The sequence below is a fragment of the Scatophagus argus genome, chromosome 2 (assembly GCF_020382885.2).
Source record: "Scatophagus argus isolate fScaArg1 chromosome 2, fScaArg1.pri, whole genome shotgun sequence".
Classification (NCBI taxonomy): domain Eukaryota; kingdom Metazoa; phylum Chordata; class Actinopteri; family Scatophagidae; genus Scatophagus; species Scatophagus argus.
The window spans coordinates 22,042,450-22,327,781 of record NC_058494.1 but is presented as its reverse complement, the minus strand read 5'-3'; the positions used below and the strand labels follow the sequence as shown (position 1 = coordinate 22,327,781).

The 285,332-nt window shown below is 42.1% G+C and overlaps 17 protein-coding genes across 30 annotated transcripts; 13 read left to right on the top strand and 4 right to left on the bottom strand.

Moving 5' to 3' along the window:
* The first annotated feature begins 60,899 nt into the window (after positions 1–60,899).
* Positions 60,900–69,307, top strand: parn (poly(A)-specific ribonuclease (deadenylation nuclease)). Of its 2 annotated transcripts, none has more exons than XM_046370758.1 (26): positions 60,900–61,056; positions 61,294–61,371; positions 61,450–61,529; positions 61,610–61,677; positions 62,256–62,337; positions 62,537–62,597; positions 63,161–63,329; positions 63,686–63,748; positions 63,847–63,885; positions 63,968–64,010; positions 64,105–64,182; positions 64,327–64,383; positions 64,661–64,738; positions 64,833–64,876; positions 64,981–65,023; positions 65,198–65,273; positions 65,360–65,470; positions 65,561–65,630; positions 65,717–65,772; positions 66,259–66,345; positions 66,447–66,521; positions 66,637–66,811; positions 66,946–67,073; positions 67,526–67,592; positions 67,678–67,838; positions 68,321–69,307. In XM_046370758.1, exons 1-26 carry the CDS (start codon positions 61,038–61,040, stop codon positions 68,365–68,367), a joined length of 2,055 nt encoding a protein of 684 aa, XP_046226714.1. In that variant the 5' UTR covers positions 60,900–61,037; the 3' UTR covers positions 68,368–69,307. The 2 variants fall into 2 exon arrangements, with proteins under 2 accessions (XP_046226714.1, XP_046226707.1); XM_046370751.1 differs by having other exon boundaries at positions 60,901–61,056; positions 64,102–64,182.
* A 120-nt stretch (positions 69,308–69,427) lies between these two features.
* Positions 69,428–77,851, bottom strand: LOC124049279 (RNA exonuclease 5-like). 2 transcript variants are annotated; one of them, XM_046370718.1, is made up of 19 exons: positions 77,708–77,851; positions 76,681–76,953; positions 76,403–76,529; positions 76,172–76,292; positions 75,541–75,648; positions 75,163–75,251; positions 74,429–74,544; positions 74,189–74,327; positions 73,325–73,419; positions 73,136–73,238; positions 72,967–73,055; positions 72,375–72,483; positions 71,808–71,924; positions 71,585–71,722; positions 71,313–71,405; positions 70,849–71,185; positions 70,561–70,760; positions 69,810–69,919; positions 69,428–69,730 (listed from the first exon to the last, which is right to left on the bottom strand). In XM_046370718.1, the coding sequence occupies exons 2-19, from the start codon at positions 76,932–76,934 to the stop codon at positions 69,664–69,666; spliced, it is 2,412 nt and encodes an 803-aa protein (XP_046226674.1). In that variant the 5' UTR covers positions 76,935–76,953; positions 77,708–77,851; the 3' UTR covers positions 69,428–69,663. The 2 variants fall into 2 exon arrangements, with proteins under 2 accessions (XP_046226674.1, XP_046226683.1); XM_046370727.1 differs by having other exon boundaries at positions 76,681–76,950; positions 77,708–77,846.
* Positions 77,852–78,128: 277 nt separating this feature from the next.
* Positions 78,129–82,386, top strand: eri2 (ERI1 exoribonuclease family member 2). The gene is made up of 9 exons (XM_046370740.1): positions 78,129–78,333; positions 78,591–78,655; positions 78,767–78,847; positions 78,948–79,075; positions 79,185–79,347; positions 79,554–79,654; positions 79,975–80,056; positions 80,150–80,232; positions 80,558–82,386. The coding sequence occupies exons 1-9, from the start codon at positions 78,311–78,313 to the stop codon at positions 82,061–82,063; spliced, it is 2,232 nt and encodes a 743-aa protein (XP_046226696.1). The 5' UTR covers positions 78,129–78,310; the 3' UTR covers positions 82,064–82,386.
* Positions 82,387–82,980: 594 nt separating this feature from the next.
* Positions 82,981–85,704, top strand: thumpd1 (THUMP domain containing 1). The gene is made up of 5 exons (XM_046370702.1): positions 82,981–83,495; positions 83,898–84,075; positions 84,168–84,253; positions 84,586–84,748; positions 84,877–85,704. The coding sequence occupies exons 1-5, from the start codon at positions 83,289–83,291 to the stop codon at positions 85,206–85,208; spliced, it is 966 nt and encodes a 321-aa protein (XP_046226658.1). The 5' UTR covers positions 82,981–83,288; the 3' UTR covers positions 85,209–85,704.
* A 10,004-nt stretch (positions 85,705–95,708) lies between these two features.
* On the top strand, positions 95,709–107,243 carry LOC124049275 (axin-1-like). The gene is made up of 13 exons (XM_046370687.1): positions 95,709–95,896; positions 96,840–97,530; positions 98,777–98,970; positions 99,107–99,280; positions 99,833–99,967; positions 100,107–100,203; positions 100,642–100,779; positions 101,572–101,962; positions 102,770–102,947; positions 103,064–103,240; positions 103,647–103,946; positions 104,027–104,176; positions 104,326–107,243. Exons 2-13 carry the CDS (start codon positions 96,910–96,912, stop codon positions 104,450–104,452), a joined length of 2,682 nt encoding a protein of 893 aa, XP_046226643.1. The 5' UTR covers positions 95,709–95,896; positions 96,840–96,909; the 3' UTR covers positions 104,453–107,243.
* A 428-nt stretch (positions 107,244–107,671) lies between these two features.
* Positions 107,672–129,451, top strand: LOC124049270 (general transcription factor 3C polypeptide 1-like). Its single transcript, XM_046370676.1, has 40 exons — positions 107,672–108,150; positions 108,577–108,783; positions 109,135–109,311; positions 109,424–109,567; positions 109,665–109,761; positions 109,863–109,986; positions 110,136–110,312; positions 111,174–111,289; positions 112,117–112,169; positions 112,274–112,667; positions 112,801–112,864; positions 113,649–113,788; positions 113,872–113,996; positions 114,080–114,233; positions 114,961–115,064; positions 115,260–115,393; positions 116,312–116,605; positions 116,774–116,919; positions 117,117–117,214; positions 117,303–117,399; positions 117,854–118,037; positions 118,163–118,259; positions 118,939–119,071; positions 119,174–119,261; positions 119,743–119,804; positions 120,193–120,301; positions 120,390–120,532; positions 121,479–121,621; positions 121,699–121,783; positions 121,874–121,986; positions 122,098–122,157; positions 122,246–122,339; positions 123,137–123,309; positions 123,879–124,478; positions 125,816–125,955; positions 126,379–126,483; positions 126,572–126,861; positions 127,175–127,722; positions 127,831–128,017; positions 128,943–129,451. The coding sequence occupies exons 1-40, from the start codon at positions 107,930–107,932 to the stop codon at positions 129,153–129,155; spliced, it is 6,633 nt and encodes a 2,210-aa protein (XP_046226632.1). The 5' UTR covers positions 107,672–107,929; the 3' UTR covers positions 129,156–129,451.
* A 1,992-nt stretch (positions 129,452–131,443) lies between these two features.
* Positions 131,444–135,447, top strand: LOC124049264 (cell adhesion molecule 1-like). Its single transcript, XM_046370662.1, has 5 exons — positions 131,444–131,708; positions 132,335–132,604; positions 132,796–133,122; positions 133,637–133,888; positions 134,050–135,447. Exons 1-5 carry the CDS (start codon positions 131,636–131,638, stop codon positions 134,310–134,312), a joined length of 1,185 nt encoding a protein of 394 aa, XP_046226618.1. The 5' UTR covers positions 131,444–131,635; the 3' UTR covers positions 134,313–135,447.
* Positions 135,448–138,228: 2,781 nt separating this feature from the next.
* LOC124064655 (fibroblast growth factor-binding protein 2-like) lies at positions 138,229–140,437 on the bottom strand. The gene is made up of 2 exons (XM_046399301.1): positions 138,853–140,437; positions 138,229–138,566 (listed from the first exon to the last, which is right to left on the bottom strand). Exon 1 carries the CDS (start codon positions 139,739–139,741, stop codon positions 138,872–138,874), a length of 870 nt encoding a protein of 289 aa, XP_046255257.1. The 5' UTR covers positions 139,742–140,437; the 3' UTR covers positions 138,229–138,566; positions 138,853–138,871.
* A 970-nt stretch (positions 140,438–141,407) lies between these two features.
* Positions 141,408–163,414, bottom strand: prom1b (prominin 1 b). Of its 4 annotated transcripts, XM_046370640.1 has the most exons (27): positions 162,746–163,414; positions 154,932–154,993; positions 154,390–154,416; positions 154,074–154,279; positions 152,970–153,090; positions 152,817–152,880; positions 152,585–152,674; positions 151,746–151,963; positions 151,559–151,633; positions 151,346–151,409; positions 150,913–151,072; positions 150,545–150,697; positions 150,244–150,367; positions 149,974–150,077; positions 149,656–149,740; positions 149,399–149,545; positions 148,649–148,720; positions 147,665–147,757; positions 146,945–146,998; positions 146,633–146,713; positions 146,202–146,270; positions 145,997–146,086; positions 144,889–145,004; positions 144,601–144,689; positions 144,306–144,371; positions 144,043–144,133; positions 143,109–143,145 (listed from the first exon to the last, which is right to left on the bottom strand). In XM_046370640.1, the coding sequence occupies exons 1-24, from the start codon at positions 163,014–163,016 to the stop codon at positions 144,659–144,661; spliced, it is 2,577 nt and encodes an 858-aa protein (XP_046226596.1). In that variant the 5' UTR covers positions 163,017–163,414; the 3' UTR covers positions 143,109–143,145; positions 144,043–144,133; positions 144,306–144,371; positions 144,601–144,658. The 4 variants fall into 4 exon arrangements, with proteins under 4 accessions (XP_046226576.1, XP_046226604.1, XP_046226596.1 ...); XM_046370620.1 differs by lacking the exons at positions 144,306–144,371; positions 144,601–144,689 and adding an exon at positions 141,408–142,999 and having other exon boundaries at positions 143,111–143,145; positions 162,746–163,412; XM_046370631.1 differs by having other exon boundaries at positions 144,306–144,689.
* Positions 163,415–164,758: 1,344 nt separating this feature from the next.
* On the bottom strand, positions 164,759–174,565 carry tapt1b (transmembrane anterior posterior transformation 1b). The gene is made up of 14 exons (XM_046370606.1): positions 174,337–174,565; positions 172,793–172,923; positions 172,563–172,681; positions 171,869–172,031; positions 171,621–171,756; positions 171,124–171,221; positions 170,960–171,029; positions 170,698–170,778; positions 170,498–170,607; positions 169,142–169,201; positions 168,504–168,572; positions 168,322–168,398; positions 168,026–168,198; positions 164,759–167,404 (listed from the first exon to the last, which is right to left on the bottom strand). Exons 1-14 carry the CDS (start codon positions 174,512–174,514, stop codon positions 167,154–167,156), a joined length of 1,716 nt encoding a protein of 571 aa, XP_046226562.1. The 5' UTR covers positions 174,515–174,565; the 3' UTR covers positions 164,759–167,153.
* A 2,280-nt stretch (positions 174,566–176,845) lies between these two features.
* On the top strand, positions 176,846–179,810 carry clrn2 (clarin 2). 2 transcript variants are annotated; one of them, XM_046399283.1, is made up of 4 exons: positions 176,846–176,983; positions 177,127–177,465; positions 178,561–178,740; positions 179,049–179,810. In XM_046399283.1, exons 2-4 carry the CDS (start codon positions 177,213–177,215, stop codon positions 179,315–179,317), a joined length of 702 nt encoding a protein of 233 aa, XP_046255239.1. In that variant the 5' UTR covers positions 176,846–176,983; positions 177,127–177,212; the 3' UTR covers positions 179,318–179,810. The 2 variants fall into 2 exon arrangements, with proteins under 2 accessions (XP_046255239.1, XP_046255248.1); XM_046399292.1 differs by having other exon boundaries at positions 176,846–177,465.
* Positions 179,811–180,421: 611 nt separating this feature from the next.
* Positions 180,422–185,767, top strand: lap3 (leucine aminopeptidase 3). The gene is made up of 13 exons (XM_046370593.1): positions 180,422–180,640; positions 180,810–180,925; positions 181,737–181,791; positions 181,875–181,980; positions 182,065–182,224; positions 182,342–182,506; positions 182,728–182,886; positions 183,014–183,138; positions 183,329–183,417; positions 183,515–183,617; positions 184,404–184,483; positions 184,566–184,678; positions 185,214–185,767. The coding sequence occupies exons 1-13, from the start codon at positions 180,548–180,550 to the stop codon at positions 185,398–185,400; spliced, it is 1,551 nt and encodes a 516-aa protein (XP_046226549.1). The 5' UTR covers positions 180,422–180,547; the 3' UTR covers positions 185,401–185,767.
* Positions 185,768–186,282: 515 nt separating this feature from the next.
* Positions 186,283–188,219, top strand: med28 (mediator complex subunit 28). Its single transcript, XM_046370585.1, has 4 exons — positions 186,283–186,478; positions 187,202–187,268; positions 187,364–187,476; positions 187,720–188,219. Exons 1-4 carry the CDS (start codon positions 186,320–186,322, stop codon positions 187,921–187,923), a joined length of 543 nt encoding a protein of 180 aa, XP_046226541.1. The 5' UTR covers positions 186,283–186,319; the 3' UTR covers positions 187,924–188,219.
* Positions 188,220–190,624: 2,405 nt separating this feature from the next.
* klhl2 (kelch-like family member 2) lies at positions 190,625–202,775 on the top strand. The gene is made up of 15 exons (XM_046418738.1): positions 190,625–191,096; positions 193,338–193,457; positions 193,561–193,667; positions 194,107–194,228; positions 195,337–195,499; positions 195,647–195,756; positions 195,861–195,977; positions 197,467–197,616; positions 197,720–197,837; positions 199,105–199,302; positions 199,389–199,490; positions 200,077–200,205; positions 200,348–200,488; positions 200,588–200,731; positions 201,308–202,775. The coding sequence occupies exons 1-15, from the start codon at positions 191,029–191,031 to the stop codon at positions 201,334–201,336; spliced, it is 1,818 nt and encodes a 605-aa protein (XP_046274694.1). The 5' UTR covers positions 190,625–191,028; the 3' UTR covers positions 201,337–202,775.
* Positions 202,776–203,882: 1,107 nt separating this feature from the next.
* On the top strand, positions 203,883–208,809 carry msmo1 (methylsterol monooxygenase 1). Its single transcript, XM_046370538.1, has 6 exons — positions 203,883–203,999; positions 204,805–205,099; positions 205,224–205,372; positions 206,038–206,164; positions 206,331–206,485; positions 208,001–208,809. Exons 2-6 carry the CDS (start codon positions 204,845–204,847, stop codon positions 208,188–208,190), a joined length of 876 nt encoding a protein of 291 aa, XP_046226494.1. The 5' UTR covers positions 203,883–203,999; positions 204,805–204,844; the 3' UTR covers positions 208,191–208,809.
* A 921-nt stretch (positions 208,810–209,730) lies between these two features.
* On the top strand, positions 209,731–224,271 carry cpe (carboxypeptidase E). The gene is made up of 9 exons (XM_046370535.1): positions 209,731–210,150; positions 218,752–218,948; positions 219,157–219,324; positions 220,080–220,197; positions 220,565–220,747; positions 221,339–221,478; positions 221,620–221,719; positions 222,017–222,135; positions 223,029–224,271. The coding sequence occupies exons 1-9, from the start codon at positions 209,907–209,909 to the stop codon at positions 223,125–223,127; spliced, it is 1,368 nt and encodes a 455-aa protein (XP_046226491.1). The 5' UTR covers positions 209,731–209,906; the 3' UTR covers positions 223,128–224,271.
* A 4,761-nt stretch (positions 224,272–229,032) lies between these two features.
* On the top strand, positions 229,033–282,079 carry tll1 (tolloid-like 1). 8 transcript variants are annotated; one of them, XM_046418589.1, is made up of 24 exons: positions 229,033–230,074; positions 231,336–231,408; positions 233,484–233,771; positions 235,374–235,840; positions 251,564–251,686; positions 251,884–251,964; positions 252,333–252,506; positions 252,623–252,740; positions 254,763–254,941; positions 255,927–256,032; positions 257,238–257,362; positions 258,861–258,976; positions 259,202–259,304; positions 260,374–260,490; positions 260,621–260,766; positions 261,527–261,722; positions 261,831–261,956; positions 263,097–263,257; positions 263,357–263,537; positions 270,337–270,462; positions 274,158–274,285; positions 278,229–278,442; positions 278,728–278,978; positions 280,083–282,079. In XM_046418589.1, exons 4-24 carry the CDS (start codon positions 235,660–235,662, stop codon positions 280,215–280,217), a joined length of 3,087 nt encoding a protein of 1,028 aa, XP_046274545.1. In that variant the 5' UTR covers positions 229,033–230,074; positions 231,336–231,408; positions 233,484–233,771; positions 235,374–235,659; the 3' UTR covers positions 280,218–282,079. The 8 variants fall into 8 exon arrangements, with proteins under 8 accessions (XP_046274545.1, XP_046274536.1, XP_046274562.1 ...); XM_046418580.1 differs by having other exon boundaries at positions 233,484–233,784; XM_046418597.1 differs by lacking the exon at positions 229,033–230,074 and adding an exon at positions 230,147–230,354 and having other exon boundaries at positions 233,484–233,784.
* The last annotated feature ends 3,253 nt before the right edge of the window (positions 282,080–285,332 follow it).

The window sequence follows — 285,332 nt, the reverse complement described above, 5'->3', positions numbered from 1 at the left end:
GCTTATTTGTGTCACGATCCGGTTGAGTCGTGAAGGCTTTTAGTCAAATTCCAGCCCTGTGGCATCCTGTGGTCTCCGTGTTGCCATGGCATTCTGTTGTTTGTACACATCCTATGGCTCACTGAACAATTCCCGCTTTGTTATGTAAGGCCATGAATTTTTCTACCACCCTCTGTATTGTGTGTGTGTGTGTGTGTGTGTGTGTGTGTGTGTGTGTGTGACAGAGACAGTGCAGGAGGATGTGTGTGCTCTGCATTGCGTTTAACTGAGTAACACATGCTGAGACTGGGGAACAGTTCTTTACATCTACCTTAATTGAACTGCACTCAAGCATAAATTAGCCTGCCCTGCCAACTCTGCACTTTCTACTCTGTGTGTGTGTGTGTGTGTGTGTGTGTGTGTGTGTGTGTGTGTGTGTGTGTGTGTGTGTGTGTGTGTATGTAAGTGTGTACCTGCCCACACATGTTTGCACATTTGGTAAACAGATTGTTTTATCTCTCTTGTGTTTTTGCACACACTTTCAGGCTGTTTGAAATGAGGATATACAGCATAATGAGTCAGTATAACGATTGGAATGGATTAATCCAGTCATCTGTTTGTTGGTTTTTGATTTCAGAAGTTGAAAAAGGAAGAACTCTTCTATCTCATGCTCAGTTATAAGCGTCATCACTTTTCACTGATGCATTTCCCGCCTCTCCATTATTTCCACTTTCCTACACTGTCCAACTTCTCTCATTTACAACTTTCACTTTTCTGACAAATTAACTTTTGTCTCTCCATGTTCTCTTCTCAAATGAGTTTTGCCCAAACCTCCTCCTGCCTCCTCCATCACCACCCATGATCTGTAGGAGGTCCTATCTTTCACTTAAAAAACAAACAAGCAAAAAAACCCCAACATTTTGGGTTTTTTTTTTTGTTTTTTGTGGAACCTAACTGTCCGTCATCCATTTCTGAGGAGGCACAACTGCATACCAAGTAAAAGGAAAGATATGTATTCTCATTGGGGCGTGAAGTTAATAAATCAGCTTCATACATGTGCAGAGATGGGAGAAAAAAGGAGACTGAGTGGATCCTGTCAGTTTTCAGGTGATGAATGTATTTTAATTTTGTAGTTGGTGATGGTTTTAAAATGTTGTCTTCTGTGCATTTGTTTTTTAAAGGCAAGCAGGTATTTTGTAGCAAAAAACAGGCTTGACTGAAATCCAAAACACCTGCTCTGCATCCAAGAATACTTACGCCGTCGCACAATGTAACCGATACGATGTTTGCTCAATCCAGTCACTTCCTTCCCTCGTCAGTAAGCGGCACTGAGAATGGCCCACTTTCCCTCCACTCTGCATCACAATCAGTGCTCCTTTGGTCACCTCCCCACTCTCCTCCTCTTTCGCCTTCCCTCATCCATCCCTCTTCTTCCCGTCATCGTTATAGAGGCGATAAGGTAAGAGGAATGAGAACACACTTCAATCAAATCACCTGCACTTTAAAACGGTTTCTCTGTTGCTTTCTCAGTCTTTTTCACCTTCTCTTTGTTTAGCTCTTTGCAGGAGGAAAGACTTAAAAATACCTAATATTAATACTAGAAGAAGAGGAAAAAGAAAGGGGAAGGGGAAGAGAGGCCAGTACACCACAGGAAAGGACAGGTGAGAGGAGAAGGGGAGAGGAAAGGTGAGAAGAAGAAGAAGAAGAAGGGAGGGTCATGCTGGAAGAGACGAGCTCAGTTCAAAAAAGATAAAAGCATCTGAGTGCAGTCAGTTGAAGTGTATCGCGCCGTCGCTCTCAGTCACACTCCAGTTCGGTGTTAGTGGTGTCAGGGGGCACACAGGAGTGTGTCAGCACTCAGATGATGGCGACAACTGGTGATCAGAGGCTATCAGGGCATCAGATTCTCATTCTGCGCTTTGAAACTGGTCCACTAAACTGACTTCTCTTACGAAAGTGCATAGATGTGTGTTTGATAAAGAGACTTTCCCGCCTCAGGTCACAAAGCTACAAGGACAAAATCCCTGACAACAGAGAGAGCATAAATTGTGTGTGGGTGTTAGATTTCATAAAATATGAATATTTAACCTCCATTTCCAAGCCAAAACAGTGAGAGAGACGAGAGGCTGCAGAGGAGAAAAGATGGAAAAAAGGATTGTTCTGATTGCTGGTGATGAAGGACATCTGCTCAAGTAAAAGTTTAAGGTGCTTGTTCTTACATGTCACTTTATACTTCTCCTCCACCACATTTCAGAGGCAAATATTGTCCCTTTCAACTCCACACCATTTATTTGATTAACTTAGTAGCAGATACAAAATAATATCAACAAATAAATTAGAATATATTAATAAAGATATACCCAGCAGGATATAAAATAAGTAGAATTAGCCCCATGTTTACTAGCTGCAACATTAAAATGATGTGCATTGTAATCAATGGTCAGGCAGGTTGTGATGAGTTAAATGTTAATGAGTAATTTGTTACATTTTACACAAGAAACCAGTCTAACTCAAGCACATCGCAGCGCACATAATTTGAGCTCAGAATGCTCGAAGTTATTGTGCAGACTGTGTTAGAGTTAATTAACTTGTTGGATCATTTTTTTTAAGCCTTTAGTAATTTTGTCACATTAGCTTGCATCATGTTGGGAGGTATTTCTGTTATTTGTTCTTTATGCACAAGATACTAACGCAATACCGGGGCTACACATATATACAATAAGCTGCATGTACGAAAACACACAGATACGCACAAACGCACACACAGTGTTGCACCTCCCGTGGCGTGTCTGGTTTCCATGGGAACTCGAGAGCTGAATATTCTGGGATAGAGAAGAGCACAGGCAGTAGTCAGGCCATATGGGGTGTAGCTGTGTTAGAAAGGTGCCTACTACTCAAATTTAGCATTTACATAACGCTGTTCCTCGGGCCAGCAAGAGAAGCTCATGAAATTAAAAGACAAGATGACTGATACTGGTAAACAGGCCCATATGACTGTATTTTGTATTTTTTCATTGTGGATTTATCTGTTGATTTTTCATAAACTTAAAAAAATTCACATTTGTTTTTCCTGAGCCAATCCTTAAATTTCTTTTTTTCCCTGAACATCACCAGTCAAAAATCCAAAGATACTGGATTTAACAAATATAAAACAGAGAAAATCAAATCCCTGAATTTCACATTTTTTGCACATTAAACGAGTTAAACGGTTAATCGGCTATCAAAACAGTTAATGGCTGCTTTCTGCACTTTTTTAAATAGTGCTTTTCAGTATAACCCACTGATGTTGCAGATGTAAAACCACACAAACATTTCTGGCCATTTTTATGAGCTGAAAGTACATCTCATTCAAATATCACTCCGAGTACAGACTGACTTGTGGTAATAATTTCCACATTCAAATGGCTTTCGTGCCATTTAAAATGTATTCAATGTGAAAATCAGTATGTAACCCTCATACTGTGAAAGCCATTTTCCAGCCCTTTAAAAGCCTAAACATCAGAGAGACAATACTGTCTGGAGGGGGGCAGCACAACCTCTTCGCTCTCATTTATTTGGCTTTAGGGGACACAAGTCAGCTGGTGAAACTTTTACAATGCGACTCCAAGGCAATCGAGTGATATCTAAACACTGTCCTGTATAATCATTACACCATCCAATGGCAATACTGTTATTATAATTCACCTAATTGTGCATTCAGTGATGATCCTTTTCCCATTAGCAATCATTTATTTTTCAACAACCTGAATGAGCTGCAGAAAGGCTCTTGTCACAACACGTAATTCAGAGAAACTAATTACTGGCACACAGCAATGTGCACAGGGAGAAACATGCTAACAGGGACACTTAGAAGAATGATGACACTACTGTCCAAACACAGTCAGCCTGAGGTGAGCGCTGTGTCTGTGTGGAGGTTAAATCAGTTTTAGCAGTCACAGAAGACTCTGAGATTGTGTGAAGACGCTGGGGGCCGAGTGCACTGATCATAGCCGTAACTTCACGACACAATTAAAACAGAAACATTTATGGAAAGGCTATGCTGAAACTATGCTTTTAAGATTAAAAGCAACTTTGTGCCACTTTCTTTTTTCTTTTTGTATATTATTTATTAGTCTGTCTGCGAGTTGCTCTGTTTTGTGTTGAGAAGTATAAACAAAGTCTACAGCCATGCCAACGTTTCTGTGAGATCGCAGGCACAGTGGTGCTTTAAATATAAATTGCTAACTTTAGCATGCTAACATGCTCACAGAGACAATGTGGACATTTATCAGGAAAAATGTTTACCATGTTCACCACATTAGTTTAACATGCTAGCATTTGCTAATTAGCACTGAGCATAAAGCACAACTGAGGCTGAATGCATTCTTTTTAACAAACAACATGCCCCCCTGTTGTTTGTTACTGCACTGGTTTCAATAGTAAGTCTGACTGTATGCCTATGAGAAAATTACTTCATTTCTCACTCGATTTATTACTTCAGTAAACAGTTTCCCAATGAGTCACTAGTTTCAAGCCTTCTTCCATACAGCATGAAGATCATTTAGTAAATTATGGTCCCATTTAGCGTAAAATAGTTGACAAAGCGGGATTATGGGATGACTAACATGAGTGACAAGTTGTCTCCACCTTCCTGCCCAAATATGCATGTCACCGCCTGCTTCAGTAGAACAAAATGGCAACAACCATAATGCCAGTGGATGAAATGATTCTGGGTTTGCAGTTGGGCTCCATGTTATTAGTGGTGTGAACCTCATGGAAAGAGGAAAAGTGAGGGGATCACCAGAGTCAGTAAGACTCATCCTTAGGGCGCAATGAATGTCTATGCCAATTTTCTGTCAGAGAAATTTAAGTCACCACCCCAATGTTGGACCAGCCAATAGGCAGACATTTCCATCACCAAAGACACACTGCTAGCAAGGCTAAAAAGTTACAAATTAAATACATCAGTAAGCTCTTCTGCATATCACCTGGACTGAGTTCAAATGCATTTATTATTGTTGGAAAAGAACTTTTTTTTTTTCCAAAGTTAGATTAGAAGGAAGAAACCACTCGTATGTGGCCTAGAGGTTGGAGAAGTGGCTTGTGATCGGAAGGTCGCTGGTTCGATTCCCCCACCGGAAAAATTTGAGTGTGGTGGAGTAATAATGTCCCCACCCCCCATTAGCCGGCTGATGTGCCCTTGAGCAAGGCACTTAACCAATGTATGCTCCCCGGGCGCTTGATGCAGCCCACTGCTCCTGTGTGTTTCACTGCATGTTGCATGTGTGTGTGTTTCAATCAGTGATGGGTTAAATGCAGATAAGTAATTTCCCAGTTTGGGATTAATAAAGTATCTTAAATTAAATGAAAATTAAAATTAAAAAATATGATGAGATTATATATGAACAAAAAAACGTTTTGTACTTATGTTATATTAGTGTATGTACGTCTCTAATAAGTTGGTGTAAAACATGCTTTTTTTCTTTGTTCAGAAATATGCAGAAGTAAAATTCTATTAATCCAGTAATTTACTCACTCACTCACTCACGCATTGGCACACAGTTACCTCCTCTCGGTCTTTGCCTCGTCTGTTCTCATTTTTAAAAGGGTTCGGTTCACTCTGTGGGTGCAAAATGAGGATTTTATGGTTTAATGTTCTGTTCATGTTTTGTGTTCACACAACATTCACCATGCAATCACCTGTCCACATGATATTTTGATTCTATAATGCACCTCGGAATCAGTTTTAGCATTTCTAACTTCCATCTTTTTACCTGTTAACATCATAGGGTATCCATTAAATAGACTTGACCGAGGCCAGGACTTTTAAATTAGATTTTCCACAAAAAAGGTGAACAATTTTATGTGCATTACTGCACACAGAAAATTGCATTTTCAGGGTGGGATGCCTGCTGCCATGTGTATGTAGCAGTATGTTACATTGAAGCTAACATTTGTTAAATTCAGATTCAAATTCAAAATTCAAAAAGAAATTATAGTAATGATATGAATTAATTGATATGATAATAAACTATGTTAAAGTTCATAATTAGTCGCCTAAAATTTCAAACTCTACACACTGTGGCTTGAACATTTGAACCAACATCATGGAACAGACGTCAAATCCCTCATTCTGAATTAACTGTGAGTCACCAATGCATTACATATACCAGTGGATGTGTTTTACTTCTGTTTTCAGCTTAAGTGCCACCATAATTCTTCGCTTAGGGCTGTCGAGTGATGCTGAGGAGAAGTTCAGTAACTCGTCAAATTCCAGATAAAGGATGAAAATTCAATCAGACTGCAGGCACAATAAAACCGAAAACGATAGCAGATTAGTGCAGAAGTGATATACTGAGATAAATTAAAGTGGGCTCAAGCAATCATCCAGATGTAGAGGAATTTTACTGATCGTGGATTTAACTCCAAGGCATGAGGAAAGTTCTCCTACCCTTTAAAAAAAAAAAAAAAAAAAAAAATTACACAAGCACAAAACAGACGGAGGCGAAAGTTCAAGATTTCAGGAGCACACACCGTGCTGTGTGTAGAGCAGGCACTGCATATTTGAAAGATATTACTATGACTTAAATAAAGACAGCAGTAAAAATGTGCCGGCTATCCAACACATTTGTTTTTTAGTTGAAGTAGCTCTTTCTAGACCCACTCAGCAGTCTTAAGAACCCCATCATAAAAGAGAAAATCAAACCAGAGAAGCGTCGACAGACCAGAAAGTAATGTAGCCAAAGGACACGTTTCTTCATCTGTGAACGGTGCAGTTTTCAGGTTTTCTTGACCAGGAAATCTCACTCATGGGATAAATCCTGCTGTACGATCCACATATTCATACTGGTGTCTCAGGAGGAAATTGCCAACTGAACTAAAAGTACATGAGGATATGCAGAAGGGAGAAAATTACAGTGCTTTATGTGGCATAATAATTCTTGGATTGTAATGAACATCACAGCTTAATGGCTGAATCTAACACCACAGTTTCTGAGGGTGAATTCTTCTTGAATGTAACCTGTCTTTGCTATTGTGCAAAGAACCACAGGAGCTGCTGCCTGATTGTTCAAGCTGTTTGTAATTCAGATGGAAGTCGCTCTCTTTTAGAGCCCCACATGCATATTGCTGTAACACATTTTGTGTGTGTGTGGATGTGAGTGTGTCTTGGGGTGAAAATAATTTTGTAAACCACACTGGACGCTGGAGCAGGGTCAGACCTGTTTTGAGTGTTACTATAAGCGTAAAATCAGGTTAAAGTTATAATACTTGGGATTTTCTTGAGAGACAGAAAAGTGCTGGCAGTAAACTCGGGAGCAATGGGATGACGTTTTGACTGACATTAGCAAAGAAGCTAACTCAACGTTATGTTAACTGAGGGTTGACTCGGCAGAACAATGAGCTTACAACTAGTACAGAGATAAAAGCATGACATCCACCAGTGACGTGATGGTTTTCCTGCTTTCCGTCTGATGAAACTCCATATGGACAGACAGAACAAGCCTCTTTCCCATTTTCTTGGTTACCATGGTGACGGGCGGCCAATTCCACTCCATCTAATGCATGATTGGAGGCAACACCTATCTGAAAAGTTCAAATATTTTTCAACTTGTATTGCTCAAAGCGGCTGCATGAAACAGGCAGAGCGCTCGGACAGAAGACAGTGGGTGTGGTGCCACATACACTCCGCACTGAGAACAACTGACAAAGAAAAAGATGCTATGCTATGGACAGGACACTGACCCTGAGGAAATTTTCTACGTGTACGAGGGTCCTCAAAAGCATAGAGACACAGACACGGGTGTGTTGGAGCATGTGTGGGTGTGTGTCTGTGTGTCAGATGTGAGACACACACACGCACACACACAGTCTTCAGGGAGATGGCAATGTAATATTCACTTTCTGTGCAGAGATAAGAGAGGCAGAAACTAATAACATTCCTACCCCATCCTTCCTCTGTGTTTATGATACTCTTCATATGCTAACAGTGCACGTCACTGAGCAGAACAAAATCTGACTCGAGCTCGGATGACAAAATGAGCCAAACAACATATGATTTAATCAAGTTCCTGTGTGGAAAATCTCACAGGCAGTTTAAAGGTATTTTACAGTGAGCACAGAGTCAAACGAGCAGCGCATGTGTTGCAGCTCCGTTGTGATGCTCCATGAGGAGCAGAACACTTTGATTTCACTCAGCCAGAGAACATGCACATCTGCTAATGTTCTTTTCAAATTCAAACCTGAAACCACAACGCAGTCTTTAAAATGGCGTGTGAACAAGCCCAGGGCAGAGCAGAAGATCCCTCCAGCAGCATCACTTAGGTCCGCTGTTAGGAGGCATAAGGGACAAGCAGTGTGCAGTGTGAGGAGTGGATGCCTGTTGCCTTTCAGCCTGTGGCAATACATTAAATATGTAAAGTAATTTGGCCTGACATCACTCTAGAGTGCCAATACTGGAGCAGGCAGAGAGGAGGCTATAATAACTCTTTTTTTGCCACAGCAGTAAAGCAGCTGCTCCTCAGGGTGCAGGATGATTTGGACCTTACTGTGACCGTCCATACATTACTAGTGTGAAATGAAAGCCAGTATACAGACAGAAGACCTGCAGTATCTTCCCATCTTCTTCATCAGAATCAGAAAGTCAATCTGTGATGGGCTTAGGGAGCAAAAACACCAGACCAATGCTTTACTTTCTTGACTTTAAAAATAAAATGGTTCCCCAAATGAATAATGCATGAGTGCATCTCTTCCTCATTATTCTCCCTGCATGAATGATTGCAAAGGCAATCCTTGGTTAATTAACGCATTCTCATCACCAAAAAAAAAAAAGAAAACACAAAAACACTGTCGTCTATTTTGTTTGATGTAAGGAGAGAAAAGAAAGAATGTCCCCGTTACTATTGAGTACATTCTGAGCTGTGGGTTTTTCTCAACTCTTTCCCCATTGGTCTTTACTATTCCTCTCATTCCCACCTCCATTCTGTGAAATATATTGCTCTTAGCACTTGAATATGTAGCCGTTCTGACTCTGTTGGGTGAAAAATGGCTTTCATCTAGGATTTGAGCTAAAGCAAATTACCCCTCTGGTGGTATAGATCACTTTTAAGGAGGCAGAGTTAGACTCCCAAAGTGAGGTAGTGAGAGAGAAGTGGGGTGGGTAGGGGGAATGCAGAAATACTGTACTTGATAAAAGTAAAAGGGATGGGAGGGATGAGTCAAAAAGAATAAGAAAGAGCGTTACTGAGAACAATTCAATTGTGCGATTTTCATCTGGATTCAAACAAACACAGGCGGCAGTCAGGTTTTGTAACCCTGCAAAAATCCACTGCAGGACTCAGAGCATATGACAGGACCGCTGGCTCAGGTGGTCAAATTACATATTTTAAACTAATATTTCATTTCAGCAGACAAACACATAAAGGAACTTCTTTTGTGACAACCAAATGACCCAAATCTCTTTCCTAATATTTGTTTTTGTCATTTTTCTCAGCCACAGGGGAGAAAGATTTAAAAAAAAAAGCTCCTGCCAGACAGGAGTTTAATCATCAAGCAATGAAGCTTGTGCGTAGAACTTCATCACTGAAAAAGTTCAACATTCATTTTTAATTAAATTCACCAAACATGACAAGAGCAAGAGACAGTGAGAGGTTCAAGGCAGGAAAGGAACAGAAAGGCAATGCCAGAAAGAAAAGGAAAGAGAATAGAAAGCTAAGGACAAGAAAGGACTTTAAACGAGAGGAAAAGAAAAAGCAAAGTCTTTCCAACATGGAAGACAGGAAGAACAAAGGAGTGTGTGGAGGGGTGATGGCCTACGCTGCCCTGCAGCATATGTGTGTTACGCTGTGGCAACGACATATGCGCAATTATCTAATGACAAAACGCGCTACAAGCACTCTGTCCCTTGTCTCAACCAGCACATCACACAGTCACTGTGGTGTTGACTCAGTCTTGACACATACCACCGTACGCCACGAAAGTCCATCCATCAGGCTGTAGTGATGACAATGAGTGAGGTGGCTGCAGGCGAGTTGGGTGATAGGTGCGCTTGACAGATGGTCCCATCAGCACGGGCGTCAGGACGACATCGAACTTCCTCTTTATCATTGCCACTGACCTCGCTTATCCTCCTTATCAGTCTCCACTTTCTTCTTCCTACTTTTTTTTCACTGATTATCGCTAGGCCACATGAAAAGGTTGCATCTTAAGTGACTGTTTTCATGAAAAAGAGTAACAGCTGTCCTTTTGGCTTAACAATTGTGTATTTCTGCTTTGGTTAGATGGAAAGTGACAGAAGAGATATATGAGATAATGAGATGAAAAAGAGAAATAAAGAGAAATGGGTTAATAAGACTGGAGAAGGTAATGAGATAGAGATGAGATGAGAGAAAAGAGATTACACAGAAAGTTGTAAGATTTTTAAAAAATGAGATAACCAAATGATAAGAGGTCAAAGAAAAGGGATGAAAGACATGGGAAAAAGAAAAAAGATGCAAGGAATGTGATGACAAGGAAAGACTGAAAAGGTGAGATTGAAAGAAGGATGAGATTAGATTGAAAATAAGTCATAAAAAGACAGGAATTATGTTAATAAAAGATGGGAGACATGATTAAAGAGATAAAACACAGAAAACTGAAGAAATAAGATTAAAGAGCTAAGACAGTGAAATGAGAAAAACAAGATGACACGGGATCAGAGAAATGTGATGAAAGAGATGAGACAAATTAGGCGAAAAAGAAGAAGAGAGAAAAGAGACACATGAATTTTATTTCATATAAGGAAGAATGATTACGGTCTAAAAAGTGACACGAGGTGGAAAAGTCATATTAAACTAGTAGAAATGAGAAGAGAAAGCAACGACATTAGACAGAGCGATATCAACGAGATATGATAGAAGTAAGGTTAAAGAAATGGTGAGACAGAGAAATGAGATTCAAGAAATATGATGGGATGGAGGAATTCGATTTAAAAATGATCAGATTGAATAAATGACATAAATGAGATTTTCTTTAGAAATGAAAGAAAGGACATGTCACAGATCAGATAGAAGTATGACACTAGAGAGGATACAAGATATGATATGAAAGAAATGAGAATGAGATACACAAAATTGGATGAGTAAATGCAAAGACCTCTCGGTACTTGACTTTTTTTTATACATGATGCTACGGACATATTTTGTTCGCTGCCACATGAGTACCGCGGTTCCTGTGGCTACACACTGCACAGAAATGTTCACCAGTCCTCCGAACAGACTAAAGTACTGCTTACTGAGGTCTTCTGAAACCACTGCTGTCTGCACTGTATGGAAACAAGTTGATAAAGTCAACAGTAAAAAAAAAAAAAACACAAAGTTCTGCAGCCAGGCCTAGTTAGCAATTGATGGAAGCTTGAATTTGATAAAAGGAATTTTAGATGGGCTTGCTGTGAGCGAGATGAGAGAGATCAATGCTCAGCCAAACAAAATGACACCGCAGTATTTCAGCGCAGCTACAGTATGTGACAGGCAGAGCTATCACGCAGCAGACTCGGGGCGGCTGCTAAGACACTCTGGGCAGCCTGATAAGATGTGACACATGGGCCCCCACATGCCCAATGCATATACAATCCTGCAGAGCATTTCTGCTTCCCTGAAGGCTTCTTCCAGTTTGAGGCACCCTGCAGCTATCACTTCCCTGAAGGCTTCTTCCAGTTTGAGGCACCCTGCAGCTATCACCCCCCCCCACCCCCCCAATTTCATCACGCAGAAGTGGACTGACTGACATAATTTCTTGTTTTAAACCACACTCACTTGTTTCATATCTCTGACTAAACCCCCATCTCCGTGTTCACACTGTGCCCAAGGACATCTGTCACGGATGCAAAGAACATGTAAATGGGGGGGGGTGTTTCAGAAAGAGGGTAAATCTCATCGCATAAGCAGAAAAATATTTAGAAGGAAGAGATTAGAGACCTGAGGCTGCTAGTCACATCAAAGACATCACTCTCACATCTCTCCCTCGCTCTTTCTCTTGTTCTCCCTGTCTCTCCGTGACTCTCCCTGCCTTCCCTCCATGGATGCGTGGGTGCAGCTGGTTCCTATGGCAATACCAGTCTCTCTAAGCTCGACCTATGTCCCCTCTTTCAGAGTATCGCTGCTTCATTAATTATGTACACATAGGGGCCCAGACTGGCAGAATTTCCTTGACATTCATCTGATCTGCGCATTCTGTGATTTGTATTTATTGGGCCGTCACGCAATATGTAACAAGATCCTTTTAAAGATCATCCTTTCAGATTAAGAGACCCGTCTGTTCAGTGGGGAAATGGCACTTCCAAAATCCACTTCCTAATTTCCCTGCACTTTTAACACCTCGGTGCTGCGATAAGGCTGATAAGAAAAAGACTCTTCAATGATAATTAAATCAGGTGTTCATCATCGGCACATCAGGGCCACTGATAATAATTAGCAATAATGTGATGCTCTGTTTATCCCTCTGGGGAGTTTCCCTTTTCGTTCGCCCTCCAGCTACAGAGCAGCAGCCTCATTTTGGTGTCTTGCTCAAGGACGCTTAAGCAGACCGGATGCTCATGGTCAAGTCACGCCGTTTCTCTAGCAACCAGGTGACAGAGGAAGCAGGAAGACAAGCACAGTAATCAGCCAGTGACAAGCAGCAGATGGCCCTGGGTGACCCGCTCAGGAGATTTCTGCTCCTGAAAACTAGTCGCTGAGGGAGACATTAGAGGACTGATCGAGTGTGATCTTAACAGGTTGACAAAATGGTTTACAGGAAATGTCTGACCTTTTCATTATGACGCACATACAAACTGACATGGAATAGTTGAGCGTTAACACGTGATTTGTTTCTGCAGCATTTCCTCAGACAGTGTTGGAACTGAGCACCTGAGCACCAGCTTAGCCTGTCGGTTACTTCTGTGAGGCAACATATTCTACTTTTTACTACACTAAGTTCCTTAGACTGCCTCGGAAATTAAGGTTCTACAAACAAAACAGATCAGAGTAACAGAATAAATAACGTTTCGTTACCTATGAAACCACTCAGCAGTAGGTGTGGATGATATGAATGCAGTCTTCAGTAAAGGTGTTACATGTTTCCTGGATTATCGTCCTCCTCCTCCTCCTCCTGCATCCTCATCACACTGATCCAAAAATTATGTAAAAGTCCAATATCACCATAAAGAGGTCCTGCTTGTGATTTTGCAACATCGCCACATAATACACTGAGAAATATAACATGGACATCATCTGACAGTATTACAGTACAGTATATAGTATATCACCCACTGTTGGCACATTTTTGTATTTTTTTATCTTGTACTTCAGTCAACCTTCTTCCACCACTGGCTCCAGAATATTTAAATATTCATACAATTATGACCCTGATTGACAGTGAGGAGTTATATGATTAAACATCAATAGTTTCACTAAGATTTTATTTACTCTTTCATTGGTTAAAATGTTGGTTAAATGTTATTTAAAATGCTTAAGAATTTAAATATTACTCTTACTGCCCTGAGAAGTCAGCAAGACTTTTGTAAGAATTCTACATTTGTATTTCCGCATTGTCTACATAAGCAACAAGTTAAGCATCTTGGAGAGAATCTTGAATGCCTCGGTTGCTTATTGGACCCTGTTAACATCATTACCCACCACGGAGCCTCATGTTCAACAGTATACTCAGAAATTACTGCATGTTGTTTTGGGAGCATCAAGTCTTTGAGCCAAGCAGAAAGCGTGTCCAAACCAAAGAGCAACTGTTTGAGTGAGACTCTAACTTGGCATGAGAAATGAGATTGTCGTATGAATACAAAGCATGTCATTTTAATCAGATTTTTTTAAAAAAGGAAAGAAAATTCATTTTACTCATGTTTACTACGAGCTACTTGGTGGGGTTAAACAGGCACACGGAGGCAGACATAAATTCAAACAAGCCTGTAGGCAAATGATCGACAGCTCCCTCCTTCACTCTGGGACTCCAACCAAAATGTGTAACATTGTATTTAACTCAAAACAGACAATATAAAAATGTCACTGTCACTTAAATTCAGCTAATTTCCTGCTTTAAGAATTTTTTTTAAAAAAAGAAGAAGTCCCAAAAGTCAAACTCAAACCCTTTAGTGTGGTGCTACCAAAGCAGGAATAAACTGCAGGATGCTATTGCGATTATGAATGAAAATATGTTTTATCATGCATTTAGACATCAGCATGAACCCTACTGATTCTGAACAGAAGAAAATAAAATAAATTACCTTCTGGTCTGTGCCAACAATTGAATCTGTTTTTGAAACTACCGTCACGTTTTTCTTCCAAAACATCCACCAAAATCAGTTAATATTAAAGCAAAAAATAAAACACAGACCCAGAGTTGAGTTTATTTTATTCTCTAACGCCCCATAGTTCATTAATTTGTCCAGCATGTAGAATATCTGGCTGGCCTCAGTCGATTCTTGTGGAGATTTCCCAGACTTTGATCATGTACGCTTGCCAGGTTGTTGAAACACCCCTGTGGTTCGTTCGGATTTCCTATTTTATCCATTTGGATGGTATAAAGAAAGTCCCGGGCACTAATTAAAATACTCCGAGTTAGTGTTATAATATGGCTCTACTTTCTTATGCAGTTAGGCTCATGTTGAATCATTAGTAAAACAGGTTAGATGTAGGTGACAGACATGTTGGAGGCACTGCGTACACAGATTCATCAAAAACTCGTGAATCCACAGTAGACTTCACTCTCTGTTCCATCTTATCACGCGCCGATCACAAAATGATCATGTTACTCAAATGAAAGGGTCCAGTGTTTTGCAGCATTGGGCCAAAGTATAAGCAGGCCTCGTTGGCTTCTCATTGGCTCCGTGGCCTATTGATACACAGCTGCTGGTTGCGCACATCAAAGGGCTTTGAGGATGGAAGAAGAAGAAGAGCCAAATATTCCGACAGTCACTCTGTTCTAAATTGTTGAAAACATGGACACCCGGACAGTAGTCAACTGTTCGGCCATCATAAAGAGCTCCATTCACACAGGCAGGACACATGGCGACACGCAAACAACGCAATCGTATGCAAGCAAACACGTCTGCACATGCACATTTCCCAAAGGATCTCATTACTGTGATTGGCAGCAGGACCTTTTGCTGATCAGGACACTCTTACATAATGTATTTGCATCCTAAGTATATAAAGCAACCTAAATTGGTGCTTTTTGTAAAGAGTCGTTGAGCAGCAGAAGCCAGTAGAGAGGGAGAGAAAGAGAGAGGAGGAGGAGGAGGAGGAGGAAGAGAAGAACAGAGGTGAGCAGGAGGGAAGAAAGGAGGGGCGAGGCCATGCATGGTCAGAGAGGGCAGACGTGAGCTAAATAGCTGAGTTGGCAACTGTAGGGAGGGAGGAGAAGGGTGGGTGAGTCACACTGCTGCGTGATGAGGTACAGTGTAAGGACAGTAGGCTTTTTTCCTGCTTCTTCCTGTGGGAATATGTTCTCCGTGGCTGGAAGCAGTGAGCCGTGAGTCTGCATACTGTGGTGTTTCGTCTTTTGTCGGTTTTCGACTGTATTTCGCTTTGTGATGTTTTTATTTTCTGTGAGCTGTGGTGCTCTCATCTCAAGAGATTGCACCGGCAAAATAAAATAAAATAAAATGTACCAAAATGGTCAAAATTATGAGGAAACATAGCATCCACTGGTCCCATTTATCCACAAGAGCATTAGTGAGTTTGGAAACTGATTTTGGGTTAGACAGAAAACAGCACTGCAATAAAACAGCGCCAGACGCTGCATTGTTTTATTGAACAAGTCATCTACCACATATTGTAGTATACCACATATAACCCCATGTTTATTTGCTGGAGCCCCTGCATTGCTTTAGCAGGGTTAAATGAGGGGACTGCGCACATTGTTGCTGTTTGGTGAACATGGCTGAAGGCTTGACTTCCACTCAGTGTTTAAGTTCATCTAAAAGTTGTTGGATGGGCTTTGGGAACTGGGCTCTGTGCAGAACAGTGTAGTTCTTCCACATCAGACTGGGGAAAACCATTTCTTTATGGACCTGGTTTTCTGCATAAGGACACTGTCATGTTGAAAAAGGAAAGGCCCCCAACCAAACTGCCATTAGTATGGAAGCACACTAAAATATCATTGTATTCTGTTAGATTTTGCTTGATTAGAATTAAGTGGCCTAATCCAAACTAGAGCTGCAATGATTAGTCAGTGAACTGATTAGTCAATCAATTGATTAATCAACCAACAGGGAATTAACGTGCAATTATCTTGATGAGAGTTTCAGGGGCTTAGGCTATGTACTATATAGTTCACACAACAGAGTTATTCAGGAACTACTTATTAAATATGCATTAACTCTAAGGTTGTTCCTGATTTCTTCCCCAACTCACATTTTTGTGTACATTGCTATAAAGTGTTCTGATATTATACAAGTACAAGTACTCATTTTCTCTCAAATGCAGTACAGGGATCAGTTAGCTGAAAGAGCCCTAATATTTTCTCTCAAAAAAACAGTAGTTACTTACGTGGTAAATATAAGGCAAATATTGAAAAGTATATGTCTACCAAAATCAATCAGGCAGATGAAGTATAGCATTAAATGTATTTTATATGTTTGCACTGTTTTCAATTTTCAGTTGAGTATATGTGGAAAAGGATCAGCATCACATTCTGTTCTGTATGATTTACGCAGTGTTATATGTTATATGTCTACCTACTGCAGCACTGATCTACAAAAATGAATAGAGAGGATCTTGTCTTCTTAAATGGGTTTTATATTATATTTGAAGAGCATCCAAGAGACTGTCCAGATACTTTTGGCCATATAGTGTAGTAGCAGCTGATGTGAGTGCAGTGATTTGAGAGCATCAGCTTTTTTCACACACTGTGTGTGTGTGTGTGTGCGTGCATGTGTGTGTGTGTGCGTGCTACGGAGAGATAATGGTGCACCCAATTTTGTGTGACGTGCATACAGACCCAGACACACAACAGATACAAACTCCCGTGTGTGATATTTTGAGTTTACACGTCTCAGTGTGTCCTTGACTGAGCTTGCTCCGAGTGACGCAGAACGAAGCTCTGCACTCTGTAAACACTCGCATCACTCTCTTCTCTCTCCCCTTTCTGTCTCCCTCGTTCTCCCGTCCCACCAACCCACCCAGCAATCCGGTCTTGATTCTAAGGGACATATCTGGGGTTTAATACAATTTGTAGGGGAAGGAGGCAGAGAGGGATGAATGATATATTGACTTCTATATAAAAGCAAGGCTGGGGTGGTAATCTCATTTCAGGATGCTGTGATGAGATTCTGGCCTGTTTTCTCTCCAAGATGATGTGACTTTGGTCCTGACATCATCATTGCTGCTGCCGTCTGTGTGTCTCTGAGCGCGTGTGTGTGTATGCGTGTTTCATACTCCATGATATGCTAGTCTGATGTTATCTGGAAGCTCAGCTGAAATTGCACCTCTCTATTTTTGTGCACATGATGGAGATAAAAACTAGGTATTATTTTGGTCTCTAAACGCTCTCTTTGCTCACCTAAATTCATACTTTTGAGGGATTTTAGAAATAAAACCATTTACATTTCTCAGTATTGCTTAATATTTTTGTAACCTGAAATGTTCAGCACAGCACAGAAAGCTATATGTTTGAAAATAGCATGATTTCAGATCAAGTCCCTGATAGATTTATTGTATTTGTGGTATTTAATGTACTGCATTTATTGTGAGCTTGATTTTGCAGAAGAGAAGAAATGATGTGGTCCACCTACCATACCCTAGCCACACCACGAGTAATACTCTGGCACCTGATTCACATACATTGGAACTTACTGGAATTTTTATATGAAATCTCTTTTCATAGTTCCACTGCATTCCTCTGTCTGCCCTCTCAAAAAATGTGTCAGAGGAACATCATGTCCAGGGACTGGACAATAAGACTCATTAGAGCACAGTGCAACCCAGTACAAGTGACGTAAACACGTTTCTGATATTTCATGCTTATGGAAGCTTTTCGCTGCTTGCTGTGTAATGTAAACTGACTGGTTCATTTTCAAAATGACTCCCTTGGTAAAACCTCTGGGTTTTGTGTCTCTGTATCAGAGCAGTGTGATGCATGCTGCAGCTCTGGAAGACTGAAGCAGTCCTGAGCAGTTGACATCGCTGCTTGTTTGTCGTTACCCAGGATTCTCAGGGTTGTCATGGTAATGGATGTCTGTGGGAGATCTAAGGGGGATAGAGAAATAAGGATGGGAGTACATCTAACATTCAGCCATTGTGATACATTTGGAAACTAGTTTCCTTTGCCTCCCCGAAGTTCTTCTTATTTTGCTCTCACCGTGTGAAGGACGGTTGTGTAACCTGTGGAGAGCTTTGGTCTCTGTAGTCTTAACAAAGGTGTTGTGCTCCACTTCATACCTACCTTAGCTGCAGCTATAATTATCAGTAGATATACTTTTTATTTAAAATTCATGTATATAACATATTTCAATTTAATTTACAATTTGTATAGACAAAATGCATTGCAAAAGCATAATGAATTAATTGAAACCATTAAAGGTACGACACACCCCAAACTCAAACATACATATTTCTTCCTCTTACTTGTGGTGCTGGTTATCCATCTAGATTGTTTTGGTGTGAGTTGCTAAGTTCTGCAGATCTTGAGTGTAGATATTATGTTGAGTAACCGGGTCATGATTTCTGTACAAAGACATCACTTTGAGTACCACAAGCAAAGTGCCCTTTAGTTTCATTATATTCAAGAGAAGGCAGACATCTCTACAGCTCACCAAAACAAAGTAGATGGATAAACAACACTACAAGAGGAAAAGTATGCATTTTTGATTTTGGGATCGACTGTTCCTTTAAGCGTGCTAAACTATATGTATTATCTGAATTCAAACTAATGTTAGAGACTAAAATTGCATTAATGTTTTAGAGAAGTTTGACATTTTAGGAGATGCTCTTATTTGCTTTCTTTCTTAATCATTTAAGTTAATTTTCAAGCAACAACGCCAGCCAACTTCTGGTTCCAGCTTCTGCGATGTGAAGATTTATTGCTTGGATCTTGGACCAAACAACTAATGGATTATTTGAGAAAATCAATGGAAGATTAATTTATAAGTTAAATGATTGTTACTTGCAGCTCCACAGACTGAATAGCAGCTAAGTTCTCAGGGTTTTAAGAAAACCTCTCCGAGTAAAACCAATCTGAAAACACTTGAACACAACATGTCACATCACAACACAATGCATGAGAGACAGAAAAGTGACAGAGACAAAGGGAGAAAATGATAGGCTGACTACAGGCGGCCATTATAAAATCATAAACACCTAATATTGCTTTCACTCACACGTTCAACCCCCAGCATATGCCTCTACACACAAATACAAAACGTGTCACACTTCCAACACCTACTGCAAACAGCTGTCAGATGTGAATGCAGTTTCTCTCTAATTTCCCTTTCCCTTTTTTCCTGGTTCTTCTCTCATGTACATACTGCACACACACAAACACACACACACACACACACACACACACACACACACCCTCTCTCTTTCCCTTCCTCTCTCACACACACACACTCCAGTATGTTTGCAACTTGGCTACGACAACTGGATAAAACGCACAGCGCTCTGGGAAATTAAAGGATTATACAAGACAGAGATATTTAGTTTGTCTAGACACACACACACACACACACACACACAAACACACACTCATGCAGATTATATCCCCAAATTGACATAAACATACACACATGACCTCTGACCTCAGTCAAAAGCATAAAAACAAGAATCCTTACTTTTGCACTCTGTCACTTAATAGTTCACACACACACACACACACACACACACACACACACACACACACACACACACACGCACACACTGCACACACAACACACCACCCCAAAACACACACGGTGCACACTTGGCTGCAAAGCACAAGTATTTTCCCCTGGTGTTACTGAGTGCTAATTGACAATAGGTTTGTATGGTTTAGCCCCTGTTGTGATTGCCAATTGGCTGATTTCGCAAAGCTTGTGAATAGCTGGGGTGCTAAATTGAACAAAACACACTGCAGAAACTACACAGAACAGAAACAGAAAATAAAGTGGAAACACCTTCCATTTTTAAAAACCCGACAGCAGTAGGACAACCGCTACCATTACATGTAAGTACCACCACACATCGTCTTGTATTGTCTTATATTATTAAGTTTGTAAGCTGCAGGCAAAGATTTTATATTAATATACACCCAATCTGTATCTTATCAGTCATTGGTCGTCTACTTTCTTGAAACAAGTGAAAATATTCAAGTAAGATACACTGGATAAAAATCTAAACACTCGCTGAAGTGAAATGAACATTCAGTTCACGAGTGACAGCCCTCATGGACCAGTCAGTCAATGCAAACATCTGTGGTGACGCCGTATCGGCGCTCCAGATGAATGAACTCTCATTATAATATTCTTGACCCCTGTGTTACATTGTGTGTTAGTCATTAGCAGTGTTGCATGGTGCATTTCACCATGCATGCATGCTTGAATTAGTGTGTCTTTTTTGATGGTTTGATCCCTTAAACTATAAGTAACCTCAGTTTTAAGTCATCATTGTTGCTGCAATCTGTCAGATTCTGTTTTCTTTCAAGATATTCAGTCATTTCTAGAAATTTCTTCAACTAACAAGAACATAAACATAAAGGGGCCTTTTCAGTAATAAAAATAGCTGTTTTTTTGTGCAATATGTGTGCTTTTTGTTCCACTCAATTTTTTTTTTAATGTCTTGATATTGTGGTATGCTAGCATCTCAACCAGTCTGTTGAAGTCTGACTGATTGTAGTTCTGTGTCACAACACAAAGCTGCCTCACTGATGCAGTTGGAAATACAGCACAGATGACCTTACGTCAACTTTTTTTTACTTGGATAACTTGAAATGCTGTGCCATTTTTGCCTGATCCCAAACTTGCACAAACTTAGTTATAGACAACTCCATCATGCACACATCTGACAAATCCGAAGTTTTCTGCTGCTGACATAGGCTACACACTGTAGCAGAAGGAATGAGAATCTCCTTTTGAATTTCCTCTCAAAGTTTGTTCCATTTTTTATGTGCTTAACGTGTTGCGGGGAGTTTCTTCTTGTCTTCTCAGAAAGCTTGGGCTCTGAGCAGTTCCTGTTGTGGGCCTCGAAAGCCCATTGAGACACTGAATAGGATATTGGGCTATACAAACAAACTTGACTTGACATGACTTGACAGACTGAAACCTTAACAAATATGATTTTTCTCTTTGTAGATGCCGGTTCACACATCTATCACAAATGCATATTGCATCTTTGGTCGCACCGTGATTCCTTTTGATCCACTACAATAACACAAAAAGACACTTACTTGACATTAACATTAACATTAAGGCTTTTAATGCAGGTGTATTGTAATATTTTCTATAAATGAGCAACTAACTGTTTACTTCCCTTATTATAGTTTGCTAGTTATGTCAAACTTTCCGTTCTCACACACTTATATGAAGTTTATTGATTATGATGACTGATTTACAGATGGACATTTTTGAAGTCCTTGAGAGGCAGACAAAACCAAAGTTCATATTTCAAGTCAGTGGCTGTGGATTTGAGCTGAAAACTGTCACTGATTTTAATCGGCTGTAGCTATAGCTACATAATTATTCTAACATAAGCTACATGAGTCAGTTGAAAAGCAGTCTCTTAATGTTTCCAGTTAACCTGTTTTAGTACACTTGGATGCTACACATGTGATAATATGCTAAAAGGTGAAGTTGAAGCTGCATGTTTCACACAAAAAGTCAACACTGGAAAAAAACATATACAGAAAAAAATGTACTGCAGTAATACTTGTCCTAATACTAGTCCTAACAATATGATAAGATCAGACTTTTAAATAATCCTATTTAGCTAACTTTGATTTCGTGCTCTTGTGTTTATTGTTATGGAAAGACCAAAAACAACCAAAGCTCAAACTCTTTTGTATCTCACACAGCTTCAACATGAGAAATCCAATGCCTGACTGTCCTTCTCTGTCTAGTCAGGGTTGTTAAGCTATGACTGGAAAATCACTGTTCAGGGGAGTTGTTGACAATTCAGAAACTGTTAAAACACGTACCAACTGATTGTCAAGAGCATGTGCTGTGCACAGAAAGATAAATGTGTGCGTATTACATCTTGGTTTTTGTTGTTGTTGTTGTTGTAGTTTGTTGAAAAAGCCACAGACTGTCAACTGATTGTGAAAGGTGCTTTGCGGTTTTGAACGGGCCTAAATGGGCCTACTAATGGTTTTTCAAACAGCACCTCAAATGTGAAAGTTATCTGTTAGCTAACAGAGAGAATTATCTTTACCCTTTTTCTCTGTCATTTTCACTGTCAGAGCTGCTTTCAGGGTATTTCAAGCAACAGGAAGGGGATAAAAGTGATGCCCAAACCCTAGAGAAGTTTGTCACCAGAGAAGAGAGAAAGAAAGAAATGTTTGAACGAAAAGAAAGGAAAGAGAAATCATTAAAACAATCTCCCTGTTGCTCTGCTGCTTACTGCTTGCAGTTATCTTGGAGTTTGAATGGCAGATCTTTGTCGGGAAATGAAGGGAGAGTCGATGCGCTCTTTGGTCAGGGGAGGTAATACCATTTCAATAGTCCAGTCTCTAGCAGTTAATGGGACAGACAGAGAGATTTCTCCTCTTAGCCACAAAGAGCACCTCAGAACAGAACATCAGAGGGATTTTCAAGTTTCTGCCAAGCCACAGTATCTCCAGACTACCTCTGCCACAGAGGCACTGCAGTCTGTAGAACAGAGGGCAGAGGTAATGAAAAAGAATATGAGCAGGCTAGGAGGAAAACACATCTGTCGCACTCTTTCTCTGTCTATCCCACCCTTTTGTTATTTTTTTCCCCTTCCGTTTTATTTCACCCTGTGGCATCCCTATCACTCTCTGCCTCCATCACCTCTCACCCTCTTAGGCCTCTCACTTCCCCCTCTTCCCTCTTCCTCTACCTTTCTCAGCATACTCAACACGATCTCTCCTTGATTTCCAGAGAGAGGTTGGTATAGCAGCAGCCGGCATACAAACTAGCTGACTCAATACACACACACACACAGGCTGCATGAATAGGGTGTGTGCATTGAGGCAGTATGGAGACAGAGATGGTGAGAGATGAGAGGAAAGGATGGTAAAAGTGTTTGGGGAAGAGGGGACTGGAAAAAAAGAAGGTGTGAGACCTTTGCTGGAGAGTTTAGTTTGGGATTAGCTCTAGTTCTGGCATGCTGGCATCAGCAAGACATGCGTCAGCATACATTAAGCAGCTCATTCATCATTCACGCTATGAGCTTGAGGCATGAGGTCACCGTTGGGTTGTCTCATTGTTTCAAAATGTAAAGCTCAGGTTAATGAAACCAGCTCAGAGGAATCTTTAAACTACAGCCTGAGACCTGAAATGACTGAAGTTTTTAAGACTCCTGCACAAAACAAAAGACCCATCAAAATTTGATGAGCCTTGGGCCAAAAATGTTTAGGCGCCATTTCAGCACAGAGGTATAATTCAGGATTATCCGAGCATGGCCCTATGCCCACAAGTTGCCTAGGCTATATATGGACTATATTAAAGGGATAGTTCACACAAATTAAAAAGAAAACTTGAAGCCATGCAGATAGATTTTTGTTGCTTTGTTTGCTTTATACATTTTGACATGAAAGCCTACATCTCTTAAGATTACTGATTACTGATTCTAAATAAAATAGAAGTAAATGGAACTTTGGTCAGTTTTTGATGGAGCTGTTATGGAGTGGAAATGCGGGATGTTACTCCTTAATGTGCTGCTAAGAGCTGTACAAACAGATAATCCAGAGCCTGCAGAGTCCCAAGAGAGTATATATTTTTTAAAATATTTTTTTTCTTATCTTATCTTCAATCTGTCTTTCTTATCTATCTCTGCAAATACTCGATCATCGTTGCGTTCGCAAGATGTAGGTCTTGTGCAAACATTTATAATGACTTTATATTATTTTTAACATAAATTTAAAAATTGCTTCAGAGGTCTAAAAGGCAAACATCCGTTTCTACATTATTCCATTTCTGTCTTATATATTCTATATTCACATGTAGAGATTCAAATATAGTTTTCTATAATCAAAAATGCACCTTTACAAGTAAAAATCCTGCATTCAAAATATAAATCAAAATATAAATAAATAACATTAACAATGAATGTAAAAGAAATTAAAATTGGCTATCCAATATATCCATCCATCCATCCATTTTCTATACTGCTTATGCGTCAGGGTCGCGAGCTATCCAATATACTTCAAGTAAAAAGGAAATAAAAGGAAATTATCAAGTACAGTACCTCAGTACAGTACTTAAGTTAAGTTAAGTTAAGTTTAGATACATTCTACTGCTTTCTGTAAGGTATGAGAACAACAAAGAAAAAGACAAAGCACACAGCATACAGGCAGATAAATCACAGATTAGGAGGAATGGATAGTAAACTGCCCACCCCCCCTTTGCTTCACTATTTCCATATTGTGTGTGTGTGTGTGTGTGTGTGTGTGTGAGCTGCAACTTGCAACAATAACTTCCTAATTACAGTTCCCCAGTGTTAGTGCAATCTTCCTGAAATGCTAACTAGCCTCCTACTGGGAATATGGTACATTATTAATCCATGTGCACGCGTGAGTGAGTGTGTGCATCCTGTGCTCGGAAGTGTGTGTGTGTGTGTGTGTGTGTGTGTGTGTGTGTGTGTGTGCACGCAAGCTTTCACATATGCACACATCTGTTTGCATGTCTCTACACGCCTCCTTTACCTTTCAATACGCTTTCTATACGCTATTTCTATAAGCTTTGTTCGCAGATGTGCATTTATGTGTGCTACTGTGTCTGTTAATGCGATGACATGTCACAAGCCAAGGTGTGTGTTTGTGTGTTATCACCAATGTTAACACCAAATTTAAATTCTAAGATGTGTTATTTGTATTCTTACCGTATTTGAATAACAAAACATAAAATGAATAAATGTAACAGAAGACAGTCTCTCAACAACAGCACAGCAAGGAAAACGTCTTCACATTCAGGCCCAGTGAGCAGGGAGGTGCCATGTTAACTGTGCATGCAGATTTGCTCCCACACCATGGGGGTATTCCTTCTTGACAAAGATCAACATTATGACAAGAGACACTGCCGGCTCTCTGTGCACCAACATGCTTAATATGATGAGCTGGTTTCTGTTGAAATATGGATGACTCTGACAAATAATAACTGATGAGAGCTGATTGTAAAATTTAGCCTGGGATTTCATCAGATGCGTGCTCCATGTCGCTCTCCTGCAGTGGCAGCTAAAGGGGCGAAAAATTGCAGTAAATGGATGGGAGAGTGAGGAGGGATCTCCCATTACGCAACAGTGTTTCTTCAGTATTCCTGGAGAACTTGCCCCAAAGTGATGCCTCAAGGTACTGAGTTTGTACCATGGATGGGTAGCTCCCTCCTGGGTCCACAGTAAACGATAGATAGAAAGAAGGAGGGGGGGGGGGGGGCTTTTACAACTTCAGGTGAAGGTAGAGAGCAACAACTGGGTACTATGACAAGACAGAACAGACATTAAACCCATCACTTTTCATTCATTTTGTACTTGCAGACATTCTGGCAGTTCCTCTCTACTAAAGTTGTCACTTTTCATTACTGCCGACTTTTAATGTTACCAGCTGCCTCATTACAGTCCCACCATTTTTGACATTTCTGCTGCCGCAGCACAAAAAAAGCTCTCGCTGTGTACCTGCTTGTAGAGGGATTTTGTTTGGTTTGATTTAGAGACGTTTTTAGCTGTTGGGAATCAAACATAGCAGTATGGTAGCCACTGGTTTAGAGTCCCTTTTGTTCCCAGCCAGACCAAAAGTGCTCTGCTCTCACAACTCTTGAGACTGGAGGAGTGTGCTGCAGCAAGCACTGCAGTACTAATGCAGGTTGAAAGCAACATGAGCGACCTTTAAGATAGTTATCAATGAATTCCCAGGACAACTAAAGACTTCACTGTGACTGAGGACCTCTGGCCTTGAAAAGAGCCAGCCAACCGTTTCTCACACCCAAATGCATAATGTCCCAATATGAGTCACTGGAACTGTTCTGTCTTGCAGGAACTATCACAGGACTGGGACCCCTGTTCCTCTCTTTCTATCAATCTGTCTGTCTTCCTTTTCTTTCCCTCTGTCCCTCTGTGGCACTCAGCCAACGACTGGAGTCAGTCAGTGGAAAAAACTCTGTTAGTAGTTCATGCCCTATGGGACAAAGTGGCAACAACATCCGTTACAACAGATAGTGGGGCAGTAGGCAGGAGGCACAAGGCACAGCAGCCAAAATTTAACTGGCTGAGCGACTTTCTGTCACACACATACACTCAGTGGACTACTGTGTTTTAACTGCACATCAAAACTGCTTTAACAGGCCTGGACTTTTGCTGCACAGCCATATTTTAACTGGCCAAGGCCTATGCATTTATGCCAAAGTGGTGATAAACCTCCACAAGCTACTTGGCACACGTACATCAAGTCTCCGCTCTACTGGAGGGGATGAACGCCATTCTTCCTGAAGATATTTCCTCATTTGATGTTTGGGTGGTGGAGGTGCAGAGTGCATCACTCAGAAATCTTCCATATGTGTTCAGCTGAGTGGAGATCTCATGAGCGTGAAGTGCGATTAGATAATTTTCCAATAAACCATTCACTGCCCCCCCCAAACCCCCTGCCCCCAGGAAGCATCTGCATTCATTATGTTTCTCCAGATCTTTTTTAAAGGAACACCAATGTTACACATGAAGCTCAATTTCGCTCATCATGAGGAGAACGGCACAGGTTGTGACAAGGAGAAAAATGTTTCATGGCATTTTCTGCGGCTCTGGGGAAGCTTTTCGAAGGTTTCACAAATAAGCAGTCCTCGTGATGTCTCATAAAAGATGTAGAACATCAGAGTGATTGACTCCAGGTTGGAGTATCTCTTCATCGGCTGCTTAAAATTTAACCATCATTTCTTTTTCTCTGTCTCTTGTGACTCCCCACAACTTTAAGGAAATGCAATAGTGAATTCCCGGAGCACCCTCCCCATTGTCACCTGTCTACGTGGTCGGCCTCTTGCATACACAAGCACATGTGGTGGGATGTTCTGCAGTGAATGGATCTGCATGTTGAGACAGGCAGCTCCACGTCCTGACAGATTAGAATATGAAGTAGCTTTTCCAGCAGGCCACTCAAGCGTTTCCTGTCACAGACTTCTCAAGCTCGAAAATAACGTGCTGACAAGAACATACAGACTAAAGTACCAGTTTAGCGGGCTGACTTGGCACTGCCTGCAGCCCAGAGTGCGCAGAGCAGCCAGAGCCGCTGTCCAGGGTCCTGAACGCTCAGCCCGCTGGATTGCGGTGCGGGCATCAGGGCTCAGCCGTGCCGGTCCGGCACTGCAGCGCGTCCCGGGACAAAAACTAAATTAACATCGAGTGACCATCCTAACTGAGCGCAAAATATGGCACGTTTTGGACATACAGTCAAAGTGTGAACAGGCTGGGATCGAAGTTGCACAGTTATAGGTGGAACAGAGCAGAGCACTGGACGATCAGGCGGCGCACAGACTCACCAGGAGCCGATAATGTAAATGTGGATCTGTGTATCTGCGCCCGCATTAGCAATGGACACACGGGGAATGGAGATAAGACACGCACGGTTGCCTGGGAATAGCCCACCAGCAAATTCCCCTCATTCATCACGAACACACACACATAAACACACACAAACACAGATGGGGTCAGTGTCGGTGATTTCAGAACCGCAGGAATGCCGGAGCTGTTGGCGTATTTCAAAGTTGCCTACGCAATGCGAGTACAGCCATCACAAGACAGGCGCATGAAATGAAGCCAAACGCTTCGTGTCAGTGTACAGATGTTTTCACTTTACCTGCTCCAGATGCGAGCGTGGAGGAAGAAGAAGAAGAAGAAGAAGAAGAAGAAGAAGAAGAAGAAGACGCCGTTCCGCCTCGCAGGTGTCCTCAGCAAAAAACGCTCCTCTCGTTGCCTCTGGCAGTATGCGTGGCTGTGTTGTTGCGAGGGTTTAATTGTTATTATTATTGTGATTTAAAGTCTTTGATTTGATCCCGGCTTGCACGTGTCTCCTCTGCGGTCCCTGTGAGGAGCAGCGGACGGGAAAGAGCTCGGCGGTCACGGCAGCAGCAGCAGCAGCAGCAGCAGCCGGGGTGGCGATTCACCCGCGTCAGGATTTTTGGGATGCAAGACAGCGCGTGATGTGATGTGCTGCCTCCTCGCCGCTGTCTCCCTCGTTCTCCGTCTCTCTCCTCTCAGTTTCTGCCTCTCACACTGCGTCAGGCTCCACTCCCCCCTCCTCTCTCTCTCTCTCTCTCTCTCTCCCTCTCTCTCACTCACAGTAGAACAGACGGTGATTAATTCGCTGGAATTCAGTTTCTCTCTTTCTGCCTCTCTCCCTCTCCCCCCTCTCTCTCTCCCTCTCTTCCTATATGTGCTTCAATCACCCTCAATCCGTCGCCTCTCCTCCTCTGAAAAGGAGCGAGCGCCGGCCAGCTGTTCTGCTGGAGGAGAGAGGGTTTCATGGCACTTGACGCGCAGCAGACAGCCATTTAGATTAGACGCGTTCCCATTTGGAGAGCGAGATGGCCCGATAAGTGCTGTACTATCAAACCCAGGCTGGCAAAGTTCTTGACGAAATTGTATGAAATTCAGGTTATTGGAGTTATTTGGGAGAATGAAACACTACACAGCAACAGCAGGAGAGAAGTACTGTGTTATCTGGAGTGACGGGAACCCACATTTCCGGGTGTTTCTCTGCGCTCCAGCTGCTGGTGGATGCATCACGTCCCCACTCCTGGAGGCAAAAGCTACAGCAGCTCCACACCACAGTGAACAGTCCAGTGTTATTTGAGGTTGGCCGCTTGCCTAAATGCACTATGGGGGCAAACTGATGTCCTGCCAGCGGACATGGTCAGATTAAATGCCTCTTTAGTGCAGGCACTCATGTGCTCACACATGAATGGAGGCATATAAATAAACAGCTTGAAAGAGAAATGGACGGATGAATGTCACGTATTAACAGTGTAATATGCACGTGTACTGCAATGCATGAAACATGGCTCGTGCTCAAAGCCTGGCACATGAACTTCTCGTTGTTGTTTTTTTACAGATAGCATAAATCCACAGTTGTATGGCTTACATCACATGACGCATTAGTGGATATACAGACTATATATAAACCCTGCAGTCTGCCGGTATATGGCTGTAGGTGATGGCTGACATTGGAGTGAACCGGACCCTTCTGACCCGCATAATGCATGATTGGGTAATTAGGAATTAGGGGGATGAGAAGCAGAAGAGGTCAGCGCGGGGGGAGAAAAGGAAGAAACATGAGAGAGACGTCATTCATTGACAGAAATCCCTCCCTCGTGTTTGTCTCTATGTGGGCTGAGTAGACCGTCCTGAGGTGTCCATGAATGACATGCTGAATAATTTACATCTGCTCCTGGGGCACTGTTAGTACCTGACCTTTGACCTGCCCTCTGCCTTTTTCAATTTCTCCACAGGGGATGAATATATAATGAAGCATCATATTGATAGAATAAGGAGATGACAGTCCATTTTTTTTCCCCATTTTTACAATTAACACTGGGTCACAACAACCAGGCACTTTGTTACCGAATGACATCATGTCCTCTGATTTTATGAAAAAATCTGAAGAATTAGAGCTACCATGCATCTCCCTGTATGGTGGCGGAGTGCAGCTTTCTCGCACAGGATTCCTTAAAGGGTTTCACAGAAATGAAACGCGCATCTAATCCATATTACTGTTTGTATGTGACATGCTGTTCTTTCTCTGTATCAGAGCTGCATTACGGTCCTTCAACTTTTTCTGCTGCTGCTGTTGCAGAACACTCAACTGGTGAGACACAGGGGTGCCCTATTGCCAAGTAGTCAAATGAAAGACAGTAAATTTGTCACCAAGGTTAACACCAACCATGGTTGTTGATTAAAAAATTAGACAATTTAACTAGACAAAAAGACAATTTTGGGCATTTTTTTGACAGCGGATGACTTTTAAATATCGCAGGGAGTGATGAAACGAGAAGGAGCAGCAGCCACAGCGAACAGTTAGAAGAGCTGCAGGCAACAAGCTGCACACCTCCAACTCCTCTTTCTGTCTCTTGCTGTTATGTGGGAAACTTCTTGCGCCGTGCACAGCTTGAAATCAGATTACAGTTGCTCAAGACATGATGGAAAAAGGCCAATTAGTGTCTGATTTCTTTACCAGTTGCTCTTGTAGTAGGCTAATAAACTATGGAATCAGATGTGTCTCAATGTTAGTGCATGCACATAGAAACACTCATATAAATTTTTGGGGGCAGCCGTGGCCTAGACGTTGGAGAAGCGGCTTGTGATTGGAAGGTCGCTGGTCCGAGTCCCCCACCGGACAGGCAGGAAAAATTTGAGTGTGGATAGTGTCCCCTCCCCATTAGCCAGCTGATGTGCCCTTGTGCAAGGCACTTAACCCCCAATGTATGCTCCCCGGGCGCTTGATGCAGCCTAACATCTGGATTGCACTGGATTGTTTACATAATATTGTCATATGTGTATTATTAATGTTGTATGTTTTTTAAATATCACACTTATCATCAGTAGTTTTATATTGTGACATCCCTGGTCAAAACCTCAAAATCATTAAAAATAAGTTCAAATCATTGGAGGGAAAAGAAGCAAATCCTCACATTTCAGAAGCTGGAACCATGAAATGTTTTTGTGTGAAAGATGGCTTGAACAATTGTCAGCATTTGTCAGTTTTCTAACAATCGTCTTTCTGACAAAGCGTCGCATTTATCTGACAAGCATCATATTTGTGTGCTGAAAATCATTAATTATTTCAATTTGCAAAGTAACTAAAGCTGTCAGACAAATTTAGAGAAGTTTAAAGTAAAATATTTCCCACCAAAATGTAGAGTAGAAGCAGAAACTGGTATCAGACAGAAAAGACTCAAGTGAAACTGAGGTTCGTACTAAACCAACAACCATCGCTTCCAAAAGAAAGAAAAACAGTAAACGCTCTTAAATTGTATAGTCGAGATGCATGTTGAGACGTATTCACAGTCATGTAACGCGGCGTTTCGCACCCCTGGTGTTAATGTAACAGTTTGGTGTAGCACTTCTGTCACCCTGCGTCCTCTGCTTCCATCATTCAGCTTTTCTTTTCTCTTTTTTTTATTAACTAAAATGATGCTGATGCCTTCAGCGGTGGGTCACGCATGCAGTCGTGCACACACACACACACACAGGACTAAACAGCACCAATCAGCCACGACATTAACTCCACCCACAGATGAAGTGAATAACATTAATCATATGTTTACAATGCAACATTCTGCAGAGGAAATTTGGGTTCTGGCAATCATGTGGATGCTCTTTGACACGCACCACCCACCCTAACATTGCAGACCACAACCTAATGGCTGCCTCTCATACCTCAGATTGCTGAAAAATGTTCCGCTTTTAGACTCTTTTGTAGCTACACGGGAAACATGTTGATGTAATGTCACATCACATCAAGATATTATTCTACCTTTGGCCAGTTTTCTGTGGAAACCAGAAACACAATAAACAGCAAAACGGGACCCAGCAGATTTAGAGACTTCGACAGATGCTTTTAAAAATGGTTCGGGGTGGATGTCTCCTGTGAGCATCTTCTGTCCGATTGTCAGAGGAAATTTAAAATTCACAAGGTTGCTGTAACAGCTCTGTGACTTTGATTTAACCATTGTATGTGTGTGTGTGTGTTCTCAATTAAACGTGATCTTAATGACCTTAATGTGTAGGAATACTGGGGGGCCTTTACTGTTGTTTTACCAGACTGATTTGATTCATCATGAGTGGGTGTCATCTCATAGGAAAATAAACCAGATTACAACAGTCAAGTGTGAGCAGCCAGCAAAGACATCCACATGCCCATACGGAAGTCAGATAACAGCACAAATGTACAGTACATGTTCATGTCACTTTTACATACATACATGAAGGCTGACAGCATATGATGTTCCATAGTGAGTGAATTATACATATGCAGCATGCAATGCAAGAAATCTGTGTGGACACACAAATAATAACTACATGAGCACATGTATTATTTACACGCATAGAGGCAAACATGAGAACTTTTTATTTGTATTACTACAATTGTACATGTAACTTTGCACCACATTTGTACTTCATTGTGTAGCATTTATTATGCTGACGCACATACGTTGTTTGTACGGGTCATTTTTTTAATGAAAATAGATCAGAATAAATGTTTTCTCTTGTTATATCAATGTATGTCTGTGACATGTTGTACATGAACAGCTATTTAATAAAATATAAAATCATAAATGTATTTATCTTTCATCTGGCAAACATGTCAAGCTGCAGGTCAAAGCTCTGGTTTGTGTCTCTCGTTACATTCAAGCCACAGATTTGATTTTCTGAAATATAAATACCAGCGATTTGTGAAAAGTACAGCTCATTCAATAAGACATACCACTGTCCTAAAATGGTATTTACACACAAGCCAGAAAGCCTCATGAACATCACACCAAAAATTAAAAAGAGAAAATATTATCAGTCATATTGATAGACACACACATGCACACAATCACAACACTGCAGTCAGTTCTGTCATGCCAACAGCGACAGACAGACAGACAGACAGACAGACTGACAGGCAGGCAGAAATGCTGGCAAGTGGAGGGTTTAAGATGACTGACAGCACGAGGGGAGATGGAGGTCGATCAGGCATTGTTGGGTTACTTTTGAGCTCCATCACTGTGCAGCTGTTAAGAATGTCACCCTCCTCTGTGCACGCTGAGTGCCGTACGTGCGTTTTGTGATCATTATCATTACTATTATTTTAATGAAGGCTGTAACAGTTAAACAGGGCTGCGCTAAAATGAAATTACAGCCTCAACACTACACTTATGAGCACTTTTGTTGTTTGGTTGGATGCAAAATAAATTGTGAAAAAAACATAAATTAATAAATGACAATTTGTTAAAACCTCCAGCTGTCCAATAACAGCTTAGCTGTAATTAGACAAAGCAGAGCTGCCAAACTTTGAATTTCTCAACGCTAACACATCCTAAACAAATAAATTCCTCTCTGGTAAAGTTAAGAGAAAACGTGACTTGAAAATGTTAACTAGAATGCAAGCTAAGAAGCCAAACAGGATTACATTAGAATGAAATTACGTTCAATAAAATATGAGGGCTCTACATTGCAATATAACACCAATGTTTCTTTGTTTTCATGGAAGTGAAGAGAAGATGCTGACGCAGATGAAGCTTTAGCCTTCATGCACAATGTGAATGTGGCCATCAAATGTAGACCCACTTTAAAAAGATTCATATTAATATGAATAAGCTGCACGCTGAAAGCACGGAAGCCGAGAAAGGCTTTGATTGCAATTAATATTTCTAATGCTGTTATCTCATGATCACAAGTTAATTATTTTGTTATCTTAACATAAAGAGACAATCAAACCTTTACCACGAGAAGACAAAAGGTCATTTCCACTTATTACTCACAATGTTAGCAGGAGAGCAGGAGCGCCATGGCAGCATGCATGGCGTCTTGACAACTTACTTAAGATGAAAATGTCAGAGGAAGGCCGTCATTGATCAACACCTGAGGCTTTTTATCATCTCATGAAGTTTCCTTGTAGCGTCATTACAACTAAAGTCACTGAGGGACTAACAGTCATGAGCCGATGTCTCACGAGGCTGCTGTAATGCACTCACAGGCGTAGCTATTGACATCTGATGCCGAAGCAAATGGATAATGAGACTTTCCAAAGACTTTCAAGGACTTAAGGGCCTCTTTTCATGACAAATGGCTGGCAAGGTATTTTGTCCTGCCTGTTAAATGTCCTTCATTTCATGTTTGCACCCGGCGGCATTTTGTATTTGTTTGTATGTACTTGTTATCATCAAGAGAGTTTAAAATAGTAATACTGTCCCATCCCCTTCCCATTTGGTTCCAAATGTATAAGAGATAAAAGATATTTTCCAGGGTTTTCTAGCTCGTTTCTGCTCAGGAAAAAGGGCTCAGGGCAGCAAACAAAGTGACACAGCTCACTTCTGGGGGCCCCAAAGGAAGCAAGGGGTCCCCACACACTCTTCCCACTGACTCACAGACCTGGGGTCAGCAGATGGCAGGTCGGCAGCCCTCTTGAACTTACGCAATTAGAATTAGCTTAATTAACTAGCTAGGGACAAAGCTAAAGCAGACAAAGTCATTTCAGTTAGAGAAATCGACAGCTATAGGCTAGAAATAAGAAGCCTGCTTTTTGTCTTCCACCGTCTGACAAAGACACTGTTTCGAAAGGTACAATGAATTTCTAAATCTGCCACAATATCAGTGGGACCTATATGTCGGGATGTGCTGAATGAGAGAGGGAGGCTCAGCAAGCATAGCTTAGCAGACCTCTGCGAACAGTCGCTTCCTGGTTATTGCAGGCCTGATGAAATCTTCAGTCCAGTTACCAGTAGAAATGTTGGCACTGTGGGTTTCTGCAAACCAGGGATTATATTTAAACTGGTTTAAACTATATTTAAACTTAAAATGTTGAAACTTTACAGTTCTTTATGTTCCAGTTTTTCTTTGGTTACGTTTACACGCAAAAAAAACTGCAGAAAAGTGTCCTGATATCTAGTTGAACATATCTGCTTTCCACACCAAACTCATCCAACCATGTCTTTATGGACTCTGCTTTGTGCACTGGGGCACAGTCATGCTGGAATAGAAAAGGGCCTTCAACAAACTGTTGGAAGCATAAGAATTATCCAAAATGTCTTTTTCTTCACTGGAAGTAAGAGGTCTTAATGTAACTCGAAATCAATAATACAATTTTAAAATGTAAATGGAATCCTGATTCGTGTGTGCAAGACTGAAATTACAACTTACAACAAAATCAACTGATTCAAATTAACCAAATAAAATCCCAGTGAATGCGTACGTGTGTGCATGCGTGAGCAGCGTGTGTGTGTCCGTGTGTTAATCTGTGTCGTGTGTGTCTGGGTCTGCAGCCCGAGAGGACCAAAGTCTCCTTTGATATGGAACGAAAGGCCAGCGGTGGCAGCGAAGACTAGCCGAGGCGAGAGAAAACATGAAAGCAGCAGCTGCAATTATGCTTAACCCTCACCCCTTCAGGAGAGATTTGGTGATGTAACATCACTCGGCCTCCATGAGGCTGATAAAACACCAGCACCTCGTTCTGCCGTTCATAAGGCTAAAAGAATAACAGAAATACACAGATATGTAAATGTACACTTAATGGAGGAGAGAATGGGAGAGTCGCCGGATGCAGGAAAAAAATAAATAACTTCCGAAATCTTGAAAGTATCTCCAGTAATCACATGTACTCAGTAATTATACCCAACCCTTCACGGGATGGGTTTGGATATGCACCACCTCCATCATGCTGCTCACACACACACATGCACGCACACATGCACTCATTTATCGCAATACGGTAATAACACTAATGATATCCCATGGGTAGCTCAAAGCATAAAGGAGGGACTGAAGGAGAGTGGGAGAGAGAAAGAGTGGGAGAGTAAGAGTCTTTGTGAACAGTATGCTCTCATCTCTGTTGGCAGGAACGCCATTTGTGAGTCTGTAAGATGTTTAAATAGAGACAGCAACTGACGCGTGCGCGCACACACGCTCTCGGAAACACTCGCACACGTGCACGCAGACACGGAGCTGTGTGTGCGCTGACTAGAAGACAGAGACTGGGGGAATGGAGAAGAAAAGAGGATTTAAGCGACACTGGCAGGCTCTCGCACTGTTTTTAGGTCAATGACAAGAAGCCTATTCAACAGACAGATACATACAGTCACACACAAGCGAGGAGTACGCAAACACTTGCAGTGCACATCCACACACAAGCTGCGCACACGCACAAAATATACTTAACTGTATTTACTGTCAGCCCTCAACAAAGAATTTCTGTAACAGTACTAGAAAGGCTTGACAGATATCGCACTCTTTTCAGCTGCTACCCCCCCCACCGCCATTGTCCTCTGCTGGACTCCTCTCACCTCCGTGTGTCTGCCTCTCTGTGTCCATCTCTTCCCTCTCTGCAACATGTAAACAGGAGTTTGCTAATGCTGTTTCCTACATGGACCAGCTCCATTTCCTGTCCTGTTTGGACTCTGTGTGCTCCTGACCCACCATCTTGGCCAGGGTTCAAAGGGACAGTGTGTTTGTTTCAGTATGTGTGTGTGTGTGTGTGTGTGTGCGTGCGTGTCTGTGTGTCTGAGTGAAGTGGGGGGATACAGGAGCGGGCATACAGATCAAAGGGGGTTGAAAACAGCCTGTCATCCCACTAGGAAGCATCAACTCTCATACATATTCACCAGAGGCTGTGTGTGTGTGTGTGTGTGTGTGTGTGTTTGAATGAAGCACACTCATTTGCTACTTCACTAATCACTTATCTAAAAGAACTTCCTCTTCTTTAAAATGAATCCATCTACATTAACCACTCAAGTCTGGTTAATATTATTCATGCATGCACTTTAAATCTTGCATGTACGCAAGTCCAAGACTGGCGAGATGTGGATTCGTGTAGCTTGAAGATATTCGTATGTTTCATTGTACCCACATAAAACCTTTGTAAATATTAAAAGTAACGGTTGGGCACTAGATGGAAGAGCAATTATAATTCTGTCCCAAATTAAAAGAATAAAAGATGAAAAAGATTGTGAAAAGACAAGCTGAACCTTTTTTTAAAAAAAATAATCCCCAACAACACTCATGTTTTCTGTAGACCCTCCCCCTCGACTTGAAAAAACTGCAGTATCCTCCCACTCCAGCATTTCAAAATACTCTGAGAGTATTGAGTTACAACCCATCTCAGCATCATTAACTCAAAAAGGAAAAACATGAAGAATTTACATTTGAGATGCTGTACTCCAATTTAGCTCTAAAGATAATAACAGAATATGATGCTGAATGGAAATTATATTACTGGCTAACTTCATTTTATCAATTGTCAATATCCACTAACATCCGATGTGCAGTCTGTTGTTTTGTTTATTGACATTTTATTCCTGTAAATACACTTCCTTCTATACTTCCAAGTAAAAGCTGACACCCCTTTCTCCTCTCCAGCTCATAATTTTTTGCACAGACAGCTAAATATATAAATGTTGGACAGACAGATGGAAAATTAATCAGAAATAAAAGTTTTGCTGGACTAATTTATAAACAATCCAAGCTGCCAGAAACAGTGCAAACAGGTTAGTGAACTGAAGGCCAAACTGTGTCAGCAGTCTGTGGGAAGCTGGGAGCTTTACTGTGTGAGGTTCCTTCAGGCAAACGGGAATATCCAGCAAAGCAAAGAAAGAAGCTGAGGGTCAAATCCAAGCAGAAAAAGGTGAAGATAAAAATAAAAAAATAAGAATCAGCCTGGCAGCTCATTGTTGCCCAAACAGGAAATCCAGCTGGTTCTGCATACAAACTCACACTGACATTCTTCCAGATGTACTGTGTACTTTGTAATACTAGTGTGTGTTTTTTTCTCTGCTGTACTCTGACAGAGTGTAGTTACAGTGTTCCCAAACTGGATTAGATCTTAAATTGTCTCCTCTCTCTGGTTTGTTTGGTATGTTTTTGCTCCTCCCACGTTCACAGGTGTCACTCATTCATCTCATCTCCCTCCAGGCTATAAAGTCCAGACTAATCTGCATTTTACTCCTGTTTCTTCCTTTCTGCTACACGCTTAATCTGACAAACCCGAGAAACGCTTGATCTTCAGGACATGAAGGATTTTCTGTCTTTCTGAGCTTTCTAGGTCTTCAGCATGATGAGGTAAAATACTTGGAGGTTTCAGACACCAAGTTTCAAACCCTGTCCAGCACCCTCAAGGACAACTTGGTTGTTCAGTGAAACCAAGATGAACTGCAATGTACTGTTTGGCAAGAGCAGATGATTACATTTAGCACCAGACTTAGCCTGTTTTAATTCATCCATATCAACTTGGAGCTGTTTTAATAACAACATATGCCGTTGTATCTGGAATTGAATTTTTCCAACAAGTCCTCAGGTGTTACACCAGCGGTTTCTCAAACTGCGAGGTGAAGGTACAACTGTACAACTAGAACAGTGACAGTGGAAATTAAACTCTGGCACTGAAACATTTGTATTTGGACATGTTGTACTGGCATTGAAAGAAGGACTGAAACTGGACTGAAATGGTTCCAAAAACAGAACACAGACATTAAAAATTAGTTCATTTTGTTTTGATATTTGTTCGTATTCTGATGTGTTTTTCAGTGACAATTCATCTGTCTCTTTGTCACCATTTTGGCGTGAAGACGAGCAGTTTGAAAGGAAGGGCGAAACTGAGTGGAACTTTATTCAGTACCAGATATCTGTTTCAGTGCCAGTACAACTTTTTCAAACACAGTTGTCAGATACAAAGGTTTTGTTTTCAATATCAGATTACCAATACTAATACCATCACTGTTGTAGCCCCATGCACATGAGTTCTGGATGATATTTAACCCGTTCAGCACAGTTAGGATTGGCAGCTTATCTAAAGAGTGACTTTTACTATTAAAGACTGCTTTAATTGGTCAGGTCACAGAGGTCCGAAGAGATAAAACTATATCATATCTTGCAAGAGAGAAACTAAGATTAAAGAGTAACTAGACACGTAAACCACTTTTTTCAAACCAGGCTAGTGCAATTGAGCTTTGTGAGTACGGATGCACCGTACTCACCATACTTGGTAACAGCTCTTCAGAATCCACCAGAATCCAGGTGAGGCCTCCCACCTGGAAGCTCTACCATCAACATTCCAATGCTTGTGACCACAGAATACCCTCAGAGGTCCTTGGTCCCCTCCTCTGACAGGACAGGTTGGGCATCGAGGTGGGAGGACAAACTCACACACAACTTCATAAAGCTTTTTAAAAATTTTGAACATTTCATCTCGTCCATTTAAATGGTTGGGATGATAGCTGGTTGAAAGAGACTGTATGGGATGTAACAACTATAATGGAGATGATTGCCGTTTTTTGGGATGCCAAAATCCTGAATGCTTGCTCTAGATTGCTGTCTTTATATGACATGTAGACAGCGAGGCAACCAGCCGCCAAAAGTATTTCTACTAATCAAACAAATATGCTCTGGCACTTTTAGAATATCTAGGTTACTGTAAGTGTAAACACCAATAGAGGAGAAGAATGAACACTTTTGGTGAAAACAACAGAAATCAATATGCAAGGAACGCTCTGTTTGAAAACGTAATGGCTGCCATAACTCACCGGCACCTTAGAACATCCCTTAAGACCCACGTATCTGTTTATGTAAGTGCATGCATCAGTGTATGTGCGTGTGACACATTGATTTATTCGTTCTCTGACAATTTAAGCAGTGACTCTTTAAAATGAGTCCATTTAACGTCCTACTGTGTTAAGGAGTCCTGCAGGACTCTTCATCAGCAAGAGGTCGAGAGACATACCAAAAGAGTGGTATGAATACGCAGAGAGAGAGAGAGAGAGAGAGAGAGAGTGGGAAAGTTCATCTAAAAGAACACAACAAAAAGCGAGTGAAGAGGTTTTCTTTTCAAAAGGTTACGGGACTGAAGTTCAAACAGTGGTATCCATGAAAAGCATACATAATTTGAAACTCACATGTGAGATTTTTTTCAGCCTGTCATGCAGCGCAGGAGATATGAGGCTGCGATGCGAGTGCGATGGCCTCGTGTGCTTTTCCTGTGCCCTTCTGTGGAACAGCTTCTCTCCCCTGTAAAAATGTACCCTCAGGCAACAATACCCAGGCTTCAGCGTGTGTGCGTGTGTACTCGTGTGCGTGCATGTGTGTGCATGTGTGTGCGCGTGCCATCTGCATGTACGTGTTTTTGTATATGTCTTTGTGTGTATGCCTGGATATTTGTGTGCAGTGTATGTGTCAAGGACAGCTGTTCCTTCTGTTTCTTAGCAGGGCCTCAGGCAAATCCCCATCCTGCCTGTCCAAACGTTCCTTTCTTCAGGGGACGGCAATAGATTGTCACCGTTCTCTGCCCTTAATAAATCCTTCCCAACGGCAATCAACACAATCTGAAACCTCCTCTGTTGAAAATTTCAGTTTGTTTAGTTTCAGTGCTGGCAGCATGGGGCTTGTGTGCTGGCAGAGTCGAATATTATCTCCCTGCATCTCTCCCTGCATCACTATCTGCATTTACCGTATAGTACATGCGAGTCTGTGTAGATCATATGAAGCTTTAGCCTCAGTGTTTTACCATAATATCATGTAAGCATATGTCATCATATGCAGAGCCAAGACTTCTTTTACAGGATTCATGTTAACATGAGTCATCTGAAAAGCTTAGAAAGTCGACGTCTGAACCTCACCTTACAGGAAAACACTGGATGTTGCTAAGATACTGAATGTATAAGGCATTATCAGCTTTTCTGTGTTTCATAAAAGGTTTGAAGATACTTAGCCTCACATACATGTTGATTCATGTTTTAATTGTTGTGTCTCAGTGTGGTTTTTCCTCACTGGCCTGAATACCTTTGTTTATTATTTTCTCCAGTCAAACTCCCGGCTAAGCATTTTAGCAGCATTTAGGGAAATTTCTTAAGAGGGGCTTTGCAGCCCCCCAGTGAGGTTTACCTGAATGCAGCTACCCTCAAACACCCACACACAGAAATACACAAACGCTCAGAAAAGAATATTAGGAAAGACTTCACTCTCTCTGTAGATTTAAACACTGGAAATTAACAAACACATCAATGCACACATCTCTTTAACAAGAAGAGATACACTACATCAGACACACCTCTTTATTGGGCTGGTTTTCAGGGGTTGGGCTCGGCCCCTGACTTCCAGTGAAGGGAAATCTTAATGCTTCAGCATACCAAGACATTTTGGACAATGCTATGCTTCCAACTTTGTGACAACAGTTTGTTGAAGGCCCTTTTCTATTCCAGCATGACTGTGCCCCAGTGCACAAAGCAAAGCTCCATAAAGACATGGTTGGATGAGTTTGGTGTGGAAGAACTTGACTGGCCCAAACAGAGTCCTGACCTCAACCCCATCAGACACTGAACTGGAACAGAGATTGCAAATCAGGCCTTTTGGTCCATCAGTGTCTGTGATGTGAATATGATTGCATTAAAGTTCCTGTTGGTGTAAGATTAAAATCTCTAGTAAAAGCAGGATGCACCAGAAGTGAATGAATGAATGTTCCCAGTATCTTCCAGTGATTGCTAATGTGTGCAGATCCACAATCCTTCAGCATTTCCCCAGAAAGACAGTCAACATTTAATTTGTCCAACATGTTTGGTCTTTATGAGATTCCTGTGAATCTAGTAGTTTGGTTGGTTAGTCCCTCGTATCCTGCACAGATGTCTCTTCAGTTCACTTAAGCTTAGGAGCTCGAATATCACTAAGGTTCACTTTTGCCAAAGCTGTCTCCCAAATCTGGTTATCTTGGTGATCTTAGGATTCAAGAGTACCTCCTCTGCATCTCTGTTATTGCATGTCTGCAGCTTAAGAAAACACACACAACAACAAATTCCCAACACATGCATTTAGAAAACATCCTCCAAAATGAAGAAACAAAACACTGGGCAAACACAACAAACATGTTGTGTTTGAACGTCCCATCCGTGAACATGAACATCCGTGTGCGCACACGTTCAGCACTTTTACCGTCCCCTGGAAACCACTTCCGTTGTGCTACTTACAGCAGGTTTCTGTATTTCATTGTGTTTTGTCTTCCTTCATGCTGCCACTAATGGATGTCTAAGGTGAAATTGCTGCTAAAAAGACTGAATCTCTTAATGTAATACTTAAAAACCTGCACTTCATCTGGCTCACTATATGCAGTTGGACTTCCTGTTGTCGTCCTCTTGTCTCTGTCCCTATTTTTGGCTTTATCTGCAGCAGTTATTTGTATAAGCATAATTATTTTATTTCATTTATTTAACTTTTTGGTATTGTTTTGATTTACATTATCAGGGTACCAGACTATTTTTAAAGTAATTATATTCTACAATATAAATGACTTTGTTACTCTAACTTTGCATTATGATATGAATCCATAAATATTTTTCGATATAAAGGTACATTATTTGCATTTAAAATCCTTTGAAAACTGCCTTGGTGTATATGTTGTGCCTTTTAAATGAATTTGACCAGGCTGCAGTTCATTAATGGAAAAAAATCCCTTGATTTCCCTCAAATTCACCATGGAGGGTTACACTGCAGGAATGCCCATATTGAGGATATAGCAGCAATGACACATGACCCGCACCGATTGGAGCCACACTTAATAAATGATTTCTTTTCCACGGTCCCAAGAAGGGACCTCGGCAGGAACCTCTTGCTCAATTGGAACAGAGTTCGCTCTTTGAAATGTCCCTTAAGAAACAGGAGGCTGTGTGGTAATATACAGGAAAGAAAAAAAGCAAAAGAAAGGAAGAAAACACATTTCGGTGCAGCAGAGTGATCACAGCACAATAGGCCTCCACTGCAGAAAATAAAAAGAGGAAGAACATAACAAGAAAGAAAAAGTCCTTATGACTTTGGGTTGATTAGGCAGAAAGCCGTACAAACCACCTTCTACCTACGTCTGGGAGTCATGTTGTATTGGCCCTATAAACACAGAGTGCCCACTTTATAGCCTGCAGCTGCACAGGAAGCCCTTCTTTTCAGATTACACTATTTTCTTTACAGCAGAGTTCAGCGACAGAAATTGTCTCACATTCTGCAAAGAAAATCAGATTTTCTGTTTATCGGCACCTTGTTTTTATTTGTTTCATTAAGCTTCATTACCACACGGAACATTTTGAGAAATGTGCAGTATCATCATATTCTATTCTGGTGTACTGTTTGTTGGTTAATTATTTTGTAAGAGGCTTATAACATACGGTGCTGAGTGTATTTTTTCACTGATATTACATGCAGTCACATGGATGCAGAGCACCAGCCTTCACCTTGTGTGTCTTTATATGTGTGTGTGCCTGCAAATGTTGTTTGTATCTGTGCATTTTGAAGTACAAATCTATAGACGATAATCAATGATTACGTTCTGTTATTGTCTGCGTGTCTTGGATGATGCATTTTCAGCAAATTAGTCTTCAATGGACTCATCGATTAACGTCTGCCTATTGATTTGCACTTTACATGCCTACTCCACTGCATGTGCAAACACACACATACAAACTGGTGCATTTGTGTAACAGAAAAAAAATATGTTAGCAGCCTGAAATTTAGCTTGGAGGCCACAGAATAATAATGTTGTCTTGTGTAACTGCAACGCAAAACACATGACGCTTGCAGTGAATATGAAGATGGATTGAATTGTGGGTGCAATGAACTGGCAGCAAGTATGAAAGACTCATCTGGAGGCTGCTGTAGTAACCTTTTTTACAGTGAAGAGACATGAACATGTACAGGAGTTTATGTGGGTGTTGACGCAGCGACGCTCTTTCCGAGATTGCGGGGTTTCAGATGGAGGGTCAACGGAATAAAGGTCACATGTCAAACGTACCATTAACTGTGTGATCCCAACCAAGTGTTTGGATGAAGGTCTTTGTGCTATGACTTATGACACTGTGTTATGTTTATGAATGCTCTCCTATCAGCACACATTTCAGCAGCTCGACAGTTATAGGCTTGAGAATGTGAGTGCAGATATGATTAAATATAAACTCCACTGGTTTCAAAATCAACACCATCACCGCTCGTCCCTTAATATTCAGTCCTCGTAAGTCCTCAGGGAGAGCATTAGTAGCAGCAGATGTCCTGTGATTGTGATATCCAAGAATCTTTCAGAGATATCAGTGATCTTTGCCTCGCTGCCATGGTGAAGGAATCCCAATCGCCCACAGTCAACAAAATGACTCCTCCGACAGTTTCAGCTCTTTACAGAGCAGCGGCGAGCAGTTAACTTTCAATTCACAAAACATATTACTATTATTATATTTTCTTGCTTAACACTACTTAACACATGTTGAGTCATATAAATAACCTGACAGGCCCACACAGAGTCCTGATCTCAACCCCATCCAACACCTTTGGATGAACTGGAACAGAGATTGTGAGCCAGGCCTTTTGGTCCATCATCTGATTTCGCCTGACTTCACAAATGCTCTACTGCATGAATGGGCAAAGATTCCCACAGAAACTTTCCAAAATATTGTGGAAAGTCTTCCCAGAAGAGAGGAAGCTGTTATAGCTGCAAAGCTGTCTGTGTATTTAGAATGTGATGGCATTCACCAGAAGTGACGATGAATGTTCCCAGTATCTTCCAGTGTTTGCTAATGTATGCACACTTCAGCATTTCCCCAGAAATACAGTCAACATTTAATTTGTCCAACAAGTTAGGTCTTTGTTAGTTAGTTCAGTTCTTCAGTTCATTTAAGCTTAGGAGCTCGAATATCACTGATAGTTTTGTTTTGATTTGCTCAGCCTTTAAAATATCAATTTCTGAGTTGTTTCCCTGCACCCCAACACATCAGAGATAAATGAAATTTCACTAGTGGCTCTCAAAGTGTTGAAGTAATTCAACTACAGCATGTCTTTCCGGAAACAATATTCTGGTCATGCCACAGACCAGCTTTCATTGGAATGTCTTCCTTATTCAGTGTTTTGAAAAGCACAAACAAAAATCCATTAACTTCCATTGGGTTGGTGCCAGAGGAAGATAGAAACCTGAGCAAATAAAACTGAAACTCAACACTGCTGTCATACAGAACACTGATATTCTGTTATTCTCCGCAATATCTGCAAAACTCGCCGTGCAGTTATGATTAAAGTTGTTGTCAACGTCTTGATGTCACGACGAACCCACAAAGCGTTATCATCCAACTGTGAAGCTCCCCTCGAATCTGTGACGTGTTTTTGCGGCAACTAAATAGAACCAGAGTGGTTTATTAACAGGTAGCTTTTCACGCACAAGGAATTCGCTTCAGCCGTAATCCAGAAATGTGATGTAACACACTGAGTCAGATGTGGGGATTTATTGTAATATTTAGCGTCCATGAGCTTGTTTTGGTTTTACTGCTGCAGCTTTACTACTCTGTTTTGTTGCTACACACCCATTTACCACCTCAGCCGCCACACCTCAACAACACTGTGCTGCACTGTTTAATATTAATGGCGCTGCTAGGGATACTCACCGGGCTAATGAGAAAAAGTTTTTTTGTGGTTTGAGTAAACTGTCGCTTTAAATCTGTTTTGCATGTGCATCATGTGATAATGCACATCCCATTTGCATTGTGCCGCAGTGGTTTTCACATTAGCAGGGGTGCAAATGAGCTTCATAAAATGCAGGAACACGTGTTATTACCTGTAGTCATCATCAGTCATATGATAATTTAATATTCCAGTGCAGCACGCCAACTTTTTCTATTCGGCTCCACTGCACACTGACGGGTGTGTTGAGTCGCAGCACAGTTCGTTACCGCAACCCTGACCTGAAAGACCTCCGACCATTACATTCCCATTTCGCTTTCCTCCACTGTCTGGGACTTCCTTTGACACGTTTGACACACGAAAGCACCACATTTGCATATCTGCACATGAGGTAGCACTTACATCTCTCTTTGTGCACTGCAATTTACACAAACTCAAGGTTTTATTAGATTCATACCCCGTCGTTCAGTCTCACATGTGGTGCTGCACACGCTCCAGTTCACAAACTGCTACGACGGCTGCTCTGAGGGTGGGCAGCAGCTAGTGTGGCTAGTCTGTGGGCAAAAGAAAACCAAAATAGCATGTAAGGGGGAAGAGCACTGTATGTGACTAAAACCCACAGAACATCTAATAGATATTATTTCCTTTGTTTTCCAGGCAATTACAGATTACTGACATCAAAAACCATTTTCAATTTAAACAAAATATGACTGCTGTACCTTGAAGATTTTTCTCTTAGACCAATGTGTCTGATCTGATTCATAAGATGGATAAGTTCCAAGGCTACAATAGCAGATATTTAGGAGGTCATAAGAGATAATACGATAATACCATGTGGAAGTCATGAATATATTAACTTAAGAATAATCTGTTTCATGTGAAACGCAGACCATGGATGGAATTTAATCTTCATTCTGCTGCTGCTGAGATCATTTGCACCTCTCTGATTCTGTGCATGCACGTTGTGTGAATATATGAGGACAGGAAGAGCATGTGTGTGCAGACAGTAAACAACAGCGCAATAGCTCATGCCATATATGTCGAGGAGAGGATATATGGACCAGTTTGCCGAGCGTAATGGGAGGAGGGGCCGCTGGAAGAGGAGAGGCCCAGCGTGAAGCATTTCATCCGGGATGAGAAACGGCTCGCTCTGGGACTTGTGAACCCACAGCGTAGCTCACCTTCCACTCTTATGAACAAGGATTGCACTGCGTGTGGGGAATTAAAAAAAAAAAAAACTGCTCTCTGAGTGTGTGTGTTTTCTCACAGGCTACAGCTCAGCCTGTTCTACACAGGCGTGAGGGGTGTAATAATTAAGAGAGGCCTGGGCCTCCAGCCCCGGTCAGCTTGTCTGTGATTCAAGCTGTGAGTTACATCGGTGCCCAGTGGACTTGGAAGAGCACAGATTTAATCGACTTGTCGACAGTCATTTCACTTTTTTCTTTAATTTACTAATTCATGCTGATTTTTGCAAAAGTAAAATTTAAGTCTTCAGGATTATTATTTTTAGTCACACACACCATCAGCTTCATCATTTGGGCTCGACTTTGGCTTCAACTTGCTTTCAGCGAACAGTTTTGAATTAAATCGTAGATATGACTTTCTGTGTAAGGCTGTAAAGGTAATGATCAGTTGTGATCCCTAACCATTCAGAAACGTTTCTGCAGATGTGATGAAACTGCTGCAAACTGCTCGGCTTAAACATCTCTGTGTTGTGCCTCCGTTTCAGCGACACTGAGATCTTTTCTGTGTGACACCTCTGAAGTGACGCTAAAATGTCCATATTATGCATTACAGAAATCGTAATTTTGATTTGTATCATTCCACTGCTGTCGGGTAGACAACAAATGTGCCAAAATTACTCCAATTAGGTTTATTAAACGGCTTTAAACTGCATGTCATGTTTTCAGCAGATGGTGTTCACTCAGTTGTCAGCTGAGCAAAGTCCGAGCTCTGATGAGGACAAAAACTATATAGACAAAAGTATTTGGACAGTTGCTTCTCGGGGTTGGGCTCTGCCCCTGACTTCCAGTGAAAGGAAATGTTAATGCTTCAGCATACCAAGACATTTTAGAGACAAATGCTTAACTCATAAATTCTTGAAAACAGGAAACTTAGAAATGTATATCATTTAGACACCATCATCATCATCATACAAAAGTAAGTTACAGCTATAGTGTGAGCCACATTATGCAGTTCCTGGTGGACATTTATGTATATTTAAACTACACTTACCGGATCTCACTTCTAAATATTGAAGATATTCCTCAAACTGAACATAGAAGCCACATTCTTTAATTAAGTACAGAATACTGAAAAGGTGAATCATTGCTGGTTGGGAAAAGTCTGTCTATAGTTAGTTTTGGAAATACAAATGGTATCCTGGGCGGCATCTGGTTCCAGGTTTGAATCCCGGTCTGGGCTGAGTTTGGATGTTCTCCCCGTGCCCGCGTGGGTTTTCTCCAGGTACTCCGGCTTCCTCCCGCAACCCCAAAAACATGCACGCTAGGTTAACTGGGTACTCTGCATTGACTCTAGGTGTGAGTGTGTGACAACCACATGTCTGTCTTTGTGTGTCGGCCCTGCGATTGGCTGGCGACCAGTCCAGGGTGAACCAGCTGGGATAGGCTCCAGCTCCATACGACCCTGACAGATAAGCGGTATAGAAAATGAATGAATGAATAAATGAAATGGTATCCCTTTGTCTCATCTGACTTATCCACTGAGCATCATCTGGAATGGTGGGAAAATCTCTAGTGACAAGAGAAAATTGATATGTCATTTAAATTTCATTTTAGTTCCTTCTAATCATTTGTCATAAAAAGATGAATTTTATAGATTGTACTTCATTTGAGCAAAATGGGTTAAAATATTGTTTTAAACAGCAGCGGTGGCCAAAATGTATTAAATGCACTGGCAGGGAAGTTAAAAAACATACCCTTGAAGCAAATAGCGAGCTCAGATTAAACTCAAAAAAAGAAAGATGTTGAATCGCTGAGACTGAAAGAAATGTGAAATTGAGCAGACAAATAAGACGAGCGGAACTACAGAAGTTACAATACAAGGTCACACACAGAAACACACACACATCTTGTCAGCCAAAGATAATTTTCTCCCCTTTACACGGTGTATGAGATGACAAATTTTGCACTATATCTCGCAATACAATTCTGACAGTAGTTTTAATGAGCATAAGGTTAGAGTTTCAGCTCTCAGACTCTGACTTGTTCTCTCCGATGTTGGTGAGTGCATACAGTACATGTTGTGTGTCATGCTAGTAAAACACAATCTCATTTCCTGCTCGTCTCAGGGCTGCGTGTCAAGGCCACGATGTGTTGGTTGACAGTTTACGGCGCACAATCAATCCATCTTCCGAAGACGAGCAATAAGCTCTTTCCATGCACGATCACACACCAGCTATTTAAATACACACACGTGCACGAGCGCACTCACAGAGTAAAGCTACGACAAAATCAAACCAACTACCGGCCGATAAACAGTTCAAGTTGTACGTCTGTTTTGTGTATATCAGATGAAAAAGACTTATGTGGGTTCTGTGCGTGTGTGTGTGTGTGTGTGTGTGTGCTATTGTCAAATTAGAAAATGTGAGCTACCCATATACTCTCTCATTACTTCTCATTTCTTTTCTCTCCATTTTTTTCCTCTAAACATTCCTCCTTCATTCTTTTTCTTTCCCTTCAAGGCTAAACCCGAGCCACCTCAGAATCCTCCCTCAACACAAGGCCATATAAGATTAACTCTCTGTGTGTGTGTGTGTGTGTGTGTGTGTGTGTGTGTGTGTGTGTGATTTACTATAAATTCTCTCCTCTCTCTGTTTTCATCACTCACACACACACAGATAGATAGATGGATGATCTTATTTTTATGTACTCCATCCTGATAAAAATGGCTTTTATCTGAACTGTGGTGAAAATGCATGGAGGGGCAGGCGGCATTACCTGAATGATTCATTTTTGTCTCCCGTATGAGTTTTTAGTTTTCTTTTGTTTTGTTGTTTCTTGGCAGGATTTCCTGTTCCTGTGTTTGTGTGTCGACTGTGTGTCCATTGCCTCCATTAAACAGTTCTGCAGTATAACTCAGTGCCAACACAGGAAGATGAATTATGGGCATGCAGAGCAGCAGAGGCATGACGTTAACATTAAAACATACTTTTTTTATTATTTGTGTATTCATTTATTGCTTAAAGCTCTTTGTTACTTTTTTTTATCAACTGTTGTACAGGATTTGATGGAGCATTTAACTTAAAGCCTTTATCAGACTTCAGTACAAACAGTACATCTGATCTGCCCCCTCTGACGTGCACAGATCAGCAGCAACATTAAATCCATCTACTTGATATTTTGTTGGCCCCCCTTGTGCTGCCAGAGCAGCTCTGAGCTGTCAGGGGGAGGGGACACAGGACCTCTGGGGGTATTTTGTGGTCACCGTCATCAGAATGCTGGATCCTCTGGGTCCTGTGCATTGAGGGCGGAGCCTCCGGGTGCGGCAGATTCGTCTTATCTGAGGAGTGTGCAGGCCGTGGTCCTTGAGACGTTCCTGCGCTGTTTTTAAAATGTGAAGAGGTACATCGTCCAGCTGGAGGGGAGGCTGCTGCTGACAGGAACATTAACTTCACCTGTCAGTGAAGTTAATGTGGCAATATGGCAGCGAGCAGCATACATGTCCTGGTTGTTGTTACGTGGAGTGGACTGCTTACATGGTTTCTCTAAGGAGACTCTTTGGAGAAACAATTCCCCTATCAGTGTAGCTCGCCACCCAGCTACATCTGTGACAGAACGGTGGACACGACCCATACAGTTTGCTGACTAACAGAAAGATCAACTCTAAACCAGCATTTCTTTAGTCAAAATTTAAAACTTTGAGATTCAGTCATCTTTTCCTTTTCAAGAAGACCATTTCTACAGCTCCCTCCTGCTCACACTTTGTATCACACTCTCTATTGTTCCTGAAGTGAAAGAAGGAATGTACACACACATACTTCAGCTATTAAAAAGTGCATGTCAATAGTTTTGATTTGAGCAGTTAGATTCCTATGGCAGGGGCATCCACTATTATGCTGCAGAAATGTGATTCAGACTTCAGTGGAGAAGCTCGTCGAGCAGTGACACTGACTTACACAGACAGAGAAAAGTGACAAGAAGGATAATAATTCACAAATGCTAAAAGAAAAGTTGATAACATGCAGAGATGACAAGGTAAGAGAGAAGGTTGCGTGGGAGAGGCAGAGGAGTTGAAGAAAGGATGCCAAACGCAGACTACAAGGGATGGAATAAGACCTCAGAATTTTTCTTCATTCAATACATTTCACACTGCGCTCGACAAATTCATGGGGACAATGTGATCAAGTCATCCTGCACATAATTATTTAATTCCTACCTCAGTGCCTTTTATCACTTCAGTGATGACAAGCAGTCACTGCATTGGGGTTTCTTTACTGCACTTACTTACTTCCAGATTTCTCCAGAGAGTTAACTGCTGCAAGCTTTTTGATGATAAAGATGAAGTTTTTCTTTCATTCCTTCCAAACTTTTCAGCAAAAAGCAGCTGTTTTCACCATAAGGCCGTGTTGTTGGTTTTTAGTTTTAGTATGCTGACATTTGCCAATTAGCACCACGCTAAAAGTGATGACAGCTCATCCTAAGAGACACATAAAAGCAAACTGTGTTCTCTGTATTATACAATATAAGTGCAACCTTTGACCTGCTGTTTGCATGAGAGAAAAAGTCAGATTCATCCTCTTGGAATCATGGATGTTCGTACCAGATTTTGATAGATGCACTATATAGACAAAAGTATCCAGACATACCTCTTTATGGGCCTGTTTTTGGCCCCTTATTTCCATTGAAAGAAAATCTTATTGCTTCAGCATACCAAGACATTTTGGACAATGCTATGCTTCCAACTTTGTGGCAACACTTTGTCGAAGGCCCCTTTCTATTCCAGCATGACTGTGCCCCAGTGCACAAAGCAAAGCTCCATAAAGACATGGTTGGATGAGTTTGGTGTGGAAGAACTTGATTGGCAACACACAGAGTCCTGACCTCAACCCCATCCAACACCTTTGGGATGAACTGGAATGGAGATTGCGAGTCAGGAAACACTCCAAAATCTTGTGAAAATCCTTCCCAGAAGAGAGGAAGCTGTTATAGCTGCAAAGCTGTCTGTATATTTGGAATGCAAAGCCATTAAAGTTTCTGTTGGTGAAAAGTGTCCCAGAGCATTTGTCTATATAATGTATTTCAGCCTGTACCAGCCAACTGAAGCCACCATCCCCAGAACCACTAGTATCTCTAAAAAGTGAGCAAGTAGCTGCCTGACCGTGTGATTGGCTAACTGATGAAGTGACTGACATCAAAGTGACTGACTCATGGACTGACAGGCATCAGACTGAATGACCAACTAATGCACTCTGTGGGAAGGTACTTGTCCACTTGTGTGTGCATTCATATACGCCGCCAACACCCTCTGCAACATCTGGTTCTTTATAAATAATGCACGGTGTTTTCATGTTAGTGTCACTCTCATGTTGTGCCCACGCACCAGCTGAAGATAACTGAGCTGCACTGCATACACAATCCAATACGCAAAGTACACTAAGTCACTGTGCTGTAGTCACTGTATAATACACAGACTTCATTAAACCGCCGCATGAATTCTCAACGTCTGTCTTCATTAAGGTATATTGTCTTTGTCTCTCTCTCTCACACACACACACAAACACACGCAATTTGAATTTATTTAAGCGACAATGTTTAAATGGAAAGCAATACAATACACACAGTAAAGAATTCCTGCATTAACAGGAGTTTGTAATTAGCCAAATACGGTCCCGGTTTTGAATCAAAGACGTCAATCTCATTACTGAAGGGCACTTCAGATATGCATATGCCTCGATCAAACTATGACTCACAGTGTTTTATTGGCATTTTGCGTCACGTACAGCAATCCAGCTGCTCGATGATGCATGAGCTATTACTGTGCATGAATCAAATCTTATATATAGCCATGGAAAGGACAGAGCAAAGTTAAATTTGCACAAAGCAGCAACAGAAAAAGAATAAGACAGTCACAGTCCATGTAAATAAAGTCAGTGATTGAGTTTCCGCTGGCCTGTCTGAGATCCCAGATGGTGGGATTTGTCCGTGCTTACATGATGTTTATTTGGAGCCAGACCTCAGATTGTAAATCAATGAAGGAATTTACTGGGCCAGAATGAAGGACACAACTGCAAGAAAAGCAAGTTACTTGTTTAAATACACCTAATGCAGCTCATACCGCATTCCCAACCAACTTTTGTGAAGTCTCTTATCAGCTTCTAAGTGGGCTTCAAGTGCTATTTTTGTGTCATATGGGTTGGATGGTAGACATAGGAAAGGTTTCAGCGTTTTAAATTTCCAAGCATTCACACTTAAGATGGCTGTGAAATAGTTGTTTAAGAATAAAACTGTATTGAGAATATCGCACAAAGTAAGACATCCACCTGTGTTTGACTTTTAGGCACCTCTGGACCAAACTGAAGGTCGTAGCTTTCAGAAAACTCTGTTGGGCTCAGTTACACCAGCGGTTAAAACCAGTGGGCAAAACCAGTTTATTCCATTACACTCATTTTAGGGGCCTCATCTTTCGAAGGCTGTATTTGAAGATCAAATGTGTCACGGCGGCACAACTAGGCTGTCCCATTTCAAAAGCTCTTTCAAATGCAAGTAGAATTGCCCCCCCCCCAATAAAACAGCAGCCAAGAAGCCCACTTTCAAATGTAAGTGCTGGGTTGGGTCAACTGTGAAGATTGCCAGGCTTTAATGATACAAGAGTAAGGGTGGACAGAGCTGAGGACAGCTTGTGGTTTTGGTGTACTGGAATACATTATAGCAAAAAAGGTATTGCTTACTTCTACCGTAGGATGGAGAGTATGTTTACTATTCTACCTCGATGAAGGTTTTACTGGTGATAGTGATGGATAAGTGTGTCGGTTTTAAAGATAATAATTCAAACAAAATACATGTATTAAGTGGGTAATTTAGGTTTAACAAATGTTACCGAACCCGTTCAGTCAGCCGAACTTTGTGATAAAAGTTTTTTTAATTTAATTTATTTTTCTTAATAAAAATAGCAGTCAGAAGGCATTCTTTTAAATTTAACAGTTGGTCTCAAATGTGTGCTGGATGAAAAATTGATTAATTCATCAGGTCTTTCCAGTCATAACAAGTAAGAAATCTAGACCCAGCAGTGCCTGAGAGCCATTTTTCAGTTTAATGAAGTGGCAACTGCAACACTTTTTTTTCTCATCTCTGTAGAAATATTTCTTGAACAGCTCTCTTGGCTTCAGAGCAGATCCAGGGTGTAGAAAACTATGAGTATACATAAAGAAGCACATAATTTTAAGCCACACACTCTTCAAAACCACTGAAAGGATTTATTAGAAAATGTCACCGTGCCTTCTGAGTATTTTAAGGCGTCAGAGTATGTACACGTGAACAGTGATGAATGCTGATCAGGCTGTCAGGTCCAAAATGTCATGTTTGACAACTGACACGTTTGGACTGTCACATTTAAAGCTGGACTAGTCAATATTTTTATATTAGCAATGGGTATGACAGTTTTAAAGAATTTGTCTCTGCTCCTTTTTTTTTGATTTTCTGGTCCATAACTTCACTTTCACTGCTCTCACCAGCCTTGTTTCCAGCCACAGCTGCCTGAAAACTCATTGTACAATACCTGCTCAGCCCAAAATAGCAGACAGACAAAGATAGCAACCAGCTGGAGAATATAATGGAGCATTTAGCAGTTGAAGAGCCAAATATTTCTCACAATAGCTGGTAGAGACCAAAGCAGGGCAAAAACAAACGAATATTGGACTTAACTCACCAGGTGGCCAGAACCACGAATGAATGCTAAAGTGTCTGCTCGATGTGTAAACAGGCAACTGGCTGCTAACGTATTCACCAAACAACTTATCATTACACATAGGCCTAAGCCCACATTCTGCTTACAGCTTGATCTGCTGCTCCCAGATGGCAAATGAAAAAAAAAATCAATTACTGCAATTAAAAAAAAGTTTTGGCTTCAGTCTTTCAAAACTCTGAAGTGTTCAAAGCATGTATGATACGATAAGGCACGCATACAAGGGACACGTTATGCAAACCAAACGCTGCTAATTTTCACATGACTGGCAAACGTGTTTTGAATCTTGACAAGGATGGTGTTTCAGTGTGTGTACCCGAATGTGTGTTTTCTGTGTGTGTGAAAGATAAAGAGATATTGAAAGAGGTAAGGGAAGCAGGAGTGAGTGCTTTTTCACTGAGCTGAATGATGAAAGAGAGGGTAACAACAATACAGAGCTGTCTGAAAAGCTGCATAGGCTCACTTCCATCTACATATCTATCTATCTATCTATCTATCTATCTATCTATCTATCTATCTATCTATCTATCTATCTAGACAGCCGGAGACAGTATTGGACATTAAAATGCAGATAACACATGCTGTTTTTTAGAAAACTGTATGGTAACTGCCTCCTATTTTGCAGAGTCAGAGGCCTGGGAAATTGGAAGTGATTCATAAAATTACTGTGGCAGTGAGTGCCATCACAGGCTGAGACTATCGACATCTTGTCTTCAGCTTTATGTAAGTGTGTGTGTGTGTGTGTGTGTGTGTGAATAAAGTCCCCATGCTAACGACTTCATTACTGTTTACACCTACATGGGCAACATATTTGCCAGATTATTCACTTCATCAAACAATCCTATTACTCATATGGCTTCATAACACAGCTTGTGTATAAAGTATTATCCAGCCACAACTTTAGCTTCTAAAGATGGTTTCTAGTTTTTGAGGCTCCTAATTTGGCTTAGACATTGCAGCCACAGTTTCCTGTGGTCCTATTTTGTCACTTCGAGTTTTACTAGCAATGAAGCCGGACTTTAGACAGTCAGGTTAAAACAGTGAATTCAGGGGTGCAAGCTGGGTAGTTTCTGTCAGCCAAAGCAATCTCTGACAGTGAGAGTGAGCCAAAGACTCGAGGGGGGGGCTTCAAACCAAAATGATGAGCTTAAAGATGCCAAAATGCTGCATAGAGCCGAGGTGAACTGCACAGGCAGGTCTGTCATCTGTCATACACTGCACATGTAATCATTTGACCATTTATTAATATAACGATATTGTATAGTGCGGCTTTTAAATTTCTATGTTTATAAATTTTCAATCAATGCATTATTTATAGTCCAGTTAATGTTGATTTTTTTATTATTATTCAGTTGCACATACTGGAAGATTTTGCAGTCTTGTGTGTATGAAGTGATTTTCATTGTCTGTTACCTCTTGAGTTCTCTCTTTGTACTAAATGATGAGTCTTTGTTATCCTTGTGTGCATGTGAGCTGTTGAATGCACCTGCGCTAAAGTCTGCAAAGCAAATTTGGATTCTGACACTGTTTGGTTTAAGATCTCAATCGCACCAGCAGCAAACATTTTCATTTTTCAGGATTTGCAGCACTTCCCTGATCATGTGTGATAAATTTAGAATCCCAAATGCAATAAATTAAGCCCTTTCTGTACACAAGTGATAGAAAATGGTTGGTACAAATTTGTCTAACCTCTGAGAGTGAGACTTCCTCCTCCTTGTCTCCACAGCTGAGATTCACAGCAGCTCTTCCTTTCATCTGAGTCAAACCCCTCATCCTCCCACAAGTTCTTTTTAAACAAAGAACCAGACCAGAGAGAGGCAGCCAGCAAAGCTCCTCTCTCTAAATTGCCATCAATTTATTCTTTGTTCTCACTTATCTGTTACACTTCCACAACTCTGACAAACTTTTATCCCCTTCACAGCAATGTCTCTGTTCCTTTCCCTTCCCCACCCTACAATTACAGGGTGATAAACCACACTTACTCATTTCTCTGTGTCCTGAAAGCAAATCAGCTTTTAATTCACTCAAGAACCAGTTGAAACACAGTGTGTGTGCCTGCATGTGTTTGTCTGTGTGTGTGTGTGTGTGTGTGTGTGTGTGCGTGTGTGTGCAACCAAATGGAATAGGATGTGTCAACAGCAGGTTTTTGCTTGTGTGGTGCCACCTAATCTCACGCATGATTAGGAGAGCAATAACACGACTGTCTGAGCAGGTTACAAAAATGTGAGCTGCCCTCTGTGTGTGTGTGTGTGTGTGTGTGTGTGTGTGCACTCGCTTTTATGTGTGGGACAGCCTTGAAAATGTTTATTGAACCACTAACTGTCACATTACAACCAGACTCTTTCTTTCCTTTTTCCACCTGTGCTCCTTCAGTCTTGAGTGCCCCTTCTCTTCATATATATCTGCTGCATTACAAATCTCAGGCCTCTCGCCCCCTCTTCACCTTCATACTACCTTTCTGAATACTTCTTTCACTAACTCTTAGCCATCTCCATCCCCTGTGACCCCTCTTCAGACTTTTTGTGTGTTCTGAAAAAGCTTGGTTGCAGAGATGTCCGCTGGTTGGATCAGTAAACAAACAGCACAGACACAGATACGCTCATCTGACAGATGCTAATGGTCTCCAATCAGCCTGCTCTTTCCTTGAATTTCAGCACCACCTCTCCCCTCCACCTGTGCTTCCATTCTCTCACTATGACTCTTACTCCATTCTTTGATTCACTTCCTGACTCTTCCCAGTGTGTGACTCCCCCCGTTGTGCTCCTTTTAACTGTGAAAGCTAAGATCTATTGTGATGAAAAAGAGAAAGGGAGCAGAAAGCTTTTATAGTGAGCTCAAGCATCCACATGCAGGTATGTGTGTGTGTGTGTGTGTGTGTGCCTGGGTGTGTGTGTGTGTATAAAAGGGAAGAGGGCAAGGACTGATGACAGCTCATCTCAAATTGTGGAGTATAGCGCCATCCTGTGGTGGCTGTGGGGTTTAAATTGCAGTCAAAGCAAGGATTGTTTTCAAAGTTAAAGGACCCTTTAAGAAGTGCAACAGCAGTGCATCACTTTCTATAAATAAAATACCAGTTTGAAGCATTTCTGTCCTGAAATACTTCTCTCTAAAAACTCAACTTTTCTTTGAGCATTTTCAGAAAATTCCAATTTTTGATGTATGGTTTTCACTGAACAGGAAGATTTGGAAAAGTCAGAAAAGTAGCTATTAAGTAAAGCTGCCAGACAAATATAGTGGAGTAAAAAGCAAAATATGTGCCCCTGAGATGTGGTGGAGTAGAAGTACAAAACTGCATAAAATGAAAATATTTAAGACAAGCACAAATACTTCAAATTTGTGCTTGAGTTGTGCTTGAACATGAGAATGTACTTTGTTAAATTCCACCACAGCTCACAAGAGAGGATGCAAAACTGGATATCAACTCAAAGAAAGGAGGAAAAATCTCAAACTAGCTGTAGAAGGTGTGACATTACTGCAGCCAAACAATCTTTAAAAACTGGTTTATGTTCAGCGTACCCTTTAATTTTGCAGTGCGGTAAATGTGATATCCAAATCAAACAGCATCTCTTTCACCACCTGATTAAATCACAGGAAATCGAACCAGGCAGCAGGCTTGAAAACTGTGGGCTACAGGATGCCGAAATCTGCCTGAAGTGTTTTGCATCTGCATTCAGGTGAACGACACACTTGCTAGTTGATGCTTCCCATGTTAGACTTCTCTACCACGCACATCATGTTCCTGGAGAGAGACTGTCTTATTTTAATTAAAAAAGATGTGAGGATTAGTGTTAATCCCAAAATAACGTTCTAGGAACATGACATACCTTGAATAGTTCATACAAGCCAAGAGCTTGAATAAAAATCCAAACCAGCAACGACATGAACATTCACCCGTCTGTTCATTTGAAAAAACGTGTCCTGTTCGGGGATGAAAAGCACAGGCAAGATAACTAAGGATTTTATATCGTATTGCTTCACGTGAGCCGTGTGTACAAGGCTTTGCTGATGTTCTCTCGTTGATATTGCTCTTTCATTACCAGTTTGTCTAAATCCGGCTTGGTTTTGAGGAGGTTCAGAGCGTATCAGATGGGTTGTGGTAGTGTGTAAATTGATTTGAGAACATGTACCAATAAATCACTGAATCAGTTTCATAAGGAGCTTTTGTTGTCGAAACAAGACCTTTAAATCTCATTCCATATTGTGGCACGTGGGGCATGGGTTGGCCCTGCACACATCCATCCTGTCTGTTATAGGAGCTTAGTGACTCTATTACAAGCTATTGAGGGGTTTGACCCCAGAGCAACCTATCTGATGCGCTAAGTTGTCCAAATTCCAAATTCCTTACTAGATCAGGAAAGAGTCCACACGTCTCCATTGATTGTTCCTTCATACGAGGTTTATTCTCGGTGCAACAAAAAATGTGTGTACATTCATTCTCCAAACATTCAACACCTGTGTCTGAGCGGTCAAAAACCTTTCCCAGGTCACACAACACCTGACGGCCACAGATTTCCAATTACATTTATACCCTTTTATGGCCTGAATGACCACGCGCCCCCTATGGTACCCACAACAAATACAGATTCACCCTGCTTCCCCATAACATTGCATTTGGCTCCTACACTGTCCTTCATAAAACCCCTTGCTTCTCTCTCTTTGGACACCAGACACAGACCCCCTCCCTCATCCCCACAGTGGGACTAGTTCTGATGATCCAGCTACTGACAACAGGCAGGATTCGATACAGATTTTATGGTCACAAACAAATCCACCACACCACCAAGTCCACTTTACACTGGGAGCTTCAGACCATTTTTTACCTCTTCAGTTTGGGTGAATTCCAAAATTTGCTGGGCCTCATGAAGACTGAAAGTTGACCACATCATTTAAGGACCAACCCCAAATCCACTCTTTATTCCTTCAGAACTCACAGGTTTAAGAACCAAATCCCATAACAATAACGTAGGTCTGGAGGATACCGTCAATATCCAGTGAATCGTGATATTAGCTTCGGCTGAACCTTAGAAGTCATTTTTACACAATCGAGACAGCTCAGTTTTAGTCAACAAAAGCTGAACATTATAAACTTTCTAAACCCAGACATGATGGCAGAGCCGTTGTATTGAACACTGCACCGAAAGAAAGCTTTCTCAATACAACACATTTTTCGGCACAAAAAAGAGCAAAAGTCATTTGACAGAACTGATTGACTTCCTGAGACAAATAATGGATGTGTGGAGTCGATCGAGAGTGAACGTCTCATCTCTAACTCACTCAGCAGAACAGCACGTGCATGTCTGATGGTGAAAGGAGTGGAGAAAACTTTTATGCGATCATTTCTCACTAGAATGATTCAGGTTTAGCCCAGCTGTTCGACATTTTTTGTTCACAGGTGTAACAGACCTTAAAACCACATAATGACCAATCATTTGGTCACGCTGGTGAAAGCTGCCTGAATGTGTTTGCAGTTTTTCAGGGACACATCTAAGATTTTCTCGCGGAGTGTGTGCGTAGACGGGCCAGTGACAGCAGCAAACCCAAAACGACGCCTTGAAGGTCATTCAAAAAATAAAGGAAGCCCATAGATCGGCTGTGATTCAAGTGCCCCCTGTTAAAGTTCAACACACACACACATAAACACACACACAGACTTGCTCCCTTCCATTCTCACTTTCACTCACCATTTAATATAACCTGTTTAATTGGCCTTGTCATTTATCACTTATGTAGGCAACTATAAGTGACTTACAGCAACATTAATACAGTACATTAATATTTCTGTCGTGCGGTTAAAAGCATCAAATCTGAAGGCTAGAAAAGACTTTGTATTACTTATTTGTAAAGCGCTGCCAAAAACACAGTTTTACAGCCATGGAGGGAGCATCAGACATAAAAGCCGAAGCCTTTTGCAGCATCCCTTCATTAAAGAAAAAAAATATATATATAAACCTGTCTGTACTTTCTGAAATGTCATCTTAGCATTTCAATGCCTAATGTCTGCTTTCACTGCGAAGACATTTTCTCGTGAAAAAGACTTTTATATTCACACTGGAATGCAAGCTATAGGTAGTAATTGCAGGAAATACTCATAAGTGTGTATGTGTGTGTTATTGTGTGTGTGTGTTATTTTGTGGGCAAAGCATAAGGATGAACGTGTTCGTGCTTTTTTTCTGTAGATTATCCCTGTAATCGCTCTGCCACAACAAGTGAATTTCCCCACTGCGGGATCAATAAAGTTCATCTTATCTTAAAACACTAGTATAAGGTCACATTGCAACTGCATTTTGATTCCTTAATTTCAGGTCGTCTTGACTTGACAGGAATATATAACAGTGAGGTAGAAAGAAACAGTTTGGATAGACAGACAGACAGACAGACAGACAGATAGATAGATAGATATATAGATAGATAGATATTTTAGAGGGCCAACACTTCCTGGTACACTGACACAACCACAACTTAACATAACTGGCATGAACAGGTCCTGAAATAAGATTTGTTTTTTTTCTGTCAGCTTAGTTAAAAAGATAGAGAGGTAGGTTAAGAAATGGGAAGCGACCTAAATTTAAACCATAATATCAAGAAAAGGGGGGCAATTAAACCTGCTGCAGTAAAGAATCAAATTTGCATCAAAGTCAGTGACATATCGATAACGCTGCAACCGACATATACGATAATATGCAACATGATATATCTAAATATCTAATATTAGGAATGTTATTTCAAATTTTAAATCGAATGTCCCCCAATTACAACCGCAAACATACAGCCTGTACATAAAACCCGAAGCTTTGCAGCAGCAGTTTGTGCTGCGGCAGCGGCCCCGGAAGTGTTTGTAAAACGGTTAAAAGCCAGTTGACGTAGGCTAGCTAACGTTAGCTGTCAGCCGGGTTCAGTCATTGTGCAAGGATGGAGGTGACACGCCGAAGTAAGTAGCCAGCCAGATTTTGCTCGCTGGGTTTTTAGCTCGCTATATACACCATGGCAATACAAAACGGAGCGGTGACCTGAGATAAATATATTAAAAATGCACATGACTCTTCCATTCCCTATTGTTTGCGCTGCTAGCTTGCTAGCTAGCTAGGTTTGCAGGTTTAGCTAATCTCTGAGGTACTCCTCTGGTAAGCACGCTTTCCTCATGCTAATGCACTTTTGTTTTATCCAGATTTTAAAGATTGTTTAAACGCGGTGTACAGCGCGATAGAGGAAGCTGACTTCCTTGCCATCGATGGGGAATTTTCAGGTAACGGTGTTGGAGTTTTAGCAGAGATTGAGATTGAAATAGCGAACGGTGTGTGTATCAGCAGTGTTTGTGTTTTAGGGATAAGCGACGGTCCTAATGTCAGTGCACTAACCAACGGGTTGGACACACCGGAGGAACGATACACGAAGCTTAAAAAGGTGATTTGCGTCTTACGTGCAGTTTAAACACGTCCAATTTGCTGTATGTGTCAACTAAACTCGTCTTTTCTGTCCACCAGCACTCAATGGACTTTCTGCTCTTTCAATTTGGATTATGCACATTCAAGTACGACTCGACAAAGTCAAAGTGAGTGAAATTTTGGTTAACAAATAAAAGAGCTGACATTGATATTTGGGGAGGAATTAGTATCATCTCGGTGCCTTTTTTGGCATCAGTGAAAATTCTGATATTTTGAGACCAAATTTGTTAATTCTCAGCTATAGAGGAAAAAAACGACTTGTTGCAAGCTTTCTTTGGAAGACATTTTTGTACTGTGCACCTTGACAAAATAAAACTCGCACAGTGTTTTCACATTGACAAATCGCAGGTGCTCCCTACATCATCTCCTCCTTAAGCAAGTCCTGATTGTCAAGTAGGCAACTCCCCTGGAGCCACAAAAGCCTCCAGGCTTCCTGTGTGCCAACTTGATTGTGCTAATTTTGCAACTATTTTGGGAACATTCAACACTCGATGTCAAGAGTGCTTATTATTTTAATAACATTAATGTGGTAGAATTAAATACCAAAGCCCATTTTCGTCCTGAAACCTTGAATGGAAGAAATCCAGCACATGTCTTATAAACTTGGTTATTGTTATGACTCCCAGCAACTGGAATGATTTCACTAATTGTCACTGTTTTGTTTCCTACATCCCCCTCTCTGCAGATATATTATAAAGCCTTTTAATTTTTATATATTCCCGAAACCATTCAACAGGACGTCGCCTGACATTAAGTTCATCTGTCAAGTAAGTCAGTGTGGCTCATCAGGGTCAATGGATTGCTTCTGTGTGAATGGAGACAAATGACTTAACAGCGACAATGATTTTTAGAAGGTTTAAGAGTGATTGTTCCTGGAAATGCTCAGTCAGCTGTAAAAAGGTGATGCGTCTGTTGACTTTTTGTTTGAAACTTTAAAAAAATGCAAGATTGTTTTTGTCATTTCAGAGTTCCAGTATTGACTTCCTGGCCAGTCAGGGGTTTGACTTCAACAAGGTGTTCTGTGATGGTGAGCACTGATGGTGATGGTGAAATGCATTTTTGTCTCATGATGTGTGTCAAGATTTGATTTGACTTTGGATTTTGAGGCCACAGTTTGATTAAATTTTTTTGATTTAAATGATCCAGGTTTTTTTGTTTTGTTTTGTTTTGTTTTTTTTCAGGCACTATGCTGTTGTCATTGTCATGCCATTGACTATTGGGTCTTGTCTTTGTAAAGATCTAATTAAACAGCTAATTGATTTTATGAACTGCCGACTTAATGCGCTGACAACAAGAGTACATGCATTTAAAGCCAAAAAGGATTTCTGCAGGAGGGTTTTTGCAGCGCAAGTGTTGTTTTTATTTATCGTCGGACATTTGCCAGATATTGCAAGAAAGTGAGGTTGCATGGTCACTGTAGGCACGGGATTATGATGTCGCTTACATTCACCCCTCTAAATATGTACATACATAATAGCTATTGAGACTTAATAGAACCTACAGCAAGAGCTCATAACGTTCAGGTTCTCATGTATTTCCCTCCTGTTGACTACACAGAAGTAAAATTGAGACCTCTCTGGTTTTTCAAAGGAATCCCATACCTGAATCAAGAAGAGGAAGCCCAGCTGAGGGAGCAGACCGAGGAGAGGAGAAATCAACATGCAAACGGTGTCGGGACCCCATCCTACATCTCCCCATCCTCTTCCAAGGGCCCTGCACACGTACCTGACGAACATAAAGATTTCATCAACAGGGTCATGTAAGTGTTACACTGACCGATTCCAAGTAAAACATACACTGTAGGCAGATCACGGTGCCACAAAAAACTGTTGGTGCTGACAGGGGTTGTGTCTTAGGACTGAGACAGAAGTTTTGCACCTTAGTTCTAATATGATCCTGATGCAGCAGTTATCTTTACTTGTGGGCATATCGGGCATGGCCAACTGGAAAGAGACCCCATCCTTGCTCCAGGACTCACCGGGAGTCCAGAGGTTCCCCTTAGAGAACATCCTGTAACTCTAAAGCCACTTAAGACTATGAACGCAACTCTTTCAGGATTACATTGCACCCCTGCTCCCTTTTGTGTTTTGATCTTTTCAACTGTTTTCTTCACAGAGAAAAAGTTGAGGGCCTCTTCACTAACTCAGAGAAGACTTTGGACTTGGAGCCATGTACTGGGTAATCTGGCCCTCTTCTCAAAATACCACACTTACAATGAATTTGTACTTATCATGTGCCTTGTGTATTTTCTTCTAATATTTATATCTCCTTACCAGGTTTCAGAGAAAGCTGATATACCAGACACTGAACTGGAAGTGAGTGTCACTCAACACTTGTGCCGTTTTTGTTGATTTTGTGTTGGTTTGTAGAAGTTTAAGCTCCGTCTTACTTTAACAGGTTTCCCAAGGGGCTTCATGTGGAAACCATTGAAACAGAAAAGGTAGGAGCACGTTCTATTTTAACCAGTCTAGCCTTTTGGTTTAGTGTCAGTGTAGAATAGAATATTAATGCAAGGTTTTGCATGTGTGCAGAAGGAGCGATACATCCAGGTCAGCAAAGTCGATGAAGAGGAGAGGAAGAGGAGGGAACAGCAGAAACTGGAGAGGGAGCAGGTGAGTCTGACATTAAATTCAAATGCTTGTCACTTTTTTTTTTTGTCCTAAATATGAAGAGGCTGAATGTAGAACAGCACAAGTTTGTCTTTCATTTCAAAGAGCTTAAGGATGCACTTGTTTATGACGATTTCTGCCCAACAGGAGGAGCTAAATGATGCAGTCGGCTTCTCCAGGGTCATCCATGCAATCTCTAAATCTGTGAGTCGACCTCTGCGTTTTTCAGTTGAAATGTGTAAATCTGGAGTTACACCATAATTTTATGCCTTGTATTTTATACTCTTTAATTAGCAGGAGGAACCAATTACTTGCATTTCATTCCAGCATTGCTGCACCGATGTGGTGTTTTGTGTTGGGTTTTTTTTGTTTGTTTGTTTGTTTTGTTGCTAATTCAGCTTCTTTCTGGTTGTTCCTTATTAATATTCTGTGCTTTGGAAAGTCTGACTTGTACTCCTGACCTGTTTCATCATCCACCCAGGGAAAACTTGTGGTTGGCCACAACATGCTGCTGGACGTGATGCACACCATCCATCAGTTCTACTGCCCTCTGCCAGAGGTACAAACTTAAGATGGTCATTTTAAATACATAGCCAGTTCTTAGCTTAATAATATGATTTATGAATTATTTATCATTGTGCCCTTTTCTCCAGGATCTTCAAGACTTTAAAGAGGTTACAATGTGTGTTTTTCCAAGGTAATATTCATCTCCTTTGCTAAATTTGTTGACTTCACAACATTTGCTTTTGTTTGCTTGCTTTTTATTGTTCAACACATTATTGGCTGTCTATCAACTTGCAGACTTCTGGACACAAAGTTGATGGCTTCCACTCAGCCTTTCAAGGTACCAAGGACATATTTTTGAAAGGTTTTTAAAAAAAAACAACAAAAAAAAAAAGAAAAGAAGCTTTCCAACTGAACTGATTGTACATTATATGGTTATTAGTCTGCCTGTTCAAGTTTGAGATGTTGGATGACCACAAAAGCATGGGTGATTTATGTTATGTTTGTGTTTTAGGAGCTGATCACTAACACTTCTCTGGCAGAGTTGGAGAAACAGCTGAAGGAGAACCCTTTCAAGTCACCACAAGTTGGTGAGTTAATACACTAACGTTCGCCTGAACTGCTCTCAACCTGCAAAACTCTGCTGACACTTTTCCTGTTTGTGCTGTTCTGTCAGAAACGGCAGCCGGGTTCCCCAGTTATGACACGGCTCAGGAACAGCTCCACGAGGCTGGTTATGACGCCTACATCACTGGCCTCTGTTTCATCTCAATGGCCAACTACCTGGGTAATGCACACAGCCACATTGATCCTGTTTGCAGTGGAAAACAAATGTGTGTATATACATGTTGTTTAACTTGATTCTGCTGCTTTACAGGCTCTTTCTTGACTCCTCCCAAAGCGTACATCTCAGCTCGCTCCAAACTAATCGAGCCTTTCTTCAACAAGTAAGAGATTCACTTAGTATCTGCTGTGTTTTCTTTCTTTAACAGCTAGTGTCTTCAAACATGCATTTAATTCTTCTCTTCTCAAGGCTCTTCCTGATGAGGATAATCGATATTCCCTACCTCAACATCACAGGACCAGATTGTAAGTGAGATGTCAGGATTGGTTCATTGCTTATTGTGCTTGTCGTAAAGGTAGACTGTGGAGCTTTTGAATGCTAGCAGCACCACAGAGCATACACAATGTGCCTTTGTCTTGTCAGATTCACATTGTTCCTCTGAATAATGGTCGTGGTAATATGCAAAGAAATATTGCAATGAAATCATGCAAACTAGAAAATGTGGATTTAGAATAATTAAGTTCTGCAGTGTACATCCAGGTTTGTTTACAGGGAAACTCCACAGGGCACATTTTTAAAGCTGCACTCAGAAGGGCCACAGTTAATATTCTATCAACTTAACTGTGCATCTAAGTCAGCAAGATGCTTAAATTTCTTCAACAGTCAATTGTTAAATTCAGCTTCAATATATCACTTAATGAAGATTTAAATTGAAACTACTGTTGCCACTTCAGGTGTCCTCTTCACCTGTTGCTCTTCTTCACGCTAACCTCTTCTGTTTCCACCTACAGTGCAGCCTAAAAGAGACCATGTCCTGTATGTCACCTTCCCCAAAGAATGGAAGACTAGTGACCTCTACCAGCTGTTCAGTGCCTTTGGTAAGGCAAGGCGTGATTTTTTTGCCCAATGATTCTGCTTACACATCAGCATCACCTTGCCCCTGTTTATCACTCACTCTCTACTTCTGTTATCTACTTAGGAAACATCCAGGTTTCATGGATTGATGACACATCAGCATTTGTGTCCTTAAGTCAGACAGACCAGGTACAGATAGGTGAGTTTGACAGAGCTAACTGCTCCGTGCACACACCAGACTGGACTCTTGTCATGTGCACAAAAATAATAAAAAAAAAAGATATATGATGATGCGGTCTGTTTAACATCTTCAGCTATGAACACCAGCCGCTATGCAGAGAGTTACAGGATCCAGACGTATGCCGAGTACATCCAGAGTAAGCAGGACAAGGAGAAGTCTGGCCAGACGGCCAAAAGTTGGGGGGAGGATGGCTGGGTGAAATCTCACTACACCTCCTCCACTACTTCTACTGGTTTTGGATATCCCAGGTACACCTTTGTTAATATACACTGCATTTTTCAACATAACACTCTGCAGGTATGCACAGTTTTTGGTTATACTGACATGGTTTTTTGTGTTCTTGTTTTTTGTTTGTTTGTTTGTTTTTGTTTTTTCATTGTAGGGGTTTGAGGAAACGTAGCATCAGTCCTGTTCAGGGAGAGCAGGGGACCGGAGACGCTCCAATTACAGATGGCTGGAGTCACTACTCGTACCCGGATAGCGCAGGCAGCAAGAAGATGAAAACCGATGGTGTGTGAATGCAAGCGTGCATAAGTACTTTCCTGCTGCGGGTGGGAACACGAAGCAGTTTTTCTTTAGAGAAGTACTCAACAGAGACTCGGGGTGCCCTGAGGGAGAGAGCAGGTGGTATTGTGAATAATTATCACAACCAATGAGACAAATTACTCAGCCTACCTGGATTTATTTAAATGTTAGATTTCATGTGTTATTAATGGCCGCCTGCTGCCGAAATGGACTGGTCAGATGCATTCTTGATTGTCTTTGTAAACAGTTTTCTGGATGGTTTTGCATTTTTTTCATTTCAGTTGAGGTTTTGAGGCTTAAATTATTTTTTTCCCCATTTAGCTCCTCCTGTGCACACTTTAAGTGTATCCCTCTAAACTAATTAATATGCCTTGCATATATATGCTGTATGAGGAGGTCCAGTTTAGGTTCCCATTAGTTGTCCTTGTGTTTCCTAGACATAAGTGGAAAGGCAAATTCAGACGCTGTGGAGAGCAAGACCTCCGAAGGATGGTTAAAGACGGCGTAAGTAAAACGGTGATCATTTATTCTACCGCTGTTATCCTGTTTGCTGCGATTTAAGTCAGTTAACGGTTGCTGTGCCCTGCAGAGATTCATCAGATTCAGCAGAGCTGAGTCCGATCCCTGATGATGAGGATCAAAGCCCCGAGGGCACCACTGATCCAGCCAGTAATGCTGAGGGGACTGTCACCTGGGAACAAGCCGCAATGAAGAGGAAAGGTCAAAAGAGCAAGAAAAAGAAATCTGAAGGTGCGTTTTTCAGCATGACGACTTATTCAGCATTTGATTTTTTTATTTATTTTTTTTTTCTTAGCCATGCTGACAGATACAATCAGCAGCTAGCTAGTAAACATTGCACAACATTTCCTTTAGGAGTTAGTACAAACCAAAACAAACAAAATAGTGTAAATAATAGACTTGGATTCATCAGGTGGCCAGAAACATGACTGCAAGTGAATGATAATGTTGCTTGTATTACATGTATAGCAGCATTGAAAAGATGGCATTTGCTATCATGTTTTAAAAGGGGGAAAAAAATCGATCTGACATGTCCAACTAAGGCGCATAGTGACTGTGTAGAAACCTGTAAACAGAGGAATAAAAACTGAGCGCAAAGCCAAGTTTTCAAAAGGTTAAATGTAGCAAAATTTCAGCATGATAATTTAGAAATGAAGTACTTTGAAGCATGGCTCCTGTTCTTATCTTTGCACGTCTGTCCCTCTCTCGTACAGGTGCTGAATCGACAGCGTCGCTGTTTGAGGTCCCAGAAGTCTGGTAGCGATGGGTGAGGCGTGGAGAGGCCACTGTCCCACACTGAAGCTCCTGCTCTGAGTCTCAACATCAGCACTTGGGGTACTCTCCTGTAAGGTTGTACATCGCGGGGAGTGGTGCACACCCTCAGTCCATTCGTTCACACTCAACAGCTGTGGATACCGAGTCCAGAGCTACCAGCCAAGCTACATGACTGGACTATTGAAAGAGAGAACACAAGCCATAACGACAGCTGCCATATTTTGATCTTGTGCCAGAGGAGCAGGCAACTCTTCTAGGCAAACACACACACACACACACACACAGATACACACGACTACACTCTTAAGAAATAAACTCCAGAAATGTTGATCTATTCTGTGTTCAGACTGGAATCTGCCACCACAGCCATGCTATCATTTTGAAATAATTCATTAATTTTAATGACGGGTCACCTTCAATCGGTCTCATTTTGTGAGCGTGGGTCGTGTGTGAGTGTGTGCATGTGAAGGAGACACATTTTCTCCAGTCTTTGTATCCCTGTGAACCCATTTCCTAAGTCGTGAGACAAAATACCACTCGACAGGTCCTGTAGTTTACAATGTCTGGGTTATTTAGTATTTTAATGCAGTCAAATATTTTTTCCATTTTTTTTTTTTAAAAAAAGAAAGGTTAACTTCCCCAGTTTTATCAAACACATATGAGCTTCTCAATGATGATGTGATGTTTATAATTGGTGTCATTTTGATCCTTTCATGAGAGATTGTGCTTTTTTTTGTACAAAACTGTTTTTCTTTACTTCTTCTGTGTTCGTTTTGTAACTGTGTCAACCCGCAACAATGTCGAGGTATGTTCACTTGCAAAAGGTGTAAACGTTAAGATGACGTGTACATTTTTGTATAAGATAAAAGTTTAAAAATCTCATATTTCCTTGAAAAGGGGAAAAAATTAAAGAATGTTTCTTAGTACTTCTGTTTTATGTATTTTCTTAAAACCCCAGATGAACTGAGGGTCACTCTTCTGGTGTTCACTCGCCTCATGACACTGCCATCTTATGTTCTTTGAGTAGTACAGAACAATTTTCCGTGCTGTATTTACTTGCCTTTATTTGCAAAATAGACTTACAGCTCTTAGCTCTTTAAAACATAAGTCTGTGCACTGATTTATTTCTACATTTCGGTGATTGCATTCGGTTACAGTTAAAGTTACAGACAAGATCAAGCATCAATGTGCTGAAAGATAATTTGACAGTGCAGTTTAACAGGTTAAAAAATTTCCCTTCGGGGATAAATAAAGTTCTGAATTCTGAACAGCCACTCACAGGTCACCGCTTTTCTCCAGAACCTTGCTTGACCTCCATTAAGCACAAACCAGGAATGTAACCATTAGCACTACAGGGCAGAGAAGAGGAGGTTTAGAAATATTTAAATTATTTAAGTAAATTTTCTTGGACACGGTCAGAGTCCTCACCTGGTGTGTCCAAGCAGAAGGACCACTGACAGGGTGCCGTCTTGGAGGGACCTGAAGAGCTTCCGCAGGCGGTGGTCCAACCTCCTCATCATGAGATCCATTTCTTGGTCCTGCACAGAATACATACTGGAGTCTTAACTACATGTGCTCGATAAATAATAAACTTAAAGCATAAGTACACAAACGTACTAATATCTGTGTGTACGTGCTTAGCAGATTAAAGTTTATATCTGATGAGCGAGCCCCCACAAAATCACCCTGAATCTTTAAAGTTTTCACTATGAGATTTTAGTTTGGAAAAAAAACCTTGACAGTTGACTGAGCTTGCAAGCTGAAAGGCAGAACAATCACCCCCCCATCGGAGGGTCGCCAGTTCGATTCTCAAACCAGACTGGCAGGGCAAATTTGGGTGTGGTGGAGTTTGAAGTTATGCAATTTTAAAAGTTATTTATCAGTGAATTTATGATGTTCAGTCACACAGCTGCCGTCTTGGGTTTTCACATGCAACAGTATAAATAACAGGCCAAAAATGTCAAGTCAACAGACTACGGCTACACTAGTAGCCCCACTTGGCTGTTATGCTCACACCAAAACCTTTCTTTATGGATGAAAACTGAAGAGAAAATCACTGCTTTGGCACCAGAGGAAGAAACAACCATCACATGAAGCAGAGTCAGTTTGTGAGACTCACTTCCATCAGGCAGTATCCTTCTCAAAAAGTCTACAAAAACAGTTAGTGACTTCATCTGACCTGAGAACTGGTGCGCATGTGGCTCCTCTCCTCGTCTGCTGCTGCTTCCTTTTCGGGATCCGCAGTGGAGGCTGGCGTTGTCACGGGAACCCATGAGGGTAAGTGGGGTGGAGTTACGGCTGGACAGATGAGGTAGTTTTCCTTCCAGAGGTCCTCGGAGGAGCTGAGGGCTACATGTTTGTCCTCTGGACGCTCAAAGTCTTTCCACCAGAGACAAAACAGAAACTTTGCATGAACTCCCACACACATACAGCGCAACAAGGGACAATGAATCAGCTTCTAACTCACAGATGTGTGCATGTCTTGCATGTCTTCCAGGTTTGGCAGGCAGGACGACTCTCTCCACCGTACCAAAGCGAGCAAATATCTCTCTGATTGTCTCCTCAGACAGTTTGGACTTTACGGCGGTGAGCTGCAACTGTGAACCATTTACTTTAGCAGCGGGGAGGTCGTTGGCTGTTGCGACAGGAGCATGTCCATTGACTTTGGCAGAAAAGTGTGTGCACTCGGCTGCACTGGGGTTTAATTTAACAGCGTAGAGGCGACTGCTGTTGAGACGTTCACCCATCAAAGCATCAATAGTCAGATCCAGGTCCAGCATGGACTCATAGACAGGCCTCTGGACCTTGAAAAGGCACACACAGGCAAAAATGTTGGAGATACAGCAAGCTACAAACATCCTGATGTAAATTTGGCTGCAATTTGAAGGGAATAAGTAACATAAAGGAAAAGAAAAAGGGGAAGAATGTTACCTTAATGGACTGACCCTGCATATTAAGTCCATTCAGAGTTTTTAAAGCCAGCACAGCTCCCTCCAACAGCTCAAACTCTACCTCTGCATGAACCTGGGGACCAAACATTGTCAGAAAATAAGATCAATGAAGCCCACTCTTTTACAAATCTAGTTTAGCAATAATTATCACCATGTCTTAAGAGGTATTCAGTTGTTGGTGTGTTAATCAGAGATGCAAATACAACAATCAGCTTCTTAAATGTAAAACAACAGAACACAGGTTAAATGTACCCTGACAGTTTTGGTGAGCATCTTGATTTTCCGGACTGGTCCACAGCAACAGAACAGCCGCTTCACTTCCCTCTCAGTGAAACCTGAAGGAAACGGCCCGGCAAACACGACACACATATCTCGAACGTTTGCACACACCTGTGGGATGAACACACACATCAAGCAGTTCATTAAAATGACACTCAGACTCTTCAAAGCGTTCATGTCCCGAAGGAGGCCTCACCCTCTGCAACTGCTGCTCACGGTGAGGGAGGCTTCCCTTCAGATGGTCTGAGAGGGACGAAAACTGGAGCACCGACAGGAACGGACACTTGGTCTGTTTCCTGAAAGAGGCCAGCACCTGAAGGGGACGAGAAAAAGAAGAGGAGGAGTCATTAGCAAGGAGAAAAAGAAGAAAGCCACTTCAAGTGAGTGGAAAAAAAGGGTGAAAATACAGAAGCCTGTCACCTCTGATTCAAATGAAAAATAACGCAATCCCATACATATACATTCACCTGTAATAATCCAAGTCACCTCTTGAATAAATTCATTCACCTCTCCTCTCTTTGCCACTTTATTGTTCATTGTTAAATTAAGCAGAAATGTTCATCAACAGCACATAGCTGAAGATATTCACAGTTGAATGGTGACAGGGATATCTGGTATCTAACAACACGTGAGGACTTGTTGAATATGCACTAGAAATAAAAAAAAAAAGATCAATTCACATTTTGGGCAGAAAACCAAACTAATCTTGCTCAGTTTAAGGTCAGGAGGCACCTGAGTCAAAACTAGAACTCCTCTTCCTCACCTCTTTGTCAGAGCTGTGCCACATCTGATTGGAGAGATCCAGTGTGATGTCAGAACGCTTTCCTAAAAAGGCTACTGACCGGCCAAGTGTTTGTAGCAGGTCAGCAAACCTGCAGAAGAAATGAAGTCAGAAAACTGGTCGATATGTAGCTGCTTCAGAAATAAATACTCAGTACTAAAGAGGAAACACAACTGTGAAAATACTCCAATACAAGTAAAATCCCTACATTCAAAACCTTACTTCAGTAAGAACACACTCAAAACATCTAAAGTAAAAGTACTGTTGTGCTGTAAAATGTTCCATGACGGTGTTTTACTGTTATATCTGATGTTTCTGGATTAATATTACTGCTGTATTAATGTGTTTACTGCGGTAGACATTGACTGATGCACCTTAAGTCTGGATTTTCACAATGCTGCCAAACCTCAGACAGTCTGAAGTCAGAGAGGAAGTTAAATCTGAACAACGTGTGTAGCGCAGCGTGGAAGAAAAGATGTGGTTTACACAGCTTAGTGTGGACATGGTCTGAGTAACTGTACTCAGATGTATACATAGAGTTGTACAGATTTTTATCATAGTTACAGTGTTGTACCTGTGACTGGGTGTTGGTGCAGGAGCACAGTCAGTGGACTCCTCTTCTGTTGTATATCCCCACAGCTCCTCCAGGTGAAGCTCTACAACCTGACGGAGAGCATACACGTTATGTCAACTCTGTGTGTGTGTGTGTGTGTGCATGTGTGTGTTAGAAAGCGATGTGTTACCTGGCGAGGTCCTGTTTTAATGAAGTACTGGGCCAGCTCCAGGGCTGCCACAGCGTCCTCAGTGGGATTATGACCCTTCTTCTCTTCAGTTTGTATTTGCCTCCTGGGATATAAGCGGAAAATTTAATTATTAGCCGTGGTGAGTGTATGAGAGAGACAGAGACAGACAGTCAGACAGAGAGGACTTACTTCAGCACTGTCTCGGCCAGGACCTTAAGTTTAAACCTCTGTCCAAACTCTCTCCTGTACAGCAGTGAGGTGTCGATTACATGCTGGTGAATCAGCTGCCGGGAGGACACGAACACAACACAGTCAAAACTTTAACTTTTCATAGTTTAAGTATCTGTGTTTGAAGAGAGCTTCTCCAAAATCAAATATCTATCTGAAACATATCTGGAAAATCTATCTCCTTCAAAATAAATGACATTTTTGAGTATATTTCTGCCACTTTTGAAATGCTGATGCGAATTACAGGCGTTACTAATATCTTGTTCCTGATTTGATTCCTGCTCTCCACTATCCAACTTTGAGAGGTGAAGGCAAAAAAATGTCTCCATTGCAGAGAATAAAGTTCCTAACTTTGTCTGTCCACTCATCTGTTATCTATAAAAGCTTTTTGAAGTTGAGAGGCTGTCAATGACGTCCAAGAACTGTAAAAATAATTATGAAATATTCTTCCCATGTGATCGGTTCAAGCCACGTTGTCGGAAAGATTGCGTGTGGGAAGTTTGTTTTTGTTGGAGATTGTTGTCACGAAAGCAGGGGGAGCAGTCCAACAGGACGACATGAATTATGTTTCAGAATAGCAGCCCTGTTGTTTATTAGATTAGTTTGGATACAAACTTGTGTACAGGGCAGTAAGCGTTCAGAAAATCAGAGTCTTTATGTGCAGAGTTAGTGGTGAGAGTTGGTCGGTGATGCAGGCTGTTGTGCACGCTGTGGTTTTAATGACAATCCCATAAAACAAGAAGAGAAGAGAAAGAGAGTACTGAAAGAACTCCTAATACAGAACTCAGCCAGGTCCTGATGATCAAAATGTCAGCAGTAACTCACTTTGAGAGCCATGAGGTCGTTGTTCAGTGAATGGCCCACCAGGACTGCGTCGCTAGGCAACAACTTCCCGAGCTTCACTTGAACGTCCCGCAAGGTGGCTGTGACTGGTCGCAACATCGCCGCGGTTATACCAGAGAACCTATCAGAGGGCAGCAAAAATATATTTTATGATTTTAACAAAGATGCTGGTTATTAAAAATACACCAGTTTATGCCCGTGTGTGTGTGTGTGTGTGTGTACTTGGTGAGGTAGTTGAGGATCCGGTTCTGTGGTTTCACCAGCTCGTCCAGCACGCAGCTGCCATCGCCATCCACCAGAGAAACACGAGCCAGCTCATATCCCTTTTCTGTCAGACACTGAAGCACAACATTAGCACACTGAATGAGCTGCGATGCAAACGTTGGACATAAAAATTCGACAACATCTTCGCAGGATGCCATGAAATGCTGACTGGGTGGCGACTGCTTTGGTGAGGAATGATGAAATGATGAATAAAATATCAGAAAATAACAAAAAGGCAGCTTGAGACACAGTTTAAATGTGTTGTGCTTGAGCTCCAAGCGGAATGAAAGAGCTTCAAAGTGATGGAGCTCATCCTGTCAGGTAGTCAATACTTCATCATCAGTAACATAACTGTCTCAAATTAAAGTAGATTTCTGCCCGCTGGAAAAAAGACTTGATCAAACTGGCTGCCTTGTTTTCAACACATTTACAACTGGTTGTCTGGTTGGATAATTCCTACACGAACTCAAAGAAACATGCACACCTGAAGGGTATTTATCGTGAAAAAATGTTCTCGAAATGTCCGAGAAGTCAAAACTGCTCTTTTTAGAAAGTAATAATTAAAATATTGTATCTATAATAATCTCATGGGTGGACACAATATGTATATACTGCAGTAGTGATTGTTAGGATTCTACAAAGGAAAATGGGAATTAATTAGATAAATGAATTAAAAATTGAGTGCACCTCACCATTTCACAGTCAAGTCCGTACAGAGGGCTGCTGTCAGTCACACAGTCAACACTGTCTGTGCACACGAATTCCTCAAAGCCTGGCATTCCTGTGTCAAAAGGAACAAAAAAGGAAGTGAGAATGTAGAGACAGAGACAGGTCCACAATGACGTAAAGCACATCTTTCTCTCCATTTAAGCTTTTTTTCTGTTTTTCCCCACCCAAAAACTGAGATTTTAAGTCTAGAAATGCAGGCCTTGTGTTTTAGTGAGGACAGAAAATGGAGTCTTTGGATAACAATAACAAACAGTGTGACTGCTGAGATGCAGTCAAAAGCCCTGAAAGACGGCACTGATCTGGGGCACCGCGGATGTCATCAGAGAGAGAAAGAGACTCACCTTTGACAGGGAAGTGCCTCTTGATCAGCTCCTCCTGGGGGAGAACGTACGCCGTAAGCCCTCTCCTCTGTGTACCAAACTTGGTGATGACTGGGTGGCTCCTCAGTGCTGTGCAGCAGTGCAAATAAAACACACGCACACACAAATATGAACAATAAGAGCAAACACACAACATTAAAGCTGAGAGGCATAATATCAATGCCATAGTATCAGAGCGTGTAATGTAATGATATTCTAGGGATTAATATTGGAACATTCAGAAGATAATTACACACCTGCAACATTTTAGCATTTTAATTTCATTTTAATCACCTGCAACAACTGAACAAGTTCAGAGAATATTTTAAGAGTAACTAAAGCCCGAAGCCACTTTTTTCTGCTGAAAATCAATTTAAATAGGTATTTAGTAGTGTTACTGATTGATTCAGGTCCAAATCTTGACATTTTAGCAGGAAGTAGTTTAATTTTCCATTCTATGTTATAAATATGCATAACGACTGCCCTCCGCAGGTTGAAACCAGGCTATTACAACTGATTTCTGTGAGCGGCCGAGCTGGAGGCAGATGACGTTTTGGAGGCGGCCCACGTCACCACCCAAGCCAACGCCCCCACAACAAATCCATATTCTCACCTTTGTGCAGCTGACTGCCTTCACTGTGGGTTTGGAAAAGGGACAAAGCATCCGATTTAGGAACTTCACTGCCGAAGATAGCGGATGCCACGTCTGCAGATGATGGAGTGAAGGTGACCCTCTAATCCAGCCAGATTGAAAAACGAAAAACAAACACAAACGCAGACATTGTGAATAGATTTTTTCTCTGTTAACAATTCATATAATATCACATCACATCTGGTTACTCACAGTGTTGTAGGTGGTCCTGAGGTGTCTCAAGGTGAGGTAGTGTTCATAAAAGTGACTTTGAGTCAGGCCCTCCACGATCACTACATTCATGGCTTTAATCCTCTTTTGATGGAGGAGTCGACACCAGCTACGATAGACACAGAGGGGGAAGGAGTATGAGGAGCTGCGCCATAAAAGACTCAGACTAGATCATTTAGATTATTGTTAGAGCACGGGGACACAGTATAACTGGAGTTAGTTGATGAGAGTTGATGAGATCTTAAGCCCATAGTCATTACCTGGGCTGTTTAATGCCCCCTGTTTTCCCCAGAGCAGCATAATGCAGCAGCTCCGTCAGCTCATTCAGTGTAATTGGTTGTTGAAGGCGGTCAAGCAGCACAGAGATCCTCGGTGGACAGGAGGAGCGTCTGCAATCCAGGGACTCCTCGCCTTCCTGCTCAGTTTTTAATCTCTTTGCCTTTTTGTGTGTTGTGGGGGCGTCACTCTTTCTCTTCTGTCCATTGCGTGTTGCTGGTGATGGTGAAGGATCCATCTTCAAGCTGAAGTTTCTTCTAGGAGATAAAAATAATTTGAGATGACACTGTTTCCTGGCTGTCAATTGTCAAGCTGTCTTTTGCACATTTATTTACATAGGATTTACACATGTTTCTCTTTAAATCCGTATTGTATCATGTATGAAGTAAGACCATGAGAGCTGTGTGTGTGAAAACCCAGTAATTATACTGTATTCTGATGAAAATGTTTTAAGCTCAAAAAACTGACACACTCAGATATTAAATCACCATTTTCTACTGTATTTCAGGCCGTGATTGCTGTGTTCTCTGTCATATAAAAAGAGAAAAAGAAAAAAGGTTTTGTAAGAGGGGGTTTCTTCCTTTGACTAATGATAAAAATATACATCTGCCTCATCTTATCACCTCACTAATCCAAGTATTAACAGGTAAACTACAGGTTCAGATAAACAACTCTACACACGCATAAGAGAAAAAAGAGAGGAGTTTGTAGCAAAACAGGGCATATTCAACATTTTCAGATGAATTGGCAACTATTAAGATGACTGATTTGAAGGAACTTTCGTCCCATTATGAAAGGATAGCTGCATTAAAAGCTTACCAAGTAACAATGACCCTGTGAGGAAGTTTCAGGGGTCAGGTGGGTGCTTCATACAGTAGAAATACAGTTACCCAACCAATATGCACCCAGCTAGCTAACACTTTATAAAAGAATGTGCGTTTACGATTTAAAAGTAATTGTAAGTCTGCTATAACCGTGAGCATAGTGACAAGAATAAAAATGTATAAATACCAGATGCTTTTGGTCCCGTGAATTTATAATTAATGTACTTCTTTCATGGGTAGAAACTACAAACACATGGCTAAAGCGGAGGCTCCGGTGCATGCCGACGCATTTGGTATAAAGTTTAAAACATGAGAACTACTTCCGGTTTGTAACTGTGAAAATAAACTAACGTATTGACTTTTCTAATGTCTTTCAGTCACAGCATGTAGCTACAGTTTCGTAGATTTTGCAGTGTTTACGCTGATAAAATCAAACAGTACCAGTCGGACTCACACTGCGTCGGCATGTAAGTGTTTTCGATTCCAGTTGCCAGTTGTATGAACTGTGTATTAAATTCCGTATTATATGCTTTTATTTTGATGAGAAAATGACAAAACCGGAAGTGCGGTTAATCCGGTTTCGATAAACTCCGTGAATTTGTTGTGATCGACTATTTCTTTCTGCAGTTGATTTTATTGACTTGCAGCCGCAATTAATCAATTGCAGACTGATGGATAAACATTTAAAAAAACAGCGCGAGTTTTCTTACGCTTTTTAGTGGCAAGACTACTTTATAGTTTCTTATTTTTTTCCAAAGTTAGTACGCCAAATCAAGTTAGAGCTAACGTTATGTCTACAAAGAAACTAGCCAAGTAAGCAACCGATTTACCAAACACTTTAGCGTTAGCAAACATTGCTAGCCTGAATAACAAACTTGGAAGACAAAGAGGCTAATACTGACTAACGCTGGCTACTGTATGCATTGCTGTCGAATACTTGAATGCTGTTAAAACTGTAAAAAATAATGTTTAAAACGGTCAGCAGTACTTTGACCTCATCAGTACTATGTCTGAGTTTAACGTTACTGGTCTTGTAACAGAGGCTCTTCAATCCCTTCTTGTCTCCACAGAGAACTAGGATTATTGAGGCAGCGCAGTCAGTCCTCAAATGGGTCAAAGAAATCGCTGGTTTCAAGTAAGTGTGATTGTTTGAACTGATAACATGTATACAGAGAGTTCATGTTTAAACTTTATACTGGTTTTACATTCAACTTACAGAGATATAATGGCATCTGTTTTCTCCCAGATCAAATATTCTCATACCTGATTGTAATTGATTTTGAGTCCACTTGCTGGAGAGAGAAAAACAACTACAGCCAGGAAATTAGTAAGTAGTGCTTTGTGTTACGAGTGAACTTTTCCTCATTTTGAAACTGATTGCAAGTCAAACTTGATCTGTCCCTCTTTCTTTTCTTCCCCCTGTGCAGTTGAGTTTCCTGCTGTTCTGCTGAACACATCCACGGGGGAGGTCGAGTCGGAGTTTCACACCTACGTCCAACCCCAAGAGCACCCCGTTCTGTCCGACTTCTGCACCGAGCTGACCGGCATTACACAGGTAACAGGCAAAAATGCACTCTGACAAACACAACAATGCACTTCCTGGTGCCACATACTGTATGTAGTTTTACATCACATCTTTACTGCTTCATTTCTCTGTCTCACAGATGCAAGTTGAGGCAGGGATCCCCCTTCAGATCTGTCTTTCTCGGTTTAGTCGCTGGCTGCAAAATCTGCAACTCAGTATTGGTGTGGTCTTTCCTAATAGACAGCAGATACCTTCTGCACCTTCAGCTTCTCAAAAACTGTGTACTTTCCTCACATGGTCAGGTAAAAGTCAGTTGCGTTGGTCTACAGGTCTTGTGTTAACGTTCAGTTATCATGAACCCAACCACAATAGCTTGGTTTATTTTCACCTTGTTGGAATGTTGATTTTTTTTATTTATTTATTTGTTTATTTTTGGAATATCAAGTGGAGAAATTTAACTAAAGCCCATTCTTAATTTTAATGTGCCTCCTCCTGTATTCCTTAACAGACTGGGATCTTGGAGTTTGTTTGCAATACGAGTGTAAACGCAAGCAGCTCCACAAACCTGGTGCGCTCAACAGCTGGATAGACCTGAGAAGTACCTACAGGGTAGGTGGAAGCTCACATTGACATCACATTTACATCTGTTCGTATTCATACTTTCTAACATAGGCTTATGGCTATACCTAGCAAGGGTTTGATGCACAAGTATTTTCTAGATAATTTGGTCAATAAAATAAATTACATTTTACAGTTAGTGCAGTGTTAAGTAGTTAATTAGCTTTTTTTGTCTGAAAACTAGCATGTAAAACAGATTATTTGATTATGAAATTTTTAATATAATCTTTGTCAGTTAACTGATCACTTGCACTAGACCTAACCATTTCTACTTATGTTGTGATTAACTCCCTTTTTTGTGTGTTTCTTAGTTGTTTTATGACAGAAAACCCAAAGGCCTGAACGGGGCACTCCAAGATCTAGGAATACAGTTTGCAGGGAGAGAACATTCTGGTATTGAAAATAAAGTAATTTTGTAATAAATGATCATCTGAAAAGAAAGATTTAATCTAATCCTGCATATCTTGTCCCTCCCCCACCCCCCAGGCTTGGATGACTCCCGAAATACAGCTCAGTTGGCTGCGAGGATGATGAGGGATGGGTGTGTGATGAAGATCACTAGGAACCTGGTGAGTGGCCGTCGTCCAACCATGCAGCCCAACTCCTAAACTCCCTGGCCCCCTTTTGTGTCCCGAAGCAAAGCTATGGATAATGACTATGTTGAAGTCTTAAAAGATGAACCTTATTTGGTTCATAAAGATCCTACATGTGGAATTTGCTGTGAAACTTTCTTTTATAAATAAACAAATATATAGCTGGACTATCTTTCTGGACAAAGACAGACCTAGCACCTAACTGCTGAGAGAATTTATTTCACAACAGTTGCAAGATAAATCAAGAATTAGTGATATTTTATGTGTTACTGATTATATCTCTCATTTTGTCTTCTTATAGACCCCATTAATGGTCAAACCCATGTTTGGAAGCACAGCCACACACAACAAGGAAGAAAAATCCAACAGCGATACAGAGGAAAACGCACTTACCACAAACAAACCCTCATCATCCAAGATTCCTCCCAAATCACGTCCGATAAAATTGTGTTCAGAGTTTCTTACAAGGAATTTAAACATAAAGGAGAAGTCGGGTTTAGTTCAGGAATCTGTTCCAATCTGTCAAAGTGTGATCTCACCAAAGACGCTGCTGAATGGTACAACTACGCCACCATGGGGGAGGTCAGTTACAGCAGTCTCTAATTTTTCCTCTTTGGTTATGGGAAATTGTCCTTCACCACACAATAACAACAACATCAACAACCTTGTTCTGTGTTCTACTACTGTGGACTGCCTTTCAAATCAACCTCAGCTAAACCAGACCTCAATAACAGAAGAGACAACAGGTGTTGTGGAGCAAGAAGATGAAGATGTTTTTTTAGTGGAAACAGAGGACAGATGTGGTTCATATGATGGTGTGGTGTTGGACGATGATGATCATGCCATCAGTGAAACAGAGAGGGAATTTTTCGTTGACTTTGACAGTGGATGTTATGTGTGGGAGGAGACTGCTGATGCACATTCACCAGGTGGTCGGGTCACACTAAGGGACAATATGAGGGAAACCGCATGTACTGAAAACAACTTTGAAACTCAACAGGTGACCAGTAAGTCTTCAATGACGTCTCTGTCTACAAAGAACATGAGATCCGATGCAAATGTGTCTAATCACTTAAAAGAAATCAGGCAGTATTCAATGATCCCAAAGTCCAGTAATTATTTTGCTGCGCCTAAAATTGGTACTTGGAATTCCAAATCAAACCAGAACAAAACAGGACTTAAAACCTGTTTACAAGTCCAACAAAAGTCCAGTGAGCCCCATAAAAACATCACGACAAACACACCCTTTCCCTTCAAACACAAACCCTTCATGCCAGAAAAAACCTCCACCCCTAATTCATCATTTGCCAAACCCAAAGGAGTCACTGCACAACACAAAAATCACAGAGAGACTCTGAAGTCTTCCTTTGCCATCTACACTGACCCAGAAAAACCCTCCCGTCCCTCCTTGTGTCGCTCTGTTCCCACCTCCAACAGTGTCCTTTCCTCTTTGTCGACCAACAGACTCTCCTCACATAACAATCTTTCTTCCATTTCCGCATCAGTGAAAGGAGGACCGAGGATCACATCTCCACTGTGTGCATGTGGGCGTCGTGCCAAGCGTCAGGTTGTATCCAATGGTGGCCCGAACCACGGGCGAGGGTTTTATTGTTGTCCGGTCCGCCGGTCAGGCAGCGGAGGAGGAAGGGTCCAGAAGGGATGTGAATTCTTTAAGTGGGAGTCAGCTCTGATAAAGAGCAGTTCAATGGCCTCTCCTGCTGTCAGGTCCTCCGTCTCACTCTGTCACATCAACTCGACTCTGAGCTGTCGGCCACCCCAGAGATCAACGATAAGAAAGAGCTGTTAACTTGTTGTAGGAAAAAAAAGACACGATGGTGTGTGTTCTACCTCAGTCACAAAGACAGTTGGCAAAAATAATATTTTGTTTGATATTTGTACAAAGATAAAACAACCATGTGGGAGATCTCCTTTTACAAAACTATATTCAATAGTGCAAATCCAAGCTGTTGTTTTACTGATATATTGAAAGCTCAGTTTAATTTACTGATTCTATTTTGTGTCTGACTAGTTGTTATTTAAATTTTTTAGGACATAATGAGCATGAAAGAATAATGACAATTAAGTGATGATGAAATGATTTAATATGTTAATATGGTTTTTTTAGAGAAATATCAAAATCATCCAATAATGAAAACTAATAATGAACTTCATTGCACAGTGAATGTGTTTTTGGAAATGTGTTCAAATGAAATGTCAAATTAAAAAAAATGACAGTTTTACTAATGACTGTTTAATATTAAAATCTTTTTATTTTGCTCATGACTTTGCCTAGATGCTTTTTTTTTATCAGTAAAGGAAAAAATTAGATCACTGCAATACTGCAGTGTGGAAGTGCTGTATTAAATTATAAGTAAATTATAAAGTACTTGCATCAAAATATATTTCACTTACCCAAATTGAAAGTACTAATTGTGCAGAATGGCCATTTTCAGAATCATATATATTATTGGATTATGATGCATTAATGTACTGTTTGTTATCTTAGCCCATAGTAATGATAATCTATTATCTGATTTTGATTTTGTTTTAGGTGTGCAAAATCAAAGTTGTCAAATAAATGTATTGGAAATTAAAAAAATAACAATATAAATAATTTAGCCTTTGAGTAGGTGTAAATATTTACATCGTGCCAGTGTTAGGAACAGTACAGCATATCGTGCCATGCAGCCCAAAGGCTCACTGCGATTCGCGAGAACGTGGAACACATTTGTCCCTCGTTACACGCCGTACAGGACAGCTAAAAAACGTGCTATGTTGTGACTGAAAGAGACACCGTCTGTTGAAACAGCTCAAGATTCGGTGTGAACACATGTTTAGCCGTGCTGGCTGTATCATTTCTAAACTTCTCAGTACTTTTACAGCGTAGTCGCTGCAGCTTTAAAAGCTCGAGACCGCCTGCTTTCGCCTCACCTGCGAAGCTAAACGGCTAATAAAGCCGAAGGGGAGGAACCAAAACAACAAGGTGGCTTTAGATACGACGTTCGGACTTGTACGAAAACCAACCTGCTAACATGTCTTCCGCGGCAAACGACTCGAGAAAACGGAGCAAGAAGCGGTACGTGGCCGGCCACCACAGCAAGCGGTTGAAGGGCTCCCGGGAGCTGGAGGTGGGCATGCAGGGCATTCTCATCACATGCAACATGAACGAGAGGAAGTGCACAGCGGAGGCCTTCAATCTGCTCAATGAGTACGCCGACAAGCTCTACGGGCCTGAGAAGGTGAGTCCAGAAACGCTTTACCGTACCTGTTGGCCATCAGAAGCCTTCCAGACGAGGCTCTTTTCACGTTAGTCCTGCTCCTGATTTTACTGTACAAGCTGAGTAAGTGAACGGCACCCTTTTAACAACTGAAGACTTCAGTGCATATTTTTGCCATATTTAATTGTATTTATTGTGCAAATGTCGATGACATTAGACTTGAATATAAACTCGACCTGTACTCATCGTGGAGAGTTAAGGAAGGCTACTGATCAATTTTCAACAACAGTCTGGCTCATTGATTAATTGTATAAGTATTCTTTCAACCAAAAATGTTCTCATCAGGTTGGAGGAATTTCTTGTTTTATTTGTATGTCTTGTCTGTTGATTTGACCCAAAAACAATCGAATCTTATGATCACAGTTGCAAGATGATAATGGGAGCAGCAGTGAAGAACAGGATGCTGAGGAGGAAGATGTAGATGTAGCACTTAAGAAGGAAGTGGCACAGCTGCAAGCATCTGGAGCCAAACGGGAGAGACGCTTTCAAGCTTTGGACAGCGGAGCAAACAACGTCATATTCATCAAAACTCAAAATCTGGGTAAGTCTTTTTATGGAATGAATCACCGGTGTGATTTATTTCTGACTTTCAGTATCATTGTGGACACATTCTTTTTTCTTTCCTTCTTGTAGAATCTGACAAGCTGGTTCATCACATCCTGTGTGACCTCCACACCACGAAGAAGAAGAAGTCACGCGTGATCCTTCGGATGCTCCCAGTGAGAAGCTAAAATCACATCAGTCAACCTAACTCTGTTTAACATGAGACGTGATGTATAGAAAATGACTAAAGTTTAATAAGCTTGTGTCCCTGTTACGGATGTAGAGATATAGGCTCACATTTGCAGATGAAATTTTAAATGGTGTTTGTATCCAAACTAGATTTCGCGGTGATCCATTGATTATTTTGCCACTTGTGTTCATTGAAATGACGTGCAATTTTTTAATCCCCTTCTTAACAATCAAGATTATCGTTAACATATGTATCGAGACTCGGATAAGTTTTATGATCTCATCTGCAGTGTTTTATCTTTGTTTACATCTCACCCAGGTTACTGGCACATGCAAGGCCTTCCAGGATGACATGCTGAAGTATCTGACCACTTTCCTGGAGCCTTGGTTCAAAACCCCAAACTGTGCTACCTACCAGATCGCCTTCAAGGCCCGCAACAGCAGTCACAACAAGAGAGATGAAATCATCAAATCAATTGCAGGTAGTTTGGGACTAGGTGAATGTGTTGCTAATGTAATCATTTTGCTAGAGTAATGAAGTATTTGAAAAGTGAATTTCATGCCTTTTTATTTTCAGTGAACTGTCCTTTTGGTTTTTTGTCCATTATAGGACTAGTGGGGAAGCTGAACCCTAAGAACAAGGTTGATTTGACCAACCCAGAACTGACAATCATAGTGGAGGTCATCAAGGCTGTATGTTGCATCAGCGTGGTAAAAGACTATACACTGTATAGAAAGTATAATGTTCAGGAAGTAGTGAAAGAGGACACACCAAAGCCTGATGTGACCACAACAAAAACAGATTTCAGCACTGCTGAGCAGAAGGAAACGCACGACACGGACGAGACAAACAAAGAAGAGAAGGAAGGCGAAGAAGATGGTGACAAACATGTGCCACATGACAACACGGAAGATGAAAAGAGTGAAGGTCATGGGGAGTAAGATCTCACATGTAGAAAAACTGCTTGCCAGTTGGTGAGTTAGATTGAAAAAATAACATCATCTCAAGTTGCTTAATTTTGTCGCTCCTTGGTTTTAAATAGAAGGTTCAAGGTTCCTCTCTTTTGCGACTGGGAACGTGAACCAACAAAATAACTAGGTCAAGTCAAAGTCAAACAGAATCCAGATACAATTTTAATTTTTTTTTTATATTACATTCATGTCTGTAATACGGTTTCGGCACATTGTTGAGATGTCCGTTTTAAATACCAGTGGTTTTGAATCAACTGTACATGTAACCATTCTGCAGCAAAACGTTGCCATCAGCTGACAGGTTTAATGCTCAGTTTGATTTTTAATTTCATCTTTAATTTATTTTTACTCCAAGGGAAATAGAGTTGTGTTCAGGTTAACTGGTGTATCACACTTTTTGTAACTGTTATCTCCTTAAGGAGTCTGTGAATTAAAGCCACATGTGTGTTTGACTGTTCTTGCCAAATATCTTTGCTCGTTTTATGGTACATTATGCGTCACTGATTGATACAGCGAGGGAAAGTAAAAGAAAACTGTAGAAGCGTCAAAATTTGCATGTTGGTGGTTTTGCCTTTGCCACTCTGGAATGAAATGTCCTGTTTGACATTATGTCATGCGTATCTGCTATCATTGAATTGGTAGTTCTTCTCTGTGCCACAAGATGGAGGCAATCCCTTGTTTTGTTGAGACGTGGACATCAGTGTGGCAGGTGTACTGTTGCTATTGGGTAATGGATGAATCATTTATCAAAATCTTTGATACGATCTGCTAATGTTCGTTTCTCTGCAGCACATTCTGTTATATATTGCTGCTCTAAATCGTATTGAATCATGAATCATTGATTCAAATGTATTACAGCCGTTTGTGACTTTGAAGACACTTTCATATCAGTTTATATCAGTTTGGAAAGACTGCACACCTCATGATGGTCCTTGGTGAGTCGGAAAAGTGTTAACCGACACTTTGCCTCAATAAAAATTTGAATTATTATGGTATTATTATTAACCATGTTATTTGGAAGATGAGATGAATGTCTGCTTCCTAGCAAACCATCTATTAGGTGTTGAGCTATTTAACCCAAAAGTAAAACTCTGACCTAATGCTGCTGCTTGAGGAAAGGTCAGTCACCAAAATCAATAGGATTCATCTGCTGAGGAACCCCCAGTGTATGCATTTCATATCTATTCAGTTTTGCAGGTTTAAGCCTTAATATGTGCTCATATTTCTGTACAATTATCTCGGGTCTCTCCTCTGCGTCCGCCGAGGCTCTCTGCAAAGGTCAAAAACGGTTTCATGGTTTGTCTTTTGAAGATATTACCAGGAGAACGTGGCTTTGTTTAGAGATTTTTGGATGAACACATCAAAACTGTGAGTGTCTAAAATCAAAAATGCCGCAGTATAACCACAGCGGTGTTAATCAGTGAAGGCGTTAGTCATAGTAAGAACTTCTCAGTCATATACACATTACACAAACAACATTAACACAATTGTGAATTTCTCTCTGCTCATTATACTTGGGCTGAACTCTTATTGTGACCCCGCCAGTCGTTATCTCCACTATGTTCAGCTAAAACTCACAAATTGTGTTTCTGCCGAGTCTCGGGTGCCCCAATCAGTGTGACCTGCTGACAAGCTTATAGCTGCAACACAAGGGAAAAGGAATGGATGTTTTCAGCCTGTCAGTGTGTTATTACCACAACACCAATTAGACTGTGTGACTAGACTATAGGATGACTAATGTACAGTGATGCCTCATTATGATATCACAGTGGTGGAATCTTAACGATATCCCTGCTGGTAGGTGGAATCCTTAAAAAACAGAGTTTCCTATGGATGGAAAGGCAGTTTTTTTTAATGATTGTTGAATAGTTTTAGAAAAATGTATAGCAAATGAAAGTCTTTGAGATGTTTTATTCAATTCAGGAAAAGAATTCTTTAGAAGCTCATGGTTTTAAATGAAAACAAGCAAGAACAGCTTAATCAAAATGAAGAGAATATTTACAATACTAACCACTTGGTGTTGTCTACATGAGAAAATAGCCTCTGATGTTTTAATTGCCCCTGAAGCCACGTCTAATTAAACCTCAGTGGAAACTAAAGCCCACTGCTTTCCAGCCAAATAGGCATACAAACACGTACGCCCTGTTCTGCCACCCAGGATTGTACGCTTATTCAGGTTTAAATGTCACAGGCCTGTGAAATATGAAGTTCTGTTTTCAAAACCGTTTAAGCGAGGTTTAACTGCTTAGCTGGCTTATATTAGCTCACGATTTATGAGCAACAAGTTATTAGCTGTTTTAGTTTTTATTTATTGTTGTACACCAGAATCAACTTTATATGGTCTGTAAAACATATACAACAATAATACAGTGAGACAGTGTTAAAAGTGGCGACTATATACACACACACACATACATATAGTTAGTGTATTATAAAACATACTGTATGTTAAGTTTGGACTATAGCTTACTGCACACCACAAAGCCAAAGCTCTGTAACTACATCTACATCTTTGATTAAAACTTGAGTTAAGACCACACTTTTTGGTGTCAGTTTTATAATATATATTTTTATATAATGCTCTAGGAATTAATTCCTGCAAAAACAGGATATAAAATTTACAGTAATTACAGAGGGAGTTCATTAACAAGACAGCTAAAACAAGATTCAAGTGAAAGTTAGCTGAGAAGAGAATTGTAGATCAACTGAACATCAACTGTAGAGAACTGTGGTTGCTGTTGACTTTAACTGAATCTAAATTCACCTTTTTGTAATTGAAAAATATCAAATTTGATGAACAATCATTTTGGTAATTCTGTTCTGGTGAGGCTAAAAGATAATTAGTCACGTTTAGCTTAGTTTAGCTGCAATCCTTTTACTGTCATTTATGTGATGTGTTTTGGTTAACTTGAATAAGGAGTTGCAAGCTGTTGCACACTTTGTCAGCCAGCCAGAAAACTTTTTTTTTCTCAGTTTTCCTATTTGTTGCTGCTCTCTGCCTTTATAGCTCAAAAACAGGAACATTGTTTGTTCCCTTTTATCTCAATTAATGTTTATCAAAGATATGGTGATAGCGGTAAAAGGTTCATTGCCTTTATTCTGTTTGCTTGTGCATGAATGTTGGTCAAATGCTACTCATTATATTGCTAACTGTGTGTGTTTTTTGGGGGGGGGAAGATCTCATTGGATTGGATAACAGCTGCCGCGGAGGACTGAGAGTGTGGCAGTGAAACATGTATATGTGATGTTCAGGCAGATGACAGACAGACAGAAGGGGTCCTCAACAGGACATACAACTTTAACAGGATTGGAAATGGTACCCACCAGCTGTTAGAGGTAAGAGAGAAAGAGCAGGGGATGAGAGTCAAAGTGGGTGGAAGGAGGGGCGGCAACGCAAGGAGGAGTGTTGCTACAACAATTTGACTTGACTTTGAATTTAGCTGTCATTTAGCTACATAGTTGACTAAAGGACACATTTGTGTTTGCTGAGACAGCTTGGAGAGATGGATAAGGAGGACGAAAAAATGGTGGAGAAAAGGAACAAGCTTTGGGATGAATGAATCCGTTAAACACATCATCAAACGCTGCAGGCACAGCAGGGGGCCTCGACATACACCCGTTTGAGAGTTGGGTGGTGTGGGTGTGTGCATGTGTGTGTATAGTTTTGTATTGGCCTAATAAACCATCCATCTGCAGGGAGAGCAGAACAGTGGATGTGGGGAGCAGGGGGGTTACAGCACTCTTTATGCTCCATATTTACACTCCTTTCAAATGCACAGACCGACAGATACACAGTCCTGCCCAGTGGCTCTTTGATGCTTGTCGATACCGCTGCGTGATGATGTCATACGGCAGAGAGCAAGGGAGGGAGGCATGATCAAAGGAAAGAGGGAGGGATGAAGACGCAGGAGAGAATATCCAAGACAACAACGGGACAAAGATGGCGACTGCTTCTGCTATGGGACGTCCACTGGCGTCCAGACCACCGAATCACCCGGAGGAACCCTGGACGTGCAGCAAGTGTATTCCCTTCCCTTATTCTAACAGGATGACCACCAGCATGACATACTGGGACCACCAAGCCAACCTCAGCCACCACTACCGCTGGGCTAGCACGGTAAGCTCCCCGTCTACCTTAGCCTTTCCTCCGCTGCCGTTAAACCATCAAACCCTCAACGCCCCGATGTCTGGTTACCATCACTCCATCCCAAGTATTTATCATGAGTTGCCATTCTTTTTAATAACACATTTTCTACCCATTTTCTTTCTTTTTCTCGGCCCTTTCATCATGGTCTTTTTTGGCTGTTAATATAGGCCTCTCCTGGCCATCAAAGGCAGCACATCAATTGCCTTGACTCCCAAGTGTATGTGCGAGGGTGAAAGAGAGAAAGGGAGAGAGGAGAAAAAAGAAGAACACCATGTATCAAAGATCAAGGCACGCTTTCATGCCTGATTTTGGCCCTGCTTGGGTTTTGCTTTCCATCATCTTTCCATCCTCCTTTTTCTCCCTGTTCTAAGGCTGCATACGCTCTCCGAATCCATCGATGTTTTACCGCAACCCTCAGTGGTCCAAAATCCACATTCGCAGAAAAATGAAGTCAGGCGCTATTGTGGGGAAATGGAAGCAAGGACATTTTTTCTGGTTTTCTTTGAGAATATTCTGTAGCTTGCAGGTTACTGGGCCAGAGCTCTGCCCCAATGATGACAATACGTGAAACAATATTTGAATAAGCAGCAGGAGGGCAGCCAGCTAATCCACTGTGGCTAATCCAGTATTGGTGCAGGCCATATTGGTAGCTGGAGTATTCAACCCCATCACAATACACATCAGCAGGACGCCATGGCAGATATACTGACACTCTTACTACAGGCATGGCTGGGAAAGGCCAGCAGATGGATGGATAGGTGGGCGGACGGACGGATGGATGGATAGATGATATAGAGATACACGAATGGGCAATTGCATGGATGGTTGGAATCCCTTGATACTGATACTCTGGTTTCTTTATTTCACATATTGTGTTGTCCTCTTGTGTAACTTAATTGGAGCATTTTAAGAAAAAGAAAAAATTGTGAGAGTTGTAGAATGAAGACAGAAATGGTGGTGATGGACATATGCTTCACCTCTAAATACCCTCCACTGCTCTGTGACAATATCTAAATATACACAAACAAACAGCTGAAAGATCAGTATCTCCCTTCTCACTCTCTGTTCAAACTTAATAAAAGGTTCACTGTACAAGATTCTGTTTATCCTTTGTTTTGGAGCTTCCATTGTAGCCAAACAAAATACTTGTCTCCAATTAATTTTCTTAAGGAGCAGAGGTCTGTTTCTCTTTCAAGAGGTATATAATGAAGATTTCACTCTCTGTGAGCATCTAAATGGGTCTTTGTGCTGGGAGGCCCCCAAGAGATAAGCCTGTTTCTGACAGGCCCCCGTACGGACGCCCAAATCTGCTGTGGCAGCTGGAACAAAGGGACCCTGAGCTGGACCAGCACACCGACAAAAAATCTCCATCTCAGTAGTCTAAGGGGGTTGCCTTAATTTAAGAATTAATATCCATTATTACCTTCACTGGAAATGGTTATGTTCACCGTATAAATGACAGTGCTTAGAGAGTAATACATGGTGCTCTTTGTCTTTTTATTAAGACTGTGCAAATAGTTCAGGCTAGCTAGCAAGGATCAAAAGTTGATTGAACTGGATCATTCACGTATCTTTGACATTATAATTAATCTGCTGCATTGTACTGACAAGTGCTACATTACATTTTTGTATTTTTCCACAGGACTTACTCATAAGCCAAAGGAGTCAGTCTCCTTGAATGTCTCACGAAGAAGAGGTTATATATCATACAAAGCTAAACTTCATTTTTACAATGCAATTTTCTAAGCAGTTTTATATGCCAATATTAATATATTTGTTGTGATATCATGCGTTATCTGGAAATTCAAGTAGGAAACTATTTAAGCTGTTTTTATAGATAAAGTGACCAGCTGGGATGGTCGTTTTCTGGTTAATGCAGTTAATTCAATAATAATAATAGCACTAAAGCAGGAACAAATAATAAAATTAATGTTGGTTGAATTTCTCTTAGCTGCTTCAGTTTCAGGGTCCCAGAGTCGTTCGTGCTGCATCACTGTCACACTGTCATGGCTTACATTTGAATGGAACGGGGCCATTGTTACTGTGACTGGTCACAGCTCTGCTTTTTCCTACTGTAATGAGTCAAAATGACTGCTGTAAGAATGAAAAATAAAACACACTGGCACAAACCCTGAAGGCTAACAAAGACAATGTCTCATGGTGAGTGCTGTCATGTGTTTCAGCCCTGTAATAAAACAACACACAAACATAATATCATGTTAATATTCTGAAAGTGACTGCTGTTCGTTCCAGATTTTCAAATTCAGCTTTAAAAAAATGACTACGCCCGATCATGAAATAGTCTGGCACACAAAACCCCTGTAAAACCACAAAAATGTCATTTATCATTAATTATCCTCCAGCTTTTGTACAGATTAGGTCAGATAACAATTTATTTAGTGAATCTTAGAGGTGCTGGTAGGCGGAGCCAGTCCGCCTTTTTACCCCTTTTCCAGTCTGTATGCAAAGCTAAGCTAATGGTGGTGTGAGCAGCATTGACAAGAGAGCAAATAAGCATACTTATTTCAATATACGGCTGAACTCTAACAGATAAATAAAAAACATGTAGAAGGAGAAACAGTGGGAGCAAGCAGCCAGGTGTATTAGTGCCCCCCCTTGTGTGGTGACCTTTCTTCAGCTAAGAGCTCAGACCTCTACAGTACTCTCACACACTCAGACGCACACACACATATACAGTCGAGATTCATTATAGATTCATAAGTACCAACATGCCCCCAACCCCTCCTCACCAAGACATCATAAAGGTCAAGTTCATCTTCCTCAGTATTCTCTCTTTGTCTCCCTTCCCTCTCCTCATTGTCTCTGGGGGCATTGCAGCAACCATAACAACACCAGCCTGTTGCAGCAACCTGTGTGTGTGTATGTGTGTGTGTGTGTGTGTGTTGACTGTTGAGGACATAAGCCAACGTGAAATGAATACATTTACATAATGAAGCATGTTTAGCTTGGCTTTAAGGACTGCCAATCAGACACACTGCGAAACAATTTATCAACATTTTCTCAGGCCACCAGAGCAAACAACTCCGCCTGTCTTCATTACTGGCCACTGAAAGGTTTCTCCAGGTCGCGTACTGAACTATTTCACGCTGGTTGTCTGTACAGAGACATTTAGGCTGTGGATAACACTGATAATCAAGAAAATCTAAATAAAACATTTTCAACAATAAAAAAAAAACAACTCAGTTTCGCTCTGCAAAACATCAGCATGTGACAGTACTTTAGGATGACTTCTGGTGCCTTCAGAAGACATTCACACAAAAGTTTTAATACAAATTTTAATTTGCAACATAGGTATGACCAAACAAATGGAACCATTTGTTGTTCTTTTCAGTCAAGTTGTCAAATAACTCCTCTTAATGTTGTATTATGTCGTCAAAAATGACGGATTTTTATTATTCTGCTCTAACTGATCATATGGCCTTTCATGAGGCTGATTTGGAATGAAATGTTAACAGTTTATTACACATGAGAGCTACAGCATGAATGTGCTCAGTTTGAATTTTTTTAAATGCTGGTTTCTCTGTTTCCTATGTTCAGATGACCATGGAGGAACTGTCCACCCAAGAGCGGACAGAGACGAGGACAGGTGTCTGGACCTCACCTGAGCCACCTGAGCCACCTGAGCCCGTCTCCTCCACATGGGACGGCTGGTCTGAACCGCTCACAGGAGCCGTGGTAAACTACTTTGTTTACCGCCTCACATCATGGTTTGATTTAGAGGTCTTCCTAATCCAGGTTGAAATATTAACTTTAAAATTGTATTTTTTTTTTAATTAATATTCCACACCTCAGGGTGGATTTGTGAAATTTAAATTGAACAGCAGAGAGACTCACTGTGGTGATAATGTCATCAAGACAAATCCTTACAATGCCTTGAGGACATTAGACGCTCAGGCTGGTTTTAATTACTTTTTTCTTTTTCTTTTTTTTTTTTTGGCCTTTTTAAAGGAACAATCCGTATTTTTGTGCTTGCTCGTGGGGGAATGTTGGGTTTGTGTTTGGTCGAGAGCTGCTCTAACTGGAAAGTGTCAAGCTTTGTAGTGAATTGGCGTTATATAAATAAACTGAATTGAATTGAATTAAATTTTTCCTCCTACCTGTGTTCATCCAGAACTGGATGGCACTTTGCTTGTGGTTCTCAAAGCACCAAAAATACATTTGAAAAACTCAACATCTCATTCCACAAATCATGATACTCCCAGATACTCAAATTACTTCAAGGATCTTGTTGTGAGCAGTTTCATGAAGGAAATATTTTCTTCGATGCATGTGACAAAATAGTTCCTATATGAATCCAGCTCACACCAAAGCAACCTAGATGAATAAATAGCACTACAAATATGTAAAATATAAAATATAAAATATGTATTTCTGATTTGGGGGTGAAGTGTTGCTTTAAGAATTGTATTCAGATCCAGAATCATGGGAATATTATTTGTGTTATTTTGGATTATGTTGGATAATTTGTACTGCTATTACTGATTTTTGCAAAGAAAACCACTGTTGCATTTCAATGTTATTAACTGAGCTTCAGAGTGTGTTCTTGATCTATAGTTAATGTTGTAATGTCTAACCCCCCCTCTCTCTTTTTCACACTCTCTCTCTTTCTCTCTCTATCTGTCTCTCTTTCATACTCACACACACACACACACACACACACACACACAGCAGTGGCAGCTCGGTGCTCCTGGCTGACTGACAGCCTGGAGCATTGGCTGACAAGCAGGATGCTCAGGTGGCTTCGGCGGAGTCCTCTCTCTGTCCTGACAGTCACCCTACCGGTGGAGGTGTGCTCCGTTAACTGAACACCTGTTCAGAGGTAAGAGGAAAATTCGCCCTGCATTTTGTCGCTTTCTTTCCCTGACATGTGGGTTTGTGTCAGATTTGTCTCGCAGTGAGACTGCCTGGAGCAAAGTCAGCTGTACCTGCTCATGTTGTCTTTGGTGCTCTGACTGTCTCCGGCACTTTGATTTTTTTTTTTGTATCAGTGCATGCTGCATTTTAATTCATCTCTATGGCAATGTGTGGTCCAAAAAAGTTAGCATGAAACATGCAATTATGAGTAATTAGAGTCTATTTAGTGGCTAGCGGCTGTATTGCAATCTAAGTATGGTGTCAAATTGTGTAATAACTAGTTGTTGCCGGTAGAGGCGCTGCTGGACGTTTCGCTGCACTGACATAGAACTGCGAAAGATAGAACTATTAACCATCAAACAGTGATAGCGACCGGTGGTGGATTGTAACTAAGTACATTTACTCAACTACTATTCTTAAGTACTGGTGCTTTATACTATATATGTTTCATTTTTTTAAATTTAATATTATTTTATATATTCTCTAAATTTCTCCACTGTGGGACTAATAAAGGATTATCTTACTTCTAACTGTACTACACACTCCATTATACTCCAATACACACACACACACAAAACATTTGAACAACATTTTGCTGATAATAATTTTGTAGTAAAGTTTCAAATGCAGAAGCTTTTGATTTGTAATGGAGTATTTTTAAATGATGGTAACATGTACAACATAGACAAGTTTTTTTTTTCTATAGCATATCATTATGAAGTTAATGGTGATTGTGCAGGGTAATGGCTATAGAATAATGACACTATCAGCATTTAGATTGGTTTTCAGTATGCAAATATGTTTGGTGCCGGGCACAATATGGCCTCAAAAAATGAAAGCAGGCAATGCAGTAAGGCTGGGAGCATTTTCTTTCAGATTTCATGTCTCCATTATTGACTAAATGGATGAATAAACTCACACTCACTCTGAAGAAATTTCACTTTGATACACTACAGTGAAATAATCTGTTTAGAAATTGGCATTAGAGGATTGGTTAATGTGTTCAGAACATACAATCACCAGATGTAATCTACTTGCATCTTTAGAGACAATTCTTTAGATTTATTATTATCACTATGTTGAAACATTGCTTAAGTTCAGGAAGCGGCAGTGGTTTAAAAAAGAATACATTTATTCAGCTTCTGAACTCAAATTCCGAAATACTGCTTCAGAATTTTAATTTTACACAATTACAAAATGTAGACCTACTATATAATTCGTAGTTACCTGACTATTATTAAAAATATGTAATGAGCATTTAAATATATAATGATTTATCATACTGTAAATTAAGCCACACGATATAACTAAATAGGCAAAGGTAGCTCAGTTTAATCAGCTGTAACATTAAAATGCGGCTTTTACGCTAATGGAGTCTGATGACGCGCAACGTTTGCCGCTTCTATCCGTTGTCATTCTATAAACGTACTACACAGCGTCGGCGTGCACGCACGTATTCTCTCGCTCTGTGTTATTGCTGAGAAACCAGCCACCATGGGGAGTTAGGGGGCAGGCGACGGGTTATTTTCCTTAATATTTAATATCAGACAGATATCCATATGCTGCGTTTTGGAGCACACAGTTCGCGCCACTATCCCCAATGCAGTGGATTACGGGGATCGGGCTTTCAGAGACGGTAGGACAGACACTGTGTTGGAAAACACGGGACGTTAACGTACCTAGCTAAGCTAACGAGCTAACATGCTAACCAAAACTAGCTAACACACCGAGCTAGCTGGCGCTGCAGCCAGTAGAGTTGAAAACGTGCACTCGCTTTCTTGTTTTGTTTGATCTTAGATACACTGATTTGCTAGTTTTAATCATCAGGAAAGTTGGATTCACTTAAGTACGAGTTTGCTTGGCACGAATAAATGTACAAAGTACGATTGTATTGAAGTGTTTTTTGCATGCAGGCCCGTCTTGTGTGGTTGTAGAGTTTGTTTCTGTACCCATCCCCCACCGTCTTTGCAGGCCAAGATGAATGAGATTCTCACTTCAAAGCACTGGCATTGGTGGTGGCATTGCTGCAAGGCTAGCTAGCTGTCTTAGCTTGTTAACATTAGTTCGTTATTTAGAAAATGATGTCCGCCTACAAGAAGTCTGAGCTTCGTTTTGACTACTGTTTGCGCTAGCTTATTAGTTAGCTGTTAAACAGTCGACAGAAACTTAATATTGAACTTTAGCTTTGAACTTAGAACTTGAGCTTGGAATTTTAAACACACACCTCGATTTTGTTTTTGGTTAGGATGGAATCATAGTTGTTAGTTGCATGTAACAGACGGTATTAGTAACACCTAATGCTGTTAACAAGCTTACATGCTAAGTTATTATTCCACTAGAATTTGTAGTTTGTGTGATCTCAGCCACTCTTGTTTATATCCTGCACTGTTTTGTTTTGTGTATCTGTTCTGCTCATCATCCCTTTTCGTTGTGTCATAGAAGAGCTATATACTAGTTTAAAAATAGTAGTGGTTTGACAAAGTGAAGGTGGTGGAAGCTGAATCAATCTTCTCTGTAGTAATAATGTCTGTTTGGCTTGCTGCTGCTACAATTAACTGCTCATCTTGTTTCCATCGCAGGGTGAATTGTTTCCCAGCAAAGTCATTGCTAGAGGGCAAGATCTGACCTCTGCCTTGTGCAACCAGAGACATGAGTGTTGTCAGAGAATTACATGGGATTGGGTACCGGGGAGGTGGTGGGGTTGTGACCTCTCTGAGTGGCCCTACCCACTTTACTGAAGATGCTCCACGCCCCCCGGTTCCTGGTGAGGAGGGATCTGATGTGGACCCCCCAGTCCAGTCAGCTAACACCCGTCCAAACCCCCTTTCCCAGACCCTCTGCTATCTCCCGTCATCCTCGTCATCAAAAATGGGGGATCCATCAAGCTACACACCTTCCTCATCGTCTGCGACCCCGCGTCGCCCTGATCTGGACTTGGGGTATGAACCTGAGGGCTCTGCTTCACCAACTCCACCTTACCTGAAGTGGGCAGAGTCACTTCACTCTCTCTTAGATGACCAGGAAGGCATCCAGCTGTTCCGAAACTTCCTGTGCCAGGAAGGGTGTGCAGACCTTCTCGACTTCTGGTTTGCTTGCTCGGGTTTCAGGAAGACCAACCAAGAGAAGAGGGCAAAGCTGGCCAAGGCCATCTACAGGAAGTACATTGTAGATGGAAGTGGGATTGTCTCCAGGCAGATCAAAGCAGCCACCAAGAGCTTCATCAGAGACTGTGTAGGAAGGCCACATCCAGACCCTGCCATGTTTGAACAGGTAAGTACTACACAGACTTCATGTTTGTAAAGGGTCCTAACTGGAGCAATGGATGTTGGATCACTCAGACTTCTCACAGACTGCATTTTATCTTTGACATGTGCATTTGCTGGTACTGAACCTCAGTCAGGTTGAACTATACTCATGAAGCCATCAAGTTCAGTTATTTGTCTTCCAGAATTGAGTTATTTGATAGCCGTGTCTGCTTCCATCACGACTGGTATAACCGGCCTCAGAAGAGACCAGAAGTTATGGGGGTGCCGTATATATGTGTATGAACATGACAGATTGCATTTCATTCATAGTATGGAGAGTATGTTAGTGTCAGTGATGTAATGTAAACGATAATGTAATCGGCATCCAAATCAGTATTTTAAGGAAGGAGACTTCTGCATTGGCTGCCACAAAAAAAGGGGCAAAAGACTGATGAAGAGCAAGAAATGGAGCACCTCTATGACATTTTAAGTAGTCTGCACATTAAAACTTGAAGCGTGCACCACTGCAGTTCCTTTAGCACGATCCTCCATGCTCACAGCTGCTCAGTGCTCTCTCGCTCATCAAGCTTGTCCAGTTGACTTTTGAGACTTCGGTGGCAGAGTCAATGTCTGATTTCTCCTCTTCTGTCCACCTCTCTCATTAGACTTTTAATCAGAATAATAATCATCCCGCTCCCTTATCTCCCCAGTGGTTTTTGGAAAAACCCCGATTTTTAAATATGTGACAAAGCAAGTGTCAAAGTCAGATTTATTCGTTTTTTTGTGCTCTAGTAATTAAACCACAACAAAGGACCAACTCAAGTTAAGTTTCAGTTTAGCTTTCTGTGCCCTCGTTTGCCCTTGATCTCATTCATTCTTTCTGTCATCGTTGCTCTTTTTGTGGGTCTACTGAATGTGTGTTCAGACCACACGTGAGACTAAATGTGTCAGTCTGGATCAAGAATTAGACTGTCTAAATAGTCAGTGACATAAATGATAATGCTGGTTTGCTATAGAACTCTATAGTCATTGTAGAAATCTTTGTTTGCATTTATGTTTAATAATATAAAATTTAAGAAGTGTTGTAGATGTGTGTAGTTGATGTTGAGAGGCAAGTTGTGAGCCAAGACAAAACCTGTAGTTTTCTTCAGTTTGAAAGGAGTTGTCGACAAGTAGGTGAACTTAATTAGGCAAGAAGTTGTGTGATTGGAGAGTAGCAACTTCAAGCATCCTTTGGTTTCCTTCCAACTGACTGTGTTTGTTTGTTGCAGGCTCAGATAGAGATCCAGGGCATGATAGAGGAGAACACCTACCCTTTGTTTCTTAAGTCGGATCTGTACCTGGAGTACACGCGTACAGGAGGAGAGAGCCCCAAGCCTAACCCCAGTGATCAGAGCCCTTCATCAGGTCCATCCAAGCCTGTGCCCGGATACTTACCCACGCTCACTGAGGATGAGGAGTGGAGGTGAGCTGATGGATATCTAATATCGCACAGGATCCATGCCTGCCATCTGGGATAGTTTAACTCCACTGACGTTTTGCAGTTAAAAAACATTTTCACATATTGTGAAACAACTAATTTAATTTAACCTAATTTTTAGGTGTGGAGGAGGAGGAGGAGGAGGAGGAGGAGTGAGGGAGATGGAGGAAGAGAAAGATGAGGAGGAGGAGTGTGGAGACACACCAGCTGGTAGGCTGACTCATAGCCTGCTGATGCAGACGGCACCGCAGAGAGCCTCAGCCAACAGGCGGAGGCAGGACAGCAGGGAGTACAGGTGTGTGTGTGTGTGTGTGTGTGTGTGTCAGGTTTCTTGGATTCATAAAACATGACAGTGATGTCTTCAAGTCCATATTCTTTTCTATCATGGTGTGTGAAAATATTATTTCATGTCAGAATTAGATGATTTCCATGGTCATTTATCCCACTTTGGGATGACGTCAATATTTTAACTTTCATTGTTATTACTGCCATGTGTAGTTTAAATCAGTGGGGTTTATCCATTTTACTTTATTTTATTTTACTAAATTTTGCTGGAAATGCTGCAGTCATAAAAGTACACATTTGCAAATCTGAATCTGCATATATCTATTGCTTTTCAGTTTATTTGGCTATCTGAATATTAAATGATACAATTGTATGGTCTTAAATAGGCAATAACTAACAAGAAACCCAACCCGCTGATTTAAAAGCAGCTAAGCATGGAGTGGCCCTAAGACAGAAGTTTTGGTTGTAGAAATGTTTGTTTAATATAATGTAAAACCACCCCAAAATTCATAAATTTTTGCTGTGTGCTGACCATATTATAATCTCTCTGCCCTTTTTTCAGGCCTTGGCGCGAGCCAGTAAACCCATACTACGCTAATATGGGCTACGCTCGCGCTCCAGCAACCAGTGCCAATGACAGTGAGCAACAGAGCATGTCGAGTGATGCAGACACACTGTCTTTGACCGACAGCAGTGTGTAAGTATGCGCCCAGAAATCCTGCATGTATTTATTAATTGATTCATTCGCTGGATTTAAACACGTTCACCAGTTTTCAGAATGAACAAGCTGTCAAACTGCGTGTTTCATTGTTGTGCGTCTGTGTCTTTGTGCACAGAGATGGTATTCCTCCATACAGATATCGGAAGCAGCATCGCAAGGAGATGCATGAAAGTGCCAAAGCTAATGGACGTGTACCCCTACCTCATATACCTGTGAGTTACAGGATCACAACTCATTTAGCCTCATATCGGCAGCTGTTTTCATGTAGCATTAATAAAACTGGTGACCTAATTCAGATATCAGCGGGAACACGTTTATCTGCCTCCTGTTGCTACTTTAATTACTAATGTAGTGGATAACAATAAATAACTCGGGGTGCGTCACCTTGTCACACCGTTTTCTTTTTAATTAGTGTCAACATACTGAAACAAACAATTATGAGCTTTTACAGTTATTTTCTTAATTGGAATTTGTACGTCGCCTTATCATTTTCTCTTCACAATGTCTTACTGCTCTTTGTGCAATTTAAGGGTTATTAACTGCTGCCTACATTTATTATTTTAATGAATACGTTCATGAACGGAATGAATTTTAGCAGTAGATGTGTATAGGAATTTGTGGCATGTAATTGTGCCTGTGCCTGCATACAGCGCACGTACCGCATGCCAAAGGACATCCACGTAGAGCCTGAGAGGTTTGCTGCAGAGCTCATCAGCAGGCTGGAGACGGTTCTCAGAGAGAGAGAGGCTCAGGAAAGACTCGAAGAGAGGCTGAAGAGAGTACGACTGGTGAGTGTATCGCCATGTGTGCAATCCGATTCTCACACCGCGAGTTAAGCTGTAATGTTTTCTGGTTGTTCACATACAGCTGAGGACACAGCATCAGTGTTGATGCTGTGTCCTCAGAAGTAACTTGTATTATGAGTGAAATTCCCAGTGAATTGAGAACTTCTGCAGTTAATCTTTTTAGTGATGAAAAGTGTCTCTGTGTGTGTGTGTTTTTAAATCAGATCACTGAGTTCAGCAGGCACACAGGAGTTTAGCAATGTGAACATCTGAAGTTTTCATGTCTCAAATGATGATCAGAAACAGCTGGACTGAAAAAGCAGGACTCACCAGCACATGACAAAAATAGTGATATTCAAAACATCTCTCCCTCCGCAACCAGAACGAGGGACTCACAGTTGAATTTTATTGCAAAACATGTTTAAATTATGTTTTACTTTATTCATGTTTGGCTGCCAAACTGACTTTTACTAAAGTAAACAAAACCTTCATGTACATAAATTAGAAAAAATGGGTCAAGGACTCAAGCTGTTGTGCTACTTTATGTGGTGATATATTCTGTATAAACACACTCGGACAGCAGTTTCATCATCATTAGCTCACATTTGCATACAGTGTCGACTTACGACGAGCTGCATACGCTGGGAACAAAAGCTTAATGGGCTAAACGATCCACCAGCAGGGCTACATGGTGGAAATCAGTGCGTTTTGAAATTTGTGTTTGTGTGTGCATACTGATTTACAAACTGGGTTATATGCTGTGCATTTAATATTTTTTAATATTTCTCCCGACAGGAAGAAGAGGGGGACGATGCTGATATCTCCATGACAACCTCCATGTCTTCTCATAGCATACCACTCCCCCTCCCCTCATCATTTCCTCCTCTCTATGGTGCCCGTTACTCAGAGACCACTGCTAACACGGCAACGGTCGCCACATATGGCGGCCTGGTCGCCATGGAGGATTCCCATGACGACGACCCGGAATCTATTCTGGATGAGCATGTGCAACGCGTGATGAAGACGCCGGGCTGCCAGTCGCCAGGGGCAACCAACAGCACCTTAGGAGGAGGGGGTCGACACACTCCTCCCAAGTCATCGCGTTCACCTGACGGAGGGACTGGGCCGCCTCACTACCCACCACACCGAGGGGGAGGTCACAGTCTACCCGCTGCTGGGGTCAAAGGTAAGAGGCTGTGGAGGGGAAGGAGAGAGGGGGTGAAAGGGTGAGGTACTGGGAAGACTGCATCCGGATGTGGTTTTGTAGCTTTCACAGTCAACAAGGAATCAGAATTTTTCTTACCCAAGTTAACACTTCATTAGGACTGCTTGATTATCACCAAAATCATAGTCACTAATTGTGATACCAGTATTTCAGTCAATATTGAGATCACAATTAGCTAACATGGTTGCTCATTGACTACTGGTCCATGTCCAAAACCTTTAGAAATAAGAATCATCTACATACCGACGAAGGACCAACATGAAAAAAAACACCAAAATTCCCCTTTAAGAAGCTTACTGGAGACTATTTTCAGTGGCAGATGGATGCACATTTGGTAGATATTTGTAACAGCAGGACTGTGTGTGTGCGTGTTTGTTTGTGTACGCGTGCTGTATCAGACTCGTGTTATTAAGGCCAATTTGTTGCTGGCTTTGGTCTTTTCACATGTTTTGTTGACTGTGAGATTATGTTCTAAAAGATCGCCTGCCTTGCACTCTGTAGTAGTGTGAAAGACCTTGGCACAGTCCTGGCTTTATAAAGACAGCTGGAGAAATTGATGCTTCGGGTTTAGAATCATGCTTGATAACCCAAAAAAAAAAAAACGATTCCCGAATCCATTTACATTTTTAATAATATGCATCAAATGCTATATGAGCAAACACGGGCGTCAAATTGCCGCAGCAGCAGTGTGTTTTGGATCTGAGCATAGAAAGTATTGACGAGAGGCTCGTATGCCGCTAACAAGTCTCACTGTGATGTCTGTCTCAGGTGTGCATCACCACAAGCAGCTGTATCACCACAGAGGAAGAGAAGGACAGGATGAGGCGGGCTCCAGGTCTCAGGCCAACTTCATGTGGAACGGAGACCCAGCCAGCCAGTACGCAGGGAGAAGTCGGAACTACGCCGATGGGGCTGGAGCCAGCACGCTCGAGGGCATGGGTTACAGGTAGGCTTGTGTATCTCATATGTGCTGACATTTGCTACATCTACAGCAACAATTATGTGCTGTCTTTCATTCAGGTGACCTCAACTGGTTTGTTTGTGTGTGTGTTGGTTCTGCAGTAGTAAAGGTAGCACGCTGTCACGGCGAAGTTGTAAGAAGGCATCAGAGACATCAGGCAAAGGTGACGAGAATGGGCGTGGCCTGGAGGCCCAGGTGCCACTGGAGGATCTCGAGAGAAACCAGAAGATCCTGCAGTGGATGATGGAAGGAGACAGACAGAGGAAGAGCTCACATGGGTGAGTCACCTAACAGCAACGAACCAGCGTTAGTTAAACCTATAATAACCTGCATTTAATTTTTTTATTTATTTTGGCATTGTGGGGCAGCAGAAACATGCTGAAAACACAACACTGACATATTATCACCCAGTGAGACAGCAAACAGTTGCCTATTACCATATCCAGCATCACTCATATTCGATTGGAGTCATGCGGCCACATTTGTACCGCAGCTCCGTGTACCCATTGAATAAACTTTTCTTCTTGTTAAGACATTGTTTTTCTTTTTAGATAGCAGGATTGAGTGGAGCATAGCGAATTGTAGATGTAAAACTATCTGCTTTGGTTCCTTGACTTCAGAGCTTTAAATTGGCATCACTTTGTCCTGAAATTCATCCTGTCTCCCTCTTTGTTCGTTTTCCAGCGGCAGCACCAGCAGCTCCAGGCGGACGGCAGCCAGCAGCGAGTCACCACGTCCGACCTCAGTGGAGCGACCTGGAGCCGTGCACCCCTGGGTATCTGCCCAGCTGCGTAACAATCCCTCCTCGGTGTCCCCCGCCATCCCCGGCTCATCATCCACCCAGGTCCAGCCCTCGCACCCTTTCATCCAGGACCCAGCTATGCCCCCCAACCCGGCTCCCAACCCCCTCACCCAGCTGGAGGAGGCTAGGAGGAGGCTGGAGGAGGAGAGGAGGAGGAACGCACTGCAGCAGGCCAAGCAGAGGTAGGTGTCAGGGGAGCTTTAGCTTCTGTTTGCATGTGTTGTCATTTGCGTGTTTTGACATGGATTTTTCTCTGTCTAAGGCATAAGTCTGGTAAACGCCAAGTGTGTGAGAACATGACGGTCGCTTACTACTTCTGTGGAGAGCCAATCCCTTATCGAACATCAGTCAAAGGTCGGGTGGTGACTTTGGGCCAGTTCAAGGAGCTGCTTACCAAAAAGGGCCATTACAGGTAAGAACATCTCACAACAACAGCATGTATTTTAAAAAGTGTAGTGTGGTTTGGAATGTCGCATTTGAAAGGAACCATTTTTGCCATTGTTTACCTCTGAAGTAATCAAGCACGTCTGGTCTTTTTTTTTGTTTGTTTTTTGTGCGCAGGTTCTACTTTAAGAAAGTGAGCGATGAGTTTGACTGCGGTGTCGTGTTCGAGGAGGTGCGTGACGATGACGCTATCTTGCCCATCTTCGAGGAGAAGATCATTGGGAAGGTGGAGAAGGTTGACTGAACCTTGGAAACAGGAAGATGATACAGAATTGCAAAAAGATCGTTTGGAGGAAATAAATGGAAGAGATAGAAAGCGAACACTGGGGTTGGATAGAGATTCAGCTGCGAGAAAATGAGCGAATGAAAGTAGAAAGATGGAAGGAGCAACGTGATACAGAAGGCAGATTGCGCTGCATGGTAGAAGCTCAACTATTAAGGAGGTGGTTAGTTTTAAGAAATATCTGGATATCTGCGTCATGCCAGGATCAAACCCACATACAAGCGAAGAAGCTTGGCCAGATCAAACCGGAGGGGTGGAAAGGAACATAAGTTATTTCACCTGTTTTGTCTCCACTGTGGATATTCGAGGAGCGCTGTTTCAAATCTGATGTCTGACCAGTCTTCCACTGCGATGGATGGGAAAGGGTGAGGATGGGACTGCTGGAAGGAGAGAGGATAAAGTAGTCTTCCACTTCTGCTCTGGAGGAGACTGTCCTCCGCAGACCATTACGATGCTGCTACATTACCACGGAAACTCTTCAATCGGTGCTTGGGACAGTAAAGGAAGCGGTTTTGTTCCTTTGGGGAGCGTCGCTGCCTTTTCCTGTCTCTGTTCCTCGTCAGCTGGTGAGAAGGGGAGAGAGAGGACAGAGGATTGGGGGGTGGGCTGAGGGTTGGGGGGGGGGCGTAAAAAACTTGGGCCTGCTTCTCCTCTCGTTGACTTCATAGCCTCATAACAGAAACTTTCTCATCCGTGATTCCTAGATGTCATGTAGTGATCTCTCACGTCAACATGTTCAGACAACAGTTCTCCACACAACTTGTTTACCAAAGCTACATATTTTTGATAAGACAAGTATCCTCGCTACTTGTTTCATTGTATTTGAATTGTGTATGTACAAGGCAGGTACTATTACTTATTAATGCAGCCTAATTTCGTTATATCTCAACTTAATGTTGTATTATTGTGTATGTTTTGAAGCTAGTTCATTAGTCATTTCAGGGCAGCCATTTTGTTTGTTACTTTTTCTTCCCTCTGTGATACATCCCTGCACCTCAGTTCTGTGCCGTTTACCCTTTGAGTGTGCAGTGCTGTTCTTCTGCACGATGGATTTTAAATCTACAGTTGCTTCTGTTCGCCCCCAAACCACAAAAATTATCATGAAACACAAGAGTGCACACAACAGATCACTGCCATCTTTGACCACAGCATTCGTTATTTTTAACAGGTCACACTGTCACCTTTTGTACTTTTTTTTTCTGTTCCATCGAGAGCCTGTGTACGCAACTCCGAACTCAGCCTCGGTGCCTGCCTGGCCAGTGCCGTCACAATGCTTGTTCTGAAGCGTGTTACTGAGAGCGATAGCCTGTGTCATGTATGCCTGAACTCAGCCAAAGAGCTTATCGTGTGTCCCGTAATGCCTCCATGCATTTCTGTGCAGTCCAAGTCCACAAGTTATCAGTTACAATTTTTTCTCATGCCCGTATGGCAAACCTAAAGCTATAGACAGTAGTTAGCTTAGCATAAAGACTGCAAAAGGGACCAGGCTTTTGTATGAATTAAACAACCTGGGGCTGCAGCTGCTAGAAGTATAGTTTTTCAGTTTCCGATCACAGGTGCCAAAAAGGCCTTGGTGTAGAAAGTGGAAGCGTATCAGATAGATAGCCAAGCCAGCTCCCTGTCTCCAGTCTTGATGCTAAACTAACCGGCTGTTTGATGTAGCCTCATATTTAACACAAAAAAGTAAGAAATGGTTAAGGTCAATCAATCAAAGTGTCACACAAAGTGTATTTTCAATAATTCAGTCAAACGATTCCTTCAAACCTGTCACAGCAGTACAGTATTGCAGTAAAGCTCTGAGGCCTCAACATCTCATGAAGCACCGTGCAGACGATGCACTGATCTCACACCAGCTACTTAAGCTGAATGTAATCCGACTCCTTTTAAACGTCTACCCGCTGTGTCCTCAAAGGAAATCCCTTCACTGGTCTTGTCATCATGTCCGTCTTCAGTATTGATGTCAAACTGTTGGCCTCATTGAGTGTTTCGTGTTATCTATGCTGATAGTTAGTTGAATGTGTCCGTCAAACAAAGAGGTCCTACAGCACATCTTGCAGGAATGTCAAATACGATTTGTTCTGGGTTTCTGCCCAGTAAGGGAAACGTAGGATCAGAAAACATTATTTGTCCTTACTTCAACCCGTTATGCCTTCAATATGAAATTTTAAATTTAGATATGTACTTGTTTATAAAAAAAATGTAATTTTAATAATCACCAAGCATGTTCTTTATAAGGAATGTTTTCCTGATGAGTTGAATTATCTATTTTGTTTTAATGTTTTATTGCGCAAACTGCTATGGCCCTCTTGATATATTTTACGTTGCGTTCGAACGCCCAGGGACAGTTGAATGACAACATTTACGAGTTGATTCTTTTGATTATGATTGGATGGAGAAAAAATAAACAAACAGCCGTGTCTGTTGTGTTGTTGGTTTGTGTGAAACACAGTGCCTTTATCATGTTACCTTTCGAAATGTCTTTATTGAACCAATCCACGCTTTTAATGTACGTTTTTATTTTCAGTCAGTCCTGTTATATTTTTAGCTGCAGTCATGCTTGCTCACCTCTGTTCTGATAGATCCTCTGCTGTAAATATGTACATTATCATTTCATATGTGTCTTCAGACCTGCACCACATGTCCATGGTGTTTCTGTTTTTCAAAGGTAAACGCCAAGATGTCACTGTGCTGGTTCCACTTGTACATTTCTTTTAAAAAGGTACTTCATAATAAAGATGTTGAATAAACAGTTGATCTCTTTTATTGTCCATTTTTAACTTTTACTGAAGAAAAGGATCTGAATAATTTTCCACCACTGTTAACCCTTTAAAACCATGGGGATCACAGGTGACACCGCAGCGCATGTGTATTTCAAATTATATGACACAATTATTGACAAAAATAAACAAAAAGGAATACATGTATTATTATGGTGCTAAAATGTTAAGGACGCGTGCTTATTGAAGAGACTCTGAAGTGAATGACATTAGACAACAGTTATACAATACTATACTTACAATGTACAGACTTTGAAGTCAGTCAGGCAAGATAAAGTGTGGGAAACACAGAGAGGGGTTAATATAAATGGATTTTATTTTATAATTACAGACGAAGCTGAAGTAGAGCCTGTTGTACAAACTCCGGTACGGTAGGTGGCGATATGCACCTAAAAGTTGGTATTGTAATCCATCTTAATTAAGGGAATAAGAACGCGTCAAAAGATACACAGGAAAACTAATTGGAGTGAGCATTTTGAAAACAAGGTTGTTTCCATTTCTTAACGCAGAAAACTGACACGGAAGAACGAGACTACGCGACCAACGTCTCTTCACTACCTGGTAAATTCATGAACCCGGAGCGACCACACAACTTGCTACTTTGAGTTAGCCGTGGTTAGCATGTTAGCTAGCTGGCGGCGTTAGCGCAGTCCAGCATGCTATGGATCCGTACAGTATAGCTGAGGATGAAGTGGCTTTGGAGGGATTGGATGGAATAACTATTCCCACCCTGTGGATACGACTAGAAAACAGACAGCCCAAGTTTCCCCTCAAGCTCGACGACTGCACCAAGGAGCTCATCTGGAAGTCACTTGTCAGCAACACCGACCTGAAATTCTATCAGCTCCCACAGGAGAGAGAGGATGTTGTGCTGTTTGACAGGTGGGTCTGTCATTCTGCTGGGACCGGTACCATGAAAGGCTCAGTTCAGCCCAGTTTGTACTAGTGTAATTAAATGCTTCCCCCCACTTAATTTAATAATTTACCGGTTAGGCAAGATGATCCACAGGCCAGACTGTAAACACTTTAAGTGGAACCATTTTCTCACAGAGAAACAGATAGTTTTTGAGGTCCACCAAGCTACACTGAATGCAGTCTAATACAACAGCTCTACTTGAATACACACATGCGAAGATATGCACAGTATATACGTTTATTTTGTTGCATACTAATATGTATTTTTGATCAGAAAGTTCAAGTGTAACAAAGGCATTAATCATTGTTCTGTTCAAATATTTTGTGTGTACTTCTTCGCATTAGATTTTGGATGTCCTGACATAGTGTGTGCGTGCATGTGTGTGTTTTCAGGTTTGAAGACATTGACCCAGAGACAGGCATTGAAATAACACAGAGTTTTTCTGACACACCGAAAGACGTCTACCCGGTCCATATTATAGAAAGCAAAGATGGAGTACAAGGCTCATGTGCCTTCTTCAAAGAGAGGACGGACGTCACCAAACATGTCCGCTCCAAGTCTCTCACACCATCAGTCAGCCTGCAGGAGGCTTTGGAAAGGTTTGTAGAGTTTGTGTAGAAATGTATTCAGCAGACTAACTGTTTTTAATTCACACACTATCTACATTAACAATCGTGACAGCTCTTCAAATATGCGCGAATGGGCTGTGTATGTAACACACTGAAACCCTGACTCATGTGAGCCATGTAAAATAAGCTTCTCTCAGGTCAGCCACAGGTTGTTATTAATCAAATTCAGAGTGAGGAAAGTTGAATTGATTTTCTCAAAGGATTGTGTAATTTACCTTTTAATGACACTGCCATTAAATATCATGTGTTAAAAAAAAGCATCAATCCAATGATTGAAATTGCACAGAAAAATAATTAAATTATCCACCCGTGCTTCCTCAGATATGGCCGGAAGCTTGTTATCGTGGCGTGTCAAAAGCTGCGATTCAGGACTTTGATTGGAAGTGAAAGTGATCCCGATTTGAAACTCAGCGATGACTCTTACTGCGTGTTGGAACGAGTGGGCCGAGGTCGATGGCAAGGAGAGCTGCAAAAAGATCTGCACGGACACTCTTTCAAGTAGTAGACAGTTACACGCTAATTTAGCACAGTGTTGGCACTGCTCTGCATTACAAGCTTGGGTTCAGATGTTCGCTGTGTAATTGCAAATGCTTGTTTTATTTTTAAACAGAATTGATGCTCGAAAGTTGCACTACATGAGGAAGTCCCTGGTCAAGCATGGACTCGTCACCATGCAGTCTCATTGCACACGGCTGAAATCAGGGCAACAGCAGCACTCCATTCTTCTGCTGCTCAAACGCTTCCATGTCAACAGGTCTGTTTATGGTCTGGGTTCGGTCTTTTTTCCCCTTATTCTCTACACTGCTCTGCTGTCTGGCACATATAATCAAGAAATTCTTCTGCTCTTTCAGGAGGTCAAAGTATGACATACTGATGGAGTACGTGTCCAACATTCTCCAACAGTTGCCTGGCCAGTTTGCCACTTTGATGACAATCAAAGAACAAGTTGTGAGTATCTCTCTGTGGGTGTCTGTTGCTCCATGTGTGTGTTCGTCTTTCTGTGTGTGGTAATCACTGTGTCTGTGTGTTTGTGTTTTTTTTATCTGCAGAATGTGAATGACCGTACTTTAAAGCGAGTTCTTCAGTACATGCGATCTGCCAAGTTGATTGAGCATTGCCAATACCCCCTGGAGGACTTGGATCCCAGCGCCGGGCCCTGCACTAACAAAAAAGGTGACGTGGCACTGAAGGACCAGCACATACAACAACCATCACTGCAAAATCCAAACTGATGTAGAGAATAACTTTGTGGTGTACATACTCAGCTTTGTAGTTGCCACCTGCCTAACAAATGCACTGCATCGTTTCACTTTGTTTTCCAGGGAATAAAGTGCTTGTGCGCTGTTTGAAGCTCTTAAAGCCATATGCAAGGAAGGGCGTCACCGACGACGACGACGATGAGGACGAAGACGAAGAAGATGATGCTGAACCAAGAAGAGGTCTGCCTTCAGAGGGGCGAATCATGGAGCACGATGTCCTGTCCCAGGCCTATCGCCTCGGTATGTTACCTTTTCCTGAAATTATTTAATAAACATCAGTTCAGCTTTAAGTAACATTTAAATGACTAATAAAACAAACAAAAAGTGACTTCAGCGACTTCAAAAATAGTCTCATGTTGCTGCTGTAACCTTGGTCACTGAAATGGAATTATGACTTTCACTACCCCGCTTTTTGTTGCTCTTAGTTAGCTGGGAATGAATGTTTTTCGATGTGTATTTAGAGATTATTATGTAACACTGCAGGTGCTCCACAGTTTCAAGGCACTCTGATCTCTGTTCCTTATGTGCACCATACTATATGATCATGTCAAAGCTGTTTTACTCTTTCACTATTTCAACATTCCTCTGTGACACCTCGTAGACCAACAGGTGCCTGCCTGTGTCCAGGAACCTGGACAAACAATGGTGGGAATGCTGGCAGTTCTCATGACACTATCAAAATTGTTCTTGAACTGTCCCATTAAAAAATATACACAGTAATGGCATGTTTCAGGATTCCTTAAAAGCACCATTTTCCTTGATTTGACCTACACTGGTGTATCTAAAATCCATTTTAATAAATGTGGGTCAAAACAACCGCTTGTCACGTCTGAATAAAACCTTAGCAGACGTGTGAATGACGAAAAGATCGGTGAAGCCAGCCACGTCAGTCTGAAAAGTGATGTGCATCCACCCACCCACACCCCTTATAAACAGCACAGTAGGAGCGCAGTTCGACCACAAATCTGTTAACCCTCACATCAGTCCTGAGAGTCGGTGCATTACTCCTCACGTCAGGTTTTTAAGAAAGAAAAAAAAAGTTTTTCACCTCCATATTACTCTATTATTAATTTGCACCTGTGTCTTCTCATTCTACTGCAGTATTATCCTGTGGTACTAAGGGAATCCCCCAGAGGTCTGTCGGGTTCAGGATGAACGTCGGTAAGCTGGAATCTCGTATGATCTGCCGAAGGCTGGAGAAGGATGGTGTGATTAAGGTAACACCAAGGCTGTTGGTACATTTTCCATAAACAGACATTTTTTTGCCACCAAAATAAATTCACTCTATACCAGAAATACTTTTTAGGGGGTATTATTTATTTCTTTGTTAGAATTCTTCATGTGTAGCCAAGATTGGTACAAAGCCTTACACAATAGGTTGGTTTGTGAATGTAATCATGTGCGCCGCACACTCAATTGGCGGATGTGTTGGGCGGTCCCACCTACCTGACCTCGCTGGAGGTCAGTCACCACGAAGAAAACCTTTGAACTTTGAAATGTTTACCACATGCACAGGCGATCTGATAAAATTAATGGAAGTTTGTTGGCTTTTTTTTGACTGCCCATTATTTGGAAGCAAATCCTGGTCCTGGTCAACAGACACAAATGTGATGTGGAAACTTGAAGCCTCCAGTGCACATATATTTCAGACACTCACATTTGAGAATTTTTACCTACGCCTTAATGCATGTGTGGCAGGGATTTTTAATGGATCTGCAATGCTGACTAATACTTAATTTTGCATTTTTGGCCATGATAGCAGTGAGATAGTGTTGGTCTGTTGGTCAGTTAACTAGTCCACCATTTTGGTCCAGACTGAAATATGTGAAGTACACGCATGAATGGAAATTAGACAGACAGACAAAATATAGGAAACACCTTTGATTAACAATGTAGTCATCAAATCACATTGCAGACAACCAAAAATTTTACAAAAGCATTTTGAGTGACGTAGTATAGAATTCAGGCCTGTTTTATTACATGTTGTACTGTAAAGCTGCTTCTGGTCTCTCATTTTGTGCTTGTGATATCTTTCACCCCGCAGGGATTCATGGAGGATGAGGGTCGGCAGAGGACTACGAAGTACATCAGTCATAAGTGTGTATCATTGAGCAAATGTAGATTCATAAATCCTTATTTTAACACCACATCATATGAAACACTGCGGCACCAAACGCTGTTCTGCTCACTTCTCCTGACAGGTGTGTGGGTGTTAGCAATCAACTCCAGCTGTTTGCTAAGGAGCAGGAGCGGAACAAGCTTCTCTTCTCCTGTGCGCCACCGACTTCGAATGCTGCACCCACCACTCTGAAAACACCATCACCCTCGAAGTCGACAGCAGAAGAAAACACAGAAGCTTCTGCTGCGAAGAAGATCCAGAATGCAGGGGGAGGAGGAGGAGGAGGTGGAGGAGCAGGGAACAAAGATGCAGAGGAGGCTGGACAGATGTGCCGTGATACATCAGAAGAAGGCTTGGATGGAAAGGGAGCTAAAGCGAGAAGAAAGTCAGGAGCAAAAACAAACTTGACAAGGAAGAAAAGAGCGAAACAGACACAACCTGAGATCCCCATCATACAACCCACACCAGTTGAAGGTGAGTACTCATTAAACCTTTACAGATGTCACTTAATAATGACTCGGTCAGCCAAGTTCTTATTCTTTCACCTGTGATAATCAACATATCAGTTTAATAATCTTTATGTTGTCTAATATCTGCCACCATCACTTAGAAACCCAAGCCTGCAGCAAATCCACGGCCTCACCGCCTGATCCAGTGTCCACTCCCAGTGCAGGTAATTTGCCGAAATGGGCCTAAACATCCACACTGCAGATAGATTTCAGCTACAGTTAAGCTATGAATTAGACTCTTCATTTGGTTTTCTGTCCTGCTCACTACGGTGCAAAATGTGCTGCTGAAGATGAGCAAATCTCAAACCTGCAATGACTGACTTGGCCACTTGGAGGCAGAATCTATAAACAAAACACTGTTTGACATACACTATATAGACAAACGTTTTGGCCTTTTGGTCCAGCATCAGTGTCTGACCTGTGAAGTGAGAGTTGTTACAGCTGCAAAGCTGTAACAAGCTGTGTATTTAGATTGGGATGCCATTAAAGTCCCTAATGGTGTAATGGTCAGGTGTCCCAATACTTTTGTCACTGTATCTTATGTCTCTGTATATCATCACCTTTGTTACGGCCATCTTGTTAGCAAACGCTTTGTGATTTACACATTCAGTAGATACAGACTGACATACAATATCTACTCTCCTTTTTGCATTGGACAAGCATGACTTTGATTTTCTTAAGACTGTGAGTTTTAAGGGTTTACTGAATGCAGGTACACTATGCTAGGAAGACAATGCGGTTTATTTGTCACACATATTAATCTTAATCCAAATTGTTATTCCTATGCCTTTATGCCTCTGCGATACTTCATTCATAGCTGACAGAAAGTGTCATTTTACCTGTTAGAATCTTTATAGCAGTGTTTAATGTTATGATTTCTCCAGAGTCAAAAGGTAAATATTATGTATGTGTTGTGTATGTGTCTTTGTTCATATTTAATTCGATCAGATCAAGCTCCAGCTGAGGAGGAGGAGAAAGAATCCACCTCGGGTCTTGCCAGCCCTTTGCCTCAGAGTGAGGCATCGAATGCAACAGTTAATCCACCCAGTAACAACGTCGTGGAAGTTAAAGATGTTTACCAGCCGAGGGTCAGTCTGGTTTCACAGTTTGGTTCCATGTTTGACATGAGTGAAGAGCAATTGAAAGTAACAATTCAATCCACCACCTCCAGGTCCCCAAACGTGCAAAGTCCAGGAAGTCTTTGGAGAAGTCTCGTGTGACCTACCGCCTTTTGAGGAGGAAGAACCTGATCGTTGAGGCGGTCCACAACTTCAAAATCATTGAAGGCCTTTTCCCGTCAGTTTGTCTTAAATGCTAACAGTGAATTTCAAAGCATTTCAGAGAGCGGATAAAAATGTCAGAATGCCGTCTTTCTCCAGGCTACAGAAGATGATCAATGACGAAGAGAAACAGGATGGATTCAACACAAAGTGCTGCAAGAAGACTATTTCACGTCTTGTCCACGGTCTGTCTAGAGAAGGCCTGCTGAAGTTTTACACTACGACTGTCATGCAGGACGGGATCACCAAGAAGGTAAATGCACACCTCACACTTTGTTCGCTTGTTTCTTCTCTTGACGAGCATCAGCATAAACAGGGAAACATGGTAACCTGCATGGTAACGAAATCCACCTACCAGCACCTGTGAAGTTCGCTGATTAACATGTATGTCTCACATGTTGAAATTCACTTCTTGTTGTGTGGTTGTTACAAAGACTTTGAACTGCAGCGTTAAGGTGCAACTGTTCCTTTAAGCCTTTTAAGCGTCACAAAGGAGTTGCGGCTCACTTGTGTCTGACCCACTTATTTTAAAAAAATTGACTGATTTACTGGTCAGTGTGTGTGCAGATGGTGTTTGTCTTCAAAGAAAGAAAAATATTAGCCACTAGATGAAGAATAGATTATTGAAGACGCCTTCAGAGCAGTTGAATTTATATCAGAATGGAAACGTGAACCTCTCATGCTGTTTTATTTATGTCGGGGTTTGTATTCTGTATTAAAGAAATGTTCAAAAATAATGATATAGTTAAATGATTATTTCAAACATTTCATTAAAAAAATTATGTCAAAGAAATCAATATGAACAGACAAATGATAAAGTTTAAGAAATGTAACCGCATTGTAAATCAGGTTCTGTCTTAATGTAATTATGGTAAATATTACTGTTGAGTAAAATCAGTTCATATATTCTTAAATATTCAGGCAAACTGTTGTAGGAGCTTTTCTAATAAATAATGTTTCTGTCTGATGTGGTTGTGCAGGTTGACTTTGTCGTTCATCCGTCCGTCCAGCCCAACGACGACATCGTGAATCGCGCCATCGAGCAGGTCCGCTTCAAAATCTCCAGCTCTTACTCAGTTATACGGTGAGCACAAAACAAAAATCGACAAACAGTTTTATTCTCAGATTTCCTCTTTTCTTTCACTGTATGACTCCCTCTCTGTAAACGTTCTGCCTGCTCAGGCCTGACTGCAGTATAGAACGGTGACGTGTTTTGCATCTTGTTTCTCGATCGAAGCCTCTGATTGGCTGCCTTTTATCCTGCTCCTCTGTCCCTCAGTCTGCAGCAAGATGAAGACAAAGACGGAGAGCAAGAAAAAAAGTCTGAGAAGACGACCACCAGCTCATCCAAAGCCCAAAAGAGCAAAGCTGACAGAAAGAAAGTAAACGTGGAGGCGTTCAAGCCCAAAACAGGTTCGGTTTAACTGCATATTAGAAGAGAAGCAAAATGGAAGGAGTTACTTTGGTGTGTTACTTTTTCTGATTTGTTAGTTTTCTGTTACAGACATTTTGCTTGAATGCTGCTTAAACCTTCGGCACAAACACTGAGTAACCAAAGTCAAACAAACATGAAAACTTAGGGAGAGAGGACAGATTATTTGATTCAAAATTGAAAACTGTTTTAGATGCCAATTGAAACACATCCACTGGCCACTGGAGTTTTTGGATTAAAATAGATGATTTTTATTTTAAGCGTTACTGCTTTATTTCTGTGTATTTGCTGCAAGTTTTCTCTTGCTGATTAAAACTGATCAAATTAACTCAGCTATAGCACAGTTTGTATCAGGTATAGTATTGTTTAATTCAAGGTTATCCTGTTTTTCTCTGTCCAGAAACATCAAGATCATCATTATTATTGATCATTATGATCATTATTAAAAAAAAAACAAACAAATCTGAATTTGCTTTGAAAAGTTCAGGTCTGTTCTCCCTGTGCCTGCGTGGGTTTTCTCCGGGTTCTCTGGCTTCCTCCCACAATACCAAAAACATGCACATTAGGTTAACTGGCTGCTCTACATTGCCCCTTGGTGTGAGAGTGTGTGGTTGTCTGTCTTTGTGTGTCAGCCCTACAATTGACTGGCAACCAATCCAGGGTGTAACCCGCCTCTTGCCCGTAGTCAGCTGGGATAGGTTCCAGCCCCCCCGCAACCCTGACAGATAAACGGTATAGAAAATGAATGAATGAATGAATGAAAGTTCAGTTCTAACTGTATATGCACTGGACTGATGCTGGACTGAAGATTAGGTTTTTGTTTTCCCTTCTAAATCTTTGCCCCCTCTTACTTCTGTTTTCTGTAACTTCTCCTCCTCTCTCTCTCTCCGTGGCCACAGTTCGGGGACTGGGGAAGGCGCTTGGCTTTCAGCCTAAGATGCCTCGTCTGCGTGTTACTCATACCTTCCTCTGGTACATGATGTATGGACACCCGAACAGATACTACTCTGCTGGCTCCCACTTGTCCGATCAGACGCCAGAGAACCCGCACAGCTCTGATCCTGATGACGGCTCTGTGGACCCACAATCTGCAGATTTGAATTCATCTAACATGGATGTGACGACATCTGGTGACGAAGAGGAGGAGCTGAAGGATGAATCTGAACCCGGTCATTCTAAGTCCAACACCAAAGGTGAGAGAGAGCGTCGTGTGTGTGTGGGAAGGATTTGAGACTGTTTTGAATGAAGCGTGAAGGTGGATATGCGTGTTGTTGTTATTTTGTTTACTGGGACGAGAAGGCTCTTTCTGAGGAAGCTTTCAAACTTTTTATTTTCTGTGATCTTCTGCCTGTGTGTGACAGTGTATGTCGATGAGTTTTCGTGGAAGAGATTCATACCTCCTGTCCGTGTACACAAGGAGTTTGGCAGCGGCTGGGCGATGGTTAGCGACCTGCTCCTCTGCCTGCCTCTGTCTGTCTTCATTCAGATCACACAGATCAATTATAAGGTTAGCACACATTTTGTTTTGTTTTTAAAAAGGGTGTTAAGCAGTCCTCCTCATCTGTGACCGCAGTCTGTGTCGGACACGGTGCAGTGGTTAGAAGTACTCATCTGTCCTCTTTTAAACTGGAGCATTCATAAATTAGCACAAAGAGTGAGCACATGCAGTACATGAAAGCACAACTGTTGGCTTTGTGTCCACAGGTGGACGGTTTGGAGGAATATCTAAATGACCCTGTGAAGCAACACCACCTTGTCAGAACGCTGCCGGCCAGAATGAGAAGACAGCTGCTTTACAGACGGTGACTTGCTTTCTCTCTCTCTGTTCTGTCCTGATAACTCTTCACAGCTGTAATTCTAAGCTGAGTATTTACGGGTTCTTTATGTCAGGAAATACATCTTCACATTTCATGAGAACCTGCAGAAGTTGGTCTTCATGGGTCTGCTGCATTTCGGTCCTGTGGAGAAGTTCAAGGAGAAAGACCAGGTACGCAGTAAACACAGCAACATACAGGCAACATGGAGGCCAGCGAGGGAAGAGGAAAGTTTCAAATAAAATGAAACAAATGTGCGATAAAGCAGAAAAAAAATATATTGTGTTTTTGGGGAGGAAAAAGTTCCAACATTTTTTTTTATTTTTAAATGATTTAGCTGGTCTTGTGTAAGGAATCTTTTTCAGCTACTCTTTGCTTGTTTAAATTAATTTTACTTATTATTCAAGGCACTGATGTAAGTCTGAATAAAAAGATTTTGCTGAGGATGTGAGAGTAACAGGACTTGACTTTGGAAAAGAAAGGAAAGGAAAACTCCACATGAACAGGGCTTCACCATATGTTATGCACAGTGACAAGATTTTCTTTACTTGCTCAAAGGAAATCAAAATTGAGTCAATTCTCTTTTCACCCCTCCCACCTCCCACCTCTACATCTGCACTGATCCAGGTGTTATTGTACCTGAAGCGCAATGCCAGCATTGTTGACACCACCAGTGCTGAGCCTCACTACTGGCTTGTCAGAGCGTCAGCTGACAAACCGTTTGAGAGGCGCCAGTATGCATTCAACACTGCTGAAGACGTAGAAAATTACTGGTTCGACCTGATGTGTGTCTGCCTCAATACACCACTCGGTAATACACACACACACACACACACACATACACACACACACACACACACACAAAGCAGAATCACTCGCAGCGCAGGCAATCATATGGAAAAATATAATCTCCTCTCTTTGTTTGCATTTTTCTAGGGGTCATCCGTAGTAAGAGAAACATCACATCCGAAGGAGATGATCCCTCCTTTGTCCACGAACGCAACGTGTTCGTGGGACTGTCATACATGCTGAAGTAGGTGCAGTGTGATTTCTCTGCAGCGCAGGTTGATTTGTATGGCCTTGTATAACCTTTTAACAAGAAGGCAGCAGGCTTTACATGAGACAGAACAGCAGTAAGAAGAGACAAACGAAACACAAGGAGATATAAATATGGAAAGTAAACAAATGGGATTTTTAAAGAAAGGAATAAGACAAATCAAGCAGTAACATCTCACAGTTCCAGGAAGTTTCAAACGCGGTGCATAAACACTGAATGCTGCTTCTTTGTGTTTGGCTTTGACTCTGGGGTCAGAAAGTAGATGTGATCCCATTTCCTATTGGAGAGGCAGATCAGAACGGAAGCACCCAGTTGTAACCACAGTAACCAACAGTAGTGTTTTAAACAGGAAGTCCGTGTAAAAATCTGAGAACTGGACTGATGTGGCCTCTCCTGGTCATAGTGAGGGCGCGGCAGCATTCTGAGTCCGTTGCACATTTAATCTGATTTAACATGTGAATCTGTAGTATGAGGATTTTACCAGCATTACGCGGTGATGTTGAGTCCTTTCATGCTTCCCATCACAAAGAAAATCCACCTTTTATCAGACTTTAAATTCACATAAAAGAACAAGAATAATCAGAGCAGCACAAATATCACCTGTGTGTGTTGGAGGGTCACCGATGTATATGTGTGTCTGTACACGCACACACAGAGGCAGCCGTGAAGTGTGTGACGACGGCTCAATACCAGGAGACGGTAAAGGAGCAGGAGGTCTGGACTCTGAATTCTTTGCTCATCTTAAACGCAACTGGTTTTGGACCAATCACCTTCTCACGTGCAGAAAGGTATGCACACAGAAGTAGAACGTATGTATGAAGTATGTATGTTTGTGTAATGCATAGAAAATATTAAATGTGATCTAATGTTTATGCCTTTTCTTTTAATAGCCTTCAAGTGGCTTAGAGGCAAAGGAGACTAAAGTGAGACTGAAGAGTCTGCTGAGTAAAGATGCTCTCAGGATTGCACTTAAAGCTGGTGAGTTTCTGCTTGGCTCAAAATGAATTTCTATCCTCAAACACTTCCTGCTCTTGCTTTTAGAGCCAAGTTGACTTCTTTCCCTAATTCAGCTTTAACTATGCCTGTGACAGGTGACAATATACGTTATGTGGACAAAGGTATTGGGACACCTGACCATTACACCGACAGAGACTTTAATGGCATCACATTCTAAACACGCAGACGCAGCTGTAACAGCTTCCACTCTTCTGTGAAGGCAACACACATGATTTTGAAGTGTTTCTGTAGGGATTTTTGCCCATTCATGCAGTAGAGCATTTGTGAGGCCAGATACTGATGTTGGACCAAAAGGTCTGGCTCACAGTCAAGGTGCTAGATGGGGTTGAGGTCAGGGCTTAGTCTTACTATGTTGGAGCTTCACTTCTCTCTGATTCTCTTCAGAATGAACCTTCAGACTTCATCTTCAGTCTTATACCTTGTACCTGTCTGTGTGTAACAGGAGGAACTACAACACCTCGTTATGTGACTGCCAAGCGACCACTGACGGTAGAAAATGTCGAGGTATGAGTTCTGTTGGTTTTATTTTATTATCTTAACATGTACTCAGTTGCTGTTTTATTAGGTCCATCTAGCTAACACTAATGCAGGTCAAGTCCAAAGTCTTGTGATAAACCCTTCTTCCATGAAGGTTATAATATTGACACTTGTTCAGACACATTTTGGAGAGTAAGAGATAAATAATAACTTGTGTTAGTTTTAGCCATGTGTGCCTAACAAACTCACAACAGTGTGTGATGATCAGTGCCATACAGTAATGGGCGTTAAAGTATAAAACAGTGTCAGTCTTGTAGAAGCACCTGAATGCTTCTTGAATCCAGTGGGTTTTGTGATGTTGTGTCTTGTCCAAGAGTACAGGAAACAAATGTCTGCTGTTCTCGTTTGTAACCAGGTGGTTATAGAGCCTGCGTCCAGAAACCAGCAGGTGGTCGGAGGGAAGGGACAGAAGAGGAAGCGGAGCAAAAAGGAGGTCGTCAAGGTCTCTCGCAAGAAGAAGAAAGGTACAGCGTGAGCAGGAAGATTGACGCATGCGACCGGTAGACTAAAGACGGACAGCTGACACATTGTGTGTTTGTGGTTTGATTAAAGAGCCCAAGAAACGCACAGCTGCCCACGACGAGGCGGACCACAAGGCTTTGAAGATGATGACCAGACAGAGAGTCTACTGGTCTGTGCAGGAGGACTCACTGATGATGCTCTGCAGCGTGGCCTTACACCTGCTCAACAGCAAGGTTCACACACACACACACACACACACACGCAAATACATGAAGCAGTGCTATCTAAAACTGTGGTTCACTATGACTCTGTCACGTGTCTACATGTTTGCTGTTTAGGGCCAATTAATTCAGTGTTTCATTTAGGTCATTTTTAGAAATGAAATTATCCAGTGATTGAAAAATGGGGGACAAAGGAAAAGTGTGGAAAAATATGTTTGTGAACTACTGGATAATTTTATCTCTTTGGGCCTCTGAAAATCCTTCAAATGAAACGGTCTCAAAAGTCAAAGCCACACGAACCTGAGGCAAGCGATTAGTCGTTATTGATTTGTCTTCAGGGTTTAAAAGGAACACAGACACAACTCCAAATGAATGCTGATTCGTTTTACATTAACTCCTGCACGTGTAAGTAGTCTCCATAACAACTTAAGAAGTGATGAAACTGTATGTAACCGTTGTGTTCACAGCTTCAGTTTTTCTATTGTCCTCATGTAGTCGGTATTCACCAAAATCCATAAAGAATCCATATCAAAATTCTGAATCATTCATGATGTTCACTGGACAGCGATGATTTGCTAGTACGCTACCTACACCGATCAGCCACAACATTAACACCACTGAGGGGTGAAGTGAAGAACGTTAATGACCCTGTTTATAATGCAGTGTTCTGTGGGGAAATCTCACATGGATGTTCTTTGACACACACCTTCAACCTAAACAGTGCAGACCAAATACCCCGTCACATTTCCAAAACATCTCAGGAATGTCTCGTGGACAACAAAACGGCCTGCAGACTCCTCAGATCCCAACCTGATTGAGAATCTGTGGGATGTGCCGGAACAAACTGAAGTAGAGCAGTAAAGGCAGAAATTGCCCACAAATACTGAATTGTGACATGAACGGTTATATTATTACAGATGTGTTCAGATGATGACAGTCTGTTGTTAATGTGTTTCAGTTAAAAAGGCCCTTCATACCTTACTGTGTGGTGAGAGACCTGCTCCATTCAGAGTTTGAGATATCGATGGACAAAACGTCTGTTGCCGTCGGACGCCGCACGCGATACATCCTCAAAAATCCTCAGACGCTTCTCAACTACAGGTAGGTACACCTAATAGAAGCACACACCTTTTTTTAAACACAAACCTGAAGTTTTACTCATCGGCTGTGTGTCACAGGATCTGCCTGGCTGAGGTGTTCCAGGACAAATCTCTGATGGATCTGTTGGAGGAGAAGAAACCCGCCCATCCAGACAACCCAGAGGTGTGTTTTAGATTCTGTTGATGTTATCTTTTGCTCTTTTTGTCTGACTGTGAAGTTGACAGTTGAGCATTTCTGCCTGTGTTGTTTCAGGATTGTGCTCAAGTGTTCTCCGAATACGTGAGGCTGCTCAGACAGAAGTTTAGCTCTACCGTGAGCCCTTGTGACGCCGTCATACCTGACACAAAACATCAGCTCTTCTCACGGTACGAACAGGAGGTTCGATGTGCTGACTTAAGGCGAGCAGTGGCGGCTGGAACAAGAAGCTGAGTTTCCTTTGTAATGCAAGGATGTGTGTGTGTGTGTGTGTGTTGCAGGTTTAGGGTTTTGGAAATACACAGTGGAAAGCAGCTGTCATGCAGGGACACCCTCGACTGGTGAGGATTCGGTTAGTTTTTTCTTCCACTGATTAAATTTAGGTTTTAAGGCTGCAGTAAATTGTTTGTTTGCGTATGTCCCTTGCAGCACAGAAGACATCCATGCCATAGTGCTACATAACCTGATCCAGAGCACTCTGGCCATGACCAATAGCCAGATGAAGTCCTCCAGGTCCTTTCAGGTACAGCCATCTTTGTTTTTCTTCCTCTCTTCACAAACGTTTATTTACAGAGCACATTTCAGGAGCAACAGATAAAAAAAAAATATAGACTTAGAAGTGTCAGCAGTGTGCGTTTCACCTCGTCTTCACTCTTTTTGTAGTTTTAGGGCTTGCGTTCGCCAAAGTGTTTCTTCCCAGCTCAAAATGATGGGCAGTCTTTTGACTACGCCCAGCTGGGAGCGCTTGAGAGCGCTTTGGACTGCAGACGCACTTTCGCAACGTTTTTCAGCTGAGAACCTTTGGTTTCTATGAAACAGAATATCCGCAGAAGCACTGTGTTGCACGTACTCAGCTTCACAGTGAGTTTGCGCTATCAGCAACTGCTGAATGTAAAAACCCTGCACATGGTAGTGGTACCTGCTCTGGGCCTTGCTGTGGATGAAGGCAGGGCTGAAGCAGGTAGGGAAAGAGGACAGACGTGCTGCTCTACGTGGCTCTGATTGATGCATGGCCATGATCATGAAATGTTTCTCTAGGCATTACTTTTCACACTGATATCGTGGTATTCTCGGTATAATAAATATAATATTTGTACTGCCCCTCTGATAGGACAATGACACGCTCAGGGTTTTACACAAAGTTTAACATTTTTCATTTCTCTGCGATCAGAAAAAAATCCACCAAGTGCTGCCGTTTGTAGCACAGTATAAACACATGCCGCTCCCATTGCAAACAATTGGAAAGAAAAATACACTGGCCACTTAAAAGTAAAAAAAACACTGACAAACTTCAGATTATCCATCTGTCTTGTCTCTTAGACCTTCCAGTTGTACAGCAAGTATAACCAGGAGCTGCTGTGCAGAGTGTTCATACACTGCAGGAAGCAGGGCCTGGTCAACCGACGTCGTGTCAATCAGCCATTTGGGCCGAAGAAGAACCGAGGGCTGCCTATTCTGCCCATGTCCTACCAGCTGTCCCAGTCCTACTACAGGTACACAGCCTCCTGAGTGTGGATGCTGCGAAGACTCAGACTACTTCTGTTTTATTGTACCAGGATGGCCAAAATGTTTCGTTGTATCTTGCTAAAAACTCCTGGACTATTATTAATTTTTATTTGTTTTGGTATGTGATACTCAAGGTACCATGTGTGGTATTACACATAATGTATAGTCAGTTTGCTTTTAGAAGTCATATTTTGATCTGGGCATCTTAAACAGTGCAGGGACTGCGATGCTTACAGGATTCCACCTCTTTATGATTTCAAGCAAAGTTCTCATACTTTGCGTTACTCAACCAAAGGATACCTTTGTTTAAAAAGTAAGAGATGGCCGCAGTTTTAGTTTAAAACATTCAAAAAATGAACAGCCATCAGCAGAAAGTGAAGAAAAAAAACGATGTTGACGTTATGTCCAAGACGTCTGTGTAATGTGTTGCAGAGGAATCCACTCGTCTCGTAATACCACATGCACACCTCTAGAGATGATAGACCCTTACTTCCTTCCTTTGTTTACTGTTTGCTGTTTTTTAACCAGGCCTCTCCCACTTCCACCTTCCTGACAGGTGTTTTTCATCACGTTTTCCTCACTCGCTGTGCACCGATTCCTTCCGCTTCATGAGGAGTCTTATTAACAACAGGAAGGCAGATGACCGACCCATCACCATGTTCTACCATGAAACCGAGAACAGGTCAGAGAACAGGGAGGAAGCGATGGAGAGAAGAACGGGGTCAGAAAGAAAGAAAAAACAAAGCCAAGTGAAGGAAGATGGCAGACCGGCGGCTGAACCAGAGGCACAACTAGAGAAGGCAGACGATGAATCCGCAAAGGAAGCAGAGAACCAACAAAGGACAGCGGAAGCAGACCGTAAAGCAGAAACGGAACAGAAAAGCCAAGAAGATCGCGTCACAGCTGAAGACCCGTCCAACAGAGAGCAGACAGACGACAACCTGCTCACAGTTGCTCCCTCAAACGCAGCACGTCGAGCTTCAGACGAGCCTCCGGACGTGTCGGACATGCTGCCGTTCACTCTGGAGTCTTCAGGTGGAGCCTGTGTGGTCTCTCTCAGCCTCATGTGTCTGGGACTGCTGAGTGTGTACATATCCATACCTAAACAGATTGTGGTGGTGGACAGCAACCTGGTGGACAACGATGTAGTCAAGAGGTGAGCTCCAATCTATGTAAAACCTCACTGCACGTTACTGTATTCATAGTCTGGGGGTGATTATTTGGTACAATGGGGGCTTGGTTGAATTGAATTGAATTGGACCACAAGCTACAACAAATAAATAAGAATATACACTATATAGACAAACTGACTTCCAGTGAAGGGAAATCTTAATGCTTCAGCATACCAAGACATTTTGGACAACAGGAGTGGAAACTGTCATAGCTGCAAAGTTGTCTGTGTATTTAGAATGTGATGCCATTAAGTCCCTGTTGGTGTAATGGTCAGTTGTCCCAATACTTTTGTCTATATAGTGTATGTTTCCTTGTAATTGAAGTGAACTGACCTTTTAAAAATCAGAACATTTTCAGCCTTGTTATAGGTATACGGTAGAGTTTACTGCTGATTTTCGTTAGGTACACAATCTAATGCCAACCAGTAGAGGAGCTCTGCCATAAATTCTGTAGATAAATTCATAGCAGATAGATGATATATAACTAATAAACTACATGTTTATTACTGAGGATGTTGTTTGCGGTGGTGTTGAACTGGACAGCATCATATTGAGTGGTGTTTCTAATATTTTGCCCACCCCTGTTTACATACACGAGAGGAGCAGAATATTAGGGACACCTTTCAGTAAAGTGCAGTCCGGTACAACACCAGCCATTAGCACCTGAATGATGAAACAGAATTACTGTCTGTCTGAGAGTGTCAGCAAAGACTGAAAAAGCACAAGCTTTGTGAAAGCAAGTTACATGGTGTACCTCATCAGTTGGACTGTTCACTTGTGTTCAAAGAGGGTTTGAGTCAACATCATTCTTGACTGAGAGGCAGTTTCCTGCCGGAAACATGGGCAGTGGCTGTTAAGAGGATTTCCAGTGATCAGAGCACAACGCAGTTAAAACACTTAACTCTGCTGCGTAACACTGAAGCATAGTTTAATAGATATAATATTTTGAAAGGATTTGTCCTTCTTTTTGTGCAGGTAGAATAGAAGAAGGCTTTGTCTCTTACTATATAGTGGTCCAACAATACAAATAACTGCTGTATGCACCCGCTGTTGACTCAGCACTGCAGCAGAGGACGTCCGCTGTAGCAAGCTGAAAACTTTGACACACACATTGAGACATCACGAGACAATTAAAGCAGTTCAGTGGCTACACGCTGTCAGATCTTGAGCTTATTTATCTTTCATTTCTTATTTACTACCCCGTTCCTTTGTACAATAGTGGTGAGGCACAAGTATCGCACACTTGACAGTAATTTGTGGCGGGATTAGCAAACGTCTCCTGAAGCGATTGATTCATCAACTGAACTGTGCTGCTTCTCAGTATGGCAGCGCTGGAAGAAGAGGACGATGATGACGATGATGGAGAGGAGTGTGACGGGAGAAAAAGACTGGAAGTGAAGGCACATCAAGCGTCACACACCAACTACCTGATGATGCGGGGGTACTGCTCTCCTGGCATCGGTAGGCTGTGTGTTTTATTTAGTTTTTACTTCGAACATTTAACATGAACATTTTCTTCTGTAAGTTTGCGTGGCTTGAAGCTGGAGGAAGGCAGAAGGTAATTTGAATCAACTTGAAGGGGCAAAAATCTAATTAAAGAAGGGACAGGCTATTTCTTTCTAGGTCTCTTAACTTGAAGTGTCTCAGTACACTTTAGATTTATGTCAGGAAAAAACAGTAACCAATGTGAAATGCGTAAAAGAGGCAAATGTCCTCTTTTGATAACAAATAATCAAATGTCAGAAAATTAATGGATTCCAGTTCTGACGATTGATTAATCATGATTCATTAGTGTGAAGATTAATTTGCTACTTCAGCAAATGAAAAGAAAAATCTTCAGTGAACTCGGTTGTTAGTTGACGCCACGTTCTGTTTTGTTTCCAGTCAAACGGCGTGACCTCAACACGGCTGATAACATCGTGTTGGAGTCGTGTATTACGAAGCTGCAACTGCGCAACTCACCTGCCCACCACATGTTCAGCGCGGAGAGTAAGCATCAACACACACAACAGGTGTACAGTCGCAGTTACACCTCAGCAAAATAATTATTTCCTTTTTTTTTCTCCTTCATTTTCAGACTCTCCACCACTGGACCTGACTAAATGTGGTCCATCCCTGCTGCCCCCCAGTCTCTCCTACACCATCCATTCCTTCTGCTCTTCTCCTTCCAACGTGAAGGAGTGTGAGGAGCGTTTGATTCAGCAAAGGGGATACACTCCTCAGGACGTAGAAGCTTGTGTTCACCTCAGGAGGAGCCTGGATGCAGCTGGCGAAAAGGGCTTGGATTTGCATGAGCTCTACCGGACTCACACACACCTGGAGGGGCCAGAGTCCGGATGCACCAGGAGTCTGCAGCAGTATATGCAGGTATTGTGTTTCATCATGTGCAATGATATTATAGAAATTCATTATTAAAATATGCAGTCACTACAAAATAAGACAGCTCAAACTAGAGAGCTTTAACAAGGAAAGCCAGAGGTGGGGATCCAGCTCTGCACTAGCCTCAGCTTTAAGCCCATCATGTTCAACTTTTTGGTTTCTGGAAAACTAAAGGCACCACCCTGAAAACAATCATGAGTTTGCAACAGCAGGGGGTGAGGAGGTTCAGTGAGCAGATCAGTTTCCTGGTTTCCTCTTCCTCTGTCTCTGCCTCTTCTCATCTCCTCTCTTTTTCCTCCAGGACTTACAAGAAGAAGGCCAGGTGTTACAAGTTGGGAGTTTGGGCATCCGCTGGGTGCTCATGCAGCACGCTGAACCGTGGCTGCTGACCGTGAAGTCCAAGCCGTTGTGCCAGTCACGTCTCACATCTGACGTGCTCCAGAATGAGCCCAGCAGCTCCTTCGTGCGCAAGAGATGCAGTCGAGAAGCCTCACAGGAAACAGAGGAACCGCCAGCAAAGAAGTCGACTGTGGACAGACGCGAGGACGGGGACAGAGAGGACAGAGAGTGCTTGTCGGAGGACAGAGAGAGAGAAGAGAAGCTGAATGAACAGCTAGAAAGACAGAAAGAAAAGGCAGAAGAAGCAAGTGGAGACATATCAGTAGACCACCATGATGAGGGAGGAAGGCAGCCTGAAGAGGAGAGAGAGGCGGACTCAGGAAAAGAAAAGGTGGAAACTGAGGAAAGACAGGAAGAAAAGAATGAGCTAATAGCCAGAGAGGACAGTATGGACAGTGAAGGAAATGACAAAGCCTGCCATCCACCTCCACCAGCTGATGTTGATGATGAGTAAGTGCATACAGCGAGGGACTGACTGACTGAATCATAATTTTATTCCCTTTTTGGTGTCATCTCCTCATTCTTTCTGTTTCCATCTCCATCCTCTAATCCACACAGTGAAAACGTGAGCTTCGTCAGTCGTCCGTGGCGCATGGTTGACGGCAGCATGAACCGGCCTGTGTGTAAGGGCATGCTGGAGGGAGTCCTTTACCACATCATGTCCCGACCTGGACTCACGCAGCAGACACTGGTGGACCATTACAAGGACGTGTTGCAGCCGGTGGCCTTGCTGGAGCTGGTGCAGGTAAACGGAAACACTCTCACCTACGTAAGGTCACAAGTGGGACAAGTGAAAAATAAATGTATGTATGGTATATAAAAATAACCCCCCGTCTGCAAGTCTGTCTCTCCAGAACAGGACTGATGAGATAAATCTGACATCCATCCATCCATCCATTTTCTATACCGCTTATCCGTCAGGGTCCCGTAGTCAGCTGGAGCCTATCCCAGCTGACTACGGGCGAGAGGCGGGGTACACCCTGGACTGGTCGCCAGTCAATTGCAGGGCCAACATACAAAAACAGACAACCACTCACTCTCACACTCACACCTAGGGGCAATTTAGAGTAGCCAATTAACCTAATGTGCATGTTTTTGGTATTGTGGGAGGAAGCCGGAGTACCCGGAGAAAACCCACGCAGGCGCAAGGAGAACATGCAAACTCCACATGGAAGGGCCCAGACCGGGATTCGAACCTGGAACCCTCTTGCTATGAGGCGCCAGTGCTAACCGCTGCACCACTGTGCCGCCCCTAAATCTGACATACTGGACTCATTCAGCGTTGATGATATCGTATATGACATAATGTTAAATATCTTTGGAAGGCTGCATGTGGGAACTGAAGCTACTGGTTGTGCCATTCAAATGAGGGCTCTGGTGTGAATGCATCCCGTTCACAAAGTAATATTTAGACAGGAACTTAAATGTCACAAGCTGCCATCCTATAGCGCCCCACAGTGGTGCAAGGATGCTATCCAAAATGAGGCTAACTTTTTGACTGAATAACAGATTCCCTTTCAGTATGGACTGACTCCAAACCTCAGATCATTTCTCAAATTAAACAGAGCCTGACAGAGGAACATAAAACTTTGTGACTGGATGTAAACTTTTTACGGAAATGTGAAACTTATTTTATGGCTGATACGTTACCCACCTTGTCTCTTCCACAGGCACTCATCGACATGGGCTGTCTGACAAAGAAAATTCTGGTCAAATCACCTAAACCCTCACTGTTCGCCCGCTCTGCGTCACAGACAGGAAGTGAGACAAACGCGAAGGTTGAGGAACCAGACACAGTGTTTTACGAGCCCACCGTCAGCTGCTGCCTGCGGCTCAGTCAGGTTTTACCCAACGAACGCCACTGGAACTACTGTATACCATAAGCAGGTTCAGGAATTACATTCAGCCTAACCTGGTTTGACCTGTTAGCATATTAGGTGTGTTATAAGATTTTTGATGTTTAAGTATTTAAAAAAAAAAAAAACCTAAATAGTTTTTAAATCTTTTGATAATTTTTGAGTTTGGTGTCAGATCCTTTGACTACTTTGTTACTTCTGGTTTTACAGAACAAGATTTCTTTGTACATTTCTCTTTTTTTTTGTCTTCAGATCAAATTTAGTTTTATTCTTTTCTTGTGTGCTAAGTAACTTAAAATTGTAAATAAAAATGCATTACATTACATCCTTGACTCATGTTTGTCTTGTAAATGTGTGTGTTTAGTAGTAAAATTTTGTCACAACCGACAGCGACAACAGCAGTCTTAAGATATTGCTCGATCCGCGTCACACTGCTGCTGAGTTTTCCAGGAAAATGCGTGCAGGAAAGACGTCTGGTCGATTGTCAAACCTCAGATACGGGGGTGTAAGAGGCGTCATTTCACAAGTGATTATCACTCATGCGTGGGTTGCAAGTATGGAGTTTGTTTCGATGAGTGATGCTGATCAAAAATGAGCTAGGAGATCAAAACTCTGTTATCATCGTGTGAAGTGTTTAAGATGGGACTGGACAGCTGAAAAGTTTGAGGCCAGCTTTTGGTTCAAGTTTGAAGCCATGGTATTCTTTTGTTGGGAAGGTTCCAAATTAGGTTAAAATGACACTGTGGATCTTTCTTATGCAACAAACAAAAGTTAGATTTCAATTTTTCCTCACCAAATTTGTTGTGTATATCCTAAAAACGTGACTTCATGAAACACTGGCAATCCCCCCCACCCACCCCCGCTTGCTGCCTTGACTGGAAAATGCCCCCCCCCCCCTCGCTTGCCTTGGTACATTCCTGTGTTTCTTGGCACATCACGACCATCAACTGTCAGAGGAATAAAATGAGGGCCTGCTTATCAAAACCCAGTGCTCCATAGCGCTTTTGAGATGCAGCATGAGACTGATGAGCAGTTGTTTCAGACTGTCGTTAAATAAATAGACTTATCCTTACTCACAGTCGTGAGCTTTAGACACTGACCGAACAGATTAAATAGCCTCTGCAGCCCCACAGAGCCGTCAGCCTCCACTGTATCGGGGTGGAGAAAAAAAAAACAAAACTGAAAACATGATAAACAATAATTGTGTAGCTTCTGAGTCCACCCTTATAAACGCAGCTTATGATGTTATGATGGTCGCTGGTGTGTGCAGAGCTGCTTCCTGTTAGGTACCAGTGCTTCAGAAGGTTTTGTAACCACTGACATACAATGTCCCACAGGTCACATATGATACCTATTTAGCTTCTGATTGTGTTGCCCTGCTCTTCTTTCACTCCTGTGATATGCAGTCCTGCTGATAAACCGAAGAGCAGGAGGGAACGTAACGAACGAATTAGAAAACAATACAGGCTTTTGCACTGTTTGAGCACTTCTGAGGAGTGACTTGTGGAGCGACAGTCATGGGAGGGCTCTCAGGAAACTGATAAAGATCCCCGGGATGTGGAGGAACAATTGCTTGCAGCTGTGTACTTACGGGCATGAAAATTCCTCTGCAAAATGTTCAGTTTTGTTTCTCATATGTAGACCACATAGAGCTACAGATGTGTGTGTGTGTGTGTGGTAGCTGGTCAGCTACTCGTTCAGTGAATAAGGCAGGCAAGGTCCTAAACTTGCAAGCTTGTTACCCGAAGCAGCAAGTGAGGAAGGGTGGTGTAAGTCGCTCCTGCGTACACTCTTAGGTCTCACGTCTGTGGGCACGGATCCACTCATTTACGTACGTTAATGTTTGTAATGTTACCAACATGCACACACACGTTATTGAGATATTAACACAGAGTTGATATTTTTGTTTCTTTGAGGTACTTGTACTTTATTTCAGTTTTCTGTTACTTTGATCCTTCTACTCCACTACAATTCAGATGCACATATTATACTTTTTACCTCACAATATTCATTTGATACTTACTAACTAACTTTAGTTATTAGTTACTTTGCAGATTTAGGTTCACAATACAAAATATAATCAATAAAATGTTGATGTACTGTAGTACTGTTTGAAGTAAGTAAAAATATTGAATGCAGAACTTTTACGTGTAACAGAGTGTATCTACACTGCAGTATTGCTGCTTTTACTGCAGTACAACATCTGATACTTCTTTCACACTTTCACCCTTTACACCCCTTGTGTACTTGTGTAAAGTCCCGTTGAACTCATGGGGAGTGGGATGTGCAGGCAGATTACAGCAGGCTTTCACTTTCACATTACAGCCGTGAAAGACACGATGGGGCAAACGTAGAGAGGATGTGTGGTGTTAGAACAGGATGAGCTGTCAACATTCGACCACAATAGAAGACTCGAAACGGTGTGGACACAATCATTTGTCTGACCACCTTTAGGTTTGATTCTTGAGGATTTTTATGATTCACACTGCCAAAACAAACTGGGAATAATGTTTTACCGTGTTATTCTTGTGTTTTTTTCCTCAATGAGCTTTCCATGCGGCTTACGTGCGTCTGAATGTGGTAAGTGAAGAGTTTTATGTCTGTACTTTACAGTGAGGAGAGTTTCTTGTATTTTATTTGTGTTTTTACATTTCCCATCCAGTGCCTTTATTTTAAAGTCACATCTGAATGTCATTTTTTTGTGATTCCTTCGGGCATTCATCCTTCTGTACTTTCTAGTAGTTTTTTGTTGTTGTTCTTGTAAAGTGCTGGACAAATCAATTTATCATTTTTATTATGTGCTATTATTGTTAGTATTGGTTATTGGATCAGAAACAACGTCTTGGATTAATAAAAACATCAACATGTAGCAGAACTACATTATATGAAATTATGAAGTATTAAAGTTTTTTTTACATGGATATTTATTTACAGTGCTTGTGTGTGTGTTTATGTACTGTATATCCAAAGTAATTATCCTGCACAAGATATACATGCATTAAAGCTATTGTTACTTGAGTCATTATGTTAATTTGTTCTTGTACTCGTCATCGTCTAAAGGAAATTTGTGACACTGAACAAAGCTACAAGCAACGAGAGATCTGACTGTCATTTTGTGTGACAGGACTGAGTGCATTAAAAGTGAATCTGACTGTTTATTTTTGCACAGAGCTGTTTAAAATAATCATCCACGTCTGTTGTTTCAGATGAAAACTGTGCAGATAAACCTGTATTCACTCCACCCAGACTGGCAGTGAAGCACGGCGACTCTGCCTCTGCCATCTGCTCTGTGTGTCAGCACGCTTGCTTGGACACCTTATTTGGCCTGGAGAAACCTGTGGGAACCAAAGAAATAAATGGAACCACCATTTCATGGACGGTGGACAAACTGACTGAATGGGACATAACTGTCATGTGCTATTATAATCCTGTCAATAGCAGCCAGTGTTGCAGCATCCTGCCTGTAACTGTCTACAGTAAGTACACCTGCTGCTGAACAAAGTATTGCTGCTGGTTAAGGTTTCATCATTTACAATAAGTGTGAGTGCAAAAGCAAATGAATCACGGTACTATTTTTTATTTGATCTCTTTGTTTCAAACATATAGTGAAAGGGTTTGTGCTCTTTGTGTGTCTGTCTCTCTCTATATATGTCCCCTGTTTTCACAGAGCCTCCAGATGATGTGTCCATCAGCTTTGTTAATCACAACATGGTTGAGGGTCAGCAGAACACTCTGCAGTGTGCAGTCCAGAACGTTGCTCCTGCTGGAAAACTTGTTGTGACCTTCTACAAAGAACAGACACAACTTGACCAGCTGCAGTTGAATGATTTTACAGATAAGGCACCAGTTACTAAGATCTTCACTGTAAACATCAGCACCAGTAGAGAAGATAATGGGCGTCAGTACCGGTGTGAAGCCAAGCTGGATCTGGGACCTGAAGGACCACAGCCCCCTCCAGTGGTGAAGTCAGATAGCATCATTGCCACCGTCTTCTGTGAGTCAAAATCCACTTAGCTCCATTTTGCACTGAGCCAAGTACCAAACCCTTGCTGTCATATGACAGCCACAACACATAAGTCAAGACAGTTTTGTTTCTGCCTGTACCAGTCCCCACAACCAGGTCCACATCTGGACGTGCAGGCTTGCTATAGCCGCTGGCTACAATCAGAGCTTGCCCCTGGTGAATAAAATAGTTGGTCTCTCTGTAAAGGCAGCACACTAATTTTCATGCTATGCCTTTGAATATATCCAGACTTGGTGTTTTACTGTCTTTATGTAAAGCTAAGCTGACCAACCGTCATATTTTGATGTACAGACATGAAAGTAGTTTCAATTGTCTCATCCAGACCTGGATGAGACAATATTTTGCATGGAGAAAGCAAAATATTACTTTGATGACAACCTATTTACTTATCCCCTTTTTTTTAAAGTGTACACTTGTTTGCCATTTGTTTTAATGACTTTTGAATGTCTCTGTTTCTTCCCTTGGCTCATTAATCCAAACACAGATAAGCCTCACATAGAAGGGCCATCACATACTGATCCAATCACCATCACAGAGGGAAGCCCTCTACAACTGAAATGCTCCGCTGTGGGAAATCCCAGCCCCTCATACACCTGGACATCAGCAAGGAATCCCCCCTCCAATGACAGCACTATCAATATCAAAGCTGTAACTTCTGCAGACGAAGGAGAGTACACCTGTTCTGTCAGCAATGCCATGGGGACCGCGACAATGAAGTTTACCGTCATCGTAAAAAGTGAGCTCAGACTGTTTTTTCTTTACCCAAACCTCTTGACTCGACCCAGTTATGGTTACAACATGAATATAAATAAGCTAATGTTAAAACATGCCATTGTAGTCCTTTATTTGAAGAAGCTGGTTGACCACATCATGAGTCAGCTGTCTGTTTGTTTGTAGGTCCGGAGTTGACCTCAACCAGCTTGCCACCAACAACCACAACCTCAACCAGCTTGCCACCAACAACCACAACCTCAACCAGCTTGCCACCAACAACCACAACCACAGCCACAACCACGACCACAACCACAACCACAACCACAGCCACAACCACAGCCACAACCTTAGACGCAACCACGACAACAGTATGGAACAGTACCAGCTGTGTATTGATTAACTGGCTCATAATTTGCTTTATGCTTTTATTCTCTGCTCTGATTTGAGTTCTTCCTCAAAGATTGCGAAAAGTTTGTTTCTAAACAATGTTTTTTGCATGTCTGTGTGTGCATACACTCAACATACTATTAAGTTAGTGTGTTGGTATTTTATTGACGATTAAGAAACAATAAGTCTACAGCCACGCCAGCTGCTCAGTGAAGGTGTAATTAGGCACAGTCGTGCTTAGAGCTAAATATTTACATTAGCACACTCACAGTCACAGTGTTAATAATTTAGCAGGTATATTGTTTACCATTTTCAGCATTTAGCCACATCTCCTATGCATCACATTTTTATCCAACTAATTAGGAAACTCAAATATGTTTATAAGGTTAACATTATGCCAACCAATTATGTTTTCTCTTGAGATAACAGGGAAATGTAATTGTTTGATGAGCTTGGAAAGTCACAAAAATATTGCTAAAAAACTTTAGAAAAACATTCACTGTCAACGTATTCATTCGTTTTTCAGGATATTTATCAAAAAAAATATTTCCAGTTTTTAAACAAAATGTTTTTGTTCACAGGCTGTCATACATAAATTCAGTGTTTCATCCAGTCAAATTATTCTTTAATGTAATCTAGGCAGCCAGGACATTTACCTTATAAATGTATTTGCTATAAATTAGTTGTATATAAACAGGATTTCTAGGAGGCATTTTAGTTTGCCATGTTAGAAGGATAATATGTACTGGTATTAGCATTCAGCAGAAAGAAGAGCTGATGCTCATGGGAATGTCATTTTTCTAAGTATTTGTTCATAAACCAAAGCATTAAACAAATTAAAGGCTTGCCCTGGTGATGGCACTAAATGGAAGTCAGGGAATAACCAAAGTTATTCCAATTAATTCTGAAGGGAACATTAATGTTGAGATATTTCTTCAAAACCAGAATTGTTAACTTACCTGTGGTTGGTCAGATAATCAACAAAATCATTAGGATTCATCCTCTGGAGACCATGAATGTCTGTACCAAATTTCAAGGCAACCCATCTAATCGTTTTTGTCATATTTCAGGCTGGAACAAAGTGGTGGTGACTAACAGGCTAACATTCCCAGAGCCAGACAGCTTGCATGGCTTTCAGCACTGCTTAAAAACTGCCAATACATGTAATGTTAAAAATAAAGTGTGTATTCTGTATGTTGTGTTGGAAGATTCAACTGATGTTTTATTCAATGAAAGCTGCCATAATCATTTCTCATTTCCCATTGGGTAACAGACATCAAAATACATGCAAATAGGTTTGACCAACGGGATGCTAAAGATGACCATACTGAAAGCAGCATATACAGTGCATCCAAAAAGTGTTCACATCGGTTTGCTTTTTGCACATTTTGTTATGCTACAGTCTCATTCCAAAATGGATTAAATTTATGTAACATGTACATAAGTATTCACACCATTTGCCATGACACACACACAAATTGAGCTCAGGTGCCTCCTGTTTCCACTGATCATCCCTCAGAGGTTTCTGCAACTTGAGGTGAGTGCACCTGTGGTAAGTTCAGTTGATTGGACATGCTTTGGAAAGGCACACGCGTGTCTATATAAGCCCTCACAGTTCACGGCGCGTGTCAGAGCACAAACCAAGCCAGGAAGTCAAACGAATTGTCTGTAGATCTCTGAGACAGGGTTGTGTTGAGGCACAGATCTGGGGAAGGGTACAGAAAGATTTCTGCTGCATTAAAGGTCCCAAAAGGCACAGTGGCCTCCATAAGCTGTAAGTGGAAGAAGTTTGGTTCTTCTTCCAGCCACTCTTCCTAGAGCTGGCCGCCCAGTGACGTGCAGTCAGGCAGAGCCTCACCTGGCATCATGAAAACAAAGAAATAATAAAATAAAATAAGTATTAATATTTTTTCCCCTGACCTGTGCTTTAATGCAATTTCGGTGTGGTTCCGACAAGTTTTGCTCGTTTTTATAGTGAAAATCGCTGAAATCCTGTATTTCCTGTTCAAATACAGCGCAGAGACGAGGGGTGACGCAGCCACATGGCGCAGACCCTCACAAAGTGGAGTTAGCGCGTGCACTTGGCGCGTGCTTGTTGCCATTTCTCTGTATGTTTCCAATATCCTGCTTGAAGACACTTTTATTATACGTCTTAATTGCCATAGTGTTCGGCAGTGTATTTCACGTGTGTGTGTAATATTTAAGTCTTGTTGATCAGACAAAAATCCACAAGGAAAAAGCTTTCCGTGAGGCAGCCAGTACCTCTGCCTCACCGACGGGGGCGATAGTGAGCCCGAACGTCCAGAGTTCAATACGTGCTTTACTTATACAAAAGTTAAAACAAACAAACAATCCAATACACAGTTTTTTTCGACAGCCTGTCCGTTTCTAAAACACGTTGGACCACAGTTTTTACATGGCCGAATGGCAAATTGAAACGGTCTCTTTTTGCCAATACCTTCCTGAACAGGTGTGTGAGAAGGTGAAAGGTGGAATAAAAGGACTGCAGAATTTTTATAAATGATTCATTTTATTCAAAACCATAGAAATCTATTCCCTGTGTCTTGCCTATTGAGTATACCAAACTCAACAAGCGAATTAAGCAAATAAAGTAGGTGTGCCGAGACAGATATTTCAAAAAGGGGACAGAGTTTTCAGTTTCAGTTCAGTTTATTTATATAGCACCAATTCACAACAAAAGTTATCTCATGACACTTTCCAATTAGAGCAGGTCTAGACCAAACTCTTTAATTAAATTGTAAATACGGAGAGCCCAACATTCCCCCTTGAGCAAGCACTTGGCGACAGTGGCGAGGAAAAACTGCCTTTTAGAAGGCAGAAACCTCGGAGCAGACCCCGGCTCAAGATGGGCGGCCATCTGCCTTGAGCGGTTAAAAAATATGTAGTATCAGGATCAATAATAAGAACCGATAAGTGGAGGGGCTACAAAGACATGCCCAAATGTTACGAGCGTCAGACTGTTTATCACAGTTATTTGTTTTTGTTTTTGTACTGTAAGTGCAGTACATGCTAATACTATCAAAGGCAATTGGTGCCCTTGTTTTGGTTTATTGCAGTTTTCACTTTTATTATTTTGAACACAATAAAACACTGTATTTGTGCATTTAGAAATCCACCTTTTTCTTAATGTATTTTACTGATTTCAAAATGATTTCTGAATCAAGACATCTTTTCTTCCAGAAATGTTATTTTTGACTTGTGTTTCCTGTGAGCTTACAGTCCTTGAGATGCTACGCTCAGTGTGCATGACTTTGTTGAGCTGTTACAGAAATGTATGGTTGGTTTGATGAAGATACATTTTACATCTTCTTATGTACCATTTATGGAGATTTAAGATGTCCACTTAAACATACAATGTTCCTCTTTTGATCATCATGTTCTGTGTATTCTGTATTCTGCTTTATCTAAAATACGAAGTGTTTAAACCAAGGGAAATATTCCAAACTGAGACAGCATGTTTTGTATGACCGACACCAAATGGAAATATTCTTGTTGTCCTGCCCCAGAATTGAACCAGACATATGTGGTGTCTTTGGAAACTTTGGGATCTCCACTAGAATTTAAAATGAATTTTAAAGCATTAAATTTGTATATGTGGAGGTGTGATTTACACCATCCTGTCTGCTGTGTGTGTGTGTGTGTGTGTGTGTGTGTGTGTGTGTGTGTGTGTGTGTGTGTGTGTCCACTCTCACACAGACCCCCCTCTGTTCCAGCACACCGTAGCTCTTAAGACTCACTTCATCAGCTCACACAAAGAAGTGTTTAGCTGTGCTCAGACGCCTTCTGTGACTGAGCTGCATTATCTTTCCTGCAGTCTGGGTTCACCCTGACCATGTCTGTCCGTTAACAAGGATCCCTTTGAATAAATGAGTCTGAAAACTTACCGGTTGTTTCAGCTCAGATGGAGAAACAGAGCAACTCAGTGGAAGAAGAAGAAGAGGAAGAAGAAGAGAGGTCACCACTCTGACTTTATTCTCTTTACCTTCACAAATGTTGTTGAAACGTTTATGTGACATGAGGAAAAAAATTGTACATCATATACAAACAGATTTTACAGAATTGCCTGCCATGTTTTCCCTTTGCTTTGACGTGTGTTTTAAAAATGAAACATACTCTACATGACAGCAGCAATCTGCTAACTGTACACAGGTGTAGGTTGAGTGTTTTTGATGTTTTTGGCTCAGTCTGGAAGATGTTGCTGGACCTCACAAGATGACGAAATGACTTCAGAAGCTCCCACACACATCCGGACTGAAAGACTCCTGACTGGGTCCATGGCTGGTGTTTCTAATCTGAAACGATGAAAAATGTGGGATTTAACATTAATTTAAGTTTGTTTCTGCATGCACATAAACTGCTTTATAAACAGATTTTGATTTGGGCTACGCAGAGCGTACAAGCAACATTAGATCTAACATTTTTTTTGCAAGTCATCACCACTTCTGATGGTTTCTGGCTTTAACATGCTTCTCATTCATACAATTCATCCACACCAAAACGGTTCGAGCTTTTCCAGACTGCTTCTTGCTACCAAGCTTGTCTCTTCCTTTTCCTTTTTCTTAATTTTTCATCGCTCACCTGTGTCAGCAGTATCCTCTCAGTTTTGGAACCAGCTGATGAAGTAGGTGCAGACGCCATGGAAGCTCTTCCAGCAGTACTCAGTGGCAATGCGGGATGCTTTGGACTCAGGTTGCTCTGTGGGACGAGTAGTGGTCTTCCCAGGCTTGGGGGTAGTTTTCTTGGTCTGGGGGCCCTTGCCTGGCTGTGGTTTGACGAGCTGTGGCTTCACGGGTTTAGGAGTAATGACGGGCTTGGTCTGAGAAGGCACCACTGGTTTACGCTGCTCCTGAACAGGCTTGGAGGGCTTGGCGGTGATGGTCTTGGGCCAGGAGGCCAGGAAGGTCATCTGAGCCTCGTCTGGGTATTTTTTGCACATCTGTGGACGATAGAGTTTGGGTCCCTGGCAGGCGTGGCTCAACTTCCTCATGTCCCACATCATCTGGGTGAAGTAGTGGCGAGGGTTGAGGTTGTAGGCACGGCACAGGTTGGGTTTGCCCTGGAAGTCACAGTAGTAGGAGCGTCCTGGAATCTGGCCCTGGCTTGGACCTTTGCAGGAGACACGCAGGCGAGAATAGTCCCCTGCTCCAGATACCACCATGGTACAGGAGTCTTTGGTCTTCGTGGTGAATCGGATGGGCTCGTCCCAGATGCTGCGTTGTTGCTGTTGCTTGTTGTCATTGCTGCCGTTGTTGGTCTGAGCGTGTGACATGCAAACAGTTGCTGCCAAAAACAACAGCAGCGCACTTACCCTGGCTCTCATGGTGGTGTTAGTAATGTATGAATGAGGGTGTAAGATGATGTGTCCGCACAGAGGTTGAGGTGTGCAAGGGCAGAAAGCATCTGCGAGTGACTTTATAAAGCTCAAGCTCACAAAGAAGGTATTATTCAGGTAAGCTGAAAGAGTCATACTCCTTCAGCAGTGTTCCCCCACCCCCACGCCACAGACACGTACACATACACAGGGACCACATTAGGCTTGTGTGGTATGTTCAAAATTAAACAAGCGATGGGCGAGACGGATGGAAGGGAGGGGGAGAACATAAACTGGAGGAGGAAGAGGGTCAATGGGTCTGTGGGAGACGAGGGGGGAAGGAGAGTAGGATGGCTGACGGACGTTACGCACATGAAGTCAAACATTGTAAAGACTACATGCTGCTAGACATTATATAATCTCACATAGGAGGTTCTTTGACACCTGGTGAGGGAGAGAGGTGGAGGAGAGGACTGAGGGTCCAGAGTCAAATTACAGCATAAAGTCATTTTCTGAGGATTCAGAGTTGATCTGTAAAAACATCATCTTCCGATGCAGAGACTTTGTTGCTGCACTCCCAACTGGGCTACACCCACAGTTTGGTTGTCTTTACAAAATTTACCCTTATGCACGTTCCTGGTTGAAATCACAAAGCTGCCAAAGAGACCAAATGGGTGTGGGTAGTTTGGTACCACTTGACTTCCTGGAGTCCAGCACACTCCATAAACCCTACATTTTTCTATATCAATCTTCTCTTCTAACAGGACAATAAGGGCAAACAAGTATTTAGAACTAATAAGTAACTGTTCAAAGGAAACAAAAAAAGAAAAAACTGTAATCCAAGTGGAAAATTGCATTGTGAGTCAAGTCAAGAAAACCACAAAATCAAGGGAAATAAAGACACTGAAGTTGACAGTTAAGTCTTGGAGTAGGCACTGAAATAAAGAAAGCAACTACCACTAACCCTCAACACATACTAAATAAATACAGTACAAATGCAGTATGCATTGGCCAAACTGTTGGCCAAACTGGAGTGAGTTCATCAGTCTGACTGCTCTCTACAGTGGGTTTATATTAATAAAACTTAACAGAAAAACAGACACTGCCTGTAAAGAGACCCAAAAATCCCATATGAATGTGGGTTGGACACACTGTAGAAGAAACATGTATGTATAGTCCACTCCTGTATACAAAGTCACATGTGTACAAATGCATGTATGCCCTTAGTACCTTCAGGAAGTTTCGTTTTTATAGCCATCATCTTGTGGGGAAGAGAAAAAGTTCCCATGGGGGACACTGGGAATGCCAAGTAAAGTTGAAGGGTGTGTACAGTATGTTGTCTGACACTGATGTTTGAGTTAGTTTAGTCCTCTTCTGATAGGATGCAACAGTGTCACGCCACCTCAACCACCTCTAAGACCCCCTTCACTCCCCCTGCAAACCTGTCAATCCCCCAAAACGGACCTGAACCTATTCAGCTGCTGTGTATACACATTCAGCTCTACATACGCTACATGGATGTGTTATGCGTTCCTGTATGTTTTGGCAAGACAGGCTAAGTTGCTTGAGGGGGTGGATCTCTGAATATTAGCTACACTTATATCATGAAAGGTGTTCCTTTTCATTCCTACCAGTGGCTCAGAGTTTATGTAACAAACACATGTAAAGCACACTTAAAATATCATCTCAGTGATTTGTGACCGAAAACACAAAATGCTGTCAGTTTCCTCAGTATAATTTAGTGTGTCAGCGTGTGAGTCAGGGGACAATGCTTATATCGCTTCATGTTTTATGTGTCAGTGCAAGAAAAACAAAGTGGACATTTGTTGGACTTAATTTTTTATTCACAGATTTGCATCCTCACCACAAACTCCAGCTTTATTATTATTTATTTTGTGTAGGTTCATCAACCAGGCCTCTGACACCAGAGAGAGTTCTGGGAGTTTTATATCTCAAACCATAGGATGGCAGGAAAATAAAATAAAATAAAACCTCCGACACCACAAGCAACTAGACCCTCACTAAAGGTCTGGTGAGAAATGAGACACAGTTTTTTGTTTGTTAGCTGTCTGAAAACCCTTTTAGGGTACGCCTGTGTTGATTAGCTAGTAACACTTTATCTCCTGTAGTAGCAACAGGCCAGGATAACCTCTGGACATCATTGTGTATCAATTATTTCGTTATGTTTAATAATTTAGATAAGTTTCCTCCTTCAGTGTTTCAAGAAACAGTTTGAGGTTTTGGAAACACCCCTTTAAGCTTTCTTGCTTTCTTGAGAGTTAGCTGAGAAGATCAACAACACTTTCACATTTGCGGTTATTGTAGTTTGGTACAAAAGCTGAAAAACGAGAAAACAAGTTATTCTGGCCAAAGGGAAGAGAATACATGACAATACACAGACATTCACGGTACCCAGAGGATGAATCCTACTGTCTCTTCTGACCCCCCCAGTTTTTCTTTTTTTGTCTAGTACCAACATGAGGAGGATGTTTTGGGAGTTTTTTTAGACAACTGTTGCATGGACTGCCATTAAATTTGCTACAGATATTCATGGTTCCCAGAGGACGAATAAGACTAACTTTGGAGATCACCTGACTTTTCATGTCAACATTTTAATTTATTCAATATGTTAGTTATGGCCATTTACTCTGCTAATTAGCAAATGTTAGCATGCTAACATTTTAAACAAAGTTGGTGAACATGGTAAATGTTTAACCAGCTTAACATTAATGTGTTAGCATTTTCATTAAGTGCTTGTTAGCATGTTGACGTTAACAACAGGTCAGAGCACCACTGTTAGCATGTCTTTCCACATTCCATTTGTCATGAGCCAAACTAAGCTAACTGGCAGCTAGTATTTACCAAAACCACACAAGAGTGGTGTCTTCTGTGCTAACTCTCAGCAAGAAAACAAATAAATGTATAAAATTTACCTACATGTGGAATGGTTCTGTAATTCCCCGGTTGATGCAGCCAGTTGAGCCAAAATGATACAAGCTATCTTACAAATATTCATCATGAAAATAAAATAAAATAAAGAAAAGAGCTACCACTATAAAGAAACACATACATGTTATAAAACAAATGTTAACAAAAAATATATAAAACTTTCAAAAGTTTTGAAAGCGTAAAAAAATTACACTTGTGTCACCTGATCATGTACGTAGAATGCATTCTCTACAAGTAAAACTAGCTATGCAGGAATATCGCTCCGACAACTGATCATGTACAGTATGAAACACTTGTAGGACTTCTGGGATACTGCTGTGACTGGATGCTAAAGTGTATGAGAGATCACTTGATAAATTACAGTTGGCTGGCATCAGAGGTCCTTGTCAAGTGGGTTGAAGGGGTACTGGGGGGGGGGGGGTTGATTGTTGTTCTTCTCTTTGGTTCTTGGATGTGTTTCAAGACCTGAATAGGAAAGTTGGAAAGTCCAAGCAAGCCCAAAAAAGAGAGATGTTGTTAGAACCTCATTTTTTTTATTGGAAGAAGAGAATTAAGAAAGGACAGATGTGCACTCACCATGAGGGAAATATTAGTTCCAGCTCTCTTGTCCACTGTGGAACAAAAAAGGTAGAACAAAAAATTCATCAGTACGTTTTACTTTTGGCCGAGATCTACAGAGGTGCTCATTGTCAGAAAAGCCAGTGTGTCAAAGACACAGCTTGACTTAAAATTCTAAACATCAAATTGTCAAGCCAAAGATGGGCAAATATGAACTAAATGAGCATGTAATGCATGTGTGTGTTCAACTAAGGATGGGATAAATGCAGTAGTAAAATTCATTATGTGTGTATGTAAAAATATATATATACTGCCAATAAAAGTTGATTCTTCTTCTTCTTCTTCTTGGAAATTAACTTGGGAATGACAAAAGAAATACTTAAGGGTCATGATTTTCTAGATCGGAGGCACAATCGTCGATACAAGAGAAGCTTCACTTTAATGCTCGCGTTGTACACATTGGAACAAAATTTACTCAGAATCTAGCACAAATACCAGGATAATCAACAGGGAGAAAGAACATCTTAAGAACATAAAATAAAATAAACGTATAGCTCTGTATGCACACAAACACACCAGCCAATGTTTCGTCACCACTAAATGATTGCTTTTGCAACGTGACGTCTCCAAGGATAAACACAAGAATCTCTCACATGTGCACACAGTTTGTCTGTGTAAGAAGGCTTTCAGGTAAAGTCAGATCCACCATGAGTCACTCTTTCTTGTTGAGTCCCGGTGTCTGAATGGACCTCAGTGAGACAGAAGTGATGGATGAAGGATGAAGAAGAAAAATGGAAGAAACAATGCCAAGCAAAAATACAAAGAGGGAAAAAAAACTCCTGGGTAAAATAAGACTGATGATGACTAAATGGCTGGTGGGTCTCAGATGGTTTCAGTTGTTAACGTTATTAGATGAGGGTTAGTGGAAATTTGTAATTGAGAATCAATACCTCAGCGACGGCTCCTTCGGGTCACCAGTCAGAGTAACTCGGGGGAGCGGAGGCTCGAGGGAACCGGGTCAGAGTGTCGTAATAGGGGGAGCTACATGTACATGCACAGACACACACGTACACACACACACATATGGGGATTTTTTTTGTAAACAAAACATCTGTGGAGCAAACGTTTCACTGACTCTCAGTCAGACAGAAAAAAAAAATCCCTTCACCGATTAAGACTGCGACATGCAAGCAAGCAGAGATGCTGCTCGTACCTGACTACAGGGATGTCTCCGTGGATATCGCACACTTGTTCACCATGATTACCTGTTTTACCCATACTGCAAATACAAGAGCGAGGTTGAGAAAGAGAGTGGGAAGACTGCGCTGACAGCAGCAAGGATGGGGTGATCCTCAGGGAGAAATAAAGGCGAAAGAGATGAAGGTAGACGCTTGAGGAAATGACGAAATGGACACCCGTGCAAAGAGGTAAAGAGTATGCTTGTGATTGCTGATGAGAAAAGGCAAGAAAAGATGTGAAGAGATCCAAAGCCATAAAGTATCCCATACCAAACAGGGAATGGGCACGTGGAAGAGGACGAAAGGAAGCACGAACAGCAGACAGACATCAAAGTGCAACAAGCCACGGGTAAGAAGAACTGGAGAAATAAAATGAGGAGAAAATATGAGAAGAATCACGGGCCGTGAAGAGGAATAATGACAGAGAAAAGGAAAGAAGAGGATTAATTAATTTCATTTTGATCTACAGAAAGGCTTCAGAAAAACTAGGAGCAAAGCTAACAAAATTTTCTGTGTGCTATAAAGTATGACACAATATGAGAGTGTGTTTGGACTCACTCTTCAAAGACGTCCTCCGTGTCCATCCTTCTGTAATACTTGGCCAGTTTGACGGAGAAGATCATGCTGGGGATCAGAAGGATGCAACAGCCCCCCAGACCGAACCAGAACGTGTTCTGAAAAACACATCAGCGCACTTCAGTTCGCTCCTATCACACTCAAACACTCGTCTCTCTAAAACAGATTTTTAGTGCTGAAATTATTAGTTAATTAACCAATTTGTCAATAATTTCTAACTTCATTCATCAGCGCAGATGCGGAGGCAGGGGAAGTTTTCATTTCATTTCATTTCAATACAGCTGGGGGGGGGGGTGTTGAATCTCATCTCAACAGCTTGAAGATATAAAGTAATAAAAACTAGTAACTGTGCAGTAGTAAAATGTAAGTGCAGTACTTTCCACCACTGTTCAATCAATGTCAGATCTTCTGATTTTGGACAACTGGTCACACAAAGCAAAGCAATGTGAACATGCCTCCTTGTGCTTCTCAAAAAAATTTTGAAATTGGACATTTTAAAGACTTAAAAGTCTAAATAAATAATGGCTGGATTAACTGGTAATAAAAATAATCGAGAAAGGTACACATTAGCAGGCATGAGAACATCCACACATGCAGCATTTGTCCAGAGGCTGCAGACTCAAATCATATAAAATATAAAATCTGTTTATGTTGACCGCAGCCTGAAGCTTGTTTGAGCTCTCCTGAAACTCTCACAACCTGACACGGATGATATATAGCTGATATGTAAATATGAAACTTTACAGCTCCTCTGGGCCAAAGGGTGAAAACACTGAATGATGTATGTGTCTGTAGCTCCTTATGCTGCCTCAAAACGGACTCTTTCTCATCTCAGACTGTGTGTGTGTGTGTGTGTGTGTGTGTGTGTGTGAGAGCGAGTGTGTCTGAGACCTGAGAACATGCTGTTCTCATACGTGTGACTCCGCAGTCTTCATCGCGCTCCCAAAAAAACCCTCAAGCCACAAGTCCCTTATAAATCCATGAATCAGTACACCTCGGGGGCCTCACACACACACACACACACACACACACACACACACACACACACACACACACACACACAGATGACCACAGTGTTCTGGTGGCTTACCACTGAATCGATGATGAAGCTGCATGCTACTATCTCCATGCTATCCACAATGTTACTGATGGGTTTACACTGGGCCACCTCTACGGTCAGCTGTAGGGAAAACACACACACAAAACAAAATAAAACAAAGTACAGATTACAGTGTATGTATCTTAGAACCAGATTAGTGAGAGAAGGCAGAGTTGTATATAGACAGTGCACTCACCGAGTTTTTAACCCAGTCTGTGTACTGCCTGAAGTATCCCACTAAGCTCTGTATGTAGGTCTTTGTTTCCTACACACCAACGAAGAAGAAAACGTGAGTCAGTGCTTTTCCATGAAGATGCTTTTACTGTCACCTCAGTGTCCAACAAGAGTACCTTCAGTATGTTAAACCTCTGCTCAGGCTGAATCAAGCTTGGATTGTTGTTTAGTGTTGGGTATTTAAAATATGTGGCTTATAGCAGACAAAAAAGAGCCCGGACTGAGCTGAGAAGCTGATAAAAATATATTTTCATATACATATGCCTTCTGCTCTCATCTGACTGACCTGTCTGAAGTAACAGACAGCTCTAGAAACAAAACAGAAGATGAAATATCCACACGTGCACAGTTAGTTCCGTGTTCATCATTCTGTATGTTGTGTTTTTTCATTACCTGTTTGACCACATGGGAGGCGTTATGAGTGATGAGATACTCTGCTGCATCGATGGCACTCAGGATGTTTGTGACCTTCACCTAAAAGAGAGAGGGAGAGGTTCACTCGTGTTCATCAGACGACTGAGCGAGTGCCGTTTAGTGTTTAGGCTGATTAGGAGATCATCTAATGCACTTTAGTAATTCAGAATAGGATTGTTTATTGTATTAGTTTAAGAGTTCATGTGAAAGTAAAAATAAACTGTAATAAGCTGCTAAAACAGCACACGAACGCTGCAGTAGTGGAAAGTTTCCGTCAGCTCGTTTGCTCACCGGCAGGTCGCTGGACGTCCTCTGCAGCTGCTTGACGCTCTGGCTCAGGGTGCTCTGCGTGAGAGGACGAGACGTCAGCAAACAAAGCACCGCTCACCCGCTAACAACTACCACCAAATACCACATGAAGTCAACAACACGGCCACGACAAACACACACACACACACACAAACACACACACTGTCACAATGCTGTCCATCCACAGCGGCTTACCCGCGCTCTGACATATTTCTGTCACCATTTAACACAGGAAAAAGAGAGAAGAAGGAGAGTTGAAGGGGGCGGCTGACAGACACGGGTTTACTGATATGTCTTTTATGATGATGAGGGCTTAAATGTATACTTGTTTGTTTTTAAACTTGTGATTTGAATATTGAATTTTTTGTTTAAAACCTTTAAAAGTGTTTTTTTTTTTTTATGTATTTTTAGTGTGGACTGCAAGACATAAAAATAACATCCACTGTTTTTTGTGGTATATCATCTTGCAATTATCTTCTGTTAGTTGTTAAAATAAACCTTAAGTGAAATTAATCTGAGAAAACAACATAAAGGGTTGTTTACTTTTAGTCTCTAAAGGAATATACTGCATGTTCATTTACCGTAATAGGAAAAAGGGTGTTTTTTTGGATATTGGCTGAGGATCTATGTGTATTTTCTTGTGTAACTTAAGAAAGTGTGTGTGTGTGTGTGTGTGTGTGTGTGTGTTTGAGATGTGATTACCATTGCTTGCTCCATGGGAACCACCTGCTCTCTGTGAATCTGTCTGATACTGCTGGCGTGTCCTTTCAGTGCATTTTCCAGAGCTCCACGGGGCTGTAAACAAACAAACAAACAAACAAACACACACACACAAAGTGCAGAGGATTAAGCAGTTTGTTTGCACATCACTGGGTTGCCACATTAACACACAAGATGATTACAACCTTTAGGATGGTTGGGTAAAGATTGTTAACTCAATGATTTGTTATTCTCTCCTTCATTAGAAACACATGTGCACACACTAATCCCTCTGTGACGCGTCCCATGTGCCTTTAAATGTCCCACTTCCTGTATTATGCACTATGCATGTGCCATAAATGTGTGTGAGCGTGTGTGTGTGTGTGTGTGTTCAGGGTGAACGGGCAGCTTGTTCAGACCAGCAAACCACTGAGCGTAAATAATTTTCCAGAGCGCCTGGACTTGTTGGCTTAAGACTATTTTATATTTTACATCTCATCCCCATAACTCCAATGTGTGAATCGAAATGAATTTATTAATTAGAATGAAAAAAAAAAACAAATGAGAAAAACCTTAATAGCAACTTTCATAGAGATGTTTTATAGCCAGCAAAGCGAGAATCCAGAAAAAAACAAAACAAACCAACAAATAAACAAAAAAAAAAACGGAAAATATCTCTAAAGTCAGCTTCCTCAGGCCAAATTTCACTTTCTAATTCTGAGGTATGTCGTGAACATCACAGACCTCGACTGAATCATCCATAAGCAGCTCGCAGTAGTACTTTAGTAGCACTCAGTCAAGTTACTCTGCGACGTTACAGTTTTTGAACTGCGGTACCGTAAGTGTAACCTGCATAGCAATGATTCCATACAATGTGCATAATACTGTGTGTAAAACCCTGTTATCACGTTACGATTTTGGCGTCCGAACGATAAAATCAGTCATGTGGTTGGTGTGATTTGTTGGTACAGTAATGACGAGACTCACCAGCTGATCGGCCTGAGCCTCCAGGTCAGTAGAGAAGGACAGGAGGTCCACGAGGGCGACCCCCTTGTTTACCTGAAAACAACAGAACAGAAGACGTTCAAACACAAAGCAGGGACGATACAGTTTTGGATTCCTTCAGTTTGCTCAGCTCTTCTACTTCTCAGTTTCATTTCTGCAAGGTTTCAGTGAGGCTTATGTCTGAATTTAGGAGCTTAAGTTTTCGATGCCTAATTTGAATTTCAATCAGACTTAAAACAACATAATCCTCTTTTTATGATGAATATTGCAATAACTAGCGCAGAAAACACGACCAATGTTTTAAAGTAAACAACAACAACAACAACAAATAAATAAATGATTAGTAGGCGAACAGAGAGCAGCTTTAGTGTTTTTCTGAAATACAGTCTATAGACAAAAGTATCCAGACACATCTCTCTGTGAGTCTGTTTTTCAGGGGTTGGGCTCGACCCCTTACTTCCAGTGAAGGGAAATCTTAAAGTCCCTGTTGGTGTTATGGTCACGTGTCCCAATACTATTGTCTATATAGTGTATTATTTTTCACTTTATCTCATATAACAGCAGTTGACAGAAAGCAGCAGCAATCACACCCAAAGGGCAGAACACTGTGACTTTTTGTCACCTGTGTGGACACGGTATGACCTTGGATTCATTTATTGTTTACCTTATGGAGACCTGCTTTGGTCCCCATAAGGGACAATATGATACAAGTGATGCACACACACAAATTACCTCAACCAGGTAGGCTTCATAGTCGATCTGTCCCACTCCCGAGTTGGCAAAGTTGATGAGGTTGTCTCTGCCCGCCTGCTCCAGCAGCGTGATGTGCTGCAGGTCCACTTGCACGCTATCAAACACCTTTGCCAAATCCTTGTTGTACTATTGTGAAACACACAATGAAAACTCACAGGTTAGCACGGTATCATTTTTCCATCAAAGCATGAGTACTTTACTTTAAATCAGCTCCTCCTACACAAAAAAAAACTTACCACAGTTCTGTTGAGGAATGAGTTGATGTTGAACATGGTCTCCAGCTGCAGAGCGTGATACAAACCGTTGTTCTCGTAACACTCCCTACGACACAAACACACAGTGGTCACACACCGAAACTCTAGTTTACCCACATATCTGTAACTGAACTCATTAGCATTCTTTTATTCATTTTTTGCTTCACTTTACTATCACTGGGCAGCACGTTCTGTAAACTGCAGGATACAAAGTCCTCTTAGATCAAAAAACAAACATGTTTCAGATGTGCGAGTAAATAAAGTGCAGTTCAAAAAAATCAGTTAAAATAAATAAGTTACCTGTACATGCTTCCCAAAGTCAAGTCGATGTTCGGATTCTGAAACAGCATCCCAGGGAGGAAGTTCTTCTTGGCGGGGTGAACCAGGAAGGGTGTGTCAATGATCTACACAGACACACACACACACACATTCATCAGCATGGAGCCACAGTGTCGTCCATTATGCAACATGATGACTCTCAGATAAAAACTCTGGCCAGGATAAACGCAGAGAGAGGCAGAGGCTGAAAACAAGACGGTTCAGGAAGGATGAGCGTTTTTCATTCGGTACCTTGAAAAGCTGTCGGTTAGCCAGCGGTTCACACATCAGCTTCTCCACGTTGCCGCCGACGACAAAGAAGGTGGTCACGATGCCCATCAGCACCCAGGCGAAGATGAAAGAGAAGCCCACGCCACTGAAAGAACAAGAGACAGAGTGTGGGAAACACAATCACACTGAAACTAATTTCTTCCTTTTGTTCACTTATCATTTATACATGCTACGGTAATAAACCTTTCAGAAAGGCCTAAGCCATGCATGAAATCACTCTCTGTTCTCTATATGATGTTGGACTGTTGTCACGGTAACGTACGCCATTAGCAGGTTGCCGCCGGTGTTCGACAGGCAGCCTCGGGTTGTTGGCGTGGCTTGCTTGTCGTAGCCGCAGGTGCCACACAGCAGGCCGAGGACGTTGAAGGCCAAGACCAGGACCACCATGCACAGCACTGCCACGCAGCCGATCCATCTGCAGGGATACACACACACACACACACAGACACAGACACTGTGTCACAGTGCTGTCATTTGTGAGGAGGTTTTATCCTAACTTCCTAACTATAAGCTTGGTTAATGGCGGCAGATTCTTGACCCCAAGGCAAGAAGCATGTCCATACAGTGTGACAGATTTCTGTTCCCACAATCAACACATGTAGACAGACAAACAAACGCACTGGGACAAACCTGTAGAAATCCATTTGGTCAATCTGTGGGTAAAAGGACTCAATCTTTTCCTGTCCTTGATTGAGGAAAATGGTGAAATTGGCCAGAGAACCTTCAACTGGGAACATCTTGGAGAAGCCTGTGATCTCTGTGCCAATCTTATCCAGCATGCCTTTTACTCCTACAAATAAAAAGACAAAAAAACATGAACTAGTGCACGTTTTTTTCCATATCAGCGGGGAAAGAGACAAAAGAGGCGTCTCACAGAACTGAAGAGAGGCAGAGCAGGACTTACGAGGTAGAGCTGTGGTTTCATCAGTCACAAGCAAGCAGATGAAGTTGAGAAAATAAAGTGAAAGACGACAGTCAGACTTTGTAAAGAGGAGGGGAAAACAGATACATAAAACACACAGCACACACACACACACACACACAGACACACACGCTTGCGTACCTGAGACGATGTTTTTAGTTTGTTCTTTAACCAGTCGTGGTGTGTCATTAAAGGATGAGTAACCCTGGAGGTGGAAAGTAAGAAGAGGAGAAAAGACGACTACGGTGTCAATGTTTTGAACCAGCGTGTGTTGTAAAAGAATATGAAGAGTGAGAAAACAAAGAGACAACATGAATGAAGGAGGATGAGGATGAGCTGAAGACAGAGACTAACCTTTTGGACTATGTTGCTGAGGTCTGTTCTCAGGACAGTATTGATATTTTCTAAGGCATGGCTGACATCTGGGAGCTGACAGAGAAAAAAAAAGAAAGAGAGAAGAGGTGTCATATTAAAATGCTTGTCTCCACTCATTTCCCGGTTCTGAATTCATGAGTCACACGGTCTTCGGTTCCTTCGGTACCCTGGAGAAGTCGGCGTTGACTCCCAGCTGGGACAGCGTGGAGCGGATGGTGTTGCAGGTGTGAGACACGGCTCCGTTGGTGCAAGCAGGGTCTGACAGGGTGTTGGACAGAGAGGCTCTCTCCTCCGACAGACTGGCCTTAAGTTTCCCTGTCCCCTCCTGAAGGACCTCCAGGGAGGAGCTGATGTTCTCTAGAGCCTCTTTGGTCTCCCGCATGGCTATAGGAGGCAGAGGAAGGATGAAACTGAGTCTGCTTCGTATTGACTGTGAGCCTCGTGGGATTTATATTAATTTACCTTCACAATTCACCACAACAGAACACAGATCAACAAGACTTTTTACGGGGAACAACAGCGGTTCAGGATCAGGATCTACAGTATCTGTAACACCAAGGACCCACTGACACCAAGTCACGGGCACTGAAACACTGAACCCAGATCAGTTACCTTTGATAGCACTCTCAACTTTTGCTTTAGATAAAAGGAAATGTGAGGGAATCAGAGAGGAAAAAGCAGTTAAAGTTAAACAAAAACAGCGATGATGCGACACACAATGACATGCTCAAAAAGAAATCACAAAGCATCACACCATAAGTGAGAGCTTTACCATTTCAGTTTAACATTCAACATAAACGAGACAGAGGAGTTTTGGTTGAAGTTTTACGGACACACAACAGGAAAAGCATTTTACATCGTGAGAAAAATGACGTCGTGGCTGAAGAGGACTATCCTTGAAAAAATCCTCATACATAAATATCACCGATCAGATGTGGTACATCTCAGCTGTTCGAACTGAACAGACGGTCACATTAAAAACTAGCAAAATGAAATGTTGTGTACCTCCTGCCATCCGCAGTGCAGTGTCCAGCGAGGGAACCACCTCTTTCTCCAGCTGACTGTGGATCCTCCCACCCAGCAAAGGCCCGATGTCTGTCAGGAAAGGTCGGGGAAGGGATCAGATGGTTTTGTGACAGCACTACAGGCATACATCGGTAAACACAGGAAGCCACAGGCAAACAAAACGACAGACGCGAGACAAATGCTGTATGGAAAAGATCTAAGTTCAACTTACTGTCGAGCTCTGACAGGACTTTGTTCTTTGCTGTTGTGTACTGGGCTGTCAGGTATTCGATTTGCTGCAACGGGAAACAAAACTGCACATTAGAGCAAAAAATCCTAAAGTCTCTTTTACATGGGAATGTGAGTGTGTATGAGGGCTTCTTACCGAAGGTGTGTTGTTGGCAAATGTCCTCAGGTCTCTCATATTGGTGTTGATGAACCGCCGAGTGCTCTTAATCTGAGTGCTGACATTATGATTCGCAGCATAGGAAATAAGTACTCCCAGACTGAAACACACACACACAGTTAAGAGTATCAGTTAATAAATACTGTATGCCCAGTATTCACCAGCAGAGGGCAGCACAGCTACATTTAGCTGTATTTCAGCTATGATGTGATCAGCCTGCGAAGTCACCTGGGGGGGCTTTTAAGAGTGCATTTGTCTGCAGTGTTTCATCTTAAATCTCACTTTTGTCATGGTTTGAAGTTTCTGTTTAGTTAGTTTGTTTTTGCTTTTCTTCTCTTGTGTCCTGTTTAGCTATTCATCTCATTCATTCATCCTCTAATTAGTTTCACCTGTGTGTGTGTGTGTGTTTCCTTGTTCCATTCATCTGCTGAGTTCCCTGAGTTTTCTGTGTTCCCTGTGTTTGCTGTACCTCCTGGATTCTTCTTTTATTTGGACTTCCTTGGACTTTCAGCTGTTGCGTTGCCCTGACCTTCTTGGATTCTTTGGGAGCAAGTTTATTAAGGACTCTTTTGTCCACAGTGTCCCTTGTCTCAGTGTCTGCACTTTGGGACCTCCATTTTTTGAAAATTTTGTTACTCAAAGCCTGTTATGATGAAGCGTTTGACGAGTGTTTGGTTTTTCAGAAATTTAACACGATTTCTACAGCTGAGAGAGATCACCAGGAAACAGTAAAATAAGGCAGATATCTGAAAGCACAGGGGAAAACCCATGGAAGACCCCAATGGAGCGTAATGCCGAAAGAACCCACATATAAAGATGAACTTTATTGATCCCGCAGTGGGGAAATTCACCTATAAACACACACACACATGAGCAGCTCTTCCTTGTCGGGATGATCCATCCACCCGACAGGTGCGGCATTTCAAGATACTGAACAAACAGCACAGATGTGCCTTCCCTAAAGTGCGCTGTGAGCCAGGATGCACACAGCGACAACAGAATCGCATCAACGATACCCGAAGTTCTCTCATGGAGAGAAAACAAGATGATTTAGTGAGCGAAAAGAAGCTGGTGTCGACTCACATGATGAAGATGGACGTTGCGATGAGCGAGGCAGTGTAGAAACCTCTCTGACAGTCGGCGTTCTTCCTCTGTCTCTGGTGCATCTCCCCTCCGCAGTTCTCACAGCACCGACACACACAGAAGCACAAGCCCACGATGGGCGTGAGGACCACGAACAAGATGCCGAGGGTCCCACATATGAGGAATCCCGCCTCGTAGTAGATCCACTGCAGGAGGACAGGATTCGCACAATCATCACCCCCACACCTCGTTGTCATTTTTGAGACACCATAGTGTGTATTATGTGAGAACTGGCAGATTGTTATGAGGAGTTTACCTGTAGTAAGAGGACCACATTTTCTGGCTGCAATCCCATAGCATGTGCATACCAGCACGGGGAGGAAAACACACACACACACACACACACACACACACATCAAGAAGAAAACAAAGACAGACAAAACAAGGTCAGTGTGACGGCTGAGAGATTAGGAGGCTGCAAAATTCCAATTTCTAAAGAGGGAAGTGAAGGCGACAACGAGAGCCAAAGATGAAACCAAAGATGAGAAAGGTAAAAGTACTAATAAGTTCAACCGAATCCAGCAATGTCGCAGATGTTTTGCTAGTATCACACTAACTAGGTCATGATATCAGTTAATTCTGACTGTTATGCGTGATACTATTACACTCTTCTTTCAACTGACACACATTCAGAGGACATAAAGTGTAGCAAAAATAAAATTCCCGCACTTACAAGCTGTGCTCTTTGGAATCTCTAATAACATAATCTTTTGCAGGTGTTAAATCAACAGGTGCATTCATCACTGCCGGGTCAAGCGCCATACGTTGTACCGTTCATCTCAGTCAAACCAAACGTACCTTTCTCCATTCTTCTATTTTGATTCCCCCCATGTTTTGTTGAATCACTTTAACAATCAGATCTGAAAAAAACAAAACAAAACAAAACAGAAGAGACAGACAAGCGCATCAGCACACAAGTCACTCGGTCTGGGAGAATCAGCGCTTTACAGGCAGGAAGCTACACTGAGGTGAAGAAGCCATTGATCTGTTCATGAGCGGACAACACCGATTACGTGATTCTTTTTTCTTTTGTTTTAATTCTGACAGCTGTACGTGTGTGTGTGTGTGTGTGTGTGTGTGTGTTTCCTCCTGAAGCTGCCAATGAGGACCACACTTCAGTCCAGATGTCTGTGTGTTTATGTAGGTCAGCCAACACTAAGCCTACCTGCCCGGTGACTCACCCACACTGTTACTCAGCAGGTAAACACTGAACACACACACGCACTTGCATACACATGTACACACACTTGCATGCATGCACACAAGCTTGTACATGCTACACACATGTTTATTTGTCAACATGTACTGTACAGTGAAACAACATTACCTCTGTTTGGGTGTAAATCTACAGCTGAAAGAAACAAATGTGTGTACAAATACCAGTGGAATGTATCTCAGTACATGTACTTACAATTTTATGGTACCTGCACTTAACTCAAGAATTTCCATTTCATACTACTTTCTACATTTCAGAGGGAAATATTGTGCACTTTATTCCAATAAATTTATTTCACAGCAAAAGTTACTGGTTACAGATTTTAATACAAGAAAGTGATACTGATATTGCATGAGTCGATAAGTTCAATCCCATAAAATTCATTATTCAGATATGGTCCATTCTGCACAAAGAGCATTAAGTATATTTTGATTCCAACGATCAAGTACATTTACTTAAAAGGCTTATTACGCAGCAATTGTCGATTGCTGTTTGTAAATTCACCATTGAGCAATTCTGCAAATCCCCCCCTAACCCAAAACATCAGTATTTAACAACCTGGAACTGAGATAATCAGCTATCTTTCTCCAGAAACAACCCAAACACACACAGATACAGCCGAGGCCACACACCTCCACCTGGTCAAAAATGACCTAATAAAACATCTGAATAACTCATCCACCACCGACACAAATATATTCACGAGGACATATACATATAATAGACTTTCTTGAAGCCACACAAACAGATCTTCCCAAAGATCTCCCACACGGAACCAAAAGGAACATTAAGATGCACAAACAAGCTGCGCTGCTTTTCTCTTCTGGTGCAGAAGGTCCCAGTGCAGACGACAGGCAGATGGAGTTCAGTTTAGCATGTAGATGCTGACACAGCTGACACACACACACACACACACTCTGAACCATTCTGCGTCTGTTCTGCCTTCTGCTGCACACCTGCTGACCCCCAGGTGAGACAGGACAACGTGTTGTTTGTAACCTTGTGTTTTCTGACTGTTCTCTGACACTTTTTTCGTTCATCAGCGAATCCTTTCAAGGCTCTCAACTGAAAAACACACGCAAAAACGGCCACAAAAGGCTCAAAAATTTACCAAACAATGTCTTTTGAGTGTTCAGTGAGATTTCTTTCGCTGAATGATTGAATGTGCTGTCATTCACCTGTTTGAATTTTAAATTTGTGGTCTGTGAACTGAGACTCTGGACCACACTGGTAATCCTCTGTGAACCGTGATCCTGTCCTGCTGCGGCAAACTGTTTTACAAAACTGTTCGGCCTGCAGGAGACGACCTCAGACTGTCACGTAGGGTGAAGACAACCACCCCCGTTAACTCTGCACATCCAGCATATGAGCACATCTGAGTCGTGTCGATGCCACCTGCTGTTGCTCAGCTACTTAGCTAGCATTAGCCACTGAGGGCAGTTAAGCTTAGACAGATTAGTTCAGTGACCCAGTATAAGAGGTATAGCTACTGCAAACGAAAGGGACGAGGTGGGTGGGTCGGTGGGGATAAACAACCTTCATAATTAGACCGGAAAGGATGAAGAGACCACCATTCAACTTTAAGTAACCTGTCAGCAGTAACATGCAAAAATAAATATGTTTCCTGCACGGAAAATGTGACGTTTTTTTTCAGCATCTCCTGTGAAGAGCTTCATTTGATAAATATTTTTTTTTCCTAGTGAACGTTGTGTTTATGTGTCCTGGCTTCTATAATCAAGGGCTTTTAAAGAACCAGGAACTAGACCTATCAGCTTTTCCATTTCAGTTAAACCCACAGGTCCACCCACACCTCCAGAAGAATAAAAAAACAAGTAAACTATCACACAAGGCTGCTGCAGTTAGCCGTTGTGATACATAAGTCAGAACCTGCAAACCTCTTAGCGTAATGTGTAAATATAGGCTCACACAATCCTCTACCCTGACCTGCTCTGACAGATTACTGGAAGGTGTGGACAAGGCCTTACACAACCTGACAAACACCTGTATGTTTGTTTTTTGCTTTATGTCTAATTTAAGGCAAAGTATCAGTCTCAGCCTCATGCACACAAAACACTAAATGACAAAGATGTGCTTCACCGCATCCACCGCTTGACACGTGGATTAGCCAGCTTCATTGGCCTTCGTGGTGCAAACGTGGAAAAGCTTAAACAGCAACTATAGTTTGAATTCGTGCACTTGAAACAATTCAAGACAGTTGAAGAAAGATGATAAATGTTCACACACCATGTTGTTCAGCCTACGCCAGCGTGAAGAGTGTGAACCTAACACTCTGAACTGCCTTTGGAGGAAGTTAAATCACAGTCGCCCCACTGAAGTAAAGTGAATGATGAAGAAAAATAAAACAAAACAGAAGACAGTCAGGGGAAGACCATGACCAGTTATCGGCAGAGAAAAGCGCTGGAAAAAGATTGGATTTTCAAGCAGTGGTCCTCAGTGGGGCCCGCATCTTGTGGAGTTCGTCACCACTTAAAATTAAGCTTTTTACAAGCAGTTTTTATTTGAGGAATTTTTTGAGACCTGAAGACAGACACAAAATCTGTCTGTAAGGTCATGACAAAAGAGCGAACAACAATAACATCGATATCTGTTTCCTCAGATGAATCATGTGACTCCTTGCGAGGTGTCCTGGGGCCTCATTACAGAAACTTACCAAGTCCGAAACCCTTTCAGTATCACAAAGGATTTTTAGCATTACAAGAGCACGTCTCACAAGTGCATTTAGGAAAAAGCCGATCTTCTCTAGCTACTACAGAACTGTCCGAACTAACTTTAGGAATCCTAAGTCAGAACAGCACAGACCCGGTCCTAATTTGGAACTGCCAAACATGGTCAGTACTGGTGGTGTTTTATCTGTATAGCAAAGACAATGGAGATGGGGAACAACATCACCTGGAAGGCTACTTCCTGAACCATGTGTTAATGGGTTTATATCAACTGGTTGACATGATGATTCTGAATGTCCTGCATTCATATCTGGAGACGTCTGCAAGGAGGAATCAGGCTCTGCTAGTGGTTGCACAGACCACAAATGCATTTTCTTTTCTTTTTTTTTGTTGCAGGGGACTTTGGAGGTTGCAGGTCTGTCTAACATAGCAGCCTCACGCCTCACACAACCTCGCAGAGGTGAGGTTTCCTCTCCTTCACACCCGCGGCTCTTCAAAGCTAAAATTTAACGCCAGGCTTTTCTTGTCCAGGTGAGACAGAACGGGCAGTTTCAGGTACGTTTGAAACGCATATACAGGCTTGAAGAATTGAGTCAAATCTTCTAGTTAGGATTTCTTAACATAAGATGCTATACCCCGCGACCCTGACGGATAAGCGGTATAGAAAATGGATGGATGGATGGGTGGAAGATGCTATAGCAGAGAGAGGACAGGATGCAGCTGTGAGTTTAGGAACTGCTTCTGTAATATAAAACGATGAGATTTTGCCTGAGATCTTTGAAACTTAACTCAAAACAGGGCAAGCAGTAAATTATCTGTAATGAGGCCCAAGATCCCTGCTTACAACTGATGGAAACTGTTTAACACTGGAGGTGACAAACTGAGATCGTGGCTCCAAAATTTAAAAGACCCTGGGGCCAGACACAACATTAACGGGAGGTGATTTGGTGTTACAACAAAAGTCACGTCAGGTTTGCCAAAGCACAGTTATGCAGCCCTTACGTTGTGTTTCTTAAAATACGACTGCAGTATTTTCTTCTCAGTGTTACACAAGGCTGTGAGGACGGTATGTATTTTTATGGCACCAGGATCTAAAGAAAGTTCAACAGCGAGCCGAAGCAAGACAACTAAGAGGATTACGTGGAATGTCTCTTTTCCCAAAGTGCACTCGACACCTCATAAGACCCCAGCCATAAGACATCAGATAAAGAGGAATAAGAGCCTGGAACAAATGTTTTCTTTCTCAATTAATCTGCACATCATTTCCTTGAGTAATTGAGTGAATGGTCTCTAAAATATTAAAGAGTAAAAACCATCATTGAATATATGAGTGGCAGGAAACTGGGTCATTTTTGCTTAAAAAGTACTTAATTAACTGATGTTAACGTGCGACATGTTCTTCCTCTGGTGTTTGTTTGTTTGTTTGGCCAAGTTTAAAGCATCACTGCATGATAAAGCTGACCTTTCGGAGGAGGAGAGGTTTTTTGGTTTGGGTTTCTCCTGAGTAAGATTTGTTTTCCTGACATTTTCTACCAGTCTCAGTAATTAAGGCGAACAGACAAAAACCAAGAGGACTATGACCCACTTTCAGTGTGTGAGTGTATGTGTGCATGCCAGTACACACTAGCACATGCGTGTGTGTGTGTGTGCGACAATGCCATCTGTAGCAGTGGTGTAGCTGCATAGTGCTAGCATTAGCCCTGCGGATGCTAATCCTCTAATCTAGCCTGTGTGTGTTATCGGAGGGATGAGACTCCGCCTCCTCACACCGTGAAAGAGTCCAAAATGTTTCAGAACCGCCGACGACTCGAGCAGCCAACTCTCGCGTTGGTTATTTCCCGTTCAGACACAAGCAGCTCTACTGGAAACCTGAAAAATGAGCTACATTAATAACACAGCAGGGGATTTGTGCTGCTGACTTTGTGCCACATATTTAAAAGTTTCTCAGCTTGACCTCAGCCTTGACCCCAACTGGTCACCTCTGCAGCTGACCAACCTCGAGCCCAAACCTCAGCTATTGACATCAGCGCTACAGGAAGCACCATCTGACTGGGCGGCAGAATTCAGTACAAGACCAGCATCAACATAACGTATCGCACGGCCAAGGAACGTCCACATTTTCTAACAGAGTACTGAAAAGAGACGTGTTTCTGCAGCACTACAAGGTTCAATTTGCCAAAAATGTTCCAGATTTTTTTCAGTTTCAGCAAAGAAACAATCCTGATCAGTCAAACCATACGTTTCTTTTACCCTTTATTATTTTTGTACGGCTTAATGGCGTTGTTTTCCTTGCTGGAGATGCTAACTGGGATAATTTAACGAGTCTCATCTCAGGGAGAAACCTCTTGATTTCATTATGTGCATTTTAGTTTGCAACACTTTAATAAAGTTAAACAAAAAAAGCAAATGAATGAATGAAGAAACTGCAATGTTCGTCAAAAATCATCTGAGAGCACATATATTTAAACAAACAGCCACAATGTAATAAAAACATTATAAGCTTTAAACATAGAAGAAACTTCATAAAAGAAATATTAAACTTACATATTTTTTATCTTACTTTGAACTTGCAAGTGTTTAATTTTACCCAACAAGGCAGCTATAAACGCATCTTGTGGAATATGTGTGAGTTTGTGAGCATATAAATGTTGTTTCTGTGACTGAAGGCCTCTCCTTTATTTGATAAAGCTGTTTCACATGACATTCAGATCTAAACTACAATCCAAAACCAGTTTCCTTTTCTTTGTAGTGTTTGACAAGATGCACATTGCCTTTGTCTATCCGTCACATATAAACACACCTAAAACTTTAAACAACATGCTGGTCAACTGAACAGACAAAAACAGTTAAAATGCTGCTGCTTTGACATTTATCAAGATGAAGAGAACCTCATAAAACCAAGTATGAAAGCTGAATATTTTTCTTAAAGACGACACTTAATTTGAGTTGACCATTACATCCAGTCCTGTACTGCTGAAAACTTAAAAATAAATATTTGACTGTTAAAACTCGTACAGGTACGTACCTTGGTGCAATTTGGGGTTCTTCTTAACCAACCAAATACTTTATTCAGAGTTTATTAATTTAGCCTGTGATTGGTGCTGCAGCGAACACGTTTTAGGCCCTTGGACATACATGCACAAATTGTGTTTAGAAGAATTTGGTTTTTGGATTCAACTGAACTGATGGCTTAAAATGTGGGCAAAATTATGGACCTGTTTATGGCCGCCTCGTGGTCAGCTGGACCGGCCGAACCTCATCCACGTGCTACAAACAGCGTAACACCTAACCTGAGTGTGTGTGTGTGTGTGTGTTCAATGTGTGTGAGCAACATGCCTGATTTTGTGTAAATATGATATGGGAGTGTGTGACATGACGTCCAGGTGGTCTCTACCTGTGTGTGTGTGAGACAGTGAATCACACTGGAAAGTCCCTCGCAGTAGCAGCATATGGTGCGTTGGATTAAGGTATTATGCAGTGATGCAGGTGACTGAGAAAGCCTCCTCTAATCGCTGATCTGCTAATTGATTACCTAGCCAGCGGCTCAAAACCTGGACACCAAAATGGCAGCAACTTAAAACCTTCAATCCTATTGCACTGTGTCATCCTCCAACGTGACCACTCATAGTTATACATAAAGCACACAAACAAACCACGCTAAGTTGGCTGTAGCTCCGCATAGCCGTCACTGGGTTACTGTACTACACCGGGGGAGGGGCCAACAACGTAACAAACACTACTGATCACATCCCACACCTGATCACCCCCTCCCCCGGACTTGATCACTTTTGAGCTATGACAGCTATTGATCACATTAATCTGCTCATGACACTGGTTGATGGGCTCAACAAGTAACACCATCAGTGTATGCAGTCCCCACTAAGTCAGATATGATTAATACAGATTCACACTGAAAGGGAGAATACTGATACAGCAGCAGTGTGCAAATAATCCAGCGGCTGCCTCTTTGAGCTTTTCGATGTTTTTTGGACTTTGTTGTTTAGTTTGTGACGTAAAACAAGCCAGTTAGGGCTTTTGATGCGTGATGCACGGCCAGGCCAGCAGTTTGGAGCCTTTGTGACTCGTGACCCCTTAACAAAGGTATCAGCGTGGACACAGGCTGGGAGCAGTTACGAGTTAGTCCTTCTCAGTTCCTTTCTTTTGACGTCTGAAGATGTGAAAATGCTCAACATTTTACACACTAAAACTGGTGTCTGACTGTCATTTAGGCCTACATTTTTTTTCTTACCACTTTTGCTGCGGTAAGCAAATACTGATGGATGAGATATTACTGCTTTACAGACACACTAATACACATGATCATGCAGTGTGATCATACACATGAATCCACATTTTTCTGCTTCAACTGAGCTTCTGGGGCACAAAGCAATTTCTTCAGTTCTTCTCTTAACTTATACTACAATTATCTTAATCATGACCCTGAAGTCTAAATTCTTTGGGCTCTTAAGTTTTAGTATACAATCATCCAAAACCAGTATGTGGGCATTAGACAACATTTGCTAAAACTTCTAATCAGGTCACTGAATCTGATGGGTCACAGAATTTAGTGTAACACCTGTTACTGCACTCTCACAGTTTACACCAGCCTTACGGTTACTTTAATGTGTATCTGAAGCCAATTATTCCCTGTCCTCATGTGAGAGGACAGGAGGACATCGATGAGGAGGAGGAAGGGGTGACGATAATCTCACCTTTGGGGAAGGGGTGCGGTTGAACCACGTAGAGAAAAGCGTGGACCATGTGGAAGAGGATCCCTATGGCCCCTGGCTCGTAGTAAGCATGGGTATCATAAACCGCCGCCGGTACAAACCCAAAATCCAGTGGCTCCACCGGTGGAGGGGACCTCTGTCTGCGGGAGTCCGCCCGGAACTCAGCCGGAGCCCCGTCCCTCTCATCCGCCTGTTGCTCACCGCTTGTGCCCCCCCAGCAGAGCAGCAGGACGAGCCACCTTCTCCACAACATGGCTCAGAAAAGTCCAGCTTTGTACAGAAAGAAGAGAGAACGACTGAGACCGAAAACCCCGAGCTCCAGTCGGCACTACAGCCTAGCGGGGGACGGAGAGGGGAGAAGGGCTTCTGACGTGAGAGGACACCTGTCCCCCTCGGTGCTTTAATCCCCACAGCTCACAAACAACAGTCCGGAGAAAAACTTTTGAACTTAACATTAACGGTCGAGGTTCTGGCAGCCGTTAGCTCCTGTTTTCTAATTCCGGACTCATCACAGACATCTTCCCGGAGATCTCCGACGACTCAGGGGACGAACGGCCGAGGATGTGCTTGTTATCTCGGTGTCCTCACCCTCACCAGCTGGCTGGTTAATCTCGCGCGCACGTTAGCCCCAGAACGCTCGTGACCGCTGAAATCTCGCCCTGCCCGGGCGCGCGACACCGCGTGGTCCAATCACCTGTCCAGGTCCGCCTTTTATCTGTTGGCTGGTGCCAATCCATGGGACCAACACATGGCTGTTTTTACCCAGTGGTGGCATGTAATTACATTTGCTCAAGTGGGCTACTGTAGGCTGCGTACGTGCAATTTCATGGATTGAGACAATGGACATTTTTTTATTAAACTAACTATTAAAGTTTCGTTTTCCGTGCAAAATTACCAAACATTTCGTGGTTCCAGCTGCACATGAGGACAACGGCTTTGTAAAAACAGCTGCTTTAAACTAGTTCCACCTCAACCATCATTATATTTGATATTAATCCAATGATATAACAGTATATAATAGTATTGGTGCTACTTCAATACTCCACTACATTTGTTTTGCAGCTTAGGAGTTAGTTTTTGCCCATTTTAATGATACAAATGAGTCATCTAATAAACTGCAATGCGTTGTTATCAATTCAAATAACCAACCAGTAGTTTGTATGGATCAGTAATAATTCTGTAATAAAATTATATTAACACTGATGGGGGCAACTTTCCTGCATAATACTTTTACTTTAGATATTTAAAGTTTTGCAGATATTTTTGCACATTTTCAAGCTTTTGAATGCAGGAGTTTTGTGTTCTTGTATTTTTGTAGTCTTGTATTGCTTTACATAAGCAAAGGTTATGTACAGTCGGCCTTATTTTTGCTCCTCCTCACCTGAGCACTAGAGGTCAGACAGGGTGTCTGATTACAAGAGAATCCAACCACACAATCTCAGTGGGCCTTTTTGTATGAATGCGAGGAAGGTCAATGACTCTCTGCTGTGGTCACCGAACGGCTGACGTTTCGCTCTGAGGTTGATCAGATAGAGGGCCAAGGCTAGTGATATTTTGGCAAGCACACAAGGTTTGAGTTTGAAACCAACAAAAAAAGGGGAAAACCCAAAGTTCACTTACAGCCTGGTTAAGTTGTGAAAGTCTGAGAAAATTAGTTTTGAAGTCTTTGATAAGTCAGGGCTCTCTTTCAGGACATGCAGTCACTTAACATGATACACTACAGGGGTTAGATGTAAATGTGAAGTAAGTTGAGGTAATAAGGAAAACACAAGCTGTGTATCCAGAAGCAGATATTTTATCAGTGCTGGACACTGAAAATAAGCCCCCCTCTTCCCTCCATGTGTGTGACGACAGATTCCCCCTCCAAGTGCCCATTCAAGAGGAACAGTGGACTGCAGTGTTTGCCCTGTGAACAGAGCCTGCAGTGACTGCTTGCACAGAAACACTCGCCTCTGTTACCCCTGCGTTTCACACACAAGCCATGTTAGACAGCCATAAGAAAAATCTTGTTTTATTCTCCTTCTACCACGTAGAGGATGCATGACATCGATGGGCTGTACATGAAAAAACAAACAATGAAATATCCTATTTATACATAAAATATGTCTTTTGGTAGTGAGATCCGTCCATGCACTGCAAATTGTCTCTCGCTCTCACTCAAACACACACACACCACACTGTCACAATGCATCCACACTCTAATCCATCCTTCATAAGACTCATTTTACCGTGCTGGATGTCCTCCTGATAAAGCTGGACTTAACCCCAGTTTATGCCTCTCATGTATTACCATTACATTTGAATCGCAGCTAAGATAAGCAATGAATACCTTCAAATTTTGAAAAACGTGGAAGGAAACATCGTTAATAAACAGAGTAAAAGTTGATGGACTGCGTGTTGGATTCTTTATTTCCAAGTAAAGGGTTTTTGATCCTATGCACCTGCCTCTGCTACTTTGTGGCGTGCGACTCCTGTTTAACCTGTAGTCCAAGTTGCAATTCTAAATCCTTCCAAGGGAGATGGACTGTCACCATCTCCTCACTTGTTTTGCATAACACAGGAAAAATATAAACACATTTTGTGTAAAAATGTAACATGCACATCAATGTAGGTAAACAATATATATCTAATGATTTCACAAAACTTTTGGCTTACAAAGAACAAACTGAGCAAGGAGGTACGCTATTTTTGGTGACCAATTTTGTTAAAATTATACAAACAGAGTTGCAACTTGGGAAATCAGGTAAAATCTTTATTATTGTGCAACAAACAGAGTATAAGAGTAGGTAGAAGAGTCCAGAATGATTCTGGAAAACTTACTGCTGGACATGAATAAGTTTTGGGGTTTTCCAAAGATCACTGGATATTTTAAACAAACCAAACAAATATTTATTACCATGGCTTGAATGTAATGAAATCTGAATAGTGTCATGAGAGGCAGAACCTGGTTTGGGATGTACAAAACTTTTGCGGAGGCCATGAAACTCCTGGCACTTCAGATCACAGCTTGTCAAACAGTGCCTGCAGCTTTGGCAGCATCTAAAGACACAAGCATTTGGAAAGAGCTTGCAATAATCAAAGCCAGCAGCCAACCACATCAAACTACACCAGGAACCTTTAGTGGTCAAACCTAAATTTCCTACTGTACATTTTCCTACTGTACAGCTCTCTGGTAAATGCAAACAGCTGTGTTCACTGCTAAAATGTGACAGTGCTGATATGATCCTCCTCAGTTTCCTATCATTTAAAGGTGATTTAGCCTTGCAGCTGTGTCTCATCTTCAGGTGACCTTAAATGTTTTATCTGCATACATGTATTCTTAATTATTGTTCATATTACTGTAAAAATAATGGTAAAGAACTGAAAACGTATGACTTGACACCAGTGTCACAATGTATTTTAAATGACATCTAGGAGGCAGTGGTGTTACACCAAGATATGGTAATCTGTAGGTTACACTTACTTAAAAAAAGAACTTTTTTCCAAATTTGGCTTGGAGTCCACTTCAAAACAAATACTCGAGTCTTTACAACCAGGTACCATCTTAGCCCACAGCTTTAAACTAACAATATTACCACAAACTGCACAACACTAAAACCTCAAAACTTTTTATCCGTGTCTGAAAGGAAAAGTCACCACTGTGACCGAGCCATGAGGATGTCCGGCGAAGACACTGCGCTCATGAGGGAGCGTACTGCTGCCATGTCTGACAGCTGTGGACATCACTCTGGGCTCAGTTTAAATAAGACTGTTAAGATGTGTGTTTGGGTGTTGGGGTGTGTGTGTGTGTGTGTCTGCAGAGCAAATTTAGATTTCAACAATGTGTTGTTGTGACTGGGAGTCTTGGAGTCCTGCAGTTGAATATGGCCGATTTTAGAAAAAAGAGATTCTTCATAAAAACTTCATTTCAAATATTAGAATTTTTCAGCCTTTTGAAATTAAAAAAAAAAAAAAATTACAAAAAAATCAACAAGTTTTGTTCATTCTAAAAACAACTCTGATGCGCTTGACATGTGATTGTGCTTTTGAACACATACTCGCACAGTCCAGCTGTCACGGTCATCTGATCGCCGGGCGATCCACGTTGTCCGATTTCACAAGTAATGCTGGACTCCAACTGTGCACGCCGGTTTTTCCACATCGTCGTCATCAGTGAGCCCCCTCCGTGGTTCATGGGGCACCGACGAGACCAGATGGAAACATCTGAAGCAGCCTCTGATGCCTGCAGTAACAGCTTTATGCCTTGGCTGGTTTTGTCAGCAATAAATAAATAAATACTCCTGTGGTCAGGTGCACAAAAATATGTCTGTCTGAGCATGCTCCGTGACCCGTGTCTGATCCCTGAACCTCGCTGTTTTGCCAGGACACTGATGTTTGTCTTACATGGCACTCAGTCTATTCGGTTGCCACAGATGGTAAAGCGGTCTATTTCCAGCAAATCTTTCTTGGGCGGTCTGTGCTCCAGCCCGTCCCCTTCGAGTCCCGTGTTGACGTTGATAATTTTGTCATCGTCCTCGTCTGGCGTAGTCAGGAATGTGTCTGAATTGCTCTTAGGTAGTGTGGGGGCGGAGCTCTCTTCCATGTTGGCTGCCTGAGGATTGTCTGATGCCTGCGATATTCCTCCTTTGTCAGTTGTGGGTTCTGTTTGAGACAGAGTGGTGCAGTTTATCACAAGCAGCAGAGGAACATAAACACATAGTAGGACTGACAGTTCACTAGACCCCTCACCAGAGCAGAGAACAAATGTCCAATTATAGTATAGCGACTGTGGTTTTGACAAGCTTTGAATTTCTCTGCATGCTGATGCAGTGAGCACAGGGCCTGTAGTAAGAGCCATACTCAACCTTTAAATAGTTTGGAGGATAGTAACAGAATTACCTCTGAAGCCAAAAGGCGCATTAATTAAGTTCACTAATGATTAAATTAGATTGTTGGGTTAGAGATTACAGGTTTAACAAAGCACCATTCATGACTAACACTTTGTAATACTTCTGTAGGTCAACCCGGGATGCAACTTTAGCAAGTCTGTCCTGTTAAATTTTGGGAGGTTTACACATATTTATGTTTGCCAAACGCATTGTTTAGTTCTCAACTTAAAACCCATTTAGGGTTAGTCAACAAGAAATGAGAATTCTGCTTTCATCTACATCCATCTGCATATGTACCTGCAGGAGGAGAAAGTTTTACAGGCACTGCAACAGTAACTAAAAAGGGAGGAGCCTATTGTTAAATTTGGGAACAGACACATGAATTGATCGCTACCTTGCTGTGGTGCAGTGTGAACATGTTTTGTGCGGTTAGCTCTGGAGTTCGCACGGCTGGAGACAGCAGAGGGTGGAGGGTCAAAGAGCTTTTCTTCCATGTTGGCCTCTTTGACGAACACACAGGACGTCCCCAGCAGGACAATGCTGTTGAGCACCTTCAGAGTGATCATCCTGCTCACAGACACACGAAAAGCATTTAAACAAGCATTAAAAGAGTTTGTACAAATACACACACAGAACTAGTAACACTGCAAATGTGAGTTCAAAGTTCTGAAAAGGAAATGTGACATTTACCCCAGGTAGAACAGCAGCACACACATAAAGGAGAGTGAACCCTGGATCTTCACTGAGCTGGTCACTACTCTGATCAACTGACAAAAAGTAAGACACAAATACAAGATGAGGAAAGTGTAAAGTGTGTATACAGCCAACATTAGAACATAGACAGGACAATGGATGGATAAAAAGTCACTGACCAGCAGAGCTAAAGGAAGAGGGATGAAGCCCATTCTTCTGGAAACTGAGTCACTGTAGTCTGTGTAGGCCTGAGACACATTTAAGACATTTTGATGCATCAACAAACAATGTTTTTCTTCTTCCACAATCATACCTGGTACTTCCAATGTCTCTGCTTGAATTTGACTACTGTGCATGACTGCAACGGGACTTTTGCTATAGTTCAAGCAAAAGTCAAGTTATATTTAAAGCAGATCAGATGCTCAGTACTACACTTTTGGAAAACACACAGGTGTGTTGTTAGTGTGTATTTTCTTACAAAGCAGTGTACAGAGGTCAGTACCACAAAAATGTCAATTAAAATGTGACATGATTTCTAATGTACTTTGGTATTATCAGAGGAGAGTAGCACCAGCAAGGTATTTTGCAAAAAATGATGATACACAGAATTAAAAAAATAAAAACATTTTTATGACTAAATACAGTGCATTACACAAGTGCTTAACTGCATCCCTGTGTGCATAAATTTGAAAAATTCTGGTTTAATTTATATATATATACACGCATATCTTTTGGGAGTTCAAAAGTCAAAAGTTTGTGTAGAATTTACTCAGCAGATAATGGAGACACTGTTCATATATCAGCTTATTTCACTCACATTTTTCTGCCGACTACTGACAAGATCGAATGCAAGGCTGGCTCTGTATTCCCCGTATACCTGGACAATAACAACATTAGTCAGCCAAAGTACAGACATCAAAATATCAAAGCTCAAGACGCAGTCACTGTCATGTATGAACTGAGCAGAGGGTGTCTGTGCTGTAACGATGACAGGTGATAAATCTTTACACTCAAAGCCTGAAGCTGCGTGTTGTAGTCTCATAATTAGCTTGACTGTTTTCTATTTTCTGTTGTGTGTTAATGAGAGGATACAGTAAGGGGACTGGCAGGAGATGAGTCAAGATGAATTTTCATGAAGTCAGTGTAAAAAAAAAAAAAAGACAAAAGTGAATATGGGCACATGAGGATTAGATGCAGAAGGGCATGGATACACAAGTGCTTGAGGGGTAACTGTGTGTGAGTGAGGTTTGTGTGATTAACTTTGACAGTTTGGAGATAAAGGGGTTAATCCCTTCCTATGGAGCTGGTTTCTGTTACATAACCAAAGTTACAACTCCTTGAAGGAAATCAAATAGGAAGAGAAGCCAGTAGGGAGGGAGACGGGGAAAGTCATGATGAAATGAGAAAATCGTTCCGCTGACTGACAGATTCCCTCCAATACCACAGCAGACAGTGCGAGTGTGTGGGTGTGTGAGACAATGAGGAAGACAGGAAACAAGACAGAAACAACCACCAATTTGTAAAACACAAAAAACATCAATAAGAGAGAGAGAAAAGGGAAAGAAGGAAAAAAGGAAATCAAATCTGTTGTGTTTAAAGATCCATTCAGCTTTGAAAAATGGTCCACTTGCTAGTGTTTTACCCTGAGTTTTCAACTGCATCTCAGCATCTTACCGCAGACTTTAAGCGCTATTACTGAAACTATTCTGACAATCAAGTAATTGTTTCTGCTAGCTGGATAAATAAGATGAAGATGTCATTTTGGGCTCTGGGAAATTGTAATGAGCAATAAAAAAAAAACTGAACTTATTATGAAAATGAAAACACATGGTATGTCAGGTAAAATGGCTCTGCTAATAACCCATAAATTTGTAAAAAGGGAGCAAAAAAGTCCATCAAATGAGCAAACTTCATTGTCTGACGAGGACTGTAAGGCGTGATTTAAGGCACAGGAAAAAGCCAATGGGTGTACAGCCTGGAACTGGTCTTTAAAACACCTTACACACACTGCAGGCCATAATTAGGATTTTCAGGCCAGAGGGAGAAACGCACCACCACAAGTGAACAAGTACATGCGGCCTTCTGTAGTAATGCCTTGTGGCGAGAACAACCAAAAGGTGCACCATAAGCTAATGACTAAGCTGTGAAAACGCTATATGCAAAAATGACTCACATCAGCACTGATGTCATTGAATTTGGTGATGAAGGCGTGCTTGACTACGTCCACGGCAACCTCCGAGCCTATCACCATGACTACATCAGGAAACAGCACCCACAAGTGGTCTAAAAATAAACATGTCAACACTGATTAGTGTCAGTATTCATTCAATATTAGTTACAAAAGTCACTTCAGTGCAGCACTGAGTTGGTTACCAGGGTTCCATGAGAACTGCTCCATGTTTCTGAGACAGACGATGAGCAGGAGGATGTAGTTGGTGAACCTCTCTTTAATGTCTGTGGGAAACAAACAAATCAATCCTGGATTAACCTACTTTGCACTCACTGAGACTGCACTCGATTCCATAAATTTACCTTGTACTAAATCGCCAGGTTCAAAGAGGGAGCTACAAAATGTCCACAGACAACTGATTCTGTGGCTCATATTTGGCTGTTTTGGGTACCTTGCAGCACTTACCACTGTTTGACATCTGGAAAAGGTTGTTCTTTTCAAACTTCTTAAACACACTTCCTTTAATCTCCACAAACTGCAAGAAAAAAACAGAAAGGAAAACGTACTGCCTGAACCAACTGCATGCTCTTTTAATTGAGCTAAATGTGTTTGTGTGTGTCGTTACTCACGTTGTTTGACATCATGATGGTGAGCAGGGACTTGTTGTGGGAGTTGAAGGCTACATTGAGAGTGGTGGCCTGAACCATGATGAGGATGGCATGGAGAACTAGATACAAACATGCTGAGGAAAAACAAAAACCCAAAAACTGGCAACTAAATAAAACCATGCTGTGTTAATTATCATACACCCACTGACATGCACAATCTACCAAAGCCATGTATGAATGCAAGAGAACTATGAGACATTTTACTTTTCCTTTCTTGTGCATTTTGTTTTTCTCTTTCCTTGTTCTTTTATCTGCTTTGTTTTGACAAGCCGCTTAAAAAAATTAATAGATTACCAACATTATGACAGATTCATTTCATGTGGACTGACTTGCTGACTAATCGTTTCAACTCTAAAGGTGTTTTTTTTTTCCTAAACTCATGTACAGACTCAGACTACAGAAGCAACAACACAAACAGACTGGCAGCAGCCATCACTGTTCCTTCTCAGCAAGGATACAGACATAGAGCACAGCCATGAGGAAGTGAGGAATCACGCCTATGTGCGCCCTCTTCTTCTCCTTCGGTTCTGTGGCTGTCCAGTACAGAGCGTCCAGGATGTCCTGGCCAAATGATGAGAACAGGCGGTCCGCCACCTGACAGCACAACAGGGGAGGGACGAGAGGAGGCAAGACAGCAAATGAGTCGGTGACTAAACGCACATAACAATCAGAGCAATTAACATCGTGAAGTATGATCTGGGTGTACCTCCAGCATGTTGTATATGATGTACAGTTTGATGACAGACTGTCCTCTGATCAGGTGGTACATCATGGAGTAATCCACATAGCTCATCATTGAGTAACACAGCACCATAATGAAGCCTTTCAGTACATCGCACACTTGGGCTGGCTGGAGCAAGCGGGAGCCACTAAAACACACGAACGAATGGACAGACACACACACAGAGGAAGTCTTCAGATAAGAAAGTCTTGAGAAGAAAAAGAACAGAGCAACAGAACAGGTCATTGGAGCTCTACTGCCCCCTAGAGGTTAGGAACAATACTGCATTGATTTTTTTTCTGTTTACCTGTGAGCGGTGTCATGCAAACGTTTTACAAAATCACTTTTTTTGTAATTTACACATGGGCCGCAACTAACAATCATTTCAATTCATTTGCATAGCTTAATTTTTTGTTAGTTTATGAAGTGTGAGGGTATCATAACAAAATCTGAAGTTCTTCATCTTCAAATTGCTTGTTTTATCCAGCCAGAGTTGAACGTTTAAAGATAAGAAAAGGAGCCTTACATCTGAGAAGCTGAAAACCAGAGAATATTAGACATTTTGCTTGACAAATGACTTGAATGACCTCAACTCAATCAATTACCAACATTACTGTCAACCGATTTTTTTATTATACCAAATGAATCTCCACCCCTAATAGCTAAGCATATACTTTACCTGAGGCCACAGCAAGGCAATGTGAGGAGCCGTAAAAGGGCCAGAATCACCCTGAGGGGCAGAAGGGTGAATACGTAGAGAAAAGCATCCAAGCAGAGGAAGAAACCGAATGTCATCAACTAAAGAGAGAGAGAAAAAGAACAAGAGAAAGACACAAACAGGGAGAACATTAATTTATTTGTGACTTAACATTTCCTACAGTGTTTGTTGGTGCAGTATATGTTGTTCACCTTCTCCAGCTCCTTGGGGATGCGGAGGCAAGTGTAGACCCTCTCTCTGCGCTCCGTGTATTTGGCCTCATTGTGCTCCAGGAAGTAGCCTCTGGTGAGCTCAGTGGTTATAAATCTGACCAGAGACAGGTCTAGAGCCAGAAAAGGACAGACACAAAGCCCTGAACACATACACGTCACAATTTTTTTCCCTACACTTGAAAAAATAACTTCCACATCCTACACTGACTGCATTCGACAAGGCCACCGGCAGGCAACGGTCATTCACCTGCATTTGTGTATGTGTGACCGAACCCATAGGGTTTGTGTGGTTGCAGTTGTTGTTGTTAGTTGTTATGTTCAATGTCTGTCTATTTGTTTGTAGTTTTCATTCACAGGTAATATCGTACAGTATCCTCCCTTTTGGCTCACTAAGAAAAGTACAGTCAGTGACAGTCAAATGGGTTCAGCCACACACACACACACACCTCTTGTTATTGGTTGAGGCTGCAACTCTGCTGGTCAAAGTTCTCCAAAGCTGAACTCCAGAGGCAAAGAGGTGAGTTTGCTTTGTCAATGGCAAAGAGTGTTTTATTTGCTCATTCCCCTGCACTGAATGGAGTGAATGGGGGGCGAATACTTGCATACTTTGTGTCTAATCACTTCTTCTTAACATCTAACTAGCAGAGTAGCAAGGACATTGACATAATTATAAAATATTTAATTTAAACAAAATACAATCGAAAATATCTTAATATTTGCAACAGGGTGCCACTTGCTGCCATTGGAGGGGATCTAATATGGCAGCCAGTGGCACTCCTGTGGCAGCAGGTGCCGCCCTACCTACCTACCACCTGCCAGCTTCACTACTATGACTTGTCAAAATGTCTGCTGTGAAAATGACCTACTCTGACTACAGTTTTTTGTTTTTACTGGACTCTCACAAGTACCTCAACTTCTGGGAGGTGCAATACGAAATACATGGAGCGCCCTTTGACTGTGCGAAGCCTCGTCTAAGCCATGACAAAACAGACCAAAAGTACACAATAGTATGCGCACATGAGTGTCGACACACTTTTGGCCGTGCACGGTTTGTAACGTATCCACTCAGGAGCAATTCTGAATGCACCTGGGGAAAGAACTGACGCGACAGAGAAACAAACTGGCCTACTGAATTCTTGCATGATTACACACAGCAGCGATGTCCCGTTGACAGTCCGGACAGCTAACTGCACTTATAATGTGGATGCATATAACTTAACTTATCCACCTAACTGTACTTTAACTCAGCTTAAGTGTTCCACAAACCGTAGTTGTTGTGGTGCGAGCTAGTTAACGCACACCCTGAAACCAGGCGCAAACTCGGAGCAGCGACCAAAGATGATTAAATCTGCAACTACGTGCTCAAGCAACGTTACTATCACCGATGACTACACACATGGTGCAGTCACACAGTTATCTGACACAAAACTGATGTGCCAGTAAATTCTGAAAACAAACACTTCAGCAGCTAGCTAGCGCTGTCAAACTGGGTCTGTGGCTGCAACAGCGAAGCTAACACTCACCTGACATGTTGCGTTTCTGGACCTTACTGCCGCCATTTTTATCGTTGAACCTCAACGTCTCCGTGAGTCTGCCTTTCTCCTTGTTCTTCTCTGTTTTGGCAGCCTTTGTATCCCTCTCAATGTCCTCCTTCTCCTTCTCTTTTTCCTCTCCCAGACCTGACGACAGCGAATCCGCCATCTTCGCCAAACTGTCTCATCTGCTGCCTGGGAGACTGACATCTGCGTCACATGACGTGACGTCATCACGTCCTGCCGTTTCACCAAATCACCAGCAGATGTCGCCAACAAACCCAATGAGTACATTTTACAACTTTAGCTGACTGAAAGAAACCTTAATTGCTTTATTTTGCTTTTAAAAGGTAGCAAAGGTCTCTCAGTCTATCAGCACTGACTGCTGAGAACTTCCATAGGTGTACACCTAACATGTTTAATTTTGTTTGGAGGGGAAAATTCTTACCTACCATCTGAGATATGTTCTGTGTAATTCTTTCCCACAGTGACTGTATCTTGGAGAATTCCTAAATACAGTGGAATAATGTTCTCTTGTTGCCTCATATTATTTCTTTTACTATGTGGCAATTAGTTTGTGACAGTATGCCCCACTGAAGCACAAAGTAAATGTAAAGATTTGACATAGAGTCTGTAGTTTTCTTTAATATTGAGAATCTCTCTTAAAGATGGGCATTAAATCAAAGTATGTAATTTATTTAGTTAAATCAATCTGTGATTTGGTCATTTTTAAAGACGAGAAAGAAAGATGGCTCTGTGTGGTGGTTTGCTATGGTGAGGTTGGAGGTATTTTCAGCAGCACATTTGCTACTGAATGATCATGGAAATATTATGAGAATATTGTAGAAATACTACAGGCAGCACAGTCTCCCTCTGATCCTCTAGGTTTTCTGTGGCTACATGTTGCTACTTGTTACTTTGATCATGAAGGTTACAGAGTTTAGGTTACAATATCTTATAGAAGTAGATGTTTTTATGATATAATTTAGATAATATAAGACCAAACTGACAGAAGGATAGGATTGAGTGAAAGGGAGTCCAGATACAAATCCATCTACCGCATCAGCACCTTGGATAGCACCACAGATTTATCAATACACAGCCCGGTTAGGCTACTGAAATGTCAGAGCCGTGGTCGAGGCCACAGGTATGGGTCAGACAGGTCATACCACATGGTTATTGGTTTTGGTTTCCTTAATCAAATGGCAACAAACTAACTGTATAGTACACGCTGTTCATGATGTGCATATGATGGAAGGAACAGGTTTCATTAAAGCCTCACAGCTCATTAGGGTCTGGGGTCCCCTAGAGCAGCCTTTTAACCACTTTGTTACACCCTACTCTGGTTATTTAATTTAGTAATATCAACCATGTACAGGATCAGTATCAGCTTAAAGCTACATTTTGACACACTGTCTCAAGTTCAAGGCTCATCTCAGGGCCCTTGACATGTCTGCGGCACAGGGGATTTTGGTGATCCAGCCTTGGTAGTTGATGGAGGATAATGCAGAGGAGTGGGAGTACAGAGCATGAACAGAAACACTGCCTGCCGGTCATTAAGGCTACTCAAAAGCAGTGACTCAGACTGTCTGAAAAATAAAAAAAGGGCACCAGCTGCATGCATTTGAACAGGGGTCGTGATGCATTTATAGTGAAACAGTTCCAGCATACTTACCCTGGAGGAGGTGGTAGAGGAGAGGATGCTGGCAAAACCGCGGGCAATCATGGACAATCCCTCTCACCCCCTCCACAAAACACTGGACAAGCTAAAGAGCAGCTTCAGCAACAGACTCATTCAACCCCGCTGCTCTAAGGAAACGATACAGGAAATCGTTCCTACCTACTGCCATCAGACTTTATAACTCATCTACCTCTGTCAGAGCCATAATTACACACCTGGACTAAATCTACCGCTCACCTTTTTGCACTTTGAAAAATAGTATATTCTGATACTGTTTTTACTATTATTTATTTTCATACAAGTGCCCTTTAGTGTGTTTTATTCTGTTTTTAATACCCAGTATTTTGTGTCATTGTGTGTTTTACTGTATTGAAGTATACAGAATTTCCCCTCAGGATGAATAAAGTCATCTATCTATCTATCTATCTATCTATCTATCTATCTATCTATCTATCTATCTATCTATCTATCTATCTATCGATCTATCGATCTATCCATCCAGAGTAGACTATAAACCACTGTGGCTTCTCCTTAAGGGCACGTATTAGTGCACTTAATCACACTTTCTCCACTAGGAGGGCGCCACTTTATCACATTTTTATCTCCATAGGGGCATCCAAGAATATGTAAATGAATAAATGGAGCATGCAAAAGACAAGATAAGAGATGTGAGACTGTAAAGCCCTCATTGCCTAAAGCCATTGGTCCTCCAGGTAATGCTCTCCCTGACCTTTGGGGTTTGTGTTACACTGGGCAAGCTGTCATCCTGACACCATTAACGATACTTCAATGGTTTTATAGCTGTGACGGCCTCAAAAGGTCACCAAGCATGTTAAGTTTCATTGCAGCCCAAAAGGCCAAGCCGCGAAAGTTAATTCAGCTCCTTGAATAAAGAGAGAAGAGAGAGAGGGGGAGCAGGGACCAGACGCACGGGGTTAGGGGATAGAGTTTCTCCCGGTAAGAGATCCCTTTGACCGCCATAGATTCGGTTTCTCCTCCTCCTCTGAGACTCACGCGCCGAGAGAAATGACTTTTTTTAACGATTATTATTGATTAATATTATTTTTGTTGTTGTTGTTGTTGTGTTCCCTAACCGGTAGAATAAGCTGATGGTGATCGCCGAGTGTGAGAGCGTGTCGCTGCCCGGCGTCGTGTCCCCTCCCTCGGGTCGCCATGGGCTCGTAAGATGCCTTCGCTGTGGAAGCGGATAACGTTCTCGGTGGCCTCGGCGCTCTGTGTCGGCTCGGTGGTGCTCCTGGTGGTGGCCCTGTCCACCGAGCGGTGGGTCACCGGGCGGATCCTGTGTAAAACCGGGGCCGAGATAGTGAACGCGTCTCATCCCGAGTTGGACCAATTCATCGGGGACGTTTACTACGGTTTGTTCCAGGGAGGAAAGACCAAGAAGTGCGGACTGGGCAAGAGGCGCTCCAAAATATACAGTAAGATGAATTTAAGTGTGTAGGCACTGGACCTCTCTGCTCCTTCATGGCAGAGAGTCTACAACCACCCAGTGTGTTCAATATTACATGAACAAGGACGTGTTGTAAAAATGTACGTTTGATGTGGCTTTTCCTTTTACATTATATAAACAAAAGTATTGGGACAGCTGACCATTACACCAACAGCTACAACAGCCTCCACTCTTCTGGGAAGGCTTTCCACAAGATTTTGTGTTTCTGTGGGAATTTCAGCCCATTCATGCACTAGAGCATTTGAGAGGTCACACACTGATGTTGGACCAAAAGGCCTGGCTCACAATCTCTGTTCCAGTTCATCCCAAAGGTGTTGGATGGGTTGGTGGGTTTGAGGTCAGCCCCCATTGAAAACAGCCCTCATAAAGAGGTGTGTCTGGATACTTTTGTCCCTTTGTGAGTGAATTGAAGATGGCACATTGGATCTAAAGTCCAACACCAAATCAACACCAACATCACCTCTGGTCCTCAATAAAGCTCTGATGAAACACAACAACAAGATCACATCTTTAAAAGGACAAAACAAGTCCCAGAGTTTCCAGAAAATGCCAAATACAACATGTGTACAAAATAATGCAGGAGGCATCTAGAGAATATGTCCATTTGATTAAATAAATCAGCCATGAAAACACAGATTTTGGATGATTTGATTTCACATAAGCACACGGACTAGCTTATATATTATATCAGTATAAATATTTGTCCAGTCTTAATGCTTAAAGGAAAACTGTATGTTAAGAGGCTTGTCCTGCACAAATGCACACTTATTTGGAGTGTCATTAGATCTTTTCTGTTTATAATAACTATTAGGCATTTTGATAGCCTGTCTTTGTCCTTCACATACTTGACTGGTCATTTTTGCTTGGTATAAATTCCAAAGAAGCATTTAGGATTGCAAGTGAAAACAAACTTAACAAGAGACATCGTATGTGCTGAAACATACATACAGTCAGCTGGTTAGTTATATTTACAACTTAAATAACAAAGTGCAAGTCTGTAAGTTATAGATCATCAAGTTAGAACAAACAACAACCCTTTTTTTGTGTCTGTCTGACCGGTCAGTTTTCCCAAAGCTTGTGCGAACACTCAACGGTGGCCTTCACATGATGGTGATCCTCTTCCTGCTGGTGGCTGTGGGCTTCGCGTTGGTCAGTTTGTCTTTCTGCATTTACAATGCACGCAAGGTTCCCTACCAGAGCATCAAAGGCCACAAGGGCCTCTACCTGTGGAACTTCGCTGCTGGTACACAAAACAAGTTTGTCTTTACGCTTTCCCTCAGAATTTCCCTCAGATGCTGATATTTTTTTTCTCGCTTGCTTCACATTTTCATCCTCATTTCTTCAGTTTTACACTTTTGTCCACTTTGTTACTTCTCCAGGTAACACCCCTCTCTTTGTCATCACCAGTTTCTCCTTATTTTAATCTAAATGCTTAATATTTTCTCTCACACCTCTTTTTTTCTGTGAGTGTTTGTTTTGTCTTAATTCTTCTGAGCCTTACTTTCCCTCTCTAGTTTCCTTCCCATGACGTCTCTCTTCCTCTTTTTCCAGCTCTCTTCGGTGCCTTGGCCTCGCTGTGCTTCCTGGCAGCCGTGAGGCACCACAGTCTGACGGAGCGGGTGGCCAATCATCGCGAGAGCCTCTTTGTGCTCGTTGTCCTGGATGACAGCCTGGACTGGTCTTTCTGGCTGGGCGTTGGCAGCGTCGCGACTCACTTTGCCGTCTGTGGAGTGGTCGCCATGAGCCGGATCAAACTGCCCAAACCGGAGATCAAGAAACCTGAAGAACCCACCATCTCTTCTCTGGACCTGCTCTACTGAAGCAGCATTGCCATCTGCATTTACATCACTGGTCATTGGTTGGAGCAAAGCACAATGACTGACAGCGGAGTGAAACCAACACTGTGCCAGAGCCTCCTTTGCTTCACGTGATGTGGCTCATAACAGCTTGAGTTGGCTGTTTTATGTAAATTCTCACTCAACAAATCACTTTCCTGATTTTGTCAGTGATAATTACTAAAAGAATTGAAGTGTTGACTGGAAAAGTGGTTTGCTTACTCAAAAGCAAACCCAGTTCCTCCCTCTCACTGTGTGGCAATTTCATAAAACTCGTTCATTTTGGAATACTGACATATGAGAACAGAAAGTGTAACTCGCCATTTGGACTCTGGATGTCTTGTGCTGTTTATATTCTTCCTGTAGTTGCAATATGTAAATACATTTTTTCATTGTATGTGTATGATGTCATTGACAGATCTGTTTTTCGGTCACTTTATGATGCACGGTGTAAAGTTTTGACCGTCATTAAAGCGCTTTTATGACACATGCTGGTTTGGTTGTAAGCTCCTTTTTTGAGGCAGCTGCAAGACTTCAGAAGAATGAGAAAACCTTCCATTGCTTTTAAACTAACATTTACAGAAAACACTGATTAAACTGTTAGTTTGTTTGTGTTTGTTTATTGTTTGTGTGTTTTATACTTACTAATAATCAGTTGATCCCTAGTTAACAGTGAATGTCCTCAGTTCAGATGTAATGTATGCTATGTCAAGTCACTGTTTTATAGATACTGATGCATGTGAATGAACATTAATGTTGATAAACTTAAATTTATATGTTACTACGTAGCTTATGAGTTTAGACACAATGTCATCGTAATTTGTTTGTTTGTAACTGAAGTTGTCAAAAATATAGTGAACAACATTTCCCTCTGAAATGAAAGAGAGTAGAAGTACAAAATATCAGACAATAGAAATAGGTTTACTCAAGTACAGTACTTTAACATTGCACCTAAGCACAGTATTTGAGCTATTGTGCTTACTTTATTTGTTCTGTTTGCACCTGATTTTAAGTCTCTTGCGTTTTCATGCTTCTGTCGCTAGGGGGCGACAATCAACAAGGGCCCGTCTTTGTCGCTTGTTAGTGACGTATGAATACCGCGACGCTGTCAGGTCGAGCTGGAGCTGCTGCTTTTCGCACATGCACCGCTCTGCGACCTCTAAAACTCTGAGTTAACAGTTCGGGTTCGGGTTTATATATGCAGAGCAGACCACAATGCTTCTTCTGAGGAGAGCTGCGCAGACGGCCGTGCGGACAAACCACCGCAGGTCGTTTTCTGCTTCACAGACTCACTTAAACGAAAGAAGAGTAAGTAGCTAACGTTAGCCTGTAAAACATTAGTTTACAGTTAGCAACATCAGTGACACACACGGGATTCATTTAGTTCTTTGTGTGGGTGTAGAATATATGTTCGTTCATAGGTGTCTGTCTGTCTTGGAGCGTCTGTTTGTCTTGTTGACGCTGTGTTTGTCTGCAGGGTCTGGTCCTGGGTGTGTTTGAGAAGGAGGGAGAAGAGGACAGCCTTCATCTGACAGAAGCGGCCACACGTTTTGACCAAAGTCTGTCCGGGAAGCTCTCTGAACTGCTGAAAATGTGAGTCTTATGTGCTGATGACAATATACACTCAGGTGCCAGTTTATGAGGTACTTCAAGCAAAAACTAGTTCAGCCTGATGCTGCAATGAATCCTGCATTCATGGAGATTGTAATTTTTGTTGAACCGTTTCACAGTGATGTTGATTACAACTGTGTGGTCATTCTGGGGGACAGCTTATCATTTAGCTAAGTTGACAAGATATTAGAAACACCTGGCAGTATAATACAACACAATTCAAACTCCAACCTTCACTTCCCGAAAACATTGAGAGTTTAATCGTGGAAACAGCAGTTGATAAAATACTGTCTTTGGCTTTTCACCTGCACAACACTTGATGTTTACTCTGTTTTCTTGGAATGGTGGATGTTCAGAGTTTTGCTTCTGGAAAGTTTAAACAAAATACAGTATATGGACAAAAGTATTGGGATGTGACACCACTGGAGGCTTTGGTGACATCACTTTCTAAGTGCATGGACATTGCTGTGGAGTTGGTCCCCTTTTTGCAGATTTAGGATGTAATTAATGAATTAATTAACATTTGTACTGGCCTGCAAAGAATGACTATGACTGTCTGCAATTTTAGTTATGTAATTCCAGGTATACATATTACGCTCACTGATAAATTGAAAAAGTTCTTGGTGTTGGGCACAACACAAAGTTATTTTGATATTTTTCTAGAGAGAAAAAAGTGATTTGTGCTTCCCTAATGTTGGTAACAGCTGTGGAAATACAAACACTAACATTGTGTGTTTCTAACTGACTTGTTGCATAGCTGGTTAATGAACCGATTTTGTTTTGTATTTTCCAGCTCTGGACCAGCTCTCAAAAAAGGCAAAAGCAGAATATTTTATGGAATCCATAAGGTAACAAGGTGTGATATTGAATAAAGAAAACTGTGTCTCTTGTCAACATCGTTGTCATTAAATATGTCCTGTGCCTTCTTCAGGACTTCCCGTGTGTCGCGGTTGTCGGGCTGGGTAAGAACAATGCAGGTGTGTGCGGGGCAGAGAACTGGGACACCAGCAAGGAGAGCATCAGACAGGCAGTGTCAGGTAAGATGTGTGACTCTGCTGGCTACGTGGAGGATTTTCTGCAGTCAGTGCCAGGCTGATGTGTGTGTGTGTGTGTGTGTTCAGCTGGCTGCCGCTTACTTCAGGACCTGGAGGTGAAACACGTGGAGGTGGACGCCTGTGGAGATGCCCAGTCTGCAGCAGAAGGTGCCGTTCTGGGTTTATTTCAGTATGATAATCTGAAGTCCAAGAAGAAGGCCAAAGTGACGACGCAGCTTCATGGAAGGTGGACTAACTGCACAAGACGTGTGCAAACTTAACTTCGCAGGTATTTGACTCTTGGGTCAATACAGACACCTGCAGCACCGTGCTAATGTGTATGACTGTGTGTATTCGCTCTTAGTGCTGACTCGGTCGGCTGGGAGAAAGGAGTCCTGTATGCTGAAGGCCAAAACCTGGCACGACTTCTCATGGAAGCTCCAGCCAATCACATCACTCCCACTACGTTTGCCAGCACCATCGAAGAGAAACTAGCGCCGCACGCTGAACGAGTCACAATTAATAAGAGGTTTGTGCTTCATTCGTCATCGCAAGGTCTGAAGTGTGTTATTTTTTTACAGAGCAACCTTTTATGGTTTATGTAAATGGAATGATTATATGAACATCTCAGCTAAATTGAAGTTTTCTATCAATGGAAACAAGGTGTAGTCCAATCATTGATCCTTTCTGTACGCTGAAGAGCCGATGGAAGAACAAAGTTTGTGTCTAATAATTCATGCATTTATGCAGACATCAGGCTTGGATAGAAAAGCAGCAGATGGGAGCGTTTCTCAGCGTATCAAAAGGTTCAGATGAGCCCCCCGTCTTCCTGGAGCTTCATTACAAAGGTTCTCCAGACAGCACGCAGGCTCCGCTGCTCTTAGTGGGCAAGGGCATCACCTTCGACAGGTAAACCGTAACAATACACACCCCAGCTCACTGCCATCGCCGTGAGTAAGCGTCCACTGAACACGTGAAATACTCACATTAAGACCGTGTGTTTCTACATTTGTCCCCTGTCTCTGTTTGCTGGTAGTGGTGGGATTTCTCTGAAGCCATCTCCTTCTATGGATGCAATGAGAGCTGATATGGGGGGGGCTGCCACCGTGTGTGCGTCTGTTGTCACAGCAGCAGCTCTCAAACTGCCCGTCAACATCATCGGTGAGCTTCTTGACAATAAGAACATCAGTTTTCCATCATATATTATTAATGAAAATGTCTTTATAAATTATCAGAAGTCCATAAAACACCCACCTGACTTTCTTAAATGTTTTAATGACTTTGAATCACTGCGTAGGCATTTATTTTATTACTATCATTATTATTATTATTTGTTTTTACAATAAATCAGGTCTGGCTCCCCTGTGTGAAAACATGCCCAGTGGAAAAGCTACTAAACCAGGTGATGTTGTCACAGCCAAAAATGGAAAAACAATCCAGGTGGGTCGAGCCAGGATGAAGCTTCAAGCAGTTATCTGAGTGTGATACGTTTGTGTACAGATGAACAGGTTTTAGAAACACCTGCTGTTGTGTGCAGGTTGATAACACAGATGCCGAGGGCCGACTGATCCTCGCCGACGCCCTGTGTTACGGGCACACGTTCAACCCCAGAGCCATTGTCAATGTTGCTACGCTAACAGGTGGGATTTTCCAACTAATTTGTTCACACAGTGACACCGATGAGCAAAAATGACCGTGTTTACATCATGTTGTGAGAGGTGTTTTGACTTTCTACCTAACCACGGAAATGTGTACAGAGTGCAGGAAGTTCATAACAGGTGTGTGGAGGGCATTCGAGAGTCTAGTGGTTTAGATGCATATCACATAACTGCGATGTCTCCCAGTTCAAATCATAGGCCTTTCATACCTCCCCCTCACATTTCGTCTACATCCTCAATGTAAAGGCAAAATGTTCAAAAAATATCCCTAAAAAGGTGCGTAATTTGGCAGAAAACTGTAGTGATCCTATAGTATCCTTAACCTGTGATTACAGCACAAGATGCCTTTTTATTCTTCTTGTATTCAGCCTGTCTGGTATATCTCATGCAGTCACGTTTTTCTTTGTGTGCTTTTTGTGACACCAGAGAAGATAAATGAACACATAATATGCAGGGAATTGCTGATTTACTTACTGTCAATAGAATTTCCCCACACGTGACCCTTGTAGTGCAAATAATGCAAGATGACAGTCACCAAAACTGTCCAATGAATGAGTTGCCCTCCCATATGTGTTCATATTTACAGCTATTCATTTCTTGGTAATAAGTGAGTGAACATGTAATGGACCAAGACATCAGTTGTGATGGACCAGCTGAACTGAACACGAGGTGTGAAAGCCAGCTTAGGTTGATGATATCATATGACTAAATACCAGATATGCAAATATCATTCATCACTTTTAAAATGTGGTCTCGTCTGTACCTAAGGTGCGATGGATGTAGCTCTCGGCTCAGCAGCTACTGGAGTATTTACAAACTCTGACTGGCTCTGGGAGCAGCTGCACAAGGTACTGTGTCTGCACAGTCAACACACTCTTGATATCTCAGTCTCTCAGCTCCTAAGGTGACTAATTGTGTGTGTGTGTTTAGGCTAGTGTTGTGACAGGTGACAGAGTGTGGCGGATGCCTCTGTTCCAGCACTACACCAGACAGGTGACTGACTGCCAGCTGGCTGACCTCAACAACATCGGCAAGTACAGCCGGTATGTATCTCGCTTCACTCAACAGAGCGCCTGCAGCTTCTGCTTCAGGCATCAGGGTAGTGCAGGGCCCCAAGCTTGTCAGAGCCCAAACCATTCAGCCCAAACCTGAAAAAGGGCAGCTTATTGACAGTAAGCTGGATCAGGACTAAGACAGATACCAAGTGGCTCGCTTTCTCAGACTTATAAGTACTGATATAACAATGATTTTAGGTGAGAACGTGCAGGTTATTGTAAAAGTCACTGTCATCTACATGTGTAGAGATCACAATTAAAATTTTGCATGTAAGAGTTACCCATATTTATAAATGCACAATGAAAAGAAAAATGTTTAAATGTTAATATGCAAAACGAAGACAAACAAATGAGGCCATGAACTAATGCATTTAATCTGATATTTAGAATGGGAATATATAATAAACAGAATTATTTTAGCCTGATGGCAGCATGTTAGTTTGAACTAGGCTACACTTAAAGAACATTACTGCTCATTTATGTACCTGAATCTGACTGTTGTGTCTGCTGATTATCTCTGTAGTTCTGGCGGCGCATGCACAGCAGCTGCGTTTCTCAGAGAGTTTGTCACAGCTCCTCACTGGGCCCATCTGGACATCGCTGGTGTGATGAGTAACAAAGATGAAATTCCCTACCTGAGAAAAGGCATGTCTGGAAGACCGACACGTACGCTGGTGGAGTTTGCTGCCGGACTGACCCACAATGCCTGAGTGACTGACACAATAGCACATAGGAAACTGACTGTGAGCTTCTTCTCTGGAGAGTTGAACAGTGATATCGTGACAGAGACAGAGGCAGTATACTGTTTTAACAGTATCATTTCCATGAAAAATGTCTGAAAATCCTGGCAGTGATTCCTCCTTGTACTTTGAAAACCATTCTGGAAAGCTTTGATGTTTACACACAGCTAATGCATCAGTGTAAGAGGTTTTCAAGTTTGTTTGTTTTTTTCAGACCTCACTTTAGTCCAGCGTCTCCCCACATTGTGGTGATTTCAGCTGAAAAATCTCGAAGCTCTGTAGCAACTACATAATTCACACAATTAATGTTGTATAAATAAACTCTTTAAGAATTTAATTGTTGTTTAATTGTCTCACCCATTTGTCATCTTTATCTTTCTGTCGTTAACACAATGTGAATGTAGTCTACCTGACCTAAAGTTTGTGGACACTATTGTCTTTGATGAACTCCTCATTCTAAAGCCGTCAAAGCACTACCTGAACAGCATCCGCTGACCTGTGATGGCTTACCACCAGGTCTTGGAACCTGGCTGCAGGAATCTGCTTGCATTCAGCCACAAGAGCCATTAATGAGGTCAAATGCTGACGTTTGGCAGTAAGTCCTAAAGGCCAGCCAAGTTCTTCCACTCCAAAACACTGAGAACACTTTCTGCAGGTCTCTCAAGGGGGTATTGTCATGTAGAAAACGGGGATAGGTCAAGTGACTGGTTTTTAGATAATCAGGGAAAAATAGACACAACTTATACACATATTTGTGGAACTTGCCAAACTCAGAGAAACTGCATAACCTAAGGTCAATAAAAATGTAAAGGTTGTCCACATACTTTTGGCCAGAACGGGCATCTGTGCGCATGCGCGAACCTGGTAGACTGAAAACGCTCAGATCAAGATGGCGTCTTCCATGAGTGGGATGTTTTCTGGTCAGCAGCCGTCTGGCGCGCATCCCGTAGGGGGTCCCGGTGGACCGGGCCAGCCAGGCTTCCCTGGTACAGCTCCCAGAGTCCAGGGAAGCAACACTCTGGTGGATGAACTGGAAGCCTCCTTTGAGGTAGGACGCTATTGTACCAGCTTCCCTTACCTGCGTGTGCTAACTGTTGTTAGCAATTAAGCTAGCTAGGTGTGGTTTATAGCTACATCAACATCATTCGCTAATGTTGCCTTTTCGAAGGTTTACGATATTCAGCGCGTCTTTATATATATGTGTATAGATAACTCTGGTCTGTTACACCCTAAAGTAAATTAGCTGTTGTTACTTTCAGGCCGAGTCATTAGCTTCGCCCTCCACTTTTACTTCAGTCTCATCTTTCCCCACAAGCGTCCAAACAGCTACCAAAAACAAGATACGCTGGCTGAGAAACGCAGGCTTCATCGACAGATAACTTTGAAATAGTTGTGCAAGCCATATTTCCTATGCCCTACTCATAGCAAATACATATTATCACCTCAGACTGCAACTCTGTTACTGGCTTAATTAGTCACTTTAGGTGTCGCATACTTCGGTTTACTTAGGTTTAAGAGATCCGGTACAATGTTTTGGCGGCCTGTGTTTGGGGTCCCTCAAGTTATGTTGACTAAGGAAGCTGGTATCATGAGAAACAGATTCTCATGGCAAAACAGCATTTTACACAGCAGATCTTTGTTGACCTGTCGGTTGTCGACCTTATTCATCCAGTCAGGGACCACAAAATCACCTTAACTGAAACCCTAACGAGCCAGTCATTTAGAAAAAGGCAAATTTGCTTATGTTGTTCTCTCTTTGTTTATTCTTCAGGCGTGTTTTGCTTCCCTGGTAAGCCAAGACTACGTTAATGGAACTGACCAGGAGGAGATCAGAACTGGTGAATATAAGCCTCTAATCATTACTTTTTGTCTATGGGAGTTTTTGTTTATCTTATAACTTGTATATTGATTTATATCTGTCTTTGGATTGCAGGTGTTGACCAGTGCATACAGAAGTTCCTGGACGTGGCTCGACAGACAGAGTGTTTCTTCTTACAGAAGAGGCTTCAGTTATCTGTGCAGAAACCGGAGCAGGTGGTGAAAGAGGTACATTATTGGAATGACTTGTATTCTGTGTCCCACTTTGCACCACTCAAAATGAACTCTTGAAGATCACAAGCTCCTCGTTGAGAAACATTATATGGGTTGTATCCAAGGTTCACTGGCATTGCCTCTTTTTGTTAGACCTGAATCTGTGACACGCAGTCAGTGTTTACATATTATTTATTTCTATCCATTTGGTAATGTGCCTCATCTCTTCTCGCGTCCCTTTTTTTTTTCTCACTTCAGGATGTGTCAGAGTTACGTAATGAGCTACAGAGGAAAGAGTTACTGGTTCAGAAACACTTGGCCAAACTGCACCACTGGCAGCAAGTGCTCGAAGATGTGAGCGTTCAGCACCGAAAACCCTCAGACCTCCCCCCTCCCGGACCCCTGGCCTTTCTGGAGCAGGCCTCGGCGAATCTGCCCCCTGCCCCTTTAAAACCAAACTAACAAACCAAAGGTACGGTCACATTAGTGTTCTGTTTTATAAAATTTGTTGATGATGTTGAACTCTGACCTGCAAGTCAGCGGCAGCCGGCTGGAGATTGACACGAGAACACACGCCTGCGTTCATCAGCTTTACAGGCTTGAAGTGACTTGGAGATGTAGCGAATATTCACAGAAATGTATTGTGACCGTACCTACACAAGTAAATCATGACATACCTGTTTTGATTTGTGTAAATATTTTTGTTGCCAGCATTTTTCTTACTGTAAGAATAAAATATTCAATATTTTGAACCTTGACTGAAGTCTCATTTATGTTACCTCGTTGGACACAGCATACATTTTGACATGTTTCTGACTGAGAACAGGACCAAGTACTTTCTGGACAATTTAAAGGGGCAGTCCACCAGTTGTACACATGAAGATGAGTTTAACAGTCATGGAGTGCGGCGTTCAGCCAGTCAAGACAGTTGCATAATAACATTTTTTTTTTCACTTTGTTAATCTTTGTTGACTTTGTTTTTTTAATCAACAAAGCATGTTCCTTTATGGGACTGAGTAGCTGGACTCACTTTGCTTACCAATTACATTATATAGAAGAAAGACATTACACAAGCAGCGGCTTCAGTGGCATCGCATTCTAAGTGTGTGGCCATTGGAGTTGGTGCCCTCTTTGCAACTATAACAGCTTCCACTCTTCTGGGAGGGCAACACACGAGATTTTGGAGTGTTTCTGTGGGAATTTTTGTCCATTCATGCAGTAGAACATTTGTGAGGTCACACACTGATATTGGACCAAAAGGCCTGACTCACAATCCCCGTTCCTGTTCATCCCAAAGGTGTTGGATGGGGTTGAGGTCAGGACTCTGTGTGGGCCAGTCAAGTTCTTCCACACCAAACTTATCCAACCATGTCTTTATGGAGCTTTGCTTTGTGCACTGGGGCACAGTCATGCTGGAATAGAAAAGGGCCTTCAACAAACTCTTGCCACAAAGTTGGAAGCACAGCATTGTCCAAAATGTGTTGCTATGCTGAAACATTAAGATTTCCCTTCACTGGAGTCCAAACCCTGGAAAACAGACCCATAAAGAGGTGTATCTGGAAACTTTTGTCTAGATTTAACTATGATGCATGATTTAATATATCAACATATTGTCATTAAAAAGTGGAAACTTGTCGTTATGAGTCAGAAAAATAATGTGCTGAAAGTTTTAATTCCTTGTCACTTTGGTCTGAAATCATGACAGAGAAATGACTTCAGATAAGCCATGACTGAGCCTGCTGACAGCCTGTTGTTTCTAATGTATTCGGTGTCTTCACACCATAACAGACTTGTTCTCCCCAGCTTCACAGCTATTGCCTGTCCACTGACACTGCAGCCAGACACAAATCTTCACAGATGGGCTCTGGGGACAAAGCTTTCTGCAAAACAGGGGTCCGCAGTCTCCACATGAGACTCATGAGTTTACAGTATTTCGTAGCTGTCAAACAAAAGCAAGTGAAACATTATGCATTAACAATTACTCAGCAAGTCAAATTTCTCAGACACAGATATTTTAAGTCATAATTAAGAGGTTTATTAAAGTTTTTGGTCACCAAGTCGACATAATCAGAGTCAAATGTCACAATTATGAGCTAGGAGGTCAAAATTATTTGTTTACTGGGATCCCCCTCAGTCATTACCCCGGCAGCTGCTGCTCTTTCTGGGGAAACATCAGAGTTGTTACACAGTAAGTCAACATTTCGAGATGCTAAACCAAAACTGTGAGATTCCAAGGCAGGTTTTCACTTAGTAAGCTACTTACTTAAACCAGGAGATTTATGTGATACTAAATTGAGATTATGAGATAATCGGAACTGATTTACTAAATCTAAATCATGACAGCAAATTATTATGCAGTCTTAATTTTAAACGTAAACTGGACAGAACAGGGCTCTTTGGGGGGGGGGGCAGCCGTGGCCTAGAGGTTGGAGAAGCGGCTTGTGATCGGAGGGTCACCGGTTTGATTCCCCCACCGGACGGGCAGGAAAAGTTTGGGTGTGGTGGAGTGATTAATGCCCCCCTCCATTAGCCGGCTGATGTGCCCTTGAGCAGGGCACTTAACCCAATATGCTCCCCGGGCGCTTGATGCTGCCCACTGCTCCTGTGTGTGTTTCACTGCATGTAATTTGCCGGGTGTTGCATGTGTGCGTTCAACTAAGGATGGGTCAAATGCAGAAGACGAAATGAGTGTGTATGTAAAAATATATATACTGTCAATAAAGGTGATTCTCCTTCTAAAACTGATTCTTCTTCTTCTTCTTCTCTTCCTCTGCCTCTAAATGTATGTACGAATATTTACATGTTAACATGCAACCACACGCTTACAAGCTGACTATATTGTCCCACTGTGCACTATTAATGCACATACAATCACAGTGAACGCTATGATTGTACAGATTTTGATTTTATTTTGATTGCCAGCATTCATTCCATTTCAAGTTATTTTTTTGCTTGTTTTTTTGGATTACTTTTGTTTGGAGTTTTGTGTGAACTGGTTCCTGTAACACTGCAGTCTATGTATTTGAGGTAAAAATGAATATAATATTATGTCAAACTGGTTTATTTAACGATGAGCTGTCCACCCGCCGTCCCCGAGTCAGTCTTCCACAGCTAGAGGGAGACAGTGCTTTCTTGTGGGACGCCTTAGCTGCTCGGAGGACCGTCTTTGCCGACACGTCCTTGTTTGTGCGTTTTAATCAGCGATTGGAAAATAACAGGTAGCCTCGTCCGCCCTCCTCTCGCACCCATAAACACCCAGGAGGGACGAGAGGGGCGAAATCAAAGCGGAGCGATCCCGTTGTGACGCCGCCCTGAGCTCCTCTTCTGAGCGGGTTTTGTCGGCTGCGGGGTGCCGACGTAAAGAAGCGGTCGGCTGGGTTACAACAGCCGGGTTGAATCGCAACGTGTTTCGTGCTGAGTGTCACCGCAGTCGGGTTGTGTTTTTACATGAAGCAGCCTCGTTTAATGGGGCTGCCGTCAGCCCGTCTGCCCGCCGCCTCTGGACAGACGGTCGCCGTGATTCACGCCTGAGTTTGGACCCATTATAGACGACATTGTGGATATGGAATGGTGCATGCCGCTGGGCCAAGTTTTCAGCCTCTGAAAAACACCGGAATCATGGACAGTCATCCGCTGTAAGCGCAAGAAGCTGTGTGTGTGTGTGTGTGTGTGTGTTGACGTTTCCCAGTGGCTGCTTGACTGATGGTGCCGCATTGACAGACACAGCGGCCGGGCCAGCCGGTGTGGCTGCTCGCTGGCCGCGGGACCCGCTCGTCGACACCCGGGTGACGAGTGGATGGCGAGCCGGTGGGGAGGATTCGCTGGTGGTTGTGTGTGGATGATGTTATGATCTGCTGAGGTGCTGTGTTTATGGCAGAGGCAGATATATGTGTTAAGTGCCACATTAGCCATGCGTGTGTGGGTGTGTTTGTGATAGAAAACAAGGGGAGCACGTGATTTTGCCCTGAGCTGTGTGTTTATATGGAAGTACTGGATGTTTTATTACATGTGAAAATCCCACATGGAAAAGCGAGGCCACTTGTGTGTGCAGAACAGTGGTGGGAAGTACTGAGTGGGCCTTCTTTTACAGTTTGGAGGGATTTGTGCTTTAATTTCATTTTCTGCTGCATATTGGACCCCACTACATTTTTTTTATTTGCACTACTGCATTTATTTTACACAGTTTACAAGTTTTAGGTTGAGATTTTGCATTCAGAACAGTAAAAGTAAAATTCAACCCCTAAACTGATTTAGTCATGTCTAAAGAAAAGTCCAAAAACTGGATATAAATATGTGTAATTTGAACCTTTTTTCAGTTTATTTCTTTATGTCAAATTATGTTGTGATCAAGTTTTAACAGGCAAAATGCTCAAAGCGCAACAATTTAAAACTGTCAAGACATCAAGACAAAGCAATATGTATAAAGTGCTAAGACGTCAGAGTTCGGCATGTTCTTAAGATGCTTTTCAATCATCTCACCAGCGTTCACATTGATCTTGTGCTCTACTTTTAAAAAACTAAATCTAAACTTGATAAAAAATCAGCTCCACATCAACGCTCTGCCGCAGTTAAATGCTGCTTGAGGCATCAGAGTTAAAAACGTAATAAATCAGTCACAGGACTCATTTTTCATTATTTTGTGACACTTCAAGTAACTTTGACTCGTGATACGTTTGTGCTTTTGAAACAAAATGTATTTCTACTAGGATGTAACAGGTACTTTTACTCATGTAAATGATCTGAATACTTCTGAGGTATTTGTAGTTCGAAGTGCTAAAGATGTGCAGCATGTACAAATCCAAATTTATGCTCAGTGACCAATTAATTAGTCACACCCAAAAAGCCCCAGGTTCACCGCCGGTCAGTCGGTTTAGGTAATGTGATTAAATGTCAATTTATTAGGGAGTCGGTTAAGTACGAAGTCAACTGCAGCCATTGTTAGCTCATGTTGTCATAGTCAGTCCTAAACAAAGATGTGCTTTTAATGAAACCACCTTAAACCAGCTGACACACACAAAAGCTCAGACCAGGTATTATTATTCCAACGTATCAGTGCTGGTGGGGTTGGAGGCAGAAGGGTACACGGCTCAGAGGGTGGATGGTGAGTGGTGGGGGTGTCAAAAACTAATGCAGCCTAATACAGCAGTCCTGCAATAAATCCTACGCTACATGAGGGTTATGATTCTTGAAAGAGTTGCAGAGAGGTGTTGATTCAGCTTTATGGTCATTTTGGATGGTGTAGTTTCTGTTGCTGTTGAACTGTACTGCATTATATCGAGAGATGGTTTTTAATATTTGTTATATTCTAATACTCCTTGTACACCTTAACACAACGGAGGTGAATTGACTTTAATTAATGGCGCTCACAGCACTGAAAATGCCATTTAAAACACACAACAGCAGCATCTCTCTTGACAGCGACCCAAGTACCCTGAACATCTCCCCGTGTGTTTCATACCTCTTATAGTAGAGTACTGCAAAAAGATAAATAAATAAAATCAGTTATCCTCATTTGTATTGGACTGGAGGCAGAAATCTCACAAACAAAAATTAAACCAAATCTCTCCGCGTGCCTAAGTGCCATCCGGAGAGAAATGTTTTTTGTAATCTGGGTCAACCAATCTTCTCCATCGGCGTGCAAAGGATATTAAACTGAAGGCACCCATAGCAACAGTAGATGCTAATTGCTGAAGTTCCCCCTTGCTTACAGTTAAATCAACTCAACTGGTGAACGTGGCCTCCTGCATGTAAGAGAAAGCAGCGTTCCCGCCTTCGCTCCTGAGCAACATAATAATTTACACAAACGTTATTGAGTTTTTCCTCTGTTAATCTAATATTTTTGCTTCATGCGTATGTGTTTGCATTGTCCCACACAGGTGCACTAGACTTTGTCCACATGCTCTGGACAAAGAAGATGGAGTCGAGAGGCAAGGTCCCGTCACTCTCAACCCTCGACACATGAGGAAGGCGTTCAAAGTCATGAACGAGCTGCGCAGGTGATGTACCTCCTTGCTGTCTCATTACTTATCTCCAGATCCTGTGCGTACTGCTGTTTAAACACCAGCATCTCGTCTCTCGTTCTCTAAAATGCCCATGCAGCCAGAGCTTGTTGTGTGACGTGACCATAGTGGCGGAGGATGTGGAGATCGCCGCTCACAGGGTGGTCCTGGCTGCTGGGAGCCCCTATTTTCACGCCATGTTCACAGGTGAGCACTGTCTTCATTGTCTGTGTTTTTTGTATACATTTAAATTACTCACTGATATACACGAGACAGACAAAAGTATTGGGATGGAGCTTCCAACTTCCAACTTTGTGGCCACAATTTGTTTAAGTCCCTTTTCCTATTCCAGCATTACTGTGTGCCAGTGCACAAAGCAAGCGTCCCAATACTTTTGTCTATATAGTTTAATACACACTATATAGATAAACTCTGTCTTCCTAGTCAAGTGTTGCTTTAAAAACTGTAAAGTCTAATATGCAACATATAAAACGATATTTTTTTGAATGTTTAACCTGCTGATTTTTTTTCTTACTTTAAGAATCGTCTAAGTTTAAACTTCTGTTCAGGGAAATTTCATCAGGGAAATTAGCCATTAGGAAAACTTAAAACTGCTGCACGAGTGTGATGTCACGTGTACCAACAGGTGAGATGGCAGAGAGCAGAGCCAAACGAGTGAGGATAAAGGAGATGGACGGCTGGACTCTGGGCCTGCTGGTAGATTACATCTACACTGCAGAGATCCAGGTCACAGAGGACAATGTGCAAGTATGCTCTCTCTCTCTCTCTCTCTCTCTCTCACACACACACACACACACACACACACACACACACACACACACACAGACAGACACTGACATTTATACTGCTTTTCGCACTGGTCAATGGAAACGTAGCCACTTCTGTTTCTACTTGAAATATATTTTTAAGGGCCAAATGTCTGTTTCATGACAGGATTTGTTTGTCCGCCTGCTGATTGGACCGGTGACAATCTGCCTACATAAATGTGTTTACATGCACACACACACGCACACAGACAATAGCATATTATGTTAAACTCAGTAACTTATAGACAAACCCCACACCTCTTTGTTATTGAATTCAGGTGTGCTATGGGGCTGTTTTTCAGGGGTTGGGCTCGGCCCTGACTTCCAGTGAAGGGAAATCTTAATGTTTCAGCATACCAAGACATTTTGGACAATGCTGTGCTTCCAACTTTGTGGCAAGAGTTTGTTGAAGGCCCTTTTCTATTCCAGCATGACTGTGCCCCAGTGCACAAAGCAAAGCTCCATAAAGACATGGTTGGATGAGTTTGGTGTGGAAGAACTTGACTGGCCCACACAGAGTCCTGACCTCAACCCCATCCAACACCTTTGGGATGAACTGGAATGGAGATTGTGAGCCAGGCCTTTTGGTCCAACATCAGTGTGTGACCTCACAAATGCTCTACTGCATGAATGGGCAAAAATTCCCACAGAAACACTCCAAAATCTTGTGTCTTGTCTTTCCCAGAAGAGTGGAAGCTGTTATTGCTCTCAAGAGGAGACCAACGCTACTCTTAACTCTGTCCCAATATTTCTGTCTATGTGGTGTATCCATTTCACACACGTGGAACACTTTTAATCCCCTTTTTAAACATTCTGTAATCCACACGTGTGCATCTTATCAGACGAGTCTCTAGTGGAACAGTTCTACTTAAGGAAGCTGTGGCAGTAACGATCAGGTCATTTTGGGTGACTGAACCTGTAATCAGCTGACATGAAGATGATGTCTCTACACACGTCACCTCCGCAGTTCAATTCATCTGCATTATTTAGCACCAAAACTCCCACTTTATGCAGGATATTCTGTGTGTGTGTGTGTGTGTGTTTGACAGGCGCTGCTGCCTGCAGCAGGTCTGCTGCAGCTGAACGAGGTGAAAAAAGCTTGTTGTGAGTTCCTGAGCTCTCAGCTTCATCCATCCAACTGCCTGGGAATACGAGCCTTCGCTGACCTGCACGCCTGCTCTCAGCTCCTCACACAGGCCAACAGCTACGCAGGTTTGTGTGTGTCACCAGCTTCCGTTGGTCCACTGAAATGGGTGCGTGAGGACACGGGACGGTGGATGAGACGGAATGAGGGCAGGTTTAGGTTAAGAAACATGATTGTGAAAATTCATCTGCAGTGTTTTCTTTTTTTGATGACAGAGCAACATTTCACTGAGGTGGTTGGCAGTGAAGAGTTCCTCAATTTGGGCATGGAACAAGTGTCCAGTCTGATTGCCAGCGACAAGCTCACCATCCCCACGGAGGAGAAGGTATAGACACACTCATCCTGCTCAGTACACTCATGGAGGACGACGTGAACAATCTTTCATACCTGATGTGACTAAAAGTGTGTCTGTGTACTTTATTTGCATAGGTTTTTGAGGCAGTAATTGCTTGGGTCAACCATGATAAAGATGTCCGACAGGAACACTTGGCTCACCTGATGGAACACGTTCGCCTGCCGCTTCTCTCCAGAGAATACCTGGTGCAGGTACGAGTGCCTGCGTCTGTAGCTTGGCTGCAGTGCAGAGCAGATCCGGCTAAACTGGGACTTTACAAACGCACCCTAAACATCCGTGTTGTTGCGTGGTTGTACGTCGTATTCTTCTCACGAACCCCGTTTCCTTTACCTGTCGCTGTCCGGTAAAGGCAAAACATTTAGGGGCAGAGATGGAAATTAAGAATCGTTATGTTTTTGTTATCTCAGAACGAACCTTTAATATCTGCAGAGGGAACGGGAGCCCAGAGTGGACAAACTAAACATGGGCTCAGGAAAGGGCTTGAGCCAAAGGGTGTTTCTCTGGGGAAGGGTGAGGCGAGGGGTGTTCGGTTGGTCGTAACCTGCCAGATGCCGCTCAGTCCTAAGCACTGGACATTGTAAGTGACGTGGACAACATGGGTTTAAACTCACCTGAGACACTTTAGGTTTGTTTGTTGTCTGGAACGTTTCTTGCTAGCGGTTCACGCTGCATGCTTTGACCACAGTACAACCATCACTTCCTCCTGGGAGCTGCTCTGCGCTCAGATGTTAGTCTTGTTTCAACACCCAGGCAGGATAAATGTACTCGGCGTCTGTGTTTGCTAATACACAGCCAGGCAGGATGTTGCTGCATATCCAGTTTACAGTAGATGTTGTCCAACTAGTTTATTTTTTCCTCCTTTGGTTGAAACAGGGATGAGGTGGCAAAAAAAATAAGTCAGATCATGTCCTTTCCTTACACCGGCGTCACATTAAGGTCACTGACAATGAGACGTCTTTCTGTCTACACTGTGGAAAGATGAGCGAAAATTTTAAGGCAGGCTTTTCCCCAAGATTCAAATATTCATCACCACATACATTATGGTGCGTAGTGTGATTTGGTGTGAAACACTTGGCCACCATTTCCTTGGATTGTGCATAGCAATGTAAAATATGACATAGTAATATGTGATATGGTTTATGTGACAACATTTAAGGAGAAAATTTGCACCAAAGAAAAGGAGAAAAAGTAGTGCAGCAGGATACTGGATGTGGAGCCTGAAATATAAAGTATGGCTCAATGTTTGACATGCAGAATAAAATGTCCAAATCAGGATAAATATAAAGAGGTGTAATGTAAGGTGAAACGCAAGCGTATACAAAGGAGCAGTACCATATCATCGTGCACAACAGGAAGCAGGATTTAGTATTTTAATCCTCTCCCTATTGTTTGTGTTATTTGGTAAATGAGACATTGGCAGAGTGAATTTTGCATTTGCTTCCCTCTCGGAGACAACAGGTTATTATTATGACAACAATGTTCTGTTTGTGTTGTGTTGTCGTTGGCTGATTGCTTTCATTGCTAACAAACCAACCGTGTGGCTTACGATTCCGGCCGCATGAGAAAAGTAATCCAGTGCTACTACTTCTTTAATACCACCTCAGAGGATTAGTATCGAATTAGATGGACGCTGGCGCATGCTAATGAAGCTGTTCCTTTCTCACTGTTTGGCGGTGTTAGCGGGTGGAGGAGGAGTCGCTGATTAAGAATAGCAGCGCGTGTAAAGACTACCTGATTGAGGCCATGAAGTACCACCTGCTGCCAGCTGACCAGAGGGCTCTGATGAAAACTGCACGCACACGCATGAGGACGCCAGCCTGCTGTCCTAAGGTATTTACACGACCTCTGCTAATGTGACGTCTTGCTTTTTTAGTTGATAAGAAAATAAAGCAAAGCAAACCAATAATGTTGCTGCTGTTCCTCTTCTGTGTAGGTGATGGTTGTGGTCGGAGGCCAGGCCCCCAAGGCCATCCGCAGCGTTGAGTGTTATGATTTTGAGGAGCAGCGGTGGTACCAGGTGGCCGAGCTGCCGACCAGGAGGTGCAGAGCAGGTGGGAGACCCGCAGTAACAATAGTGTATCATAAAAGTAAAAGTAAAAGTGTATCATAGATGAGGGGCTGGAGTCTCTGTGGACTTGTAAATATTTATTTAATAAAATTAAGTTTATCGCCAGGACCTTGCCCTCAAACAGCCAACAAAGTGTAAATACCACTGGAAAACCGGACATGTTTTACGATTAGTTACCAGTGCCAAATAGCTACAAGGTTAATATTTAATGTATGTGTGTGACTTCAATAAATCTGTAATTGATAAGTTTTCCATTGGTCTATTTCAAGTGATACATTTCCCAGCGACTGATGACCACATGAAGACAAACACCTGATGTGATCATGTAAGAGGTGATATTGCCAGACTTTGGTTGTGCTTGACGTGCACAGACAGAGCAACAGACTGTGATATCGTCTGTCTTTTTGACGGGACAATCGGTCGTTTATGCTCTCAGGTCAGATCACGGCTATCTTGGCTCTTTCCTATTTGGTTTTAAAGTCCCCCCTCCAGTCAAAAATGTATTTTTCCTCGTGTTCTTGCTGTTGAATGCTTGAGCTTCACTGTGTGGAATGACAAATGTGCAGAGTCTGACACTATAAGGAAGCCTCCAGTGTGGATACACTGGAGAATGGACGTTGCAATGAAGTAGGAGACATCTTGTGTCCAACAGTTAAACTTGTAAAGTGAAAAATATTTGCTTATTCATATATTCTGTGATTTTCAATGAGTGAGAAGGAGTAGGTGCCATTTTATGGATTTTAATGTGGTAATTATGCTTTGTTTTTGCAAACAAAGGTATACGTTATAGACAAAACTATTGGGACACAACTCTTTATGATTGGGGCTGTTTTTCCAACAGCTGGGCTCAGCATACCAAGACATTTTTCTTTTTGTATGTGCATATCTTGAAGAAGATGAGCTAAGTTGCAAAAGCAAACTCAAGTCATTAAACAATATTAAAAATCTTGTGGAAAGCCTTCCCAGAAGAGTGGAAGCTGTTATAGCTGCAAAGCTGTCTGTGTGTTTAGACTACAATGTCATTAAGGTCCTTGTTGGTGAAGCGGTCAGGTGTCCCACTACTTTTGTCTATATAGCGTATGTCTTAGTACAATTGTGGAAGAGTCTCATCCTTTCACCGCGCCCTCTGGTGGCAGGCAGGCCTCACTGCGAAGACCTGCATTCAGAGTTGGCATAGAAACAACCGTGTAAGCTGGTCTGAGCCACATATTCACGTGAAGGTGCTGTATTTCCTGTGCTGTCGCCCTCAGGTGTGGTGTACGTGAGCGGGTGCGTGTATGCGGTCGGCGGTTTCAACGGTTCCTTGCGCGTGCGGACGGTCGACTGTTACGATCCGATGATGGACCGCTGGACGAGCGTGAGCAGCATGCAGGACCGCCGATCAACGCTGGGTGCCGCTGTGCTCAACGGACTCCTGTACGCCGTGGGGGGCTTTGACGGCAGCACAGGTGCGGCTGCGTCGGTGGTGTTGTTTCAGTGCGGAATCCGCACGGACCCGCTGTTTTTTGAACATGTCGTCTGCGTGTGTTTGCAGGTCTGTCCACAGTCGAGGCGTACAACACGAAGACAGACGAGTGGTTCCATGTGTTGCCCATGAGTACCAGACGAAGCAGCGTGGGAGTGGGTGTTGTCAATGGTGAATAGAGTCGAGTTTTTCAGTTTGCGTTTACGTATAGATCAAAAGGGTGGACAAAATAACAGAGACACTTGTATAATAGTCCTTTAATTAATACAGTTTCCCTGAAAGCCATCACTTTTAGAGACGGGAGCTGGTCTGAAGCTTTTGATACAGTAAAGCATTATTGCTCTCTTTAAGAGTGGTTATGTTTGTAAAACACTGGAAACCCGTATTAACAAAGTTATTACAAGTAGACCCAAATTAGCACAGGTTAAAGAACGCAAGCAAACGTTGTTTATAGATAACTGAACAGAAGTTTACAGGGGTGCTATTCAGGAAGACGAAAATAAAGCCAGAAGCACAGTGCGGGTACAGCCATCAAAGTTATATGATTAAGAAATAGCCAGATACTTAAAACTAGTATTTGTTAAGTTGAAGAGTATTTTGCATCAAAAGCTAATGCGAATGGCTGCGTGAAGACCAGTTTTTGAGCTTAGCAATTGTTTTTTTATTCCTGCACAGCCACCGGGTTGCACCACCGTACTCTTCTTACTCCAGCTTTATGAATCGCCTGCCTTTATTTATGTATTTTTTTAATTTTTAGGGATCCTGTATGCAGTTGGAGGTTATGATGGTGCCACCAGGCAATGCCTGAGTACAGTAGAAGCTTACAACCCCAAAAGCAATGCGTGGAGCTACATCGCGGAGATGGGCACGAGACGCAGCGGAGCAGGTGACTCAGGCAAACCAAACCATTCTCACAGATTTGTCGACCAAAACAACACACAACGTGTAGGAAATAATTACGCTTCGCCATTGCCGAAATGATGAGAAGTGGTGACCAGGCTTTGTTTTTTAAAAAATGTCTTCCACAGGTGTAGGAGTTTTAAAAGGTTTACTGTATGCTGTGGGTGGTCATGACGGTCCATTAGTGAGGAAAAGTTGTGAAGTTTATGATCCGACCTCTAACAGCTGGCGACAGGTGGCTGATATGAACATGTGTCGACGTAACGCAGGTAATGCCGATCGTCTGTCCGCCAGACATCCTCCATCCATGTGTGAGATGGTGCTCTGATGGACGTCCGTTCATATGTATTCTACGTGTGTGTTTTCAGGCGTGTGCGCTGTAAACAACTTACTGTATGTGGTGGGAGGAGACGACGGCAGCTGCAATTTGGCGTCTGTGGAGTTCTACAATCCAAACTCGGACAAGTGGACGCTGCTGCCGACCTGCATGAGCACAGGACGCAGTTATGCAGGTGTGTGTGGGCAGCACCTGAACCTACAGCAGAGATGTTTTGGCTTCACTTTTGTGGAGCTCTCATGTTGTCCATCTCTATGCACAGTCAAAGGTTCAACCTAAGTTTGAGCTTCAGTTCAGTATAATTTCCATCAACCTGTAGGAGAACTGCATCATCTAAGTGTGAGAGCCTGGCCAAGAGTAGCTTTTTTGACACTAATAGTTATATTTGAGAGTTTAAAAAATGGTAACATAAGCAAATATTTCTCATTTTCTAAACACCCTCAAAGGAATCTTTGGCGCTTTAGTGGTTTACAGTTTCTGGTTATGATTGGCTGACATGTATGCCAGCGGTGATGTACTGTAACTGATGAGCTCATATTGGTTGGGCTCTTCTACAGGACGCCTTTTTTAGATTGGTGAAATATTTGCTTAAAAAGAAAGAAAATCAAAAAAATATACACAATTTAAAAACAGAGGATTTCTTACACCAAACCTAAACTTAATTACTTATTATTTTTATAGTTTTCTTATAACGCAATATACAATTTCTGTGATACACCTACATATTAACGATAATATGTCTTTATGCCAGGTGTGACTGTGATCGACAAGCCCTTATGACTGCTCTTGACGCCTGCCACTGATTGGGAGCAGAATGTATTCTCCTGCTGAATACTGATCTTGGATCTGTCTATGATGCCGATGCTTCGATGTTGGCCAGCATTGGCACAGGCACTGACGAAGATGAAGAAAATTACAAGATTGTTGTTGTTGTTGTTGTCGGGGATGACGATGATGAAGGTTTTTGCACTTACCTGAACAGGGGAGCTGTAAACAAACGGGTGTGGGGGAGGATCGAACCCGCGTTTTTAATCCCCTCCGGGCAGGACTGCCGCAGTGACTGGACAAGCCAGTTTGAAGCACCGCTGCACCAGTGCGGCGTCATTGAAACGCTACTGATATGAAGCTACTTTAACATTAGTAATGTTAACATGAACCAGCTCTGAAAGACCACTTTTGAACGGATATCTTTGTTTCTGCTTGATTTTTATCCTCCTGAAAAGGGTGTGTGTGTGTGTCTCTGAGAGAGAGTGTGTGTGTGTGTGTGTCTGCGTGTTTGCTTGCATTTAAAGGTGCTCCTTTGCTTGCACATGTGAGCATAGTGTTTGTGTGCAGCCGAGTCTCTGTGTGGTGACGCCTGGTCCGACGCCGCATGAACGCGCTCCGTCTGACCTCTGACCTTTTACAGTGTTGCAGCGTGGCTGTTCAAGAGTGCCTGAATGTCAGAATATGCCCCTGCTTCCCTCCTCCTCTTCTTATGTCTCGAGTACTGTTACTGGACAGAGCACAGCTGGACTCTGCACCTCTGTTCTGGGATGAAGAAATGCATTTGAGAGGAGCCAACTTTAGACAGGTGACGAGGCTTGGGTCGCGTTAGCCCGCGTGAATTCAGAACAGCCGAGGGAGAAGCAGTTGGAGTCCGTTTCTTCTCAAAAGGAAAAAAAAACAAAGAAGAAAACCTTAACTGGAAAGGAGAAGCCTCTTTCATGTTGCCAAAAACAGTCGGAGGGAGAAGCTGTTTGGGATGAAAAACAGTTGGATGTATCGGTGGTTTGCTGGCACCTTGCAGCCATCTTTGCTGTGGTCGTAACCACTAAAGACAGCCTGAACTCACTGCATGGTCCTCTTAACTCTTAGCCTCCTCTCCTTCCACTGTACCCTCCTCTCCCTCGGTGTAGCAACCCTAACTTAACTATTGCACACCCTGACGTACTATGAATGTGCCAATTTTAATACGTCTCTTCATTTCTGTCTCTCTTTACTACTTTACTACTAATCTGTCCCCTCTTTCTGGAAAGTGACCAAACCTTCTCTTGCTTTTGTTTATCTTCAGTCTCTTTCTCTGCTTTTTTCCTCCTATATTGAAACTTGCTATAATAGTAACTGGTATCGCTGTTTCTTGTCAGTGTATTGAGGAATGTCATGTAGGCTAATGACTTTGAAAATGTTTAATTACTTGTTTTATATTATCATTAATAAATATGCTTCTTGTATTTAAAGCTGTGAAATGATATAATCTGTTTTTAAAACTTTGCCAAATCAGTAAAACTTTGAAATGGAAAATGCTGTTTGTGATATTTTAATAGCATATGAACAAACGATTCATTTATTACGGTTTTATGTGTCACATTAAGAGTCTGATGGTGAACATTAGTGCTTCTGTAGTACTCACCAGTATATGTCTGCTTTCCTCAGTTTTACACTCTAATTTATTTTAGTGATAAAACATTCTGCAATTGTGGCAAATGACTAAGCATATTTACTTAAGTACTCTACCTCAGTTTTGAGCTACTTGTACTTTACTTGAGTACCCCCATTTTATGCTACCTTAGACATCTACCTCTGTATATTTATTTTTCAGCTGTAATTAGTATACCAGATTACAATTTCATATACAGTATGTTAAATTTATCGTCATTGTTTAACCTTCGCAAACATTGCATAAAGTAGCTTATGACATTAAAATGATGCTTACATGTTTGTGCATCTGTAATTGTAATATGTGGTAATGTATTGTTTTTCTTTATACTGGATATACTTTTGAATTTTAAAACACATTTTGTGCAGTTAATGCGTATGTACTTCTACATAACTTATATTTTGAATTTGGTATGAGTTGCAGTATTTCTATAGTGTTGTACTCTTACAGTACTGTACAGTGCTTTTAAATTAAAGACCTGAATATTTATTTCCACCACTGGCATTTTGTAAGGTATCAGAAAATAGACTTATTTTGTCACAGACGGTATTAGCACTTGTATTTATGATACACATAGAAATGATGCAGCTCAGTTAAATGTAGCAACAGCACAGATGCATATGAATTAATGTCGACACATTTTTGACAGAATGAAATGCGAGTGTATTTTTTATGTGGTGCTTTAATATTAATATTTGAACTTTATCCCACCATGTATTTGAAAGCCTCTACAACAATTCCAAAGTTGACACTGGGTTTACAATCTGTTATAAATTACATTAAGATGGAAGACACACGTTATGACACAGAGCTCTCCGACCACTTCATCTAGACTCTGATTGGCCGTTGCTTTAGAAACCTACAGTCTCACTATCATCACTCCATCTCACGGACCAATCAGCGACGCCGCTCGGCCCCCCGACGTCAGTCTCCTCTCTTCTCGGCCAATCACATGGTTCTATATGACTGTACTTCACCCTGCCAGCCGCCTCTCGCTCAGGTAGACGGGACGTACCGGTGAAAGGTGAGACTTTACTCCCGTTTGTGGCTGTATGTAAGCTATTTAGCTGAATTTCGCTTTAGTAAATATCTTGTTTTTGTGTTTGAGCGAAGAATAGAGGCTGATGTTGTTTTGTGGAATCTAAAGAAAACCGTTTAGGGCTGTTTCACAACCAGGCACGTACAAGTTGTTATTTACTTACTTGTAGGTCGAATCGTGAAATTGTTTCATTGGTCCAAGTACCAATTCCACCTTTCCCAGGTTTCTTCTTTCTTTATCTTTGGGAACGTAACGAAACATTCGACAGTTGCACGAGTGTTTGTAAGCTAATTGCGTCGAGGTTGACGTGTAAAAGTCCTTGCGCTAACAGTCTGTTATCAAAGCATTTACGTGACAGAAATGCGCAGTACGGCCTTTTGCTTTTGGCTTTACTTGAAGCAGGTTTTGCTCATAACGTTTCTTCACTTTTACTTAAGTTACATTTTAAATCAAGGACTAAATTAAACCTACTTTTATCTCATTTCCTCTTACGCAGCAGTCTGTTAGTAATGTTAAGCATGATGGTAAATACTATCTGTTGTTTAAAATAGAATTTACTTTGTGAATAACTTGTATAGTTTTAAAACAGCTGTATAAGGACCAGGCCAGTTGAGATTGTGGTGACGCCTGAAAAGTAAATAGTCTACTTGTGTGCAGCACATAAATGATTGAAACTATGACCAAAAGACAAGCTGGAGGTGGACGAAGATGATGGAGAATGTTAGCTGTTGTCATGACCTCCTGTCCTGTCTGAGAGCCGTACATGTGACGCAGTGTTGGTGTCTCACAGGTCTTCTCTGCAGTCCTGCACTCACCTTGCGTTGTCCATCATGGAGGTGAACGGCACAGCAGACATCTTGGGCTCTGCGTACCTGGCGGTGGAGTACGTCGATGCAGTGTTACCAGAAAACCCCTTTCAGCCCTCTCTGAAACACGCCTGGGGCTACATGCTGGACAACTACACCAAGTTCCAGATTGCCACCTGGGGGTCGCTCTTCGTTCATGAGTTCATCTACTTCCTGTTCTGTCTGCCTGGATTCCTCTTCCAGTTTATGCCCTTCATGCAGAAATACAAGATCCAACAGGTTTGTGTTGGGTTTTGGTTCTCAAGTTTCCACTTTTAGAAATCTAAGACGACATTCCTGTTGAATGATCTTCTCTCTATGGCCATGTGTGTGTGTGTGTGTGTGTGTGTGTGTGTGCTTGCAGGACAAACCAGAGACCTGGGAGAAACAGTGGAGATGTTTCAAGATGCTGCTGTTCAACCATTTCTTTATCCAGCTGCCTTTGATCTGTGGGACTTACTATTTCACTGAGTTCTTCAACATCCCTTATGACTGGGACTCCATGCCACGCTGGTCAGTGAAACACACCTGAACGTGTCATATTCAAAGTGCCGTCGCTGTAGACTCATTGGGCTCATTTGTTTTAGCACAGTAGACTTTAGTAAAGTAAAATTCATGTTTATTCTGACTGTGATAATAGTAGATTACCCTTCACATGTTCTCTGTGATGCCTTTGTCAGTCTGCTTCAGGACAGGAAATAGATCGATAGATACTTTATTGATCCCGAGGGAAAATCTGTTTGACATGAACAAAAGCCACAACAACAAAACAACAAAATGTTTTAAATCTTTGCAATGTCCTAAGATAGATCCTCATACATTCAGTCAAACCATTCTGTTATAATAAATGTGTAGAGCTGGAGAAAATTAATATTGCAAAGGAGTTGACTCTGTCGTAGTGTTTTATGGACACATCAGAGAAAAGTCATCACAAATAGCTGGAATAGTTTTGTGAGTCTTTAAGTGCAGGTGGTTTGATGATTGCAATTTAAACAGAATTTGAGAAAGACATCAGATATTAATAATATGCGGTTTGATACATTTTGCAAACAATTTAACTTTCTTATTTTCTTGCCCATACAGTGTATGCATGAATGACCGTGTATGTATTTGGGTGTTGGTTTTCCAGTCGTGCTGATTAACTCAGCGTGCTTTCCTCTGCTGCTCTCCTCCCTCAGGCCGTATATCCTCGCTCAGTGCTTTGGCTGTGCCATTGTTGAGGATACCTGGCACTACTTCCTGCATCGGCTGCTTCATCACCGCAGGATCTACAAATACATCCACAAAGTCCACCACGAGTTCACCGTGAGTAAAACATGCACCTGATAAGACAAACACACAAATATTCAGTCTGTTTACAGTCATGTTACTCATTAATCATGCCCTCGTTCCACATGTCAGAAAAGGTAACCCCCCTTCCACATTCCACACACATACACACCTTCATCACATTGTCTCTGCTGTCCATCAGGCTCCGTTCGGCATGCAGGCAGAATACGCTCATCCTGCTGAGACTATCATCCTGGGTGCTGGTTTTTTCATTGGCATCATGATCTTCTGTAACCACGTGTTCTTCCTGTGGGCCTGGGTGTCCTTCCGCCTGCTGGAGACCATTGATGTCCACAGGTAGGACACAAAAAGAGCGCCCACATTTTCTCTGTTGTTTTGTTTTTAAACTGTGAGACGGCAGCTACACTATCTAGAAAAAAGAATTGGGACACCTGGCCATTACACCAACATAGATTTTAATGATTGCATTCCAAATACACGGACAATTTTGCAGCTGTAACAGCTTCCACTCTTCTGGGAAGGCTTTCCACAAGATGTTGGAGTGTTTCTGTGGGAATTTTTGCCCATTCATGCAGTAGAGCATTTGTGAGGTCAGACACTGATGTTGGACCAAAAGGCCTGGCTCACTATCTCCGTTCCAGTTCATCACAAAGGTGTTGGATGGGGTTGAGGTCAGGACTCTGTGTGGGCCAGTCAAGTTCTCCACGAAATTGGAAGCATAGCGTTGTCCAAAATGTCTTGGTATGCTGAAGCATTAAGATTTCCCTTCAGTGGAAGTCAGGGGCCAAGCCCAAACCCTGAAAAACAGCCCTGTCCCAATACTTTTGTCTATATGGTGTAGGTGATAAACTACATATTTCTCATCACGTTAAGTCAGTCTGTAAGTTGTGAGGTCAACCACTAGAGGGCCACAGAGAACACCAGATGTTATGTACATATCCATGATTTCAGGTGACATGGAGCACCTTCCTCTTGAGATATTGTGTGCTTACTACTGCAACACATTTATATTTAGCCTTTGTTTATGATTTACATGCATACGGTTTTACTGATCTATACAGGATGTGTCATTTAAGCGATGCCACGATCTCTAGATTTATCAACCAAGCCAGCTTTTTCTGCTTTTCTTCAAATGTTATGTAAGGCATATCTCCCTGTGCCTTTCTTAGTCTATCAGTTCAAAGTGTATGGTTTGGATTTTCTAAAATTTCATTTAAAATGAAATGTAATTAAGTTTAAAAATTAAACTGAATTTTGTTCATACTCTGCTTCAGTGATCCATGCATTTTCCTGCTGTTGTGTCAAGTTGTTGTGTGCAACTTGGTGTTAAAAATTTAAGTTTAAAAATAATATTTTATTCCTATCATTTAATTTCCAACAGTCCTCTGAGTAAACAGCCTTTGTTAGTAATTTCTGTCATCACTAAAATAATGCTTTAATTGTGGACATCATATAGAAAAATGCAGAATATAACTACCAGTGCACATAACATGAGAGAGTGGTAAAATCATAAGATTTGAAAAAACAGATTTTTCAGACTTTGCTGTACATTTACACGATTTTCTCTTGCAATCATTTAACGGCATTTTGCGATTAGGCCCTCAAAGATGAAACGGTACTTTGAGGAAAGTCACATTTCCTTTTGTCTTCACGTCAAAAATGAATTTTAGCCAACAGTTCAACAGTATTTAATACAAGAGGGCCAAGTCATCAAGTATTAGTGTTTGTGAGAACACAATAGAAAAAGCTAACTAGCAGCAACATCCTATCTCGATTCTGAATATTGAGGCAAAAAAATTGTGATTTCTTTGTATAAATAGCTGACGGACATTTTTCTTTCCCCCCTTTCAGTGGCTACGACATCCCTTGGAACCCGCTCCACCTGATCCCCTTCTACGCCGGCACCCGTTTCCACGACTTCCACCACATGAACTTCGTCGGGAACTACGCCTCCACCTTCACCTGGTGGGACAAGCTGCTGAAGACGGACAGCCAGTACAACAAACACATGCAGAAAGAGGGAGACAAGAAGCAGCAGTAAACGCCCTCGTTCATCCGTTCATGCACACGCACGGTCTGTCGGGTGGAGGGAAGGCGAGGCGGCGAGCCGTAGAGACACGCGGCGAGAACACAAACGCTGCCGCTTCTCCTCACACCACACTTAATGAAACACACACACACACATACACACACACTAAAGATATGCTCTAACCGAATCAGGACTGCTGTGATTCTGAATGGGACTGCGTGTTGACTTCAGTCCGTCTTCTGTGCCTTTCTGCAAAGGAAGTATTGTGTGCCTCTGTCAACAGCTGCTGGCTGAATAAAAACCATCAACTTCCTCATTCTGATTTGTTGCTTTGCTCACTGAATGAAAAAAAGAAAGAAAGAAAGAAAGAGTTGCACCATAGGACTCTCTTGTGAAATGCTTCCGTTTACCTCTGAATGTCTGAGCACTTTAGCGCTTCCCCTTGAGTCGAACTGAGTCACTGAGTGACATTGTGTTGTGGCTGCAAATCGGTGGGAACTGTTTGGTACGAACTAATGTCTGTTTTTGCTGGAAAGGGATTGCCTCGTGTGGCACTTGCAGGTTGTTCAAGCCTTTTTTGTTTTTGTTTAAGACTGTAAAAATAAATAAATTTTGATTTTATGAAAGGGAACCTTGCAAATGTTCAGTTTTTCCTGTTTATGCGAGATCAGAATAGAAATATCTGAACATATTGTTCTATAAAGAATCTTCATGCCCCTCAGATCATGATACGTTTGCCGTCATATTTACATCGTCGACTGTCGAGACATTTCTCCTCATCACTGGCTGAGTGGAATATTTCTCTTTCAAATTAATATCACAGCTCCTGAGCTTCGCAGTCAGTCAGTAGACACTGTGAACTGTGGCTTGATGGGGAAGTGGATGTTTTCTTGAAACAGAAGGCTCTCTCCTCCTCCACCTCCTCTCTGCTGCACTGTGGACACACCCCTGCTGCCCCATCCGACACATTCAGCTGCGTCAAGACAGCCAGCAGCAGCAGCTACCAAACAGGAAGTGACTCAGTTTTATATTAAGGACTGAAGCTGAGTTAGTAAACATGGGGAAATGAATGGATAAGATGGTCAAATTAGTACATTTATCATGTGGGTTGCGCTTTATTTTCTCTCACGGTGTCGCCTCAAGATTTGTTTTCCACAGCAGAATCGTTTTGAACTTTGACTGTCCTTCATATGTGAGTGATTTTGATTGGTTGTAAACACTTGTAATATATATACTTCTTTATACTTCTTTTCACAGTTTATTGCAATTCAATTTTATTGAATTCAATTTTTGTATCACCATATCTTCTGTTTTCTCCTATATGTCTTTTGTTTTCCCCACCTGATACTGAGAGAAGCAAAAATAAATAAATAATAATAATCATAATGACAATTTCATGTTGAGCAATTTTCTGTTTATTTATTCTCTCCATACCGACTCGCATGGCCTTTTATAATAGAAATGTAAACCCTTTCTGCCGTTTACAGCTGGAAGAAAATCCTTATTTTGAAAACTCTGACCGGATGTACTAATCGTCGGTGGCGCTTTACGCTGCAGGGAGTCTGCGCTCAGGTACGGCAGAGCATCACACTCAGACGGAGGGAGTGGGAGAGAGAGAGGCTGCGCACGGACAGATATTTATAGCCTAAAGCGAGGCTGCAGCACAGCGATAAGGCTTGGGACCGAGCCACAGACAGACAGGGCTTAGGGACAAGAGGACACGTCAAAATGAAACAGTTCCTCTCGCTAGTTTTACTCGGGGCCGCGGCGGTCACTCTGGTCAGCGCAGGCGGCACCGACGGCGGTGGGATCTCCTTCGAGTACCACCGTTATGAGGAGATGCGGAAGGCGCTGGTGTCCGTGTGGCTGCAGTGCCCGACCATCACCCGCATCTACACCATCGGCGAGAGCTTCGAGGGCCGCGAGCTGCTGGTGCTGGAGATGTCGGACAACCCTGGGACACACGAGCCCGGTCAGTTTTACGCATACGTAAAGTCTTGCTTCTTAATGCGGTGAATACGCACGCAGAACCCTGCTCCCTTTGTCCCCGCTTTTGCATCACCGCACGCTGCGATAACTCAAACACATCACGCACGAATGCGCATACAGTAGCGGCGTGCTGATGCTCTCGTTTGTGTGTGTGTGTGAGGGTTATTCAGACACGACCTGTGCGGCTGCTCAGATGAGAGGAGGAGCGCAGGTGTGTCGCGGTGGGCGCAGGGCCTGCTGCATCACTTCGGAGGAAACAAGAGTGATAGAGTGAGGGATCAGCCACGCAAAGCCGCCATTTTGCTGGTTGATAAGGATCTCTTCGTGCTCATCCCGAGTCGTGATTCTGACAAACGCATCCCAAAGGGTCACGCCGTGGTTAAATTGGCACAGATTAGCACAGATTTCATGAGCATTCAAATGGAGAAAGCCTTTGATTGAATATTAAATGATGAGGTTAGTGCAGTTGTGATGTTCCTTAGTGGAGCTGGGTTATGTTATGATTTCCCATCATCCCCATCACTCTCCTTCATACTGTCAGGACTGGAGGAAACCATAGAGTGGAAGAAGTGATACGAGATGTCTTGGTTTGATGGGCAGTTCATACACCAGCCACAAGAACTGCACGTATGGGTAACCAGCACCAGCATCCTGTTCTTCCTTTGGTAAAGTCACACCTGAGTAGAGGAAAAAAATAAAAACACATAAAGTGTATTTCTAAGCAGCAATACTTATAGGTACATTTACAAGTGCAGCGTTGCCTTGAATTTCATGTGATTTGTTTTGCAATATTGGTTTTCATGTTAAAAGGGAGCTGTTTGTGCCTGGGCTTCAAAAGCTTTTTGGAAATGTAGGATGGGCCTGAATTATGTCAAGCTGTTTGTGTGACGGAGGCGAACAAAATCCTCCTGAACGTTTCTTCACATCTTCCCTACTGGGTTTTTATCTCAGGCTGGAATTAAATCACACTAGATATGATTCAGTTTGAGTCTGTTGTCTAATCTTGAATTCTGGTCTCCATCTTGAGTCCAGTGATTGTTGGACTGTGAAAACATCAGGGACGCTGATGGAAATACGTCCAGGACTTAATCGTTTAATCCCTTGGCAAAGTTTGACATGTAACATTTTAGGACAATAATCCAACATTGATAATATTTAACCACTCGATCCAAAACAAACTTAAAATGTTATGCACCAGCTAGAAAGATTGAAAAGCTCTAAAAGCGTTAAAGCTATGGAGCAATAATGCACCTTTAATGGATTAGCCTGAACGTCTGGGAACGGGTCAGTGATTCCTGTCCAGCTCTGTCAACAGGAGATTTAACAGTGACTTGCTGCAGGAAGTGATTCATTTCCATCAAGTAATCCTGAAACAGCCCTAAAAAACACAAACAAAAACAAACTGTATTTGTCACACATATAGTTTGTTTCAACAGTATGTGTCATATGGCAGTTTTGGTGTAAAGGTGTATTTTCTTCTCTGGGTGTGCTTGTGTGGTCTCAACGGTGCACCACAGGTTTTGTGAGTTTTGCAGCTCGCATGGTCACGGAGTCTAATGACCATATGGACATACTAAATAAGCCTGTAATAGTGTGGTGGGCGTACGCAGGCATGAGTCACAGTAGCGTCGTGGAGCCCTTATTACTACCAGATGAGTTTCCAAGCTGCTGCTTCACCAACAGGGTGAAGCAACCCCCCTCCCCCCCTACGCCTCCTCTTCCTCCACCTCTGCTGAGCAAAACATCCATAGCAAGAAGGAGGGGGACAGGGAGAAGAGCTCCAGAGACTGATAGGGCAAAGGAGAGGAGAGTGGATGAAAAGAAAAAGACGATGGTGTCGGTATCCGGGGAGGAAATGATAAACATGTGTGAATAGAATCTTCAAACACAGAAAACACCTTTTTTTATTTATTATTATTATTTTTTTTTAGCTTCCCTATAAGGTGCCTAAGGTGCTTGCCAAATATTTTATCTGACCCTGCAATGTGCTGAAACTCTAAGGTGGAGCCGAAATAGCGGTTGCCGGGGCAACAGATCGGCTTAGTACGCTGAGCTGGCTGTCAGGTCCTGGTTGGCTGGTTGGCTGGCTCCGGAAGGATGACGGTCTTGAGCTCATGCATCTGTCAGTAAGCAGCCATCTGTCATACACTGCGGCACAGGAAGTGCCTATAGCCAGGAGTGTAAACACGCTGGTTACAGATTAATATACAGTGCATGGAGAACAAGGGAAGTGTTTGAAAGTACAGTAACTCAGTACTTTTATTAAAGTCTGTGATCATTTTTGTATTAGGAAAGGAACACATGGTTGTGAGTAAAGATAAACCCACCGAGAGTAATCACAATCTCTTCAGCTCAGTGGTGCTTTATAGTGTCTTTAGAGGCACAGTAGACCAGTCAAACTCACACCCCAAACAAATTGGGACCAGCATATCACCAGAGTAACTGCTAACTGCTGCTAACTGTAGCTGGCAGATGGAAGTGCTGGAACCGGCACCAGGAAACCGGATCCAGTAGAGCAGCCAGCGGAATCCGACTTAGCAGCCCTCTCAGTGAACGCAGCACCGAGGTGATATAGAGCAGCTGGGACCAGGACTCTGACCCCCGGAAGAGGGAGGTTGGACATCAGTCAGCAGGCCTCATGTCCAGAGGCAGGGCTGCCATGTTTTCAGTTTCGTTTGGCGTGAGGACGATTTAATTAGCCACATTCACCATTTTAAAACATTCATAGATTAAAGTTGGAAGCCAAAAATCATAGATGATGAATACGTTTGGATGAGCAGCCAACCTCCAGATGTCCCAGCCTCAATCAGGAAGACCAAAATAAAAAAAAAAATGGATGTTCCTCCAGAAAGCTGTTAATTTCAGAGACTGCTTTCTTGCTTCCTAGAGAATTTGTGGACTAATTTTATAGCCAAAATGTGGAGTCAGAAGGACAAGACTCTCCGGAAAATCTGTAGGGTTGGCCAGAGACTGCTTTTTCAAACGCTGAATGAAAAGCAGACGAAGGAGAAAGGCACATTGTTCAAACACAGCGGGTCCCACAGGATAATTTTATCCAGAAAACAAACAAATTTGATTTTATTTAACCAGAAAGCCAGTTGAGGAAATAGAAAAGAAGGAAAGTGCTGTTCATAGCCGACCAATTTGGCTCTTACTGATTATGTCAGAGGTGCTTTTCACAAATACTTATAAATACCAGAGCATGATGATAATCTCTTAGCTGTTAGCATCACATTACTAGCAAGCATAATTAGTCAAACCTACACTGACTTTGAAATAAGTACTTTTTAACAAACATTTTGAACAAATTTTGACCAATTTGTCACAGCTGCAAAATTAAAGAACAAAGTGAGGTGAAACTCTACGTACCTAAAAGGTGTTTTTGGCTTTTGGAGAGGTGTGTGTGTGCACCTCTGTCATCTAAATCCACACACACACACACACTATGTGATTTGGGCTCTGAAAAAAAGAAATGATGTTCAGCCTTCCACCTATTTGACGTGATCATATTTTTCATGACTTTGGGGCTTCCTCTTATTTGGCCCGAGATCTGAGAGGACGTGTTGTTGAAGTGCTAGAGGCGAAGGCGACCGGATATCTTTAAGGTTGTTGAAGATGTTTCACCTCTCATCTGAAAGGCTTCTTTAGTTCTAAGACTGATGAGGGGAGTCCCAGATATTTAACCTCCAGGACCTGGTACTCCTCATCAGTCTCAGAACTGAACGAGGTGAAACGTCTTCAACAACCTAAAAGATATCCGGTCGCCTTGGCTTCTAGCACTTCAACTGCTATGATGACTGAGAACCTACACGGACATACTGAGAGGACATGTTGTGTGTTATATTAATGTTAATGAAAAATGTGAAATTATGTTCTATTACTAGATTTCACCATTGAGCTGCAATGACCTTCAGAATTTGCATAGAAAACGAGGGCCTGCTAACCTGAAAACCAGGTGCTGGGAACCTACTTTGCTCTGTAACATCATCAGATTTAATGTTTTTCACTGCAGGAGAAAATGCAGCCTGAGGACGTGTGAAAAGTGTTGTGTGAGTCTTATGTTCAATGCATGAGGGTTGGCAGCCCTGACCAGAGGCTTCAGTAAGTAAATACTTGGATGGAGTAGTTTTACACTGAGGTATTGCTACTTCTACTGGATAATACTTGTTTGCTTGTTGCAGCAGTGTCATATTTGAGCACACAGGTGCTTAAAAGGAGAACTTCTCTCCAGCGAAATTGCCTCTGGCTGAACCCTCATGTCTGGAACACATTTGCAAGGCTTCTAGTACGAGGAGAAACCCTATCTTGTAATGGGTTTGCCTTTGTCTGAAGCTGAAAAAAAAAACATGTCAGTATGAGGCACTGCTCCATCCAATGGGCTGCAGCACCATCTCATGTGGTGGAGGCGCTCGACTGTTTTATCAGACGACAGAGGAAGTATGTAATCCCCAGTGAGCACGCACACAGATGCCCGGCTAAAGACACACTACTGCATGTGGTCGTATCACATGACGCATGACGTGCTCGGTATGAATTGAAACACAGGTAGACGTGAATTTGGGAGTACACATTAAGGATGGAGGAGAACAGAGCAGCGCAGAGTCCATAGTTCATAGTTCAAGCAGAGATAGTGAAAACAGCTGAGGAGGGAGGCGGTGGAGATAAAAAAGAAAGGAATGATGATTGCAAAAACGTTGAATGGGAGTGCAAGGGTGACGAGGGAGGAGGAGGAGGAGGAGGAGGAGGAGAAGAAGAGCGGTGGTCCAAGAACGTAGAGGGAATAAGGGAGAGTCAGAAACGGAAGCAGGATGAGAGGAAAGGCCAAGGCATCAGCCAGAGGTCATTTATTATACATCAGACATCTGCATGCACCCTCCCCCTCCCCCCTCCTCCTCCTCCACCTCCTCCTCCACCCTCCCCCTCCTCCCACAGCTTCTTCTCGGCTCACCGCTGTGGGTTATTTTCCATTTTTTTTTCTGTCCATTTTTTCCTTTGTTTTGGTTACTTGGCCCCTTTTTTGATGAAAATCTTAAGGTTTTGAACTGTGTTTAAATGCATCAACTTTTGCATCACCATTTTCTCGGTTCCACCATTTTACATTAAACTGTTTTATACACCAGGCAAGGTATTTGGTATGTTTTGTTATAATTTGAAAACTGATCCATCCTTTTATCATATTTCTATTTGTTATTTGAGCTGGTCTTGTGCTCTTCATCTTCTGTGTAATATCAGATGTCAGAGCTGGCTGCCATTCAGAGCTACCAAACTGCTTTGTATGAGTGTGTGTGTGTGTGTGTGTGTGTGTGTGTGTGTGCGCGTGCTCACACACACAAGCAGGGGACAGACAGATGGACACAGAGTGAGAGTGTGTTTACTCAACATCCCATTTGATTTGTCTCTCTGAGCACCTGCTTGCGTCTGTGTTGCCACGATGACCGAGAGCACTCGAATGCGGTGCTTCCCTAATGGCGTCGCAGCGGCGGTCGTTATTACACGGTCGCCTTGGAGACCGCATTGATCACCTGCCATGCACCTTTGATGACTCCTGACAAAGTGTAGGATGATGCAGCTGCTTTCGTTAGCCTCAGATGTGTTTTATCGACCCGTGGACGGCAGAAATCACCAGGGAGCAGCTGTGCTACATGACACCTTTACGCACATTAACACGATGAACATGGCTTAAGTGCATTACAGATCCCTCACCGAAAAGAACGTGGGGTTTTGGTTTTCACATATGTGAAATCTAGAGAAAGCAGACAGAAGGAGAGGAGGTCCATTCACTGAATAACACAAAGTACCAAAAATATAATGATGCAAACCTCCGCCTTCAAACAAACATGCATGTGAACCAAAACCAGGCTGTTTGGATAACTCAGCAGGCATTTAAAAAATAGTTTTGCAATCAAAATTTTAAATATTGTTTTAGTTTTAGACTGTTGGTCAAACAAAACAAAGACATTTCAAGTCATCATCTTGTCCTCTGGGAAAGTGTAAAAACTGTGATTATTCACAATTTTCTCACATTTTCTGGATTAAACAATGAAGTGATTGTTAGTTGAAGCCAAAAAAAAGGAAGGTCAAAACATTGCATCATTATATATTTCGCAGCTTTTCTCCTTTTATGCTTCCCTTGTCCTGTAGGCCTTCCCGGTTTGGGTTGGGTTAAATGTGCCTGCGTGCATTTACACTCATCAGATGCTGTTTTACATCTGAAGGAATCACCCGTGAGATTAGTTTCTCAAATGAATACACATTTCATGAACGAACTGTCCCAACACTGCGTGTGCCCGTATGTTAAATGGGGTTTCACATGTGAAAAAACACACACGTGTGCTTTTTCTTCTATACTTTGAGTGTGTGGTTATGGGTGTGGACAGGAAAATCAAAGCTCGGGGAGGTGCGGACAGTCTGACAGAGAAGAGTGACAAATTGAGGAAAAAAGGGTGAAGAAACTCTGGAGGGGAAAGGACATTTTGATTTGTTCCACCTACGTATTGATGCGTCACCCTCTGCATCCTTTATTTGTGTACGTGTGTAAAAAGGGCAAACAGAGTTGTTACATAAGAGTGAGTTGGCAAAAATGATGATTATTGACATTAAAACAAAACAAGTTTGCCAGTGAATTAGCATTAGCATTAGCTGTCCTGCTTTGGCCCAAAACATCTTACATTCATCAGTATCTACATATGTTGGAGGAAGGAAGGGTCTCCAGATACTGAGCATCTGCGTAACGGCTTGAATCATAGTAACTCATTTAGACTGAGTTCAACTTCAAAGTGCCCTGTATGTATGTGTATGAGTGTGTGAGTGTGTGTGTTTGACAGCTCTGTCAGGCCTCTGAAGCCTGTAAAAACCATTCACCCACGTCAGGACAGAAAGAGTTAATTGTAGTCTTGAAATCATTAGTAGCAACTCGGAGAGAAGCCAGATTTGAGTGTTCAAAAATAACCTGACTGCCAGATGTGTGCTGGGCGGTGTGTGTGTGTGTGTGTGTGTGTATGTATGCATGTGTGTTACTCACTCGTGTAGTCACTAGGATTATTTTATAGACACATCAAACACTCGAAGAAAATTGCTAATATGAATTCAGAAGATGTAAACGTGAAAATACTAACACACATGTACACTTGCATGTTGAAGTGTTGTCTTTGCACAGCATGTTGGCTTAATTTAAATGAGGTGAAAAATGCAAATAGGAGCAAAAAAAATCCCTGTAAGAAAATGAAAACACTTACATAAAAGCCCCCCTATAAAAACAGGACCCCTGCTACAATCTAGCCTCAAACACACACACACACACAGTCATGTTTCCATCACTTTTGGGGACATTACATAGACTTACATTTATTTCCTGGAGGCTTAACCACCACCTAACCATGACAATAAACATTACTTGGCTAACCCTAACCCTGACCTTAACCTAATCATAACCTCAGCCTAACCTTAAAGCAACTCTTCTCCCTAATAAGTAAGGCGGGTCCTCACAGTGTGACTGTGTAGATTTTTGTCCCCACAGCTACAGGAATACACCCATACACACACACACACACACACACACACACACACACACACACCCCACAGTATCTGCTGATCTTGAGCTGCATTTCATAACGGATCTGAACATAGTTTAGAGAAGAAAGGAGCTTTGTGTAGCTTCTTATTGCCACTTGCCTCTGTCACATGTGTGTGTGTGTATGTGTGTGTGTGTGTACATTGGCATACATGAAGGGTTTTAGAGAAGGTTAGACCTATGGTCATTAAAACACAGCTTTACTGAGCCTACTGATATCAGTAGCACTCAAATGTGAAACCAGTGTTTCCCATAACCTTCAAGGGAGATGCTGGTTTTATACCTTAAACGAAGGTAATGATACATGGACACTATTTCTGAATTGTTTTTGTCATTTATCAAGGAAAAAGAAAAAGTTCTTTGGTGGTGGAGGAGCAGATCTGATGTGTCAAATGTCTGAAAAGCCCGTAGATGAACTTTTACTGCTAAAATATTATGTTTCACGAGTGAAACATGAACTTCATATGTGTTTATTTTATAAGGGAAGTGACAGCATCAAGGGTCCCTAATGTTGGAAGTCCCTGTGGTGCTGTCTGATCCCAGACCTATCACTCCACCAGGATGCTCTACAACCAAGATTTAGGCATAACAATCTGTGACAGCGGCACTTAATATAATCACAGTATTTATAGCCCAAATGGAGTCCTGGACTGCAGTGGTCAATTGTGTTTAACCTTTCAGCTGATGAGTCAGTGTGTCTGTCGCTTCTGGAGTGTGTAGATCCGATGTTACAGTGTAAGTGTGTGTGTGTGTGTTAGGTAATGTCTAACAAATGGGAATGCTTATCTGTGGCCTTTCCACCGTCTCAAAAGAAATGTTTGTTTCCGCTTCTTTTTAGAAAGATCGTCTTTATGATTTTTCTCTTTGTCATCATCCGGGCAGTTGGTGTTTTTTTTTTTTATTTTATCCATCCTTTCACTCTGCGCAGACGAAGGTTGAATACATAATGTAGAATTATCTGTTTGCTCGGCCTGTGACGCAGTAACACATCAAGCGTCTCTTTGTTCCCTGCAGGTGAGCCTGAGTTTAAGTACATCGCCAACATGCATGGCAACGAGGCCGTGGGCAGAGAGCTGCTCATCTACCTGGCTCAGTACCTGTGCAACCAGTACCAGCAAGGCAACGAGACCATCATCGACCTCATCCACAACACCCGCATCCACCTCATGCCCTCCATGAACCCAGACGGCTTCGAGAAGGCCGCTTCTCAGGTGATTACACAGCATGACAAAAACACGTAAAACTGATCCGTGGATCAGACAGATTAAGCTCAAAAGACGATAAACATTGACTTTAAACGCTGGCTTTACAGCAGCACACATATACAGCAAGATTAGTGAGTGTTAAAGCTGCAGACACTTGTTTCGCTTCTCTTCACTCCTGTGAATGTCTTAACGTCATCTCCTGCTTCCTGCTCAGCCCGGCGAGATCAAGGATTGGTTCGTCGGCCGCAGTAACGCGCAGGGGGTTGATCTTAACCGTAACTTCCCTGACCTGGACCGCATCATCTACATCAATGAGCGGGAGGGTGGAGCCAACAACCACCTGCTGCAGAACATGAAGAAAGCCGTGGACGAAAACACTAAGGTACACAAGGACACACGCTGACTCAGACAAGGCTGCTATAGTTTAGAAAAACGCTACTTAAGTAGGAGAAAACAGTACATTTATTTGTTAGAGACTGTTGTTAGGTGCAGATTAAAAAAACGTATAGTTCTCCAGTCGGTAAAGCAGCTATAATGTGTGTTTTTATTTAACAATGGATCAAATGACAATATAAAAAGAGTCTGACAACATTAAGGGATGAGTCACATGAATGAACCTGCAGCTCTCCTCAGCTTGACTTAATGGTGGCTTTCAGCTCATTGTTTAGCCCACAAAAGACAGACATAAATTTGGTGAACATAGCAGAGCATTTAACAAAGCTGGAAGCATAGCATTGTCCAAAATGTCTTGCTATGCTGAAGCATTAAGATTTCCCTTCACTGGAAGTCAGGGGCCGAGCCAACCAACCAACAACCCCCTTAAAGCCCATGTTCATTGTCATGAAGGGACGTCTTTACAGTTTGATGTGTTCTAATAGTTCCTGTGTGGCACAGAGGAATACATTACATCAGGCTATGCTTCATCAATAGGATTAATTCATCAGTGGTTTCTAGAGATTTGTTGAAAAGAAGGAACATATAGAAAATCTCCTTTAATTCTTTGTGTGTGTGTGTGTGTGTGTGTTGAATGTGGTAACGTTTCACATTCAGAAATGCCTCATTGACTTGCTTGCAGGTTCAGTATGTATTTTTAAGTATGAGTAATTTATGATTTTTATTTTTTATTCTTTTGGGCAGCTGGCTCCAGAGACAAAGGCAGTGATCCACTGGATCATGGATATCCCTTTCGTCCTCTCAGCTAACCTGCATGGAGGAGACGTGGTGGCCAACTACCCATACGATGAGACCCGCACTGGTACATGAACTCATATGTGGCTGCACAACATGGAAAACACTCTGCGTTCCTACTCTGACTGTTAAATCTTATATAATCGTTCCCCTTGCTCTATGTGAGATTATCTCCACCAGTTAAGTGAGACAAATATTTGACCTGTAAACAAAAAACATTTTATTTGTAACCTCGTAACTCTTAATTTGGAGCAGATGGCATAAGTTACCTCCTGCGGCTTCCTGCTCGTTATTAGTCAAAGTAAACAGAACGTGTTTTCGCAGGCACACATTTAATAAGTTGCAGGTGCAGGTGTTCGCTCACGTCCTTATCGCAGTCGGTGTCTAAACGTTGTGCACTTGCTTGTTCCCCTCCCTCTCGTTCTTCCTCTCAGGCTCCACCCATGAGTACAGCGCCAGTCCGGATGATGTGATGTTCAAGTCTCTGGCAAAGGCGTACTCCATGTACAACCCGGTCATGTCCGACCCTCAGCGACCCCCCTGCCGTAAGAACGATGATGACTCCAGCTTCAAAGATGGCATCACCAATGGAGGAGCCTGGTACAGCGTGCCAGGAGGTGAGATGCAAAGCTCCCAGTGGTTTTGACGAGCTGCAGGTAAACCGTCACCTGGGCTCATGCATTAAAGCTGATCTGGTTGACGATGATAGTAATGTTGATGTTTGAGATTTACTCACCACGACCTCTGTTTGGATGTGATCCCTGTCGCTTGCCATCCCCATCTTTTTCTCTCTCTTTTATTGTTACATAATCACCTAAAGATTTTTGATAAGGATCAGTTACGTTTGGATGATAAAGAACCGTGACCGAAACAAGAAAGTAGGGAGACGTTTCACAGGTGAAAGTTGTCAGTGCTCTCAGGTGTACAGGTTAAGCAGTGGTGACACTTTCCACAGTATCCTGAACACATCTTTGATGTATCAGTCCTGTAACACTATATATGCTGTTGTATTGGACTGACCCTTTATTGAAACAACAGTCATATATAACTAATGTGTCTAATAAAACAACAACAACAAAAAAACTGTGAACAAAATCCAACCCATTATAGAAACTTTCTGAAAATGACCAAAATCAGACAATATCTCTGCCACTTTATCACATTAATGTCAGTATAGCACTCATCCCTGTTTTTTTTTTCTATTACAGGAATGCAGGACTTCAACTACCTCAGCAGCAACTGTTTTGAAATCACTTTAGAGCTAAGCTGTGACAAGTTCCCCAATGAGGACACGCTCAAGACCTACTGGGACCAGAACCGCAACTCACTGGTCAGCTACATTGAGCAGGTAGGCAGCATACCGGGAGAATATACCCCAGGATCTTATGTGGTTTCACTGGTGAGGGCACCATGCAGCCCTAAACAGACACGTTCCCGGTCTTTCCTTTGACCAGTCTTTGATTATTACTCTTTATGTGTGTGTGTGTAGGTCCACCGCGGCGTCAAGGGCTTCGTGCGCGATCTGCAGGGCAACCCGATTTCCAACGCCACCATCTCTGTGGAAGGCATTGACCATGACATTACCACAGGTATCAGCATCCACTGCCAAGTCACTCAATCCTGCCACCATACCTGCACTCAATTCCGACTCAGTCCACTGACACTGTGGTGTGACGTGAGAAGTGTGATAGAAAGGTATTATACTGACATCTGGTGGACAAACTCTGTAGTGCACCACTCTTTTCGGCAGCTGAGTATTATTTGCACCTGCCCTTCATATTACAGTGATAGTAAGACACATTCAAAACACTGTGTTGTGAGGATCTACTGGATGCTCTGTTTATCGCTCACTGACATGTATTAATGAAGAAATCTATATTTTGTAGCCAAAGATGGAGATTATTGGCGCCTACTGGCTCCAGGAAATTATAAAGTGGCAGCCTCTGCCCCAGGATACCTGACTGTCATCAAGAAGGTGGCTGTTCCCTACAGCCCTGCAACCAGGGTAAGACTCCCAGTGAAATGCCTCACATCCCTTCATATCTACAAAATGGTAGCTGGCAGAGATGATCCCATTGGAATAGGATTTTAGATTCCCTCTCAGGAAAACTGCAAAATGATTGTAAATATTTTAATATTAGAGCATGTGAGTATGTAATAAAAAGTTAAGTAATACTTACAGAAGTATTAATGGGAAACTGTAATGTGATCACTGTTTATGTCCATTTGGGGTTTAACAACATAAAAGGGCATTTAAATGTACCATAGGGGAGGAGTAAGATTTACTTTATTAAATCTGTGGTTATCGATCTTTTTGTCTCGTGAATGTTAAAAACAAAGCTTGAGAACACTTTAATTTACTTACCTTACACTGTCAGCAAATCTTTTGAATGTTGCCTGTGTAGCCAAAGAGTTGTACAGCTTATTCCTACATCTCATTATTGTCCAAAAACTATTAAAGCCAAATATTTTTTTTTCCATCCTGCTGCCAGAAATAGTAGAGGGCCAAAAGTTCTTCCATGGCTGAGAACAGTCCCTGGCAAATCCACTATTTACTCTGATTAAGTAATGTTTTCTGAAAACACCACCTTGCTGTTGTAGAGCTTAAAAGCATAGAGACTTAAGAATTTAAAAAAATCAGACTGTATATTTGTGACCTGATTTATGTCTTAGGAAGGAATAGGTTTGGGGTACTTGTAGGGTAGAGAAGTTGGTAAGTACTGACTAATGCATTGGCGGTGTTGGTCTTTTCAGCGGCTCTGGTAATAGACAACGCCTATTTATTTAATTAATTTGAGTTTAATAAGAAAAGTATACAATAAGACACAAAGAATAAGGAAAACTCTTTGTAAAAAATGTCCGGTAACATCTCACCTGTCATCTGTCCCCTGTCTTCAGGTGGACTTTGAGCTGGAGTCTCTGATGGAGAGGAAGGAGGAGGAGCGGGAGGAGCTGATGGACTGGTGGAAGATGATGTCAGAGACGCTGAACTTCTAAAAAGCGTTTGTCTGGCCGACGATCAGACTGTCCGCACATTGGTGTAATATATTCGACATTCTGTGTGCCCGTTCACTCTAAGAAGAATATAATGTCTCTTATTTGTTTCATTCTCTTTCGATTCTTATTTTAATTGGTTATATTGTTTATTAATGTAACGGTTTGCCTCAAGCTCCTGTAGATTGTTTGAATATCCTGCACAAACGACACACAGACGTATACTGACGGACACAGGAGGAATTTGCAGGTAGTCTGATGGCAGCGAGATCGATGTTGACTTCTGTGGTATTGTGTTCTTTATTGTACACGTGATTGGTAACCATGGCACCCATCTATATAACCAGTGAGTGACTGAGTAATTATGTATGTAAAAGAGAAGTTTACATCATTACCACGTAGCCCTGTCCGTAATAATTTGTCTTTTTATTATTATTATTATTTTTTTACTGTTTTAAATGTCTCTGTTTCTCCAGGCTTTAGTACAAATCCACAAACACGCAACACTAGTAGTGCACACACACACACACACGCACACACACATGCTGTTTCTCTTTGTTTCATTCGTGTAAAAGAAAAAATACAACACTATAGTTTTGAGATAATCAGGGACATTAAAAACACTGTTAAAAATAAAAAAATCACTGTAAACATTATACTGTAAACAGTCTATACAGCCAAGCTTGTTTTCTGGTATGTTATTGATGTTGGGATTTCTTTTTTTTTTTTTTTAACTGACCGCAGCACAGCTTTGATTTGAGCACAAGATGAATGGTTATAATATATACTGTATTTATGAGCCTAGGTATAGCAAGAAATATGTGGTTTTTGTAACTAAAAAATAAAAAATAAATAAATCACAGAAAAACAAGGCCATGACACCCATAAATCTGTCCACCTCGGTCTATCCAAAGCCATTCCTTTGTATGTGCACTACACAGGGAATACTGTGGTACATAAGGGGACTGTGGGACATGTAGAAGTTGGCTTTCAGTGCTAAGCTAACACTGATCTTCTGAGTGGATTATATGGATGCTGTCCACCTGCTTTGAGACCACAGAAAGAATTTATTGAATGTATAGCTATGGAAAAGGTTACAAATGTAAATGATGAACTTATCAATAAAGCTCCCCTCTTTATGTTGTCACACTGCAGTCCTGCCTGCCTCTGTTTTCAGCTCGTTCAGATGATAGCAGCCACCACAGGAGGATAATGAAAGTGTCCTGTATGTGTCAGCAGGTGTATTGCACTTCTTAATGAGGCTGAAGGGAGCACACCAGTGAGGATAAAGCCTCATTTTATCTTAGTTAGGATGAGAAATTCCATTCCTTTATTTATTTATTTATTTATTTATTATATATCATGATTTGTCCCTGTCATAGCTGAAGTTGCAGTTTAGTTAGTTTTATTTTGAAGTTTTTCTCCTCTTGTGTCTTACTTAACTTTCCATTTCCTGTCTTTGTCTGTTTTCCCTCCAAATTTGATTGCTTGCCCCGCCCTGATTGTTTTCACCTGTGTCTCATCCCTTTTGTCTTTACACACCTGTGCTGTCAGTCTGTCTGCACTCCCTCCTTTTGTGTGGTTGTCTGGATTATTTCTTTGGACTATTTTTACGTGCGCTTTTGTTCACTTTACCCTCCATTTTGTGATGCAACCGAACAGTCCAAGCAAACTGGTTTAGGAGGAAGACCTGGTGGTTCAGTTCTGGTCCCTGCAGTCTACATGCTGAAGTGTCCTTGGGCTAAAGTTAACACTGAGCCCCAAATTGCTCCTGATGGCAGCTGAATGAGTGTGTGAGTAAATGCAGACTTGTGTTACAAAGCACTTTAAGTGGGCGGTCAGACTAGAGAAGTTGATGTGTTAATTTGTGCTTAAAAACATAAAAGTGCTCGTAAACAATTAGCAAATTACACCTTACTTCTTTAAAGAAGTAAGATTCACTGCTTCCTTTGACTCGACTGGTGGGTCACAGACGGGCAGCAAGCTTTGACCCGTGTTTACAAACAACTGAAATGTTCTACATATTATACCTTTAAGATTATTAATTAAAACAGGAGAAAACTTGAAAGGTATGAAAGAAATTAGAAGGGATAAATGATTATTTTGGTGATTTTTATGTTCTTTTTAAAAATAATAATAATAATAGTGAAAAGTGAAACGAGATGGTGGTGTTATTAGTAGCTGCAAAGTATATGTAAGACTAACATGATACCATGTATTGTATGGCAGCATAAGAGTGACATTATCACAGCACTGAAGCTGTTTATGTCCACCCCTTACAGAACATTCCTGTGGGATTCCTGTGATGTGGAGTGCTGTGCTGTAATGCTGATATTCCACACACTGTGTACTCTGAGGTAATGTACAGCAGGGTAATCTACCGCAGATGTGCCCCATGCTGCTGGCTCTGAGGTGACGTGCCACAATGTAAACCAACACATTACCAAAGAGCAGAGCAGATGGTAAATGTGCAATGAACTTTTGAATTGCAGTACATTTACTCGAGTATTGTATTTAAGCATAATTTTTGAGGCACTTTAATATTTCCGGTTCCTGCCGCTTTATACTTCTACTCCACAACTTGGAGGGAATTATTGTGCTTTGTACACTGTTACATTTATTTGAGAACTTCAGTTACTTTGCATATTTAATTTAATGATATAAAATACCATCGGTAAGTAAATTATGATGCGTTCTTATAGATTAAAATAAAACTTTACTTGTCCTGGTGGGTAAATTCACATGCTGCCCTGCTGACAAACTTTATAAACTACCTTTACCAACTTCAGCATTAAAATGATGAACACATTATACACATTACTCACACAATGCACATTATTCTGAAATTTGAAATAATGTTAGTTATTTGAAGAAGTTATCTTTGGCCCTCAGAAAATGTGATGGCAATTTTTTGCTATTTTCTTGTACTTAATAGACCAGAATTAACTCTTGGCGTGAGCGAGCACACCATCACCTGTGCCTGTTCAGTCTGGGTGGACGGTGCTGAAACTGGAAATAGGCTGGACTAACCAAAGGCTGTTAATTTAAGCCTGACATCAGGTGGATCATAAGTTTTCGATCACACAAGTAAGATGAATAAAAGAATAAACTTGAGTCAGCAACCCAGTGACCATCTTCAGTCATCACGAGTGGATATTGAGAGATTATACTTGTAGGATGCCCTCACTTGTAGAGAAGAAATCCTAATAAACCAAAAAAAATAAATAAACACTAGCATGGAGACACACTGTTTAATCAACATGTCCCTGACTCGGCTTTTTGTTAATCAGCACACAAAACTGAAAACACTTGCGCAGGCTTGCAGGGCTTTTAAATAGAGAAACAGCAGTGACCAATCAGGGAGAAGGTGTCGAAATGATATGCCAGACTGCGTGAGTGTGTAAAAATGTTTCTTAGTGTTATTCAAGAGTAACTTTATATCTGTCTCGCTGTGCGCTTCTGCATTATCAGCGCATGTGGTTGTATCCTCTGGCCTAAAACTGGAATGGATTGTTACGGGAGTGTATTGTTAAGTATTCACCTCCTGTCTCTCTCTTTCTCTCTCCCTCTCTCTCTCTCTCTCTCACACACACACACACACACACACAGCAAGGGTGGCACTTTTAGTCCAACTATGCAGTTGAATCAGCTGTTTTAACATTAGATGCTAACTCTGCAGATCAATGGCCTCTTGGTCTATTTGTCATACTGGCACTATTAGCATCTGCTATTAGCATCTCCTCATCAATACCATTGATCAGGCTCCTCTGGTTTCAGAACAGGGTGGGACACAGAGGAGGCCTGGGCAGAGTGAGAGAGATTAAGATATTAATCTGATGAGACAGTCAGATGTGATGTTGGATAACTGCAGGAAAAGTATTTCAGAATAAGAGGAAACAAGTTTGCATCATGTAAACAAATTTTTAAGACTCGAGCAGTTTACAGACACTTTGGAGTTAACAATTTAATATTTTTGACTGTTAATAATTGTTCTGTTTTCAAATGTTTCATAGACAAAACAGTTGATTTATTTGTATTTAGTTCATTTTTATTGACTGCCCCAGTTTCCATCACTTTAATTATTAACTAAATGTTGTCAGCGGATTCCTCAGCGTGAACTCGGCATGGGCTAAAAACTCTAGAAACCCTTGTTGTTATTGTTCTTGTTTTCCTTGCAGTTTACTTTTTAGCTCGGCATCATTGCAGGAAACTGTGCAGCAGCACAACACAAAGCATCTCGGACGAGAAGGACTTTTTGAAAGAATACATCATCTGTTATTTGGTTTTTAATACGTCAAAGAAGAGTTTCTGTTGCACAAAAACGTATCTCTCTTTGTCAGAGGTCCATCTTCCTTTTCCATTACTCCTTTAATCCTGCAGATGACAGTAGTGTGCTGATGAGCTGACAATCACTGAGATGAGCATGTCATTCAGAGAGCCGAATCAGGCTCTGCAGCGGCTCTGTAAGGATCCACCGCATGGTCACCCATCATTATTTTTATGTGGATTTGAGCTCTTGAGTCACGGGAAGTGGCTGCTTTTAGATGTGGAGTTTGTGAACTCTGTGAATGTTCCTCATTAAAGAGTGGTTTCCCCTTCAGGGCCCACCAACTCCCAGAAATTCAAAGGGGTTGCAGGCCCATCGCTTCAGCAACCTCAGTTCACTGGAAAATTTGATTTGTGTGCAAAAAGGGGAAAAAAACAAAAACAGAGTGAACTTAATCTGATTCGTCTGTTTCGTACAAAAAGGTGTACAAAGTTGAATTAGCATCCTTGAGAACATCAAGAGCTGTTGAGAACATGAAACGACGCATCCCATCCTCTGGTTGGTGCATTGTGTGTGTGTGTGTGTCCCTGAGTATGTGCTCGGTTACTTTACTTTCAGTCGGGATACACTTTTAACTTTTCTGTCACCGCAAAAAGCATAAATAGCATCCACAGATTTTTACATTTCTGAACTTTGTAGTCTTCAGTCCTAGTCGAAGATATTGCTTGTTAATTGTTACTGTGGTGGTCGTGGTGGTGATTTCAGGGGATATTTGCACTAATATTAATACTTAAACTATCTGAGCTTGAACCGGAAAACATCAGTCAGAAAATTGCTGTGCTGCAGAGCGTTTGCGCCACTTGAAAGCTTGTAAAAACATGTTCACAAGCTTCCGTTTTCAGAAAGTCCGATTTTTGTAAATAGGGATGTCCTGCAAAACATCAGTTGTTGGTGAGCCTTTTTTTATCTGTAGGTGATGTAGGTTTACAGGTGGAGATCAACACCCCCTTCACCTCCTGTAAAGCATCTACTGAACATAAGCGAGTGAGATTTTTTGGTTTGTTTGTTTTTGTTTTTTTTAAAAAGGAACACACACACAGTCTTATTTCCATCATTTCAGAGGAAGATTTCTTAGATTTACATTAATTTCTTGAAGACTTACCCAAAACATAACCACTACTTGCTTAATCACTTAACCTGAACGTGATCTTAACCATTGACTTTCGAAGTCAAGTCTTCGCCCTAAAATTTATTGGTTTGTGTTATGAGGTTTTGTGTTTCAGCCCCAAAAACAATGCGAGTCCCTCACAGTGTGACCGTGTGAACAGATTTGTCCCCTCAACATGTGTAATACACACACACCCAATCTAAGGTCCTCGCTGCTTATTTCTTCAGTCTCTGAAAGGAAGCATATCTGCAGGGAGCAGACACACACACACCCACAATCACACAATCCTAAGTTCCTGATGAAGTGCTGTGTCAGCAATGGGACTACTGTTTACATTTGCATGCACAGACACACACACACACACACACACACACACACACGTACGCAAGTACATACATACAGCATCAGAGCATTCAGAGCAGTGAGATGGTGTGAACAGGAGGATTTAGTCTGCTGTAAACTCGGTTCTCTCAGCCTCCTCCTGCTGCAATGAAAAACGTCCAGCTCAAAAAAATATTTTGGTGTTAAGTCTTCGAATGTTTTTTGTGCCTATGAAAACAAGAAGATGTTCATTCTCCAACATCAAGCCAACACGAGATTTCCACTGTAAACGCATGCAGTATGTTCACTTTTTCTCATTAAATTAATAAAAGCTGTATTGAAGGATTTCTTTTTGTAATGAATTCAGCAACATCTAATTTTAAAAGTGCTACAAAGGGAACAGGACAAACATTGATGTTTTTGGGTAGCAGTTTCCCAACTTTTTCATATCAAAGACTCTGTAAACTGATGCAGATTACATCACAGACCTCCACATGGTAAGAGTTTGTCTCTGGTCTGATAAGCATTTGCTTTTAGATGTTTCATTACAGAGAGTGTTTAAAACCCATAAGTAAAATGGTCAGAAATTCTTCCATTGTATCACTTGTGGATAAAATTATTAGGAAAATAAATTGTTCCTCTTTAGTTGCGGACCCCCTGGAGCCCCCTCAAAGACTCTTCCTGCACCCCACTTTGAAAACCTTATTGGCTCACCAATCTGGCAACCTGCATTGTAGCTGGTGATGCAAAAGTTGGGGAGGCAGATTGATCATCTTTGTCAACAAACAGTGACAGATAGCTGCTCTTGAAGTCACCGTTATTGTATGGATTAAGCAAGAAAGATGAATCTAAATAATTAGAAAGCTGCTTTAGACCTATTGGACGGTGTACTTTGGTTAGAGCCACGCTTGCTGTTCCCCATGTGTTCATGCTATGCTACCTGGCGACACCAGCTCCATAACACACAGACAAGACTGGTATCAATATTCTCATCGAGTTCTCGAAAAGACAACAGAGGTTTTCCCCAAAATGTTCAACTACTCCTTTTAAACAGTGAGAAAAATGTTCTTTATCTATTTCTGAAGGCAGGGTGAAATCTGAGGAGAAAATGTGGAACAGAAGGATGACGAAAATCAAGAGTTTCTGCGCAGCTTCTCCTCTCCTGTTTGCTGCTCTGCATCAGTTCACTATCAGGTGAGGATGTTCTACTACATGGCAAAATCCTAATCCCATCTTCTCTGTCTCTTTTCCACTAAATTCTCCGTTTTCCATCTGTTCCTGCATCCTGCGTTCATTCTTCTTCTCCCCTCGCGGTTCTTAACGGGTGGCACAGAGACAATGGTGGCCTGTGTCGTCTACCCAAACGCACGACCAGGTTCATGAATGTGAGCCGCGAGCTGGCACGTGCACGCCACCCACGCCGTCACGGCCGCATGCACCAACACACAAGAGGCAGCAGAGGAGAGAGATGAAGGTGGGGAATCTGAAGCCCGAGAGGTGCAGAAAAGAGGAAATAAGAGCGAGAGAGAGAGGGAATGGCACGCACAGCTTGGCATTTAAACAGAGGATTTCCTCTCTGTACCTTGTCTTCCCTCCGTTCTTTCTGTTTACAGAAGGAGAGACTATTTCACATCGCTCGTACGAGTCTAGGAGCGTGTTCGTGTACGCTATCTCCACGAACCCAGGACAACAGCAGTCGTCATTTATATTAGAAATAACTCAAGTTTCACGATGCATCTTCACATCCTTCATGGGGGTGTGAATCGAAGCATTGATTAAAAAGAAGGCTTAAAAGAAAGCTTTGCCTTAAACTGCTTTAAAGTATGTACAAGCACCTTCTAATAGTTTTTTTTTTGTTTATTTGGTACCAATAACTTTTTAATAATAAAGAAATTAAACTGCTTAAACATTTTTGGAGCTACTACACAATAGCTCAGCATTATCATCCTCTGTTGTACTCTGCTGTGGTGTCAGCAGTCTGTCTTCCTGTGGCATTTTAGCCAAAAGGTGATGGATGTCTCTGGCCACCCCTTTGCTCCCTCCGGGGGAATTTCATAAAACATTTAAGACACTATCAGAGTCAGCAGGCCTGAGAGAAAACATTTTTTTTCTTACCTCAGGTATTCTTATCATTTCTGCCCTTCCTCTGTCTCCACCTTTTATCAACTTACTAATGTTTGAGACAGCATACCTTGTAGAAAAGGTTTGTGGGTTGTGGTAAATTGTTCTTGGCTCCATCACCCAGAATTAAAAACAACATGAGACAAGTAATGAGGACGGAGAGCAAAAACATACTGTCCAAAAAAAAAAAAAAAAAAAAAACATGGCTGTGAAAGAAAAGACGAGCTGGATGCCCAATCCAGATTGCGAAAGGGGCATAAAGAGGCTTTGCATGTAATTGAGTTTGGCAGGAATGGCTTGCTTCTTACAGTTTTATGGATCTTCTTTCTTGAAGGATGAAAGCTCCTTCAAACACTTGGAAGAAGTGGAAGTGGTGTTGTAGGGACAGCTGGTGTGGCTAAGAAAAGGTAATTGAATAAAACATCAAAATATTGATGAGATAAGTTTTTAGATGTATTTTTGGTATATTAATGAGCAATTTATAAAATAATCTTTCAAATAATCATAAAATTTGTCGTTAGAGTTTGATATTCATACTGAAGGGTACGTAGATTTAAAGTTAAACGAGTGCGGCGCAGACCTTGAGAATTTGAACCACCGCATGTAGAATTGATGGGAAAGTGGGTTTGAGGACAACAAAGCTAATAATAGGGCTCCTATACCTGCAGACTACAGCACTTGCAGACTGAGGTTCCTCCTGTGTGTGTGTGTGTGTGTGTGTGAGTGTGTGTGCGTGTGCAGCAGGGAAGTGGAGTTGGAGGTGGTGGTGGTCAGTGTGCCGCTTCAGAGTGCTGGCGAGGTACTTTCACAGAGTTTCAGAGACGCACTGATCGATAAATGCTTTAAATAGGGACACAAATACCTGTGCACAGCATTAATCTCAATAGCTGGATCCTATTTGAGAAGGAAGCATTTTGTTGTATAGATTGGCTGGATGGCAACCGCACACAGGCACAGTAAGTGGTTGGAGAGGCCCGAAAGCCACTCAGTGCCTTTGCTGGTGTTAATTAGCAACCGCACAGGAGGGAAATCCAGACCTCAAACGCATACACTGTTGTATAGAAGTATTTTCCCCCTCCTCCACACAATACCTCAAATTTTAGTTTATTAAGTTTAAGACTGCTTCATCAATCCGAGACACTGACACTTATTCCACAAGAATATTAAATAGCTCAGCAGTTTTTTTTAATACATTTGACCAGTTAAAATATAAAAGCTGACTCATAAAAGTGATTCACATGAAGACCAATAAACTAGGCAATAGGTATGAATTAAATCCTTAAAAATGATGCATAACTTGGCAAACGGGCAAGTATCACATCATTCAAAAGGACCTAAATCTTTCTAAACAGTCACTCAACACCAACATTTCAGACAAACACAAAACAAGAGATGACCTTCTAACCTAAGTCTTCAAAACCTTCTTGAACCGATGTTTAAAACCTTCGAACACACTATGGAGGTCTTTAACAGCCAGTGCTAGAGACTCCATCTCTTTGGTTAAGATGAAAATATCACAAGTGACTCAGTTGCTAACATGAGGTTGACATTTATGGTTTCCAGTGAAATGTCTCAACAGTCGTCAGAAGTTCAGTGAGACTGAGCCCAAATCATATGTTTACATTACATACCATATGATAGTCAAAGAAATGTGAAGGGTTGAATCACCATCAAATGTTGCATGATGACAGCAAAGGTCTTCTAGCCATAACAAAATACATATTTTAAGCCAAATGATCTTCCCCAAACCTAATCAAGTTGTTTTGATTTCACAAACTTACCAAACCGTCGCCACAGCATTACAACATCACAAAGCGGATTTATTTGCAATAGTTTAATAAGGCAGATTTATGTGTGTCCTTTTAGAAGGCACAGCCAAACCATTTTGTCATTTAATTTGGAGAACTTATTGAATTTGGCAAAAACACTTATGTCCCAAATGTAAATATAACTTTGGTGATTCTTGGAATTTTTGTGTTGGACCATCAGGTCAAATTTTTATCCAGTCCACTACCAAAGAGCAGCCAAACTAGTGGCAGCCCCATCAGCCTTGGCAGTAGGCCACATTGTGCTAATTAGCAAAAATGCTAGCCTGCTAAATTAAGACTTGAACATGGTGTGAATCTGCTAAATGTGAGCATTAGCATACTGAGTTTAGCATTAATCTCAGGTGTCAGCATTTAGCACAGAGCTGCTGGCCTGGTTGTGGACTCTTAGTCTTGTAAAACTGAAATTTCTCACCAATTCATATCAATGTGAAGCTAATTGAAGATAACTGAAGATAATCTTATGACAGTCAGTCATTTCAGCCTGCTGGTTTTTGCTCCCTCCTTCCTCATATTAACCAGTTCTTTCATCTCGGCTGTTAGGGTTAAACTTGTCAGCTGTTTCTGTGACAAAAATCATCAGGAGTGTGTTGACCTACGCTAACTAAACTGTGTGTGTGTGTGTGTGTGTGTGTGTGTGTGTGTGCTGCCTCCAGGGGATTTGTGTCCGTGCCCCAGGCGTGTGTAGTGGACAGCTTGCGGCTGGATTGATAGAGTGACGTCAGCCCGCCGCTACCTCTCCCCGAGGGCAGGATTAGTCGGGAGCTGCAGGGACAGCGCTCCGGTAATCTCCCGGCAATAAATGGGGGGGAAACGGGCACGTTCGGATCTGCCGGTACCGAGTGACACCGGAGGCCCCCCGTGAGAAGCCCTGAGAACCTCCCCCTCCTGCATTTGAAGTATGACGGGCCGCTTCGTGACGCTGCAGCAAACCGAGCGGGCAGGTAAACGCAGCAGGTAAGCTCGTGGAGACGCGGGGTGAACTCGTCTCAGGAGGATTTACCTTGGCAAGGTGTTCACAGGCTGCACCGCTTGTCTGTCACCAGCTGCTGCTGTTTTATTTTTACTGCCTGTCTGCCCTGTGTGTGTGCGTGCGTGCGTGCGTGTGTGTATGCGCGTGCGTGGTGCACTGGGGAGATTATGGGTTGGTTGTTGACAACTTCACAGACCGTGCAAATTTAGAGGAAAAAGATGCCAAGTTTAACTGGCGGCAAATGTTCTTAGCTCAGTTTCTCGAAAAGCGTCTTTGGTTTCACGCACACACACGCACAGTAGAGTAGAGGATCCTTTGGCGTCGTCTGCTTGCGGGTACCAAGAGGATGCAGCGAGTGGAGGATCGTGAACCCACATGAACTCAGTCCAGTCATCTGTTGTTGACCGACCTCCTACTGGTAAGGTTAGTGTTTATGACAGATTAGAGAAGACATCAAGGCTGAATGACAGACCGATGTAGCTCTGGACAGAAAAGTACTTCGATTTACCAACTTTGCTGAATTTACAGGGAAAACCTAAACTATAAAGAGTAAAACTATCAAAAATAAAATTCAAAATGTTCAGTAGTCAAAGTGCTGCTTTCAGGTTCATCCCGCCTCGGAGATGGTGCTCTCCTGTGCTCAGGCCTGACGCGCGCCTCTTTTTTCTTTTACGCACAAGGCCTGATTAACCCTAATTGTTTAAATTGCAATTAAAGTACCCTGAGATCTCCTTCCATACCTCTCCTTCTCGGACAGAAAACGAGACGTGAGGAAGTACAAGGACGGACTCGACATGATCGTAAAGGCGACCTGGTCTGCGTAGGCCTGTAGATACAACCGCTCGGCATTTATGGTTTGGCTGTCACCTACTTGGCACCTGCCTCTAAATAACCAGATGACACCCAGCATGCATCGACTCTGATAGATACTCAAACCCACAGGCCAATTTGTAGAATTTGTAGCCGCCCTGTTACTTTTACCGCTACCGGTTTTTCAGTTCAATGTATTTTACGAATCACTGTGAAAAAAAAGGGTTCAATAACATGCGAAGATCAGTGCGCGCTTTCTGCTGAGAGATGAGAGGGGAGCTCCCGGAGTGTATTAATCACAGTGGGTTGTCCGAATGTATGCGCTTCGGGGCAGAGTCTCTGCCTGGAGTGTGTGTGTGTCCGTTTGTGTGTGTGTGAAGCCCCATAAAAACGGAGCAAACACTCTGAATGGAGGACAAAGAGGAAAGTTTTTGGTTGTGCACCACTCTGGTCAAACAGTACGGGTATCTTACGGTGTACATGTAGGCGGTGCGTTGACTCGGGTTGAGACAGAGAGAGAGAGAGAGAGAGAGAGAGAGAGCGCGCACCGCACGGGACAGAGAGAGAGAGAGACATTGCACTGCACGAGGGAGTGTGAGACAACCGCTGTGGTTGAAAATATGCGAAGCGGATGTTTCTCGTGTGAGCAGCAGACACACCGCCGCGCGTCTTTGCGCTCACAAGATCACCCAGTCCTGATCCCGACCCCCTCCACCCCACCCCGATCCCTCCTCACCGCTTCCCTCTCTTGTTTATCCCACAGCAGCCTCACCTGCGAAGCCACAGCGGAGGACAGCGGAGCTCCTCAGCGGACACTTTGCTGACTGACAGACCGAGATCTCAGTGCACTTTTACCATGGAGGAGAGCCGGGCAGAGTAACTTACAGCGGTCTACAGTATCCACAGGCAGACCGTCAGAGAGAGCGCGATCTTCACAATGATCCGTTAAATTCCTGCCGCCGATGCTTTCTTTGGAGAGTGGATTGACCATCTCCTAACAGCAGAGGAGACGACCAGAGAGGCCTTCACTCGTGTATTTCGGTCTTCAGATGGACCTAGTGCCCTCGGCACTGGCCGCTAAGATGCGCTGGATCACGCTGGTGCTTGCCGGCTTGACTTTCTGGGGCAAAGTGACTATTTGTAACTGTTTCGACTACGAGGAGGCAGACTATGATTATTATGAAGAGGAGAGAACGGAGACCATTGACTATAAAGACCCGTGCAAAGCTGGTGAGTCTTACCCTGTTTCAGTTCTTAATCATAGTGGGGGAAAAAGTGTTTTTGCGCGTGTGGTCACGGTGATCTGCCCTCATGCGCTCTGGCTCTGATGTTGCACGTGTATGTGTGTATGAGAGATGACAGCGTGTGTGTGTGCGCGCGCGCGCACGGGTCCAGACGCCCCTCGTTCCCTACCCTTCACAACCGATAAGTCAGCGTCGTTGGTGATCCCGCGAGTGGATGCCACGTGCAGCCCGGTGACGCTCCCGCTAAGTCCGTGTCCTCCCGAGATGCACACGCACACGCACAAACACACACACACACCCTCCGTGCGTGCATCACCTGTAAGGCAGCATTTTGGCTGAAATGTTGGCAGGCTGTGCATACGCGTGCAGGTTTGTGTGTGTGTTTGCGCGTGTGTCCAGATGTGAAATCAACCATCAGCGAAGATGAGAAACAGCTGGACTCAACTGTATCAAAACACGCACTGATGCACGCTCTCTGCCTCTCTCTTCCCCTCCCTCTCTCTCTCTCTCTCTCTCTCTCTCTCTCTCTCTCTCTCACACACACACACACACACACACACACACACACACACACACAGTGATAAAATAAAATTTTGTTGGACATTTCGTTGTGTGTCTGGGAGCTGCTGCTGTAACCACATTTGGTCTCATAAGACATACAGTAAATGTGCGTATGTAACGACAGGAGGAGCATCTATATAGGAAATTAATTCCAAATGAATGTGTTGATTGTGTCAACAAATTGTTATTATTGATTCAAATTTGGCGTTTATACATTTAAAACATGATGTTTTTTTTCCTCAGTATGTTAAATGTCTTTCATAGGTGTGTGTGTGTGTGTGTTGTGTCTTTGTGTGCTCCACCCAAATGAACTCATGACACAAAGCCTGGAGATTCACTTAAGATTTTATGCATTTCCTGTATGAGTCTAAGCTGTCCGTCTTCTTTCTTCTACTACTTATTGTCTGTCTGGTACTGACAGTATTAATTGGTGTCCAACCCATCTTCTTACAGTCTGAACATGTTCAGTTCTGATACCAATATGATGCTTGATTTTCAGTAACTTCAGGTATCATGTACAGAAATACAGAAGAAGAAGAAGAAGAATCAGCTTTATTGACAGTATATATATTTTTACATACACACATTGAATTTGTCTTCTGCATTTGAACACACACATGCAACACCCAGCAAATTACATGCAGTGAAACACACACAGGAGCAGTGGGCAGCATCAAGCGCCCCCGGGGAGCATATTGGGGGGTTAAGTGCCTTGCTCAAGGGCACATCAGCCGGCTAACGGAGGGGGGGAGCATTTTACGGAGGGATGGAGCAAATACAAACATTCAGATGCGTAATCTTGACAAAAGAAGACAAGAGCTCTCTTTTATTGAGCGCCACTCTTTGTCCAGACCACGTAGCAAAGCTCAGTGATCAGTTAGGATCACTGCTGCCTGTGAACCTTCAGTACCAACATCATCCCTGTGGAGCAGGTGGAGGTATCTGAACCTCTCCCCTCCTCTTCTGTTTGAGTGAAGCTGCAAGAAAGACGTGGTCAGACCAGCGAGCATCTTCTTCATCCAGGCTCTCGTTTTGGTTACGCCCGTCCGACTGAGTGTTTACGCACAAAATGCGTTCACGTGTGCGTTCACACGTGTTTTTAATGGCAGTCTGCAGCATTAATGTTGTCCGTGATGACACGTCGAGCTGATAAGAGCTCCACTCAGAGCTCTGAGCGTCCACATGCTGACCGACACACATTCCTCACATACCAAATACACAAACCTGACAACCCTGGACACTGGCCAGTGTGTGTGTGTGTTTTCATGTGCATGTTACACTGATCTCTATGTGTGTGATTTTATGTTGATACTGCAATCCCACAACTCTGTGGTCTTTAGCTTTGCTAGGACCTTTACCGTGTGTGTGTGTTTGGATTCAAGCCCAGCAGGTTACAGGGAGACGGTCAGTCTGCATGTGTTTGAATAACTGAGCGACTCTTGTAGGTTAAAATAACTGAGTGAGAAAACGCAGGCAATGTTTTTATTTGCTGGAAACATCGGTGTGCATAAAGAACACATTCATGCTCACATGCGTGGATTTCTCACAGCAATTCCACACACGAGAATCTTAGCATTTTGATAACCGTTTCTGTTCCTCCCCGTTTAGCAAAGTCACGTGTTCATGTTTTACAGAATTTAAATTATTTTTATGTTGTTTTTAAGATGCTGATTTGCTTTTACGTGATAATTCACAGTAGAAAATAGCAGATAATACAGGGAAAGAGAGGGAAAGCGGTGCACCACCCGCCAAAGCTCCCTGTCTGGACCTGAACTCGGACCTTCACGTTTACATGGTATGCGTGCTGTGTTGACATTATAAGAATCAAATGTCACAGTTGCATTACTCATGCTGGAGTGCAGTCTTGTTTCCACAAAGCGGCAGTGTGTCGCGCCCGCCTCAGGACTGACTCGGGCGTTTTGCTCAAGTTGGAACATTTTCAAATCGAGTGTCGTCATAGCGACAAATCTGCACGTTCGCATCCTGACGTTAACTTTCCGTGCCTTGTTTAGTTTGAATCAACTGGCAGATTGGTGACATTCACTTCCGTCTTCTTCTCACATTGTCTCGTATCGTGACCGACTTCTCACTCAGGTGATTCTATTGCATGTAATCTGTATGAGCGTAGCGCGACGACTGAAATCGTCGGTAGAATATTCAGTTGACTGACATAACCTCACGCCAGGGTTCATTGAGTTGGGGGCTCTTGTGGAGCTTTTGGCTGAACATCAGGGTCCTTATGAACAATAGATGTTCACACTTTCCATCTTCTCCCTCATGTTGTTCAGGTTCAAAGTTAATTCTTAACCTTGGAAACAACAATATACATATATATATATATATACTGTATACATATCAACAGCAATATTTGAAAAGCAAGAAATCTTCATTCAAATCATGCCAAATGTGCACTGATTTGCACTTATTTTTCTGCTTTATGTCATCGTAAAATGCATATTTTTAAGATTTTGTACTGTTGGTTTGATAAAAAAGCAATCATATACCGTGATTGGCATTTTCAATTTTTGGGATGATGATGATGATGATGATTCACATACTGTATAGACATTCTCTTACACTCGTCTTCCATTGACACAACACAACACAGTCAACCATCAGTCTTCACGAAATCGACATGTTCACACCGTCACATAAAGCTCCAACACCTAAATGCATGCACAGATATGCACTCACAAATGCACCAGCTTAGCTCTCTATGTGCATGCATGCTCATAATTAAGTCAGTTTACGGTGTGTGTCAGCTAAAAATCTCGCACAACCATCCAAAAATGGGAAATAACATTATCAAACGATTAGATGGACCCATTTTGTTGTCAGTGCATGAAGAGTTGGTGTCTGTGTGTGTGTGCAGCTTGTAAGAAGTGGAAGCGCGACTCATTCCAGGCCTGACCCTGTGGCATCGGTCTGAGTGGTTGGTATTCCGCCTCCTGTTTTTACTGGGAAAACACAAGGGGAATATTTGGCTGTCTGCTTATCTCCTCCGAGTCCCGCGCTGGTAGACACACACTTCCAGGCCTTTGTGAAGTGATTTCCCTATGTGAACACACACACACATGCACACAGATGCACACACTCGACACAGACACACACACACACACACGTAGAGCTCCTTCCATTCACCCACGCTTATCTCTTCCTGGTTGTCTGCATCCTGCTACTCAGCTGGAGATGACACACACGCGCGCACGGCACACAAACACACACGCGGCCATACGGGCGTGCACGGGCTCCCTACGCTCACTCAAGAGTCATTCATGTTTCCTTCCAAATCACTGTTCTCAGAAAATGCGCACACAAGCGGAGTGAAAGCTAAACAAACCACGATGTCCGAGTGAAGCTGCGGGTCGTTTCTTCAGGAGTGACCCAAGAGACCGACTGCCTGTTCTGTTCTTCACACACATCAGAGGAGGAGTGTGTGGCAGCACAGCACAGTACATACGTGTACATTTTCTCTTGTATGTACGTCCTTGAACTCAGATGTTCCATTTTATTGAAAAGAAATTTTAAACACACCAGTGTTTTTTTCTTTCGCGTGCGATTTAGTCGCAACAGCAACAATGAAGCTTCACTCTAATAAAATTTCCCCAAACCCTGGAGGGGAGGAATTAATCTATTCTTTTGTCTGTACACAGACAAGTAGATGATAAGTTAATAGTGATTTAGTATTGACTTCACAAGCACTTAAGTAACATGAATTGTTACATCATTGTTTCCATGTGGAGCTTGAACCAGGACCTTCCACTTGAGGAAGGATCTCCGCCCTGCTGCCTACACGAAGTGGTTTCATTTTGGCTGAAGCTCATTCTGATGTTCAGATAAAGGCCAGCTGATAAATATAAGTGGAGGTGGAGTGGGTAGAGATGCAGATACTGTATCTGATGTTATACACGCTATATGGACAAAAGTATTGGGACACATTTTGGAGGGTTTCTGTGGGAATTTTTGCCCATTCATGCAGCAGAGCGTTTAAAAACAATACCACACTTGAATTCAATAATAAAGAGGTCTGTCCCAATACTTTTGTCCATGTAGTGTACATAATGGTATTAAACAGGTGTAGGCAAGAAAATGCATGCTGGTAGTTTCACTGTTTCCAGTAACTCACACATGTAATTTGTGTCCAGACATTTTGAGTGTGGTCTTTGGAAGTCATGTTGGTGCACAGTAGCTTGATGCATTTGGTTGTGTGTGTCAGCGCACTGCACCACCTTTGGCTTGTGCAAACTGTGTGAAAATATGTTGTAAAAAACAAACAAATTACAAAAGAACATTTTTTTTTTATTTTTATAGGCTTTTTATTCACCATAAACATTGAGTATGACGACATTAGATTTAGCTGTCAGCTGGCCGACTTTGTGTGTGGGACCTCTGAATGTCTTAGAGGTCTTTATGATACGAAACAGACTCATAGAAAACTAATGTGAAACTGATGAACAGATGAAAAAAAAATTATTTTCTAGGAAAAGACACTTTGACAAACCCAAACAGAGAAAGAGAACAGCAGTAACAGTAACAGCAGTTTACAGTCTCTTTCTTGCCTCAAAAGCACAATTTTCTCCTGCGAAGATTATGGAGCATCATATGATCTGAGCTGGTAGCGATTCTATTTGGATCCACTCAGATATTAGACGTACTGACACACAGACCCAAGACTCAAAGGGACTCAGATCCTGGCTGTGGTCTCTGTCACTAGCAAGCCAGTAGACCAATAAAAACCTCCCGTCCATTCAGGTGTTTCGGTGACTTTGGTTCTTCCTGTGCCTTTTCACCAGACCCGCTGCTTTCTTCCTGCTCGAGGCTGTGCAGCCTCAGGATAAACGCAAATCATGAACCATTTTTTTCCCTTGCATTAACACAACATTTGCTTCAGTTCAAGCGGCTGACACTGAGTCTGTCTTCTAGTGTCCGCTTTTGTCTTTCAGGTGACTACACGCTCGCACTGCCTCATAAATTACTGGTTTCTGGTTAAAATCTAAATAGTTTGTAAAACACCATGTGGACTGTATGTTGTTACTTGGCTGTTGTAAAACAAAGTTAATTAGTGTTTCTGGATTCATGTGGTGTTTGGATCAGCTGTTAACACTTTTGTGACCTGTCTCTGCACCAGGTATATCTTAAACAGTTGAATGTGTGTGTGTGTGTGCCCATGTACACTGTGTGTGCCCTTTTGAGGTTTCCATTCAGCAAGCAAAGCCCACCATGTCGTGACAGTGAGCTGTAGCTACCGTTCATCCCTTCCCCCCCATTCCTCAGTAGGAAGGAAACTGGAGCAACGTGTGTATGTGAGTGTGTGTTTGACACTGTGGCTGCGCTGTGTGTTTGTGTGTGTGTGTGTGAGCGAGAAGACGAGCGGTCTCATTCATATTATATTAAACAGGATTTTCCCGAGCAGAGTGCTGCTGCCACTGAGCTTCCGAAGTTTTCCTCAGGATTCCCGCCTCAGCACAAACTCTGCGGCCGCGCTGAGAGCCGACTGTTTGTTTTGGGGCATCATTGTTCCGGAGCAGCAGAAGCCATGAGTCAGCACCACCGTCACTCCACCCACCTGCCACGGATTGCTCAATTATTAAATGTCTGGCTGCTTTTATGTCACCTAGCTTTTCCTGATGGTATTTATAGCAGCAAAAATCATTCGCATGCACCCATTATTGGCTGAGGAAATGCCACCTTCCCCTTCCAGTCTCATTTTTTTTTCAAGTTTTTCCCAGATTGTAGGAACCCAGCTGCGATCTCAGCTGCAGCCTCTCTGCATCCGTGTGACGCACAAATGCATGCTCTTAGCTAGGTCCACTAGGTTAATATTTTACCTCCTGACTGTGCGTGCAAATGTGCAAAAACAATACGGCATGCTCAGTGTTGCCCTGCTCAGGGTTATCTGTAATTTTTGATTCTGAATCTACCATAACCTGCATGCAGATGCAAAGAGTTGATGCACAACAGCCAAACAATGGCTGCTTTTATGCTACTACAAAGCATCATTTTAAACAAACACTCCCACATTCTTTATGCTGCCTGTCTAGCAGGAACTTTAGGAACATTGTGTTATGCTACTGGCCATAACACTGCAAGTTATTACAGTTCGCAGAAATGCCTGCGAAGTAATGGTACCCAGTTTTTCCTTTTGACAACAAAGCATTTATATAATCTAACAAAAAGAGACTCAGACTCTGCTGGAATCTGCGGGCACTTGCTGAGATTTCCATCATCAACTCGGTCCTTGAACGTTCCGTGTGGTTTTATGCCAAGAGGGTCAGCCATTGTGATGGCGTTGGCTACAGCAGCTAGGGGTGAGATGGAGCCTATGGCCGCTCTCACAGTCGGGACACCCTGACGGTTAAACCGGAGCCTCGATCGTGTCCACGTCTGGCCAGACCCATGACCTGCAGGAGAGGAATCTCAGTGTCACAGTAAATGTGATTAGGTAGGAGGTTACACCAGCTCTGTGTGTGTGTGTGTGTGTCATATGATATTATGTTATTTTTGTCCCATGCTGAACATTTTTGCCTGTTATCCCCTTCAGTTTTATGTGGTGGAAGGCTCTTTAAGTGTGCACTCTTTTGAAGATGCAGATGTTCTTTTCACTTTGCCTTAAATATTGTAATTATCTTTATTTTAAAATCAGTCGAAGTGTAACAAACATAAGGGCCTGATTTTTTTGCAAAGTGACTCAAGAAGCTTTTTGTTTTTTTTTTACTTTAAATTATCTGCTGTCTAGTTTGTAATTTTACTGTGGCTTCACAATGACATTTAGGTACGCTGTGCAAAGCGGGTGTGCCGCTCATACACACTCCACAACAGCAGAAGCAGTCGCATTTGTGGTAATTCACAGCATGTAAAAAAAATTACACTATTAATATACACTATGTAGACAAAGTATTGGGACACCTGACCATTACACTAACAGGGATTTTAATGGCATCACATTCTAAAAACAGCTTGCAGCTACAACAGCTTCCACTCTTCTGGGAAGGCTTTTCATAACATGTTGGAGTGTTTCTGTGGGAATTTTTGCCCATTCATACAGTAGAGCATTTGTGAGGTCACACACTGATGTTGGACCAAAAGGCCTCATCCAACCATGTCTTTATGGAGCTTTGCTTTGTGCACTGAGACACAGTCATGCTGGAATAGAAAAGGGCCTTCAACAAACTGTTGCCACAAAGTTGGAAGCACAGCATTGTCCAAAATGTCTTGGTATGCTGAAGCATTAAGATTTCCCTTCACTGGAAGTCAGGGGCCGAGCCCAAACCCTGAAACACAGCCCCATCCTAAAACTTTTGTCTATGCAGTGTAAATGATTCTCTGATGGCTTCCTGAGAGTATTTAACAGTCACCGGATTTCTTTATTATCACTCTGTGCTTTATTTCCAGGTCATTTCAAATGTCCAGTTGTTTGCCTCACTGCCCTGCCATCTGTTTTTAGCTGTGTTCATGCATGAAGAATCTTTGCCTATCCTTGTCTGTGCACAAACACACACACACACACACACACACACACACACACACACACACACACTCACGCACTCACGCAGAGTGATGTTTCAGTGCAGAGGTGTATAATTGTGTCTTTGTCAGTGTCTGGGACTGTGTTTAAGCCAGCAAAAACATGTGATTAGTGTGTGTGTGTTTGTGTGTGTTTGTGATTGGAGGTGTTCTTGAACCATGACATCAGATTTTTCCTTAACTCTGCAGATGCATGTTAGACATCTGTCAGAGAATAACAGCGGTAAAAAATATCGCAGCTCAGCTTATTCTGTTTGCCTGGCAAACTGACATCTTTGTAATTGTCAGGGTTTCAGTTCAGTTTTCCTCTTCATTCCTACATGATCTCTCTCACACACACAAACACAACAGACTTTACTTGATGATTATTTCATCTTATATCACAGAGGTTGAGATTATCCCGTCCTCCATTTGTCTCAGTCTGTCTCTCCTTGCCTCTCACATACTAGCAGGAGGGTGGGGGTGTGAACTTTTTCAACTTGGACTGAGCTTCTACATTTTTCATTTCTTTTCTTTTTTTTTCCTCTAAAAGCACATTTCTGACTGATGACATTACCGACTCCAGCATCTCTCCACATTGCAACACCTTACCGTACCCCAGTGGCACATATTTATTCCATCTCACAAAGAAAGCTGTAAGCAATAATTTCAGTTTAAGGTACCACTTAAGATGATGCTGGAATGCCAAGTTCGGTCCACAGCGGACAGTCGAGGCCGTGGTTAATCTGGCTTTAAAGTTGGAATGGATTCCAGTAGAAAACATCCAAAGAAACCTCTCAAATCCTTAATGCAGCATAATGCAGCCCCAGTATGGCACACTGGATGATTCCTCACCAGGAAGTAATGTGCCCTTTATGCAATGAAGCAGACTGAAAGTGTGTGGAGGGTTTGGTTAGAGGATCTGACTTTCACGCTGAAGACTTTGGACCCCATGACAGTTGTTTATTGACGTTCTTGTCCAGTGATTGTTTCACCCATTTCTGTTTACCGTCTGTAATGGTTACATGCTTTTCTCAAGCATGACAAGCTCAATACACATTTACCACCAAACGCGAAAGTGAAGACTTGTTTCAGTGTTTGTGATGTGGCCAGCAGTCAGTCAGACCAATAATTAAGTTAGAGGCGGGTTTATCAGGTCAATAGCCAATGAGTGAGCTTGGTCAGGTGGTTCAGACCAATAGAGGAGCAGGATTTAAGTGCAAAGACTGTGACTTCTTATTAGCTTGACTGCAACTGCAGGAATTATTTTTGTTATCGGTTAATCTATTGATAATTTATTAGATTATAGATTTGTCATATAATCTGTGAAATGTCAAAGAATACTGAGTTATGTCCATCACAATTTCCAGTCCAAGCTAAGTTTTGTCGATGGTTTGTTTTGTCAAACCAGTGGTCCAAAACCCAAAGATGTTCAGTTCTGGACAATAGAAGAAAGATAAACAAATAGTCACAATTTAGAAGTGATTACTTTGGCACTTTTGCTTAATAAAACAACTTTAACGATTGAGCAGTTCTCAAAGCGGTTGCCAATCTTCTGTCTATCAGCTAATCGATTAGTCAACATGTGGCTTCAGCTCCACAGGGTCATGTGTCAGGACTGAGAGCAGCCAACTGTATTCTGATGAAAACGCAACCGTTTGAAACATGCAGGCGTCCTACAGGAGAGGTTTTGCGAGTGGCTGTTGTGATATTTGATTTGCGAACTTGTCACTGTGGTAAACCTCTGTGAGAACTGTGCATCCAAGCTGACCACAGCCTCCATTCAGTGTAGACGACAATCAGCTGACAGCCACCTTTCTGTCTAACAGGGCTTGACTGAATTATGCAAACTTGGCCTGCTTAAATGTGTAGTTTGTTGTATTTATTATTGCGCTGTACGGGTTTTTTGTGTCCTTGTCCTACAGTGAGGTTGAACCGTGGCACCTGCTGCGGTTCACAGAGGGTTAGTATGTGGATCAAGCAGCTTGCACAATGATTACTTTTGGAAAAAATCCTCAAACGGGGCCAAGATAATCTCTTTTTGATATTATGGTACTTTCACAGTCACAGTTACATACAGTGTAATAACACTGTATAAAAGGACGCACACACACATGCGCGCACACACACCTTAACCCACCTACAGAGTGACCTTATATTTGCTTAATGAGGAGCTTAGTGGGTTGTGCTTGTGTGTTTGTGTTAGGAGGAATAGTTGTGTGTAGCTCTGTGTGTGTGTCTGTGTGTGTGTATGTTAGATACACCCCAGTGAGTACAGCATGAGTGCATAACTCAGCGGTGTATAATTCTTGACTGTATTGTACTATAGTGTCTGTAAAATGTCAAAGGAAAATTAAATCCCTTTTAACAACAAATAATATGAGCCACAAGTTGTGAAAAATATTAATACTCTATGATATTGACTATAAATATTACATTTATACATGTTACTGAGTGTGCGTACATATGCAGCGCTGGACAAATACACACCGACACAAAGAAAGTAGCCATACTGAAAGTTATTTCTCAAGCTAAACAACATAACAGAAAACAGGGACACCTGTAGAAAGTGGAGTCATGGAGTCAAAAATACAACATTTGTCCTTGTGATTCATACTCAAGTAAAGCGCAAATACTTAAAAAAAATGTAAGCGGGCCACAGTACTTGGGTAAAAGTACTTGATTACTGTACCTGTAGACGTACATGTACAGCACAGATACTGTATGTATGTATAGACTCTGTTTCTATTCATGTTTCCACTCATGTGTCCCCACTCATCAAATCAGTCCATGTCTGCATGGACACATTTTGGAGTGTAGCTTGACTGAAAACCACAGCATCAGTGTAGTGTGTAAAAGTCTGAGAGAAGAAAACGTTTGTTTATGTACTATCAGAATATTTAAAAGATGCTGTAATATCCTAAAGAAATACAAATTTAATCATTTAATTCATGGCCAGTTGCCGTGTCTCATCAGGGTACTGACAGATTACCGTAAAGCACGGAAAAAGCTTACGAACCAGCTGATTTGCCCTTCGCCGCCCCTAATGACGTCGTCTTCTGTGTTTTTCACGTGCAGTTTATGTTTGAGTTGTTGCATGAGAAGGAGCTGAAAGACAGAGACAAACACACACACACACACACACACACACACACACACACACAGTGTCGCTCCGGGCCTGTGTTGTACATCTGTTTGACATTTGTCAGCAGGGTGCAGAGCGAAGTTACAGAAAGCAGACATTAGTCCCGTCTGCCCGAGAAGCTGATCAACACAACACGGCAAAGCCTCCGCGGTGGGAGGTGCAGGACGCATGTGAGGCAAATCTGCCTCTCAGTTTGTTTTTTGGTGCATTAGTGCTTGTGCGTATGTGTGTGTTTGTGTGTGCTGATGTGTGTGTTTGCTGCAGTGCCCCTGCTGAAGGACAAACAGTAAGGCCCTGGTCAGCATGATGCAACTCTCCTGGGGCGTCCTGGGGTTTTTGGATCAATACTTTTCCTCTTGCATCTCCCTGCCTCACTTTCCAGTCCTCACCCCTCCTCACCCACTGGCTTGACTTTGGGCTATTTATGGTATCTCTATGGATTAACAAGACCCCAACAATCAATGGGCCAAACTTACTATCACTGTACTCCTTCTCCTCTTCTGGCTTTGTGTCTCTTGCTTGTGTCAGCTCCTTTTCCCTGGAAAACTTTTAGTCCTTGTAGTTTCACTCGTCCTGACGTATCCAGAGCTGCGAGGTGTGTAATGTCACAAACACACTGTCCCACAAATAGAAACAAAAGCCAGGGGAATATCGTTTCTGACACAGGTGCAATATATATTGTCTGTGTTTATATCAGAATCCCCACAGATGACGCCCTTTTGTTGGTGAAGTGTTACCTTTTTTGGATGTAATTGTACTTTTTGAACCCATTTGGTAGTTTTGTGGCTCTCCGTGACGACACTTTTGCAGAGTTTTTGCAGTAGAGGGGAGTGTCAGTGGAAATTGGTGTCGCCCACAGCGTAATTTGTACCAACGCCTGTTCAGACCACATCTTAGTACAAGCGTTGGCGCAATTGTGTTATTTCTGCGGCTTCATAAAGCAAAGCCACACCGACATCACCCTCTTCAGAGTCTAATAAACCTCTTTTATACCCTGTATGTCTGCTGTACTTTACAACCACTCACTCACTGGATGCAGCCTTTTTCTTTAAAATCTCACTAAAAAAAGAAGAAAAAACTATACAAGTAGAACAAATTTAACTGTCCTGCAAAGTTTGTTATTTCGGCACATTTCATTGGTGTGTAAACAGGCTACTGTATTTGTTTTGCATCTGCAGATGTGTGTCACAGAATCTGCAGGGACAGCAGAAATCAAAGAATAAATCACACAGACTGATGCGACTGGTTGTAATCGATGCACACTACAACATCACTAAGTGATTAACTGGCTTATCTTCAGCAAATGGCCATCTGGTTCCATTATATTTAAGAGAAGGCAGAACACCTACAGCCAATATCACCCAAACTATTTACACTGTGGTGCAGTGGTTAGCGCTGTTGCCTCATATCAAGAGGATTCCAGGTTCGAATCCTGGTCTGGGCCCTTCTATGTGGCTGCGTGGGTTTTTTTCCGGGTACTCCGGCTTCCTCCCACAATACCAAAAACATGCACATTAGGTTAATTGGCTACTCTACATTGCCCCTAGGTGTGAGTGTGTGTGTGAGTGGTTGTCTGTCTTTGTGTGTTGGCCCTGCGATTGACAGTCCAGGATGTACCCCGCCTCTCGCCTGTAGTCAGCTGGGATAGGTTCCAGCTCCCCAGAACCCTGATTGATAAGCGGTATAGAAAAAAGGATGGATGGTCGAGCTGCTCCTTTAACTGTTACACAGTATTGTCTACATAATCGATACATGATATATAATATTAAACTGATAAAAATACTTTACATCAGCTCTACCCTTTAGATAGGACCTTATCCCCATATCTAACATATCATATGCCCCCATTCAGCAGCACACACTTTGGGTCTATGTCTGATATCGTGATCTGTAAACCATCTGTGGTCATTGTAGTTTGCTCCTCACCGCAACAATAGCTCGGAGTCAAGCACAATGGCACCCTGACCCCCCATTTCCTTTAGTGGCAATCCTGATTAGCTAAGTGACAAGCTTCTCCCATGCCATTGTTAATGTATTAGTGTCTTGAATCCCTGCGGAGGGCAAAAACTCCGCTCCGCTAATCATTTAGCGATGGTTATCATTCAGCGGTTCATTGTTAGACGCTGGGAGATAAACTGTAGACATGGGATCAGTGCGAGAGAGAAACGAAAAGAAAGCTGGTGAACGACGGATCCGACATGTGCTTTGTGTGATGCTGAGGGGAAACACGGCCACGTAACACATGTTTTAGTGTGTTACGTAGTGACACATGAAAGTCAGAAATGGATGAGGATGGAGAAGGTTTTGAGTAAGATGATAGAAAAGAGAGACTGGCTGTGGGAACAGGACGGGGCGACTCTGGCACATACCGCCAAAAACCGACAGGTTGATGTCGGTTGTGCAGCTTGTCGTGTGACCTGTCATTTAATAAGTTTTGGGGCATTTTTCTTTCATCTGAACCAAATCTTTATCCAGAAAATCCCAGCAACCAGAGAGCTAATCTACTTAAGACAAGTCCATCCACCCATCCATTTTCTGTACTGCTTATCCGTCAGAGTCGCAGGGAGGCCGGAGCCTATCCCAGCTGACTACGGGCTAGAACTTAACACAAGTCCTGTTTAGCCACATTAAACCAGTGACGGATCACTAACAACACAGTTGTCCTGTTGTTCCGTGTATGAACGGATGCCCTCAGTTGGAATCAGCAGGTGGTCACAGGAAACTTTTACTTTGTTCGAAAGAGATCGTGACTTTATGTGCTTCTGAGTGGGTGAGAGTTCAGAGGTCTAGTAACAGAACAAAGGTACATAAAGGTTCTCGATGCTGGCTAAACTGTGGTGTCACTTTTTCATCTGTGAGACTGTCAGGATGGACATTCCCCGAATTTCAAAATAAAGACGCAGTAGCTTGTTTAAACAACACTAAATGATCAGACTGACTGTTTTTCAAGTGTGTCTTAAAACAAAACTCACATATACAGTATAGCACATTGCATGAGTTACTGGTTGCTGCAATCATTCAACTTAATATGAGCCTCCAGCAGTGTGAGTTAGTCAGGTCAAACGGATATCTTCCAAAGTTGCAAAACTAGTGTAAAATTCTTTTTTTCACCGATTTGCTGAGCTGCACTAGAGAAATAATAACATGAAACAAATATCTGCATTAACTGAGACTGATAATGTCTCATATTAGCTTTGGCTGAGCTTGTGAAAATGTGTTTTTGCACAGAGTGAGGACAATGAGTCCCGCTGCGCATTAGGAAAGGATCACTTCACGGCCAGTGAAAAGGAGTAATTATTACAGTGATCAATAACTGTTACTGCACTCGTGGGCATGTGAGTGTTGTTTTAAGACAGACTTGATGAAATGGGAACATGTCCTTTAATGGCTGTGGACAGTGTGCATGAGTCACGCTGAAACCTTCAGCCGGGTCGTATGGAAAGAGGCAGGAGTGGAGGGCGTGAGGGTCGGGGGGCTGAAGTGGTCCGAGTAGGCAGGGAGGGAGAGGGGGAGGCAGGGAGGGGACAGTGGTGGGAGTGTCACTTGCCCAAAGGCTTATACATGGCCTGATATCAGACCACTGTAAGACCACCAGGGATTTCTGTGTGTGTGTGTGTGTGTGTGTGTGTGTGTGTGTGTGTGTTAAGGGTGGAGACAAAGCTGCTGGGCACTTTAGCTGACATTAAACACAAGTTACAAGGTATTTGAGTGTAGTATTGGGTGTGTAATTGGAATTTGATGACTCTCAAGACAGAACCAATAACCAGAGGATTTAGTTTATGGGATAACTCTGTGTGAATTGTTCCAGCTATCTTAACTCCGGGTGTAGAAGTGCACATTTTATCAACCTAATCGGAGCTGTGCACTGGAGGTTTTATAAATCCAGGCCTGAAAAGGCTTGAAAAACGAAAATAACAGCACATTGGGCTGATAAAGACCAGATCCGATTAACTGGATCCAATTTTGCTCAGGTCCAGTGGTTCTAATACCCGCATGCTGAGGAGAAGTGGTCGATGTACACTAGTTGTTTCCAAAGCTACTCCCTACAAATTCTTCTTGTAGGGTTGTTTTATGACTCGAATCATGGCTGGTATAAACTCTGGTTAATGAGGAACATCAATTTCTTTTAGCTTATGTTTAACCATGACAGTTTCACTGTGTCCACGCTGGCATTCATGCTGCCAAAGTGCAACCACAGCTCGATTTGTTGGAGACTGAGCTCCGCTGAATCATCTGGGGCATAAAGACCTCAAGAGCAAGTGCTGCTCTTTCACTTTACCCACTCCGGTTTATTTGGGTAACTTCCTCTGATTCCATTTAATTTTACCTTCTTAAATTATAAGGATTTTGTTAATCAGACTCAAAGACCCAAACAAAACAAACCTTTCTGTGACAAGTCTTATGTTGCAGCACAAGGGCTCGTCTTTTCCAGTTGTGATGTTGGTGACGTTAGTGATTCTCCTGCTGACTGTGACTGTAACAGATGTTTTCCTCTTCCAGCTGTATTCTGGGGCGACATCGCTTTAGACGAGGAGGACCTGCGCATGTTTCAGATCGACAGGACGATAGACCTCACGCAGCACACACACATGCACACACACTCCCGGCAGGGGCACACGTCTGGTGAGTGGACTCGACTTTTCACTCTCACTCGGTGATCATCATGTAGTGCTCTCGCTCGCGTTTCCTCTGAAACGTTCTCATTATTCATCAGCCGCAGAGTAAAGCAGCTCGAGTAGGAAGGAAGCAGACAGGGGCCAGGATATCACCATTTATTGTGTGTTGTTTGTGTTTTGATTCTTGGCTCTTGTGTGTGTCAGGTGGCGTGGAGGAACATGAAATTTCTAAGAAGAGAGGATCTTTATATCTCCTGCTGGAGAGAATACGTAGGTTTGGTTTCGGTAAGGATGCCAAACTTTACTACACGCTCTGATGTCTGTTACCAGCGACACAGTGAACATTACTGCTGCTCTTCTGAAACACAATCAAAACTACAGAATGCTTGAGTTGGGCGTAAACTTTGTTACATTTAATGTTTACCAGAACAATGTATTGCAGAGCTATATCTGTCTGAGTTTCATTAACCTCTGATCTGAGAACAAACTCTAAAAGGTCACTTATAATCAGAAATAGCGCGATCCAATAAACTCACAGCATTTTTATGAGCTGATATTCATAATAATAGAGCAGTGATTTATTCTGTTTGAACACGTGTAACACAAACACAAAGAACTTTTGCACTGTTGTTTCTCTCTCCTCGTGATGGTAGACTATCTCCCCAAGAACTCCAGCAAAGGAGCTGCCCTTCCCAAGAGCCAAAGTGGGAAAGGTGGGAAGACCGGGAACGTGGCGAAGAGCCGTATCCCCCGAGCGGCCACATCCCGAGCTGAGAGGATATGGCCTGGAGGAGTCATTCCCTACGTCATAGGAGGAAACTTCACTGGTAAGCAACTGTGCTGGACCGCTGCCTTTACTGCCAAACAGTAAAACACACACCGACGTGTGACTGTGTAAACGTAGGATGTGAAATGTTTGTGTGTGTGTGTGTGTGTGTTTCAGGTAGTCAGAGGGCCATGTTTAAGCAAGCCATGCGTCACTGGGAGAAACAGACATGTGTAACGTTCATTGAGAAGACAGATGAGGAGAGCTACATAGTGTTCACCTACAGACCCTGCGGGTGAGTTTGGTGAATCTCTTTGTGTATGGTTGATTGTGTGTGTGTGTATGCGCCCAGAGTTCAGAAGTGACCTTGTCACAGCCAGAGACGATACGGTCACTCAACAATGGCTTCACTTTCCTTCCTGTCCTGCTCCTGTTTCCCCGTCCCACCAATCACACTGCACAGTCAAACGTTTTTGTACGTTTGAGCAGTTTTTTTGTTCATACTCTGCAGAAGTGTATTGTTCTGTTGAGTGGCAGCGCGGCGGGGTCAGAGTGTGTTTGTACAGTGGTGGCACTTCACCGACTGGCTGTAAGTTGTGAGGTTTTGGAGTTGCTGAAATCAGGATGCTGGAGTTTATCTCTCTAAACTGTTGTTATGCAGACGGTTTAAAGAGTTGGATATATGAGAAAGAGAGTGTATGAGGAAAAATATTAGAGAACATATTAGCTGTGAAATGATTAGTTGATGAATCGAGCAGAAAATTAACCAGAAGCAATTTTTTTAATCAAATATTTAGTCATTTGTCAAGTAAAAACATGCAGTCATGAAGATTTGTTGTTTTCTCTGTTAGAATTATAAAATAAAATATGAACATGTAACGTGTATATTCGTATTATAGACTCTCATCTTCATTATTCAGATCACTTTAAAGACAAATGTAAAAAATATATTATGTACAGCTCAATTCAGAGTATGCAACATTAAAATATGGTCGACAAAGTAAAAGTGAAAACTTTATGTTCATGAGCTAAGTTCTAATTTTCTGTGGAGCCCAGAAAAAATGAGCGAATGTCAAAAGGTTTAATCAACTGATCTGTTGAAGCCATGAAGCCATCAGATATTCAGTATGTTTTGTGGTTTTTTTCTGCAGTTCAGTGAGACATGAGATTTTGACTGCAGTTCTCACTACTGTTTTATTACTGACTGAGATGTGGCCACACCATAGCCAGTATTGAAAACTGCTGAATGCCAAAAGCATCAACTCTGCGGTCGCATTTGCGGTTCCTAACTCAGCCCATTTTAGACTATATTTTATTTGGATTATTCAGGTTTTTGTTTGGCTGCTTGACAATATACATTTTTTTTCTTTTTTAAATGTGAAAAAATGTTTGTAAAAATATGACAAAATTTCTCTAAAACTAAAACAAACTAAACTGAAAAAAAAGTTATAATTTTTCTACCCATATCAAAACGATCTTATCTTATTGCCACAAGTATTAAAAAATCTAAAAAGCTTTTAAATTAGCCACTATTGTAGACAAAACAGCAAGAGGGATGTGAGGAATAATCTGCAGCCTTGACACAGTTTCTTTGCTCTCACAGGATTATTTGACTTTTAATGTAAAGGCCACGTAGATGAGTGAAAGATCTGCGTGTTAACAGATGATGCCGACTGTCTCGCTCCCTCTGATAGGCTGGCTGCGTCGGAGATTAGACGCTTTAATCTGATGTATAAATATCCTGCAGCTCGGAGGTGTCGCAGGGAGACAGACACAGTGAGACAGAAATGCAGAAAGACAAGTGATGGTTTGTAACAGAACCACAAGACATTTGTGGCCCTGGTTGTGGGTACTGTACTGTAGTACTGTGGTTGTACTGATACCAGAGCTGCAAATGCTGATAGAAAAGACTCTATCTACTCCGCTGACTCCTGATCCTTACCCTGCAATCAGCGCGCTGGATAACTTTAATCAGATTTGTTAGCCTGGCGCGGATGTCTCGGCTAACCAGAAAAAAAAAAAAGGAATGAGTGTGTGTGTGTGTGTTCTGTGAGCAGCAATATGTGAATTCTCACAGCTTATTCACATTCAGTTATGAAACTGCAGTGTTATCGGAGCGCTGTATGTAAACAAATCCTGCTGCTTTTCCTCTGGTGGACGTAGTACAGGACAGGAAATCCTGAAAACACTGTGTGCGTGTGTGCGCGTGTGTGCGTGTGTTCATACATCACTACTGATGCCTTTTCTACTGCCAAATGTGGAGTAAAAAACCATCCTCGTGTCTCCCTGCTATCAACTTCCCACTAATCCTTATTAGGTGTTGTTCCTATGTGGGTCGTCGTGGCAACGGGCCCCAGGCTATCTCCATAGGCAAGAACTGTGACAAGTTTGGCATCGTGGTGCACGAACTGGGTCATGTCATTGGCTTCTGGCATGAGCACACGCGGCCCGACCGTGACGATCATGTGACCATCATCCGGGATAACATCCAACCAGGTGAGACTCGGTACCCAAGATGCACCTGGGTCTCATTCGGGGTTGTTTCTAGCTGGAGACAATAAGGGATGTTCATGGAGAACGTGTGTGTGTGAGTGTGTGAGTGTGTTTTCAAATTCACACTCCTGTCTGGCCTTGTGGGAGTGTGAATGAGGCTTTTAATGACTGTGAAGTCACCTCAAGTCTCTTTTCCTTCCACACACTCCTCTGCATCACAGCGCAGTCTGACAGGTGTTAAATCAAATGGCATAGCAGTGTATCAGACCTGACCCAAGTTTTTATTTAGAAACCTGTTAGAGCTCTCAACTACGCTACTGTTGGACTTCCGGTATTTTAATAAATGCTCTTAAAATGTCGTATCTGCTCAGACTTGAGGTTTGTCAGGAATGAGACCTATAACAATAACTCAGGTTCTAACTCAGGTGGATGGCAGAGTTCACACCACAGCCATAACAACAAAGACAATGGAGAACAACATGGTTGGAATCCTATTAGCGCTGCCAGGTTCTGATGGAGTCTCTCATAGGTTTTTGTTTCCTTTCTGATATCCTCTTTCATCATTGCCAGGATCAAACTGGTGTAGACTCATACAACAGAATGAATCAAAGTGTTGGATTCGCCAAACTCCTCTCGCCTTTGAACGATTTCGAGGTTTACGTTTTGTTTCTCTGCACAGTAGTAACAGGTCATCAGCACCCATTTAACTACTGCCAAGCTGACACAGCTGGAGTGTGCGGCACCTGATTGGTGCTACTAACAATATCATGCATCAGTGTGGATGCTCACATCGTCATCTTTGTCATTCTTGTTGTGGACGGCGCTTTAATCATTCCTGCTTGCAGTGCTATGTGTAGGATCTACTTGTGTGGATGTTTATGGTAGGTTGCTAAATGACCATCAGTTGGCGTGTGATTAAATGGAATGTGTATTATTGCTTTCCTTGCGTGTGTGTGTGTGTGTGTGTGTGAACATATGTTGTGTGCAGGCCAGGAGTATAACTTCCTCAAGATGGAGCCGGGGGAGGTGAACTCTCTCGGGGAGCCATATGATTTCGATAGCATCATGCACTACGCCAGGAACACCTTCTCACGGTAACCAGCGGCGAAACCTTCTGACTTGTACTGAATTCACGAAACAGATCGGGTCACTCGATCTGCCAAAAACTGAAACAGCTTGTCAAGCTGTAAAATCCGCTCTGTAGTTCTGTGAAACGTTGACCTTTTTTGAATGTTACTCGGTGCTGATGTTGTTGTTTAGTGTGGTGGAATGGAGCTGATAGTCAGAGCTACCCCACACTGGCTGTCATTACCCAGGGCAAGTAAAGGCAACATCTTAAAAATGAATACAGACATAATATAACAGTTAATATTCATGGACACATCGTGGATTACAACCCACAAACACTTTTTATATGAGCTGTATTTATCATCATTTTTCAGACGTGTGGGGATCAACAACAAACTACTTTCATAACGTGTCCAACAAGCTCCTGTGTGTAACAAACAAAACAGAGCAGGTATTTTAGGATGAGACGGCAGCAAAGGGGACATAGTTTACCTCCCTTGTGTCCTGCCCACGTCTTCCAGTGACTTTCTAAAACTTCATCAGAATATTCAACAAATAGGTCAGACTGAGTGTGTTTAAACTGCGTAGTGTATTTGTGCTGTAAACAGAATACAGGAATAGCACAGATGCTAAAGTTAGAGAAGTTTCAGAGTTTCCCAGTCTGTGTGGCTTGTGACCAGTATCCTCTTATAACCCTGTCTCTGTCTTCTGTTTCTGACCATTTCAGTTAAAAAGTTATTATTATTATTGTTATTATTTTCTATGCTCATCAGGTGGGCAGGAACACAATTTCAAATGAGCGATAAAATTTCTCTGTAAGTCATTGCAGATTAGAGAAAAGTAGAAATAAACACAATTTTGTGGAGTAAAAATATGTTGATTTTTTTATTTTATTATTTTGCTAATCTCACGACACATCAGACTTATTTGCAAGCAATTTGTCTCGATTCTCATGACTGAAAATACTAATAGAGTTTTCCGAGCCCAAGTCAGGCTAATGCTTTCACGGACACTCACACCTAAAACACATTAGTTTGAGTTAAATTGGAAATAATCTCTCACTAGTGCAGTAAAATTAATGGAAACTTTTCAGCATGTTAGACCTCTCGATCATCTGAAATCAGTCATTTATTTGACAGCGACGGGTTCCCTTTACATGCTCTTCATGTGAGGATACATTTCAGCCTTTGCATGAAGGTCATATCACATATCTTTCTTCTCCTCCCTGAAGGGGGATGTTCCTCGACACCATCCTGCCATCCAGAGATGAAAATGGGGTCCGGCCTGCCATTGGCCAGCGGACCAGGCTCAGTAAAGGAGACATTGCACAGGCAAGGAAGCTGTATAGATGTCCAGGTACTGACATATTTACTATGAGACCACAGTCTGTGTGTGCATGTGTGTGTGTGTGTGTGTGTGTGTGTGTGTGTTGTTGAAAAACAGATGATCTCCGTTTATCTGCTCAAATCTTGGGTGTAAAATTTTCCCGCCCATTCACTCTCCAAGGCACAGAGGGTGAGGTTGAGTAATTTGTTTTTCCATGTATTTCACTGTTGGTCTCTCACACATACACACTCACACACACGCTTCCCATAAGTTCTTGCGCACACCCGTGCTGTTCTGGCGTCCCCGCGGTCCCTGCTGTGCGGTTCTGACGTGATCTGGATCTGCTCTGAAGCCGAGCTTGCGTAGTAATGTCGCAAAGGTTTACTATCGCATACGCTGCCATCCCTTTCTTTTCTCCTTCTCACACACACACACACACACACACACACACACGAAACAAGTTCACACTTTAGCACATCGTGTACACATGATGTGCTACATCTGAGACAAATTACATCATTTCTGTCAAGCTTCTGGTCTACTTAAATTCAAGTCTCTTAGTGTCTTTGTGTGTGTATTTTTTCTTGATTTTGACAGATTTTATGCTGTCGTGACATCATTTACTTGCTTAATTTGAATAACTCCATGTATATTACATTACATGTGCCAGTCAGCTTAATCCATTTTTATACTAGAGAGAGAACAAGCTTGTGTTTGTGCGTCCCAGCTGGAAATAGACACAACTTCCACCTTATAAGGTCATATTTGAGTGATACCATATTCACTAACAGATGAACAGAGCCCCAGGGCATTCTGGGGGAAAACAGCATGCATGATGGGATAGGAGGGGCACATTTGGCTAACCTCCTTTAGAGAAGGAGTGACGTGTGAAATTCAGAGCAAAAAATAAAGAGGGCGAAATCGACCTGATAATTTTCCACAAATTCCCATCCAGCTGTAAAGGTCTCCTCGGTCGCCTTCATCGTGATAAATTCACAACCTTTCGCTCTCCTTCACTCACAGAAAAATGACTCTACCACTGAGGAATGTTTAATTCTGCTAAATGGTGACGGGGCTTAATGGCCGTGGTTGGACCTCACATGTGTACTGATACACAGAGGATTACAAACATGCATGCTGCAGCCTCCGACATGCAATGCTAAAAGAAGCCAAAGACAACATGAAACACGAGTTTTGTTTGGGAGGGTAATTTCAGTTTTTCCTGTACCAGTTTCAGAAATACGTGTCTAACAGTTCCCATATGCACAGATCAGATATTATAGACATACGCCTTGGCAGCGAGCGTATGAGGCTGTTGTTTCGACTAAAGAGACTGTAGTATATTTATTTTGGTAAATTGGCAGTAAAAGAATGAGAATAATAATAGATATTAGAGCCATGTGTTCTTTCGTAATGTACTGATCCTAAGTATCAGTGCACAGCTGAAAGGATTATGCACAACAGCAGGACTCACCGCAAAAATGTAACTCCATCTCTCTCTCTCTGTGTGTGTGTGTGTGTGCTATAGCATGTGGAGAGACGCTCCAAGAGTCAACTGGCAACTTCTCATCCCCTGGTTACCCCAACGGATACCCATCATACACACACTGTGTCTGGAGAATATCTGTTACACCTGGAGAAAAGGTGCACACACACACGCACACACACGCAGTAGCACCTTGTAGTGCAGTAAAAGTGCATGCAATAACATTAAGAGAGTGCTGACGGACTGACAGCGTACTGATTATATCCGAACACTACAGGTACCGCCCTCGTCCTCTGTTCTGCCTCTGCTCCTCTGGTCTCTAAAATGCAAATATGTGCATTAAATACATTCAGCATTTACTTTTTTTTTTTCCTCCCCCACAGATCGTTCTTAACTTCACCACCATGGATCTGTATAAAAGCAGCCTGTGTTGGTACGACTACATTGAGGTTCGGGATGGATACTGGAGGAAAGCTCCACTGCTCGGTAAGAGCTGAAGGAGGGAAAGAAGGGAGGCTGGTTAACAAACTGACATGAGATTTGTGCCTTTTTTGTTTCTGAAATCACCTTAAATGATCAAGACTTCCACGACTGTAAGGTACGGTGGCCCAGCGAGCTCAATGCGCTGCATCTTAAAAAAAAAGGCATGCAAATAGAGAAACCCTACCAGACAAACCAGAGCGGTGCAGATCTCAACCCGGTGCGTTCAGGGCCAAACTGAACTGTCAAGAGGAGCGAGCAGCCAGCGGGATTAAAAAATCAGAGCCGTCAATAAAATATGTTTTTCAGTTGTGAATCAGCACAGCCACAAGTGGTCCTTGAACAGACTGTCAGAAATGCGCATGGAAATTATGATTTCGGTAGTATGTGAGATTAAATGTGGAGACACACACACACACACGCAATCACCTCAAAGCTTCCGCCTGGTGGAGATAATAAGGAGGAAAAAAAACGACCTGCAAATTGAGAAAACAGCCAAATGCAGAAAATAAAATCCAGACGTGAAATGTGCCGCCTGTAGCACAGCTGACGACATCGGCTGTTTCACAAGAAGTGACGGACACGACTGGGACAGGCATGATGCCGCGGTGTTTTTGAAATGTGCTTTCAGTAAGACCGCATTATTATTAAGAATATTTTTTTTTTGTGAGACAACAAGCTCGTCTCGGCTGTGTCTGCTGGGCGTGTTCATCACCTTTAGGATGGAATGGAAACAGTTTCCGTTGTTGCTGTTGATTGGTGTTGAGCTCTCAGGGCTGCTGTAGTCAGACTGAACAGCACAGTATCAGATAATATAAAACGTGTCTGCGTGGTTTCAACCAGGATCAAACCTTTTTTTGCTGAGTGAGACTTTATGGCATCTCTCAGGTAGTAGAACATGCGCTGAAATGTTTGAGGAGGCTGTTGACAGGAACGAAGTGCTTAAAGGTTTTTGACAAGTTGTGTTTTTCTCAGATATTTCACACGTTTTTCAGGCTGTAGTTCACCAGCAATAGCTGGACCACACAACGTCTGATCTTTACAGGGTTTGTCTTCATGTATGTGTTGGAAACAGGCAGGTTTTGCGGGGATAAGGTTCCTGATGTCTTGATCTCCACGGACAGCAGGATGTGGATTGAGTTCCGCAGCAGCAGCAACTGGGTGGGAAAAGGCTTCGCTGCCATTTATGAAGGTAACTGCCCAACCTTAGAGGAAGGACTAAACAAACACATCAGAACTGGCCCAATTCTTACTTACATGTGTGCTTCAGGCCTTGTCAGTGTAGTTAATGCCAAAGTCTGCTTCTCCTTTCTCCTGTGCAGCGATCTGTGGAGGGGAAATTACCAAGGACTCAGGCCAGATTCAGTCTCCCAATTACCCCGATGACTACAGACCCTCCAAGGAGTGTGTGTGGAGGATCACCGTGTCCGAGGGATACAACGTCGGGCTCAGCTTCCAGGCTTTCGAGGTGACTCACTCCTTATGTGTGTGTGTGTGTGTGCGTGTGCTCAGGAATGTCTGGGTCAAATTTCATGCTCGTATAGCTTCTAGGAACTAAGCAACAGTGATGCTCTGTGTGTGTGTGTGTGTGTGTGTGTGTGTGTGTGTGTGTGTGTGTGTGTGTGTGTGTGTGTGTGTGTGTGTGTGTGTGTGTGTGTGTGTGTGTGTGTGTGTGTGTGGTGCAGAGCAGACAGCTGAGGATTAGTTTTGTAGTTTGAACGCTGTAAAAATGTCAGTGTGCTAAATGACTCAATCTGTGTCCAACCTGACTTCACACACACATTCGACTTTACACAGGAGCTGAAACAGATGAAAGAGCAGGGCGGGTTAACACATGATTAGGATAGTTTTAATAACAATTAACTTATGTACTCTTTTTTTTTTTTTTTTTTTTAATCAAACATTTCGAGAAATGAGTGGAAAGTATTTTTGTTGTAACTTCCTGTGACCTGCTACCTCAGTACCCTTTAACAGTTTAATTTGTCAGTTTAATTTTACTCAGCCGCCACTCTTCCTCCAGTAACATCTCAGGGACGGTAACATTGGACCAAAGGAGTCCATCAGAGCCACACCAGCAGCTGAGCTATCAGACGAAAGGAAGACATGTTGTGCTGCACATAAGACTTAATGTGTTACTGTCACGGAGATATTGGATGGTGACAGGACGGATGTTTTGCGCAGTGTTGCGTCTCTCACTGTGCTGTGTGCCCACATGAACGTTTTTGCAGATCGAGAGGCACGACAGCTGCGCTTACGACTACTTGGAGGTCCGAGACGGCCCTCTGGAGACAAGCCCTCTGATTGGTCGATTCTGCGGCTACGACAAACCCGAGGACGTGCGTTCCACGTCACATACGCTGTGGATGAAGTTTGTCTCAGACGGGACGGTTAACAAGGCCGGCTTTGCTGCTAACTTTTTCAAAGGTGTGTGTGTGTGTGTGTGTGTGCCAGCTGATTGTGTTTTCTCACATGGCTTTTAACCAAAGCATTCTTTACATGTGTACAATGTGTTCTGACGTGTGTGTTTTCCAGAGGAGGATGAGTGTGCCAAGCCAGACAATGGTGGATGTGAACAGAGGTGTGTAAACACTCTCGGCAGCTTCAAGTGTGCCTGTGACCCGGGCTATGAACTAGCTCCCGACAAGAAGAGCTGTGAAGGTAACTGTGTGATTGTTTGTGTGTGCGGAATTTATGTTTGTATGTGCATTCCTTTGTATGCCTGTGTGTGTTTCTGTAGGATATGAGTCTAAGTCATCAGAAAAACATCTGAACAGCCTCCGTCAACAGGAAAAAACATCCCTCTGACACATGTCTCGCCACTCCGATGCCACAGATTCTGCAAAGGTCCTTTAATCCCACAAAATAAATGAACTATGCGTAATGACCCACATACTGGAACAACTGAATAAACCACTTCTGACGCAGAGAGCAAAAATGTGGTTTTGCTATCTTTGATCTATCTTTGGGGTTTTTTTGCATCCCAGTGAATGAATGTGTGGGAAAATAATGCAAAGAGTGGATTTTCAAAGCTTGAAGATTGTACCTTCAATTACAGTGACATGCGGGCTCATTTCCGTAAGGCATTTCTCGATGCCCGCCTCAAAAAGGAGAAATTGTTGGAGAAATGCTTGGTCACATTGAGGAGACGGGCTGAACAGGACCAAGTATAACAATAATGAATGCAGTGAGGAGGACTCAGGGGCCAGAAACTGAGTTGTTGTTTGAGGAAAACCTTTGGTGAACTCTACAGGTGTTTTGCGAGTCGCTTGCATTTTGTCACGTTGCCTACTTCCCCTTTGAAGTGCACTAACGTCAGTCGTAATAACTTTCCACACACGTCACACTCGTCAGGACAAGCAGAGTCCGAAGCCGGTGACGGATCTGTTTGTCATCCACATTCCATCCTGAGCTCCATCATATACGAACTAAAATCAATGCGCTGCACATCTTTGTTCAGCAAAAGTGTGGCAGTACAAACTTTGCACCTAATCAGCCACTCAAACATGAAGTTTTTTGAGTTTTTTTTTTGGTTACATGTTGGGAAAACTGGGGCTTTGACTGGATCCAGTTGCTGGCGCCTGGAATGCAATAATTCATAATATTAAAAAGCAGTGCATTTGAAATCTAGTCAGCTGTGGGTTGACTCAGTCAGGGGAATCCCGCTCCCACCATGATGTCAAATTAAACAAAATTCCTGTTTTTTATTTTTTTTTTTCTCAGCTCTGTCCTTGTGGTTTGTAAAACATGTGCAGACGTGAATCATTTCCATTTCCATGTGAAATGTCTGTGTGTTCCCAGCGGCATGTGGTGGTCTCCTCTCTAAGTTGAACGGGACCATCAGCACTCCTGGCTGGCCTAAAGAGTATCCGCCCAACAAGAACTGCGTGTGGCAGGTGGTCGCTCCCACTCAGTACCGCATCTCCATGCAGTTCGAGGCCTTCGAGCTGGAGGGAAACGAGGTGAGTGTGTCTGCGTGTTAATAAAAGGAAACGGCGGACACAGACCACAGTATCTGCCTCGTTGGGTGTGTGTTACAAGAGTCTTTTTTGTGCGATCAGGTGTGTAAGTACGACTACGTGGAGGTGCGCAGCGGCCTCTCGTCCGACTCGAAGCTGCATGGCAAATACTGCGGCACCGAGGTCCCTGAAGTTATCACGTCACAATACAACAACATGAGGATTGAGTTCAAGTCTGACAATACCGTTTCCAAGAAAGGCTTCAAGGCTCACTTCTTCTCAGGTAAGACACATGTGTTATATCAGCCTGTGTGTGTGTGTGTGAGTTTATGTGTTTGTCAGGGGTGGGCAGAGCAGTGTGTTTTGTTTGGAACAAACTGAGCGTACAGATGGAGAGTGAAGAAGTTCAGCTGCGTGAACAGTTTGATATTTTGATGCTTTAGTTTCCCTGATGATGACCACAAGCTGAAACACATGGGCTCTTTATGCTACAAGTTTTGCTGGAGTTTTGACCTCTGCAGACTTTCCCCTTTCCATGCAGCTTGAAAGTAAGCAAAGCCATACACTCATCCACGATAGTTTAATTTCAGCGTGAAACTGGCTCACGGCTGCAATTCACTGTAATTGACTTAAACCTGAGCTGCTGTCCTCTGTGTTGCAAAGTGAGTGATTTCTTGGGGTTTAACTTTCACCCACAGAATATCTTCATTGGGCTGCGACAAATAATCACTTTTGCAGGGCTAAAATGTTTCCCCCTGTAGACTCTAACACCACTTCTATAACTGTTGACATAATTAACATTTTGTTAGTTTTTTAAATTGACTCTGTTGTGTTGATTAATTCTAAAACCTAAAATATCCAATAATTCAGACAAATAAAGCCCTTAAGGCCGGAGAAATACCAAAAAGCCAACTGCTGAGTTTGTGCGTCTGCCCACCTCTGCTGTGTCTTCATCTGTGTGTATGTCTGTGTAACTGTGGGATTACCCACATGTGTGTGTGTGTGCATCCCCCTGTGTTTTTGTGCCTGTGTACATGTGCTGTCTGTCACACTGTGTCTCCTGAGCCTCCGCCGGCGCTCAGGCCTCCTGCGCCCACCCTGCGCTCCTCTCTCCCTCAGACAGGCTGGCTCTGTGTCGCCAGCGTATGATTGTGTTTGAGTCATGCCAGGACAAAAAGCGCGGCCGCTCTCCCGCTCGTGGCCACGTCAACAACAAGCTGGCAGCCTCGTCAAAGGTCAGAGGTAACATGACCTCGCAGTCGGCATCTCTGATTGGCTGCGGCCCATCGTGTGGCGTGGGGAATGGATGGATCCTGTTTTAATGGTGCTGAATCCATTCTCCTCCAGAGGGAAACATGTGCTTTGTCCCACTTCCATGTTACATACAAATACAACTGAGGATCAACTAGAGATGAGTGATAATACAACATTAATAACAACTGAATAATGATTTGGTTGTACACATTTCTGTGGTGTGAAACTAGTGGTTTTATGTAGTTTAAGTTACCATTTAAAAACTAAAAAAAGTTATCAAAACTTAAAGTTTGGTTCTCCTATAAAGGTCACAGATAAACTGTATAAAATTTATATGATTTTTGTATACATTTGATATATTATGATACAGTTTTATGTTTCTATACAATTTCAGGAAATAAATGCATTGAACTGTATGTGGAGAAAGGAAACAATAAATTATGTGCAGCATGTAAGTCAATCAACTTCACTGCAACTTCGTCAAACTACAGCCAGGTTCAACTTTGGAAATCTCCCAAAGGAAAAAAAATCACTTTTTTTTTATTTGTCCTCAAGAAAAGTCACAACTGACCACTATTTATGCAACAAATGAAATCACATTTAATTTAATTAGTATGTTGAATGGAATTGGGACACCGCTATGATTCTCCAGTAAAAACACAACAAATATCCCCTTCTCGCCTTTGCAGGGATGAATTTGTTGTATAATAACTTTGGATAATAACAATTTCAGGAAGTTGTCCTGAAGAAAAGATCCAGATTTCTCATTTCTTACTATAACATGTACAGTAAACAAAAAGATAAATGGCAAAACTGATCCAAAAGGCAACTTCAGTGTAGCATTCTGGCTGTTTCCTCCTCCTTCAGAGGAAGTGAAGTTGTCAACTGGATGAGTTCCTCAGAAATCAGCCACTTAAGACAAACACCTGGTGCACGTAGTTAAACTGCTCAGTGGAGCTTGGCTTCACAGAGAAATTACTTACTCACATACAGATAACGTGTGTGTGTGTGTGTGTGTGTGCTCTAAAAGTTGCTGTGTGAGTGGCTCTGCTGTTGTCAGAAGCTTCCAGGGATAGCTTTTGGTTGGCAAAGATCCAGCAACTTTAGGGAGGTCCCTCCGGCCTCCCACACACTACTAATCCATGTGAGGTGTGTATGTGTGTGCGTGTGTGTGTGTGTGTGTGTGTGTGTGTGTGCGCGCGCATGTGGACATTGTGTGCTTGACCTGAAGAAAGCTACAATGGACACGGTGTGGCATCAACTGCAAAGCTTCTTAGCCTGTGATAGGGTGAGACTGAGCCCACAATAGCACCGTAATACCACATCAGACACAGACACACACACACACACACACACACACACACATGGAGGGAGAGAGAGCAGAGGATTTAGTGGTTTCATTAAAAGCAGATCTAGTTTGATTCACAAGCTCTTGGGTTGAAGTGAGACTCGGCGTCTGTGTCTAATCGCACATCTCTTCATAGGAATCTGTCTCTCACTGTTACCAACACACCCTGCCCCGTCTCCCACACTCTCCTCGGTCTGCCTGTGTGGTCATCTGTAAATCCCCACCTCTCTGCTTCTGTCTCTGACACACCATCACTGTTGTCAACATGCCCCACCTCCACACACACACACACACACACACACACACACACTGAGCGAGTCTTCCCTGGTGCTTCTCCACCTCCACCCTGTGAGCCGCTCTGTTCCTCCACTGTTCAGCTTCACTGAAGGGCCTTTGTCATCACCCGGCCACAATGAGCACAGGCCATGCGGTCAAAAGACGCCTCAAAGTGAAGGATGAGGGATAGAAAATGAGCAAGAAGGGAGAAAACAACCCATTCGTGCTGCTCCTTTCAGTTTTTGCTTTAGGTCTCTGAGGATCCTTTGAATCTCTTAACCTTTTAACAAGCAGCAGCCTGCCAGTGGGTCAGTTATTAGAAACTTCTACTGTGCAGCCCGACTTTCACGTTTACAAAGTACTTTGTTTCACATTGTTTTGGTGATCTTCCAAAGACACCTAATACGTCAGGCCAAATGTGTATCGAATGTGTATTGAATTAGATTTTTGATGACAAGCCGATCCACAATATATATGATAGCATATGACAGTGTGGACTAAGGTTTTGCATTTTGGGAAATAAGCCTATCTGCGATTTGTGTATGACTACATCTGAAGCTAATTAACACTTTTGTTACTATATTTTTCCAGTTAAACTGTACAGAAGAAAAAGCTAGAGCAAGAATGATGTGTTAGTACGAGGATTTTGTTATGCTAAGCTAAGCTAAGCTAACAAACTGCTGGCTTCATCTTTAACCTACAGACATGATAGTGGCATTGAACTTTTCATGTAATTTGGCAAGAAACAAATTCTGTGTATTTCCCTGAAGCGTTGAACTGTTGTTTTAAGGTCTCTGACTTCTGCAAGTACCTTTTCAGCACCAGCTAAGCTGACAAAACCATCTTCCTGTTGATATTTTCCATACCTCCATTGTACACATAATTTACATTTTTGTCTAATTTATTCCTGAAACTGTTCACTTTACATCTATTGATGTTAATGACATAATTATCTGAGCCAAGAGAGGTACTAATTAGCGATAAATAAATCAGAATGAGCAACCGTTCTATATACATCAGTGAGGTGTTGCTGTACTTTCAGGAAAACCAGTTCTCCTTGTTTGAATGCAAATTTATGGAACGAAAATTGAATTAAATTATTTATGGGAGCAATTTATGGTCTACATTTAGGCATCACCATGGCAACCTAATGGCCCACATATCCTACCATGTACCGGGTGGACATAAAAATCACAGAGAAGTAGGTCTCCAGTATCTTTCCATAGGCTTACAAGATTCAAACGTGATGACAGAAGCCCTCATCACGTTTTACAGTTTCCCTTCAGTTGGCTGGGTCAACACAAAAGACTGATACAGCTGCAGGGATCTGGCCCAGCTGATCTGAAAACAGCTGTAATGTTCAGAGAGATTTCAGAGCCAAGGCCGGAGGTTGACCACAGAGCAGCCATAACCGTGAACCCAAAGAGCATCACAAAGACAGTTTTGCCGGCCAGCTGAACCACACACCAACTTAAACACACTAACTCAGGCATGTCCAAAGTCCGGCCCGGGGGCCAGTTGGGGCCCGTGATCAAATTTTTACCGGCCCGCGGCCTCTGTCATAAAATTAATAATATGTGGCCCGCCAGTAATGTTGACAGCAGTATAAAATAAATGTGTACGAAAAAAGTTATTTCACCATTTCACCAGAAGATGGCAGTAGCCCTTTGGCCGCACCCTGGCCGCCTTGACCCTTGGCCTTGCGTGATCGTTTTAGCGGCTAAAACGCTAAAATTTAGCCCGATCCATTTCTGACATGGCGACTGTAACTAGAAAAAGGAAAGTTGACTGTGAGGGCCGCCGCTTCCAGGACAAGTGGAAATTGGAATATTTTTTCACCGAAATCCGAAACAACTGCGTCTGCCTAATTTGCCAAGAGACTGTGGCTGTTTTCAAGGAATATAATATCAAGAGGCACTACCAGACGAAACATGCTAACTACGACAAGCTAACTGGAAACCAACGCGGTGAAAAGGTGAAGCAACTGGAAGCTGTTTTAACGGCACAGCAGCGCTTTTTCACAAGAGCCCGCGAGTCAAACGAAAATGCTACAAAGGCGAGCTACGAGGTGGCGACGCTGATTGCCAAGCACTGCAAACCATTCACTGAGGGTGAATTTATTAAAGACTGTGTAATGAAAATGGTCGAGAAAATTTGTCCTGCGAAGAAGCAAGAGTTTGCCAATATTTGCCTGGCTCGTAACACTGTGGTACGGAGAATTGAAGATGTTTCATTAGATATTAAGAGACAATTAGAAGCAAAAGGAACTGAGTTTGACTTTTTTTCGTTAGCCTGCGATGAAAGCACGGATGCATCCGACACCGCTCAGTTATTGATTTTTTTGAGAGGAGTGGACAATGACATGAACGTGAGTGAAGAGCTTCTGGATCTCCAGAGTCTGAAGGACCAAACAAGAGGGACAGATTTATTTGCTTCTGTTTGTTCCGCCGTAGATGACCTCAAACTGCAGTGGAATAAAGTCACTGGGATTATTACAGACGGTGCACCTGCCATGACTGGGGAGCGGAATGGATTATCAACCCTTGTCTGCAACAAAGTCAGCGAAGAAGGAGGCAGAGCTATTAAACTCCACTGTATTATTCACCAAGAAGTTCTAATATGTAATGCTTCAGATAAACTTGGATGTCAGTAATCTCCATAAGTGTTTTTTTCCCAGACAGACTTTTTGTTCATTTTATTGTGGTCTGTGATTTTGTTAAAACTTTTTTTTTTTTTTAAAAAATGGAAAAAAATGAAGTCTGCCATTTGCAATAAATATATATAATCATAAAATAGTTCATTTGTATTTAATGTTAATGGTTCAAAGAATGTCAGGCTGAATAGTCGGCCCTCACACATTTTCAGCTTACCAAATCTGGCCCTCTTTGTAAAAAGTTTGGACACCCCTGCACTAACTTAACCCTTTGTAGCTGTATGTTGTTGCCTTCATGCTAACTTAATGGTTAATGGTTTCTTCGTTTTGGTAATCTCTAGATGTTAGTTTTTATAAACAGTTGGTCTGCAAACAGTATTTAATGCTGTGATGGTTGATCCTTTGCTAAACCCTGCCTCCCTTAGTTACTGTTGCTATGCCTGTCAAGTTTTCCATTGTAGGACGGCACATATAAAGTTTACAATGATAAAAGTAGCAGGTTTACCACTTGAAATTTGTAGCACTATTTTGAACTGTCCTGACTGAGTCCCCGATTTCCCACGGAGGCAAACAAAAACAGGCTTTTCATTTCTTGCCATCGACTGTACATGTTGAGAACCGCGTGAAGGCTCTTAAATTCGTATGTGATGGCTACATGCACAATGCAATAACAAAAGACTGAGACTAAAGCTACATTTCACCGGGCAATAAGTCAGCATCCTCACAAACTACGCAGAAGACATTAAAAAACCACTGAGATTTATTCAGGCTTCTTTGTTCCTCTTTAAAGTAATTAAAAAAAAAATTGGCACGTATTCAGGACCAACTTCAACACGGTGGGTTCTGTCAAACGTTGGGTGTGTCAGTCCTTTTAATATTTTAATATAATCCCACAAAATTATGTAATTAACTACTGAGATTTAAGTTTACACTTGGTTCCTGTTGTATGTGGCAAACTTGTTTGTTTTATTCGTTACGCTTCGTTACACTTTAGCTCTCGTGTTTTTGGTTTAAGAAGTTGTTGAGCTTGACAGATCTGCTGCGCCCGCAGTCAGTTGCTAAGCTGTGATTGGACAGATGCTGTTTTTGGGGAAGGGATTTAGTATGCTGTCAACCAATCATCTCACTTGGCTCTGTCGCTCAGCCTTGTGATAAATACTTTAAAAAGTGCATAATGAACATTATCTTGCAGTCTTACTGATATACTGGGTGGCCATGTTTGCCTAACAAGATTGCTAGATGTTTATGTTCATGCTTTCTCTTTATTTGCCATTTGTCAGTTTATTTGCGCTGTACATTTTTACCTTCCTAGACTGATTTCACTTCCATCTGATCCTCTCTTGTTTTTCTTCTTGTCTCACTCCTTTTCTTATCATCTCTCTTTTTTTTAATGTTTTTCAAAAACTCTCCTCCCCTTCCTTTAGGTCTCATCCTTCCACTCCTTTCTCCTGCTCAACCTCTCGCTTCCCTCTGTTTGTTTTTTTTTCTTTCTTTCTTTTTTCTTTTTGCTGTCTCCACATGAGTGATGTGTTGCATGTGTATCTCTCACAGACAAAGATGAGTGCAGCAAGGACAACGGTGGCTGCCAGCACGAGTGCATCAACACAGTGGGCTCTTACGTTTGTCAGTGTCGCCATGGCTTTGTACTGCATGAGAACAAACATGACTGTAAGGAAGGTGGGTTTCACGTACATTCACATCAGCACACACACTGGCATAAAAACATTGGACCTCACATGCATGTGCTGCCACATTCACACAAGCACGTACTCATTCACAAGAACAGTCATCGTCCGCCATACAGCCCGTACTCTGTTTATCCGCATCAGGGTCCACCTGACAACAGACTGGCCCTTCCTATATGAGAAGAGTGGTTTTCTGCACATGCATTGTGTTCCACACTCCAAATGACAGATGACAAGACCAGGGATGTGACTTTGACTCGTGGACTGTGAGAATTCACTGACTTGAAACTCAGTCAAATCTCAAGCTCAAAATGAACAGAAACAGTGTTAGTGGCAGGCTTAGAGACACGTGTAAAATAGTTAACTATTGTAATTCTATACGTTTTTATTCCTGTGTATTGTGTTGCTGTTGCTATGAAATCGCAATGCTAGAAGGCTTTCATCCTTAACCTGGAAGTTGTTTGTGATGAGTTGCGACTTGAGAGTTGTCTTGGACTTGTCCTAAAGGACTCAAGATTCAAACTGGACTAGCTTGAAAACTTGAAAACAATGCTGGATCTCATAGCACGCCGCAATATTTCTGCTCACTGACACTTGACTTGGACTTATCTTAAAGAACTTGACTTTTACTTTGAAAAGCTTTACTGACTTGGACTTGCAAGGACAGAAAGACAAGAGAAAGGTAATTACCACAGAAATAACCTGTAAAGTTATTAAGGTTTAATTAAATCATACGCATATACATGTTATCGATTTATAATACAGCTTTTTCGTGACAAGCTTACTGGTCTGTGGTCCGGGCTTGGAGAGACTCGCTGTGAAAGACTTGAGACTTGACCTGAACTTGTCTCAAATGACTTAAAAACAACTCTGCTTGCAAGTCGCTAAGGGTGTGTTCACTGTGATGTGTGTTTGTGTTTGTGTTTGTGTGTGAGAGGGAGAAAGGTTTCACTCTGACCCAACATATTATTTCTTAAGAGACATCAGCACACACACACACACACACACACACACACACACACACACACACACACACACTCCCATGCACACACACACACACACAAACTGTTGAATTGACATATTATACTCAGCTCTTTGAAGTTGAACTTTTGAACGTGTGCACGCACACCACATCAACACACACACACACACACACACCCACACATGCACACCTCACTAAAGGCTCCCTGTGCTGCTCATAAAAACACTCATGTTTCAAACATCTGGGAGCTTGAAAGCTTCACATGTAGCGCTGTCTTCCTGTGTGTGTATATGTGTGTGTGCTTATGTGTGCATTAGACCGGCTTGACCCACCAACCTTGCACTGTCATGTAAATCCATATTCCCATCACACAGCTTGTGTCCTTGTGTGGTTATGTACATGCACGCAGTATGCGCGTGTGTGAAAGTTTCAACTTGTGGAGATGGACGTTTGGATAGCGTGACATGTGCTGTTAACAATTTAGGTTAATATGAAAAAACAAACACCTTTAGTTATAGTAGTCACCTGCCAGCAGCGAAAAGAAAAAGAAATAAAAAAAAAACCAACTTAAAATCTTTATGGTCTCAGGGATCCCGTAGAGGAAGTCATCAGTTAAACTTGAAACTGTTGGGTTATTTACCTCATTGCTGGTGATATTATGGTGCTGTGGCATTGTAAACTATTTCCTGCTGATGATGTGAAAAGATGCTTTTCCTGCTATGTCAGACAACACAATTATGGGACAAATTGTTGTCAGGGCTTAAATCTGTAACACTCTTCTGTAACATTAGTGTCTGTGTGTGTGTGTGTGTGTGTGTGTGTGTGTGTGTGGTATATGACATCTATGTTAATACTTTGCCTGTTCTCCTTTGCATTTCCACGTTGTTCCTTGTAAACTCGTCCATCTCATTCTGTACATGGATTCAGTGTGTCGGACTCTAAATAAAAACTGTGACTCTGGAATACATTTTGTTTTCTTGTGCATGCCTCCTGCTTCCCATCGCCTCCATTAAACCACGGCATTCATTAAACACACATCACACACACGCACAAATGCAATGTGTGACTGTTGGTTGCACGCTGCAGTATTAGTCCACAGCTGATGTGTTGTGCTGGAGTACAGCTTTATCAGAATCAGAATCAGAATTCCTTTATTAATCCCTGGAGGGAAATTCTTGTTTCTACAGACAATTGCACATGCAGTATTCCCGACCAAGAAAGGAGAAAAGTGCAGAGTATAAAAATAGGATAAACAAAAACTAAAATCTCAAGTACAGTAGTATTTACAAAAACTGTATTCAAATTTTTTTAAGAAAATTTAAAAATACAGGTATGTACAATGTGTAAAAGTAGCCAATATGTACATTGTATATACAAGTGAGTGTGTCCGTCACAGTGCTGAGTTTAACAGTTTGATGGCGACAGGCAGGAATGATTTCCTGTGTCGCTCTGTGGTGCATTGTGGCAGTATGAGTCTGTTGCTGAACGAGCTCCTGTAGCTGATCAACACATTGTGGAGAGGGTGAGAGGGAAAGTCCAGTATAGTTCTTATTTTGGACAACATCCTCCTCTCAGACACCACTGTCAGAGAGTCCTTTAGAGTTACAGTTAGCCTGGGAGTGACTAAGAAAGCATTAAGCTTTGAGCAGTTGGCAACACATGAGAAATGGCCTTTTGGTTAACCTTTGGTGCATTTAGAGCAATATTTATTAATGTGCAATGCTGTAATAGAGTGTGGGCTGTGGGTCCCAGAGGTGTATTTTTTTATGGAGAAGAGACCAGGCAGAGGTGAAAATCAGGATTAAAAGCTGTATTGAGATCTGCTGACTGTGAAGGCAACAGATTCACTCCTGTCATCTAGAACACTTGACTTGTATACATATGCCTTTATTTATGTTGGTGATTTTTATCTACATACACGTACCTTTTTCTCATACTGACAATCCTTTATCCTCTACCCTTCTTCACCTTTATTTTTTTCCTTCAGTCTCTGTTATCCTTGTTCTTGTTCTTGTATGTCTGTTTCTGGGCAAGAACATCAAGCGTAATGGAAAACCTCTATCAAATACCTTGTATGTGTACGCATACTTGGCCAATAAAGTCGATTCTGATCCTGATCGATCTCGGACTCGTCTGATCATTCGCTGACCCCTCGCGTAATGTATCGAAGCATCTGAGTTTGTTATATTTCTCCGTTTATTTATTCAAGGGTTTCCTTTAATTTGTCACTTGACTGTTGTTGCTGAATAGAATCCATCTGGAATCCTGAATTTGAACTGATTCAAATTGCTGGATCTGCCTGAAAGAGGATTTTAAGGTCAAAGCATTCAGCGTTTCAGAATAACAACATTAATTAAACTTTTAGAAAATGGATGACTTGTACTGTTACTACTGTTACCGATACTTTTTGTCTTTTGATTCTATGCTCCATCGATGCAAAATGCAGAAGACTCACTGTAGCAGTGTTTGCTTAAGGCGTGCATGTCTGCACACATGTGAAATCCACACTGAACTTGTCATCAGGATGTGCTTCTTTGAAATCTTCTCTCTCTTTTGGTTCTCTGGTTTCTCTCCTTCCTGTTCCCTTTCCATTTCCTCTGACCTTTCCCTTGTGCAGCCATGATTTTAACTTCCTTTGTGTGTGCGTGTGTGTGTGTGTGTGTGCCTATTTGTGTGTCTGTATCTGTGTGTGTTTGTGTGTACAGCTGAGTGTGAGCATAAAATCCACAGCCCCAGTGGGACGCTGAGCAGCCCCAACTGGCCGGACAAGTATCCCAGCCGTAAGGAGTGCACCTGGGACATCACGGCCACGCCTGGACACCGAGTTAAGATAGTAAGTGTGTCGAAGTCAAGCATATTTCTGGGCTTGTGAAGGATTTCTCTTCTGCTCTTTAAACCCTTCAGCACTGTTGGCCTTCTTCCCTTCCCCAATGCAGTATAGTGTTCTGTATGTAAAAGCCTAAGGCTGCCCCCCCCCCCTTTTTGCGCGATGATCTCCCTCTTTCTCATGTTCCACTTATGAAACCCAAATGTGATTGGGGGAGAAAGTGCACGTTTGTATATTCAGGCTAACTGCAAGAGTGTGCTCATGCGTTAGAAAGAGGCCTTGGGCAGCGGCCATCTGTATCCTTATGTCTTTGTGTATGTGTGTGTGTGTGTGTATACGTACTGCATGTGTGTGCACGCATTTGTGTCACTGGGATAGTCGCATTTTCCAAGTTACTGCAGATGTACATATTTAGGAATAAACCACCATATTGGGCTCTTCTGGGTCCATTATGGCGGCTGCAATGTTCTGATGCGTGGTTATTTATCTGAAGAGCCGGGAGATCATCTCAGCTTCTGTGACTTCACGTCAGCACAGACAGATGGTGTTTGTCAGTGTTAGCTTGGATGCAAAGGGAGTTGCTCCTGACTCAGGTGCATTCACAGAAGACACTCGGTGCTGCATACGCACACACAAACATGATTCTACTTCTATACTTGTGAGGAGCCTCATTGGCGTGACTATTGCCAGCCTTAATCACATCACATCTATATATCACTAACTTTGCCCTAATCTTAACTTAGAACTGAGTCTAACCCTGACGCTAACATCTAATGTTAACCATGAAACAGTTCGTTGGAGTTGTGAGGACCAAACAAAATGTGATATACATGCATTTTACCAACATGGGCGCATTGACAACCAGCTGCAATGCATTATTCACATACTTGCCTGTATATTTGGTACCCTGGGGATTTTAAAGTACGTGTACTTGGAGCCAGATCACAGCTTCCTCCTTGAGAACTTCTGTACACAATGTAAACATAACTAAACGTGACGACTCTTGGGTGGCTTTAAGTTGTTGATGTTCACATTAGATGTTCAGGACAGAAAAAAGCGGCAGTGGGACCAAAGTTGTGTTATTTTCCCTTCATAATTTTCTGATACTACTGTTGTCATTTGCTTCTAGTCAGCTGCTACCCTGATGTGATGTGGTGCTCCTCCTGCTCATAAAGCCCAAAGTGATGCTTGTTTTCTCCAAACAACAGTCCAAATCCCAATGAAGATATTCAGCTTACTATCACAGGAGAAACAGCAAATCCTCACATTCCAGATGCTGAAATTAGGTCATTTTGACATTTGAACTGGAAAAGTCCCTTCATAAATTAACCTGAAATGCATGTATATCAGCCCAAACTGGTCCTCACAAAGATAGGAGTACAGGAGCCCACTGGCTTTCATCCACACAGCGAGCTTCAGATAATCCTCCACTCACACACTCACACACAGAGTGCAGTCTTTACAATTTGCACACACACTCCTGGTGTGGGCACACACACACACACACACACACAGGGCACATGTTCTGCAAAGTATTTGGATGTGACCTCCACTCTGCAGCCACACGCTGAGTTCACTGCATGTTATCAAAATTGTCATCAACTGTCATTTAGTTTTGATAATCTCGTATCAGCGCTTACATAACCGAAAACACAAATTACATCATCGGCTATCAGGGCACATTTAGCAGGTTTTTGCACCTGTTCTGAACGAGCGGCCAAAAGCTATTTGAAACGTGTGGGCACCGACAGAGACGGTGCCTTCAAGTGCACGTCGTAAACTCCGAAATCAGAAAACCAATTAAATAAAGAAAGAAAAAATTAATTAAACGTTCTTGGCACGATAATTTTCATCTACCAGTTCCCTTGTTCGCTGAGTCAAAAACTTAATTTTGGACTCGGGGTGTGTGTGTGTGTGTGTTGAGATTAGCAGAGGTACTCTACTATCGACAGTCATGACATCACAGCAGGAAAAAATTATAAAATACCATACATCTGAGCATGGACATGAAGGTCATTTTGTTACTGCTTCTTCACTCGCTGTCTGTCACACACACACACACACACACACTCACACTCGTACACTAAATTCTCTCGGGAGGAGTAAACAGATCCACCCAGCAGTGTCTGAGCCGAGCTACAGTTAGAAACATCTGGAAGCCATCGCAACCCCAGAATCAAACACTTCCCCTCCACGACATCCTCCCGTCGGCTTCCCCTCTCCGCTCTCCTCCCGTCTGGTGTGTTAAAAATCATTTGTGTTTCGTGTGTGTTTGTTGTGGCCCGACGGAGGACGGCTCGGAGGAGACACTCGGAGAGGTGTGTGTGTGTGTGTGTGACTGTGTGTGGGAGAGAGAGGCCTGCAAGATGTTATGACCCAGCTCACTGCGACTTGATTAGATTATGAATCGTGACAGTGTGTACATGCATGTCAGTGTGTTAGCAAATGTGTGGGCAAAGAAGGAGGGAGGCAGGCACGGGTCCTGGTCTCTTTTACTGAGGAATATGCATATATGTTGTTTTTGGTTTATAAGAGTTTTTAAGGTGTGTAACAAGGAAGGTGAAAAATTCTTTCCAACATTCTCAGCTCTTTTGCCAACATTTTAGCAAAGCATTCACTTACTATAGAAATATTTTTAACATTAACAATGGATCGCATGATTATGTGTGCCTGTAAATAGAATCTTTGAGTTCTTTGTTTTGCTTTTGCTGCTATCAGGCATAACTTTAATGTTCTGGTTCACCACCAGCGCTGGCATTTTGTTGTTTGAGGTCACAGCAAGATGGAATTATAATGAATTATATGTTGCTGGATGTCTCACTTGTCAGAGTGATTGCTAAGGAGCTCCCCATATCAAACTTTAAAGGCAATCAGTTCTGTGTTAAATTTGTTTCTGTTGTGTTAAAGTTGCTAAAAAAAGGGGTTTTTTTTGTTTTGTTTTTTTTTCTTACAGATTTACAGAAATTAAAGATTTTTTTCCAAAGTGAAGCTTTTTCAGTTTCGCTAGTTTAACTCAGAGCTGAATGAATGATTAGATCCCCACTGAGATACACACTATGAAGGAAATGACTCACACATTATACAAAAGCTCTAACAGAGGATGCACTCTCTTGCTCTCTCCTCCTTTTCACTTTGACTTGACTTTTGACTGCCTTTCATTGTTGTTGCCCTCTGATGTTGCACTTTTTTTTTTCTTTCCTTTGAATCATGCTATGCTTACGTGCGCATAATTTCGTCCGGGACTTTGTGGCCTGGTAATTCTAGTGAACAAATAAGAGCATCACCAAAAACACATAGTTTGACAGTCTCTCAATTCTGCTTAATTCCTTCACCCACAAAGCTAAACTGCGTTAATATCTGAGTTTACTGCAGTAGAAGAAGAAGTTCACCTACTTTCAAGGTGTCTGGAGAAGAGAAAAGTCTGGAGAGATCAAAACTCCAACTTCCTTACTTCTTGAAAATGCTGAATGCACAGAGGAGATCATTTGTTTAAATTTTTATCTGTTGCTGCAGAAGTGCTTCATGTTTGTGCAGTTGTAACTTCAAAGAGTCATGTTCGCCCAGATTTAAAGACAACCAAGCACTCACATTGTTTCTCTCGGTTTCTAACCACAAGGATCGTTTTTGTTACATCTGCTAAGGGTCTGAATTATCTGACGGAGATTTCTGCTGTCATCTTCATACAATGGTTAATTTCATTTGTGCTGCCCAAAACATTGCAAAAATGAAATTTGAGTAACTCGACATCAGTGTGTCTTCTCGGAAACAATGTTCCTATTTGTTCTGGGTACTCCAGGGACGATTTCACTGCAACCACTTTCTAACAAAGAAATAAGTCCCTATAAAAACTGTGGACAGCATAGGTCAACAGTTAATCTTTCAACACCCACACATACCTCGCTCAGCTGGCTCTCACTCCTCTCTGTCTCTCCGCCTCCGCCTTTTCCAGACCTTCAACGAGTTTGAGATCGAACAGCACCAGGAATGTGCTTATGACCACCTGGAGGCCTTCGACGGGGACAGTGACACGGCTTCCATTTTGGGTCGACTGTGTGGCAGTAAGATCCCAGAGCAGCTTGTCTCCACCGGCAACAAGATGTACCTCCGCTTCATCTCTGACGCCTCAGTGCAAAGAAAGGGCTTCCAAGCCACACACTCTACAGGTGTGTGTCTGTGTGGAGGCATATTGAAGTGTTTATGAATGTTAGCAGTAAGATCTCACTTAATGTGCAACACTGAGTGTGCGCGTGTGAGTGTGTGTGTGTGGGGGGGGGGGTTCACCAGCTTGGATTTCAATCGTTTTGAGGTATTTTTTAAGAGCAACATCTCCCTCTAGTGGTGCATAGCAGCACGCACATGATGACAATCTGACTCACCTGGGACACAAAATCTGCCAAAAGCCTAATTTTTTCAGATTAAAACGTCAGTCTTTTCGTGTGTGTCTGCAGAGTGTGGAGGTCGTCTGAAGGCGGAAGCTCGTCAGAAGAACCTCTACTCTCACTCCCAGTTTGGAGACAATAATTACCCGGGTCACACCGACTGCGAGTGGCTGCTGACAGCCGAGCAGGGCTACGGCATCGAGCTGGGCTTCATCACCTTTGAGGTAGAAGAAGAGGCTGACTGTGGCTATGACTACATCGAGCTGTACAACGGCTACGACGCCAACTCGCATCGACTCGGCCGCTTCTGTGGTTCAGGGGTAAGGATTGAAGTTCTCATTAAAGTTTCATTTCTTATCTTTGATGTGACCGTTAAAGGACTAAAACAACTTTTTTGCAAGTTTTCATTCTTAACTACAGTTTCATTTGGGGCCTCTAGTGTTCTGTAGATTCTATTAACCCTTTATTTTTATTCATTTCAATTCGATATGGTTAATAAAAGATTCCAGAGGTCAAGTCTGCTGAATTTGTTTTTTAATTGACCAAAAATCCCAAAAAAGACTAAAACCAGTAATGAACTGATTTTATGAGAATGTTTCTTGTTGCTCAAATATCTTATTCATCATTGCTTTGGAGCTCAATTGTTGTCCCATTAAACCATTAAAAAACCACAACAGTTAACCAGACGTTTGCACCTGTTTGGGTAAATACTCACCAGAGCACCAAGTGTGTAGTAATCTACAGATGAATTTAGTCCCCAATTAATTCACTATTTGTCCTATTTGAGTACTGTTTACCAAGAATACAGTAGCCAGCTGTTTTACTAAATTACTTTCTTACAAATGAAACTTTGTGGCCTCAGACAGGAGAGGGAAGTGAAGTGAAGTGAAGGACTAAAACCATGCTGGGTTTTCATACAGAAATCAATTTCATTTATTATCAGCAGAACTTCTTGAGTTGTGTGACCCAACAGAGTAATTGGAACTTTTTCTTTTGTATTTTATTTTTTGGCCTTGTCCTTGTGCAGCTGCTTTTAAAACCCTGATGCCTCATGAAGAGACTTTACCACGTTCTTCTAAAAATAAAAGAGCTCTGAAGAAAAATAGATTTATATTTGTCAGACTAAGATTCTCAGACTCAGGACTAAAATTCGGGTTAGTTGACACCAGCATCAGAAATAACCCACTCTGAGTAGTATTGCAGTTTAAATAATGCAGACCAGACGCTCATTGTGAAGGAACACTAAAGGTGGAAGAAGAATGTGCTTAAAATGTGACAAAATTACCTCATAAAAGCACCTCAGATTTGTACGAGGCTCCACCTGTAAGGATGACGCAGCTCAAATACGTTTCACTTTGGAGTGAATGAAGAGTAGAGTGAGTGATATGAACCTCTGAACATCTCTCCGTCTTCCTCTCCTTCAGCCCAGGGAGGGGATCTACTCGCCCGGAAGCGCTATGCTCATCCGCTTCCATAGCGACGACACAATCAGCAAGAAGGGCTTCCACATCCGCTACACGAGCACCAAGTTCCAGGAGAGCCTTCACACCAGGAAATGACCTCACAAGCACCCTGTGACCTCTGACCTCCGTGCAGTCCCGCCACTATTACCCCGACCTTCACCATGGTAAAGAGAAGACAAACACAGCTCGCCCCCCCCCCTTCTTCTCAAACCCACAGGCAGACATGGACGTTCGCCAGCCCCAGGAGGAAGACCAACCCCCCACCCCCACACTGTGGCTCCACACAGGTCATCGCACTCTGAGATGAGACAGGAAAAGCACAGAGATATCGAATACGAGCTTCAACAAATGTCGGGAAACACTCTGATGATCGGTTGAGCCTTTGCTATCTGGGAAATGGATTTTATTATTGGACATGAAGCTACCCTCAGCGTGGACAGGAAGTTGCTGAGGATCCAAATCGGTTAACCGAGATACTCATGACTGCACAAGTGCAAACAGGGTGCAAACACACACAAACACACTAGATTCGTTTTCAGAATTATAAACTATGGATGCTTGAGGAACTGAGGAGCTTTTCTTCTTAAAAGAAAATGCATCCAGCGAGGGAGTTTTGAGTGTTTTCTGACTCCCCTGAACCGTGTGACTTTCTGTGATCTGCTCAGACCCACAGTAGCTGAGAGGAAAAAGACGTTTTTATTACCTTTGATGCCTGGGAACTGGTCTCTTCCACCCAGCTCAGAACGGCTGCAAATGATTTTATTTCATGTGTTATTGTAAAAACCCACTGTGTTTTCTGTGTGTGTGTGTGTGTCTGTGTGTACAGAGAAAAAGATGAAAAACAAAAGGCTGAAGTCCGTCATTTGTCCTTTTGCTTAAAGCTTATGCAGACGACCATTTTGGGGAAAAAAAATCTGAAAAAATGCAAATGGAGAATTTCCAAATGAGCTGTGATGTTAAAGTTAAGCCTTGCTTTATGTTGTGTGCATGTGTGTGTGTGTGTGTGTGTGTCTGTCTGTCCATGCCGTTTTTGAGTTTTGCACCATCTTTTAACAAACCAAGGAACTTTCATGGATTTTTCCAATTTCCACCTCGCACTCCTCAAAAGAGATTTTTTTTCTCTTTCCAGTGGATATCGGAAGGGAATATTTTCACAGCTGTCTCTTGGAGTGACACGATTCAGATTGAAAGAACGATTCCCATGGTGCTAAAAATAAAAATACACTGAATGACAAATGACTGCGGATGGAAGTAAAGGTTTTCAGTAGGGGACACAGTCAGCGTGCAAACAGCACACTGCATCAACAGCACTAGTCCTGTGGAACTACAATATTGCCTTAGAACCAAAACGTTTGCTATCGGAGGTCGCTCCTATGCTCTTGCACAGGTGTCTTGTGTCAGCGGAGTGTTTTTCAAGGCTTTTTTGGCAGCGTATTTCATTTGCTTGGAGATCTTGAATGGTTTTACTGTTAAAACAGAACATGGGAAATGTAGTCTGTGTGTGAGCTAGGCTGTCAGTGATGCATGTGTGTTCGGGTGTCATTTTTGTAGCTGCTCTCAGAGACGCGTACACACACGCTTACACGTCCACAGATGCACAAAAACACACCTCGTTTGTGTGTGCATTTTCCCCAAACACACACTTAACCCTTCTGTATATGTGAAGCGTGGAAGAGCAAAGTGCTGTAGAAGTTGAACGAATATCAAGGCGCACACGGGCTGCATCACTTTCGTGTTGAATGCAAACGTGTAAGCGCGTGTCATAGGAGATTATAGAGAAATAATGTGTATGTGTGTAAATTGTGCGTTTTTGAGTTCAGTCATTCAATGCTGTACGTGCCAAGCTCCAGGTGACCCTGATCCACTCGTAGTTTTTGTTTTAACCCACCTCTGTAGTCCAGAGACACTGACAGGACGTCCTCTGCATCGGTCATTAAAATACACACGTGTAAAAACTACACTCATGTGTGTTTCATGGATTATTGCTGTGTTTTGTGAATGAAGTCATGTTTTCTGGATTTTCTCCTGTTAAGACAAAACAATGAGTACTGTGCCGAGTGCCAAACAGCCTGGCATTTTCCCACTGTGGTAATTACATTCATGTGTTTTCTTTCACATAATAATCGTATGCTGAAAGGACATTTGATGGTGTCTAGTGGTCTGTTGTGTTTATTCCTCGGTATCCCAGCCTTAGTCCATGGCAAAGGTGTCGTAAAAGAAGCCATCCTAAAAAGAAAACCTTAAAGACCATTTTAGCGTTTTTGTTACACTAACCTTTATTTCCTGTCCGCACTTCTGTATTTATTGTTTTGTTTTTTTCTACAACTGTTTTGTGTTTTGCAACAGGGTCTGGAATGTGCAAATAGACTAAATCCAGTAGACCTTTTCAGTGTTCAGTTGTATTCACTTTATTGCTGAGTGTTAGATGAGAAGCTCAGTACTACTCTCACGTCTGTAAATATGAAGCTACAACAAGCAGCCGGTTAGCTTAGCATAAAGACTGAAAACAGGTGGAAACAGCTAGCCTGGTGCTGTACAAAGTTAAACTCTGCCTACCAGGTTTTCACATGATGGTTATATGGTTTTAAGACATGTTAAAAAGAGACTTTCAATTATTTTGTGACTTTAAAACTTAAAAATTTAGTCTTTCTTGTAGTTCCTGTTATCTCACATGTCATTTGTTTTCAGCTTTGCAACTCTACAAAAGCTCAAAGATATGTAAGCAGCGTGCCAGCTGGGAATTAAACGGCGTCCAACCCAGAGACAAACGACAGGAGGTCTAATTGCTCAGCCGATGACCTCTGACCCCCACAGGTGACTCCTGCTAGCATAGAACAGCAGTCAGATCTCCTGGTGCTGCTTCGATCATTCTTAATGCATATTTAATTCATACATTTTTTTTCTTTCAAATGTCATAATCTATAAACTGATTACAATTAAACAACGAATATGTTTATATTTAATCTGTTGGCACCGTCCTAACTCCATATAAGAGTTCAAATTGTATGAACTGCCATCCTTACAGTATGATGCAATCAGTTTGGTACTACAGTGAGACAAGATTTATGATCATAAATGAAATGAAAACTACCAAAATGGCACCTTGAAAATTTGTAGGCTAGCAACAACAGTAATGTTACTTTAAATAAGTCAAACATTTAGTACTTTTGACCTATTTTAAACACAACAGCTTGCTGATATCTTGAGGATAAGCCGCTTGCCTTGACAGGATCTACTGGATGAGCTTCAGTTGTCACACATGAGCTGCAACACACTTCCAGCTGTTTCCTGCCAGTTATACAACCAGATGACCACTAGAGGCCGCTCTAGTTTTGTTTTCAAAGGTGGAGCTCTAAAATTGTTCTTCACTGCATTCCCCAAAAGGGAGTTTTAGTACTTACTGTTATCGTGAAGGCTCTGGAGTGTTCATGTTGTATAATCATGTTGAACTGACAGCTTATGAACTGAATGACAGGGTGAGTTTGACTTGGACAGCCTGTATGTTCATAATATTTAGCAAATCCTGTGAATCTGCGGCATTGTGTCAGATCCACCTCGGTGTTTTAACTTTGGCTCCATCTACAGATAATCCAGAGAACCGCAGTCATACTGTTGTAACCATCCCTTTATGTTTAGGCCAAATTACAAAAAAACATCTTTTCTCCCTTACTTCAAATGGTATCTACCCTTGACTTTAAGATTGGTTTAATTTGCTAATCTTCTGAGACTTCTACCAGACCAATGTTATTAAGTTGAATTGAATTTAGTCTGTCATGACTGACAGAAGTTAATTTATACAAAAATATCAATACCCTGGTGAGGACCAGCAGCGACGTTTTTTCTTTGTAATGAAGTAACTCCTGAACAAGCCATGTAAACTATAATTAAAAAAGTGCACCCACTTCTTTTTTTCTGGACTTGCATTATAAAATTATTTGGTGCTACAACTAAATTATTTTCATTATCGGTTAATCTGTTGGTTGCTTTCTGATGTGATCTGTAAACCGATTAAGTGCTTTGTCTCTAAACTGTTGAAGAATAGCAAAATCACATTTTCCATAAGCCCAATACATTGAGATATTTTTCTATCTCAAAGAGGATGCAGTTTACTCACATGTAAGATAAAGAAAAGCAGTAAATTATCACATTTTAGACACTCGAACCAGGACATTTGTGGCATTTTTGCTTGAAAAATGACTCAAGTGACTATGAAAATAGTAGCTGATGAATTTCCTGCCAATCGACTAATCTTTTCAGCTCTAAAATAATAACTTTCTGGGAACAGTATTGTGTTTACTCTGGATAATCCACAAACCTCAGTATTAACAAGTCAAATCTTGACAAGTCAAATCTTCAATTTCAAGTCCAGACGCCTTGCTTTAACTCTTCGAGTGAATATGACCTGGATGACTGAGAATCTCCACAGATACTCTGTATTAACACTTCATTAGGTCCTATTTTCTTGTACAAAAATGAAATCAGGTTGAACTGACTAAACCCTTAAACTCACACCTACAGCTGCTAAGTCTGTTTGCAGCTGTAGAGACTGTGGTCACACAGTCCACACATTTGGTCTACGGTTCCCACAGTGTACCATAGGTAGGGTTGCAACTAGTGTTTATTTTCATTACTGATCACACTACTGATTATTGTCCTCATTAACTGCATGGTCTATAAACCCATTACAAGTGAAATTACTGAGTCTGTGCTTAAAAATGACTTAAATGATGAATCTATTCTCAGAATAGTTGCTGATAAATGTATGTTGGCTGAGTTTTCATTAGGTTTATTAGGAGTTTTCATTAATTTTCTCCTAGAAATATGAAATGTGCTTTTTCTTAACATCCATGACTGCTGGGTGTTACACAGTCTACTCATTCTGCCTACACTTCCCATGACAATTAGAGAAGTGAAAACCAGAAATAAAGTAGAAGCAAAAAGCTCAGAATTCCCAACATAAACACAACAGTTTTATATTAATTTCATGTGAGACTCCAGGAAACGGTTCAGAACTTAAAATCAATTCCTGTGACGAGAGAGAAAAGTTAATTAGTGACTTTCCTAGGAAACAGTCGTCCACAAAATATCCGCAAAGCTGCAGTTTAATAACAAATGGCAGCCGACAAAACAATCTGCTCAGATTGTTTGGTCGGCTGCTTTTTTTTTTTTCCCCAAGGGCAAGAATTAATTTTTGATCTCAATTTTAAAGCT

Coding starts and splice junctions, on each gene's coding strand:
- LOC124049270 (XM_046370676.1), top strand. CDS start 107,930: ATGGATCCGTACAGTATAGCTGAGGATGAAGTGGCTTTGGAGGGATTG. Junction 109,987..110,135: donor GCCCTGCACTAACAAAAAAG/GTGACGTGGCAC, acceptor TTTGTTTTCCAG/GGAATAAAGTGCTTGTGCGC. Junction 121,987..122,097: donor AAACATCAGCTCTTCTCACG/GTACGAACAGGA, acceptor TGTGTGTTGCAG/GTTTAGGGTTTTGGAAATAC.
- LOC124049264 (XM_046370662.1), top strand. CDS start 131,636: ATGTTTTACCGTGTTATTCTTGTGTTTTTTTCCTCAATGAGCTTTCCA. Junction 131,709..132,334: donor CTTACGTGCGTCTGAATGTG/GTAAGTGAAGAG, acceptor CTGTTGTTTCAG/ATGAAAACTGTGCAGATAAA. Junction 133,889..134,049: donor GTTTACCGTCATCGTAAAAA/GTGAGCTCAGAC, acceptor GTTTGTTTGTAG/GTCCGGAGTTGACCTCAACC.
- prom1b (XM_046370620.1), bottom strand. CDS start 163,016: ATGTTGTGGAGAAGGTGGCTCGTCCTGCTGCTCTGCTGGGGGGGCACA. Junction 154,417..154,931: donor AAATAGAAGAATGGAGAAAG/GTACGTTTGGTT, acceptor ATGGGATTGCAG/CCAGAAAATGTGGTCCTCTT. Junction 146,999..147,664: donor TTCCCATGGAGCAAGCAATG/GTAATCACATCT, acceptor CCTCTCACGCAG/AGCACCCTGAGCCAGAGCGT.
- LOC124049275 (XM_046370687.1), top strand. CDS start 96,910: ATGAGTGTTGTCAGAGAATTACATGGGATTGGGTACCGGGGAGGTGGT. Junction 97,531..98,776: donor ACCCTGCCATGTTTGAACAG/GTAAGTACTACA, acceptor TGTTTGTTGCAG/GCTCAGATAGAGATCCAGGG. Junction 103,947..104,026: donor CTGCAGCAGGCCAAGCAGAG/GTAGGTGTCAGG, acceptor TCTCTGTCTAAG/GCATAAGTCTGGTAAACGCC.
- parn (XM_046370751.1), top strand. Junction 64,739..64,832: donor TCTACTGCCCTCTGCCAGAG/GTACAAACTTAA, acceptor CCTTTTCTCCAG/GATCTTCAAGACTTTAAAGA. Junction 67,593..67,677: donor GAAGGATGGTTAAAGACGGC/GTAAGTAAAACG, acceptor TGTGCCCTGCAG/AGATTCATCAGATTCAGCAG.
- med28 (XM_046370585.1), top strand. CDS start 186,320: ATGGCGTCTTCCATGAGTGGGATGTTTTCTGGTCAGCAGCCGTCTGGC. Junction 186,479..187,201: donor AACTGGAAGCCTCCTTTGAG/GTAGGACGCTAT, acceptor TTTATTCTTCAG/GCGTGTTTTGCTTCCCTGGT. Junction 187,269..187,363: donor CCAGGAGGAGATCAGAACTG/GTGAATATAAGC, acceptor TTTGGATTGCAG/GTGTTGACCAGTGCATACAG.
- LOC124064655 (XM_046399301.1), bottom strand. CDS start 139,741: ATGACTCTTTCAGCTTACCTGAATAATACCTTCTTTGTGAGCTTGAGC.
- eri2 (XM_046370740.1), top strand. CDS start 78,311: ATGTCTACAAAGAAACTAGCCAA. Junction 79,348..79,553: donor TACTTTCCTCACATGGTCAG/GTAAAAGTCAGT, acceptor ATTCCTTAACAG/ACTGGGATCTTGGAGTTTGT. Junction 80,057..80,149: donor TGCAGGGAGAGAACATTCTG/GTATTGAAAATA, acceptor CCCACCCCCCAG/GCTTGGATGACTCCCGAAAT.
- tll1 (XM_046418642.1), top strand. CDS start 235,660: ATGGACCTAGTGCCCTCGGCACTGGCCGCTAAGATGCGCTGGATCACG. Junction 263,538..270,336: donor CAAGGCTCACTTCTTCTCAG/GTAAGACACATG, acceptor TATCTCTCACAG/ACAAAGATGAGTGCAGCAAG. Junction 278,443..278,727: donor CCAAGCCACACACTCTACAG/GTGTGTGTCTGT, acceptor GTGTGTCTGCAG/AGTGTGGAGGTCGTCTGAAG.
- LOC124049279 (XM_046370718.1), bottom strand. CDS start 76,934: ATGGATCCTTCACCATCACCAGCAACACGCAATGGACAGAAGAGAAAG. Junction 76,530..76,680: donor GGGGGCATTAAACAGCCCAG/GTAATGACTATG, acceptor TGTCTATCGTAG/CTGGTGTCGACTCCTCCATC. Junction 71,925..72,374: donor GGCACAGCTCTGACAAAGAG/GTGAGGAAGAGG, acceptor CGTCCCCTTCAG/GTGCTGGCCTCTTTCAGGAA.
- lap3 (XM_046370593.1), top strand. CDS start 180,548: ATGCTTCTTCTGAGGAGAGCTGCGCAGACGGCCGTGCGGACAAACCAC. Junction 182,887..183,013: donor AAGGGCATCACCTTCGACAG/GTAAACCGTAAC, acceptor GTTTGCTGGTAG/TGGTGGGATTTCTCTGAAGC. Junction 184,679..185,213: donor AACATCGGCAAGTACAGCCG/GTATGTATCTCG, acceptor TTATCTCTGTAG/TTCTGGCGGCGCATGCACAG.
- clrn2 (XM_046399283.1), top strand. CDS start 177,213: ATGCCTTCGCTGTGGAAGCGGATAACGTTCTCGGTGGCCTCGGCGCTC. Junction 177,466..178,560: donor GAGGCGCTCCAAAATATACA/GTAAGATGAATT, acceptor CTGACCGGTCAG/TTTTCCCAAAGCTTGTGCGA. Junction 178,741..179,048: donor CCTGTGGAACTTCGCTGCTG/GTACACAAAACA, acceptor CTCTTTTTCCAG/CTCTCTTCGGTGCCTTGGCC.
- tapt1b (XM_046370606.1), bottom strand. CDS start 174,514: ATGGCGGATTCGCTGTCGTCAGGTCTGGGAGAGGAAAAAGAGAAGGAG. Junction 170,608..170,697: donor GCAGTTCTCATGGAACCCTG/GTAACCAACTCA, acceptor GTTTATTTTTAG/ACCACTTGTGGGTGCTGTTT. Junction 168,573..169,141: donor TCAGTAGTCGGCAGAAAAAT/GTGAGTGAAATA, acceptor AATGTGTCTCAG/GCCTACACAGACTACAGTGA.
- thumpd1 (XM_046370702.1), top strand. CDS start 83,289: ATGTCTTCCGCGGCAAACGACTCGAGAAAACGGAGCAAGAAGCGGTAC. Junction 83,496..83,897: donor AGCTCTACGGGCCTGAGAAG/GTGAGTCCAGAA, acceptor TTATGATCACAG/TTGCAAGATGATAATGGGAG. Junction 84,749..84,876: donor AATCATCAAATCAATTGCAG/GTAGTTTGGGAC, acceptor TGTCCATTATAG/GACTAGTGGGGAAGCTGAAC.
- klhl2 (XM_046418738.1), top strand. CDS start 191,029: ATGGTGCATGCCGCTGGGCCAAGTTTTCAGCCTCTGAAAAACACCGGA. Junction 199,303..199,388: donor GGGCTTTGACGGCAGCACAG/GTGCGGCTGCGT, acceptor GTGTGTTTGCAG/GTCTGTCCACAGTCGAGGCG. Junction 200,206..200,347: donor CACGAGACGCAGCGGAGCAG/GTGACTCAGGCA, acceptor TGTCTTCCACAG/GTGTAGGAGTTTTAAAAGGT.
- msmo1 (XM_046370538.1), top strand. CDS start 204,845: ATGGAGGTGAACGGCACAGCAGACATCTTGGGCTCTGCGTACCTGGCG. Junction 205,100..205,223: donor AGAAATACAAGATCCAACAG/GTTTGTGTTGGG, acceptor GTGTGCTTGCAG/GACAAACCAGAGACCTGGGA. Junction 205,373..206,037: donor TGGGACTCCATGCCACGCTG/GTCAGTGAAACA, acceptor CTCCTCCCTCAG/GCCGTATATCCTCGCTCAGT.
- cpe (XM_046370535.1), top strand. CDS start 209,907: ATGAAACAGTTCCTCTCGCTAGTTTTACTCGGGGCCGCGGCGGTCACT. Junction 221,479..221,619: donor TGGTCAGCTACATTGAGCAG/GTAGGCAGCATA, acceptor GTGTGTGTGTAG/GTCCACCGCGGCGTCAAGGG. Junction 221,720..222,016: donor TGACCATGACATTACCACAG/GTATCAGCATCC, acceptor TATATTTTGTAG/CCAAAGATGGAGATTATTGG.